General features: G+C 38.8%; 2 protein-coding genes and 1 long non-coding RNA gene across 19 annotated transcripts; 2 read left to right on the top strand and 1 right to left on the bottom strand.

Moving 5' to 3' along the window:
- The first annotated feature begins 16,057 nt into the window (after positions 1-16,057).
- Positions 16,058-105,608, top strand: KIF27 (kinesin family member 27). 12 transcript variants are annotated; one of them, XM_054501654.2, is made up of 19 exons: positions 16,058-16,234; positions 17,367-17,473; positions 22,715-23,099; positions 29,713-29,913; positions 34,272-35,230; positions 38,468-38,611; positions 46,717-46,923; positions 48,970-49,139; positions 49,634-49,737; positions 51,620-51,775; positions 54,762-54,967; positions 58,275-58,472; positions 68,112-68,225; positions 70,875-71,051; positions 79,098-79,313; positions 84,649-84,855; positions 88,190-88,388; positions 95,384-95,548; positions 100,323-102,819. In XM_054501654.2, exons 3-19 carry the CDS (start codon positions 22,802-22,804, stop codon positions 100,805-100,807), a joined length of 4,206 nt encoding a protein of 1,401 aa, XP_054357629.1. In that variant the 5' UTR covers positions 16,058-16,234; positions 17,367-17,473; positions 22,715-22,801; the 3' UTR covers positions 100,808-102,819. The 12 variants fall into 12 exon arrangements, with proteins under 12 accessions (XP_054357629.1, XP_054357628.1, XP_054357626.1 ...); XM_054501651.2 differs by lacking the exon at positions 17,367-17,473 and adding an exon at positions 45,155-45,244 and having other exon boundaries at positions 16,102-16,234; XM_054501652.2 differs by lacking the exon at positions 17,367-17,473 and adding an exon at positions 41,345-41,422 and having other exon boundaries at positions 16,120-16,234.
- Positions 100,227-119,930, bottom strand: LOC129044082 (uncharacterized). Its single transcript, XR_008504600.2, has 6 exons — positions 119,601-119,930; positions 118,049-119,519; positions 117,480-117,608; positions 106,251-106,287; positions 100,665-100,778; positions 100,227-100,400 (listed from the first exon to the last, which is right to left on the bottom strand). It is a non-coding gene; the product is annotated as an uncharacterized LOC129044082 (long non-coding RNA).
- A 39-nt stretch (positions 119,931-119,969) lies between these two features.
- On the top strand, positions 119,970-200,077 carry GKAP1 (G kinase anchoring protein 1). 6 transcript variants are annotated; one of them, XM_054501663.2, is made up of 13 exons: positions 119,970-120,221; positions 120,808-120,939; positions 131,237-131,495; positions 136,195-136,338; positions 146,826-146,903; positions 150,645-150,768; positions 155,056-155,078; positions 170,589-170,741; positions 186,181-186,282; positions 191,160-191,223; positions 196,931-197,001; positions 197,497-197,574; positions 199,754-200,077. In XM_054501663.2, the coding sequence occupies exons 3-13, from the start codon at positions 131,280-131,282 to the stop codon at positions 199,799-199,801; spliced, it is 1,101 nt and encodes a 366-aa protein (XP_054357638.1). In that variant the 5' UTR covers positions 119,970-120,221; positions 120,808-120,939; positions 131,237-131,279; the 3' UTR covers positions 199,802-200,077. The 6 variants fall into 6 exon arrangements, with proteins under 6 accessions (XP_054357638.1, XP_054357642.1, XP_054357637.1 ...); XM_054501662.2 differs by lacking the exon at positions 119,970-120,221 and adding an exon at positions 120,270-120,401; XM_054501664.2 differs by lacking the exon at positions 119,970-120,221 and adding an exon at positions 120,387-120,703.
- Positions 200,078-224,433: the final 24,356 nt, after the last annotated feature.

The raw sequence follows: 224,433 nt of genomic DNA, 5'->3' as shown, positions 1-224,433 counted from the left end.
AACCATAGTAGTGCTCCTGTGTCTATCCCTGTCCTGTGTGACTCAGGGGATGGTGATCCCATCCCCAGTTCTGGAGGTAGATCTTGTATGAATGGTTTACTATTCCTGGTCACTTTACTCTCCTTGCCTGTGATTGCTTTGATAATGGGTATATAATCCAGTTCTGGATAGTGACACTGGATGACAAGTCTGCTGGGAAGCTTCTAGAAAAGGATTCTTCACTTTTAAGAAAGAGATATAGGACAAAGATCCCTTTTCTTCCTCTCAGCAATGCTTTTAGCATGATACCTGCTATCATGCAGGTAGCCATTTTGTGGAGCTAGAGCCCAGCTATACTTTTCATGCCTGAGCCCATCCTATCCATGGACTTCATACTTGAGATAATAAACACATTACCTTATTATTTCCAGCATCTTGAATTAGTTTTCTGTAACTTGTACCAGAAAGCATCATAACAGTTTCCAGTGTAATCTCTGGGCCTCTTCTCCTGCCACCCTTCCAGCACTTCTCCCTGTCTTCCCTTCCCCCTTTCCCTCTTCTCCCCTTTGCTTCTCTGCCCTCCTCCTTCTTCTTCCCTTCTTTCCCCTCCCCCCTCTTTTTCCTCTCCTTCTCCACTCTCTTTATTTTTTATTTTTTTAGAGATGGTCTCACTGTCACCCAGGCTGGAGTACAGTCGTGAGATCATAGCTCACTGTAACCTTGAACTCCTGGGCTCAAGCAATCCTCCCAAAGTGCTGGGACCACAGGCGCATGCCACTATATTTGGCTAATTTAAATTTTTTGTAGAGATGGGGTCTCACTATGTTGCTCAGGTTGGTCTCAAACTCCTAGGCTCAAGCAATCCTCTTGCCAATGGCCTTCAAAGCACTGCGTTTAGAGCTGTGAGCCATGTTTTCCCAGACCCAGCTGCCTTTTCTCTTCTGCTACTGAGCATAACCTGGAATCAATCCTGGATGCCTGCATTCTAATCTAGGCAGCAGGATTGAAGAAGCAATAAAGAAGAGTAGAAAGAAAGGGTTGAAGCCAGGTGCAGTGGCTCGCTCCTACAGTCCCAGCCACTGGGTGGTGGGGAGGAACTGAGGTAGGAGGATCCCTTTAACCTAGGAGTTCATGTCCAGCCTGGGCAATGTAGCGAGATCCAGTCTCTAAAAATAATAATAAGGAAAAAACAACAAACAAAAAGGGTTGACAAGAAAGATTCTGTTAGCCACCACATTCCATTTTGGTTTCATCTTACTAGAATTTAGTCACGTGACCACAACTAACTGCCAAGAAGGCTAGGAAAGTGGCATGTATTATGGGCATTGGATACCAGCTAAACTATGTAGAGAGTATGGATGGGCCTGGGCACAATGGCTCATTCCTATAATCCCAGCAATTTGGGAAGCCAAAGGCGGGATGATCGCTTGAGCCCAGGAGGTCGAGGCTGCAGTGAGCAATGATCACCACTGCACTTCAACCTGGGCAACAGAGTGAGACTCCAGTCTCAAAAAAAAAAAAAAAAGTATGGGTGAATACTGGAAAACAGCAAGAAGTTTTTGCCACCCATTACATGGATTTTATAATTTTCTTACCTGATACAGACTAAGAGCATTAAAATAACATTTTGCCTAATGGCTTAAACAGCCATTGATGATCATTTTTCTGATCTATTATTTCATTAGGGATTGCAAAATGGTAGTGTTCTAGTTCTAACATTTTTGGTGTTTGGGGATTTGTGTGGAGATAACAACCCTCTTGGATTTCAGGGTAGTCTGGGGGAACATAATTAACATGGGGCTAGCTCCTGACGTTCCAGAAGAGAGTGGAATGTAGAATTAAGTTCTGAAAGTGTTTTCAGTTGTGTTGATTCATTCTGCACACCCTTTTAAAGGTAATGAAAATGTGCACAGCCTCCTGAAACTTCCTGGCACAGTCCTCCATTCAGAGAAGTCTTTTCTAATTCCTTGGTGACTCAGTTTCCTTTAGTAGCCTTTGATTTGCCATCAGTTATAAAATATTTTGTTTTGTATACAAATTTTAATCATGTTTCTTCAGAGGCCTCCTAATGATTTGCCTCACTCTACGAACTCAAGTTGTTTAGCCAAGGCACCTTGTCAATGCTTTCCAACCAAAGTAAACAGGTTAGATTTATTACTTGTAACATGGGGTGTCTCAGTAGGAGGATTATTTGGGGCAGGGTCTAAGGAAACTGTTCTGTTGAGATTGGATACTCTCAGAAAGCAGGATCAGTTATACTATTGGCTGCTCTACCACTGACTGCCTCAAATTTTTTCTACAGGGAGGGCAGACAAGAGCAAGGATAAAGCTGTCATTGGTAAAGAAGTCGGCAGTCACTCATTTTAGTGGAGATAGGATGTTTGGGTACTTTGTACAGCACGATGCCCTTGTATTTGTCTGTGGTTAGCAAAATTCTGAAGTGGCCTTATTTTGTCTTACTTTATTATGGTCTCTGAGTAACATTTCTGATCCAGTCTCTAAAAAAAAAAAAGAAAGAAAGAAAGAAAAAAACAAAAAACAAAACAAAGGGTTGACAAGAAAGGCTTTGGTAGCCACCACATTCCATTTTGGTTTCATCTTACTTGAATTTAGTCACGTGACCACAACTAACTACCAAGAAGGCTAGGAAAGTGATTATGTCCAACAGAAGACTAACATGGTATAGCTGTGGGTGCCAGGCCAGCTTTTTGTCAGGGGCTGCTTTTTTTCCTTTATCAACCTTAAACTTCTCCCTAATTAGCACCAAAGCAAATTAATAGATTTCGTTTCATTCAATTCAGAAATCATGTATTGAGCTTCCTCACAGTGTCCCCTCCCCTGAAGCTGAATGGATAACGGCTTAATTGGGTTGTCACCCCAGTCTGCCCCAGATGCAGATTTAATGACTGTATATGACTTAGGGGATCAGCTTTGAGGCAACTAGACCTTCCTTCTTTTCCTTGCAACTCTGTGACCCATCTTTCTCGAGGTGTGCTTCAACTCTTTTTTTTTTTTTTTTTTTTTGCTTTAGTTTAAAATTTCCAGCTTTTTGGTGGGTGCTATAGTCAAATACAAAACCTAAACAAGTAAGGGAATTTATCTATTCAGGCTATTACAATAGGAAAAGCACTCCACATCCAAAGATCAGAGACTCTTGGCAGGGTGGTTTTGCCTTAGACTTTTATAGGGAGGAGTATACAAGTTACAGGTGGAGGACTTACACATGGGATTGTTTTGCAATCAGAAGTCTCAGTCAGTTGTCAAACAGGAAATATTTATCTCTGTGTCATGCTGGTTTTAGGTGGACAAAGAGTTCTAATAGAGAGACAAAGAATGGGGAATTGGGCTGAGCATGGTGATGCACATCTGTAATCCCACCACTTTGAGAGGCCCACATGGGAGGATCACTTGAGCCCAGGAGTTCAAGACCAGCCTAGGCAACATAGCAAGACCCTGTCTCTATGAAAAAAAAAAAAAATTGTAAAAAAGAATGAGGAATTGAAGGGTCTGTGTCTGGTCTTGTACCACTGGGATGGGATAATCTCATGGGATACCATATACTATGGTGTATGCAGTTCATGGGTGACCAAATCATTGTTATGTGATGCATGCCTGTAATTTGTAAAATTCCTTGCAGGTATACAATTTATTGATTAAACAATTGGAAGTTTGGAGAAATATATTATTGTGCCATTCATCTAAATTTCTCTTTTTTCCATACACTGTATATCTTTTCCTTTCTTTTATCTCTTTGGGTTAAGAATATTTTAGTTTTAAATGGAATAAATCAAACTAAAACTAGCATAGTGAAAAAGCAATTGTAGTGATCAACAAAATAAGCCCAGGGATAGAGCTGGCTTTAGCCATGATCATGTAACTAGTTACAGTCTAGGGATTAAAATGCACAAAGACCATACCTCATATTTCTTTTCTTTTCTTTCTTTTTTTTTTTTTTTTTTTTGAGAGGGAATGTCACTCTTGTTGCCCAAGCTGGAGTGCAATGGTGCGATCTTGGCTGAGATCAGGAGAATCACTTGAACCTGGGAGACAGAGGCTGCAGCAAGCTGAGATCGCATCATTGCACTCCAGCACTCCAGCCTGCACAATAAAGCCAGACTCCGTCTCAAAAACGAAAACAAAAAAACAAAACAAAAGAAAAAGAAAGCACTAATCCAACTTCCTGTCTGGAGACAGGACAAACCTAGGAATTCTCTCCCTTTCTTCACCATTCCCATTTCGCCACTCTCAAGATAGACTAAGAGTCAGTTGATATAGAATACTAACCTGTATTTGGTTGCAGGAGTAGAATGCAATTATTAAGGCTCAACAGCTTTGTTCCTTTTTAAAAAAAGCATAAACATGTTGCTTTGGCCGGGCGTGGTGGCTCACGCCTGTAATCCCAGCACTTTGGGAGGCTGAGGCGGGTGGATCACGAGGTCAGGAGATCGAGACCATCCTGGCTAACACGGTGAAACCCTGTCTCTACTAAAAATACAAAAAATTAGTCGGGCGTGGTGGCGGGCGCCTGTAGTCCCAGCTACTTGGGAGGCTGAGACAGGAGAGTGGTGTGAACCTGGGAGGCAGAGCTCGCAGTGAGCCGAGATTGCGCCACTGCACTCCAGCCTGGCTGACAAAGCGAGACTCCATCTCAAAAAAAAAAAAAAAAAAAAAAGGTGTTGCTTTATTTTTTAGAGACAGAGTCTCACTCTGTCACCTAAGCTGGAGTGCAGTGGTGTGATCACTGCTCACTGCAGCCTCAACCTCCTGGGCTCAAGCAATTCCCCCACCTCAATCTCCCAAGTAGCTGGGATTACAGGCGTGCACCACCATGCCTGGCTAATTTTTATTTTTTGTAGAGATGGAGTCTCACTAGGGTTGCCCAGGCTGGTCTCAAACTCCTGACCTCAAGTAATCCTCCTGCCTCAGCCTCCCAAAGCCTGAGCCATTGTGCCCAGCCAAGGCTCAATAACTTTGACAAAGCCTGAGTCAAAGTGAGAAGAAACAAATAGATCACAGTGATATTTAGAGAGAAGCCTAGAAATACTTTGAGAACTGAAAATAGTATTTTGAAAGCAAGTAAAAAAACATAAAAAAACCTATGCGTTCATAGTCACCCTCCTTCTACCACACACGTGCTCCAAAAAAAGACACCGTATTGTTTGATTTTGAAGGTTGGTAGGGACCAATTTGTAATTCTGAAAATTCATAAATAAAAAGGAAAAAAGCATTTATTCTGTTATTCCTGTACTAACTGCATTTCAGGATAACCTGATAGAGGAAAAGCTCTTCTTTATAGAACAATACCAGCTAATGAATGCAAAAAGGAATATTAGAACATTACCATTATGCAATCGCTAACGAAATAATAGATATGGGAAATGATCCTCAATGGCTTCTAGGTGAAATGTTGATGAGGAACTTTTTTTTTTTTTTTTTTTTTTTTTTTCAGACAGTCTCCTTCTGTTGCCTAGGCTGGAAGTGCAGTGGTGCCATCTCGGCTCACTGCAACCTCCACCTCCCAGGTTTAAGCAATTCTCTTGTCTCAGTCTCCTGAGTAGCTGGGACTACAGACATGTGCCACCACACCTGGCTAATTTTTGTATTTTTAGTAGAGATGGGGTTTCACCATGTTGGCCAGGCTGGTTTCAAACTCCTGACCTCAAGTGATCCACCCACCTTGGCCTCCCAAGGTGCTGGGATTACAGGCATGAGCCACCATGCCCAGCCGATGAGGAACTTTTTAATGGATGGATTATACTGAAAAATATCTGTACTCATCTATAATCTTAACATCACCAAAAGCAGGATATGCAGACATTACATGCCTCCTGGTGTGTTGCAACAGGAAGTACATATGCCCATCTATGAATTATTCTTGCCAGAAGAATTGAACCTGAATCTAATCAAGAATCTAGATCTAACTTACTGGTTTACAGGAAATGTAGGAAACAGAGGAACAAGTTAAATGAAAATACAGTATGTGATCAGCCAATTCTAAAGTGTGAGAAATCCTATAGGACAAATAGCAGCTTCTTTCTTTCTTTCTCTTTCTTTCTTTTTCTTCTTTCCTTCTTTCTCTTCTTTCTTTCTTTCCTTCTCTCTCTCTCTGTCTGTCTCTTTCTTCTTTTAAGACTGGGTCTCGCTCTGTCACCTAGGCTGGAATACAGTGGCATGGTCACAGTTCACTGTGGCCTCAACCTTCTGGGCTCAATTGATCCTCTCACCCTCAGCCTCCCAAGTAGCTAGGACTACAGGCACATGCTACCACAACCAGCCAATTTGTAAATAGTTTGTAAAGATAGGGTCTCCCCTTGTTGCCCAGGCTTGTCTCAAACTCCTGGCCTCAAGCCATCTTCCCGCGTCAGCCTCCCAAAGTGCTGGGATTACAGGCAAGAGCCACCACACCCGGCCTCTTCCACTTCTTAAAAGGACACTAATTCCATCATGGGGTTCAACCCCATGACCTCATCTAAATCTAATTACCTCCTAAAGGCCCTACCTGTAAACACTATCACATTGGGATTTAGGGTTTCAACATATGAATTTTGGGGAACACAAGCATTCAATACATAGCAATACTCCCCAAAACTGAAAGGTTCTCAAAGAGATATTTATGCATACATGTTCACAGCAGCATAATTAACAATAGCCAAAAGGTGGAAGCAACCCAAGGGACCAACAGTGGATGAATGGATAAAAAATTTGTGATACATACATACAATGGAATATTAATTCAGCCTCAAAAAGGAAGGAAATTCTGATATATGTAAAAACATGGATGAAACTTAAGGACATCATACTATGTGAAATAGTCACAAAAGGACAAATACTCTATGATTCCACTTCTATAACCTAGAATAGTAAAATCTGTAGAGACAGAAAGTAGCATGGTGGCTGCTAGGGGTCAGGGAAAGAAGGAAGTAGTGAGTTATTGTATAACGGGTATAGAGTTTCAATTCTCCAAGATGAAATGAGTTCTGGATATTGGCTGTACAACAATGTGAAGGTACTTAACCATTGTATGTATGTATGTATGTATGTATGTATTTTTGAGATGGAGTCTTGCTCCGTCACCCAGGCCGGAGTGCGGTGGCATGATCTCGGCTTACTGCAACCTCCGTCTCCCGGGTTCAAGTGATTCTCCTGCCTCAGCCTCCTGAGTAGCTGGGATTACAGACATGTGCCACCATGTCCAGCTAATTTTGTATTTTTAGTAGAGATGGGGTTTCACCATTTTGGCCACGTAGTCTTGAACTCCTGACCTCAGGTGATCCACCCGCCTCAGCCTCCCAAAGTGCTGGGATTACAGTGTGAGCCACCGCACCCAGCCAGTACTTAACCATTTTAAAGTGTACAGCTCAGTAGTGTTAAGATTGTCAAATTTATGTTATGTATATTTTACCACAATTTTTTTAAAGGTGAGGGTAATTGTTATTATTAAAAGATAATTAAGGTACATATCAATCAAATGCCATGTATGGTCCATGTTTGGATCCTGATTGGAGCCAATCAGCTGTAACACAAACAACAAAATTTGAGATGCATTATATAGAATACTGCAGCTCTGCTCAGCTCAGCCACTGGGGAGGTGTGTTGACTTTGTCATCTGACAGATGGAAGCTTCAGTCTTTCCTTTGCCACTTAACCATGTAGGCTTGAGCAAGTTACTTGTTTTCTGTTTTTAAATTTTTTTATTTTCATAAACATTCATTGACTCTCTGGGATGTGCTTATTATCTATTATGTATTAGACATTGACTGTGCTCAACAATAGAGACATAAGGCCAGGAGCAGTGGCTCATGCCTGTAATACCAGCACTTTGGGAGGCCGAGGCCGGCAGATCACGAGGTCAGGAGATCGAGACCATCCTGGCTAACATGGTGAAGCCCCGTCTCTACTAAAAATACAAAAAATTAGCCGGGCATGGTGGCGGGTGCCTGTAGTCCCAGCTACTTGGGAGACTGAGGCAGGAGAATGGCGTGAACCCAGGAGGCAGAGCTTGCAGCGAGCTGAGATTGTGCCACTGCACTCCAGCCTGGGTGACACAGCAAGACTCCGCCTCAAAACAAACAAACAAACAAACAATAGAGATATAAAGATAAATAACAGGTTGAGCACAGTGAATCACACCTCTAATCCCAGCACTCTGGGAGGCCAAGGTGGGAAGGAAGGCTTGAGACCAGGAGTTCAATAGCAGCCCAGGCAACATAGAGTGACCCTATCTCTACAAAAAATTAAATTAGACCGGGCGCAGTGGCTCACACCTGTAATCCCAGAACTTTGGGAGGCCGAGGCAGGTGTACTCTGAGGTCAGGAGTTTGAGACCTGCCTGGCCAACATGCCAAAACCCCATCTCTACTAAAAATACTGGGCATGGTGGCGGGGGCCTATAACCCCAGCTACTCAGGAGGCTGAGGCAGGAGAATTGCTTGAACCCAGGAGGTGGAGGTTGCAGTGAGCTGAGATCATGCCATTGCATTCCAGCCTGGGTGACAAGAGTGAAACTCCGTCTCAAAAAAACAAAAACAAACAAACAAAAAACAAATACAAAAAAAATTAAAATATTAGCCAGGCATGGTGGTGTGCACCTGTATCCTAGCTACTCTGGAGGCTGAAGTGGGAGGACTATTTGAGTCCAGGAGTTCAAGGTTACAATGACCTGTGATCAAACCACTACACTCCAGCCTGGGCAACAGAGTAAGACCTTGTCTTTTAAAAAAGTCATAACGTTTAACTCCACCATCCAGAGATGATGGTGGTTATCATTTTAGTGAATTTTGTTGAACATTTTTACATCTTAGGATTTTTTATTTTAGTTTTAAAAATTATTTTACTTTACAGACAGGGTCTTGCTCTGTCACTCAGGCTGGAGTGCAGTGGCTCAATCATAGCTCACAGCAGCCTCCCACTCTTGGGCTCAAGCAATTCTTCTGCCTTAGCCTCCTAGGTAGCCAGCACTACAGGTGGAAGCCACTATGCCCAACTAATTTTTTTTTTCTTTTTTTTTTTTTAGAGAAGGGATTCTCACTGTGTTGCCCAGGCTGGTCTTGAACTCCTGTCCTCAACTGATCCTACTGCCTCAGCCTCCCAAAGTGCTGGGATTGCAGAAATGACCCACTACACCTTTGGCTTTCTTCTAATCTTCTGCCTTCTAGGTCCACATGGTCAAACTATGGTTTTGTCCAGCACCAGACTGGACAAATGTGTCAGTTAGCAATGCAGACATCATTGAAGATTTTGCAGGGGAGAGAGAGGAGGGGGTTTGAATTGCACACTTCACAGCAGGAACATAAAGGCCACCACTGGGTGGGCGTGGTGGCTCACGCCTGGAATCCCAACACTTTGGGAGGCCGAGGCAGGCAGATCACGAGGTCAGGAGTTCGAGACTAGCCTGACCAACATGGTGATACCCCGTCTCTACTAAAAATACAAAAATTAGCCAGGAGTGGAAGCGCATGCCTGTAATCCCAGCTACTCAGGAGGCTGAGGCGGGAGAATCGCTTGAACCTAGGAGGCGGAGGTTGCAGTGAGCCGAGATTGTGCCATTGCACTCCAGCCTGGGTGACAGAGCGAGACTCTGTCTCAGTCAATCAATCAATCAATAAATGCCTCCATTAGCCATTCCCAGTGTCCCTGGGATTCCCTTATCAGTTATCCTCTGCCTCCTTTCTGCTTCAGCTTCTCCCAACACCACCCCCTTCCCCCATCTTCCTCATTCCTTCTCAAGAGCAGTCAAATAATTCTTCCCCTTGTCTCATATGAGCAACACCACCCTTCTCTCTGAAGCTTGGGTACCAACCAAATCAGGCTTACGAGGCTTATCTTCCACCTAGGGGCAGGCTAGCAAAGCATCTTCTCAGCAAAACTTTGTCTGTCCACACATGGATTTCCCGTTCCAGCCGTTAAGGAATAGTATTCTCCATGCCATCACAGGAAGGCTTTAGGCAAAGGACAGACAGTGAGATTCATGTCCTAGATAGATCAGTGTAGAAGGTGTGGAGGGTGGATTTGTAAGTGCAAGACTAGAGACAGGGGGACTAGTTGGTAGGCTGTTGCAGTAGTCTAGGTGAGTGATTGTGAGATCTTGAACTAGAGTAGAAAGGATTTGAAATATTCAGATGTAAAACAAGCAGAATTTGGTGATTAGAATAGGGAATGGGGTGGAGGCGGGGAGGAAATAAAGGTAGCCTCCAATGAGTCCTGCCTCCTAGTATTCATACTTTCATGCAACCTGTCTCCTGAATGTGGGATAGACCCAGTGACTTGCTTCTAATGAACAGAATGTGGCAAAGGTGATGGGATATCCTGTGTACAATCAAGTTATAAGTGACTCTGACTTCTCTTTTGCTGGTTTTCTTTCCAGGGCTCATCTTATGTGCTCAATGTGATGCAGAGGGCCACCTGTTCAAGGAACTAAGGGGAAGGAACTGAGGGCAGCCTCTGGCTAATAGCCAGCAGGAATGTGTCCCTCAGTCCAACAACACTCAAGAACTACCACCAAACACTATAGAAGCTTGGAAACAGATTCTGCCCCAGTTGACCCTGAAATGTTCGTGGCCCTGACTGACACCTCGATTGCAACCTTGTGACAGCCCTGAAGCAGAGGATCTAGCTAACCCATGCTCAGATTTCTGACCTATAGAAGCTATGACAAAAGAAATTTTTTTTTTTTTTTGAGACGGAGTCCTGCTCTGTCGCCAGGCTGGAGTGCAGTGGTGCAGCCTTGGCTCACTGCAACCTCCGCCTCCGGGGTTCAAGCAATTCTCTGCCTCAGCCTCCCAAGTAGCTGGGATTACAGGCGTCTGCCACCATGCCCAGCTAATTTTTGTATGTGTAGTAGAGACGGGGTTTCACCACGTTGGCCAGGATGGTCTTGAACTCCTGACCTTATGATCCGCCCACCTTGGCCTCCCAAAGTGCTGAGATTACAGGTATGAGCCACCGAGCCCGGCCAAGAAATTTGTTTTAAGCTGCTAAGATTTGAGGAAATAGCTCAGCAATAGATAAATAAGATAATAGGTGTATAATAGTGTTTAGTAGATGAAAATGTCATTTTTCATCCATTGTCAGCCAGATTGTTACCTTAGACCAGAATATTTCAAATTGCAGGCCGCAATCCATTAGTAGGTCATGAAATCAATTTAAAGGGTTGTAATCAACATTAAGAAAAATTGGGCTGGGTATGGTTGTTCATGCCTGTAATCCCAGCATTTTGGGAGGCCAGGGCAGCAGGATCACTTGAGGCTAGGAGTTCAAGACCAGCCTGGGCAACACAGCAAGAATCCATCTCTACAAAAAAATAAAAAATTAGCTGAGCATGGTGGCCGGTGCCTGTATTCCCAGATACTTGGGAGGCTGAGGTGGGAGGATTGCTTGAGCCTGGAAGGTTGAGGCTGCAGTGAGTCATGTTTGCACCACTGTACTCAGCCTGGGTGACAGAGTGAGACCTTGTCTCAAAAAAAAAAAAAAAAATTGAAGTAGAATAGGGCCAGGCATGGTGGCTTACTCCTGTAATTCCAGCACTTTGGGAGGCTGAGATGGGAGGATCACTTGAGGCCAGGAGTTCGAGACCAGTCTGGTCAACATAGCAAGATCCTGTCTCTAAAAAAAAGAAAAGTAGAATAGAATAAAATAAAATACATAGAACATTGCACTTAGTAAAGGTAAGTATTGTTTCCCAAAACTTTTGTTTTCATTCATTTATTATTTATTTATTTATTTATTGAGATGGAGTTGCACTCTGTCGCCAGGCTGGAGTACAGTGGCACAATCTCGGCTCACTGCAACCTCCGCCTCCAGGATTCAAGTGATTCTCCTGCCTCAGCCTCCCGAGTAGCTGGGATTACAGGCTCGTGCCACCACACCCAGCTAATTTTTGTATTATTATTATTATTATTATTATTATTATTTTTGAGATGGACTATTGCTCTGTCGCCCAGGCTGGAGTACAGTGGCATGTTTTTGGCTCACTGCAACCTCTGCCTCCCGGTTTCAAGCAATTCTTCTGCCTCAGCCTCCCGAGTAGCTGGGACTACAGGCATGCACCCACCACACCCGGCTAATTTTTGTATTTTTAGTAAAGAGGGGTTTCACCATGTTGGCCAGGCTGGTCTCGAACTCCTGACCTCAAGTGATCCGCCCGCCTTGGCCTCCCAAAGTGCTGGGATTACAGGCATGAGCTACCGTGCCTGGCCTTGTTTTCATTTATACACATACCTGTGTATTGAGTCATGATGTCAAGTGAATTTCTGATAGTGGCTCAGTATCAATCAAATTCAAAAGCCACTGTCCTGGGCTTGCTTTTCAGGTTGGGGTGATAGATTATTTCCTAGTCTTCCAAGGTTCCCCTCATGATTGGTGGAGATTGTGGTTGCCCAATTTGACCATAGGACCAAGCAAATCCACCTGGCACCAGTTGACAGGACCCAAGCAGTATGTTTCCTTAGGAAAGCTAACATTCTCTACACTAAATTAAGGAGCCAAAGGCCAAATGATGGCACAGAAACCACCGCCCCCCCTACTTTTTGTTTTTTTTTCAGAGGAGTCTCACTCTGTCACCCAGGCTGGAGTGCAATGGCATGGTCTCTGGTCACTGCAATCTCCGCCTCCTGGGTTCAAGCAATTCTCCCACCTCAGCCTCCTGAGTAGCTGGAACTACAGGGGCACACCACCACACCCGGCTAATTTTTGTATTTTTAGTAGAGACGGGCTTTCACTATGTTGGCCAGGCTGGTCTCGAACTCCTGACCTCGTGATCCGCCTGCCTCAGCCTCCCAAAGTGCTGGGATTACAGGTGTGCACCACCGCCCCCACCAAAAACCCCATTTTTAAATTATAAAGCTTCTTTTCTCTCTGCCAGAGAAATTAAGGGAATTCATCAAACATTATAGCAACATTAAAAGAATTTAAAGTGGGAGAAGAGGTATGATCTGTGGTTTCCTTAATACTTCCTTTAATACTTCCTTTCTTTCCTGGATCCAGCTTCTCTCAAAATGTGGATGAGGGAAGATGATTTAGGCGAAAAGGGCACATATTTCTTTATTTAATTTGGTCTAGCTGTAATCTTCTGTTTATTACTGCTTTTCTGGTAAAGTGGACTGGGCATGGATGTTTTTCTCTGTAGGACAAGCATCCCAAAGCTGGTCTCCCATGGGACGTATGCAGAGTTCTTCAGTAGACCTGAAAGATACAGTTCCCTTAAGGAGAAGACATAGTTCCCTTAAGAAGATCCGCACTGGCTCAATTACTTCTGCTAATCCCAAGCCCAGCTCCTCCCTCTGCCTCTTACTGTTGGGGACTTATCTGCAGGAGACAGTCCTCAAGACAATCTTTATGGGGCTCAAGCTTGGGTACCCTCCAAAGGATCCCCTGGACCATGAGCAAATCACAGGTTCTCCCCCTGCTAAACTGTAGGAACACAGGCTGCTCTACTACAGCAACCTCTCAGTTGCTTCGCTCCATTCTTGAGAAGCAGATCAGCTTACTTCTTCCCCTAGTTGCTCCCACCAGAAGGCCAGGTTTCCTCTTCTAGCACATCACACAGGGTTTGCCCTCACTCTTAAAGCCTCCTTTGACTTAGGTGGGAGGCCTCTTACTCTCCAACCCGCAAGGCCCAAGACCCCTTGACTCCACTGCCGAGTCTTTCTTACAGAGACTTAAAAAAGAGATAGGATTGGAATTTGAATGGAATTAGCTTAGTCCTGCTATAAATCCTAGGGAGGAAGGGTTGGCAATGACTGGCATTCACTTTAGTGTGGGGAACTTAAGTAACTCCTTTTCTCTAACTCTGGACTCAAGACATCAATTTGGGGACAATGGAAAATGCCCCATTCTAATGCTGTTAGGCATTTGCTGACCTCCTCTCTGCAATTGTGTGGCCTCTTGAGAACTTCTGTTGAGACTTCTGGGTATTCCTAGACTTAAATTGTTATGTACTATTAATTATTGAAGCTTTGTCAGCAGACCAGTCTGACTTACCAATTCGCAGTCATGATGTGAGATTTTGTTTGTTTTCAAAGAGTTCTAAAAATGCAACATAATCAATTCAAATCTTAGAATTTAAAAAATTATGTATTATTTATTATTTTTTTGAGGTAGAGTCTCATTCTGTCACCCAGGCTGCAATGCCGTGGTGCAACAACAGCTCACTGCAGCCTTGACTTCCCAGGCTCAAACGATCCTCCCACCTCCACCTGCAGAGTAACTGGAACTGCAGGCATGCTCGGCCACATCTGGCTAAGTTTTGATTTTTTGAAGAGATGGGGGTCTCATTATGTTGCCCAGGCTGGTCTCGAACTCCTGGGCTCAAGTGATCCTCACAGTTCAGCCTCCCAAAGTGCTGAGATTACAGGTATGAGCCACTGTGCCAGGACTGAATTTTTAAAATTTTAAATAATTCAGTTAAAAGAAAAAAAATAAAAACTATAAATAAAATAGTCAGCTTTTTTTCCCCCACCTTCATTCTTATATTTCATGAGAGAAGGAAGGCTTTTTAAAGATGCTTAGATTGTGCCACTAAAAACAGGAGGCATTAAAGCATTTAAAACTAAGTTGGTAAAATTAAATATTACCATACGACCCAGCAATTCCACTCTTAGGTCCGTACCTAAAAGACCTGAAAACAGGCTCGGCGCGGTGGCTCACGCCTATAATCCCAGGACTTTGGGAGGCCAAGGTGGGCGGATCACCCAAGGTCGGGAGTTCGAGCCCAGCCTGACCAACATGGTGAAACCCCGTCTCTACTAAAAATACAGAAAACTTAGCCAGGCGTGGTGGTGGCGCATGCCTGTAATCTCAGCTACTCCAGAGGCTGGGGCAGAAGAATCGCTTGAACCCATGAGGTGGAGCTTGCAGTGAGTCGAGATAGCGCCACTGCACTCCAGCCTGGGCAACAGAGCGAGACTCCATCTCAAAAAAAAAAGGAACTGAAAACAGACATCCAAATATTGTATGTGAATGTCCATAGCAGCATGGAAACAGCCCAAATGTCCACCACCAGCTGATGAATGGATAAACAAAATGTGGTATGTCTATATCCATACAATGGAATATTTTTCAGCCCTAAAAAGTCCTGATAGGGCCGGGCATGGTGGCTCATGCCAGTAATCCCAGCTACTCTGGAGGCTGAGGCAGGAGAATCGCTTGAACCCATGAGGCGGAGGTTGCGTTGAGCCTAGATGGCGCCATTGCATTCCAGCCTGGGCAATAAGAGCGAAATTCCATCTAAAGGGCCGGGCGTGGTGGCTCACGCCTGTAATCCCAGCACTTTGGAAGGCCGAGGCGGGCAGATCACGAGGTCAGGAGATCAAGACCATCCTGGCTAACACAGTGAAACCCCGTCTCTACTAAAAATACAAAAAATTAGCCGGGCGTGGTGGCACGCGCCTGTAACCCCAGCTACTCGGGAGGCTGAGGCAGGAGAATCGCTTGAACCCAGGAGGTGGAGGTTGCAGAGAGCCGAGATCACGCCACTGCACTCCAGCTTGGGCGACGGAGCGCGACTCCGTCTCAAAAAAAAAAAAGAAAAGAAGTCCTGATAGATGTGTTACAACATGACCGCATCTTGAAAACATTAAGCAAAAGAAGCTAGACACAAAAGGTCATATACTGAATGATTCCATCAATAATGAAATGCCCAGAATAGGTAAAGCTATCATAGAGTCACAAAGTAGATTAGTGGCTGGCTGGGGCTGTGGGGAGACGGGAACCAGAAGGAATGACTGCTAACTGGTTTGGGGATTTTCTTTTGGGGTTATGAAAATGTTTCTGAACTATATACAGAGGTGATGGTTGCACAACACTGTGAATGCATTAAACGCCACTGAATTGTGAGTTTTAAGATGGTTTATGTTAGGCAAGTTTTACTTAATAAAAATAAAAATAAACTGAATTGGTAGCTAAGATATTGAAACACAGTGTGGAATCGTTCTCACTCATTTCACGAACCTGTGGAAAGATGCTTGCGCTCAGGCCTCACAGACCGGTCCCAGCGCGTTGGTGGGACACAACTCGGGTTTGCAGGCAAGCCCAGGGGCTGGCCCTTTGCGGACTTCCTGGGGACGCAGGACTCCTGCGCGGCGGGCTTGGGGGCGTGACCAGGATCGGGGGCGGGGCCAGGACGCGGCGGGAGGCGGGCTTCGCCGGTTGCCAGGAGAACACGCGACAACAAAAGACGCGGGCGGCGGCTGCGCGGTGTGGCAGAGCGAAGTTGAGGAGTCCAGCGCTCGCCGCCAGGGGCCTGGGGTGTCCCGAGCCGGTCAGTGCGCGGCGGGCCTGGCCGGGCGGTGCGGGGAAGTGGGGCGCCCTCCCTTCCGCGGTGCCCGCCCTCCAGCCTGCCGCGCCCGCGCCCCCAGCCCGCCGTTGGGACTAGTAGGCACCGGCTTGGGGTCGGGGCCTCCGCGGGGAGGGAGCGGAGGGTGGGCGGTTGGGGCGCCAGCGAGGCCTTTGGGGGCGTCCGAGGGGTCTGGGGTCGGGGTTGGGAGCCCGGCGAGCGACTAGATGCAGAGCGCCTCTTCCGGAGGAAGTTGGGTCAGCCCTGAGGAGCGGGTCCCGGAGAACACCGATCGACCGGAACGCGGGACCCGGCCCTTCGGAGCGCACTCTGTGTTCGTCTCGTGTCGCTGTACGGCGCGGGGTGCGACGCGAGGGCCACCACCACCGAGCGCTTTGTTTTGTCGCAGGCGTCTTTTTCCCACCGTAGAGATTGAAACTTGGGCGCATTTCCCACCATAGAGGTTGAAACTTGGGCGCGTTTCCCACCGTAGAGGTTGAAACTTGGGCGCATTCAAGCCCGAGAGCTCCCTCCCTCGGAAGCAGGTGACTGTAAAGAGCAAAGCGCCCAGATTCTTTCTTTGAAACACCTTTTAAGTAACACCTTTTAAGTCTCCAGTGTTGAAAATCCTTGTTGTTTGCCCTTCTGTTGTACTCTTTTGTCTTCTTTACGCATTTGGGGCCTTTTCTGAGCTCCGTATGCGATTTACTATCCATCTACTGGGAAGTTTTTTATGAAAATAATTAACAAACCACACATTTAAGACAACCACTGCTTTCTGGGAAATCAAGGGTACGGGATGGCAACGGTTTTTGGAGACACTCATTCCTGACCAGTGACATGACATGAGGGATTCAATATTTCTCTTGCCTTTGCTCAGATTTCAAAAACCCATTGAGTATACTTAAATACGACCAGCCAATCAGATTTCGCCTTTTTTTTTTATCATATATTGGCGACATAATACGTATGTTTCTGATGACTATAATTGATCAGAATCTGAAGTATAAGTGCTATGGATTGTGTAAAAACTTTATTTCTTGTATATTGATGTTTTACAAGCCCTATGTTTGTAGACCATTATTATTGTTTGTTTGTTTGTTTTGTTTTGAGACAGGGTCTCGCTCTGTTACTCAGGCTGGAGTGCAATGGCACCCTGCAGCCTCAACCTCCCGGGCTCAAGCGATCCTCCAACCTCAGCCTCCCAAGTAGCTGGGACTACAGGTGCGTCACCACAGCCTGGCTCATTCTTGTATTTTTAGTAGAGACAGGGTTTCACCATGTTGCCCAGGCTGGTCTGGAACTCGTGGGCTGAAGCTATCCACCTGCCTCGGCCTCCCATAGTGCTGGGATTACAGGCGTGAACCACCGTGCCCGGCTCCATTATTATTATTTTTTTAATGCTTAGAATAAGTTTCAGTTGCCTTTATAACCAAATTGTTTATAGATATTACCATTAAAAACCCCAAGAAATGAGGCTGGGCACGGTGGCTCACATCTGTAATCCCAGTACCTTGGGAGGCCGAGGCGGGCGGATCTCTTCAGCCCAGGAGGTCGAGACCAGCCTGGGCAACATGGTGAAACCCCGTTTCTACTAAAAATACAAGAATTAGCCGGGCGTAGTGCCTGTAATCCCAGCTGCTTTGGAGGCTGAGGCACGAGAATCGCTTGAACCAGGAGGCGGAGGCTGCAGTGAGCCGAGATGGTGCCGCTGCGCTCCAGCCTGGGTGACAGAGCCAGACCTTGTCTCAAAAACAAAACAAAAAAAACCCCAACAAATGAGAATATCCCAATTTGGCATTTTTTATTAGCAAATTCATTGGAAGCACTTAGGTTTGGCTTAACATAGTCCACGAGTTTTGCTTTAATTTGATGGCATACAAAGAAATAAACTAATCTGTATGGTAACTTCAAATGTTGGTCTTCAGAGACATTTGGAAGAATTAACTCAGCATTCCTGTGTTGGAAAAGTTTCCAGTACCAAATGATTGTAGAGTTCTTTAAGATCCAAGAAAGGATTTATCAAACACATGAGCATTTTTTTTTTTTTCCAGTGTAAAATTCATTAGAATGATTTAAAAACTGCTAAGGTTAGGTGTATCTCTTTGTTTTAGCCATTAAAGATAGTTTGTTGACTCTGTTTTGGGATTTTACAGCCCAAGGGACCTGATTTTTTTTATTCTCAGTGGGCTTTTAGAAGAGTGATGTAAATGTTTTTTGTTGTCATCCTCTTCATGCCATCTATTCACAGAATTACAAATGCAGAGTACCATTGCAGAGCTTTGTTTTATTTTGTTTTGTTTTTGACAGGGTCTCGACCCTTTCAGGATCAAGGGATCCTCTCGCTTCAGCCTCCTGAGTAGCTGGGACTACAGGCGCACGCCACCATGCCTGCCTAATTTTTTGATTTTTTGTAGAGACAGGGTTTCTCCATGTGGCCCAGGCTGGTCTCAAACTCCTGGGCTCAAGTGATCCACCCGCCCTGGCCTCCCAAAGTGCTGGGATTACAGATGTGAACTACCGTGCTGGGCCACGGTTTTTTTTTTTCAAGGGTAGTGAATATTATCAATTCACTGTTATTAGTGTTATTAATAAAATGTTATTTCAGTCTAGTTGTCTGTGTTACTTAATGGTAATCTTCAAGACTCAGCAGCTTCTCCAAAGAACCTAGCCTCACCTCAAACTCATTACTTTTCATCATCTGCACTTAAACATTGTCATAGATTACTTGTTAAATTTAGTATAAGCTTTGTCCTTCCCAAACTGAACATTTGTATATAAGTTTTTATGCAAACACAATGTTTTCATTTCTCTTGGGAGTGGAATTGCTGGATCAAGTGATGGAGTGGAATTGCTGGGTCAAGAGGTAACTGTATGTTTAACTTTTTGCAGAAATGTCAATCTGTTTTCCAAAGTGGCTGTACCATTTTACCTTCCCACCAATAATGTATGAGGGTTCTAATTTCTTTATACCCTGCCAACACTTATGATCTGTCTTTTTTATTATAGCAGTGCTAGTGGATGTGGATTGGTATCTCATTGTAGTTGTTGTTTGTTTGTTTGAGACAGTCTTGGTGTATCGCCCAGGCTGGAGTGCAGTGGTTCGATCTCAGCTCACTGCAACCTCTGATTCCTGGGTTCAAGCAATTCTCCTGCCTCAGCTTCCCTAGTAGCTGGGATTATAGGCGCCCACCACCATGCCCGTCTAATTTTTGTATTTTTAGTAGAGACGGGGTTTCACCATGTTGTCCAGGCTGGTCTCGAACTCTTGACCTCAAGTGATCCTCCCACCTCGGCCTCCCAAAATGGTGGGATTACAGGTTTGAGCCACTGCGCCTGGCTAACTTTTGTATTTTAGGTAGAGATGGGGTTACACCATGTTGTCCAGGCTGGTCTTGAACTCCTGACCTCAGGTCATCCTCCCACCTCAGTCTCCTAAAATTCTGGGATTACAGGCATGAGCCACTGCGCACTTGGCCTCTCATTGTGGTTTTGATTGCATTTTCCTGTTAGCTAATGATGGTGAGCATCTTTTCATGTGCTCATTATTCATTTGTATATCTTCTTTGAAGAACTGCCTTTTCAGATGCTTTGCCTATTTAAAATTTTTAAAGAACTTTTTGTTATAATATTTATATATTCTAGTTGCAAGTTCCTTGTTAGATATATGTCTTGCAAATATTTTCTCCCATTCAGTGAGTTGTCTTTTCACTTTCTTGGTAGTTTCCTTTGAGGCACAAAGTTTTTAATTTTGATGTCGTTTTTCCTTCCCTCCCTCCCTCCTCTCCCTCCCCGTCCCACCCTCCCCCAATTTCTCTCGTTCTCTCTTTCTCTCTCTCTTTGAGACAAGTTCTTGCTTTGCTGTCCACGTTATAGTGTTGTCCACGTTATAGTGCAGTGGTGCAGATACAGCTCACTGTAACCTCCGGCTGCTGGGTTCAAGCCAATCTCCCGCCTTAGCTTCCCGAGTAGCTGAGACCACAGGTGCATACTACCATGCTGAGCTGATTGAAAAAAAAAATTTCTTTGTAGACATGGCGTCTCACTATGTTGCCCAGGCTGGGTCTTACTTATTTTTTAATCTATACTTCATCTTTATTTTTTGCTTTTATTATTATTTTTGATTGACACAATCATTGTACATATTTATGGGGTACATTGTGGTTTTTCAGTACATGTATACAATGTGTAGTGTTCAAATTGGTATTTTTTATTTTATTGCTTTTGGTGTCATATCTGAGAAATGATTGCCAAATTCAGGGTCATAAAGAGTTACTCCTGTCTTTTAAGAGTTTTGTAGTTTTACTTCTTATGTTTAGGTCTATGATCCATTTTTGGTTAACTTTTCTATATGACATGAGGTAGGGAGTCCAACTTCATTATTTTATCCATTGTCCCAGTGCCATTTGTTGAAAAGACTATTCTTATACTTCAGTTGAATTGTCTTGGCACCTTTGTTGAAAATCAATTGTCCATAAATGTGAGGGTTTATTTCTGGATTCTCAATTCTATTCTGTTGATCTATATGTCTGTCCTTATGCCAGTACCACACTATCATGATTACTGTTGTTTGGTTTTGAAATTGGGAAAGTGTGAGTCCTCTTACTTTGTTCTTTTTCAATATTGTTTTGGTTATTCTGTGTCTCTTGAGTTTTTCTGTGATTTTAGGATCAGCTTGTCAATTTCTGCAACTAAGTCAGCTGAGATTTTGATAGGTATTGCATTGAGTCTGTAGATCAATTTGGGGAATATTGACATATTAATATATCTTTCAATTCATAAACATGAGATGTTTTTTCATTTATGTACATCTTGTGCTTTCTTCTAACAGTATTTTATAGTTTTCAGACTATATGTTTTACACATCTTTTGTTAAATTTATTTCTAAGTATTTTATTCTTTTTGATGCTATTGTAAATGGAATTGTTTTTTAAATTTATTTTTAAGAGTGTTCTGCCACAGGAAGGGGAACATCACACATCGGGGCCTGTTGTGGGGTGGGGGAAGGGGGGAGGAATAGCATTAGGAGATATACCTAATGTAAATGACAAGTTAATGGGTGCAGCACACCAACATGGCACATGTATACATATGTAACAAACCTGCACGTTGTGCACATGTACCCTAGAACTTAAAGTATAATAAAATATATATATATTTTTTAAAAAAAGAGTGTTCTGCCAGGCGCGGTGGCTCACGCCTGTAATCCCAGCCCTTTGGGAGGCCGAGACAGGCGCATCACAAGGTGAGGAGATCGAGACCGTTCTGGCTAACACGGTGAAACCCCATGTCTACTAAAAATAGAAAAAATTAGCCAGGCATAGTGGCGGGTGCCTGTAGTCCCAGCTACTCCGGAGGCTGAGGCAGGAGAATGGCGTGAACCCGGGAGGCGGAGCTTGCAGTGAGCCCAGATCGCGCCACTGCACTCCAGCCTGGGCGACAGAGCGAGACTCCGTCTCAAAAAAAAAAAAAAAAAAGTGTTCATTGTAAATGTAGTTACCAATTATTTATTTATATATATTTTTAGCCAGGAAACTACAGCCAACAATTTAATTTTTAATTTATTAATTCTAGCAGAGATCTTCAGAAATAAGTACAACATAATATTTAGAAGTAGAAAAAGCAGTTTTTCTGTTAGTTTTGATTATTTTTGAATAAAAATTTAGTTTTAAATTTATACTGACTTATTGAAATTCTTAAAACTATTTTCATGGATTTATTTCTAATAATTGTGGCAAAGAGGAGATGCTATTTTTCAATGCATAGCTATAAAATCTAGTACTAATGTTTGTTTTTAACACATGTACAGGCTGGGCGCGGTGGCTCACGCCTGTAATCCCGGCACTTGGGAGGCCGAGGCGGGCGGGTCACCTGAGGTTCGGAGTTTGAGACCAGCCTGGCGAATATGGCGAAACCCTGTCTCTACTAAAAATACAAAAATTAGCCGGGCGTGGTGGCGGGCGCCTGTAACCCCAGCTACTCGAGAAGCCTGAGGCAGGAGAATCACTTGAACCTGGTAGGCAGAGGTTGCAGAGAGCCGAGATCTCACCACTGTGTTCCAGCCTAGACTCCATCCCAAAAAACAAACAAAAAAATGTGTGTACAGTTCCTTACTTATCTCCTTGCCTTAATTTTCTAACTCCCTGGTTATTTAATATTTAGATTAATGAACTGGGAAACATTATAACTGTAGAAATAAAGGCACAATGGAATCCCATGTACTTACCACCTAGCTTCATCATTTATCAACTCATGGACCCCACACCTAGATTATTTTGAAGCAAACCCAAGACATACTATTTTGTCTACAAATTTACGATGTATTTTACAAGACAGGTTTACTCTTTGTAACTATGTTGTATTGGAACAAAACCTGTTCTAATTGACTTTGCTTTAGAAGGTCGTTAGTTTATTGGGATACAAGGAATCAGTAATTAAAATTTGCTTTTTATTTTTGATACACAGGAATCCAGATCTTACATAAGATGGAAGTCTCTCACACTAGATACTGAACATTAAATAGAAAATCTATTTAGTAAAATCTAAGTTGCCATGGAAGAAATACCAGTAAAAGTTGCTGTAAGAATTAGACCTCTGCTTTGCAAAGAAGTTCTTCATAATCATCAAGTTTGTGTGAGAGTTATTCCAAACAGCCAGCAAGTTATCATTGGGAGAGATAGAGTCTTCACTTTTGATTTTGTTTTTGGCAAAAATTCCACTCAAGATGAAGTTTATAATACATGTATAAAGCCCCTAGTGTTGTCACTCATTGAGGGCTATAATGCAACTGTTTTTGCCTATGGACAAACTGGATCTGGGAAGACATACACCATTGGAGGAGGCCATATTGGTAAGATTCTCATACTCTGACTTTTATTTGTGACGCTACAAAGAAGCTAAAATATGACCAATACCTGATACATGGTAGGTGTTTAGCATATTGATTGAATAGTGAAGGAATGAATAATGTAATCAAATGTGATAATAAGATCATCATCTTTGAAAGATTTGTTTTTAAATATTGAAGTTTCATTAAGCAATCTAACTTAGGATTATATTTGCTTGAGGAAAGAAGTTTAAAATAGTTTTCAGTGGTCAGCCCTTGTTATTTTGAACAGAATTTAAAATAGAGATAAATGAGTTAACATGATCAGATTTTGCATTCTTTAACAAGCCAGTTGTAAATATTAAGAGTCCCACAATCAGGACTTAGGGACCGTAGGAAAAATTTATTATGTAAAGTATCTTTTTTTTTCATATTCTAGCCAGATTTCTTTTTTAAATTCTGAATAGGACATAATTTCTCCTGCTTATAATTATAGTTTGGAAAAGATGGAATCATAGGATCTCATGTAGAGCTGAAGGGAACCTTGGAAATCATTTTAGTTAAGTGTCTGGTAATAGAGTAGGGGAATTGACAGCCAAGTCCTCTGTTAAGATTGTTTACTGTATTTATATTTTTCCACTAAAAGCAAACTTTTGAGTAGTGCACATATGCATCATTGTCTAAAGTTTTAGTTAGTATTCTCTGTATGAATAGTGGCTCTCAATATTTTTCTATTTTCATATTTCACAAATGTAAAATATATGGCTTTCAGAAACTTTTCTCTAGCTGTTCAGATATGAGCTGAAACAATAAAAAAAAAAAATTTAAAAAAGAAACTTCTCTCATTACATGGCATGGATGGGAGGTGGCTCAGAGGGTGGTTGTGTAGTTTCAGGAAATCTTTATTCCAAAGATTAAAATGGAGAAGCCTTAAGAGGCCAATACTCTCCAACTAAAAGAAAAAAATCTGTATATTCTGCAGGATTAGGAGATCACAGATACTAGATTGTTTCAGCGTCTTACAATAAAAAGAATTCAGTTTTTCTAGTGTAAATTGTGGCTTTTAGGATTGTAGGGTTTTTTTGTTTTTTGATTGGCAAATGTTTTATAATCCTAATGACCCATTATGTGCTTTATACCAATAGGAGTTATAAATGTTCAGATGCTGGTGACTTAATTATAGCTATACTTTTTTTTTATTATTAAGAGACCATGAGTACTATTTTAATTTTGTAAGGGAAAAAGTTATTGAAGTTATCTATTGCTCTAAAATTCCCTCTATCAGAAGAAATAGAGGACCATTAAGAACATTTTGGATGGTGTTTTCTTTCTACTTTTTTAAAATTAAAATTAATTTTTTAAAATTAAAGAAATATTTATTATAAGAAGGATTGCAAGGGATGCATAAGAAATTAAACAAGTGACAGCTCCTCTCACCCCAAAGAAATAAGTTTGATGCATATTACTCACTTGTGTAGTTTTTTGGGTTTTTGTTTGTTTAATAAGATATTATACCTGTGATTCTGTAACTTTCTTTTTGCATTTAACAATGTAAAATATCATTTCAGACCAGGCGCGGTGGCTCACGCCTGTAATCCCAGCACTTTGGGAGGCCGAGGCAGGCAGATCACTTGAGGCCAGGAGTTTGAGACCAGCCTGGTCAACATTGATGAAACCCTGTCTCTACTAAAAATACAGAAATTAGCTGGGCGTCATGGCACATGCCTCTAATCCCAGCTACTTGGGAGGCTGAGGCAGAGAATCGCTTGAACCTGGGAGGCAGAGGCTACAGTGAGCCAAGATCGTGCCACTGCACTCCAGCCTGGGCAACAGACCTAGACTCTGTCTCAAAAAGAAAAAAAAAAAAGTTGGATTTATTTTTTGGTGTTTTAGTGAGCATTTTCTGTTTCCCAGAATGTCTGTATAGGACACCAATTCTGGATCAGCTTTTTGATTATTGACCATGCAAATAATGTTTTCTTTTTCCCCCTCCAGTGAATATTTATTGAGCATCTGCAGTGTCTAGGTTACCGTGCTAGGCACTAGGGCAGAATGAAACTGTCTTATTTTAAAATGTATTTTACTTTATTTTAAAAATCTTTTTGTAGAGACAGTTTCACTTTGTTTTTTGTTTTTGATTTTGCTTTGAGATAGGGCCTTGCTCTGTCACCCTGGCTGGAGTGCAGTGGCACAGTCACAGCTCACTGCAGCCTCAACCTTCTGGGCTTAAGAGATTCTTCCACCTTGGCCTCCTAAGTATCTGGGACTACAGGGGCATATCACCACTCCCGACTAATTTTTTTTTTTTTAATTTTTTGCAGAGACAGGGTTTTGCCATGTTGTCTAGGCTGGTCTTGAACACCTGAGATCAAGTGATCCGCCCTGCCTCAGTCTCCCAAAGTGCTGGGATTACAGGCGTGAACCACCACGCCTGGCTTTATTTTTAAATATGATGCTTATTTAGCTAATATTCATTTTCCTGCTTTTCAGAACGTTGGAATTACCTTTACAAAGTTTCCAAAAACTTTTGTGTACTCTTTAAATACCATATAATAGCTAAATGAGAGTTGTTGAGGTATAAAACTTTGCAGGTTTTCTTTTGGAAATGGTTTATTTCAGGAATATAAGACTAACATTGCAAATTTTATATTTAAGTTATCAAAATACATATTGGAGCTTTATCATAAATATTTGAAATTAAGCTTTTTGATACGTCTTCTAAATTGTGCTTTGTTATCTATAGATGTGGGGAATAACTGAACTATTTCTGGTCAATTATTTATTCTGGATAATCAAGATTGCTTATCTATACTACAGGTTGAAAGGTTTAGATATTTCCTACAGGCTAGTTCCTATAAGCTCTTAAAAGGGAATCTTCCTTTGTACTGTTAGAAGAAAACCCGCAACTTACTTTACTTGCCACATGATGGCAGTCTTGCCTCTTAAATTAGCGGAAAGGCAGCTATCGAAGTTAATGGAAACTCAGATTTTCAGAATGATTGTTACCAAAAACCTAAACTTTGGTAATCTTCAACTTGGAAGCAAGTTGTTTTTAAGTTTCATTTGTAAGTCAACTCTTTGTTGCTTGGAATACATTTTCCATGGAACAATGCTAAAAATGATGGGCAGTTTTCTAAATTAGCCTACAGAAACTTTTAAAGTCTCAGTTTTTCCGTCCGCTTATTTTAAATTTTATCTCATACACTTTTTTTTTTACTATTTTTACAATTGTAATAAAGTACATATAAATATAAAGATCACCAAAGTTACCATTTTAACTACTTTCAAGTGTAGAGTTCTGCAGCATCAAATATACTAATTGTTAATGCAATAATAACCAGTATTTCCAAGTTTTCATCACCGAAACAGAAGCTATGTACCCATTAAGCAGTAGCTCTCCCCACATTCTCTGATAATCCCTGATTTACTTTCTGTCTCTTTTAGTTTGCCTATTCTAGATATTTCATATAAGTGGAGGCCGGGCGTGGTGGCTCACTTCTGTAATCCCAGTACTTTGGGAGGATCACCTGAGCTCAGGAGTTTGAGATCAGCCTGGGCAACATGGTGAAACCCCATCTCTAGTATAAATACAAAACAATCAGTCAGGCTTGGTGGTGCGCGCATGTAATCCCAGCTACTGAAGGCTGAGGCGGGAGAATCACTTAAACCTGGGAGGCAGAGGTTGCCGTGAGCTGAGATCGTGCCACTGCACTCCAGTGTGGGCAACAGAGCAAGACTCTGTCTCAGAGAACAAAACAAAACCAAACACATAAAAGTGGGCCGGGCGCGGTGGCTCACGCCTGTAAGCTCAGCACTTTGGGAGGTCGAGGTGGGTGGATCATGAGGTCAGAAAATCGAGATCATCCTAGCCAACATGGTGAAACCCCATCTCTACTAAAAATACAAAAATTAGCCGTGTGTGGTGGTGGGCGCCTGTAGTCCCAGCTACTCAGGAGACTGAGGCAGGAGAATCGCTTGAACCCAGGAGGTGAAGGTTGCAGTGAGCCAAGATCGCACCACTGCACTCCTGAGCAACATAGTGAGAGCTTGTCTCTACAAAAAACAACAGAAAAAGTAGCTTGATGTGGTGGCACATGCCTGTAGTCCCAGCTACTTCAGAGGCTGAGGTGGGAGGATCGCCTGAGCCCGGGAGGCTGCAGTGAGCCATGATTGTGCCACTGTACTCCAGCCTGGGTGACACAGTGAAACCCTGTCTCAAAAAAGAAAAAGAAAAGAAAAAAAGAAGTGGAATCATACAGTATTTTTCCTTCTGTGTCTAGCTTCTCTCTCTTAGCATGTTATGTCACCTATCAGAACTTCATTCCTTTTTCCAAGAACATTCCATTGTATGTATATACTGTGTTTTATTGATCCATTCTTCTTTTGATGGACATTTGGTTTGCTTCCCCCTTGTAGCTCCTGTAAATAATGTTGCTGTGAACACCGATGTAGAAGTGTATCTGTTTGAGTCCCTCCTACGCCTATTTGTAAAGCTGCTCTAACTCCTTTTTGAAACAAGTGGGAGCAGAAATAAGTGTTTACTCATGATATTATGGTACTGGTCTGTGTTCTGGTTTGTAGAAGCTGTGGGCTTAGATAGTGCTGGAGGAGAAGAGGTGTAGAGATGTTTCCTTCCTCATTCTTGAACTGAGGGTCTAGGCCTGGGCATAACTGGCCTTTCTGCACCTGTCTTCTGCAAACATTCTCTGTCGCCATCAACTCTGGCTTACGTCCCTGTCTTTTCTTATTATCCCTTTCTACTCTCAAGCTCCTTGCACCTTTTCACCCCATCCAGAAATCTCAGAACAGATACACTTGGTGACGTGAAGAAATATGATACAAGAATTTTTTTTAAAAAACATTCTTGCCAACATAAATGAATTGTGCTCCAGTGATTGGGATTCCACCCAGACCATAATAAATGATCTAAAGAGAAAGATATTTTAGTGCAAAGGACTGTGTGTGAAATAGATTGGTCTTACCTAGGGTCAGTTTCCTGCTTTTTACAGCTCTTTTCTGCTTTAGAAATTATATGTCATCTAAAAGCACCAACATTTTTATAACGTGGCTCCCACTAGTAGTAGTGAATATCCGAGAGGTGGAGTGGCTTTGGGCAGGGGAAGCCGTTTGTGTAGAATGAGGTTTTATGAGCCAAGGACCACCTCTCTGGATCTAGTATTTAATGAACAGTGAATTGGGAAAGATTATGTATGTATGTATGTATGTATGTATGTATTTAGAGAAAGGGTCTTGCTCTGTCACCTAGGCTCTGTCTCCTGGCTTACTGCAACCTCTGTCTCCCAGGCTCAAGTAATCCTCCCTTCTCAGCCTCCCAAGCAGCTGAGACCATAGGCATGCAACACGATGCCCAGCCAATTTTTTGTATTTTTTGTAGACAAGGGGTCTTGCCATGTTGCCCAGGCTTGTCTCAAACTTCTTAGCTCAAGCGATCCACCCACCTCGGCCTCCCCAAGTGCTGGGATTACAGGTGTGAGCCACCACAGTATGGCCTATTTATGGAATAAAATGCCACCCCGTATAGTTTTACCATTTATATTAAAATGTACATTTCTACCATATCTACCTGCTTTGAAATTCACCTGTGCCACTTAATGTCTGTTTCATTCCTGGGACTTTTCAAATATATTTTCTTATTAAATCTTTTTTTTTTTTTTTTTTTTTTTGAGACAGTTTCCCTCTGTCGCTTAGGCTGGAGTGCAGTGGCACTATCTCAGCTCACTGCAACTTCCACCTCCCAGCTTCAAGTGATTCTCGTGCCTTAGCCACCCAAATATTTGGGATTACAGGCATGAGCCGCCACACCTAGCTAGCTAATTTTTGTATTTTTAGTAGGGACAGGGTTTCACCATGTTTCCCAAGCTGGTCTTGAACTCCTGGGCTCAAGTGATCTGCCTGCCTCAGCCTCCCAAAGTCTGGGATTACAGGTGTGAGCCACTGTGCTCGGCCTCTTTCAAGTCTTTTCTCAGATGTCACCTTCTGAATCATGCCCACCATGACCTTCCTATTTAAAGCTACAAACATCTCTCAGCTGGTAGTTACACTTCTAGTCCCCTTACCGTGCCGTATTTTTTTTCCTCCAGGTACAATTAACACTTTTTAATATGCCATATAATTCACTTATCAGTTATTCTTTTTTGCTATTGTCTGTCTTTAGCAGAATCTCACCAGGGAAGGGATTTCTTTTCTCCTTGTTTTGTTTACTGGTGGATTGCAGAGTCCTAGAATAGTGCCTGGCACATAGTAGATACTAAATAGATATTTGTTCAATGAATGCATGAATGAATTCTTGGTAAGGGGATACATGTGAAAACTTTTACTTGTTAATTTTATAGTTGTGGTTTGAAAGAGTTATAATAGCCTGGTGGTGGGCATCTGTAATCCCAGCTACTCAGGAGGCTGAGGCAGGAGAATTGCTTGAATTTGATAGTCGGAAATTGCAGTGAGCTGAGATTGCACCACTGCACTCCAGCCTGGGCAACAGAGCAAGACTCCGTCCCCCCGCCAAAAAAAGTTATAATATATAGAAATGTAATAAAATAAATTAACTATAAATTTGAGGTTGTAGCTTTTCTTTTGTTTTAAGTTCCAGATGTGCTTTCTTTTTCTAAATTTTCAGCTTCAGTTGTGGAGGGCCAAAAGGGTATCATTCCTCGAGCTATTCAAGAAATATTTCAAAGCATCTCTGAACATCCTAGCATTGACTTTAATGTGAAAGTATCTTACATAGAAGTGTACAAGGAAGACCTAAGAGATCTTCTAGAATTGGAGACATCCATGAAGGATCTTCACATCCGAGAAGATGAAAAAGGAAACACAGGTAAAGTAGCCCGCTTAATCAGTTGCCTTCATTAGCAAACAGACATGCTTTAATGCTTTAATTAAGTTTCTGGATATATTCCAAGGAATCTTTAAAAACAGATGTAGAAGCAAAATGAATTTATTTTTACTTTTAAATTGAACAGCTTTATTATTAATCCCTCTCTCTTTTTTTTTTTTTTTTTTTTTTTGAGATGGAGTCTCTCTCCATCACCCAGGCTAGAGTGTAGTGGTACGATCTTGGCTCACTGCAACCTCTGCCTCCTGGGTTCAAGTGATTCTCCTGCCTTAGCCTCCCAAGTAGCTGGTATTACAGGTGTGTACCACCATGCCTGGCTAATTTTTGTATTTTTAGTAGAGACGGGATTTCACCATGTTGGTCAGGCTGGTCTCAAACTCCTGACCTCATGATCCGCCTGCCTCAGCCTCCCAAAGTGATGGGATTACAGGCATGAGCCACTGCTCCCAGCCTATTAATCTCTCTTAAATCACTCGATGAAAAAGTAGTTCAGACTGGTTGATAAGGTGAAGTTACTAATTTGTAATGCAAGATAGTGATTTCCTATCACTGTTCTCCTCTAGATTGACTTCAGGTGAGACTGTGATATAGGCTAAATTTGTTTTTGTATCTTTTTTCTTCTCAGCTCTACCATGAGATTGGAGGTGGCTTTTGCTTTAAGTGTTTATCAAAGTTGACCCAGAACTTGTCTTTCTTTTCTTTGATTTTTGTCCCAGTACACATACTTCTTCCTCTTTTTTTAAAGTTGAGAGTTTATATTTTTGTTTTTTGATATTGACATTTACCTGTTTTTTTTGTTGTGTTCCTCAAGGTCTGACTTTCTGCATTAGTAGCCTGCTAATTTCATTAACCAATACTCATTTGTTGGAAATGGGAGAAGGTTAGAATGGGAGGCTCAAACTGCAAATATTTTAAAGAATAACGATTTATGCTTTTCTAGTTTAAAAGCTAACATGTTCATCATAGAGTATTTTGAAAACAGGAAAGTGTAAGGAAGAAAGTTAAAAGATTATCTTTAATCCTAGAGCCTAGAAATACCAACTTCTCTTTTTGGTGGGTTCCCTTCCAGAATTATTTTTCTATGTACATATTATTTATTTATTTATTTATTTATTTATTTATTTGAGACGGAGTCTCACTCTGTCACCCAGGGTGGAGTGCAGTGGCACGATCTGGGCTCACTGCAAGCTCCACCTCCCAGGTTCACACCATTCTCCTGCCTCAGCCTCCCAAGTAGCTGGGACTACAGGCGCCCGCCCCCGTGCCCAGCTAATTTTTTGTATTTTTAGTAGAGACAGGGTTTCACCGTGTTAGCCAGGATGGTCTCGATCTCCTGACCTTGTGATCCTCCCACCTCGGCCTCCCAAAGTGCTGGGATTACAGGTGTGAGCCACCGTGCCTGGCCCATATAAATTTTTAAAAATACATACTTGCAACCCTACACACAGTTTTGCATTTTACATTTCACTTAGTATTTATATTTTGAATATTTTCACACATGATTAAATATTTTTCATACTTATGACTCTTCATGTTTATATGGTAATTTGTCTTATGAATGTATTTATAGTTATTTAATATTCCATTGTTGGACATTTAGGCTGTTTCTAGGTTTGAACTATTATTAATAATATTGCAGTGACTATTCTTTTTTTTTTTTTTTTTTGGAGACACGGTCTTAACCTCTGTCAGCCAGGCTGGAGTGCAGTGGCGTAATCACAACTCACTGCAGCCTCAACCTCATGGGCTCAAGTGATCCTCCTACCTCAGCCTCCTGAGTAGCTGGGACTAACAGGCGCCCGCCACCACGCCTGGCTAATTTTTGTATTTTTTTGTAGAGACGGGGTTTCACCATGTTGCCCAGGCTGGTCTTGAACTCTTGGGCTCAAGAGATCTGCCTGCTTTGGCCTCCCAAAGTGCTAGAATTACAGGGGTGAGCCACCATGCCTGGCCTATTCTTGGATGTCTTCTTCCCCTAAAAACCATGTTTAGTAGAACCTTCCTGGAGAACCTGCCAGAGGAGGGAATTTCCTAGCAGTTAGGAAAGTTAGGAAAGTAAGATGGCTTTAGTCATTCAAATAGCAGCCTACAGGAGGCAGCAAATCTTGCATCTTTATAGCCCTGTCCTGGCATTTCCTGCATGGTTGAAGAAATTGTTTTTGTTTTTGTTTTTTAAGAAGAAACTATATATGGTAGCTTATGGTCTTATTAGATAATTCAGTACAGTTTATCTCTTCTGGATAGAATTCAGACTGATGTTTTGAGCTCCTTTATCTTATGGAATACAATTATTGAATGTTTTCATCTTTTATCAAAGAATTACAAAAATAATACATGCTTCTTTGTAAAATATCAAGCAGGATAGAAGTATATACACTTCACTATCACTCTTGATAAACTTGATCAAAATACTTCATATCTGATATCAATGCTGAAAAAATTTTGGAAGGATGTTACAAATGATCTTAAATTACAGTATGTATTACTTAATGTCCCACTCACAAGTAAAGTGTATTTGTTTGACATATTTCTTTAGAATCTCTGTGTGAAGCAGTGATGTCCATGCTGGCTGCCACACAATTAGTACACGTGGGAAGCTTTTTAAAAATACTGATTTCTGGGTCCTACTTCACAGGGATTCTGATTTAATTGGTCTGAGATGGTACCTGGGCATTGGCACTTTCTTTTTATAAAGCTACCAGATGATTTGCATCTGGATTCGAGAACCATAGTGCTAACTTACAGCCTAACATTAGAAAAATTTAATGAAAGTTTTACTATGACTTACAGGACTTTAAATGAACTGGGTTGTTTAAAAAGTGTCATGATGGAAATAATGAAACTGAAATGATTATTTTTTAAAGAAATAGTGATGTGACAGTATCTGAGTAAAGAGGAATTATGGCAATATAATTTGAGCATGAAATCAGGAGCTTTCCTTCTCTGATTCAGTTCCTAAGTCCACCTACTTCTCTTTGAAATATTTTTGGATATAGGCCGGGTGCGGTGGCTCACGCCTGTAATCCCAGCACTTTGGGAGGCCGAGGCGGGTGGATCATGAGGTCAGGAGATCGAGACAATCCTAGCTAACACAGTGAAACCCTGTCTCTACTAAAAATACAAAAAATTAGCTGGGCGTGGTGGTGGGCGCCTGTAGTCCCAGCTACTCAGGAGGCTGAGGCAGGAGAATGGCATGAACCTAGGAGGCAGAGCTTGCAGTGAGCCGAGATCGCACCACTGCACTCCAGCCTGGGGACAGAGTGAGACTCCATCTCAAAAAAAAAAAAAGAGAAATATTTTTGGATATACACAAATAATGCAGGTAGTAAATGTAGGTTATTTTTAGTTCATTCTGCGATTGAAATAAAAACTTTTTTTCTTTTTTGAGTGTGGTACATTATGGTGTTCAAAGTGTTTTCTTTTAATTGCCATCTCATCTGTTTGCCTTGCACTCTGATGTTATGTAAACCATACCTGTTTTTAAAATGAATAACCAACTTTATTTGTATTGAATTTTTTACTCATCATTGATTATGACCTCACGATACCAAAAAATTTAAAAGCTAAGGATGGCTTGATTATTAACAAAACTGAAAAAAAAACGAATGCCTTTTAATTGATACTAATTAATTCTTCTAATCTACTGATTAACTCTTTTGAATTATATATTTGATTAATTTATAAGAGATTAATCTAAGCCAGGTGCAGTGGCTCACACCTGTTATCCCAGCACTTTGGGAGGCTGAGGCAGGTGGATCACCTGAGGTCAGGAGTTCAAGACCAGCCTGGCCAACATGGTGAAACCCCATCTCTACTAAAAATACAAAAAAATTAGCCAGGTGTGGTAGCGCATGCCTGTAATCCCAACTACTCAGGAGGTTAAGGCAGGAGAATCACTTGAACCCGAGGTGGAGGTTGCCGTGAGCCAAGATTGTGACACTGCACTCTAGCCTGGGTGACAGGCCGAGACTCCATCTCAAGAAAAAAAAAAAAGGATTAATCTATTAGGCTTTACAAATCAAAAGACTGGAATGAAGGGTTTTTCTTTTGTCAGTCATTTTAAGGAATTCAGTGTGACTCATGACTCAAGATAAACTAGATTGTTTTTTCAAAAAATTATAGCTTTTAGAATATGAACATCAAAATAAGTGCTGTCAAAATAGTTTCTTTGGGAGATTATCTAAAATTATTTGATGATGTTGCTGATGTTATTATCTAAAAGGCTGTTGACTTTTTAAAAAAGGGACTGTCTTGGCCAGGCTGTTTAGCAAATGGTAACTGTTAACTATACTAGGTTTTGATGAAAACTTGGCTTAAAAACATGTTATTACTATTTTAAGTGATTGTTGGGGCCAAGGAATGCCATGTGGAGAGTGCAGATGAAGTGATGAGTCTTTTGGAGATGGGGAATGCAGCCAGACATACAGGTACCACTCAAATGAATGAGCACTCCAGCAGATCACATGCAGTTTTTACAATCAGCATTTGTCAAGTTCATAAAAATATGGAGGCAGCTGAAGATGGATCATGGTATTCCCCTCGGCATATTGTCTCAAAGTTCCACTTTGTGGATTTGGCAGGATCAGAAAGAGTAACCAAAACGGGGAATACTGGTGAACGGTTCAAAGAATCCATTCAAATCAATAGTGGATTGCTGGCTTTAGGAAATGTAATAAGCGCTCTTGGGGACCCACGCAGGAAGAGTTCATATATTCCATATAGGGATGCTAAAATTACCCGGCTTCTGAAAGATTCTCTGGGAGGCAGTGCTAAGACTGTCATGATCACATGTGTCAGCCCCTCCTCCTCGAATTTTGATGAGTCCTTAAATTCTCTCAAATATGCCAACAGAGCACGGAACATTAGAAACAAACCCACTGTAAACTTCAGCCCCGAGTCAGACCGTATAGATGAAATGGAATTTGAGATTAAATTGCTTCGAGAAGCTTTGCAAAGCCAGCAGGCTGGTGTCAGCCAAACTACCCAGATCCATCGAGAAGGGAGTCCTGATACAAATAGGATTCATTCTCTTGAGGAGCAAGTAGCTCAGCTTCAAGGAGAATGTCTGGGTTACCAATGTTGTGTAGAAGAAGCCTTTACCTTCCTGGTTGACCTAAAAGATACTGTCAGACTAAACGAAAAGCAGCAACACAAACTGCAGGAGTGGTTTAACATGATCCAAGAAGTCAGGAAGGCTGTCCTCACCTCGTTTCGAGGAATCGGAGGCACTGCAAGTCTGGAAGAAGGACCACAGCATGTTACAGTTCTCCAGCTGAAGAGAGAGCTTAAGAAATGCCAGGTACTTAGACATCACTTATTTATTTATTTATTTATTTATTTTATTGATACATAATAGATGTACATATTTTGGGGGTACATGTGTTAACATATTTAGACATTGTTATGGATAACTCTTTTAAGGACTAAATTTGGGCAAGTAAATTCTAAGAGTCATTTTGGAATTTTAGGTTTTTTAAAAAATGATTTATATATAGAATCCCACTTGCCTCTCTTACTTTGTTCTTTCTACCCTCCCCTTTCCTATTGCTTCCTCCTCACAATTCATACCCTTCTTGGCTCCTCCTCCTTTCTCCTTTGGTTAAAGTGTATTTTAATTTGTTATATTTATTAAATAGAACTTTGTGGACCTGGTCGTCAATTTAGAGACTGAAAATAAACTTGTTTCAGAAATAAAACTAAGTTATCTTTTACTGAGTTTTTCTCCCTCTGTGGGTCAGTAGTTCTTGAAAGAAAAAAATACTTCATCTCTTGTGTTTGGAGTATAGGTTTTAAAAAAAACCAACAAATTAGCATATTTATTAATGTTTAAGGAATGTAGGTATGTACATGTATACATGTTATATGTACATGTATTGAGTTCAGATTTACATTTCCCCGCTTTTCATTCAGAAACTATTTATTGTGTAAAGATTTTATGTCGTGGGAATAGTGGAGGACAGGACACACCTACTTACTGCTTGCTTGGGTGGAGTTTGCAAGCTAGTGAGCAAATAAATGGTCCTTCACTTGTTCCTGAGATAACATGGTTCCCAGCTTCCATGGTTCTGTCCATTTTTCAAAATAGGAAAACTTAAAAAGATAGCTTTTTAGTTAAAAAGGAAATATAGTTTAAGTATATTTCCTTTTTTTAAGCTCTAAGCTTATTTCTCTATCTAGCTAGAAATATTTCCTCAAAGCCTTTTTACGTGTAATATTATAAAGAAGGCATTTGTATTATCCTCTGTTACAGCAGTGCTCAAGTTCTCAAACTTTTTGATCACAGGACAACTTCTTTACACTTTTAAAGTGAGATCCCTCAAAGAGCTTTTGTTTATGTGGGTTATATCTATTGATATTTACTGTGTTAGAATTAAAACTGAAAAAATTTAAGCTATTTTTTCATGCAAAACTAACAGTAACTCAATTACATGTTAATATAAAGGGCATTTTTAATGAAAAATATTTTCTAACAATTTTTTTTTTTTTTTGAGATGGAATCTTGCTTTCTCGCCAGGCTGGAGTGTGGTGGCATGATCTCGGCTCACTGCAACCTCTGCCTCTCAGGTTGAAGCAATTCTCCTGCCTCAGCCTCCCGAGTAGCTGGGACTATAGGCACATGCCACCATGCCCAGCTAATTTTTGTATTTTTAGTAGAGACGGGGTTTCACCGTGTTGGCCAGGATGGTCTCCATCTCTTGACCTCATGATCTGCCCGCCTCGGCCTCCCAAAGTGCTGGGATACAGGCATGAGCCACCGCACCCGGCCAACACACAAAAAAATTTTAGTAAGAGTAGAATTCCTTTACATTTTTGCAAATCTCTTTAACATCTGACCTAATAACAGACAGTTGGATTTTCATATCTGCTTCAGTATTCAGTTTGTTACAATATGTTTTGGTTGAAGTTTGTAAAGAAAATTCAGCCTCATAATTGTATAGTTTGAAGGGAGGAGTATTTCACTGATTTTTTCAGATGATTGTGGATGTTCTTCTTTCCTATTACACCAAACTCAACAAGCAGAAATTTCTAGTTACTTGAAATATGAGATTTGAAACTATATTGTTACATTAAGATCTATACATTAAAATGTACTAGTCTCAGCCAGCACGGTGGCTCATGCCTGTAATCATAGCACTTTGGGAGGCTGAGGCTGGAGGATCGTTTTGAGCCCAGGAGTTTGAGACCAGTCTGGGAAACAAAATGAGACCCTATTTCTACAAAAAATCAAAAAACTAGCCAGGCATGGTGGCATACGCCTGTGGTCCCACCTACTCGGGAGGCTTAGGTGGGAGGATTACTTGAGCCCAGGAGTTCAAGGCTGCAGTGAGCTATGATTGCACCACTGCACTCCAGCCTGGGTGGCAGAGTGAGACCCTGTCTCTAAAAATAAATGAATAAATAAATAATAGCATAAAAACAGGTAAGGTAATACTTTTTAAATCTTTTTTTTAGTTCTTTTTTTTTTTCTGAAAGGTAATAACTGTCTAGGTAGAGCAGGCCCTTCCTCATTAGTATAAGAAACTGGTGGAACAGGAAGTACTGGTAATTGGAAGCTTGAATGTTGGGACACATATAGGAGTTGGTTTATATAGGAGTTGTGATATATGTATATATATATATCACAGTTTCTTTATCCATTCATTGATTGGTGGGCATTTGGTTTGGTTCCACAATTTTGCAATTGCGAATTGTGCTGCTATAAACATGCGTGTGCAAGTATCTTTTTTGTATAATGACTTCTTTTCTTCTGGGTAGATACCCAGTAGTGGGATTGCTGAATCAAATGGTAGTTCTACTTTTAGTCCTTCAAGGAATCTCCACACTGTTTTTCATAGTGGCTGTACTAGTTTACATTCCCACCAGCAGTGTAGAAGTGTTCCCTGATCACCGCATCCACGCCAACATCTTATTTAGTGAGATTTTTAAAATGCCAAGCCAATATGCGGAATGAGGCTCTCGACAAATAATTTTCTGTTTATTTAATTTAAAAACTACTTTATTATTTATATATCCCAAATGTACTTAAAAATCGGCAAATTTACTAGAAACCAAAAAGTAAAACTGTTTAATCATTTTTAGACATCTTCAAAATATATCTCTTCATAATGAAAGTGTACAAAATCAGCAAATCTGCTTCATTCAAATGCCCTAATGTATTCTTATAACCCTATATGTCAGTTTGGAAAATGTGAGCCCTTTGAGTGATCCACATTAAAATCTCATAGCAGTTCTAGCAAACTGTTTTAAAATGTAAAAATCTTAGTGAAGGTACTCTAGAACCAAAACAACTAGTTTTTGTATACAGGAAGTAAAAATCAGGAAAATCTGTCTTCATGGTAATGAATTCCCGTGTTATAGCAATGGTAGGTTCTCTCAACTCTGCCTTTCTTAGAAAGAAATCAGAAAAAGTTGAAAATGAAAAAAAATTTATGAGACATCATCAAGCTCTAATCAAATCACCATTTTTGTGTTATCATATGCGGTTTCTTGATTATTTTCTGTGGTGAATGTCACTTGTGCCTTCTTTCCCCACTAGTGTGTGCTTGCTGCTGATGAAGTAGTATTTAATCAGAAGGAACTGGAGGTGAAGGAACTGAAGAATCAAGTGCAGATGATGGTACAGGAAAACAAAGGGCATGCTGTATCTTTGAAAGAAGCACAAAAAGTGAATAGACTGCAGGTAGAGTTTCTTAATGCATCTAGCTCTGTAGATTTTCTTGAAATAGTACCTAACTAAACACAGTAGCATTTTAAATGATAAATGGGAACTTAAAAAAGGATGTTCATTTGAAGAGTTCTGAACATAGGCACCTGAAAGAATTATTAGTTTTTCCTTTAAATCTGCTTAAATGGAAACATTTTTATTGTTAGCCTGACTTTGGTTTTAGAAATATAAAGATAATACCCAGGAAATTAATTTATAAATCATATCATGGTTATTTTTCCATACTTTTCCTTCCTGTTATTTGCCAAGGTATTAGGAAATGCAATATTGTTAGGAGTTGGATGGTAAATACATAATTTAAACTTTAAAATGTATTAAATTATCCTCTTACACCTCATGAGTGATTTGCTTTTTAACTTTGCTTACATCTTTCAAATTTTCTATCTTAGCTTTCCTATTATATTAACATGGATATGTCTACAGTATAACATAGTATGCCTCTACATATTATACTCCCTGGCTGTGGCTTCTCCCATCACCCCAAATAGTTAATATCATTTAAAGCCTTTAGCTTCCTATCAGGGAATAACTAATGCCCTGAGAAATAATCTGATCCAGCACACATCAGATTTTGATTTTCACACTGTTTGATTTTTGTTTTCTTTTTTAACCCTTCTCATTGTATTTTGTTGTTGTTTGTTGTCGTTGTTTTGTTTGTTTTGAGACAGGATCTCATTCTGTTGCTCAGGCTGGTGTGCACTGGCACAATCACAGCTCACTGCAGCCTCGACCTCCGAGGCTCAAGTGATCCTCCTGCCTCAGCCTCCTGAGTAGCTGTGGCCACAGGTGCATGCCACCATGCCCGGCTAATTTTCTGATTTTTTTGTGGAGACGGGGTCTCACTGTGTTGCTCAAGCTGGTCTCGAACTCCTGGGCTCAGTGATCCTACCACCTCAGCTTCCCAAAGTGCTGAGATTGATTACAGGTATGAGCCACCATGCCTGGCCCTAATTATATAATAATTTAAAAATATAAAACTAAAGTATATACAAAACAATACATATTAATCAGTGATTTATCACAAAGAGAACAGCTGGGTAACCACCACCAGGTCAAGAAATTGCTAACTGCCAGCGCCTCAAAATTTTTAGTGCCTCCTTACAATTATTATTCCTCCCTCTTCCTCAGAGAGCCACTCTCTTGACTTACATGGTAATCATTTCTTTGCTTTTCTTATGGTTTTACTATCTAAATATGTATCCTTCAACACTACAGTTTAGTTTTTGGAATTTTTATTAATTTATTCAGTATAGCTTATTCAGTATCTGGCTGCTTTTGTTGAATATTATGATTCATCCACTTTTTAATCGTAATATTTTTTCTGTAAATTCTAATATTTTATCTGTAATGTGTGACTGTGGTTTGTTTAGTTTTATAGCTACATAGGATTTTATTGTATGACTATACCACAATTTATTTTCTGTTCTACTATTTGATGGACATTTGTGGCTTTCTGTGAAATTTTCTTGTGAATTTTCAGTGTCTCTTGGTGCACATGCACATACATTTCTTTCAGATTTGTGCCTAGGAGTTGAATTGCTAGGCCATAGGGTAGGCATATCTTCAACTTTTGCAGGTGATACCAGATTGTTTTCCACTTTATACTCCCACCCAGCAATATATGAGCATTCTTACTGTTCCATATGCTTCTCAACATTAGTTATTAATTTTTAAATCTTAGCCAATCTGGTAGGCATGTAGTATCATTTTATTGTGGCTTTAGTTTGCATTTCCCTGATGACTAGTGAGGTTGAGCATTTTTTTCATATGTTTTTGGCTATTTGGATATCCTCCTTTGTGAAGTACTCATTCAAGTCTCTTGTTTGTTTTTCTATTGAGTTACCTGTCTTCTAGATTAATTTGTAGAAGTTTGTTGTATATTCTGGGTGTGAGCGCTTTGTCACTTACATGACTGCAAATAATTTTTCTGTGGCTTGCTTTTTACTCTCAGTGGTATCTTTCATGAAGAGTTCTTATTGTAATCAAATTCGTCAATCTTTTCCTTTATGGTTAATGGTATTTGTTCTCTATTTAATAAGTTTTTCCTTTCCCCAATTGTTTCCTCTGAGGATACTTTCTATATTATCTTCCAGAAGCTTTATTGTTTTGCCTTCCACATTTAGCTGTATAGTCCTCGAGGAATTGATTTCTGTGTATGGAGTAAAGTAAAGATCAAATTTTATTTTTTAAACATATAGATATTCATTGTTCTAGCATCATTTATTGGAAACCATCTTTTCACAACTGTTTTGAGTGCTATCTTTATCATAAATCAAGGTCCATTTGTGCATGAATCTCTTGTCTGTTTCTTGGCCTTCTATTCTGTTGGTTGATTTGTATCTCCTTGAGCCAAGATCACATTTCTTATTTATTGTAGGTTTATAATAAGTCTAGATATTTTGTAGAGCAAGGCCTTCTGCTGTTCTCCTTCCCCCGCCCACTCCCCAGATGTCTTGGTTGTTCCATATAAATTTTATTTTAATTTTTAAATTTTTAAAATAATTACTTTATTGAGATATAATTCACATACTATAGAATGCAGCCCTTCAAATATACAATTCAGTGATTTTTATGTATTTACAGAATTGTCTAACGATCACACCATCTAATTTTAGAATATTTTTATCACCCCAAAATGAAAATATTGTATCCACTAGCAGTCACTCCTCATTTTCGTCCTTTCCTCAGCCCCTGGCAAAAACCACTTTACTTTCTACTTCTATGGATTTGCCTATTCTAAACATTTCATACAACTGGAATCATACAGTAAGTGGCCTTTGTGTGTGACTTCTTTCACTTAGTATGCTATTTTCATTTATTTATTTTTCATGGTCAAATAATTTTGTATGTTTCTGGGATACAGTGTAATGTTTTGATGTATGTATACATTATAGAAAGATTCAGTCAAGTTGGTTAACATTAATTAACTAATTAACATTGAATTACATTTATATATCTGTTTAGAATTAATGAACATATTTTGATTGAGTCTCCTAATCCATAGGCATGGTATAGTTCTCTATTTACTTAGATTTCCTTTGTTTTTTCTCAGTAATGGCCTACATTTTTTTGTGCAGAAATATTGCAAATAATTTGTAGATTTCTTTTTAGGTACTTGATTTTTTTCTGTTATTATAAATGGAATCTTTAAAAAAATTTATTTTTCAAATTCCCTAATTGTTGGTATGTGGAACTGTACTAATTTTTAGATATTAATACATTATATATCCAGCAACCTGACTAAACTCAGTTTTTGATCAGGAGTGTCTACAGTTACCATCAGGTGGGGAGCCTTCAAAATTCCCGAGATAAATGGAAAAGATCCAAACTTTTTGGAAGTAATTTTTTTTGTTGTTGTTTTTGAGACGGAGTCTCACTGTGTCACCCAAGATAAGAGTGCAGTGGCACAATCTCTGCTCACTGCAACCTCTGCCTCCCGGGCTCAAGCGATTCTCCTGCCTCAGTCTCCTGCGTAGCTGGGTTTACAGGCACCCGCTGCCATGCCTGGCTATAAACTTGTTTTTTTTTTTTTTTTTTTGAGACAGAGTCTCACTCTGTCATCCAGGCTGGAGTGCAATGGCATGATCTCGGCTCACTGTAACCTCTGCCTCCTGGGTTCAAGCGTTTCTCCTGCCTCGGCCTCCCTAGCAGCTGGGACTACAGGCATGCACCACCATGCCTGGCTAATTTTTTTGTATTTTTAGTAGAAACAGGGTTTCAACATGTCAGTCAGTCACTCCTGACCTCAAATGATCTACCTGCCTTGGCCTCCCAAAGTACTGGGATTACAGGCGTTAGCCACCGTGCCCGGTCTATACTTGCTTTTTAATTCTAATATTTTATCTGTAAATTCTTTTGGATTTTCATTTATAATTATGTCATCTGCAAATAGTAACAGTTTCATTTCTTCCTTTATAATTCTTTCATCTTCTGTATCGTTTTCTTCTTCTATATCTTCTATATTGTATACTTTAAATAGTTGGATTCTATAGTATGTGAATTTTGTCTCAATAAAGTTATTATAAAAATACCTTCTTGTATTTGCTGGGATCTCTGATGCAGTGTTGAATACAAGTGGTGATAGAAAGCATCCTTGTCTTGTTTCCAATCATAGAGGAAAAGCTTTCAAAATTTCACTCTGAAGTATTATATTTTCTATAGGTATTTTTAATTTACCCTTTCCCAAACTAAGGAAATAACTGAGAATTTTTATTATGAATGGATATTGATTTTTATCAAATGATTTTTCTTTATCATATGATTTTTCTTCCTTATTCTGCTAATATGGTGAATTACACTGATTTACCTCATTTTTTTTTTTTTTTTTTTTGAGACAGAGTCTCACTCTGTCACCCAGGCTGGAGTGCAGTGGTGCGATCTCGGCTCACTGCAAGCTCTGCCTCCCGGGTTCATGCCATTCTCCTGCCTCAGCCTCCCAAGTAGCTGGGACTACAGGCGCCCGCCACCATGCCTGGCTAATTTTTTTTTTTTTGCATTTTTAGTGGAGACGGGGTTTCACCGTGTTAGCCAGGATGGTCTCGGTCTCGATGTCCTGACCTTATGATCTGCCCACCTCGGCCTCCCAAAGTGCTGGGATTACAGGCATGAGCCACAGCGCCCGGCTGATTGATCTGATTTTTAACCAATCTTTTATTCCTGGAATAAACCCTTCTTGTTGTTGATGTTGTGATATACTGTTGAATTGGGGGTTCCCCAAAACCACCCTCAGATTGGATGACGTACTAGCAGAACTCAATATATATTCATTCTCCTGGCTAGGATTTATTACAGTGAAAGGATGCAGAGCAAGATCATCAAAGGAAAAAGACACATGGAACAAAGTCTGGAGGAAACCAGGCACAAGCTTCCAAGACTTGTCTCTCAGCAGAGTCACAGAGGATGTGCTTAATCCCCCAGCAATGAGTTGTGACAACACCTATAAAATGTTATCTGGCAGGGAAACTAAGTAGACTCAGTGCCTATGGGTTATATTGAGGATGCGTGGGTCATGAAGGCACCCTTTGCCTAGCATGAACCAAAGTCCCAGACTACAAGGAAAGCAGGTGTACAGCATAAACCACATTGATTGTGCAAATAGTTGAGCACAGTGAGTCAGTATTATCAGAGTGTTTAAGAACACTCCCAAAATCCAAGTTCTCAGACATCTGACAACCTCATAGCAGGTCTTCTAAAAGATAGCAGTCAGGTCTGCTATGTTAACTCTTCTGCACAATTGACCTAGATTTGGTTTGCTAGTGTGATGTTTATATTTGTCAGTAAGCTTGTCCTATATTTTTCTTTCTCATAGTATTCTTGTCAGATATTGTAACAAGTTATGTTGGCCTCATAATATAGATTATTTAATTCCCCCTATACCTGGAAAGGTGTGTGAAAATTGGTATTATTTCTTTCTTAAATGTTTGGTTGAATTAGACTGTTAAGCATTTGGGACTGGAAATTTTCTTTGGGGGTATGTTTTATGAATTAAATCATATTAGTATTTTCTTTTCCTCCAGTTTTGATAAGGTTTATTTTTCTAGGAATTTGACCATTGTATATAATTTTCGAATGTATTGGCATAAGTTTATGATAGTCTTTTATTCATTAATATCTTTAGCTGTGTAGTCACATGTCCCCTTTTTCATTCCTGATTATTTGTGCCTTCTCTCATTTTTTTTTCTTGCAGTTTCACTAGCTGGTAAAATTACCAATTCATTAGTCTCTTCAAAGAGACAATTTTTGACTTTGTTAATCCTCACTAGTGTATGTTTGTTCATTATTTCATTAGTTTGTTCACTATTTCACTAATTTCTGCCCTTTATTATTTAATTCCTTCTACTTTTGGGGTAACCTCCTGCTATCTTTTTAACATCTTTAGATGAATAATATATTGATTTTTAGCTTCTCTTCTTTGGTATATACATTTAACCTTACATATTTCTAAGCTTATCTTGACTTGCACTCCACATTGAGCTCAAAATGTTTCCTAATTTTCATTGTGACTTTTTTTTTTTTGACTTGTGAATAACATAGTTATTTTATTTACAGGACATGGGGGATTTATTTTTGTTTTATCAATTTTTATTGCGTTGTGATCAGATAACATACTATCTCTGATTTCAGTCCTTTGAATGTATTGAAACTTGCTTTTTGGCTCAGAATAAGACAAATGTTTGTAAATGTTACAGAGGTAGTTGAGAAGAATATGCATTCTGCAATCACTGGGCACTGTTAATCCTATTATTCAAATCTACATTTTTTACTCACCTTTGAAGTCTTTTTGTTATATCAGTAATTTATAAAGTGATGTTAAAATCTCCCACTATGACAGATCTCCACTCTGTCACCCAGGCTGGGGCACAGTGGCACGATCATGAGTCCACTGCAGCCTGGACCTCCTGGGCTCAAGCAATCCTCCCACTTCAGCCTCCTGAGTAGCTGGGACCACAGGCGCACACCACAATGCCCTGCTAATTCTTGTGTTTTTTTGTAGAGAAGGGGTTCTTCACCATGTCGTCCAGGCTGCTCTCAAACTCTTGGGCTCAAGTGATCTGCTGGCCTTGGCCTCCCAGCGTGCTGGCATTACAGGTGTGAGCCACTGTGCCCAGTCCTACTATAATTTTGGATTTGTCTTATTTCTCCATGAAGTGCTGATAGTTTTTGCACTACAAATATTGAAGCTGTGTTATTAAGTGCATACAAATGTAGAATTGTTATACCATCCTGGTGAATTGCTCTTTTAATCATTTTTACCTCTTCTTATCTAATGAGTTTTGCCTTAAAGTCTACCTTGACATTACTATAGCTACACCTGCTTTCTTTTGATTAATATTTACATGGTATCTCTTTTTATATCTTATTTTCAATCTTTCTGTGTCTATTTTAGATATGTTTCTTGTAAGCAGCATATGGTTAGATAATTTTAAAATCCTTTCTGATAGTCTTTATCTCTTAATTTCATTATTCATTTTTTAATTTAACATAATTACTGTTTTGGTAAAAATCCACCATTGTGCCTTTTATTTATCCTTCTTCCTCTGTGTTCCTTTTTCCCTCTTTTGGATCGTTGGTTATGTTTTCTTTTTCTGTTGTTTTGACCACTAACTTAGAAGTTATAGTTTTACTCTTTTTTTAGTGGTTATCCTAGAGAGTATACCATGCACCCTAATATTAATTGGTACTTTTATCCTTTTCCCAGGCAATGTAAGAACTCCATTGAATCCTTTGATGTTGTATATTTTAATTATCTGAATACATGATTTTTAAGTAAGGTTGCATTTTTATTGCTCAGCATTTATAAAATGAAAATGTAAGGTTTTTTTTTCCTATTTCAACATTGTAGTACATGTGAAGTATTAAGATGAATGACTTTCTTATTTACATAAATTTGTGCTTGTAAAACAGAGACTGACATTAGAGCTTTCTAGATTTGATACACTTCAAAAATTTTCTTTAGAGGATACACAAAAAAAACTAAACCACATACACACAAACACATGCACACATTCCTGATACACAATTTGTTCTGCCTTTGATTTCCAAGTTCTCCTTCCTCTCAGGACTGTCAGTTGGCTATCTTCTATCTGTCTGCTTTTGGCTTCCTTTTTCACTAAGGCTTTCACTTCCCTGCGCTTGTTACCTCCTTCTGCCTCCTTTGCTGCAAACTCTGCTGCCTACAATTCTTTCTCCACTTTTTCAACTTTCTTGTTTCTTTTTACTTCTTGGATTTCACTCAGAAAGTCCATACTTTAATAAAGATAGCTAATCAAAGTGCTTCAGGTTGGCAAAGCAACCAGTCACAGTGGATGGCGTGTTATCTTTGAGTATTTGACTTTTGACTTTTTTGGCTGTGTTTGTTGCTCCTTACTATTAAAAAGGTTTTACCACTCAGAACAATGTTAGTTACTTGTGAACACCAGAAGGCTAGTCTCTGGATAAATGAGAATTGACTGTATTATTAAAGTAGTTATGATTTTGGTCAATGTAAAATTCATTTTTAATCATAATCTAAATGTACTGAAGTGCTCTATTTTAAAAATTTTCATCTTTCTTCTACAAAGAATGAAAAAATAATAGAACAACAACTTCTTGTGGATCAACTGAGTGAAGAACTAACAAAACTTAACCTGTCAGTGACTTCTTCAGCTAAAGAAAATTGTGGAGATGGGCCAGATGCCAGGATCCCTGAAAGGAGACCATATACTGTACCATTTGATACTCACTTGGGGCATTATATTTATATCCCATCAAGACAAGATTCCAGGAAGGTAAAGTCCAAACAATCTTTTCCTTATTTTGAGATTAAAAAAATTTTAGCCATGTGTAATATCATAGTGTATTTATACAGTCTCAGCAGATTTTTTTTGTTTGATTTTATGGAATTTTGTGTATACCTTTTCTTTTCTTTTAAGCATACTTCTTTCTAATAAAAAACTAACAAACAAGAGAATACACAGTTACCTTTGGAGGGAATAGTTGGATGGAGATAATGTCTATACTTCATCAGTGTGAAAAAGGTATCCTTTGCCATATTTTCAGACATGACCAAGTTTAATATCTACATGAATTTATTTCTTCCTTTAACCACACAAAGTTGAGATGTTAGAGGATATTTATTTCAACTTGTTTTGTCTGTCATTATTTTTGAAATAATATTTATATGCTATTCAGTCTTACCAAGTAGACATAATCAAGACAATATAAATATCAATATAAATTTTAGTTTGTGTGTGGTTGGTAAATATATACACACACAGTTTTAAGAATTATCAAAGAATCTCTATTATGGAAAAGACTTAATTAGCAGATTCATGAGTTTTGGTTTAGCAGGTTCATGAATTTTGGTTTCTGTTTCTTCATTTTATGAAGGGAAATGATTTGTTCACGTGAGATCCATCTGGTTGTTACAATCAGAGAGATAAGAAATGAAAGGCAAGTGATACATGAGCAGTGCCATGGACTGTGCATCAGGCAGCCTTGGGTGGTATGAATACTATAAGAGCTCTGGACATTTGGTTTTCTTTGTAAAAAGAAATTTTAAAGGGAAATTACAATCCCAGAGAATGAAGTTGGACTCTGAACAAAGGTTTTATTATTTGCTCCTTAAATAATTCCCAAACTCTCACAAGAGAAAACTAGATGCCTGCCAGTTATGGGATAAAATAGCCATGTCTAGTACGTTGTATTTGTTAGATCAGTACTTCTTGAGTTGGTTCTTCCTTAAAGAATTCCCCTCCCTCATACCCCATTGGGAGGCCACCTAAAAAACTTTACGCCCATCTATCATGATGCTGATGTGACAGATGATCTAGTTAGGTGACTGACAGCAGAAGCACAAAAATCAGATATAAGATGATTTTCAGAATCAGGTAGGATTTTTTAGGAGAGAATACATGACGGGGGCCTATTGTCAAGTGATTAAATCCTAAACACCGTGTGATACTCATATTCCACTATATGTTATAATTTTAACAGCTTATAATAATTTATATTGATAAATGGACTGTCTAAGATTTTATTGCCTTTTGTGAGAAGTCATCTTGAGGTTTGGTTACAGAGATGGTGCAAAGGAAATATTTTGTAATGGAAACCAGAACAAAGGTATAAAGGCAATTTCTAATTTATTGTTGTTGTTTTCCAAGGTCATTTTTTGTTTTGAGAATTTAAAGTACATTTCCAATAGAAGAACGTTGTACTATAGAAAATTCCCAGGCTAGCCATACAATTTTATTTGTCCTATGACATATATTAAATATTTTGCCTAGAGCCTTAATTCAGCTATACCTAACTACCATGTATAAAGAATAAGTATATACATTGTGGTATTCAAATTAGGAATATTGCCCTGGCAGAGGGAGTGGAGACGGCTCTGGGTTTCTTCCTGTGGTGGGATTTGGATTGGAGGGGATGCAGACCTTTGGCGGCAGCACCACAGTTCTCCAGGTGTTCTGAACTGGGAAGATGGGGAAGAGGGCACATTTGTTGGGGTGTGTCTGTGCTGTGTTTAAGAGCTAGGATGTTTTCCATGCGTTCTTTTGGTTTCATTTTTGAATACTGTTTTCCATAAGTGAAGATAGAAGAGTTGTCCAGAAGAGAAGGAGCTGTGTAGATTCTGAAAGAAGTATTTGTCTGTGAGGCACAACAGTATTGTTAAATTAATTTTGACCTTTGTTTGAGGGGAGCATTTTCCAGTGATTGGCTATTTTAAGAGTGCCAATCTAATAACCCCTTTAAAAGCACTTAGAGTAATAGGATAAAATTAGACTTTTAAAATATCACTTTTTTTGTTGTTGGGTGGGGGAATCACTTGCAAGGTCCACACAAGTCCGCCTATGTACTCTCTGGATCGAATATTTGCTGGATTTCGAACACGAAGTCAGATGCTGTTGGGTCACATAGAAGAACAAGATGAGGTCCTCCACTGCCAATTTTCTGATAACAGTGATGATGAAGAATCAGAAGGCCAAGAGAAATCTGGAATTAGGTATGTTAAATATACACTGATTTAATAAATATTTAGAATTATATGCTGCAATAAATATAGAAGTGTAGGTTTTTTCCATTAGAGTATATCTTTTATGTTTAATAGAAGAGTAGGTAACTTTTGCTAGATGTACTGTCATCTAATGTGTTATGAAAATAGTATTTGAACACAAGTCATCAGTCTTATAACTGAAAAATAATTTTGCTTTTAGAGCTTTTATAGTAATGAGATTCTAATTTTCAGAGGTTTTTTTTTTTTTTTTTTTTTTTTTTGATTTCCTTATTCTGTTGCCACGTTGGCAACAAACATGACTTTTCTACTGGATTCAACATGGGTGGGGGGGCATCCTTTTATTTTGAGCAATATTAGTAACATTCTGTTTTTATATGTAATTAATAATTTTTTTTAACATTACTGTCACTTTTTGGGGAAACTAATTTGAGGGCAGATTAGAAAACACTAACAAATAAGTTAACTTTCTGATTTTTTTTAAGATGTAGAAGTCGTTCATGGATTCAGAAGCCAGACTCTGTTTGTTCCCTTGTTGAATTGAGTGATATTCAGGATGAAACACAAAAGTCAGATTTGGAGAATGAAGGTACATAGATTTTCTTAAATAATGTAGACCTAATGGTTATAGGACACTTATCTTTTTCCTCCGTTGATACTTTAAGAAACATCCAGGAATTCTCAAAGACCAGAACTTGGTACAAATGCTTTCCTAGTTGGTAGAACTTCTTTTATGTTCTCTGTTTTACCTCTTTTACTCCTTAATAATAAAAAAAGATTTTCTATCAATTAATTATGGCTAGAGATATAGGCTAACTCCCTCAGAATAAGGATTTTTATATTCAGACCTGAATTGATATGCTTTGTATTCCTGATGATGTTAAAATACAGTATAAATAATTGTATTAGGTGTCTACTCCTTCACTGGGACTTGTGCCTAACGTCAATGATGTATTTGGCATTAGAGCCCAATTAGTGTACTGGGTGTTGGTAATGTTTTAGTACACAACTGCTAAGAATTTTTATGCATCAATAACAACATCAAAAACATTTATGAGCCATGCATAGTAGCTCATGCCTGTAATCCCAGTGCTTTGAGAGGCTGAAACGGGAGAATTGCTTGAGGCCAGGAGTTTGAGGCCAGCCTGAGCAACATAGTGAGATTGTCTCTCTACAGAAAATTAGCTGAGCGTGGTAGTGTGTACCTACTCAGGAGGAAGGCTGAGGTGGGAGAATCGCTTGAGCCCAGGAGTTCGAGGCTGTAGTGAGCCGAGATCACACCACTGCACTCTAGTCTAGGTGACACAGCAAGACCCTGCCTCAAAAAAAAAAAAAAAATCTCCTACTACCTATAGTTTTCACAACTTTTTTTTTTTTTTTTAGACGAAGTCTCTCTCTGTCACCCAGGCTGGAGTGCAATGGTGCAGTGTCGACTCACTGCAGCCTCTGCCTCCTGGGTTCAAGCAATTCTCCTGCCTCAGTCTCCCAAGCAGCTGGGACTACAGATGTGTGCCACCACACCCGGCTAATTTTTGTATTTTTAGTAGAGATGGGGGTCTCACTATGTTGGCCAGGCTGGTCTTGAACTTCTGACCTTACGATCTGCACACCTTAGCCTCCCGAAGTGCTGGGATTACAGGTGTGAGCCACTGTGCCCAGCCGGTAGTAGTAGATTTTGTTAACTCATCTCTCTTGGTCAATGCGTGGTTGACCCACAAAAAATAAGGGAATAGGGACTATAAATAATATAAGTGCTACACTTTGAAAATATAGAGCATCTCTTTAAGAACCTATACGTGGCTTTATGAGCCAAAAATTTAAGTGTAACTAAAATAAATTTCAAACTGTGGAAATAATAAAGGTAAATGCTACTAAGCAGCCATACTTGAGCTGTTTATTACTGCTCTGCAACCAGGAAAAAAAACTTATGTCAGAATGTAAATGAGCTTACACTAGTTCCTTCCTTGAGAAAGTCTGGCTATGAAAAAAATGTCACCTGAACTAAAGCAGTGTGCTTAGTGACATAGTTGATTTACATTCTGGTGCAGGACAGTAACAAACAGTGCTAGACCACACTCTGAGTAGCCTGGTATAGTCTGCATTCTCCAATTACAATAAAAGTAGAAGTTGATACGAAACAAATTCACCCCGCTATCCTTCTGGAAATTTTACACCTATCTCAAATAACTCATGTTAAAGGCAATGAAAAACGGTGTGTCTGAACCTATGGGATATTAAGAAAGTATATATACATATATGTATTAATTTGTAAGAAAATAAAAACTCTTACTGTAATCTGGAATGCTAGAGTCCCAATTGCTGTGTATTTTTCCCCCTTTTTCCTTCCTTTCCTTTTTGTCTCTTCCGCTGCCACCTCTAAATTGCTTTTGAGTCTGCTTTTCTTTTTTTAACTCTACTTCTGTTGAATATTTTACCAGCAGATAGTTTTATTTCTCCATTTTTTTTTAAAGATTTAAAGATTGATTGTCTCCAGGAGAGTCAGGAATTGAATTTGCAAAAATTAAAGAATTCAGAACGCATACTTACTGAAGCTAAACAAAAAATGAGAGAACTTACAATTAACATCAAGATGAAGGAAGATCTGATTAAAGAATTAATAAAAACAGGTAATAGTATCTTGTGAACCAGCTTATATGAGAAAGAAAACTTCTAAAATTGCTTCTGATGTGGTAGCAGTTACTTTAGTTTTTGAAGCTCAGGTCTATCCACTTAGCTTAGATTGGTGTAACAAGGTGAGTTTTTAGGCCAATATGTGGAGGTTAGTTATCAAAAGAATTTTGTTCTTTTGGGATTTCACCTCTGAATTGTTCTAACCGGTGTGAACTCTGCATTGTGCTAAAATTCTGTGGCACCTAATGTGCCAGTTACAACATGTTTATTTTATTTTTTTGAGACAGGGTCTCACTCTGTCACCTAGGCTGGAGTGCAGTGGTGCAGTCATGACTCACTGCAGCCTTGACCTCTGGGGCTCAACCAATCCTCCTACCTCAGCCTCCCAAGTAGCTGGGACTACAGGCGTGTGCCACCATGCCCAGTACGCATCAGTAGTTTTTATAATTTTTTTTTGCAGTGTATTAGAATTGATAAAATATAGTATAGATGTCCTGTTAGTTGGCAGAAGCAGCTGCTATTCAAGAGAAGTCTTCAGTGAGAGGGCATTGAAAAGTAAGCACTCACTGACACTTTTGATAGTCACCATCTCTGAGGATTTTTAGGAAAGCTCCAAATTGCCCTTGGTTCTAATGAGCAAGAAAAGGGTCTTCTCTGTATAAGCTCTGGTATCCTCTATTTTAAAACAACCACATTGCGTATACCAGGCTACAAACACATGCTTGTTTAATGAGATCCATAGTAAGATAACCTTTCTGAAAGAAAGTCATTGATTCTAGTGGGTAAATATCCTCAACTTCCACAGGCAGTACCCTGAAATCCTGGGAATGGAGAAACCATTCTAGATCAGCTCCTAGATACTCCTAAGAGGGATCAACTGGTGTTTGATCCTGCCTGTGGGGAAGCAGCATGGTCAAACTCATTTAAACATCTGGGTAACTGGAGCTAGGATGATGCATAGCACATATGTCACTAGGAATGAGAAAGGAAAAAGCTTTGGGAAAGTAGCTAAGCAGGGGATGCTTCTTAAAAAATGTCAAAAAAAAAAAAAACACAAAAAACTTAATGCCCTTAATGCTCTCTCACTGAAGACTTCTCTTGAATAGCAGCTACTTCTGCCAACTAATAATAACGGGACATCTATACTATATTTTATCAATTCTAATACACTGAAAAAAAATTTATAAAAACTACTGATGCGTACTGAGCATGGTGGCACATGCCTGTAGTCCCAGCTACTTGGAAGGCTGAAGTAGGAGGATTGGTTGAGCCCCAGAGGTCAAGGCTGCAGTGAGTCATGATTGCACCACTGCATTCCAGCCTAGGTGACAGAGCGAGACCGTCTCAAAAAAATAAAATAAACATGTTGTAATTGGCACTGTATATATTTTTAGTGGTTCATAAAATATTGGTGTGTTGAACAATTAATGAATAGTCCAAAATGATTTGTTAAAATATAGTAGTTGTATGTATTTTAAAGTTAGTCAAGTAATCATAAATTAGAGTCAGAGGACAGTTCACACTGCATTTAGTTAAATAACTTTTATGAAAAAATGATGAGTATTTTTGGATAGCAGTATAACCAGCTATATAAATAGTATAATAGGCTGGGTGTGGTGGCTCACGCCTGTAATCCCAGCACTTTGGGAGGTCGAGGTGGGTGGATCATTTGAGGTCAGGAGTTCGAGACCAGCCTGGCCAACATGGTGAAACCCTGTCTCTACTAAAAATACAAAAATTAGCTTGGCATGGGGGCGTGTGCCTGTAATCCGAGCTACTCAGGAGGCTGTGGCAGGAGAATTGCTGGAACCCAGGAGGCGGAGGTGGCAGTGAGCTGACATTGTACTACTGCACTCTAGCCCAGGTGACAGAGCAAGACTCTGTCTAAATAAATAAATAGTATAATAAACTGTCTCTGGTGAGTATTCATCCCCTGAGCTTTAGACTCCTGTTTTCTACTGCCACGAGTTTGCCAGTCTAGTTCAGGGACGGTTGCCTATTCAGAGCAAATCAAAACCAAGCTTTTAGGGTCACTAGCTGGACTTAGAATCAAAAGAGATATAGAAATATCTTTATTCTATTTTTTCTGTTCTATATATTAATAAGAAAAGAATTTAAAAGGAATTAATCTTGAATAAGTTCAGGTTAGTGAAAAAGGAGAGAGTTAGCTTTGGATGAAAAGATTCTTAAGAGACATAATAAATCAAATGCATTGTGGACCTTGTTTAGATCCTGATTTAAATAAACCAATTGTGAAACACATTTTGAGGCAATTGGGGAAGTCTGAATATGGACTGATTGGTGTTAATATTCTTAGTGTGATAGTGACTTTTTGGTTATGTCCATATTTTGTATGAATGCTGATTGCAGTATGTATAAGTAAAAAGAGGAATTTAACAAAATGAAGTATGTATAGGTGAGAAGAATGACATTCTGGGATTGCTTTATAATATTTAAGCAAAGTAAAACAAAAGGCATATTTGAAGCAGCTGTGACAAAATCTTGATAACTTTTAAATCTGGGTGATGGGGGTTCATTTTATTATTTCTTTTGTTATATTTAAAAATTTTCATAATAATTTAAAAAAGGAATTCAAGCAGACAGATTATTGGTAGCAGGAGGCTGGAGTATACTAAGCAAGAGGACAAACAGTCACTCCAAATATCCTTCTTAACTGAGTTTGATGCCAGCAAAGCTCACCTACAAATTCAGAGGCCCAGAAATGTCACTCTAAAACGCCAAAGATTGAACCAGTGAGACTGACTGGCAGCAGATGGGAACAGTCATTAAGAAACTAATCATTAAGAGGCCTGATGGCAAGCTGTGTTTGATGGGGGTGGGTGGGGACAACTGGGTTTTTAATGCTATGCCTTAAATAGTATCACTGCCTGGCTGGATTTTAGAGTAGAGTATTTTTATGTTTTTGACGTTTAACTTCTTTTTACATAATTTATACTAATAATAATTATTATTATGGTTAAGGTAACGATGCCAAATCTGTAAGCAAGCAGTATTCTTTGAAAGTAACAAAGCTAGAGCATGATGCAGAACAGGCAAAAGTCGAACTAACTGAAACACAAAAGCAGCTACAGGAGCTGGAAAACAAAGATCTTTCTGATGTTGCAATGAAGGTAAAATTACAGAAAGAGTTTCGTAGAAAGATGGATGCTGCAAAGCTGAGAGTTCAGGTAATTTAAAAAATGTAATTGAGAAACTTATTTAAGCTTTCTTGCTTCTGAGGATTCTTGTACTGAGTTAGGAAAGAAGTGGGATTCAGTTTATACCAGCAAGAGAAACTGGGTGTCAACTTTTCTTTTGTAGTGTGCTGGTCGATTTACATATTTTACAATCTGGGTAGTATATTTCTTAATTCAAGAAGTATCTTCTTTCAATCATCATATCAAAAAACCACATGGTAAGAAATAAACATAACCATGAAACTGTTTTTTTTCTGAAGGACAAAGGATTAAATAATGGTTAAATAATACAAATAAAACAGCTGGTACATATATGACACTTTGTAGACACTCAACAAATGGGAACTGTTTCGAGATATGGTTTTCCCAAACCATAACTGATTGGCTTAAGAAAGGTTAATAACTTTGTGTACTGCAACTCATCCTTAACTTTCTAATGCCTGGTTTTAGCTTTAACTTTAGAAATAGCTACAGTTAAAAATTCTATTCTATGAGAAATATTCCATCACATAGAGATTTTGTGTGATGAAGCCATTTCCGGGTGCTTTGGAGATAGTCACAGTGCTTTGTTAGTCTGATCATAATGAACTTTCTAGGATGTGTCCTCTATTTCTTTATCTCTCATGGTCTACTGCTTTCTTTCATGTTATAGAAACATTTTTATATTTTTCCATTATAGGTAGAGTTGTAATTAACCTATTCACAGCATTATTATTCTTATTGAACTATGCCACAGTTATTTGCTTTCAACAAAATAGATGTTTACAATATACCTCTGTTGTGCCCGGTATATTGTAATATACCAGTATATTCTGGTGTGACAGGCCAGAAAAGTCCCTCCTGGGGTTTCTAATGCCACCTCAAACATCTGGATATTTCCACTAAAAGTTGTTACCTAAATAGCTTCTCAAGTCAACATCAAGTTAAAATAATATGACTTGAATGTTTGAACTGCTTAAAGGAGGACATAGGGTGTCTATCTATGTCACACCTTCCATTTTCCTTCAGAATAGTTATTTCCACTTTGGAATTCACCTTTCCATGCTTTGTTTCTGCTGTATATCCTTTTCTGCTAAGAGTACTGATAAGGAAAGAAAATGAAAGGTATAGAACTTTACCTCAAAAGAAACATCTGATACAGCAGAGGACAGAAACAAGACATAGTTTTAGAAATTTTGTATCTTTGACATATCCATGCACTACTCATGGGGATAAGGATGATAAGGAGGATGAGGAGGACAGTAGTTACCATTCGTTGAGGGCCTATACATACCAAATGGTTTATATGCATTATTTAATCCTTTGAAGTGGGCATTTTTAGCCATTTTACAAATGTGGAAAGAAAGGTTTAGAAAGGTAAAATAACTCAGTCAGAGTCCCATAGTGGTGATGATAATACTGGTTTTCAGGTCTCTAACATATCATACTTTTTTTTTGAGATGGAGTCTTGCTCTGTTGCCCAGGCTGGAGTGCAGTGGCATGATCTCAGCCCACTGCAGTTGCCTCCTCCCAGGCTCAAATGATCCTCTTGCCTCAGGCTCTCAAATAGCTGGGATTACAGGTGCCTGCCACCATGCCCGCAAATTTTTGTATTTTTAGTAGAGATGCAGTTTCACCACATTGGTCAGGCTGGTCTCAAACTCCTGACCTCAAGTGATCCCCCTGTCTTGGCCTCAGAAAGTGCGGGATTACAGGTGTGAGTCACCGCACCCAGCCATATCATGCTGTTTTAAAATATTGAAATACTAGTATTTTTATTGGTATAAAACAGTTATTTCAATTTTTAAAACAAAACATTTTTAAATTAAAAACTTCTAAAACCTGTATTTTTAATGTCTTTAGGTATATGTAGAGCGTTACATGCTGCATTAATAGTTTAATGCTGACAGATGCACTTTTGAGCAACTATGAAATAAGTGCAAAAGACAATGGCAACAGTATCTCACTCTTAAGTAAGACTTTCAGGATGTACACTGATATTTTTAATATTATGTGAAAAAGACACTAAAGTACTGGTATTATAATTTTTGCTGCAGTATTGTAATTACTGTCAATTGTAAGTGGCAAAGCCAGTGTCCAAATTTAGGTACTGGAAACAGCAAAGGCCTGTGGCCTCCAAGCCAGTGGTACCCAAAGTAGTCCATCTGCAGATTGTTCCTCTTCTGTGATGAGATAAAGGTCAATCATTGCACAGCTTCCTTGATCGAAAAAGTCTCACATGAAAACATCAACCGAATCTAACAGTATGCTGAGGAGTGCAAATTGACAACAATGTCTGTGAACTAGCACTGGTCCACAGATCACATTTTGAGTAGCACTGCTCTAAGCAGCAGTGCCTCTTGGATACTTAGTTTAATTAAAACAAAACTTGCCTATGCTAACACTTTATTGCCAAAATAAAGGAAATAATTAATTGTGGTCTGCATAATTTATGAATGACATCCCTTTACCTTTTTTATGCCACCTAATTGGTAGTTAGTGCATTGCTAATCACATAATACAAGTTTAATATATGTTTGTTTGGTCAGGACTAAATTGTAACACAAGTATTTTATATTAGTGGTGTGAACACTTTGAAAGTCTAATGCTATCTATACGTAATTTTAGTTAGATGAGAAGTAATTTAAGATAAATGTTAAAATAGTAATTATAATGGTTGGTCACTCTCAGGGAAGATGTTATCAGCTCTGATCATCCTAACTCAGGGATTAACGATTTAGGCTATAGCTGTAGCTATAAGAACAAGAGCACAGTGGAATGCTGTGCAGCCACCCGGAACAAATCTATATGAAAAGACCTCTGAGATAAGTAAGAAAAAAAGGGAGACAGTAGTCTATATAGAATACATATGCAGCTATTTGCATGCATATGCATACATTTTTTTCTGGAAGAATATTTAAGAAATTGATCATTTTGTGTTGGGAAGCAGGACAGGTAGATTGGGGTGTATGATAAGAGTGACTCTTAAAATATAAATTCAGTTTTATACTGTTTTAACTATTTTTTAAATTAAAATACTTATTAATGAAAAGCAAATCACCTGTTTCATTTTGTTTGTTGTCCACATCAGGAAGTCTCATCATTCTTTATACTTTTACATATATGATGCAAATTATGATGGTTTCCCTAATTGCAAAAATGGAAATGTATGATAGTAAGCAATTGTTTGTGAACCTGTCAAAAATAAATGAAAATCTAGGGAAAATTTCTTCTTTTACCATCAAATGAAAAGATTAAGTTTAGTTGAGGATTGTGAGAGATTCAGTTTTTCATTTTGAAATATTCCGTATGATCTCAGGTCTTACAGAAGAAGCAACAAGATAGTAAGAAACTGGCATCACTGTCAATCCAAAATGAGAAACGTGCTAATGAACTAGAGCAGAGTGTAGATCACATGAAGTATCAAAAGATACAGCTACAAAGAAAACTACGAGAAGAAAATGAAAAAAGGAAGCAACTGGATGCAGTAATTAAGCGGGACCAGCAAAAAATCAAAGTAATATTGTCATACATTCCTGCTAAGTATAATATGAAATGTTAAATGGCTCAGAATCCATGGTCTTCATTCAGTTGGCTTGTGAAGTATCTATCCTTGACCTGCCCTTCACTGCTGTCCTTATTCACTTTAAAGCTTTGTTCATCTACATAGTAAAACCTATTTATTGAATTCTGAGTACTGTCTTGAAGGCTTTGACTTCACAAAAGAAGGTACAATGATAATTTCTCTTAGTAGGATCCTAACTTTAATTGAAGCTGTCAAAAACATACATTTATAAAGCCAACTTTCTAAATAATACCTATCATTTGAATAGGATTTTCTGTTTTCAAAGTGCTTTGACATGCATTGTCCATGTGGCTACACAGAAAAAGTACCAGGTAAAATGGTACCATTTCATTCACAGTGAGCAGAAAAATGATCAGACCTGTATGCACAGCAGTTCTAGAATAGATTGGGCTGGGGAAGAACTTAGGGGTGTCAGCCTAGGCTTTTTGACCAGGCTATCATAGGTTCAAATCCTAGCTCACTCAGTTGCTGGCTGAGAGATTTATTGAGAAAATAAATTTTCTCAAATTTCTCAAAAATTTTACCCTGTCTGAGTCTGTTTATTCTTATCTAAAATGGCCTTAATCCTACTTGTCCCACAGGGCTTTTTTGAAAAAGATGATGATGATCATAGTAACAGACACTTATCTAGTACTATGTGCAGGCTCTGTTCCGTTGAAATGTTAAGCTGAACCCAAGGCGTGGGACATAATTGGAGATTTCCTAGATATTTTAAAAATTAAGATTTTATTTTTTTAGAGCCATTTTAGGTTCACAGCAAAATTGAAAGGAAAGTACAGAGATACGCCATATACTCCCTGTCCCTGCACATGTTTAGCCTCTCCCGTTATCAGTATGCCCCAGATTTCCTAGATTTTCAACAATGGATATAACCTATTTTCCGACCTTAAAAAAAAAAAATCACAGAATTCAGCAATGGAAGGGAACTTAAAGAGCATTTAAACCAAGTTACTCATTATTTATTATTAATTTTTAAGTTGTGGTAAAATATATATAACATAAAATTTACCACTTTAACTTTTTTTCTTTTTTTCTTTTTTTTTTGAGATGGAGTTTCACTCTTGTTGTCCAGGCTGGAGTGCAATGGTGTGATCTCGGCTCAATGCAACCTCCGCCTCCTGGGTTCAAGTGATTCTCCTGCCTCAGCCTCCCGAGTAGCTGGGATTACAGGCGTGCACCACCACGCCCGGCTAATTTTGTATTTTTAGTAGAGACGGTGTTTCTCCATGTCGGTCAGGCTGGTCTTGAACTCCCAACCTCAGGTGATCTGCCTGCCTCAGCCTCCCAAAGTGCTGGGATTATAGGTGTGAGCTACCGTGCCCAACCCATTTTAACTGTTTTTTAAGTGTATAATTCAGTGGCATTAATTACATTCACAATCTTGTGCAACCATCACCACTATCTATTTCCAAAACATTTTCATCACTCCAGACAGACACTCTGTAATATTATGGAATAGCTCCTCATTTTCCCCTTCCTCCAGCTTTTGGTAATCTCTAATCTACTTTCTCTATGAATTTGCTTATTCTAGATACTTCATATAAGTAGAATTATATAATATTTTACCTTCTGTGTCAGCCTTATTTCATTTAGCATAATATTTTCAAGGTTTGTCTACATTGCAGCATGTACAAGAACTTCATTCCCTTTTATTGCCAAGTAATATTCCATTGTATGGATATGCCACAGTTTCTTTATCCATTCATCCATCAATGGACGCTTGAGTTGTTTCTACCATTTGGCTATTGTGAATAATGCTGGAGTGAACACTGGCATACAAATAAGTCTCTGTTTTCAATTCTTTTGGGTATGTACCTAGGAGTATGTACCTAGGAGTAGAATTTCTGGGTTATATGGTAAATCTGTGCTTAGCTTTTTGAGAAACCACTGTTCTCCATAGCAGCAGCATCATTTTACACTTCCACCAGCAATGTGTGAATGTTCTAATTTCTCCACACTTTTGTCAACACCTGTTTCTTTCCTTTTTTTTATTATAGTCATCCGAGTAGGTATGAAGTTGTATCTCTTTTTTTTTTTTGAGACAGAGTCTCTGTCTGTTGCCCAGGCTGGAGTGCAGTGGCGTGATCTTGGCTCACTGCAAGCTCTGCCTCCCGGGTTCACGCCATTCTCCTGCCTCAGCCTCCCGAGTAGCTGGGACTACAGGCACCCGCCACCACGCCCGGCTAATTTTTTGTATTTTTAGTAGAGATGGGTTTTCACCGTGTTAGCCAGGATGGATGAAGTTGTATCTCATTGTGGTTTTGGTTTCCATTTCCCTAATGACTAATGACGTTGAGCATCTTTTCATGTGCTTATTGGCTGTTCATAAATCTTCTTTGGAGAAATGTCTATTCAAGTTATTTGTCTACATTTTAATTTGGTTCTTTGTCTTTGTTGTTGAGTTGTATGAGTTCTTTATATATTCTGACATTAAATTCTATCAGATACATGATTTCCAAATATTTTTTCCTATTCTGTAGGTTTTCTTTATACTTTGATAATACCCTTGGATATGCAAAAATTTTTAGTTCTGTTGAAGTCCGATTTGTCTATTTTTTTCTTTTGTTGCTTGTGCTTTTTGGTGTCATGTCTAAGAATCCATTGCCTAAATCCAAGATCATGAAGATTTATGTTTTCTGCTAAGAGTTTTATGGTTTTTGCTTTTATATTTAGGTCATTAGTCCATTTGGGGTCAGTTTTTGTATATGGTGTGAAGTAGTGGTCCAGATTTATTCTTTTGCATGTGGAACTCCAGTTGTACCAGTACCATCTGTTGAAGAGACTGTTCTTTCCTCCATTGAATGGACTTGGCACCCTGATCAAAAATCATTTGGAGTGGGAAATAGGGAAATGCTGATAGGGGAAACGGGGAGATGTTGGTCAAATGGTACAAAGTTGCAGTTATGTAGAATAAATAAGTCTAGAGACTTAGTGTACAGCATGATGACTATTATATACTGGAAATTTGCTAAGAGAATGGATTTCAGGTACTCTTACCACAAAAAAAAAGCCAAAATGCTAACTATGTGAAGAGATAAATATGTTAGCTTGACTATAGTAATCATTTCACTATGTATATCAAAACATCATGTTGTATACCTTACATATGTACAATTTTGTTTTTTTGAGACAGGGTCTCACTCTGTCACCCAGGCTGAAGTGTGGTGGCATGATCATTAGCCCACTGCAGCCTCCAATTCCTGGGCTCAAGTGATCCCCCTGCCTTAGCCTTCTAAGCAGCTGGGACTACAGATGCACACCACCACACCTGGCTAATGTTTTTTTTCTACTTTTTATAGACAGTGTCTTGCTATATTTCCCAGGCTGGTCTTGAACTCCTGGCTTCAAGTGATCCTCTGGTCTTGGCCTCCCAAAGTATTGGGATTACAGGCCTGAGCCACTATGCTTGGCCCAAATTTTTATTTTTAAAAAATCAACTGGCCAAAGATATATGGTTACTAAAGTCTCAGTTCTATTCCATAGGTCTATATGTCTATCCTCATGCTAGTATCACACTATTTTGATTACTGTAGGTTTGTAGTAAGTCTTGAAATCGGGAAGTAAGTCCTCCCACCTTGCTCTTCTTTTTCAAGATGATTTTGGCTATTCAGGGCCCCTACAATTTTCCATGTGAATTTGAGGATGGGCTTTTCCATTTCTGCAAAAAAGGCCATTGGAATTTTAATAAGGATTGTTGAATCTCTAGATTGCTCTGAGTAGTATTCACATCTTGACAATATTAAATTTTCTTATCCACGAGCATGGGAAGTCTTTCCATTTGTTTAGGTCTTCATTAATTTCTTTCAGCAATGTCATAATTTTTAGTGTACCAGTAGTATTTTACCTCTTTACTTAAACTTGTTCCTAGATATTCTTTTAGATGCTATTATAAATGGAATTGCTTTTTAAATTTCCTTGACACTATAAGACAACCCAGTGAAGAGTATGAGTTTAATTGCAGCTATGGAAAAGTATTCTATACTCACCTAGGATGGAGTGTAGAAGTTAAGAGGGCAAAAATCAGAGCCATGAGGAACTCCCATATTTAAAAGAACTGGTAATAATAATAATGATATTCATAATAATGGTAATAATAATTATAGCAATAGTTAACATTTATTGAGATTTATATTCAAGCAATACTTTGCTAAGCATGTATGTGTCATCTTTTATCCTTTTTTCTTATTTTCAACTTTTTTTTTCTTCTGGATTTGTCTTTAAATATCTTAGTATTTTTCATCCTAAAATTATCTTCCTTCAACCTTTTTCCCGTCCCTTTCTTACCTCCCCTTTGTAACCAAACTTCTTGGAAAAGTTGACTGCATTTGTTTCTGTTACTTCTACTTTCATTCATTCTCTTATCCTCTCCAGCTGGCTTCTGGCTCTATCACCCACTTCACAGCTCTTGAGAAGTTCACTAGTGCTCTCTCTGTCACTAAAGTCCTTATCTTAATACTGTGCATCCAGCACAGGTCAGCACTCCCTCCGTCTTGAAGTATTTTCCCCTTGCCTTTGTGACATTATACTTTCCTTGTTTTTTCCTCTCTTCCTGATTGCTTGTTCTCTGTCTTGGTTAGCTCATCCTACTCCACCAGTCCTTTTAAATATGGGAGTTCCTCATGGCTCTGGTCTCTGCCCTCTTCTATACTCTATCCTAGGTAAGTATAGGATACTTTTCCATGGCTGCAATTAAACTGAAAATTTCCAAATTTAATGCTTAATCCCAAGTCTGTTCTTTGAGCTCCAACCTCTTCCCTAGGTTGTCTTATAGATGAATTAATGATCTTCCTTACTTACCTTTCCATGATTCCCCACTCCCTGCTCTCTTCATGGGGGAAAAATGTAGTTCTCCAATGTGCCTTACATGATATATCAGTTGGGTGTGCTAGAAATTTAGGCATCACCATTGGCTCTTGCCTCTTTCCTATGCATATCCAATGAACCACTAAAGCCTTCAGAGTATATCTTTAAAACACCATGAATCTGTCCAATTTTCATTTCTGCTGCCAACAACTTAGTCTGTTTTGTTTTAGCTCTTCTTCCAATGTGAAGATCAGGCCAGCCTGTTCAGTGTTGTGGTCTTTGGGTTTTAACTCCTCATCTCTCATAGGCCATGGCTTAAACCAGCAAGACGTAGTACTCTCTAAATCCATGCTTAGGGAAAAGAAGACACTGTCTTCTTTAAAGAGTAGAAGTCTGCTGAAATGCAACTCTGCTTGTAACTCAAACTTTTACCTTCTTATCTAGTGCACTTTTTTTTTTTGTTTTTTTGAGACAAGGTCTTGCTCTGTCATCCAGGCTTGAGTGCAGTGGTGTGATCGTGGCTCACTGCAGCCTTGGCCTCCTGGGCTCAAGCAATCCTCCCACCTCAGCCTCCCAAGTAGCTAGGACTGCAGGCACATGCCAGCGTACCTCACACATTTTTTAATTTTTTGTAGAGATAGGGTCTTACTATGTTGCCCAGGCTGATCTCAAACTCCTGGGCTCAAGTGATCCTCCTGCCTCAGCCTCCCAAAATGCTGGGATTACAGGCATAAGCCACCACACCTTGCCACCTAGGGCACTTTTATTCCATCTTGCCACATCTCTAATTCTAGTGAAATGACCCATTTATGGGGGATATCAGGTATTCCAGAAAAAGGAACAGACTTTCCCAAAGATATATTGATGTATCCTCTACTTAATGCAGAAACAGAAAACCTTCTTACAGTCCTAAAGGATATTTGCTGTCTGCTTGGAGCTAACTCTCTGAGACTCCTGTCTGTCTCTTTTCTACTTGACTAAACCATTTCCAAAGAATAGTACAACTTCTGCATAGGTTCTCTTCAAAGCAGCAGTTCTTAACTGAGGTCCATGGATAGGCTTTGAAGAAAAGATATGAGAACTCCTGAAATTGTGGGTGGTGGTGTGATCTTAAGCTTTTTAACCACCCATTTCCTCATCTATAAAATGGATTTTATAATAGTCCCTATATCATAGGATTGTTGTGAGGGCTAAATGGGATAATTAAATAGATATAAAAAGCCTAGCACAGTGCCTGGTACACAGTTATTTTAATATGTATAACAAAGATTACAATGTAAGAAAAAAGGCATTGTCTGGAGCAACATGTGGAAGAGGGAATTAGAAGTACTCCTGTATCCTTTTTTTTTTTGAGATGGAGTCTCTTTGTTGCCTAAGCTGGAGTGCAGTGGCATGATCTCGTCTCACTGCAAGCTCCGCCTCCCGGGTTCATGCCATTCTCCTGCCTCAGCCTCCCGAGTAGCTGGGACTACAGGCACTTGCCACCATGCCCAGCTAATTTTTTTGTCTTTTTATTAGAGACAGGGTTTCACGGTGTTAGCTAGGATGGTCTCGATCTCCTGACCTTGTGATCTACCCGCCTTGGCCTCCCAAAGTGCGGGGATTACAAGTGCGGTATACTTTTAAAGTGTATGTGGACAAACAGAAATAGTAGAGAGTCAACTCCAAGTATAAGGTCTCTTTATTTAAGGTAGCTTTATTTCATCATCCTGAAATGTCTAGGACTATCACAGGGGCTAAATTATAGCTATGAACTAGAACTAGGGAAGCATCAAGAACTATGGGTGGTAAACATAATAGGGTCCAAATTCACTCATAACTCAGATGGGTGTGACATTTTTCTTTATTTAGTCTATAGCACCTGTCTTCTTTGTGAGTGCACCTCTCTTCTATCCATGTCGTGATTATTGCTGGAAATATGGTGGAAACTAATCAAATGTTCTCTCTGTTCAAACCTTGTTCTAAAAATGTAAACACTTCCTTTAAATACTTCTCAGGTCTTTTGAATAAGAATGCTCAGTCTCTTAGCCTCCTCTTCCCTATGCTTCTCTCCCTAAGATGACAGCCAGTGTATGTTGTAGTTGGGTGTATAGCCTTCTTTTATCCTATGCCTTGGAGTTGAGGATTGTGACCAGCTGGAAATTGTTCTCCCTTGTCCACCTTACCCTGCCTAATCAGCTGGCCCCTGATGATGGAACCCCTGGCTGGTATAACTCACAGTTTCATCTTGCTTCTGATTTAGAGCATGGGGGTGCTTTCCCTTCATCTCATCTCCCACTAGCATTATAAGCCCCTACTGAGGCTACTAGGCATTCTGTCTAGCTTGCTAGCCCAGTGGCCTGTCCTTATACCTAGTTTGGGAGCCAGTTCCCCACAATGACTACCTGCATTAGCTCTCAACTCAGGATCCATGTCACTTGAGACCAAGGAGTCCAATTGGGGTCTCTTTCCTAATCGTACCTCTCTGCTCTTTCAGCAAGGCTGGGCAATTGTATATGGGTGTGGGGCTTCTGCACTGCAGTCTGCATTTTCTCTCCTGAATAGGTTAGGAGCCCGTCTCTCCCCATTGATACCTTTACTTATCATCCCCTTTCTGGACCAAAACTCAGACAGAGGACAATTGGGAAACAAGTCTTCCTTACTGTCTCTTTTCTCCTTTCTGCCATTCCCAGGGCTGGAGAGCACTAGGCTTTTCTTTTACTTCCTTTCTATCAGTGCTTCTGAAATTACTTGTGGAGAAGGTATAGTTTATATTTTGTTATGAATTTGTCACAGCCTAACACTTCTATAAAACATGAATTAGTAGAAAAGTGAAATTTAAAATATACAAATAAAAGTCCGTTTTAAAAATTGTTAGAGTCATCAGACATAAAATTATTCTGTCAAATTGCTATAAAAGTGTCTCAGCACTTTCAATTGCATACTTATCCATCATGGACCAGTAACAGAGAGTATGTGAACTGGCCAGTTTTGACTCATGGCCTCCTTCCTGACCTGCTAAGCTTTAGTGATGGACAACATCATTTCTAAACCCCTAGAAGGCACCGTGAACATTGCGCCTTTTGTTTCGTTTTGTTTTGTTTTGAGACGGCGTCTCACTCTGTCACCTAGGCTGGAGTGCAGTGGCACGATCTCAGCTCACCGTAATCTCTGCCTCTCAAGTTCAAGCGATTCTCGTGCCTCAGCCTCCTGAGTAGCTGGGGATATAGGCACACGCCTGGCTAATTTTTGTATTTTTAGTAGAGACAGGGTTTCCCCATGTTGGCCAGACTGGTCTTAAACTCCTGACCTCAGGTGATCAGCCTGCCTCGGCCTCCCAAAGTGCTGGATTACAGGCATGAGCCACCACTCCTGGCCAACACTGCACCTCTTGACTTGACCCTTAAGATGTGGATGGAGGCTGGGGATGGTGGCTCATGCTTGTAATTCCAGCACTTTGGGAGGCTGAGGCAGGTGGATCACCTGAGGTCAGGAGTTCGAGACCAGCCTGGCCAACATGGTAAAACCCTATCTCTCCTAAAAAATAAAAAAGAAAATACAAAAATTAGCCAGGTGTGGTGGCACACGCCTATAATACCAGCTACTCAGGAGGCTGAGGCATGAGAATTGCTTGAAACCCAGGAGGCGGAGGTTGCAGTGAGCCGAGATTATGCCATTGCATCCAGCCTGGGTGACACAGTGAGACTTTGTCTAGAAAAGAAAAAAAAAGATGTGGATGGAAACTAAAGAAATTTGGAAAATGCACTTCATAAGACCATGATCTGTCTTCCAAGTCTATTCTCTATTGCAAACTCCCATTTTTGAATACTAGAAATTGAACATTACTTTTCTTTTTGCATTTTGACTATAATAAATTTTAATATACTCACAGCAGATGGATGTCTTGGGTGGAGTAACTATGAAAGTAATAAGCTCAGAAAGGCAGAAGAGAATAACCTACTTATAAATTTCAGACTCTTATCCTTGTTACGCTAATGTGTAACACTCATGAAGAATGAAAAAAACGCTCAGTTTTGTTAGTAAATCCTAATTTTTGCAGTTGTATTTTATTGCCTCAGTAAGAGCTAACATTCCTTTCTTCGTAGATATGCTAATTACCCTGGTCTGATCACTATACATTATATGTATTGAAATAATCACTGTGTACCTCGCGAATATGTACAATTATTATTTGTCAATTAAAAATTAAGGCTGAGCATGGTGACTTATGCCTGTAATCCCAGAACTTCAGGAAGTTGAGGCTGGAGGATCACTGGAGGCCAGGAAGATCACTGGAGACTGGCCTGGGCAACATAGCAAGACCCCATCTCTACAAAAAATTTTTTAAAAAATGAGCTGGATGTGGTGGTACACACCTGTAGTCCTAGCTACTTGGGAGGCTGAGGTGAGAGGATTACTTGAGCCCAGGAGCTTGAGCTTACAGTGAGCTATGATCACGCCATTGCACTCTAGTCTAGGTTACAGAGTGAGACCCTATCTCTAAAAATTTTTTTTAAACAAAAAAATCCCCACATTATTTTCTTCTCAAATAGAGCCCCAACTGTCATCTACTCATTTTCTCTTCCTGTGACTAAGGAAGTAAATGTTAAGAAAATGTGGCTGGGTGGCTTGAGCCCAGGAGTTTGAGGCTGTGATTGTGCCACTGCACTCCAGCCTGGGTGACAGAGCGAGATCTTGTCTCCAAAAAAAAAAGAAAATAATTGTCATCAGCATACTTAATGGTCAGGTGTAAAAGCAATAAGGTGTTTTCAATTTCTTTTTCTATAGGAGCTACAATTAAAAACAGGACAGGAAGAAGGTCTAAAACCGAAAGCTGAGGACCTTGATGCATGTCACTTGAAAAGGAGAGAAGGTTCGTTTGGAAGTATAGACCATCTCCAGGTTTGTCAATTCTATTTAGTGTTTCCTGGTTTCTCTTCAATCTGATGGTTGTCTAAATAGAGGTAAACTCACACCTGTAATCCTAGCACTTTGGGACGCCGAGGTGGGTGGATCACCTGCAGTCAGGAGTTCGAGACCAGCCTGGTCAACATGGTAAAACCCCGTCTCTACTAAAAATATAAAAATTAGCCGGGCTTGGTGGCGGGTGCTTGTAATCCCAGCTACTTGGGAGGCTGAGGCAGGAGAATCGCTTGAACTCTGGAGGTGGAGGCTGCAGTGAGCTGAGACCATGCCACGGCACTCCAGCCTGGGCAACAAGAGCAAAACTCCCTCTCAATAAATAGATGGATAGATAGATAGATAGATAGATAGATAGACAGATAGATGTAAAAACTGGTGGACTCTGAATAAAACCTTCAAACACTAGATGCTGCCCAAATGCAAAATTTCTAGTATTTGTCTTGAAACTTTATTATTTTTCTTTTCTTAAATTTTAGATTCAGGGATACACATGCAGGTTTGTTACATGGGTATATTGTGTGATGCTAAGATTTGGGCTTCTAATAATCCTGTTGCCCAAGTAGTGAAACTTTTATTATTACAAAATGATTTTCTCATCCAGAAATGTGCTGTATTTTTTGTTTTTTCTTGCTCTCAGCAGAATCAATATATTCTTATTTCAGTAGAAATGAGTTGATTTGAATTGTTGTAGAATATAAACATGAAATCCATGTTCACTGGACTGTATTTATTCCCATCTCATGAAGACGAGTATATTTTATTTTTTTTGAGACGAAGTCTCGCTCTGTCACCCAGGCTGGAGTGCTGTGGCACGATCTCAGCTCACTGCAAGCTCCGCCTCCCGGGTTCACACCATTCTCTTGCCTCAGCCTCCCAAGTAGCTGGGACTACAGGTGCCTACCACCATGCCTGGCTAATTTTTTGTATTTTTAGTAGAGACGGGGTTTCACCATGTTAGCCAGGATGGTTTCGATTTCGTGATCTGCCCACCTCGGCCTCCCAAAGTGCTGGGATTACAGGTGTGAGCCACCGTGCCCAGCCGAAAACAAGTATATTTCTAAAAATCAGAACTCTACATTCAAAGAAAACCAAATTGTATATGTACTTTATATATTAAAAAGCCATCATTTTAGTGCCATCTTTAAAAAAGAAAGTCATAATCCACAAACTAATTTTGAAGTTCAAAGAAGTTGAAATTTTAAATTTTATGTAAGCAAAAAATACTGTATTTAAAATACCTAGAATGGAATTATCTCTACCTTACTTTAGAAAGATTTATTCTCTCTTCATAAATTTTACATTTTCTTAGTGACATTTAATAGTGACGTGGGTGCATTCCCACACACACCCATTCCACCCAGAAATGTTATCACCAGTTGTAATTTTTTAGGTTTTTTCCTTTTAAGTAGAGCTTAAAAAGAATCTCTTATTCATCTTTCAAACCCCACTCACAGTTTAAGAATGTTTGTAGAATATATTTAAGTTACTTGCTAGACTTCCTAGGATCTCCTACTGGAGTATTTAAGGATATGACAAAATTAACATTTTTATAGTTGCTCTTTCTCTTCCTAATAATTGTAGAGCTACTATAATATTTTAGGCTCCAGTGTTATCTGGACATGATAGTGCTTATAAGATTATACTATTAATATCTTGGTATTATTGGAAGACTGAATAGCTATGCATCTTCTTTGTCTTGGCCATTTTGCTCTCTTTTTCTCATATATATTCACTGTCTCATTGTATGATAGATTTCCAGAAACCCTTTCTATAAGGTTCATGAAGGACTAGGAAATAATACTATATGGATTTCTTTTCCTATTTATTTGTTGTTTTGGTGGCAGTGCTTCATTACCGTGTCCACTTGGTAGAGTTCCTTTTAAACAGTTATATTCCATCCATATTTATGTTTGTATTTGTTTCTGTGTATCCTTAATTCAAGAGAGTACTCAGATGTTTGTTTGGGAGATCTTTTCAGCAATTTTTTATTTTTGCTTTTTTCTTTTTTTTAAATAATTATTTGAGGTTGACAAGCTACAATGCAAATTGGCTTTCCTTCCATCCTCCATCATCTGTGTCTTCCACTGTGTGTATTCATTTATTCACTTCATTGACTGACTGAATCAGGCATTCATTCACTTATTCATTTAACATTTTATTGAACGCCTACTGTGGCCCAGGCAATATACCAGCCATGTGGACAGACGGGTAAAAACTACAGCCCCTGCAATCAATCAAGGAGCTCAAGCCGGGGAGATAGATAAGTAGGGCAGCCACCAGTGTAAGTGCTGTGATGGAACTGTGCACCACTACAACAGAGTAAAAGACTCCAGCATGTTCTTAATATAGGCATAGAAAATTATCAGCCCTTTCTTTGTCAGGCTAAAAAATCCTAGACTGTTTAACATATCTGGGGAGTAAATTTTAACTCTTTATAAAACAACATAACTACATCTTGACTAGAACCACTGATGTCTTTAGGATCTCAGACGGCTACCTGAGTTACTCTGAGTGATAGTTTTTAAATGTTCATTTAAGAGATTTCAGCCAATCTGAAATTCTATTATTACCATATAATTTTTATGGCAGAAGGAAAAACAAGTAACTTTTTTTTAAATTTTAATGTAGAAATTGGATGAGCAAAAGAAATGGTTAGATGAAGAAGTAGAGAAAGTTCTGAACCAACGCCAAGAATTAGAGGAGCTGGAAGAAGACTTAAAGAAACGGGAGGCCATAGTTTCTAAGAAGGAGGCTCTGTTACAGGAGAAGAGTCACCTGGAAAATAAGAAATTGAGATCTAGTCAGGTATTCTGTTCAATACACTACTTGATTCTGGTTGTAAACCACTCCACACTCCCCACTAGGATGGCTATAATCAGAAAAACATAATAAGAAAGGTGTGGGAGGAGGTGGAGAAATTGGGACCTTCATACACTGCTGGTGAAATTGGAAAATGGTGCAATTGCTTCGGATAACCATCTTGTAGTTCCTCAAAAGGCTAAACTTAGAGATACTATGTGACTCAGTAATCTCACTCCTAGGGATGGGTGGGAGGGTGGGTGGGTGGATTGATGGATGGATGGATGGATGGATGGGTAGATAGATAGATAGATAGATAGATAGATAAATAGATCTATCTCTGTATGTATTTCTCCATGAGAAATGAAAGCATGTATCCACACAAAAACTTGAACATGAACATTCATAGTAACATTATTCATAATAGCTAAAAACTGAAAACAACACAAATGTTCATTAAGTGATGAATGGATAAACTGTGATTATCCATACAATAGCGTATTATTTGACAATAGAAGGGAATGAAGTACTGATACATGCTACAACATGGATGAACCTTGAAAACCTATGTTAAGTGAAAGAAACCAGTCACAAAAAGACCACTTTGGTATAATACCATTTGTATCAAGTCTCCAGAATGGGCAATTCCATTTCTGTCCAGAGACGAAAACTAGAATAGTGGTTACCTAGGGTTGGTGGGGGATTGGGGGGGAAATAGAATGCCTCCTAATAGGTGTGGAGTTTCTTTTTTTGGGGGAGGGTGAAGAAAATGTAAAACTGATTGTGGTGATGGTTACATAACTGTGAATATATGAAAAACCATTTAATTGTATACTTTATTATTATTTTTTATTTTTTGAGACTGGAGTGCAGTGGCGCGATCTGTGCTCACTGCAACCTCTGCCTCCTGGGTTCAAGTGATTCTCCTGTCTCAGCCTCCCGAGTAGCTCGGATTACAGGTGCACACCACCACGCCCAGCTAATTTTTGTGTTTTTAGTAGAGATGGGGTTTCACCATATTGGTCAGACTGGTCTCGAACTTCTGACCTTGTGATCCGCCTGTCTTGGCCTCCCAAAGCGCTGGAATTACAGGCATGAGCCACCATGCTCGGCCTTGAGTTATATACTTTAAATTGGTGAACTGCATGGTATGTATATTTTATCTCATTAAAGCTATTATGTTTTTTGAAAAGCCATAAAAGGGAAAAGACAGTAGAGAAGATAACAGAGGACAAAAGATTACAAAAAAAGAAAAGATGGAAAGCAAATAGATGAGAGCTTATTAACTTAGCAGAAGAGAAGATGCTGCATTCCAAGTACCTAGAGAAACATAAATGAGAGCCAGGCCAAGATCCTACATATATGCTATCACCACACATCTTACCAGCTTTTTAATACCTGACTCTGAAATGTGATAGGCATTTTAGGAATGCTTTAGATGTTTTCCTTTTTTAAAAATAACAGTTTTAGAGAGATAAAATTCACATAGAACATCAAAAAGACTCAGAAATGAAGGGACCAAGATTTTCAGAAGGCAGGAGTAGCATAAAGATGAAAACAGGGCATAGTCATGAAACTATTTTTTCTCACTCTGGGACCGATTTATTTTCTGAAGATTGAACCAGGCACAGCAAAGGTTGTGATAAGTCAAAAAACTCCAAATAGGGAATGAATGCAAGTCTGCATATGAATTGTGAAACATCTATTTCCTAATCTCTACTTGGATCTAAGAATGCTGGCAGCCAGATTTATACTTCCTAGCCGGAGATTGGCATATTTTCTGAAACATCTAAAAAGATATGAAAACTCTTAAATTTGGAAGCCCCCACTTAAATAAGTGGCCCACATATATGCTATTACCACAAATCTTATCTGCTTTTCGATACCTGACTCTGAAATATGATGGACATTTCAGCAATGCCACTATTAAAGACAGAAAACAAAACAAAAGGAAAAAATACACTCAGAGACATTAGAGATAGAGCAAGAAGCTGAAAAAACTTCACAGAAATCTTAATATCCTCAATGTGGTAAAAGATGACTATCTATAAAGAACTACAAGTTATTAAAAACATGAAAGAACTCTTGGAAATTAAAAGGGTGGGAGGATAGGCAGGGCGCGGTGGCTCACACCTATAATCCCAGCACTTTGGGAGGCCAAGGCGGGCAGATCACTGGAGGTCAGGAGTTCGACACCAGCCTGACCAACATGGTGAAACCCCGTCTCTTCTAAAAATACAAAAATTAGCCAGGCGTGGTTGTGGGCACCTGTAATCCCAGGTGCTTGGGAGCTGAGGCAGGAGAATCACTTGAACCTGAGAGGCAGAGGTTGCAGTGAGCCGAGACCATGCCATTGCACTCCAGTCTGGGTGACAAGAGCAAAACTCCATCTCAAAAAAAAGGGTCAGAGGATAAAGTTGAGGAAATATTCCAAAAAGTAAGTAAAAATATAAGTTAATAGAAAGTAGGAGCAAAACATTTTTAACTGGCAGATAAATCCAGAAAGCCCAAGATCCAAGTAATGGGAATTCCAGAAAGATACAACAGAGAAAACAGAAAAGAGGAGATTATCAAAGACATCATATAAAAAATTTTCTCAACACCAGTAATGTGAGACTCTAGGCCTCTCACGTGCAGAGACACACATAGGCTCAAAATAAAGGGATGGAGGAAGATCTACCAAGCAAATGGAAAACAAAAAAAGGCAGGCGTTGCAATCCTAGTCTCTGATAAAACAGACTTTAAACTAACAAAGATCAAAAGAGATAAAGAAGGCCATTACATAATGGTAAAGGGATCAATTCAACAAGAAGAGCTAACTATCCTAAATATATATGCACCCAATACAGGGGCACCCAGATTCATAAAGCAAATCGTTAGAGACCTACAAAGAGACTTAGACTCCCACACAATAATAATGGGAGACTTTTAACACCCCACTGTCAACATTAGACAGATCCATGAGACAAAAAGTTAACAAGGATATCCAGGAATGGAACTCAGCTCTGCACCAAGCGGACCTAATAGACATCCACAGAACTTTCCACCCCAAATCAACACAATATACATTCTTCTCAGCACCACATCACACTTATTCCAAAATTGACCACACAGTTGGAAGTAAAGCACTCCTCAGCAAATGTAAAAGAACAGAAATTATAACAAACTGTCTCTCAGACCACAGTGAAATCAAACTAGAACTCAGGATTAAGAAACTCACTCAAAACCGCTCAACTACATGGAAACTGAACAACCTGCTCCTGAATGACTGCTGGGTACCTAATGAAATGAAGGCAGAAATAAAGATGTTCTTTGAAACCAATGAGAACAAAGACACAACATACCAGAATCTCTGGGACACATTTAAAGCAGTGTGTAGAGGGAAATTTATAGCACTAAATGCTCACAAGAGAAAGCAGGAAAGATCTAAAATTAACAGCGTAACATCACAATTGAAAGAACTAGAGAAGCAAGAGCAAACACATTCAAAAGCTAGCAGAAGGCAAGAAATAACTAAGATCAGAGCAGAACTGAAGGAGATAGAGACATAGAAAACCCTTCAAAAAATCAGTGAATCAAGGAGCTGGTTTTTTGAGATCAACAAAATTGATAGACTGCTAGCAAGACTAATAAAAAAGAAAAGAGAGAAGAATCAAATAGACGCAATAAAAAATGATAAAGGGGATATCACCACCGATCCCACAGAAATACACACTACCATCAGAGAATACTATAAACACCTCTACGCAAGTAAACTAGAAAATCTAGAAGAAATGGATCAATTCCTGGACACATACACCCACCCTCCCAAGACTAAACCAGGAGGAAGTTGAATCTCTGAATAGACCAATGACAGGCTCTGAAATTGAGGCAATAATTAATAGCTTACCAACTGAAAAAAGTCCAGGACCAGACAGATTCACAGCCGAATTCTACCAGAGGTACAAGGAGGAGCTAGTACCATTCCTTCTGAAACTATTCCAGTCAATAGAAAAAGAGGGAATCCTCCCTAACTCATTTTATGAGGCCAGGCGTTGAGGGGACATATCTCAAAATAATAAGAGCTATCTATGACAAACCCACAGCCAATATCGTACTGAATGGGCAAAAACTGGAAGCATTCCCTTTGAAAACTGGCATAAGACAGGGATGCCCTCTCTCACCACTCCTATTCAACATAGTGTTGGAAGTTCTGGCCAGGGCAGTCAGGCAGGAGAAATAAATAAAGGGTAGTCAGTTAGAAAAAGAGGAAGTCAAATTGTCCCTGTTTGCAGATGACATGATTGTATATCTAGAAAACCCCATCGTCTCAGCCCAAAATCTCCTTAAGCTAATAAGCAACTTCAGCAAAGTCTCAGGATACAAAATCAGTGTGCAAAAATCATAAGCATTCTTATACACCAATAACAGACAAACAGAGAGCCAAATCATGAGTGAACTCCCATTCACAATTGCTTCAAAGAGAATAAAAGACCTAGGAATCCAACTTACAAGGAATGTGAAGGACCTCTTCAAGGAGAACTACAAACCACTGCTCAATGAAATAAAAGAGGATACAAACAAATGGAAGAACATTCCATGCTCATGGGTAGGAAGAATCAATATCATGAAAATGGCCATACTGCCCAAGGTAATTTATAGATTCAATGCCATCCCCATCAAGCTACCAAGGACTTTCTTCACAGAATTGGAAAAAACTACTTTAAAGTTCATATGGAACCAAAAAAGAGCCCGCATCGCCAAGTCAATCCTAAGCCAAAAGAACAAAGCTGGAGGCATCACGCTACCTGACTTCAAACTATACTACAAGGCTACAGTAACCAAAACAGCATGGTACTGGTAGCAAAACAGAGATATAGACCAATGGAACAGAACAGAGCCCTCAGAAATAATACCACACATCTACAACTATCTGATCTTTGACAAACCTGACAAAAACAAGAAATGGGGAAAGGATTCCCTATTTAACAAATGGTGCTGGGAAAACTGGCTAGCCATATGTAGAAAGCTGAAACTGGATCCCTTCCTTATATCTTATACAAAAATTAATTCAAGATGGATTAAAGACTTAAATGTTAGACCTAAAACCATAAAAACCCTAGAAGAAAACCTAGGCAATACCACTCAGGACATAGGCATGGGCAAGGACTTCATGTCTAAAATACCAAAAGCAATGGCAACAAAAGCCAAAATTGACAAATGGGATCTAATTAAACTAAAGAGCTTCTGCACAGCAAAAGAAACTACCATCAGAGTGAACAGGCAACCTACAGAATGGGAGAAAATTTTTGCAATCTACCCATCTGACAAAGGGCTAATATCCAGAATCTACAATGAACTCAAACAAATTTACAAGAAAAAAACAACCCCATCAACAAGTGGGCGAAAGATATGAACAGATGCTTCTCAAAAGAAGACATTTATGCAGGCAACAGACACATGAAAAAATGCTCATCATCACTGGTCGTCCGAGAAATGCAAATCAAAACCACAATGAGATACCATCTCACACCAGTTAGAATGGCAATCATTAAAAAGTCAGGAAACAACAGGTGCTGGAGAGGATGTGGAGAAATAGGAACACTTTTACACTGTTGGTGGGACTGTAAACTAGTTCAACCATTGTGGAAGACAGTGTGGTGATTCCTCAAGGATCTAGAACTAGAAATACCATTTGACCCAGCCATCCCATTACGGGGTATATACCCAAAGGATTATAAGTCATGCTGCTATAAAGACACATGCACACATATGTTTATTGTGGCACTATTCACAATAGCAAAGACTTGGAACCAACCCAAATGTCCAACAATGATAGACTGGATTAAGAAAATGTGGCACATATATACCATGGAATACTATGCAGCCATAAAAAATGATGAGTTCATGTCCTTTGTAGGGACATGGATGAAGCTGGAAACCATCATTCTCAGCAAACTATTGCAAGGACAAAAATCCAAACACCGCATGTTCTCACTCATAGGTGGGAATTGAACAATGAGAACACTTGGACACAGGAAGGGGAACATCACACACCAGGGCCTGTTGTGGGGTGGGGAGAGGGGGGAGGGATAGCATTAGGAGATATACCTAATGTAAATGACGAGTTAATGGGTGCAGCACACCAACATGGCACATGTATACATATGTAACAAACCTGCACATTGTGCACATGTACCCTAGAACTTAAAGTTTTATATATATATATATATATATATATATATATATATATATATATATATATATATATAAAAAGAAATAGCCCATCAAGGGCCCAGCAAAATGAGTACCCAAAACATATCACTGTGAAGGTTTGGATATACTGACTGAGGAAAAAAGAAGGTCCTGAAAACGTCTAGACAAAAAAGACTCTACTTGTAAGTTACAAGAATCAGAATGGCATTGGACTTCTCAGCTTTCCTCATTAGAAGTTTAAGATCTGAGGAAAATTAAGTCTAATAAATAATTTTCTTCTTAGCCAAACTCTCAATCAAATGTGAAGCTAGAATAAGCATTTTCAGGTAAAAAAAAAAAAAAATCTCCCATCAAGCCTGTCCAGGGAAACTACTAGAGAATGTGCTCCACAAAAATAAGGGTACAAACTATGAAAAAGGAAGACTCAGCATTCTGAAAATGTGCTCCAACATGGAAATTCTCAGGAAATACCAAAGGGAAGACCCAGGACAACTAGGTCTAGTGTGGAGCAGGAGGATGGATGCTCCAGGCAAAATGTTTCCAGAAAAGAATAGGTTGAAAATATTTCCTGATAAATGTGATCAAATGAAAAACTGTTGAGGAATTTTATAGTTCTGTTGGAGAAGAATTAGCTATAAGGTGCAATAAAAAGTTGTATCAAAACAGAAGCATGATCATTTCACACTAGATAGTTCACCTATGAATAACAAAGTTATAATAATGAAAATGAATATTGATTTAACTAAAAACTGTAATGTAACTTATATTGGGAGAATGGAGGAGGATGGGAAGTAGAGTAGGTATAAGAGTGCTAAATCCTTATCTCCCATAATACACAGTCAGTAGACAATGTCTAAAATTGATAATGCCATTTAGAAACATGGACATAAATACCAGAAGAACCAACTGAAAAGGTTGAAGGTGGCCGTCTGGGAGTAGGATTCAGTTAAAAGCTTGGGGGAGGGGAATGCTTTTTTAAAATTATAAACCTTATGATAGTATGTGTCTATATAATAAACCTTATGGTAGTATATACAAATAATTACTGTGAAAGTATTTTACAAATTACCTGAAATCTGACCATAGTGAACATCTCCATAAATCCGGCCATATTTTCTGATCAGAATGAAATACGAGTAAAAACAAATTATATGTTTAAGCCAAACAATCATATGTTTAAACACACCACATCTCGACGCCTAGTAAATTGTAACATAATTCTACAATGTAGAATGTGAGCCAAGAAAGAAAAGTTCAATTTAGAAAATAAGAAAAAAGAAAAATACTGCCTCTGAAAATCTAGTCAAGGCAATCCTTGGTAGTAAACTCAGAGTTTAAATAGACTTTTTTTTTAAAAAAAGGCATTCAACTTAAGATTTTAGAAAATGAATACCCCAGTCGGGTGTGGTGTCTCACGTCTGTAATCTCAGAACTTTGGGGGGCTGAGGCGGGTGGATCACCTGAGGTCAGGAGTTCGAGACCAGCCTGGCCAACATGGTAAAACCCCGTCTCTACTAAAAATACAAAAAATTAGCTGCGCGTGGTGACGAGCGCCTGTAATCCCAGCAACCAGGGAGGCTGAAGCAGGAGAATCGCTTGAACCTGGGAAGCGGAGGTTGCAGTGAGCTGAGGTTGCACCATTGCACTCTAGCCTGGGGAACAAGAGCAAAACTACATGTCAAAAACAAAAAAAGAAAATGAATACCCCCTCCCTCAAAAAAATCCATGGGAGAAAACAATAATGTAAAAACTAAAAATATATTCATTTAGCAATTTTCTCTATGTTTTTCCTAATTTTTATGCAGTCTAGATTTCTAGTAACTGTTTTTGGGGTGTCTGGTGGGTTGTATCTTTTAGGCCTTAAACACAGATAGTTTGAAAATATCAACTCGCCTGAACTTATTGGAACAAGAGTTGTCTGAAAAGAATGTGCAGCTCCAGACCAGTACAGCTGAGGAGAAAACAAAGATTTCAGAACAAGTTGAAGTCCTCCAGAAAGAAAAGGATCAGCTCCAGAAACAAAAACACAGTGTGGATGAAAAACTTAAAAATGGTAGAGTGTTATCACCTGAAGTAAGTCAGTATTCTTTGGAACTGGAGGTGCTGTATGATGGATCACTAGAGTGATTTCCTCAGTCTTTTTCACATAATCATAAATATTATCTGGTAAACTTGGTTCCTTGAGATTTTGTCAGATGTAGTGAGTTCACCTGGCACTTATTTGGCACCATAAACCATGCTTGACTAGAGACTGAGATATCCTTACATAGTGGTCCACGGACATGGCCCCTTCCTGGCACTGCCAGGCATTTGGAAACTATTACTTTCCTTGAGTATATTTGCCTCCTCAGCTGGGGTTTCTCGTCTGAAATCACAGAACATAGAAAATGATTTGAGGGACTCTTCTGGAGGGCACCTGACTTTTCTCTATACCTATTTCTTGAACGATACTAGGTAATTTATTACATACAAGAGATGCCTAAGGAATTAGGGGTTAATTCTTTCCATGAAACCTTGGTTTAGAAGGCCCAATGTCCATACTATGTCCAGCCAAATAGATGCACAAAATTCCAATCCCAGTAAAAGACCTTTTAGTTATAGTTACAGTTTTTTTAAGACTATAGTTTTAGTTATAGTTTTTTAAAACTATGTAGAAGATGATTCATTTATGGGCTGTCAAATTGCCCCAGACTTTGTCTTTTTTCAAAATTTTCAGTCAGTTGGCAGTGGTACCTTTACCTTACTTCATCAGAGAAAGATGAATTTTTGAATCTGAACTTCCTCTGCAAATATTTATTGTTGGTGTCTCATCATTACCAAAGCAAGGGAAAATTGCTAAGAGAAGGTGAAGAGCTGAGAATCACACACATTGGTGAATCTTGTAGTGTTTTAGTTTGGAGCAAGTGACAGGAAGTTGTGGGGGCTAGTTAAGAAATAGGAGCAAGGATAACATCAGATTGTTGCTCATTGAGAATTGATGAAAGGATTGACTTACAAATCAATCCTTGATTGGGGGCTAAGTGGCAGTTGAAAGGAACATTATAGACCTCTGTTGCCCTGTTTTATAACTTAAACTGGGTAGCTGTGCAGAGGAACAGAGAGCCAGGCTGTCCTCCCAAGGTGTTAAATTGGAGCCCAAGGGTTATAGATTTGAAGACATGAGAGCCTAAGATACAGCAGAATTCAAATATTTAAGGAATTCTGCCTGCCTGTGACTATTACTAAGCTCTATAGAAGATAGAAGCAGCAAAAAAAAAAAAAAAAAAAAAAAACAAAACAAAAAAAAAAACACCCAGAGTATTATGTTTCCCTTGAGAAATTAATACTCTATTTGGGAAAACAGATAGAAATATAAGAAAACTCTAAACTCTGAAGGACATTGAAAATCAAGTTGTGGATAATGTATTACAGCTGTACCTCTTACATTATTTATTCAAAGCAATGAAGTGATCATTTGGGGAAAGATTCATCAAGGCAGCCTCAGTAGATCAGAATCTTGAGCTAGATTATGAGAAACATGATATGCACTGGCAGATACAAGAAAGAAGTCCGTTTTAGACAGAACATCTTTGAATAAGGCACAGAGATGAGAATTAACAAATTATGTTTGCAGTAGGGTAGAGTTCCATTAATATCAAGAAACATTTAGGTTTCTATTTCATGTGGGATCCTGTAACAAAAAACATTATTTACAGATTTGTGGTGAAAATATAGTACGGTACATGATACCTATTTTGCAGCTATTCTGGACTGGGGTTTGAGGGAATGATGAGCCTCCTACAACTGGTAGAGTTCTACTTAGTCACATGAGCTTCTATGCACCTTTCTTCCACATGGTTGGTTCTTAGTGTAGCTCTCAAGTGAGGCTCTGCTCTTATCACGATTTTAAAGCCAAGGTTAATATTCCAGATAGATCTGTCACTAGCAGATGATCGAGAACATGAGATTCTGATGTGACACAAGGTATCAATAAAATCTAGTTGGAATGGTTTGCTATCTTAATGTCTTTAAACTTGTTTAGGATAATTTTCTCTTTCCACAGTAAATTAAAATATTTTTCCTAATTTTATTACTTTATGGAAATGGATAGAAAGATTTTAGATCATTACACTAATAGAAGATTACCCAACAATTTACTACAGACAAGTCACACCGCTTTTTTTTTTTTTGGTAAAATCCAGAAACTAAAATTAAAGACTACCTGAACTTTAGATTTCTAATAATACAGAGTAGTTGCTTAATAAGTAGGGAGGAAAATATAAGAACTATTATGTTTATCTAATCTTTTAAACTTTTAATTTCTCATTTTATGATGAGAACATACTTTTTTTTTTTTTGAGATGGAGTCTCACTCTGTCACTCAGGCTGGAGTGCAGTGGTGCCATCTCGGCTCACTGCCTCCGTCTCCTGGGTTCAAGCAATTCTCCTGCCTCAGCCTCCCGAGTAGCTGGGATTACAGATGTGCGCTATCATGCCCAGCTAATTTTTTTTTTTTTTTTTTTTTGAGAGGGAGTCTTGGTCTGTCACCAGGCTGGAGTGCAGTGGCGCGATCTCGGCTCACTACAACCTCTGCCTGCCTGGTTCAAGCGATTCCCCTGCCTCAGCCACCCAAGTAGCTGGCACTGCAGGCACACACCATCATGCTTGGCTAGTTTTTTGTATTTTAGTAGAGATGGGGATTCACCATGTTGGCCAAGATGGTCTCGATCTCCTGACCTCGTGATCCACCCACCTCGGCCTCCCAAAGTGCTGGGATTACAGGCGTGAGCCACCGCGCCCGGCCTAATTTTTGTATTTTTAGTAGAGACAAGGTTTCGCCATGTTGGTCAGGCTGGTCTCGAACTCCTGACCTCAAGTGATCCACCCGCCTCAGCCTCCCAAAGTGCTGGGTTTACAGGCCTTGAGCCACCACACCCTGCCAAGAACATATAATTTATAAGGAAATCTCTGCAGTGCTTGCTCAAAAGTTATCGTTAGTTTTTTGTTTCATTTTACTTGGTCTCTGGACCAGCAGCAACAGCATCACTTGGAAGCTTGTTAGAAATGCAGATCCTCAGCCCCCAAGTGGACCTGCTGGATCAGAATCTGAATTCTAGTGAGCTCCTGGGTACACATTAAAGTTGAAAAGCAGTGCTCTATCATAAAGCAGAGTCAACTCTTGATAACCTGTGGTTTGTATTGTGGCAAATTTTTCATCCCAGGATAGTTACCCATTGCCATGTATCTTGTCAACCTACACCTATTGCTGAGTTAGAGAACTACAAACACTGATATGCTGCAGCCTCACTGGAGCGGGCTGTCCTTGGGTTTCTATATTCACACTACCTTATATTATCTCAGTACTTCCTTAACTTAGATCCAAAACCATAGAAACTGAATTTATACGAAATTGTCCTCAGCCACATATAAAGGCACTCTTCACATTTGTTTTTGATAAAATATAGTCACAGTATGAATTCAAAAGTCAAGTACAGTAAAGTCCTCACTGAACATTGTGGATAGGTTCTTGGAAATTGTGACTTTAAGAGACACCATGTACATCAGGTCCTCAAACTACATTGTTTTCCTTCAACATAGTTGCTTTTGTTACAAAGTTAATAAGAAAAAAAATTTGTTTCGTTATATATTGTTTCTCTTAAAATCACAGTTTCCAAGAACCTATTGATGATAAGGACTTACTCTATATTGGATAATTCACTTTTATTTGTGGCTCCTCTTATTCATTCACCTAAGTACATTTTAGTATTTAAGGGGTTTTTTTCTTGAAAAGGTGAATATTATTTTATTCCTTATGGAGCAATTATCAAACCATCAAATTCCATATGGTTAGTGATTGCACAGAGAAATAGAATGGCTGGTGAACAGTTTTCTTTAGGTAGATCAGAAATATTCACACTATTGGCCAGGCATGGTGGCTCACCCCTGTAATCCCATCACTTTGGGAGGCTGAGGCAGGCCGATCACCTGAAGTCAGGAGTTCCAAGACCAGCCTGGCCAATGTGGCAAAACCCCTTCTCAACTAAAAATACAAAAATTAGCTAGGCGTGGTGGCATGCACCTGTAATCCCAGTTACTTGGGAGGCTGAGGCAGGATAATTGCTTAAACCCAAGAGGTGGAGGTTGCAGTGAGCTGAGATCCCACCACTGCACTCCAGCCTGGATGACAAAGTGAGTGAGACCCTGTCAAAAAAAAAAAAAAAAAAAAGAAAAGAAATATTCACATTATTTTCCTTTGGGATGTTAGGGGGAGGAGTGGAGAGAAATAACATGGGTCCTGTAACCAAGGACACATAAAAATTTTTTTCTCTTCTTTCTTCATTAAGTCAACAGATATTGAGTTCAAACTATGTGATAGGTACTGTGCTAGGCAATAAGGGTGTGCAGATGGACAAGATAGTCTGCCACAGGAACTTATCGAGGTGGCCTCCACAATAGGTATAGGTATACGGAAACATATATCCAAATCTCACCAATCTGAAGTACTTCCTTACCATAGATTTGTATCACCAACATAACATGTATTTGGATAGTTCAAAGAACTGGAAGAGCTGGGCATGATGGCGTGTGCCTGTAGTCCCAGCTACTCAGGAGGGCAAGGTAGGAGGTTCGCTTGGGCCCAAGAGTTTGAGTTCAGCCTGGGCAACATAGCGAGACCCTGTGTCCAAAAAAAAAAAAAAAGAAAAAAAGAACTTGTAGGTTTTCCTACAGGGATTCATCGATCTTCTCTAGTATGTGAAAAAATACTACATTGCCCTGTTTTTAACACCTACATTTTCCTTCTAATAACATTTCATAGGAATCTTATGAAATATTTCAGATACTTAAATCCTCACTACTTTTTTATGCCATATTGTGCTTTTTTATTACTAGTTCTTAATAACTTATTCTAACATTTAGAATAAGTTAATCCTTCTAGGCAGTATATTGTTTTGATAGATCACTGAAGGGACAACAGTGAGTCTCTAGATCTCACTAGTGGAAATATTGACACATAATATGCACTTTAGGGGTTATGGAGGAGATATATGACAATACTGCTAATCCTGTGGGCTTAGGCTTTGTTCAAGTATATGCCTTGGATTAGATGATCAGCATTTGTTGTATAACCTTGGAACATTTCAGAACTCCCCTAAGCTTCTGTCTTTTCCATTTTATTCCATCAGGTTTATTGTGACGGCTTAATGATTACGTTAATATGTTTGTGTGTGTGTGTGTATGTGTGTGTATACACACATGTATACACACACTGCATTATGTGGCATAGCAAGCACTCAAAAAACATTTTCCTAAAATCTAGTACAAGAGTGGTAATGTCCATTAGACTCAAATAGTTTAGTAGGATCTGAGTATATGACAAAGTCAAAGTTATACTATTTCACTTAAAATGAGTGATTTCTGTTATATCTAGGAAGAACATGTTCTTTTCCAACTTGAAGAAGGGATTGAAGCTTTGGAAGCTGCAATTGAATACAAGAATGAAAGTATCCAGAATCGCCAGAAGTCACTTAGAGCATCATTCCATAACCTCTCTCATAGTGAAGCAAATGTCTTGGAAAAACTAGCTTGCCTGAGTCCTGTTGAGATTAGAGCTATTCTTTTCAGATATTTCAATAAGGTTTGTTTTTGAGGGTCAGAATATTTTTCTTATAAAGATGGGTCAAGATGCTTACATCCTATATTTATTTTGAATTTTTAAAGAAATTGAAAGGCTTAAAGATTTGATGGTGTAACTACAAATTTAAGCATGATTTCTCTTTATAGAACTAAATGTTGTCATCTGAAAGCTTTGTGATTATCCAAATATGTAGGCCTAACTTTGTGAGGTTCTTAAAGTTGGAGGGCCTTTCAAAAGAAGTCCTTTTTGAAAGTTTTTAAAACCAAAGAATTTAAGTTACATTCCTTGCTCATTATTTTTTGGATGTTTTCTAGATTTGGATGTTCTACCTGGCACTCATGAAAAATCAAGGGCCCTCCAAGTTTTGATTCCCTTTCCTTCATTGCTGTAGGGTAGGGGAATCTGTACTTTCTCATCATGTATGAGCTGAAATGAAGATGAAGTGGTGTATCAGTGGCAAAGATAATAGTAGATTTTATTAACCTGAATGTGCTTAAATCAATTAAAATGTTGTATTTTTTACAGATTAGACAATTTACTGATCCAGAGATGTTTCATAGCATTGAGAACTATATCCGTCTTTTCTCTAATGTCTTTTCCACTTAAGTTATATATTATGAAGTGTTAAACAATGAGATAACTCTTCTCTGAAAAGTACATTCAATTTATGGGAATATCAGACAATTAATGAAAAATAAAACACTGATATTTTAAAATAAAGTCCTAAGGCCAGGTGCAGTGGCTCATGCCTGTAATCCCAGCACTTTGGGAGGCTGAGTCAAGAGAATCACTTGAGCCCAGAATTTGAGATCCTGTCTCTACAAAAAATACCAGAATTAGCTGAGTGTGGTAGCATACACCTGTAGTCCCAGATGCTTGGGAGGCTGAGGCAGGAGGATCACATGAGCCCAGGAATTTGAGTTTGTAGTGAGTGTGATCACTACTGCACTTCAGTCTGGGGCAACAGAGCAACAGCCTGTCTCAAAAAAATTAAATAAAATTATAATTCTGTGAAATAAGATAAATGAAAATGTTATGCACAGCCTCCTCTTGGATAATCATCATCAGTAGTAAGCTGCTGTTATTGTTATTGATGAGAGTGCATCCTATTGCTGCGTGTTTGGAGGGTAGAAAGATGGTGGAGTGCTTTGACATAGATAACTTTTTTTTTTTTTTTTTTTGAGACAGAGTCTCGCTGTGTCGCCCAGGCTGGAGTGCAGTGGCATGATCTCGGCTCAGTGCAAGCTCTGCCTCCCAGGTTCACGCCATTCTCCTGCCTCAGCCTCCCGAGTAGCTGGGACTACAAGCACCCGCCACCATGCCTGGCTAATTTTTTTTGTATTTTTTTTTTTAGTAGAGATGGGGTTTCACCATGTTAGACAGGGATGGTCTCGATCTCCTGACCTCATGATCCACCCGCCTCGGCCTCCCAAAGTGCTGGGATTACAGGCGTGAGCCACCGCGCCCAGCCTGATATAGATAACTCTTTATGCTGCTCTTTTTTTTTTTTTTTCCTGAGATGGAGTCTCACTCTGTTGTACAGACTGGTGTGATCTTGGCTCACTGCAACCTCCGCCCCCCGGGTTCAAGCAATTCTCCAGCCTCAGCCTCCTGACTAGCTAGGATTACAGGCATGTGCTGCCATGACCGCCTAATTTTTGTATTTTTAGTAGAGATGGGGTTTCACCATGTTGGCCAGGCTGGTCTCGAACTCCTGACCTCGTGATCCTCCCGCCTTGGCCTCCCAAAGTGCTGGGATTACAGGTGTGAGCCACCATGCCTGGCCCTTGTGCTACTCTTAAAGCAAGGCAACCTGGCTAAGGTCAGTGGATTTTCTGATCCTGGGAACCCTTGTATTAATGATTATTTTTCTGGAGAGGTCATTAGATTATTAACAAGTTCTGTGATACAGACATTGTCTGAAGTATTTTTACTTCACATCAGCAGGGAAGAATCCAGTAGACAAAATGCATAACATGGCTGGGTGTGGTGGCTCATGCCTATAACCCCAGTGCTTTGGGACACCAAGGCAGGAGGATCACTTGAGGCCAGGAATTCAAGACCAGCTTGGGCAACATAGTGAGACCCTGTCTCTATGAAAAAATTTTTTAAAAAACTTAGCCAGGCATGATGGCATGTACCTGTGGTCCCAGCTATGTGGGAGGCTGAGGTGGGAGGATCACTTGATCTCAGGAGTTGGAAGCTGCAGTGAGCTATGATTATACCACTGCACTCCAACCTGAGGTGACAGAGTGAGACTCCATCTTAACAACAACAACAACAACAAAACACCCAAACTGTCACTTATTTATAACATCCATTCTGGAGTTAAAACTTGGAATTGTCTAGATGTTTCAAGAATCTTTACCCTCTGACTATCCACTTAGACTAGAGAAATAAAGTTACAGAATTATGAAATGTAAACTGCATAGATTACATTTAAGAAATTATGGAAGGGTGATTATTAGAGCAACAGTATATTAAAAATGAAAGTGTTGGCTGGGCACGGTGGCTCACGCCTGTAATCCCAGCACTTTGGGAGGCTGAGGCGGGCAGATCAAGAGGTCAGGAGATCGAGACCATCATAGCTAACACGGTGAAACCCCATCTCTACTAAAAATACAAAAAATTAGCTGGGCGTGGTGGCAGGCGCCTGTAGTCCCAGCTACTCGGGAGGCTGAGGCAGGAGAATTTCATGAACCCGGGAGGCAGAGCTTGCAGTGAGCCGAGATTGCGCCACTGCACTCCAGCTTGGGTGACAGAGTGAGATTCCTTCTCAAAAAAAAAAAAAAAAGAAGTGTCATCAATTCAGAATTCCAACAAATTCTTTTTTTTTTTTTTTTTTTTTTGAGACGGAGTTTTGCTCTTGCACCCAGGCTGGAGTACAATGTGGCGATCTTGGCTCCACTGCAGCCTCCGCCTCCCAGGTTCAAGCCATTCTCCTGCTTCAGCCTCCCAAGTAGCTGGGATTACAGGCGTGCACCACCACACCCAGCTAATTTTATATTTTTTTTAGTAGAGACGGGGTTTTACTATGTTGGTCAGGTTGGTCTGGAACTCCTCACCTCAAGTGATCCCCCCACCTCAGCCTCCCAAACTGCTGGGACTACAGGCATGAACCACCGTGCCCAGCCTGAATTCCAACAAATTCAAAAGGCTGTTAGGTTGTTTTGTGAATATGTTACAAAGCATTTGCCTAAGGACCCAATACCTGGCAGGAATCATTTACACTATGGAGATTAAGGAAGTTCATCTTGAGGTAGCCTAAGAAAAGTAGATTATTATATGAGCTTATCTAAGACACACTTAACAGGTCAAAATATGTATTTGTTAGGTGGTGAATTTGCGAGAAGCTGAACGGAAACAACAGTTATATAATGAAGAAATGAAAATGAAAGTTCTGGAACGGGATAATATGGTTCGTGAATTAGAATCTGCACTGGACCATCTAAAACTGCAGTGTGACCGGAGACTGACCCTCCAGCAAAAGGAACACGAACAAAAGATGCAGTTGCTGTTACACCATTTCAAAGGTAACTTCCCCTTTTGACAGTTATGTAAAGTTGATGTGTAGGTGTGGGTACTGAAGGAAGATAGGGCAGAATTTGATCACTTAAAAGCTCAACGTGTTTAAATAGTTGCTACTTAGACAAGTTTTTGGGCTTTACATGTTTTGGCTGCCGCATTTTGGGACAGTTGACTTTGTTGTAGGGCTATTCGTGCTTGGAATGCCATCCCTTCTGCCTGCCTCCAGTATGCACATAAGAACAGCTACAATCCTGTCAGCTTGTTGTTGATCTAGTTTTTATGTAGAAATGTGGGATTGATTCAGGCTTTTTGGTATACAGTTGAATTTTTTTTTATTTCCCAGGGATATAATACTATCATATTTAAGTTATTTTCCACTCACAAAATTAAAGTGATAGGTTCTGTCATATTCCTAGTTATATTTCTGGTTATAATTATCAGTTGATTATAAAATTTTATGCATTAAAGTAATATCTTGGGTCAAAATTATACTGCCATTGATGGGCACATACCATTATCAGTGAGCAGTAGTTCACCACCAACTCTGATAGAAAACTCTTAGAGTGATCTGGCCTCATTTTACCTAGGCATATGGCCAGTATACAAACAGCTACTATGGCAGCAAAATCACTGTTAGGTGATACTGTTACTCCTTCAATTCAGGCTGCTTAGTCTTGATTCTCAAGAATCCATAGCTGAAAATAGATCAAAAGGGATCTGGAAGAGGCAACCTGAGTAAGCAGAAAATTGGAAAAATCTGTGAATTTGAGTGTTGAGGCAATTTGCTTCTAAGTTAATTCTGTCACTGGTTAATTAGCAACCAGTTGCCTAATGACAATTTCCTTGCAAGATCTCACACATCATTACATTCAAACATGCTCTCCTTACCTTAGTTTAGTTCTGAAACTGATATTTTAATATTTTTTAAAGTGACTGAGATTATACCACAAAAGTTCATGCTATAGCCAAATAAGAATATATAAAAACTTGGCCAAACATGGTGGTCATCCCTGTAATCCCAGCACTTTGGGAGGCTGAGTCAAGAGGATTGCTTGAGCCCAGAAGTTCGAGACCAGCCTGGACAACATGGCGAAACCCCACCTCTACAAAAAATACAAAAAACTAGCCAAGCGTGGTGGCACGCGCCTGTAGTCCCAGCTACTTGGGAGGATGAGATGGGAGGATCACCTGAGTCCCAGAGGTCGAGCCTGCAGTGGCTGTGGTCACACCACTGCACTCCAGCCTGGGTGACAGAGTTAAGAACCTGTCTCAAAAAAAAAAAAAAAAGTAAAAAAGTCATTCATTTCTATAGCTGTACAAATTGTTCATAACAAAGTTGTGGCTGGGTGCAGTGGCTCATGCCTATAATCCCAGCATTTTGGAAGGTTGTGGTGGGAGGCTTACTTGAAAGCAGCCTGAGCAACATAGTGGGACCCCATCTGTATTAATCAAGGATCTCTAAAGGGACAGAATAGCATATATATATCATATGATATATGATATATAGGATATATAAAATATATAAGATTTATATTATTATATAATATAAATATAAAGGGGAGTTTATTAAGTATTGACTTACATGATCACAAGGTCCCACAATAGGCTGTCTGCAAGCTTGAGGAGCAAGGAAGCCAGTCCGAGTCTCAAAACTAAAGAACTTGGAGTCTGATGTTTGAGGACAGGAAGCATTCAGCATGGGAGAAAGATGTAGGCTGGGAGGCTAGGCCAGTCTCACCTTCTTATGTTTTTCTGCCTGCTTTATATTCATTGGCAGCTTATTATATGGCACACCAGATTGAGGTTGGATCTGCCTTACCCAGCCCACTGACTCAAATGTTCACCTCCTTTGGCAACACCCTCACAGACATACCCAGGATCAATACTTTGCATCCTTCAATCCAATCAAGTTGACACTCGGTATTTACCGTCACAAGTCCATCCCTTGTCAACTTGAACTCATACACATCTCCTGAGATCATACATAATCTTCAAATAAAGACAATAATAAGGTTATTATTACACCTAACATAATACAACTGTCCTTCGTACAACCGGAAATGCACCAATCCCCAACCCAAATGCTATTACATAAAGTTAACAGTACTTAAATGCTGATGTGAAGTCAATAAATCTTATGTCACATGATAAAGGAAAAAGGAAATAAAATGAAGATATTTTCTTAGTACAAGTGTATATGTGCACAAACATGTTTTTAACAAAATAAGGAGGAAATATGACAGTTACAGTCCTCGTTTCTGCGGCTGGTCACATGGTCGTAGCTGGTATTGATGACCACCTTCTTCTGCTACCCATTCTGTATTCCCTTTGCCTTTAGCAAGCACCTCAGCAGGTTGTGGGTTTTCTTCCTAGTGGAGTGACCCAACCCTTCATTCCTGAAGGCTCTGGACCATTTGTAGTCCTGACTGAATTGGGCTGTTGTAGTTTCCAATTGACCTTAATCACAGAGCATGGTAATACTAAGCAACGCCCTAGTGGATCTCCTGTATTTCTTGCATACTCTTCCTTACCTCTGTTATGGAGTAGTAGACTGATTTCATCTTGATAGTCCGGGTCAGTCACCCCAGCCAACACTGTAACTCCCTTCTTAGCCTGCTGACTTAACAGTAGGTGGAGCCCAAAGTGTCCAGGTGGCAATCTTAACTTTCAGTTTAATGCAATCATTGTTGTGTCTCCTGGTGGCCGTGTTCCTTCCTCTGAAACAAAGACCTCTAGGCCAGCAGAACGTAATGTTGCGGAAACAGGAAGCAAAAATGTTGCTAATGGATCACTAGGGGTGATGGTGGGTGGTGCCAAGGGGCCTTCTGGAGAACTTTGTCCCAGCCCTACAGAGTATTGTCATGTAATTGGCGTTGTAATTGTGACTTCAAAAGGCCATTCTCTAGCTGCTTCAGGATGATGGGGACCTTCATCCTGCGAATGACCAGTGAATCCCATGAGCATGAGCCCACTGCCACACTGCTTTAGCCATAAAGTGAGTAACTTGGTCAGAGGCAGTGCTGTGTGGAATACCATGACAGTGGATAAGGCATTCTGTGAGTCCATGGATGGTAATCTTGGCAGAAACATTGCGTGCAGGACAGGCAAACCCACATCCAGAGTAAGTGTCTATTCCAGTGAGGACAAACCTCTGCCCTTTCTGTGATGGAAGAGGTCCAATATAATCAACCTGCCACCAGGTAGCTCGCTGATCACCCTGAGGAATGGTGCCATATTGAGGGCTCAGTGTTGGTCTCTGCTGCTGGCAAATTGGGCACTCAGCAGTGGCCGTAGCCAGGTCAGCCTTGGTGAGTGGAAGTCCATGTTGCTGAGCCCACATCCCTGCCACCATGGCCACTTAGTTCATGGGCCCACTGGGCAATGACAGGGGTGGCTGGGGAAAGAGGCTGAGTGGTGTCCACAGAATGGGTTATCGTATCCACTTGATTATTAAAATCTTCCTCTGCTGAGGTCATCCGTTGGTGAGCACTCACTTGGGATACAGATATCTTCACAGTTTTTGACTACTCAGAGAGGTCCATCCACATACCTCTTCCCCAAAATTCTTTGTCACCAGTTTTCCAATCATGCTTCTTCCAAGTCCCTGACCATCCAGCCAAACCACTGGCTACAGCCCATGAATTGGTATATAACCGCATATCTGGCCATTTCTCCTTCCATGCAAAGTGCACAACCAGGTGCACTGTTCGAAGTTCTGCCCACTGGGAAGATTTCCCTTCACTGGTATCCTTCAGGGATGTCCTAGAAAGGGGCTGTAGTGCCGCAGCTGTCCACTTTCAGGTGGTGCCTGCATATCGTGCAGAACCATCTGTGAACCAGGCCCTAGTCTTCTCTTCCCCTGTCAACTGATCATAGGGAACTCCCCATGAGGCCATCGGTGCAGGCTGGAGGAGAGAAGGCAGGGTTGCGAGTGGAGACCATGGGCATTTGTGCCACTTCCTCATGTAACTTATGCCTTCAGGACCTGCTTGAGCCTGATCACATATATAGCATTTCCATTTGATGATGGAATGCTGCTGTGCACGACCCACTTTATAGCTAGATAGGTCAGAAAGCACCCAGTTGATGATAGGCAGTTCAGGTCGCATGGTGACTTGATGACCCATAGTCAAACGTTCAGTTTCCACCAAAGCCCCGTAACAGGCCAAGAGCTGTCTCTCAAAAGGAGAGTAGTTATCTGCAGAAGATGGCAGGGCCTTGCTCCAAAATCCTAGAGGCCTCCGCTGTGATCACCTATGGGGGCCTGCAAGAGGCTCCAAACAGCATCCCTATCTGCCACTGACACCTGAAGCACCATTGGATCTGCTGGGTCATATGGCCCAAGTGGCAGAGCAGCTTGCACAGCAGCCTGGACCTATTGCAGAGCCTTCTCCTGTTGTGGACCCCATTCAAAACTGGCAGCCTTTCAGGTTACTCAATAAATGGGCCAGAGTAACACACCCAAATGAGGAACGTGCTGCCTTAAAAATCCAAATAGGCCCACTAGGCATTGTGCCTCTTTCTTGGTTGTAGGAAGGGCCGAATGCAGCAACTTATCCTTCACCTTAGAAGGAATATCTTGACAGGCCCCACACCACTGGACCCCTAGAAATTTTACTGAGGCAGAAGAGTTCATCATTTTCTTTCATCACTTTGTCCACTGAACTTAGGAGCAACCAACCAGCTTCATTATGTTCCTTAGTTCTCCACATATGGTCAAATTTATTACATAGAGTCACTAAACTCCTTGCCTCTCACGAGCAGTGAATCATGAGTGTCAAATGCATTTATTTTGCATAATTCTGTAAACAGTTCATGTCAAGGACTATCAGTGTTCTCCATACTATTAGGAGTAGAGTCCTTAGCATTTTTGGGTCTAATCAGATTAAGCAGCCAACTCCAGAAACCCCAAAACCAACAAAAGAACTCCATCCTTAATATTCTGTTCCTTTAGAACCACTCCTAGTACCAAAACCTGTATTAGTCAGGGTTCTCTAGAGGGATAGAACTAATAGGAGATATATAGATATAGATATAGATATCTTTATAAATATAAATATATATAGCTATCTATATAAATATCTATATCTCTCTATATATATATAAAGGGGAGTTTATTATTAACTTACACAATCACAAGTTCCCACAGTAGGCTGTCTGCAAGCTTGAGGAGTAAGGAGAGCCAGTCTGAGTCTCGAAACTGAAGAGCTTGGAGTCTGATGTTCGAGGACAGGAAGCATCCAGCATGGGAGAAAGATGTAGGCTGGGACGCTAGGTCAGTCTCGCCTTTTTCTGCCTGCTTTATATTCGCTGGCAGCTGATTAGATGGTTCCCACCAGATTAAGGGTGGGTGTGCCTTCCCCAGCCCACTGACTCAAATGTTAACCTCCTTTGGCAACACTCTCACAGACACACTCAGTACTTGGCATCAATACTTGGCATCTTTCAGTCCAATCAAGTTGACACTCAGTAGTAACCATCACACCATCTCTACCAAAAATTTAAAAAATTAAGCCAGGCATGGTGGCATGTGCCTGTGGTCCCAGCTACCCCGGAGGCTGAGGTGGGAAGATTATTTGAACCCAGGAGGTTGAAGCTGTAGTGAGCCATGATTGCACCACTACACACTCTATCCTGGGCAACAGGGTGAGACGCTGTCTCAAAAGTAATAGTAATAGAAAATAGAATAAAAACAAAGTTATAACTGACAATGTTAACAATTCATGAATTTTCTAATTTCAACTGAATATCAGACATAAAATTAAGTTGATTTATATGACATACTTTATGGGGATTCTGATTTATGATCTCATTAATTTTAAGTATTTTTTAAAACAAGATGATGGACTAATTTAAAATATACAAATATACTTAAACAAAATTCTACAAAACAGCCAATTGTAACCAAAGAAAATCACAAACCAGTAGGATCATTTTATAAATATGCCAGTAGGGGAGAGTAGGTCTGAAATTATGTTTTTCCTGAAGGTTAGTAAACTGGATTTCACTGGTTCAAGAGCATAACCCAATGGATACAATGTTAGACATTCATAAATATTAATGAAAATATTAATAAAGTTTCTAAACTTTATTACCTGTGAACTTAAAGTTTAGAAACTTTAAGTTATATTGTGGCATAAACTAGAACTTTATGCTGGATTATATTCCCTCTTCTTTTTCTGTGGTGTTTTCCTTTGTGATTTAGTCTTTATGGCCTCTTTTAACAGGTTTTGGTTTTTGTGGGGATTTTGGCTATATATTTCTTGGGCCTATAAATCCTAGTCGTGTGACTTTTTATATAACCATAGTTCCTGATATAAATTTTACAGAAGATACTAAAGCAGCCAATGAACAGAGTTACAAACTTGAACTTTTTATAGAAAACACCTTACTTCTGGTGTTCTAAGGATAGGTCTAGTTGGTAGCTACTGCAAAAAAAATTCTTATGAAAGAGTGAGGGTTGGTAGGGGGTAGGATGGAGGTGACTAAGGGCTCAGTCCTACTTTGGGAAATTTTACAGGCAGAAAAATCCAAATTGTAGCTGAAAACAAACCCATTCAGGTAACAGATATGTGTAACATGCTTCTTATCCTTTAAATATAGTCAAGGGCCTATGTTAAAACATAATTTTGCAGCCGGGCATGGTGGCTCATGTCTGTAATCCCAGCACTTTGGGAGGCCGAGGCGGGCGGATCACGAGGTCAGGAGATCGAGACCATCCTGGCTAACATGATGAAACCCCGTCTCTACTAAAAATACAAAAAAGTTAGCCAGGTGTGGTGCCAGGCACCTGTAGTCCCAGCTACTTGGGAGGCGGAGGCAGGAGAATGGTGTGAACCCCGGAGGCGGAGCTTACAGTGAGCTGAGCATATCACACCACTGCACTCTAGCCTGGGCGACAGTGCGAGACTCCGTCTCAAAAAAACAAAGAAACAAACAAAAACATAATTTTGCATCATTTATTTAAAACTGATTTTAAATGCAAATTTTTGTTGTATAGAACAAGATGGAGAAGGCATTATGGAAACTTTCAAAACATATGAAGATAAAATCCAGCAGTTGGAAAAAGATCTTTATTTCTATAAGAAAACCAGCCGGGATCATAAGAAGAAACTTAAGGAACTGGTAGGGGAAGCAATTCGGCGGCAACTAGCACCATCAGAGTGTAAGACTTTTAGTGTTGTCACTCTTAACACTGTTTCTCTAGCATTTGGTGAAGTCATGCCAGCTTTATAGTATAGCCTTTACCAATTGATTGGGTTATTTAGGATTAGATACTTCTATTTGTCTCTGTAAACAAAAATCGTGTCTAAGGTAGAACCACATGAGAAGTGAATGAACAAATTTATAGATGCAAAGGAAATGATCAATTATTGATTGTCTGCCATGTGGCAGGGGCTTGTAGACCTTAACTCATTTAATCCCTAAATTAACTATATAATCTAACATAGCTGTTGTTTTCCTATTTTATAGTAAATTAAGCTTTCTGATTATCACAAAAAAAGATGGATGGTAGGTAAGAGTAAAAGTATGTATTTTTAAGATAAATCAGGTCTTTTTATATATCATGACGCCTGGACATTAAAAAATGTAATAGAACCTATTTTTGAGACAAAGATGTTTCCTTGTATAATTATATGTAGATATGTAGATTTAGTACATTCCTAAATGAAATAACATGACAAAATATACTTTGCAAAAGTAAAAAATACTATGAAGGTAATATATTGCTATGATTAAAATATACCCTCTTTAAGATAGCTGAATAGAGAGGAATCAATATTTCTAAAATAATAAAGTCTACATTTTATAAAATAATTAGCTAATAATTTCTAATAATTCTAATAACTTAATTCTAATAACTTTGATAATTTAATATGGTTTATGAAAAGTTGACTTTAAAATCTTTTAGACACACATGCATTTTTTACCTGGAAAGAAAACTACTTAAAGATGGGCACACAAGATGTAAGAAGACCAGTGAAAAATAATATGGAGGAGCAATGAAGTGATATATGCTGAATATGTAATAGAAGTAGAATTGGCTAGGTGCGGTGGCTCACGCCTGTAATCCCAGCACTTTGGGAGGCCAAGGCGGGTGGATCACCGGAGGTTAGGAGTTCGAGACCAACCTGAACAACATGGTGAAACCCCGTCTCTATTAAAAAATACAAAATTAGCCGGGTGTGGTGGTGCATGCCTGTAATCCCAGCTACTCAGGAGGCTGAGGCAGGAGAATCGCTTGAACCCGGGAGGCGGAGGTTGCAGTGAGCTGAGATCGCGACTTTGCACCCTGACCAGGGCAACAAGAGCAAAACTCTGTCTCAAAAAAAAAAAAATGCTAACTTATATTTGTGACATTTATCATGTATAGACATTTTCAAAAATAATTCCCTTTAGCCCTCAAATTCAGGATAGGCTGGGGTCTGCTAACTCCATTTTCAGATGAGGGAATTGACGCTTAGAGAAGGCAAGTGACTTATGGACAGAACAATAACTATAACATAGTCTAATGTCCCTCATCTTCTGACTGCTGGTTCAGTATTCCAAGATAAAAGCTATCTGAGGATAAAGATGTGATACAAACATACAAATCCTGCCAAAGAGATTACACTTTCTGATTCTCAGTATAGTAATACAGAGGTGTTTACTGATGTAACTCATTTACTTGAAATACTGCCTGCTATATATAGCTAAAACTTTAACTTGAAACATTACTTGCCAAAAATTAAAAAGTAAACAAGTATCAAGTAAGAAACAAAATAATCAACATAAGACCACTTTAGCTTTGAAAAAAAGTCTACTGTCAAATTTGAGGTATCTGATATTAGACATCTAGTTTGTAAATGGCCCATGTTTATGCCACCGAGTCTACTAGACATTTCTTTAAAATAATAATGTAGTATGGTGGTATACAGGTTTAAGAAATCTGGATCTTCATCCTGCTCTTTAACCAAACAAACACACAAATCTAAAACATAGTTAATCTTGGAGAGGTGTAAAATGAGAACAACACTGTTCTGACCAATTTACCCAAGGAGTCTAGTCTTGATAATAACGTTGGAGATACTATTTCAGCTAATTTGCTATTCTACCTAGAAACATTTAAAATACTTCTATTTTTGGCTATAAAAATAATGTATAGTCATTATAGAAAAATCTGAAAATGAAGAAAACAAATCAGTTATAATCCTACCCACATTTGAGCATAATTCTTTTCATATTTTCCCCATGCTTTAAAATATACAGTTGCAATTATATTGGGGATATAGTTTACACTATATCCTGTCTCATAATGCTACTCTGATATAATGACCTGAAACAAGGTTTGTTTGAATTATAAAATATAGCAATTTATATCAAACTCTGAGTTCCATAAAATGTTTTACATGCTTAATAATCAGTATCCTAGTTAATAACTATCTTGGTATTTGGTGCAGTGTTTTTTTTGTTTGTTTTTTGTTTTTGAATGGAGTTTCACTCTTGTTACCCAGGCTGGCGTGCAATGGTGCTATCTCAGCTCACTGTAGCCTCCAACTCCCAGGTTCAAACGATTCTCCTACCTCAGCCTCCTGAGTAGCTGGGATTACAGGCGCCGCCACCAGGCCCGGCTAATTTTTTGTATTTTTAGTAGAGACCATGTCGGCCAGGCTGGTCTCAAACGCCTGACCTCAGGTGATCCACCAGCCTTGGCCTCCCAAAGTGCTGGAATTACAGGCGTGAGCCACCGTGCCTGGCGGTTCAGTGGGTTTTGATAGAAGACTGCCTAAAAGACTTACATTTTCTTTGAATATTTTTGGCATTTTCAAACTGCAGAAAAATTCATCTTTTGACTAAAATATCTTGGTCACTTGATGGTCATCCCTCTGTTACAGTGTATATGTTTTCTAACATGAGGATAAAATCAGTTTTATATGAACCTACATTCTCTCTACTTGTATTTAAACCTATCCTTGTATCAATTTAAATCACTATAAAACTATATGTAAGGATAATAGAGTCAAAAGATCTGGGTTGGAATCCTTACTTCTTTCACTAGTTGTTTGACCTTGGGCAAATTAAGCTTTCCCTAGTCGGTTCCCTCAATTATAAAATTCTGGAAGAGGGAAACTTTCTTGTGAAAAATCCAAGTGGGCTTTGGAGTGAGCCTCAGCAATGAGCCTCTTTTCTTACGATCTTTTGAAAATAAGATGCCTTACTCCTTCCCCCAGATACTGTCACCTGGGGAGCAGGATCTTTTTTTAGAGTTGGGGTCTTGCTCTGTTGCCCAGGCTGGAGTGTAGTGATATATTCATGGCTCACTGCAGCCTCAAACTCCTGGGCTTGAGCAATCCTCCCACCTCAGCCTCTCAAGTAGCTGGGGCTACAGGCATAAACCACTGCACCCAGCTAGGAAACAGGATTTTTTAAAGCTTCCCAGCGACTCTGATGTACTGCAGAGTTTGGGAGCCACTGTCTGTCGTCAACTTAGTATGAGTTCCATGTACGAGGATCTAGATCATTTGCTAGTTCAGGTTATTTGATTTTGAGAGAATTTTAAAAACTAGAGAGTCAGTTATGTTTTAAGCCAGGGGTTACAAACTAGAATGCCTACCTGAACCAGAGTGAGCAGTGGGGACTGCAGCAGTCATCTAAATGGTCAGTGGCAACTGTGTTCCAGCTGCTGTTGCAATTCAGAAACTGTTAACTCTTATAGTTTTTCTAGAAAAGCTGTAAATCTATATTTTTATATGAAACTTTTCAATTTTTAAATCTTGGGTCAAGTATTACTAACATTATAGGCCAAGCAAAACATGTCTATGGGCCAGATTTGGCTTGAGAGCTGCCAATGTGCAACCTGTGTCTTAAAACTTTGTCTTGGCAGGACTGGGCCAGGTGTGGTGGCTCATGCCTGTAATCCCAGCACTTTGGGAGGCCAAGGCAGGCGGATCACCTGAGTTCAGGAGATCGAGACCATCCTGGCTAACACGGTGAAACCCCATCTCTACTAAAAATACAAAAAATTAGCCGGGTGTGGTGGTGGGCGCCTGTAGTCCCAGCTACTCGGGAGGCTGAGGCAGGAGAATGGCATGAACCCAGGAGGCGGAGCTTGCAGTGAGCCGAGATCACGCCACTGCACTCCAACCTGGGCGACAGAGCGAGACTCCGTCTCAAAAAAAAACAACAAAAAAAACAAAAAAAACACAAAACTTTGTCTTTGCAGGACTAAAAGTGTACTAAGCATGCATCAACATGTTGAAGTTAGCATTTTTCATCATAGTAGGTCTAGTACCTGTATGCATTTCCCTTAAGCAAGTTTTTGTCTTTGCTATTAGATATTCTTTGATTTAAGAACCTCTAGCTTTGATCTCTTCACTCTAATTCCAGTGGGGTGTCCCCATCGAGGCATATTCTCTCATCTCCATTTTGATGACAGAAATTGTGGCACACACCCCAGAGTACATTCAGACAGCAGAACCCCGCTATCATGCTGGGAGTGCCAACCAAGGCCAGATTTCCACACATATAATGCCAAGTCCCAGAGTTTTCCGGGGCAGAGATATGGGGCAGAGCCAATATTATCCAGTGCTGGCATCACTTGGCCATGATTTAGAATTCACTAGTAGCAAGAACAGCAGAGAAGGCAGGCATGGAAAGGCACCAGAGGCGCCCAAAGCACTCTTATGTTTCCAGGGAGTACCAAACCCCCAAAAAAGACTATTTCTCAATTTGTTCCATGAATTAAAGTTGTGAGTTATTCACATGCAAGATGCCTATAAGTGAAATAAAAATATCCATATTCACACATCTGTTCATCTAAAATAAGTCATTTAACAAAAAAGTTGAAAAACATTATGCATATTGGATGATAATAATGTATTTACGTTAAGATGTTTTGATTAAAATACCTAATTTTGAGGAAATAATATCTAATGTCTTGGTTTGGGCATTATTTTTAGATCATGAGGCTGGAGATGGAGTCCTGAAACCAGAAGAAGGAGGCATGCTTTCAGAAGAATTAAAATGGGCATCCAGACCTGAAAGTATGAAATTAAGTGGAAGAGAAAGAGAAATGGACAGTTCAGCAAGCAGCTTAAGAACAAAGCCAAATCCTCAAAAGCTCTGGGAAGATATCCCAGAATTACCTCCAATTCATAGTTCTTTAGCACCCCCCAGTGGGCATATGTTAGGTAATGAGAATAAAACAGAAATAGATGATAATCAGTTTACAAAATCTCACAGTCGACTGTCATCCCAAATTCAGGTTGTGGGAAATGTGGGACAACTTCATGGTGTTATACCTGTAAAACTGTGTCGAAAAGAATTACGTCAAATTTCCGCCTTGGAACTATCATTGCGACGTTCCAGTCTTGGAGCTGGCATTGGATCAATGGCTGCTGATTCCATTGAAGTATCTAGGAAACCAAGGGACTTAAAAACTTAGACATTTAATAATAGAACTTTTAGTAGATATGTAAAAAGATTCCTTTTTCTAACCTGTTAAAAACTAAAGCTCAAGTTCACTACCTCTTTCCTCAGAATAAAGGAAGAAGGGGAGGAAGGAATCCCTAATTCTTTTATATGCTATAGATGTGTACATCTTCTATATATATTTGGGGAGTTTTAGTTGATATTCCCATAGTAATCAAACATGTTTTCCAATACTTGATAACATTTAAATATTTACATTTATAAATATGCTTAAATGTTTTTCCAGGCATATTTGAAGAATAAAACTAGTAATAGACTAAAATATCTATCAAGTATGTATTATTATATAATATAAATGTACATTATAAAAGTATGTTACAATATAACTATATTATTGTTATTCTCAAATACAAGTATATTGTTATTTTTTAAAAGATCCAGCTAAATCTTGCTTTTGTCAGAGGGAGTCACCTGCTGCATATGTGGGCTAAGACAACCTCAGCTTTATGGATTGAGGCTCATTTACAGTCCTCAGAGCTCACAGAAATGGTCAGTCTTGACTTTTTAAACATGCTCACTGTTCTGTTTCTGGAATTTTTTTGGATTTTTAAAAATTTATAATGCTATCTTTTTTGTTTGCTAATATTATGCAATGTAAGTTTTCATGTCTTTCCTGCTCTATACACTCAATATATCTCTCATTATGTTACTAAAATTGGGAGAAATGAATGCTGTTCCATGGAACATGGAAATTATGGAATAAAACTAAAGCATTCTAACATTTCAAGAGAAAGAACACTGGTTATGACATCTCTGGTCACATGGAGTATGTCTGTAAAGCTTGAAGTCTTGCCAAAGCATCTTTAATGATTTGATGGGCTTAAGTCTGATATTTTTTTCTATAACCTCCTTAGTCAGGCTTTGCATACCGGCCAAACTACATTGGGGCTGTAAATATGTCAATGAAATTTTTACTAAAATCTCCAAGTTTTTCTGGTCAAAATTTTACTATATAATGTACAATTTAGTTTGGAATTAAGAACTAAACAGTTTGCACACCAAATGTAGTTTGTACTTTTTAACCATATTTTTCAGTTATAGGAAACATCCATTGTAATGACCTGAGGAATTATTTTGTTCCTTATGTTGTTCTTTGTTACTTTTCCAAAACACTTGTAAACCGAAGTTGAGTTTCTTAAACTAATTAATGTTTGGTTGGGGGCTGTAGCAAAACCATCCTGACATGGATGCTTACTCAGAGTCACCCACTTCCTTGCTGAATCCATTTTTTCTGATGTAGTGCTGCTACAGACCTTTTCCTTTTGTCCTTTCCTCTGTTGCTGTGGATTTGATCATCTCACATAGGACCCAAACTGTCACCCTGTGCTCAAAGACTTAAGGCTTCCTTTCTCTCATTGCTAGCCCCTAGGGAGTAGAGTTTCTTGGTCTCCTTGCTAAAAACCAGTTCCTTTAGGAAACAAACCAAAACAAAACAAACTTATAAAAAGGAAAATAGTTTATCTCTTAAGCATGGTACTAAAATTTATTTAAATTAAATAGATTTCTGTGGACTTACCTGGGAATGAAACAGTTTATAAATATTGGTCCAATGAGATACTATTTTCTAAATTTCAAAAAACTAATTTACAAACTAACTGGGAAATTTTATTTTTACCAGGGACTGTCTGAAGTCAGATTCTGGTTTCCAGCTAGTCTTCTATTTTTATAAATTTATGTATATTTATATATAAATATAAATCATACAAACCAAAGGTAAAACATACACATTATAAGTATGTATAAATGCACTGACCTTTTGCCATTATTATATATATTTCTCATATATATATATATATATATACATGTACATATACAAGTATATAAGGAAATGTGTTTGTATTTCCATAGGTAAAACAAGTATGTGTAAATTAATTATTTCTAATTAAGGCATAGCACATAATCTTACAAGGAACTTATAATTAGGACCTTTGTTAATAAATACATATTTATTTAAATATATTATTGCTGTGCTTTGTTGAAGGCACTGACCTTTTACCATTATAATATATACATTTGTATATAAACACTTGTATATATATAGTATTATATATATAGTTGTATATAGATATAGATATAGGGTATACATTATACATTATTTCACTTTATATTATTTCATATCATATTTTATATCATATTATATAGCTATAATGTATATATAGATACACTTGTATATATATATAGATATAGATATATATAATGGCCAAAGGTCAGTGCCTTTAAGCACAGCAATATTTTTAAATAAATATTTATTAATGAAGATCCTAATAATAAGTTCCTTATAAGATTAAGTAATGTGCTATGTGTTATTTAGGAAAAATTCATTTAAGAATGTATTCTGATACTGGAATCCTACTTGCTCAAGAAATTAACACATACTTGTTTTACCTGTGGAAATACACATTTCCTCAAAGCCAACTCACTAATAAAGCAAGAAAATTTATATCAAAACAACAATAATTAGGTTTGATTATGCAATTGTGAGTTGATTTCTAAATAACAAAGGTATGGTGTTTTTCTTCCTTTTGGTTAAACATATATCCTTTATATATATGACAGATTTCATGCCACATATGCTAACACACATATAAATAACGTCGTGAATAATATATTCTGGAAATGAACCTCTGGTCATTCTAGTTTAGTCGGTGTTCTCACAAAAGAAAGAAAAAAATTAGACACCTACCCAAGGCAAGTAAAATTATTTTTTTACATATACTAATAATGATTTTACTCTTTTTCACATGCTTTTTCTAAACATTTTGTCACTTTATTGCCTTTTTGCATGTATATAAAATGTTTGTGGTTTTCTTTTTTTTGTTCATTATGTTAGTTTTTCCTCTAACTGTAATAAAGCATTTGAAAGGAAAAATATTTGTAAAGTACTAGTTACTTTCCTAACTCTAGAGTGTTATAGCTAACAGAGATGGAAAATTCTTTACGTTGGGAACCACAGGTGGTGAGAACAATGATGAAGGTGCTTTTGTGCTTTAATGTTTGCTTTCTTTTTGTTAATGTATTTTTTTGTTGTTGCCTCAATTCTTCATATCTTCATGAACTCAGGGTCCAAGGAGTCAGCAAAAATATGATCTTCATTAACTGTGGACTAGATTGCTACTAGCCATTGCCTTGTTCAGTCTAGGCCAGTAAAGTGAGGAATGCTTATTTGAGACTAAATTCCTTATATAGAAAAAAATAAAAGTCTTATACTAAGTTTTGGAATGACTATCAGGGAGTGAAATCCTTGGTGGGAGTTCGGTTCTGTGGTCAAAACAAATTCTCATACATTAAATGCAAGTATGACATATTTTGATCTTTCACTTATTTCCTTAGGCACCTACTCGTGACTTTAAAACAGTGGGGTATCAGTATTTGAAAGTTCAGGTAGAAAGTTATTTATGTCCACAATTCCTCTCTCAACTTCATTGGACTTTAAAAAAAAATTCATTATGTATATTTTAAACATTTAAAGTTGTAACAGATTGTAGGCTGCCTTAATTAACACTGATAATATATTCTTCTACATTTATATTTTCAAAAATTGAAAATAAAGGCGAGAATGAGATCCATTTGCAATAAGCATCTCAAAAGCATTGGGCATGTAGTACTTTTGAGCTTATGTTGGCAGAAGTACACCAAGGGTAGGGTACTGGGGAGCCTCTGCCCAATGAGAAGTATTTTATCACTGTCATTGCTGCTGATAAAAGCAGGCTGACTTTTCATAGGTTTTGTTGTTTTTAAATTATCTGTAAACAATGCACCCCTTATTGCCTACACCAAGGTTGACTGCTGCGATTCCTTCCATTCCTTGGAATGTACTGCATACAAAGAGAAAGCATCAAACACTGAAATAGTGTTTGATTTTTATAATGGCTTTCATGTTGACCCTAACATGACTCCAACATGGAGGTAATTAGAACAAAGGAAATTATGAAAAGAAATCCCAGAAAAAGTTGATGTTATAATGATGGCTTTTGATATTTTGCATAGTTCTCATTTGTCTGTTTTTATATTTCCTTCTAGGAATTTCTGCAGTCAACAGAATTGGCACTATTTGAAATGCTAACAGTGTAATTTGAACCCAAATATATTGAATTAGATATTATGTTCTACTGGTTAATTATAACACACAGCTCTATTGAGTTATCTACAGTACTTTAAGAGAAAAATACAACAATCTCATAGTCTATTATAATGAGCAAGATCCCTATATGCCCAAGGAACAAAACCATTCACAACAGAAAAGAATAGAAAATTAAATATTTTTTTACCATTTGACCCAGCCATCCCATTACTGGGTATATACCCAAAGGACTATAAATCATGCTGCTATAAAGACACATGCACACGTATGTTTATTGCAGCACTATTCACAATAGCAAAGACTTGGAACCAACCCAAATGTCCAACAATGATAGACTGGATTAAGAAAATGTGGCACATATACACCATGGAATACTATGCAGCCATAAAAAATGATGAGTTCATGTCCTTTGTAGGGACATGGATGAAATTGGAAATCATCATTCTCAGTAAACTATCGCAAGAACAACAAACACCGCATATTCTCACTCATAGGTGAGAATTGAACAATGAGAACACATGGACACAGGAAGGGGAACATCACACTCTGGGGACTGTTGTGGGGTGGGGGGAGCGGGGAGAGATAGCATTAGGAGATATACCTAATGCTAGATGACGAGTTAGTGGGTGCAGCGCACCAGCATGGCACATGTATACATATGTAACTAACCTGCACATTGTGCACATGTACCCTAAAACTTACATAATAATAAAAATAATAAAAAAAATTTTTTTAAATGTATACTTAATGATTCTTGGAAATTTAAAACTATCTATTAATAATTATATAACTAAAGTAGAAAAGGAATTATTTTAAAACCTTATTTGTATACTGTATTATTGTGTTTTCAAGCTTACTACAGTACATATATAAAGCAAGGTATAATTTTTCAAGTCCAATGTGGTAAATATTGTTAGAAGTTATGTGATCGGCCAGGCACAGTGGCTCATGCCTGTAATCCCAGCACTTTGGGAGGCTGAGGCAGGTGGATCACGAGGTCAGGAGTTCAAGACCAGCCTGGCCATGATGAAACCCCATCTCTACTAAAAATACAAAATTAACCGAGTATGGTGGCACACACCTATAGCCCCAGCTGCTTGGGAGGCTGAGGCAGGAGAATTGCTTGTACTCGTGAGGCAGAGGTTGCAGTGAGCCAAGATCGCGCCATTGCACTCCAGCCTGGGCGACAGAGGGAGACTCCGTCTCAAAAAAAAAAAAAAGTTATGTGGTCTAAAGTGTCTTATTTTTAAACGAACCATTCCTTGGACCCACACCACACTTACCAACAACAAATCATAGGCATGTACTTACTTACCTTTCATTTCCCACAATGATCCAGGATTCCAATAGCTCTAAGACAGATGAGTGGAGCGGGAGGGAGACAGGGGAAAGAGGTTTATTTGAAAGCATTCCATAGACAAGCAAAGGATTTTCAAAAAATATTTTGAGAGAATATATTTCTCTGGCATAAGGACTGAAACTTAAATTCAACCTTTGGCTATCTCTAAACACTAAAGAATACTCTTGGTTAGTACTGACTTTGCCATTAAAAAATAACTTTTTTATACTGGTTTTTATTTTTTATACTGGTTTTTATTTTTCATACTGGTATATTTTTATACTGGTTCCTTTTCCTATGTTTACTATTCACTTAGGGTATTATGAAAAGAAGCCATCCTAGATTGAATTTGAATAGAAATTATGGAGCCATTCAATAGAGAATTACAAGAAATAGCAGTTTGTGGTAAATTCCAATGGCTTAACAACATACACTGAAGGAAAGCAGTTAGGACTTAAGTGATTTTACCTTTGAAGAACCATGAATGATATGCCAAAACAAACAAAAAAATTGCTGTAGGCAAAATGGGATTTTTGTAAAACAATGATATCTCAACTATTTTGCTTATTTTTTTCCCTCTGCTAAAATGTCCCTGAATTTGTCTACCGAAAAACCTGTGTATAAAAAAACTTTAATTCAAGATTACAAACCAGCAGCTACTCGCCTGCCTTGAGGGGCTGGATTAATGTTATTCATTTTCATCTGCGGGCTGTAGTTGCACTTCACTGTCTATCCTCTAGGAATGAAAAGGAGTGAGGAGTTATCTGAGTTCAACTAACTGATAATTTTCATAATTTATAACTATTAAAGTCAAAGTTTTGTTGTTACTTTCTAGCATGCTTTTTCTAGATGGGAATAATGGGAACAAGGCAAGGTATTTTAATACTGAGGAGTTAATCTCCTTTTGAAATTCCCATCACCTGGGAGGGTTGGACAGCATCTGAATTGTTCCATTCAAGGCCTGGGGCTAAGCCCATCTGTTTCACTAGACATTTTCCTGGCTCGCTCCAGGTGTCACCAGCTGTTAGACATGACTAGAATGACACAGGCTGTAATTTTATTAATAGAGTACATTAAATGATATTTTCTAAACCAAACAGCCTTTAAAAAACTATTTATGAATCACTACCCTGCATTTAATATCAAAATCACATTTTTCAAATGAAACACAAGGTAATTAGGAGGGAAATTACTATTTTTGTTACATAGTAAATATTTTTGTTACATAGTCTTGCTTTATCAAATGAAAGCACTTTGAAAATTGAAGCATCATATATGTTTAAGATTAAATTATAAGTAGGTTTTCCATACAGTTGGATGTCAAAATGGGATAACTGTTTGGCACACATGGTTGTTTATTTTATATATATGCAAATCATAAGACATCTTCTAAACAAATTCTCAGTTTTAGTTATATATATCTTCTAAACAAATTCCCAATTTTAGTTATGTATGTTTCAACAGTATAAATAAGAATATTCTCTGGGAAGATTAATGTGAATTCTAGCAAAAATATTTTAAAGACTTGCTGAATCTATTTTTATATGCATAGAAGTGCTTCATGACTATTTCTTTGATTTATGAGTGAAAGAGGATGTTTTTTACTGGATCTTTGGCCACCAGTTTTTGGCTATTTATTACTTATTTTTTTAGTAACAGTTACATTTGTGAGCTATTGAACTATGGCTGGAAAATAACTTTTCTTAAAACTGATAAGAATTTTAAACTATTTTTCCCCAAAGAAACTATAAAACAAGAAGTTAATTTTTTTGCACATGTATAGGTATATGATCAAATAAAAAGCAAATCAGTCCTCATTTAGCATCTGAGACTTTTAGCTCCTAAATACAACAAGTGTATTAAATTTAACATTACCACAGTGGCCTCTCCTTCATAAACATTCAGGGGGAAGCTCATTCCCCTTAGTTTGCAAGTATCTGCCAGTGTAAGGAATATTTTGTCTCTAGATCACAGCACCTATGACCTGAGCAGCCAAGGAAAGAGAAGGTCAAGACTTTAAGGGTAATGGAACCTACAATCGTAAGTATTCTAGTGGATTGTGAACAAATAAATCAGAAAAGAAGAATACTAACATAGTTTTCCTGAGTTACCTTAAGTGGTATGAGGTATTCTTAGTAAGGTTTATTACAAAATTCAGTATCTCCCATGAGAAAGGAAGCTAGGTTTAAGCATTTGATATGTGAGTTTAATTGGCCCTTCACCCTTCAAGACATGGGCCAGTACCGTGGGGTTTAGTTCTTATATGGGAAATAATCTGTACCTCTTCCAAAGGGTGGGCTGGTAGCTAAAGTTATTTATTTCCTGAAAATATAAAAAAATGGCATCTATATGTAAATGCTAAAATGTAAAGATGGAAATTTCTACAGGCTTTTAATTTATAGGCATTTTCCTGCTTTATATTTTCTATCAACCTTTATATTTTTGCTGATAGAGTTGAAAACTAAAAGCCCTGTCCCTCAAGGAACTTATAGTCCAGTGATATTACTTATGGAGAGAGTAAAGCAGGGTAAGGAAATAGAAAATTAGGGGTGCTTTTTCAGATGGAAATACGTTTCTGAGCTCACATATATAAAAAGCTGTAAGAACTACATGTAAACATACTGATCAAAAAAATGCTCTTCTAATGTATGCATGCTCAAAAGAAGCAAGTATCATAAATTGTATCTGAGCATGGAAATCACATCCAACCAGCTTTGATGGAAGGAGAAGAGCACTTTACAGTTTTAAGTCTTACATTGGGTCTTTGATCAATTTTGAATTAGTTTTTGTACATGGTATGAGTTAAGGGTCCAACTTCATTATTTTGCATGCAGATATCCAGTTGTGTCAATACAATTTGTTGAAAAAAACTATTCTTTCCTCATTAAATTGTCTTCATACATTTGTTGAAAACCAATTGACCACACAGGTTTATTTCTGGACTCAATTTTATTCCATTGGTCTATATGTCTGTCCTATGACAGACTGTACCACACTGTCTTGATTATGTAGTAAATTTTGAAGTCAAAGTGTGAATCCATGAACTTTGTTCTTCTTTTCCAACATTTGTTTGTTATTTGGGGTCCCTTAAGTTTCCATATGAATTTTAGGACCAGCTGTCCATTTCTACAAAGAGGGAGATGGAATTTTGATAGGAATTGCATTGAATCTGTAGATCAATTTGGGGAGTACTGCCATCTTAGCAATATTCAGTCTTCCAATCCATGAACATGGGCTGTCTTTCCATTCTTTTAACCATGTATTTTAGTTTTCAGTGTACATGTCTTACACTTCTTTGGTTAAATTTATTTCTATATATTTTATTCTTTTTGATGCTACTGTTAAGTGGAATTGTGTTCTTAATTTCATTTTCAGATGGCTCATTGCTAGTGTCAAGAAATACAACTGCTTTTTATATATTGATCACTATTTATTTTTAGTGGATAGTAAATTGGTTTAAGAACACATGCCATGAATCAAGAAACTTAGGTGGTGCTTACCCATACAAACTAATTTAATGAGAAGAAACCCCAACTACTTTTTTGTTGTTGTTGATAAAATTTTAGCTGGTTATTTTTAAGACTGTTTCTTTAGGAACTGTTTCTATTTTATTTCTAGGTTAAGGGTGGTATGAACACAGTAGGTCATTTGGCATTTGTAGTCTATAGTATGAGATCTTTCCTATAACTGAAACACAAAGGAATAATCCTGAGCAACCCATGTCTCTCTGTATCTTGAGAATACTTTCTATATATTCCTCAATGCTATATACTGTATTTTAAAGATTAATTATAATGCTGACAAATTTAATTTATTCAATAAACTTCTGTGTGCTAGGTCTTGATGCTGAGTGCTAAATGCTAAAAGAAACAAAGCTTAATAAACTACAGATCCATCCACCAAGGAACATACAGCATTGTTGAAGAAAGACAGACAAGTAAACAGGCAGTTACATTTGAGTTTGTTCATTCAACAACCATTTGAATGCGAACAATGAGCCTGGCACTGTAGTGACATACCAATGGGTAAAACAGACCCGGTCTCTGCTTTTAAGGGGCTCACAAAGTAAAGAGGAATATAATGACTCTGGTAAAAATATAGAGGGTACTGTGGGAGTATGGAGGAAGGGCATCTAACTTTTAGGGGTAAGGTAAGTGAGAACACATGGTATTTGGTATTCTGGTTCCTGCACTAATTCGTTTAGGATAATTGGCCTCCAGCTGCATCCCTGTTGCTGCAAAGGACATGATTTCATTGTTTTTTATGGCTGTGACTATTTTTCCTGGAGGTTTTTATTCCCTTTCTTCTTCTTAGTTTTTTGTTTTTTTTTTGTGACGGAGTCTGGTGTTTTTGATGAGGTTGAAGAATTGTTGAAGTTTAGTTACTATATGCAATGACCTTGGAACAATAAGAGATGGTTGGAGAGTGGAGGCTTGAATTAAATTAGAGGAGGAGCTGTAGTTATCGGTAATATTGGAGTGTAAGGAATGCATATGAGAATGGATAATTGAGATACCAGAGGGTACGAGATCCTTTGAAGGAAGGTCAAGGAATTGAGACACACACAGTAAGGATCTTGAAGTGAACATCCACATAGTTATATATATCTATTATACATACATACATACATACATACATACATACATACATATATACACATACCCCTCACAAAGAATTACCACAAGAGTGATTCCACAGTAGTGTTGTAGTAGTGAGTAGTTTTGGAGAGAGTGATAGTAGCCGTAGTACTGAAATCTTTAATCTATGAGTGAGGGGTTGAATTCTTCAAATTAGGCTGCACAGGGACATCAGTGGTTTAATATGTTAAACTCTTGCAAATATCACATTTCATTAAACAGATGCTTTTACGTTTTATGTTGCTAAAGTGAGATTTCTAATTGCTTCTCTCCGACCTCTCAAATTACGATGGTAACTGCCTTCTTTTACAGGAAATGCCCATCTGTCTGCATTATAAACCAGACACATGCCAGGTTTTCCAATTTAAATGACGGTGCTTTAAAACTTGTCATAGACTACTCTGTCCTACCTCCAACGTGTATTTCAAGTAGATACATCTACAGATGTTAGCTCTGCCACATCAAACAATGCACAGTGAATGTTCAAAATCTACATTAAAAACCTCGGTTATAAAGAGCTAGATACTCTGTTTTACATGATGTGATTATTACACATTGCATGCCTGTATCAGAACATCTCATATACCCCATAAATATATACATCTACTGTGTACGCACAAGAATTAAAATTATTATTATTTTTGAGATCGAGTCTTGCTTGGTCAACCAGGCCGGAGTGCAGTGGCACAATTTTGGCTCACTGCAACTTCTGCCTCCCTGGTTCAAGCAATTCTCCTGCCTCAGCCTCCCAAGTAGCTGGGACTACAGGTGCTCACCACTACGCCCGGCTAATTTTTTGTATTTTTAGTAGAGACAGGTTTCACCACGTTAGCCAGGATGGTCTCGATCTCCCGACCTCGTGATCCGCCCGCCTCGGCCTCCCAAAGTGCTGGGATTACAGGCATAAGCCACTGCGCCCAGCTCTTCCTTCTTTCTTAAGTGGCTTAGTTTTATCTCTCTCTCTTTTTTCTGAGACTGGATCTCATTCTTTCACTAAGGCTGGAGTGCAGTGACGCGATGATAGCCCACTGCAGCCTCAATCTCCCAGGCTCCTACCTCAGCCTCCTGAGTAGCTGGGACTACAGATGTGCACCAGTACTCCTGGCTAATTTTTTTTTTTCTTAAGGTAAAGACAAAGTCTCACAATGTTGCCTGGCCTGGTGTCAAAACTCCTGAGCTCAAGCCATCCTCCTGCCTCAGTTCCCAAAATGCTGGGATTATAGATGTGAGCCACCACACCTGGTGGTTGCTTAGTTTTCTCTATATCTATCACCATTACATCTCCGTATTTTCCACCAAAGTTGTGAAATTTTGTTCTAAAGGTTCAGACATATTAGGTAATCCATCATTTCCTTTTTCTTTTCTTGGAGACATCCCTTCTAGAGCCTTCCATCTTCTAGTGTGCTCTCCAGGCCTGCTACACAGCTGACTTCCTGGAACCTCCCTTCACCTTCATCTAGGGCAGGGGCGTCCAATCTTTTGGCTTTCCTGGGCCACAATGGGAGAAGAATTGTCTTGGGCCACACATAAAATACACTAACAATAGCTGATGAGCTAAAAAAAAAAAAAATCACAAAAAAGTATGTTTTAAGAAAGTTTACAAATTTGTGTTGGGCCACATTCAAAGTCATCCTGGGCCACACACCACAGGTTGGAAAAGCTTGATCTAGAGAATTCTCTTTGTTTTCTGCTTTGTTGGAGTGCTGGTTTACCAGATCCCATGTTTTTCTGTTTCTCTTTTTCTCTTTTTTGAGATGGACTCTCACTCTGTCACCCAGGCTGGAGTACAGAGGCATAATCTCAGCTCACTGCAGCCTTCACCTCTCAGGTTCAAGTGATTCTCCTGCCTCCGCCTCTCAAGTAGTTGGGATTTCAGGCACGTGCCACCACATCGGTTTTTTTTTTTTTTGTATTTTTGGTAGAGACGGGGTTTCACCATATTGGCCAGGCTGGTCTCAAACTTCTGGCCTAAAGTGATCCACCTGCCTCAGCCTCCCAAAGTTCTGAGATTACAGGTGTGAGCCACTGTGCCCAGCCACATGTTTTTCTGTTTCTTGATATACACCTTTACTTGGATGGAGTGCTCCTTCTAGCAGTTTCCTGAGTGAGAAGAGTATATGGAAGTTAAAATTTTTGAGAATTTCTTGATTTTGACATGTTTTCTGGCTTTCTACACTGCTTTTATTTCCTCCGAGTTCTTTTTTCTTTTTCTTTTTTGAGACGGAGTTTCACTCTTGTTTCCCAGGCTGGAGTGTAGTGGCGTGACCTCAGCTCACTGCAACCTCTGCCTCCTGGGTTCAAGCAATTCTCCGGCTTCAGCCTCCCAAGTAGCTGGGATTACAGGTGTGTGCCGCCACGCACAGCTACTTTTTTGTATTTTTAGTAGAGATGGGGTTCACCATGTTGGCTAGGCTGGTCTTGAACTCCTGACCTCTGGTGACCCACCCACCTTGGCCTCCCAAAGTGCAGGGATTACACCACACCTGGCCTCTAAAGCTCTTTTTTTTCTTTTCTTGTTTGTTCATTGTAGGTTCTGTCTTTCATGTAAGGAGGTTTCTTCAAATAAATGGAGATCATCAACTGTTCACCACATTTAAGAATGAGGTGATATCTGGGCATCGTGGTTCATGCCTGTAGTCCCAGCTACTTGGGAGGCTGAGGCAGGAGGATCTTTTTTATTATTATTATTATTATTATTATTATTATTATTATACTTTAAATTTAGGGTACATGTACACAATGTGCAGGTTTGATACACAGGTATACATGTGCCATGTTGGTTTGCTGCACCCATCAACTCGTCATTTACATTAGGTATACCTCCTAATGCTATCCCTCCCGACAGGCCCCGGTGTGTGATGTTCCCCGCCTTGTGTGCAAATGTTCTCATTGTTCAATTCCCATCTATGAGTCAGAACATGCGGTGTTTGGTTTTCTGTCCTTGTGATAGTTTGCTGAGAATGATGGTTTCCAGCTTCATTCATGTCCCTGCAAAGGACATGAACTCATCCTTTTTATGGCTGCATGGTATTCCATGGTGTATATGTGCCACATTTTCTTAATCCAGTCTATCACTGATAGACATTTGAGTTGGTTCTAAGTCTTTGCTATTGTGAATAGTGCTGCAATAAACATACATGTGTGTGTGTCTTTATAGTAGCATGATTTATAATCCTTTGGGTATATACCCAATAATGGGATTGCTGGGTCAAATGGTATTTCTAGTTCTAGATCTTTGAGGAATCGCCACATTGTCCTCCACAATGGTTGAACTAATTTACACAGGCAGGAGGATCATTTTAGGCCAGGAGTTTGAGGTCAGCCTGTGCAACACAGAGATACCCCATCTCTAAAAAACTTGTTAAATTTGTATTATTTTTAGAGAAGGCCTCACTCTGTTAACCAGACTGGATAGTGGTGCAATCACAGTTCACTGCAGCCTCAAACTCCTGGCTCAAATTATCCTCCAGCCTCAGCCTCCCAAGTAGCTAGGACTACAGGTGTGTACCACCAGGTCCAGCTAATTTTTTATTCTTTTTTGTAGAGATGGGATCTCACTATGTTGCCCAGGCTGGTCTTGAACTCCTGGGCTCAAGTGATCCTCTCACCTCAGCCTCCTAAAGTGTTGGGATTACAGGTGTTAGCCACTGTGCCCAGCCAAAATTTTTCAAATAAAAGAATGAGGCAATAAAATGTTGATGAGAGCCTCTGTAAGTACAATCAGGGATTGCTGACTATTTGGCTGACTGTAAAAGACAGTCAACAAGCCACACTCTTCACCATGGGATCCCCAAACCTCAAAATTTGGAGACCTCTTCTCTTGGAGCAGCTGGTTTTCCCCTAAGAGGAAGCTTCCAGTCTCTTGACAGGATCCCAGCATTCTAGGATCTGAATTTGTGAATGAAGCTGGGGGAAAGGGGTCTGCCTTATAATTTAATATGCACAACTTCACTTAATTCTACTTTTCTGTGTAGTGAGTCATCCCTGTCTTCAGCTCTGCCTGGTGCCTAGGAGAGCTCTGAGTCAACCTCTCCAGAAAGTAAACCATCTATCTTCTGGTGAATTTGGGCAGCATGGAATGGAGTAGGGAATATAGGGGAGGCAGGATCATTCTCTTTAGAAAAAATTCACAGTGAATTCTCCTTTTTAGCCTTGCTCTCCTTTTGCTTTCGGAGGGAAGGCAGCTCTAGTTTTAGAGCCTTTCCAGGGTGCTGTGACATGGATAGGCTACTTCTGGCTGGTTCTGCCTTCTCCCAAAAGCTGAAGTAGTCACTTTGGCGGCTTTGGTAAGTCAGTGATCACTCATCCATCTGCTTTCCACGTTTCTAAGTTTTGTTGGCATTTTATTCAGTTGGGATCTCTTTCCCTGTTTGCTTTTTCTTTATAGATTTATATCTTTTTTATTCCTTTACTGTCACTTTAATGAGGTCTCTGGAGTAAGTGGAGACAAACATGTGTTCAATGCACTATGCTTAACCAGAAGTCCCCTTGCCACTGGGTCTTAACATGTACAGAAGTAATAAACATTTTCTAAGTAGGAAAAGTCCATGTATAGTTAAAGCAATTCCATAATAATTAGAAATAAGTATGACAATAGAATAAGCATACCTAACTTAATGCTTATATGTACTTGCAGTCTTTAGAATGGTTGTGTGTGTGTGTGCGTGTGTGTGTAATGTGTCTTATCCTCACAATAACCTCATAATTCTACCCCTAGCAGTCTTAGCCCAAAGCCCCTATCTTATATAACACGGTACATCATTTCCCAAGCTACAGGTCATCTTATTTTCAATTTATCAGGTCTTTAGCCAGTCCCTACTTACTGTTAACTTAAGCTATAACAGAAGTTTTAATTTTTTAATTTTTAATTTTAATTTTTGGCCCGGGTACTATGGCTCATGCCTGTAATCCCAGCACTTTGGGAGGCTGAGGTGGGTGGATGACTTGAGGTCAGGAGTTCGTAACTAGCCTGGCCATCATGGTGAAATCCCGTCTCTACTAAAAATACAAAAAATAGTCAGGTGTGGTGGCATGCACCTGTAGTCCCAGCTACTTGGGAGGCTGAGGCAGGAGAATTGCTTGAACCAGGGAGGCAGAAGTTGCAGTGAGCCGAGACTGCACCACTGCACTCTGGCCTGGTAGACAGAGCAAGACTCCATCTCAAAAATAATAATAATTTTAATTTTTGTGCGTACACAGTAGATGTATATATTTATGGGGTATATGAGATGTTCTGATACAGGCATGCAATGTGTAATAATCACATCATGTAAAACAGGGTATCTAGCTCTTTATAACCGAGGTTTTTAATGTAGATTTTGAACATTCACTGTGCATTGTTTTGATGTGGCAGAGCTAACATCTGTAGATGTATCTACTTGAAATACACGTTGGAGGTAGGACAGAGTAGTCTATGACAAGTTTTAAAGCACCGTCATTTAAATTGGAAAACCTGGCATGTGTCTGGTTTATAATACAGACAGATGGGCATTTCCTGTAAAAGAAGGCAGTTACCATCGTAATTTGAGAGGTCGGAGAGAAGCAATTAGAAATCTCACTTTAGCAACATAAAACATAAAAGCATCATTTTAATGAAATGTGATATTTGCAAGAGTTTAACATATTAAACCACTGATGTCCCTACGCAGCCTAATTTGAAGAATTCAACCCCTCATTCATAGATTAAAGATTTTAGTACTAGGGCTACTATCACTCTCTCCAAAACTACTCACTACTACAACACTACTGTGGAATCACTCTTGCGGTAATTCTTTGTGAGGGGTATGTGTATATATGTACGTATGTATGTATGTACGTATGTATAATAGATATATGTAACTATGTGGATGTTCACTTCAAGATCCTTACTGTGTGTGTCTCAATTCCTTGACCTCCTTTCAAAGGATCTCATACCCTCTGGTACCTCAATTATCCATTCTCATATGCATTCCTTACACTCCAATATTACCGATAACTACAGCTCCTCCTCTAATTTAATTCAAGCCTCCACTCTCCAACCATCTCTTATCGTTCCAAGGTCGTTGCATATAGTAACTAAACTTCAACAATTCTTCAACCTCATCAAAAACACCAATTCAGTCACTCTACCATCTTTCCACGATTCTTCACTCCTCTCATAACTTTACTTCTTACCACTTCTGAAATTATAAGGCCTCCTTTGCCTCTACCACCACCAACTCTGCCCTTATCTTCCCCTTATACTTGCCTGGTCAAATCTCAGTCCTGGTTACTGCCAAAACTGCCTACTCAGTGCCTGCACATGAGCAACTGAATGTGGCTAGAGAAAATTGCATAACCAAGTGGCTAGCCTCACTATAAATTCATGACCACTTATTCAATGGGGCTCTTAGTAATGCATGGAAACTTTACCATGTTCTTCAGTCAGTTCACTCTCCCTCACTCATAAACTCTGATTTCACCTCCCTTCTCTCTTCTTTTCTCAATACTTTCCATTAAGGACTACATTACCTAGAGTAGGCTAAACTGCTATAACAAATAGACTGCAAAATGTTATGGCTCCAACTCAGTAGAAATATATCTTGCTCACATAATTCGGTATCCAGGTCAGTGGGTAGCTCTCCTTCATCCAGGCACCTTCTTTCTTGTGGCTCTGCCAACCCCAGAGGCTTGTGGTCATCTGCATAATTGAATCAGAGTCACCGTGTCCAGGGTCCAGCTGGCAGAAAGGAAAATGCATCAAAGAGGTACAAGTACTCTCAAAGTAAACGCCTTGGCCTGACAGTGGCAGACATAACATCTGCTCACATTCTATAACTTAATACTTGACCATATGCAACTGAAAGAGAGGCTGAGAAAAGCAGTCTGTGTTTTCAGGGAGAAGGGGAGACTAAATTGTGATGGACAATTAGCAGTCTGCCAAAATGATCTTGCTCCTCACTTTGCTGAGAAAATAGAAGCAACTGGAAGAGAACTACTTTCTCCCACTGTCAAATCTATCTACTTATCTCGATATGTCCCATATACGTGGGAAGTGGGGAAGATGGAATGGATTCCTAGACTAACCTTGACCAGAAAGGGGATCTTTCTTTCCAGGCTTTCAATGAGAACAATGTGGTCTTAAAGACCTTACTACCTAATCACAAAGTGCAAACATACCTTCTTTCCTTGTGCTTTTCAACCTCTGTGGTTTTGGATATTGTTGATCAACACTCCTTCCAGCTCTGTTTTTGTGAAACTCCAATTTACCTTGTCTTGATGATTCTGCATTACCCTATTCTCCTCCCATTTTCTGCTCCACCCCCTTTCTTTGCTGGCTTGGCTCACCTAGATCAGAGCTTCTCAAACTTTTTGATGTGACACAAATCTCTTCGGGTTCTTGTTAAGTTGAAGATGCTGGTTCAGCAGGTCTGGGGTGGAGCCTGAGATTCTGAGTTTCTAACTAACGTCCTCATGTCAGTGCTGCTGGGCCACTGACCACGTTTTGAGTAGCGAGACTCTAAAGAGGGTGTTTTCCAAGATTCTGACCTTTGTTTTCTTCTTTTATCTCACAGCAATATCACTCCTAGGCTGATTATTTATGAGTCTATTTTCTAGTTCAGTCATCTTTCCCATATTACAAAACCTTTATTTCTAACTTATTAGTGTCCATTCTCTCTGGCTGTCTTGACAACCCTTTGAATTCTTAAAATGTCCAAATCTAAACTGATCTTCTCTCAAGAAGTAGCTCCTTCTCCTTTCCTTTGTAATTGTCTCTTTTCTCCCTTGCAATTATCTACAAACTCAAAACCTCCACTTTCTTTGATTTCTCTCTTCCTACCCACAATTAATCAATCAGTTGCCAAATTCTATAGATTCTGCATGCACATCATCTCTCAACTATGCTCTTTTAAATCCCCCTGGCTGTCCCTTTAGGTCAGACTCATCATTACCTTTTACCTGGCCTACAGTAGATCTGTCAGTTTTTCCACCTCTAATTTCTGCTTCCCCTCACAAATAAATCAATAGCACAAAGAAAAAAAAACTTTCCTTTTCTTGTCCCAAACTTCTGAACTATAAAAACTCAAAATACTGAATTAAATATAAATTCATCCATTTGGTATCTTAGGCCCCATACCCCTTTGTCTTTTCTACCTCTCAACATACCCTGGAGTCTTTGGTCTTTCCCCAACACAACTTTCACTGATTCGCCTTCATATATATTCTCATGCTATCCCTTCTTGCTGTAAAACTCTCCCTCTCTCCTTCAAGGTCAATCCCAAATGCCTACTCCTTCATGCTGCCTTTCTTTCCTTATCCCCAAGACAGATATACACGGTTCTTTGATTCTCGGCAGTACTCTGCCACTTTTCACGTGGCACCTATCATGGTTTGTCTTTTACTGTCTGTTTTATCTTTGTTTTATTCCTTACTTCTTTGAAGGCAAAGGTATCTTCAACTCCCCTCTAACTCTGAAGCATCTTACCTGCGGGGCGTCTAATATTAGTTGAATCAGGGGGATTTATGGAGATAATGTGATGCGCTGGTAAGCTCACAGAATTGGAAAGCTGGGTGCCGGCTCTGCCGTTTATTAGCTGTGAGGTTTTGGGTAAGTCACTTAACTTCGCCTGTAAAATTAGTCCACTACGACCTGATGGAGAACCAAGGGAGATAACGTTAAAGCGCCCTGCAACTCTACAGGGAACTAAGCAATGTTAGTTATTTTCCTTACAGAGATCTGATGCACTCTTGCTACTGGAATCTTGACTTGCAGGACCACCCCTACTTCATTGCCTGGAGGTCGAACCCCAAGTTGCAGGGAACCCAAGCTACCAGGTCCCACTGCCCTTTTCCACTCCAGGGCCCTCTAACTGCTCTCCGCGACGCAGGTGATCCTGCCTTGCTGCGGGGGAGTGGCCTGGAGTCTCATTCCCTCGGGAGGCCTCCCTCCTTCCACCCGCTTGAGGAGAGCCCTTCTCTTCCCTGTGACCCCGAAGACCGTGGCGCCGCCGCCTACGTGAGGCGTTTGGACCCTGCACGGCCCCCGTAGCTCCCCTTCTCCAGCAGGTGGTTCTGGTCCTCTCCCCCAACTCGGGCGCTCACGTCACCGGCGAACCTCTAACCAGCGCCAGCGCCGCTACCAACAGCGAAAATAAACAAACCCCCGCGCTCGGCGGACGCGCCAGGCCCCGCCCCCGCCCCCGCCCCGAGGCTCTCACGCCGCCCCCTCCGCCCGGGCTTGCCTCCACCCTCCGCCCGCCCGCCCGCCTGCTCGAAGCCGCGCTCTCCCCGCCCCTCACCGCAGCCTGCAGCCGCGCTCACCGCCGCGGTCCGCTCCGGCGCCCCAGGACCCGTTAGTGCCCAGCCTGCGGGCCGACCGCGACCCCCGCCCGGCGCGAGCCTGCCCCCAGCCCTGCCGACACTTGACCCAGACCAGTCCCAACGCCCAGTGCGGCCGCCCGGGGAGCCGCGGGAGAGGCGGCGGCGGGGGGAGGAGGGAGAGGAGGGCCGAGCCGGCGGCCCGGGAGGCCCAGTGAGTACGCGGAGGCGGGCCCGCCTCGCGGGTGTCCGTTCCGGCACCCCGGAGGCGTAGGCAGCGGCTCGACAGCGCTCCCCTCGGCGCCCCGGCCTCGGGTGGCGGGGACTCGGCCTGAGGCGACGGGCCCCACTGGCCGGAGCCGCTGGGCAGAGGGCACGGGAGGGCCGCATCGCGGAAAGGGCCGCGGCCCGACGCTCGGCGCAAGGCTCGGGGCGGCGGAGAGGGACTTGCACCCGACTCCCAGGCCGGCGGCCGCTGAGCCTCCCGAGACCCCGTGGGGGCCGCTCGAGTGACAGGTGCCACCGTCCCCTCCCCGCCGCTGGCGCCCGCGCTCCCTCCCGGGGAGCCGGGCGCTCGGAAATTTCTGGAGCAACGACCTGACTCGTTTTCTCCCTTTCAGGTTTTGAAGCCGCTTCTCTGCCCGAGTTAGGTTTCGCCTAGCGCAATTTCTTTCTCTGTGTACTTTGCGAATAAGTTTCGGAGCATCGGTTAACAGCCTATGGGTGAAATTTGGCTTTCATTCATGAATGAGGTATAGTGAATTACTTTTTGAATATAGTGCTCCTCCTCCTCCCCCGCCAGCTATTGAAAAGTGATTTTTTTTTTCTGTTATTGTTTGGAACAGCCTTTCCGAATTTTTGTCAGATCCCGAGCATTAAGGTGCTTCATAAATATTGAACAGTAATGACAAAAATAGTTTATCAAATTGTCTCATTGCCTTTTCTCTTCCTCCTTTTCACTCTTTACCTTCGCCAGATTTTTCAGAGTAGATGCTAATGCTTTCATTAGAAGGACTAATGAAAGATCGTGTGTCTTATACTAAAAAGCCGGAGACACTTTTCTTCACCATTTAGCATTGTCTGTTGTGTAGTAAATGTGCTTGGGATTGTAACTGGAATCATTTAATAAATGTGACTTGTAGCTATAAAAATATTTGAGAAGCTTTTCGGCAAATTAAAATATTAAAAATCTTCATAGAAATCTAGATTTCTTTTCTCAACAGATTTATAACACTATAGTAGCTTCAATTCTGGAGTAAGAGCAAAACCCAGAAGTTGACCGAAAGAACATTGTGGCCAAATGAAAATAGATGTATTTTACTCGTGGGAGAATCCGTCAGGTCCTCACTCAGTACCTGCTTGTATTTTTTGTTTAATTTTCTTGGCCTACAGAAAGTGGGAGCTGCAGATTGGAGAGGAGTCTCAGTACTTAACTATGAGGAAAAAAATGGAGTTTGAGGCATACCCATTGGGTTTACATCACTTAGAGTAAGTGTGTTTGGAGCAGAGTTTTAGTATGCACTTCACACTTGCTGATTGTGAACCCTATTTTTTTTTTTTTCCCCTGAGGCGGAGTTTTGCTCTTGTTGCACAGGCTGGAGTGTAATGGCGCGATCTCGGCTCACAGCACGTTCTGCCTTCCAGGTTCAAGCAACTCTCCTGCCTCAGCCTCCTGAGTAGCTGGGATTACAGGCGTCTGGCTAATTTTTTTTTTTTTAGTACAGACGGTGTTTTGCCTTGTTGGCCAGGGTGGTCTGGAACTCCTGGCCTTGTGATCCGCCCGCCTCTGCCTCCCAAAGTGCTGGGATTACAAGTGTGAGCCACCACACCTGGCCTGTGAACCCTAATTTTTAAGAAGCCAAAGTGAAAGATACTGTTTGGTTATTTGAAGAACAGAACATGAAATAACACAATTTTTTATTTCACCAGGTGTTAAATCAGTGATACTTGGTGCCATTTCATATTATGCTCAGTTAATTTCGATCTAAGTTATATTTCAGTGAGGCCACACTAATTGGCATCTACATTAATATCTTTTTTTTGGTCAGGCTAATTGGTAGTGTTAATAGATGGCCATCATTCATCTCATAAAAAGTGATATATTTGGTTGTTCTTGACTTAAGGATTTTATATATATAATTGTGTGTGTGTGTGTTCTGAAGTTGCCTAATTGTGGTCTTCTGGACTGAGATATGGCTGCTGCTGTCTGTCTTGATTCTAGTGAGGTCATAGTGTAGAGGGATAAGGTCATAATGGCAGTGTGCCTCCAAACCTTGATAGAGGCCAAGACTACCAGCCACTTAGGAATTCTTCTGCTTGGGTCGGGCTTGGTGGTGCATGCCTGTAATCCCAGCATTTTGGGAGGCCGAGGCTGGAGGATTGCTTGAGCTCAGGAGTTTGAGATCAGCCTGGGCAACGTAGTGAGACCCCATGTATACAGAAAGAGAAAAAAAAAGAAATTCTCCTGCTTGTAGCTTAGGCTATTCATTTTTAGAAGCAGTTTACTTAAGCAACCAATGCATCCTAATTCTTTTAAATTAACACTTTTGTTTTTTGTTTTTTTGAGACAGTCTCTCGCTCTGTTGCCAGGCTGGAATGTGGTGGCGCAATCTTGGCTCACTACAACCTCTACCTCCCTGGTTCAAGCGATTCTCCTGCCTCAGCCTCCCAAGTAGCTGGGACTACAGGCGTGCGCCACCACGCCCAGCTAGTTTTTGTATTTTTAGTACAGATGGGGTTTCACTACGTTGGCCAGGATGGTCTCGATCTCTTGACCTTGTGATCCGCCCGCCTTGGCCTCCCAAAGTGCTGGGATTACAGGCGTGAGCCACCATGCCCGGCTGGCTTAAATCAACACTTTAAAACCAGATATGCTTCCTAGACAAAACTGGTTGTGGCGATTAGTTTGTTAGAATGGTACTTACCGTAATGAAACAACTTTGAACTGCTAATAATTGCTCATGCACATCTGCATTATGGGAATTGAGGATTGTCTATTGTGCACTTCACATTTTTCTTACTTATAGAGCACATCTTTCACTGCATAGATAGCTGTGTACTTGAAGAATGTAAACATGAAGAAAACACCAAGTTCAATAAATGTGTCTTCTATGTGCCAGGTCCTGTGGTATTTGTAAGGGATAGAAACTCTTGTCTTTCAGGATATTGAAATCAGGATCATAGGGGCTAGGCACAACAATAAAGAGAATTTTTTTGGAGTCCATTCAATAATAGTAAGTTTAAAGTATGGAAATATTACAGAGGAGGGAATGTTTGACTTCAGGAACAGGTCAGAGAACGCTTTGTAGATATGCTAGCACCTGAGCAGGATTTTGAGGAATAAATGGAAGTTTTCAGTGGAAGAGATAGATGGCATTGTAGACAAAAGAGAACAGCATAGTTAAAGATATGAACAAGTAAACTGTGTGTTCAAGAAATTTCAAGTTGTTTTTTCTTGGAGTACATGCAAAATCTGAAGAAAGAGGGTTGCTAGAGAAAGCCCTAACATATGCTATTACATTTAATAAGTCAAATAATTGGCTTTTTGGGTATGAAGTATATGTAAAATAGAGACTTTGTTATATTTTTGACATTGCTGCCATCTTTTTTTTTTCTTTTTCTTTTTTGACAAAGGGTCTCAGGCTGTCACCCAAGGTGTAGTGCAGTGGCACAATCACTGCTCACTACAGCCTCGACCCCCAGGCTCAGGTGATCCTCCCACCTTAGCCTCCCAAGTAGCTGGGACCACAGTCATGCACCGCTATGCCTGCTAACTGTTGTACATTTTGTAGAGAAGGGGTTTTGCCATGTTTCCCTGGCTGATCTTGAACTCCTGGGCTCAAGCAATCTGCCCACCTCAGCCCTTCCAAATTACCAGGATTACAGGTGTGAACCATCATGTCTGGCCTGCTGCCATCTTAAGTATAAATTAATAGTTTTTACTAGTGGTAGTCATTACATTATGGAAGATAGTAGAAGATATATTTATTTATGGTGAACTGCCTGCATATTGAGAATGTGTGTTTATTTCACATTTTGCCCTGAAACATTTCTGTTTTTAAAATTATCTTATGAATTTATTTTGTCTTCCTTCAACTATACATTATCCTTGAAATTAGTTTTATCATTTATTTTATGAGATAAGGTTTTGCTGTGTTGCCTGGGCTGGTCCCAAACTCCTGGACGTAAGTGATCTCCTGCTTCAATCTCCCAAGTTGCTGAAATTACAGGTGTGCACCACTGAGCCCAGATATCCTTGAAATTATTTGTAAAAGGAACTCAAAGGGAAGAGGGGAAAAATATAAATAAAATAATCATTAGATTTCTGCACCAAAAACCTGATTTGTATAGTATTTTAATAATATGTAAATGTTTAATATACAGTATTAGCCACCATATTCATAGACTAATGTATGTAACTTAATTGGCAGTCCATTGTATTTTCATTTGCATTGTATGCCTTTATTATATTACGTGTATATAAATGTCTGAGCATAGAGGCATCTAAATTTTAAAGACCAAGTGTATTTGAAAGAGAAAAAGTATAGAGAGGGAGGGAGAAGAGCTGTGTTTGAATCTATTTATCTTAACATCTCTTAGATGTGACTGTATGTGGAGATGCAGAAGTTTAGGACACAAGACTGAAGGAATACTAACACTGGCCATGACCTGAAATATAGTATCTTTTAAAAGCCTAATGTTTTCGTAGTCTTCCTATTTATTTCTTCCTATCAAGATTAAAAAAAAAAAGTTACAGAGGAATTCCTGGATTGCATAACATGACTATCTTTTTGAAAATTCTGAAAAATTAGTTAACGAGGGTAATGTTCTCTTAAAAGTATGCACATATGAGTCTTCGATAGTTGCTCTCTGTCATTTGACTTGTGCATCACTGATGTGAATGGCCAAAGGCGTCTCATTGTCAATTCTGACCTGTAGTTGCCCTTTCTAAATTTTGACACAGGGCAAAAAAATCAATATTGTATTGATTACATTATGCTTAACTTTTTCAACTTGAGTATAAATAACCATTTTTTCTTTTTGAGATTTTTTTTTTTTTTTTTTTTTTTTAGAACTAATATCATTGTAGAGCCGGGCATGGTGGCTCATTCCTGTAATCCCAGCACTTTGGGAGGCTGAGGTAGGAGGATTGCTTGAGCCTAGGGGTTCAAGACCAGCCTGGGCAACATGGCAAAACCCTATCTCTGCAAAAATTTAGCCAGGCATGGTGTCACGTGCCTGTAGTCCCAGCTACTCCAGAGGCCGAGGTGGGAGAATCACGTGAGACCAGGAAGTTGAGGCTGCAATGAGCCGTGATCACACCACTGCTCCAGCCTTGGTGGGAGTAAGACCCTGTCTCAAAAAAAAAAATATGTATATATATATGTGTGTGTGTGTATATGTATGTATGTGTGTGTATATATATGTATATAGTCACTGTAGAATATTTGGGGAAATAGTAAAAACTATAGAAAGGAAAATAAGCATAGTGAGTAATCCTATGCATTTCTTTCTTCATTTTGGTATGTGTATGAATAATGGACATATTTACAAATTGGGAATTATTTTCATGTTAAGTTTTATTCCCTTCTTTCATTTAAAATTACATTTCCTTCTCTTCTACTTCTGAAGTACTGGTCATTGTACCTTTTGACATAGTATGTAGATTTCTGTCAAGGCTGTTGAAGTAGATGATGTGTTGATATGTTGGCTATTTTTTTTTAAGTATAGCATAGCACAGATGATTGAACCCTTACAGTTGTTTCATCTCCTATCCTCTTAGCTGCAGATTAAGTAGTGCTATTTTTTGTCTTTAATATTTACTGTTACGTAAAGTATAATATAATGGGAAGTGGCTGCCACTGTCTTACTCTTTTTTTGCACTTTACCCTGATCAAACAAGGGATCATTAAAGGAGCATTTCCCGCTTTCCGTTTTACCCTTTCAGAAGTAACCTTCTGACAGAAGTACCCTTTCAGACATGTTAACACATAGGTTGCTGATGTGACATAGCATAGGTAGCTGCTTTACCAGAAAAATAATTTTGTCTTTTGAGTGTTTGTCATTGGTTCTTTTCTTGATTAACAGTATTTGTCATAATACTTTCTTTTTGCTTTGTGTTTCTGTTGTTACTTCTTTTCATTCATTCAGGAAACATTTAGTATCTATTGTATGCCCACTATTTAAGATATAGTCTCAACTGTGACTCTTGGGTTTCTGGTAGATAGGTATTTTCCTTCTGTAGTATGTTATGTGTAATCTTTAGGTCTTTGACTCTTTTCAGTGGCTGACCACTCACCTACTACTCAATGCCTAAAAACTTTTTTATTTCAAAGATTAAAGCCTTAGCTTGTATAGGGGCCAGATGTTGATTAAGTTTCAAAACACTTTGCAATGGAGTCAGGCATGCTTAGTCAAATTTTTAAATAGTTTGTACCAATTCTCCTATGCCTCATAGCGCCTCATGGCACATTTCAGTTTAATAATAATAGTAAGAACACCCATAAATGCTTATATAGTCATGTGCTGCATTAACTGTGTTTTGTTTTGGTCAATGATGGACATATATAAAGCAATATTTTTATTGTACCTTTTCTTTAGATATACAAATACTTACCATTGTGTTACAGTTGCCTCCAATACAGTCACATGCTATACAGATTTGTAGCCTAGAAGCAATAGGCCATACCATGTAGCCTAGGTGGATAGTAGGCTGTACCAGTTAGGCTTGTGTAAGTACACTGTGTGATACTCATACAATGATGAAATCACCTAATGATGCATTTCTCACAACGTATCCCCATCATTAAGTGATGCTTGAGTGTATTGAATGCTTCTGGCTACTGTTCTAAGTACTTTATATATATTAACTTATTCAGTCTTTACAACAACTCAAGAGAGATCAAGTAGGTTGCGCAAGTACTTACAGTAAGTAGCAAGTTGGGTGTGATGGGCATTCTGGCTCCAGGTCAGTGGTCTTGTGCTGGTGCTCCCTGCCATTTGCCTTTTGCATTACTGACATAAAGAACCAGAGGCATCTCATTCTCCCAAAACTGGAAAGAGATTTAAAGGTGTCTGTACTGAACTAGATGGAAAAAAATGTGAAAAACGTTTTTGTTATAGTATAGGATAAGTAAAACATAATATAAATTTATAGGAAAGATACTAAATGTTGAATTTCTATAAAACTTCAGACTCTTTTCAGGATTTCTAATGAGAGTTGTACTTGCTTCTGTGAACATTAACTTTTCATTTTAAAAGCAGCTTATCCATGAAATAAGAATTTTCAGTTCCTGATCTAGACTTTTAAATAATGATTTCTTAGAATTGAGTGCCCATTAAAATTTCATTTGTGTGAGTAGGTAATAAAAACAAACAATTTTTAACTAAGCATTCAGTAATTTACAACAGTTGGAATTATTTTTAAACTAACAGCTCTTTTCATCAAAAATGTAATAGAAAATTTCTTGTGATAAAAATGAAAGGATTTGGGGCAGTTGTGGTGGCTCATGCCTGTAATCCCAGCACTTTGGGAGGCTAAGGCGGTAGGATCACTTGAGCCCAGGAGTTCGAGACCAGCTTAGGCAACATAGGGAAATCCCCATCTCTATAAAAAAAATAGAAAAAATTAGCCAGGCATGGTGGCACACACCTTTAGTCCCAGCTACTCAGGAGGCTGATCTGGGAGAATCATTTTAGCCCAGGAAGTCGAGGCTGCAGTGAGCCATAATCATGTTACTGCACTCCAGCCTGGGCAACAGAGCGAGACCCTGTCTCAAAAATAAACAAATGAATAAATAAGTGAATGACAGGATTTCAAATTCAATTGACCTTTCTAATTTCAAGTGTTTAATGACAAAGCTCTAGGTGACAGAAAGCATATGCATTGTTTGAGCAGTCACCTTGCAGCTATATTTGATGCTGCTGAAAATGCATGTCCCTGGCAAATGGGTAAAAATATAATCAATATAGAGATTTAAGGCTGTTGCTTTAAGGAAACGTTGCTCACTAGATTTTGGGCTCCCTCATTCTTTACTTGCTGCTTATTCTACTGTGTGCCTTGCTGTTTAGGCACCTTGAACATAATCTTCCAACAGTTTCACAAGCCTGTCTATGATAATGGGTAGCAGTGCATTCTGCAGTTGTCTGATGAGGTAGATTACTAGGACTTGGAGCACTTCCCTTTTCATAGTTAACGTAACTCCAGAGCAGCATGTGCAGGAGCTACCAACTGAGGAGCACTGGATGAGGTGTCTTGTATCTGGAAGTGACTGGAACAGAGACTTTTACTTTTTCAGGGGTTTCCTGGCTGCCCCAAGGCCTAAGGGAAACTTTATCTAAGGATACCCTGGTAAGATAGCTCTGCCTTATGCTACAGAAAGAAAATTTCTATGAGCCTTGGAGAGATGTTTCAGAATAGACATTTATGAACATTTAACGCATGCAAATAATCCATATATGAAATTCACAGTTATAGAATGGAAAGAAATTTTTTTTGTGTAAGATGTAAGTCTTGATAAGGCTTCAGTAGCAATCTGAAAATCTCAGCAGCTGAAAGCAGCAAAGCTGCTTTCTTGCTCAAGCTACCATGTCCACCACAGGTTAGTAAGGGGGCTTTGTTCATTGTGGTTGCAGACTTTATTAGATCTGGCTGATAGAAATTCCATCTCAGTATATGCTTCTGCAATCACAGAAGCAGAGAAAAGAGAACATGTTGAACCACACACTGACTTGTAAAGCTTTTTAAGGTTTATATTTCACTGGCCAAAGTAAGATACCTGGTTATGCCTGCCTTCAACAGAGAAGTGATGTATAGTATAATTCCCCTTCAGGGAGGGACAGTGAATATTTGTGAACAGTAATACAGCTGCCACTTGCAATTAATAGTCCCAACATTTAAAATTGAATATAATGATAGTTGAATAGCTATGTAGGATAATTGTACCTTGAGTGCTCAAGAAAGTAAAATTTTATATAGGATTATTATTATTTTTTTGAGAGAGAGTCTGACTCTGTTGCCCAGGCTGGAGTCAGTGGTGCAACCTCGATTTGCTGCAACTTCTGCCTCCTGGGTTCAAGAGATTCTCATGCCTCAGCCTCTGGATAGCTGGGATTACAGGCACGCATCACTATGCCCGGCTAATTTTTTGTATTTTTAGTAGAGACAGGGTCTCACTATGTTGCCCAGGCTGGTTTCGAACTCCTGGCCTCCAGTGACCTGCCCACCTTGGCCTCCCAAAGTGCTGGGATTACAGGTGAGAGCCACTGCACCCGGCCTATAAGGTTATTTTAATAAGATAGGTTGAGGTTGAAGCAGAATTCATCTTTTCCATAATATTTCTGGAATTTCTTTTCCATTTTGAAACATTTTCTCCTTTGTAATAACTTATGAAGCTTTCATTCTCATGCTTGTAGAAAAGATTGGAGCCAAAAATCTGTCACAATTTATCAATGTGGTATCATCTCTGTACATTGTGATATTTTATCTTGATTTGCATATTTCTAGGCACAGGAACAATTTATCTTAACATGATATTGTAATAAAAATGCTATGATTTAATGATGGCTAGATGGCATCTTCAGATATCAGTTCTTACTGTGATTTTTCTTCATTGTATACCAAAAACTTGAAAGATTTCCAAATATTTTTCTGGTTACTTAAGGTAGAAGATTGAATACATGCTTCTCATTTTTCTTCCCTCCTGAAAACATACAAACGATAATGTGTGGTTAGCTTTCGGAATGGATCTTAATGATCCTTACTTGTTAGTATTCACGTTTATATAGCCCTTTCCCACAGTGAATAGGGTGGACCTGTGTGATAATGTGATATAGTAAGAAATATATACGTAACCAGTGGGATATTGTGGAAATGACAGCAGTTCATTCAGATATGATCACTGTGAATCAAGGCATAGAATAAAATTATAAAGAAAAGCAAAGGAGTAAGTTATATAAAAATCAGGATACTTGTTATCTCTGGCTGGTGCAGTGGGGGAATGCAATTGGAGAGAAGCATAGGAGTCAGTTAACGTTTTGTTAACCTTTGTGCTGGCTACTTGGAGTGTTCATCTTAATTTTTTCAAATTGAATACTTTATTCAGTTTTTACCTGAAACATTTCAAAACACAAATTTCTGAGTTGCCATTCTGTTAAGACAATCTGTCTTTTTTAATTAGAAGAGTACTTAGTCTTCTGGTTGTTACAGGGCTTCTTAATTTGGACTTTCAGAATAAGATTCAACAAATCTAGGTCCAGGTGGAGACTCAGCCGCTAACTTCCAGAAAGAACTAAAGGAAGTCACATAACCAACTTAAACTCCACTTACCTTAGCTGTATAACTAAAGGATTTGGATTAGGAACTACTAAGGGGCTTTTAAGATCCCTTTTAAGTCTAAACGGTTGTGGAAAAGCTGACAGCACACGGAATGAAGCTACACTGACCTATGCTTGCATGGAAACTAGTGAACTAAAACATAATGTGGAAGGCATTTTGAAAAGTTTCCTTTGGTTGAGAGAATTTAAGCTCTTTATTTTTGCTGTCAGTTCTAAATCACAGTTTCTAGAATCAAACCTACGGTAGTATTTTATATATGATAAGAATAGTATTCCATCTTTACTCCTTTTTTTCTTGTATTGGAAGTTGGGAGTTAACATGTAGTTGGACTAAAGGTCTTTTTTTTGTGTGTATAATGAAGAAATGATATTCTTTTCCACTGTAAACCATATTGATTTAGGATGTTCTCTATAAGTATGTATATATTACAGAATGATTGAGAGAGGAAGACCATGAATTTTTAAAGTATACATGGAAAAATGAGTACATTATATCTGTGAAATCTCATATCATTTTTCTATTGTAAAATGTTACATTGTTTACTTAAATATAAAAGTATGTTATTGCTAATAGTGCTGTGGGTATTAATCCAAATTTACTAAATCCAGTGTCAGAAGAAATTTATTTTATCTACATATGGTTGCTTTAGAATCTACAACAGATTTTACTCTGTGTTTGTTTACCCATCTGCCTACTCTTCTGCCTCCTCACAGAAATTATTCTTGACAGAAGTATTTTGAAAGAAAAATCTTTACGATGGCCTCAGCAGTACTTAGTTCTGTTCCCACCACCGCTTCTCGTTTTGCCCTGTTACAAGTGGATAGTGGCAGTGGCTCTGATTCTGAACCTGGAAAAGGTAAAGGTCGAAATACTGGAAAGTCTCAAACTTTAGGAAGCAAGTCAACTACAAATGGGAAAAAAAGAGAGAAAAGAAGAAAAAAGAAGGAACAGCAACAGAGTGAAGCAAATGAGGTAACACTTACAATTATTTGTGTTGTCTGCTTTCCCAGTAGATGGTAATCATCCTGAGAACAGATACTATCTTGTTCCCCTATGTATCCATAGTACCTGTTCCACAGGTACTCTGAAAATATTACTTCAATGAATGGATGTGAATTTGTGTATATTTAAAATCAAATGTAATGATCTTTTTTTTTTTTGAGACAGGTTCTCACTCCGTCACCTAGGCTGCAGTGCAGTGGGATGATCACAGTTCACTGTAGCCTCAACCTCCTAGGCTCAAGGTATCCTCACACCTTAGCCTCCCAAGTAGCTGGGACCACAGGCACACACTGCCATGCCTGGCTAATTTTTGCATTTTTTGTAGAGATGGAGTTTTGCCATGTTGCATAGGCTGGTCTTGAACTCCTGGGCTCAAGCAATCTGCTTGCCTCAGCCTCCCAAAGGGCTGGGATTACAGGCGTGAGCCACCACACCCTGCCTGAACATTTTTAAAGTACGTTTTTTCTGACTGTGGAAGTTTGTGTGTTCATTGCATAAAGTTTAAAATAGGAAAGTCTTAAAAGGAAACAAAGGTCATTTATAGATATAACCAGAGATATAACCAATTAATATTTTAGTATGTGTTTTCTGTACATATATATAAATTTATATGAATATATACATGTATGTATATATCCGTGTAATACTTAAATGAAAATGGGGTTATATAAGACTGTTTTGTAACTGACTTTTAAAAAAAATTAACTATGAGCGGTTTTCCATATTAGTAAATACAGATCTCTGTTATTTTAAATGAATCCACAGTTTACAATATTTAATTACATGGTTATTTCATACTTTATTTAATTGAACTCATGATAAGCATTTGGGTTGTTTCCTATTTTTTACTGTTATAGGCAAAAATCATACGACTAGTTTTTTTTGTTTTTTTGAGACGGGATCTCACTCTTATTACCCAGATTGGAATGCAGTGGTACGATCTCGGCTCACTACAACCTCTGCCTCCCAGGCTCAAGTGATCCTCCCACCTCAGCCTCCCAAGCAACTGGGACCACAGGCACACACCACTACGCCAGGCTAATTTTTTGTATTTTTGGTAGAGACAGGGTTTCATCATGTTGCTCAAGTGATCCACCCACCTTGGCTCCCAAAGTGCTGGGATTATAGGTGTGAGCCACCACGCTGGCCTCTTTTTTTTTTTTTTTTTTTTTTAAAGAGAAGACAGAATTTCTCTCTGTTGTCCAGGCTGGAGTTCAGTGGCATGATATAGCTCACTGTAGCCTCAAACTCCTGGGTTCAAGCAGTCCTCTTGCCTCAGCCTCCCAAGTAGCTAGGACTACAGGCAAGCACCACCACACCCAGCTAATTTTTTTTTTTTGTAGAGACAGGGTCACAGTACATTGCCCAGGCTGTTTTCAAACTCCTGGCCTCAAGCAATCCACCTGCCTCAGCTTCCCAAAGTGCTGAGATTACAGGTGTGCAACACTATTCCTGGCCCTCTGTAACTCGCATTGAATGTACATTTTTATGCATTCGATGGTCATTTTTTTTTTTTTTTCTGAGATGGAGTCTTGTTCTGTCACTCGAGCTGGATTGCAGTGCCGTGATCTCAGCTCACTGCAACCTCCGCTTCCCAGGTTCAGGCAGTTCTTCTGCCTCAGCCTCTCGAGTAGCTGGGACTACAGGCACGTGCCACCACGCCTGGCTAATTTTTATATTTTTAGTAGAGACGGGGTTTCACAATATTGGCCAGGCTGGTTTGGAACTCCTGACCTTGTGATCCACCTGCCTCGGCCTCCCAAAGTGCTGGGATTGCAGGTGTGAGCCACTGCGCCTGGCCCATTTCTTTTCTTTAGAGTAAAAACTGTATGGAAGCCCCTTTTTTCCTAGACATGCTTAGCTTTACTTATATGACCAACATTTAATATGCCCATTGTTTTTAAAAGAAATTCTGAACTACAACTCTAGTATGTGTTTTGTTTAATAGAAGGAGCAGTTGGGTATATAAGGACCTTTGTTTTTATTATTTAATGAAAGAATAGTGTTTTATTGTCATAGTAATGTCCCAAGACAGAAAAAAGCCTTTTCAGTTTATTTTTTTCTATTACATTTCCATCTCCATTGCTTTCTAAATATTCTTTAAAATGCTATCCACACAGTAACTTTAAAGGAAAGATGTTTTCCTCACTGGATCATAACCTTTCAGAAGTCAGATCTTTCAGAACTTTTGAGTGCCCACTATTTTCTTTTAGGAATTAAGATGATTTGGGGGAAACAGAAAATAAGGCAATAATGGAGTTTATATTAGAGAATAAGAAAATATAAAACAGAATGAGTGTGAAGGATCCACCCTTTCCACTTCAGCCATTTGCAGTTGTATAACCCTTTACTTTCTGTAAAGCAAACAGTAGCCGACCTACCAGTGCTTCATTTCCAGCAGCAGCTCCTTCTGAATGTCCTTTCCAAATCAGAAACCAGCTACTTACAGTGGTGTTTCTATCTTACTCCCTTTTGTAGAACAATGTATTTGGTAAAAACCGCAATTACTTTGCACCAACCTAATATTAACAGTTAAAATTGTTGATCCTCAGTTGAAATCCTCTTTATTAGTTTCTCAGGGCTGCCTTAAAAAAAAACCCACAAACTTGGTGGCTTAAAACAACGGAAATTTATTTTTTCACAGTTCTGGAGTCTAGTAGAGGTTCAAATCCACACATCAACAGGGCCATTCTCTCTCTGAGACTCTGAGTAGAATCTTTCCATGCCTCTTCTAGCTTCTGAGTGGCAGCTGTCAATCCATGGCATTCCTTTGGCTTGCTGTGTCCTCACCCCAATCTCTGCCTGTGGTGTTATGTGGCATTCTCTGTGTATCTGTGTCTTCACCTCTTTGTATAAGGATACCAGTCATATTGGATTAGGGCCCAACCTAATTCAGCATGACTTTATCTTAACTTGATTACATCTGTGAAGACCCAATTTCCAAATAAGGTCACATTCAGGGACACTTGGAGGTTAGGGCTTCAAGGTATCTTTAGGGAGGATACAATTTGTTAAAAACTTAAGACAAATTAAATTGAACACTTCAAATGTGCAAAGACTGATTCACAATTCAGCAGCCCCCAGAACCAGAATAGGTTCAGGGCTACTCCTGGGCTGTCAGATGGTCAGATAGTATTTGTGGACAGAAAACGGAAGTGAGGTACAGAAACAGCTGGACTGGTTACAGCTCTACCTTTGCCTTATTTGAACATGGTTTGACAGTTGACCACCTGTGATTGGCTAAAACTGGGTGATTGGTACAAAAGTAGGTTATAGTTTGTTTATACATTGTTAGGTTACAGTTCACTATGTATGGAGAAACTTTCAAGTTGAACTTAAAATATGTAAGGAGGCAGTGGGGGCCAGGCGCGGTGGGTCATGCCTGTAATCCCAACACTTTTGGGAGGCTGAGGTGGGTGGGATCACTTGAGGTCAGGAGTTCAAGACCAGCCTGGCCAACATGGTGAAACCCCATCTCTACTAAAAATAGAAAAAATATCTGGGTGTGGTGGCATGTGACTGTAATCCCAGCTATTTGGGAGGCTGAGGCAGGAGAACTGCTTGAACCTGGGAGGCGGAGGTTACAGTGAGCGAGATTGCGCCACTGCATTCCAGCCTGGTGACAGAGAGAGACTCTGCCAAAAAAAAAACAAAAAAACGTAAGGAGGCAGCTTTAGGCTAAACTTTTTTTTTTTTTTTTTTTTAACTGCTTCTTGCAGAACAGGGCTAGCTCATAGGCAGTATGCTCAGAGTCTGCTGGCTAAACTTAATTTAACAAATTCAGTTCATAACAGCCTCTCGGTACTTTTCTGTCTTGTTTCAACTACTTTGTCTCAGATTATTTTTATTGTTGGGAGTGGCTTGGCCCATACTGTTTTAGTTGATTATGTTACTTTGTGGACTAGGCCCTGTATTTTTCAGGACTAGCAAAGTAGTTGTCAGAGTTGCTTAGGTGATTTCTCACTATTTAAACTTTTAAATGTGTATGCTTTCTGAACTGTATTGTTTTGCATTTTATTTTATTTTTATTTTTGAGACAGGGTCTTACTCTGTCGCCCAGGCTGGAGTGCAGTGGCATGATCACTGCTCACGGCAGCCTCAATCCCCCGGGCTCAGGTGATCCTCCCACGTCAGCCTCCTGGGTAGCTGGGACCACAGGTGTGTGTCACCACACCCGGCTAGTTTTTTTGTTGTTGTTGTATTTTTTGTGAAGACTGGATTTTGCCACATTTCTGAGGCTGGTCTCAATCTCCTGGGCTCAAGCAGTCCACCTGCTTCAGCCTTCCAATGGGCTAAGATTAGAGGGGTGAGCCACTGAGCCTGGCTGTGTTTTGCATTTTAAAAGCACACTTGTTTTACTGTTTTCTACTTCTATAAACTTCTTTTTAGTAAGGAAGAATGATTAAAATGGTGGTATAATAGAGTATAATACATTTTTCACTTAATCATTTTATATATAGATCTACCAGCATTATCTGAAATGCTGGCAAAATTAAATTCTACAAAGATTATAGAAAACACAAATAATAACTTCAGTTGTGTGAGTTAGCAAAACGAGTGTTTGGAGTAGAACTATAAAAATATCACTGTTTTTTTTTTTAATTAAAAAAATCGTTAGTATCCCAGGATTGGTAAACTGAATTTAATATATTTTTTGTTTGTTTTATAGCTCAGGAATCTTGCTTTTAAGAAAATTCCCCAGAAATCCTCCCATGCTGTTTGTAATGCTCAACATGATCTTCCATTGTCAAACCCAGTACAGAAGGATTCACGAGAAGAAAATTGGCAAGAGTGGAGACAAAGAGATGAGCAGGTACAACTAAGTAAATAAAATTGCTTTGTTTTTCATTGAATTTATGGATTTTTGAGATGGCAGTGCCTCTGAATGCATGTCACCACTGTTCTGAGAAGCAATTTGTATTGGATTAATTCATATTTGCTGCTTTTAATAAGAGGTTCTGTTTTTGATCTACTCAAAAACAAAAGTGATACATTTGTTGTTTATGTTAGTTCTGGCAATACGAAGCAGTTATTTTGTGGTTTTAAAAATCATCTGCCTTTTACAAATCAGGGAGAGACAGGGAAGGTAGGGGAACAGTATTAAATTATTCCAAGTAAGAAAATCACCTTTGTAGGGCAGAAATCTCTTGTTAAAAATACACAGTAACTAGGCTGGGAGTGGTGGCTCACACCTGTAATCCCAGCAATTAGGGAGGCTGAGGCGGGTGGATGGCTTGAGCCTAGGAGTTTGAGACCACCCTGGGCCACAGAGCAAAACCCTTTGTGTACAAAAAATAGAAAAACTAGCCGGGCATGGAGGCGCACACTTGTGGTCCCAGCTACTCAGGTGGCTGAGGTGGGAAGATCACCAGAGCTCAGGAGGTCGAGGCTGCAGTGAGCCATGATTTTGTTACTGCACTCCAGCCTGGGCAGCAGCCCTGTCTCATAACAAAAAACAAATAATACCCAGTGACAGTTTTGCTTAAAAAAGAAATCTTTTGGGAAACTTTACCGTTGTTTGTTTCTTTAACCTGTTTACATGATATTTTGTTCTTCTATGTCTCTATTAAATGTCATTAACAACCAAATAAAATAGATAACTCATTAAGACCAATACATATCTTTTTTGTGTGTGGAGTCCAGGAAAATAACATACTAAGCCTGGAATGTACTCTAGGAGATGCTATATGTATAGTAAATGATGAGTTATTTATTTGCCTGTCAAACTATCATTTGATGCATTGAGAATGAGTATCATTGTAGCAGATGTTAGGTCTGGTAGAGTGGCTATTTCTATCATTCTTGGGTTACCAGTTTTAAAATAAATAGACTATACTGAGTTATTCTCTTAACATAAACTATGCTAATTATAACATTTTCTTTAGGATTTTGCAGTGCCTCAGGCTCATCATTATGAGCATCAATTATTACTGTAGAGCCATGCAGTAGTGCTGTTCAAATGGCAGTTCCACGTACTGGTATACTGGATAAATCATCTTGTACTGTTTCTAGGGGTTGGTTCTTTTTTTTTCTTATAAAATATTCATTATGACCGATTCTTGTTTACAAGTATAAATGTTTTGATGATCTACTTGTTTAGCCAGTAATAGAATTTACCAGTGTCTTCATTGGAGAGAATTTCTCCCAGTGGCCTAAAGTGCACTGGAAAACTAATGAAGGAAAACTACTCAAATTTGCACCAAAATAAATTCCATGCGACATGGGAACTTGATCACAGATATCTGATTGCCTTTTCTTCTGCTCCCACTGGTTGCTGCTGAAATGAGCAAGTAATGATGAAAAGGAAATAGTGTGACTTGGCCCTGATCCTATATAAGGATACTGTTGAAGGCCCAGGAACTTTGACGAATTTCTGCTGAGTATACTACTGATTGGTCACTTAGGAAGACCTGGAACCTTATGTGGGAGACTCACTTGGAAGAAAACAATGTGTGGAAGTAGAGTAGATCTTGGGATAATTACACTGAGAGGTGAGGAAGAGATAAGGGCAAGCCTTGCAACTGATGGATAATATACTGTCTGGAATCCATTTTATTATTATTAGTAGAGTAATAATAGATTTCAAAAGTAGCTACATTTACAGGGATCAGGCAATGACTATATACTAGGCAGAAAGCATACAATGTAGGAGGTGTTCTTCCTGACACAGTATAAGAAATTTCAGGGATGGAGGGCTGAGCCAGACAGAAAGCTGGACATGGAAAACTTAGCTGATATTTGGCTGCTTATGTCAAACACAAAAGAAAAATTATGCTAAGAACAAAGTTTCCTAGTCCTAAATCACCATATTGATAATGCAAATTTACATCAACTAAGCCTCAGCATACAATCTGAGAGCTAGAATTAAACACCTAACCAGATGGACAGTAGGAAAGCTCTCAGTTCGCCTATTTATGAGCAAACACTGGATCTCAGTTGATTTCCTATCAATGGAAGAAAAGTTTCTGCCACATGAAGGAAAAGAACATTGTACTTAGTGTCTGGAGTGAAACCACACCTTGAAAAAGATTTGCTGCAGGAAATAGAAGTTAATTTTAGATAGCACCTATGTTTTGCTTTAATAAAAAGAGGCTAGAACATTTTGTAAAAGTCAAGGGGATAGTAATGTTATATAACAAAGTAAGATAAAATAATGCACTAAAATGAAAAAGTGACTGAGAGAAATTAAAAGGGAGATCGGTGAATTAAAAGTGAGATGGGGCCGGGCGCGGTGGCTCACACCTGTAATCTCAGCACTTTGGGAGGCCTAGGTGGGCGGATCACCTGAGGTCGGGAGTTCGAGACCAGCCTGACCAACATGGAGAAGTCCCGTCTCTACTAAAAATACAACATTAGCCAGGCATGATGGTGCATGCCTGTAATCCCAGGTACTTGGGAGACTGAGGCAGGAGAATATCTTGAACCCGGGAGGCAGAGGTTGTGGTGAGCCAAGATCGTGCCATTGCACTCCAGCCTGGGCAACAAGAGTGAAACTCCATCTCAAAAAAACAAACAAACAAACAAAAAAGTGAGATGGGTGAATTTTAAAATTTAGGAAGTAAAATCATAGCAGATTAAAAACTTAATTAGAAGGACCAGAGTATCTACTAAAGAAAGCTGAGCCAGTTGTGTGAAGGAAAATTTGAGATAAGTTTTGCTGATAAAATTGACATGATTGGAACACTGAATTTAAATCCAACAGAAGCATAATTAATGTCCCTGAAACAAATAGAAGAGACGCAGGTATTAGAGATTATGTTGATAGGCCGAGTGCAGTGGCTCATGCCTGTAAATCCCAGCACTTTGGGAGGTTGAGGCAGGAATATTGCTTGAGGTCAGGAGTTTGAGACTGGCCTGGGCAACATAGTAAGACCCTAGCTCTACAAAAAAGAAAAAAGATTATTTTGATAAAATCTAAGCTTGGAAAGAACACCAAATTTAAGTCTTTTAAGAATTAGATTCTAATTTTAAGAATGAGGAATAAGGAAATAGTAGTATAAATATATACACAGGAGAAAACTGGTCGCCTACACAGGATGAAGAATCAGGCTGGCTACTTTAATCACCAGAACCAAAATGTTAGGACCAAGAATTCCACATCTAGCCTAGAAGTCATTTGTGTGAATGTGAAAGAAACACACTCAGGCCCAGTGCAGCAGGTCATTCCTGTAATCCCAGCACTTTAGGAGGCCAAGGTAGGCAGATCACTTGAGCCCAGGAGTTCGCGAGACCAGCCTAGGCAGTATGGCAAATCCCCATCTCTACAAAAAAATGCAAAAATTCACTAGATGTGGTAGCGCATGCCTGTAGTCCCAGCTACTCAGGCTGCAGTGAGCCATGATCATGCCAGTGCACTTCAGCCTGGGTGACAGAGCGAGACCCGATCTCAAAAAAAAAAAAAAAAAAAGACACTCTCAGACATAATAACTGAGAGAGTATACAACCATTATCTTTTCTGCAAATTTTTCTGAGATGTGCTCCTGCCAATTAAAAAGAAAATCTAAATAAAGAGCACAAACAATAAAAAAAACACTAGTGGTGAGTATTTAAGCTAGTTCAATAAAGAATTAACTCTAAGTAGTAGCTAACTTGTATCTATCCCAGCACACTTCATTGTGGAAAAGTGGTCTTATATTCCCTACTCATTTATTTGCTTAGATGTATATATCAAAAGATGTGTATGTTTCTTAATTGAAATGAGTGTCATATGATATATGATGTATAAAATGATATGTAACTTATATACCAGTAAAGGTGTTTTTAAAAAAACATGTAGGACATGGCTTTGACTTGGTTGTATGCATAATTTTCACTTTTTTTTTTTTTTTTGAGATGGAGTCTCGCTCTTGTCGCCCAGGCTGGAGTGCAGTGGCACAATCTCGGCTCACTGTGACCTCTGCCTCCCGGGTTCAAGCGATTCTCCTACCTCAGCCTCCTGAGTAGCTGGGATTACAGGCGTGTGCCACCACGCCCAGCTAATTTTTTGTATTTTTTTTTAGTAGAGGTGGGATTTTACAGGCCAGGCTGGTCTCGAACTCCTGACCTCACATGATCCTCCCCTCCCCACCTCCACCTCCCAAAGTGCTGGAATTACAGGCACGAGCCACCACGCCCAGCCACTGTTTTTTAAAACGATTAAATCAAGATCAAGAAACATATTGTTCACCAACAGCTGTTGCCTATGAATAAATCTCTGTGTAGATGTTTTTCAGGTATAATCTGCTTTATGCATGATGCACTGATATTATTGATTCCAGTGTACCTTTTTTTAAGTCATGACTCAAAAAATAAGTAGAAAAATCTCTTCTTAAGGGTTTCAGTGATTAACAGACCAAATTTTACTGTGTATTTCTTCTGTTACTGTATTGATTCAAACTCTACACGTCACTGGTATTTTTCTCACTCTGAAGTGAAATGTCTGTTAGTATGTGCACAATAGCAAGTTGTCTCTTACGTGACATCCTTCAGTTCATTTGATAAAGGTTTTTTTCCAATAGCTTGTTCTGGTTTTGTTTGTTTGTGAGTGTAATATTTATCATTAACTGTGTGGCTGGTATAATAAATCCCTTGGCAGTAGTTTGACTACCTGGTTTCCTTATAAGGAGTGTAAATTCAAATAAATCCATTGTATTTTTGGCTCTTTAGCAACAAAATTAATCACTTTTATGCTGGAAAGCATTACTTAGTAGTTGTTCTGGAAAGACTCCTACAGGTCCCTTGGCTTTGTTTGAAAGTGAAACAAAAACTGTGATATCTTCAGGCCACTAGTCTCACCAAGTTTCTTTCTCTTTTTTTTTTTTAAATTTTCATATATTTTTTGAGACGGGGTCTTACTCCCATCACCCAAGCTGGAATGCAGTGGTGTGATCATGGCTAACTGCAGCCTTGACTCCCGGGCTCAGATGATTCTCCCGCCTCAGCCTCCCAAGTAGCTGGGACTACAGGCACAGTCCACCATGGCTGGCTAATTTTTTGTATTTTTAGTAGAGATGGGGTTTTGCCATGTTGCCCAGGCTGGTCTTGAACTCCTGGTCTCAAGCAGTCCACCTACCTCAGCTTCCCAAAGTGCTGGGATTATAGGCGTGAGCCACCACACCCAGTCTTCTGACCAGATTTCATGACAGGCAGGTAGCTAGGAGCAAATAGATGGATGACTCAAATGAAAAATTGAAATATTCATTATCTTAATTTTCTGTCTATAACTTTCCTTTTCTGCTCCTTTTGTGACATCACTCTCATCCTAACACACACACGTTTATATTCTATATTCACTGTATTGGAGTCCTGTTAATTTCAAAATTTATTGTGTTTTTGTAAGTTGCATTATTTACGGTTCTATTTTCATTACTACTTTAATTCTTTCGTGACTTATGAACCATTTTTATTGCTTGGAGGTGTGATAAAGCATACAACAAAAATACAGACTTAGTAAATGCAAACAGCACTCAGAAGACATAAAAATACATTAGCTGAGATGAACTGAATGTGGTAATGAATGTGAATTATATATGTCATTTTTGTAGAACTCTGACAACCTTTAGAATAATTATGTTCAATAAGATACTGTAAGATTTCTGGGAAAATAATCTTGCCTTCCAAATTACTGAAAGATATGTAGTCTACACTTTGAAAATCTAATGGGTTAGAGGACCACTATGCACAACTGCTATTAAGTCCAATCAGTTGGCTGCAAGTGTTAGATGTCTTCAGAATGGTGATCTCTTTTGTTTTATAATAACTATATTTCTGTGTTGCCTATGAGAATTGAGGACTAACTCTTCATTTGGAATTTATTTTGTTTGGATTTAAATGGGTAAAATTGTAATGGTACTTAGACTTACAAATTAATTTTTAAAAAATGTTAGTACCAAAATATTTACTGTCCTTTAGGTTTTTCATTGGTTCTTCATACTCTTTAACTGATTGAGCTATAGGTTTGCTTAAATAGAAAAAAAAAATGTTTTACTACTAGATGGGGAGTAGGAGGCAATGAGGAAGTCAAGAGGAAGGGGATCTGAAGTACTCCATCTTGGACACATGTAAGTATCTTCTTGAATTCTGTAGGCATTTTAGTGCCTACTATTTCCTCTTTTTCTTCCTTTCCTCCTACTCCCATAAATAAAAAGAAAATAATGAGGAACTTACCATTCGCAAACTTAAACAAGGTACTTTTTTAAAAGTGTGCTTTTATTTGCATTTTATTGCCTGGAGCCTGTCTTACAGGCCCAGTCTCTGTCTCTGTCTCCCTCTCTCTTTTATCTATACATTACTGATTAAGTAGATTGTCAGCTATATTTATAGCAGTCTTTGACAGAGAATAAAGATATGTTTAGAGAATTTTGAATCATGTTTTCTTTCTCTTTTCTGATATGTGTTAGTCTTGTGCTACCATTCTCCCTATTATCTAAGGTCAAAAACCTTATCTTTGATTCTTTCACACTTCATATTGTCAGTGTTCCAAAACTTGATCAGTCTCTTCTTTATTTTCTGCACTGCTACATTTTGGTCCAGGTGCCCATATGCTGTCTGAGATTACAATGGCTTAGACAGACACATTGATTCTAGGTTCTTATTCTTCTAATATTCCAGTTTATGTCTTAAAAATTACTTTTATTTAATATTAGCATTCCTCTTTTATCTGCCCTATAGCCTTAAATTTTAGGAAGTATCTGGAACCTAATGCTGCCCTAACTAAGCAATCTTATTTTCTACTATTCTCCAACATGGGAGAGTAATTCTAATTCATTTGGTACTGCTCTTATGCCAGGAACTGTGCTAGGTACTTCATACATATTACAACTTTAAGTCCTTAAAACTACCTTGTACAGTTGATATTCCAATGTCCTTTTTAAATGTTCTGAGATTCACAGAAGTTAATATAACTTGTTCAAAGTCACAGCTAGCATGGGTGGAATAGGAATTTAAATTATCCATTTCTGTGATCTCCCAAAGCCTGTGTTTTTTCCACATCTTTCTCTTGTAATGTTTAAAATTCACTTTTTGTCAGAATGACTTTCCTTAGTATCCCATAGTATATCTATTCTTAATATTATAACATTAACATAATGTGGCTCTTCCTGCAGTTCTATTTCTGCCTATCCAAATTGTATCTGTATTTAAATACCAACTTAAAAGGATTTTTTTTCTGTATCCCTGAATTACATTTGTTGTTGATCTTCTTTTTTCTCAACTTTTCTAGCTCTTTTAATGTCTTATTCTATTTCCGGTAGTTCATACACGTTAATCTTACATCCTCAACTGGGTAGGAATTCTTCAAGGGCAAAAGCCAAATTTATGCTGCTGCTTTAAATTAAGCCCCATAGGCAGGGAGGGCACAGCCCCTAGAAGACTCTAAATGAATCCTTAGTGGCTGATTGATCATACAATGAAATTTTTGGAAGATTTGTTCTAGTTTTCAAAAATTTAAATTTAAATCATTTTTGTCTACCTGCATTTTCTTGTATACTAGTTTGTGTTAACAATTAAAAGGTAAATTTAAAGTCTGAGCTACAATTAGAATCAGTTGCTGGGAGGGCCATATTTTTTTACTTTAAAATTTCTATTTCTATTTTCCTTTTTTTTTTTTTGAGACTGAGTCTCGCTCTGTCACCCAGGCTAGAGTGCAGTGGCATGATGTCAGCTCACTGCAAGCTCCGCCTCACGGGTTCACACCATTCTCCTGCCTCAGCCTCCCGAGTAGCTGGGACTACAGGTGCCCGCCACCACGCCCAGCTAATTTTTTTGTATTTTTAGTAGAGACGGGGTTTCACCATGTTAGCCAGGATTGTCTCGATCTCCTGACCTTGTGATCTGCCTGTCTCGGCCTCCCAAAGTGCTGGGATTACAGGCATGAGCCACCGCGCCTGGCCTAAAATTTCTATTTCATTCAGTTTTTATCATGCGATTAGAATGAGCTGCCTTAACGTTTAAATTCTGTGAGTTAATATGAAAAATAAAAATGACATCTAACAAGACTTCCAACTTCCTAACCTGTTGTGCCCACTAACTTATTTCTGGAATATCGTCAGACTATGTGACATAATTAGAAATAATCTCAAATGCCCTTTCTATAATTAAATGTCATCAATAGGGATTAAAAATTTAGTGGCAAATTGAAAAGCTTTGTTCAGAATAAACAAGTAGTTTTGTTACTTTTTCTTTTTTTCAGACTGAGTCCCACTCTGTCATCCAGTCTGGAGTGCAGTGGTGCAATCTCAGCTCACTGCAACCTCCGCCTCTGGGTTCAAGCGATTCTCCTGCCTCAGCCTCCCGAGTAGCTGGAACTACAGGCATGCACCACCATGCCAGGCTGGGTTTTTTTTTGTTGTTTTTTTTTGTTTTTGTTTTTGTTTTTGTATTTTTAGTAGAGACGGGGTTTCACCATGTTGGCCAGGCTGGTCTCAAACTCCTGACCTCAGGTGATCTGCCCACCTCGTCCTCCTAAAGTGCTGGGATTATAGGCATGAGCCACTGTGCCGGCCTAGTTTTGTTAATTTTTCTGTTAGGATGATTACTGTCCTTTAAGTTTAGTGAAACATTTTATTATCAGTTTGCCATGAGGTTAGGTGGAGAAATTGATGTAAATTTTCTTTTACCTTATAACCGTTGAATACCCATGTACATAAGTGTATATAATAAGCCTAAAAGATTAATTTATTACTTTTTCTTGCTAATTACTAGTTTAGAGTAATTCTTCAATTCTTTTCAGTTATTCCATAAAGTATGTATAATTTACACTGGGCTTAATCTGATTTTCTAGTTCTATGTATCCTTACCATTTTAATTGTATTTTTCTGCGTTAGATTGTTTTTCTGTGTAAGCTTAATCTTTTTTTCCTCTCTTTTTATTGTATCAGCATAGGATTAGATGCTTTCAAAGGGATGACTTTGTTTAGAAATGTTTAGTTCATAGTGTCCAGTATTAAGATTTTTCTAGTTTTTAAGGTTTCTCTTTGAAACAGATACTTCTTTTTGGAGTTGGTTTCTATTTTAGTTTAGATTTTTAAAAATCATTTGGCAATAGAAACAATTATGATTAACTTAAAAAAACTTTTTTGAAGGATACTGAGTGATTCACAGATTTGAATTAAAAACTAAATAATTAGGTCTTGGCAAAGCTGGAAACCAAGGAATTGGGAGTGCTCAGAGGCATGAGCTAGTAGATGTCATTTTTCGAGGGTTATCATCAGATAATTAAACTCCACCTGCTTTTTCTTTGTTCTCAAAATTTAATTCCTGGGAGAAAAAAAAAGGAATTGGATCACTTGCCCCCACCTTTTGTCATTGGTGATGATAGCTTGGGTGTTTGTGTGGTATGGTAGTGCTTAGTGTACAGAATTATGCGACTAGCTGTCCTGCTGAAACCATGGGACTTTGGAATGAAGTGCACTTATTTAAAGGAATGGAGGAAGGGATTCTGGACAGATAAAAACAAGAGATGCCCACTAAATTTATGCTTTTGTTATCCTGTACACATAGACACATACATGTACACAAATCCAGGATGTTTACCCATGTCATGTTGCAGCTATCTTATATACAGCTGCAGACCCACTCACCTTATGCCCAGTAGTGGACAACTCAAAGTCACATCCAACTACTGCAACATTCTGTTTGGCAATTAGGAAAAGTAAGTCTTGTAGAGATTAATTGGACTGGAGGGTGGTGAAAACTGGATTTTAAAAAGTTAGGTGAGATTGATTAGTGAAAAAGAGGAACAAATATATATCACAAAGAATCATTATTAGACGACTTAAAGCAACCATATAGTTTATCATTTTGAGAGTAAAAAGATGCACTATGAACAATTATTCTGTAACACCTGGCATATGCCAGGACATTTGGCAAACTTATTTTGTACCTGTGGTTTTTTCTATATTCATGAAATGGTATATTGTGTTTAATAATGCTTATTGAGTTATTTTTTAGTATTCTTATATTTTTGAGTAATAATCACTCATAATTTTTAGTGTCCTAAACTGAATGTTGCCTTTGACATCTATTATAGTGCCAATTATTTGGTAAGATTTTTTTATTAAGGTAAAAAGTAAGATTATATCATGTACAATAGATAATTAACAATGAAGAGGAGAAATGGAAATCTCAAAATTGGAAGTTTGTATTTTGATGTCTTCTATAGAATATAGGCTCCCTAGTTTGGCATGGTTAGATAACTTTGGAGAATCCATATTGTTTTTTAACATATTTGCTTTCTTTTTCTCTGTATATAGTAATATGTATGGTTATTTTGCTCGTGTGATGTAATGATACTGTCTGTTTATTGTGAAACTTTTTTTTTTAGCTGACATCTGAAATGTTTGAAGCAGATCTTGAGAAGGCATTGTTACTAAGTAAACTAGAATATGAAGAACACAAAAAGGTATTTACATACTTACTGATTTAGATATTTTAGAAGTTTAAGTGGTGAGAGGTTAAAATCAACCTACTTGAATTTTACATAAAATTTTTCTATAAAGTTTGTCCAGAAATTCATTACCATAATAAAATATTACCAAGAAGTTAAGGATTCCTTCTCAAGTTTTGAGATAGAACAGAAACAGTTGGAATTAAGCTTTGTCCGGTGACTTGGAATGTTTAGTTAAGGAATTTCCCCACCCAAGATGAAGGGAAGAGAGAGAATAAAATTCACAACAGATGATTTTAATTTAATTTAATTTATTTTTATTATTATTTTTTCTTGGGACCGAGTCTCACTCTCTTGCCCAGGCTGGAGTGCAGTGGCATGATCTCAGCTCACTGCAACCTCCGCCTCCCAGGTTCAAGCAATTCTGACGCCTCAGCCTCCTGAGCAGCTGGGACTACAGGCGTGAGCCACCACACCCAGCTAAATTTTGTATTTTTAGTAGAGATGGGATTTCACCATGTTGGCCAGGCTGGTCTCGAACTCCTGAGCTCTGCTGATCCACCCGCCTTGGCCTCCCAAAGTGCTGGGATTACAGGTGTGAGCCACTGTGCCCTGCCGATTATTTTAATTTTAAATGAACATAGAAAATAAGTGGATTTAAAAATTTAATATGGGCTATTACAGTACAGGGGCATTTATTGAGAGACCCTCTGCCGGAGATGCACTACAAATCAAATAAAGTAGAAGGCCATTTCTGAAATGTTGGTCTTGAAAACTCAGCATTTGTCACTGAGCTTTGATATTAGGTTGTGTGTTGAAATGCATTCTACAGCTTGTTATTGAAGGAGGATTTAAGTAAAAAGAAGTGTTGGTTTCCAGTTTCTGTATTTAAATTGTGTGAATATTCATTATGTTAATATCATTTAACATTTTATTCCGTAACATTTATTGGGATTCTTTTTTGGTTTATAACATTTGTTCAAGCTGTGATTACTCAGTGATTGATCATAAATGGCCTCTGGTCATCCTTAAGACTTTTTGGCCATGTCCTTGTGCATTAGTGTCTTCATCCAAAATGAAAAGAAGTGAATAATTAAAATTCACAGCAGCTACTCAGGAGGCTGAGACAGGAGGATTGCTTGAGGCCAGGAGTTTGAGACTAGCTTGGGTTAACACAGCAAGACACTGTCTCTAAATATTTTTTTTTAATTAGCTGGGCATGGCGGTGTGAGCCTGTATTCCCAGCTACTTAGGAGGCTGAGGTGGGAGAATCCCTTGAACCCAGCAGTTAGAGGATGCAGTGAGCTATGATCATCCCACTGCACTCCTCCTGCCTGGGCAAGAAAGGGAGACCCCATCTTAACAAAAAAATTCACAGCATTGATTTTGCTAGTTATTTATAGTTCAAGGGAAAAGGAAAAAAGTTGCTAATAAAGTGGGCTGTATATATTATATGTGTTTCATTTCCATATCCCTTTCTGTTACCCCAAATAACGAAGAATGAACTATAACCATTATTGTTACATACCCATTTAGACACAAAGCACGAAAATTACAAAAATTGATACAGCTAGTTTTACTATGATTTAATCATTTAAATGGACTGTCAGGTTACACTGGAAAAGTAATCCTGTCTTGCTCAATTAGGAGATAAAATTTTTCAAATAGAATATTATACAAAGGTGACTTCTTGCTGTTAGATTTATGGATATATGTCTAGATTCTGAAGCTAGAAGGATTACCTGTATCCTTAGAGGAGAAATAGAGTAAATAGTGTTGATAAAATGTCGTACTCCCAGCCAGTGTTCTTTCACAGTCATAGGTGTAGTACTCAAAATCATTGATTTTAGCTGACAATAATGACTAAGAGAAGGGAGGAACTTCTTTTGTATGCAATGGGTAGTTTGATGTGATTACATTGATGGGTAGTCATTGAGATAAAAGTCAATATTCAATAAAACAACTTTTAATACAATTATTTTAGCCTAAGGATTTTTATAACAGATAACTAAAGTTTGGGATGGCATTTTCTTTTTCTTTTCTTTCTTTTTTTTTTTTTTTTGAGACAGAGTTTTGCTGTTGTTGCCCAGGCTATAGTGTAATGGCACAATCTCGGGTCACCACAACCCCCGCCTCCCGGGTTCAAGCAATTCTCCTGCCTCAGCCTCCCGAGTAGCTGGGATTACAGGCATGGGCCACCACCCCGGCTAATTTTGTACTTTTAGTAGAGACGGGGTTTCTCCACGTTGGTCTTGAACTCCCTACCTCAGGTGATCTGCCCGCCTCAGCCTCCCAAAGTGCTGGGATTACAGGCGTGAGCCACCGCGCCCGGCTGGGATAGCATTTTCTGTTCTGTTCTGTCAGTTATTCACCAAATAATTACTGAATAGCCAAAGTGTGCCCCTTGAGTGTAGTGGAGGGAGACATAGTGTATAGTATTGAGAGATGTATGTTCTCAGTGCAGTGGAAATTCAGAAAAATAGAAGGCTTTTCAGTGCCTTTGTTGGGGATGGGTTTTAGGAAAGGATTCTTTAAAGAGTCTTATTCCATGTGTTAGAAGTTCATGAGGTAGACAAGAGGAAAGTAGGCATTCTGAAGGAAGGAGTGGCAAGTATATAAGATGGGTACATGTGAAAGAATATAGCATATTTGAAAAACTGTCATTTAAGGACCTAGAACTTCTGGAGATACAGCCAGAAGGATAGGACATAAATTTCTTCATGTACTGGGCAAGGAGATTGGGTTTTATACATTCATTGGCAGAAAGCTGTTTAATCATTTTAACTTTTAGATTGATTTTGGGTTTTCGTTTTAGAAACTCATGTGTAGCAGTGTAGAAGATGGATTGAGGAGCTAAAATTGGAGACTGTTGCAGTAACCAAGCAAAAGGGAGATGGGGGAATGACAGAATGTACAAAGAACAGAGAATGAATTTAAGATATCTTCAGGAGATAAGTTAAACAAGACCTACTAGTTAATTGGCTGTAAGGTGTGTAGGAGAGTAGGCAAGGATACTCTGAGGTTTCCAACTTAGACAGATGTGCAGATGGTGGCGGCATAACAAGGTACTTCATAAAGGATCGAGTGGGGAAGGCAGGGTGGTGAGATGGAAAGATAGAATACATTTTGTGTGGAGATGCTTATTGAACATTCCAGTTCAGTTGTCTGTCTATACAGAAATAATTAGTTTATTGGTAGAACTTTAAACTTTGAGATTGAAGAGCAGTGGGTATAAAGCATTAAAAAAATAGGTTAAGAGTGGGATAATGTGAACAACCGCTACGCTTTTGAGAAGGTTGAGAAAAGAAGCCAGCAAAGGAAACTTAGCAGTAGTCAGAAATGTATTAAGAAAACCAAGAGATGCTTGAAAAAACTAATGTGTTTTGGATATGGCAATAAAGAGGAGGTTGACCTTAATTTTAGTGTCAGAGACCAGCAGAAGCCAGATTTCAGTGGGATGAGGCAGGAAATTGCTGATTATTGTCTTAAATTTGGTCTTGAAAGGTAGAAGGTAGCAATGAGGAGGGGGTTATAGGCCAAGGTATGACTTTTTTTTTTCATTTTAATGTTTAAGATGTAAGGGATTGAGTAAATGAATAAAGAGGTATCCCTTTATACAATTTGGCTGGCCTAAATTTTGGTTTTTTATTTGCGTTTTATCTTTAAAAAATAAACTTTAAGAAACATATTACCTATTGGTGAGTTTATTTTACACTTTGTAAACTGAACTTAATTGTTGTTGGTAATTCTTTTTAGGAGTATGAAAATGCTGAAAATACTTCAACTCAGTCCAAAGTTATGAATAAAAAAGATAAAAGAAAGAATCATCAGGGAAAAGACAAACCTCTCACGGTATCACTAAAAGATTTTCATTCGGAAGGTAATGTATATACAATGCTATTATGCTGAAAGAACTATTCTACATCTGTTTTATACTTCAGTTGTAAATATCTTTCTAATTTTTAAACAATAAGTAAAAGTTGTTCATGTATCATGTAGAATGTAAAAAATGTAAACCTGTGTGTTAGTTCATTTTGTACTGCTGTAACAGAGTACCTGAGAATGGGTCATGTATAATGAATGGAAGTTTGTTGGCTCACAGTTCTGGAAGCTGGGAAGTCCAATATCAAGATGCCAGCATCTGGTGAGGGCCTTCTTGATGAGTCATCACATGGCAAGAGTGAGAGCAAAAGGGGGCCAAATTTGCCCTTTTATACCAATTCCACCTGTGAGGGTGGAGCTCTGATGGCCTATTTACCTGTTGAAGATCCTACCTCTTAATATTGTTACAATGGCAATTAAATTTCTTCTTCTTTTTTTTTTTAGATGGAGTCTCACTCTGTAACCCAAGCTGGAGTGCAGTGGCGCAGTCGTGGCTCACTGTAACCTCCGCCTCCATGACTCAAGCAATTCTTATGCCTCAGTCTCCCAAGTAGCTGGGACTACAGGCCTGTGCCACCATGCCCAACTAGTCTTTTGTATTTTTTGGTAGAGACAGGGTTTCACCATCTTGCCCAGGGTGGTCTCAGACTCCTGAGCTCAGGAGATCTGCCCGCCTTGGCCTCCCAAACTGCTGGGATTACAGGCATGAGCCACCACACCTGGTGGCGATTAAATTTCAACATGAGTTTTGGAAGGGACAAAACTGTTTGGAAATAAACTAAAACCATTTGGGGTTTTAAAGTAATTTAAAATCAGTCATTAAAACCCCATAAAACTTTAGTAAGAATTTATCTTTTTGTATTTTTGAGTTTGTCTCTTTCCTAAAACTTCCTGAAAATAAATACTGACATTTGTAGTTTGAGTCATCTTGAAACATATTATTTTCCTTATACATAAACTGATTTGGCTTACAGTAGGCCAGGAATAGTATTTTCATATTTCAGCCATTATTGGTCAACCTCTTCAAGTTATCTGGAACTGCACCTTAGAAAATTAAAATACAAATTTTAGAATGAGACTTATTACCAGAAAAATGTTTATAGTATCATTTGTATTTTTTATCAGATGGAGAAGACAGAAGGAATTTTACTATCCACTAAACTTTTGAAGATAAACCACAAAGCACATTATATTTAATGTGGGAAATGTTAAAAATACTTAGCCTATGCTGTACGGTATGGTAGCTACTATTCGTGTGTGGCAACTTAAATAAAAATTAAAATGAAAATGTAGTTTCTTAATTGCATTAGCCATATTTCAAGTGCTGAGTCACATATGACTAGTGGCTTCTGTGTTAGTCCAGCTATAGAACATTACTATCATCACAGAAAATTTTATTGAACAGCGCTGTGTCTATACCCGTCAGAATAGTTGCTCACCATATGAATAGCTATTTGTTCATTGATAGCATTTTATTTGATTCATATGAATTCAGCCTTAGTACATTGGGCATTGTTCTGTGAGGATAAATATTACCATAGCAATAATTTCAAAAAGAAAAAAACCTAAATACTGCTTTCAGAAATAAGCCTTTCTTTGAAAATCAGAGAATATATTTAGAAGATTATATTGTTTTCCTTTGAGGATCAAGGAAGTTTTTCCCTGTAGGCTGCCAATGATTAAGTTGCTTTGCTTTGGGGTTAAAAGAACAAATACATATTAAAATTTCCAAGTTTTGGTCAGGCGTGGTGGCTCATGCCTGTAATCCTAGCACTTTCCGGGGACAAGGCAGGTGGATCCATTTCAGGTCAGGGGTTCGAGCCCAGCCTGGCCAACATGGTGAAACCGTGTCTCTACTAAAAATACAAAGAGTAGCCGGGTGTGGTGACGTGTGCCTGTAATCCCAGCTACTCCAGAGGCTGAGGCAGGAGAATCTATTGAACGAGGGAGGTGGAGGTTGTAGTGAGCTGAGGTTGTGCCATTGGACTCCAGCCTGGGACAACAGAGTGAGACTTCATATTTAAAAAAAAAAAAAAAAGGCTGGGCACAATGGCTCACGCCTGCAATTCTAGCACTTTGGGAGGCTGAGGCAGGTTGATCACCTGAGGTCAGGAGTTTGAGACCAGCCTGGCCAACATGGTGAAACCCCATCTCTACTAAATACAAAAAATTAGCCGGGCGTAGTAGTGCATGCCTGTAATCCCAGCTACTCAGGAGGCTGAGGCATGAGAATTGCTTGAACCCAAGAGGTGGAGGTTGCAGTGAGCCAAGATTGCGCCATTGCACTCCAGCCTGGGCAACAAGAGCGAAACTCCATCTATCTCAAAAAAAAAAAAAAAATCCAAGTTTAGTAAAAAAAAGATTTCACCTAAGAAATCTATTTTGGGCTAGATGCAGTGGACCATACCTTTAATCCCAGTGCTTTGGGAGGCCAAGGCAGGAGATTGCTTGAGGCTAGGAGCCAAAGGCTAGCTATAGTGAGCTATGATCATGCCAGTGCACTCCAGCCTGGGCAACAGAGTGAGATCTTGTCTCTTAAAAGGAAAGAAGTGGCTGGGCACGGTGGCTCACGCCTGTAATCCCAGCACTTTGGGAGGCTGAGGTGGGCAGATCATGAGGTTAGGAGATCAAGACCACCCTGGCTAACACAGTGAAACCCATCTTTACTAAAAATACAAAAAATTAGCTGGGTATGGTGGCACGCACCTGTAGTCCCAACTACTTGGGAGGCTGAGGCAGGAGAATCGCTTGAACCCGGGAGGCAGAGGTTGCAGTGAGCCGAGATCGTACCACTGTACTCCAGCCTGGGCGACAGGGTGAGACTCCATCTCAGAAAAAAAAAGAAGAAATACATTTTATTAAAAACTAGACAGAAACATGGAAAGAATGCTTTCTAAAACTCCTGTTTTCCACATTTGATTTCTTAAATAGTATGTAAATTTGAGGAAAACATCAGTATGTTATTAAAGAGAACCTACACAGCTTTTGCAAGTCATGATTAACACAGTTGAGGTTCTTCCTTAGGTTCTGGCATCACTGTATGCTAAATAGAACATGCTAGAAGAATGACTGTCTAATTTACCAAGATTTGGTAGTTTGATCTGAAGTTGGTGATTTTGGCATTTACTGTGTTTATGGACACTATTCTGATCAAGAAATTCTTTAGAGAACTGGACCAGCTTTTAGATTCTCAGTCACAAGAAAGTTATTTTTAGTCCTTGAGAATAGAAAATTTCTGCTGTACACAGAAGCATTGTTAAGTATTAGATATCCTGATCATCTCTACTTTAAATAAGAATACTTGCTCACTATTTGTACTTTATTTAGAGACAGAGTTTTGCTCTGTCGCCCAAGTTGGAGTGCAATAGCACGATCCTGGCTCTCTGCAGCTTCCGCCTTCTGGGTTCAAGCGATTCTCATGCCTCAGCCTCCCAAGTAATTGGGATTACAAGCGTGTACCACCATGCCTGGCTATTTTTTTTATTTTTAGTAGAGATAGGGTTTCACCATGTTGGCCAGCCTGGTCTCAAACTCCTGGCCTCAGGTGATCTGCCTGCCTGGGCCTCCCAAAGTGCTGGGATTACAGGTGTGAGCCATCGCCCCTGGCCTTATTTGTACTTTAAATTCCTTTATGCTTTCCTCATTCTGCTTTTGATAATTCCTTTCCAGAAATGCTGTGTTGTTTCTAGGCCAATAATTTGTTTCATCTAGATATATTTGTTATGGGTTATTTTTTGTATTAATTCTATAAATATATATCAATTTTTAGGATTTTTTTATAGTGATATTAAATCACCTTGATATATATTTTTAAAATAAAATAGCTAATAGTTTTAAAGGACGTAAATTACTATTCTACCTTTTCATTACACAAAAGCAGTAATCTGAACATTTTTTTGTAGTTATAGTAATCTGTGATTTGATTTTGGATGTATTTATGTCCCCTTGACTTGCTCCCCCCACCTCCCAAATTATGTGGAACCAAAAAACTAGATTAGTGGAACTCATATGCTTAAAATGCAATAATATCCCTTGATATGGGTGGGATTTACTAGGATAATAAGACGTTCCTTAAGCTGAGTAAATTAGTAATTATATACTGAGTTTTAACATCTTAAACCTAGAAAAGTAAATGAGATGAGAATCCTAGAAAACTCTTAAATGACTTCTATAACTCATAGGAGATAATTTTGAAATTCTTTCAGTTTGGTTTTTTTTTTTTTTACATTTTTGTATGTTAAATTCTTTCAATAAAGTTTCATCTTTGTTTTTTTTTCATTTACAGATCACATTAGTAAAAAGACTGAGGTAAGTCTTATTGTAGCCATCTTGTAGAAAACACTGATGATTTTAAGAATAATACTTAAATATTTAGCAGTAAGTCTTTTTTGAGACATAATCATTTAAAGGACAGCCCATAGGTTTGTCTTGAGTGAACCCAGTCATGTTTCTGCCATTATATAAGGATGTAAAATGCATTGTTGTAGAATAAAAATAAGATTATTTGCATGAAGCATAATATCATTTGGCTTTATCATCCTAATTTGTGTATATATGTGTATGAGCCAAAGGTTACTTTGTGTGTGCCAAGCTTAAAATCTCAGAGAAAAGTGGTGTAATCTCCCACTCTATATTTTAATATTTATTAAAAACTTATCCTGAGAAGATGTCTCATATTATTTTGGAATTACGGAAGTTTGAAATAAACTGTGATTCTTTAGATATACTCATGGGTAAAAGTAACCTGATTATATACTTCTCTTACCATTCACTGTTAGTGTAGCCTACACTTCCTGGTGTTGGGGATTTGGGGTTTTTTGTTTCTGTTATTTAAATACTATAGTACAGCCTCTCCATATCTTTTAGTTGGGAGATTGTGCTATTAAAAAAATCCTCTAACATTGAGGAAGATACTAATAAAATGTTAAAATTATTTTTATCTTTTAAGGTAATAATTTCAAAGTTTTATTCTTCTATTATATATGTGTTCTTATTAGTAATTCCATTGTTTAATTTTTTATGGTCAGATGGTCCTCGATTTCACTGTAGAATATATATATGTGTGTGTGTATATATATGTACATATGTGTGTATATATGTACATATGTGTGTATATATGTACATATGTGTATGTATGTACATATATGTGTATGTATGTACATATGTGTGTATATATGTACACATGTGTGTATATGTGTGTGTGTATATATATGTATATATATATATGGCTTCTGACCATTTTTTTGTTTGTTTCAAACATTTGCTTGACAGGCTAGGAAAACGAAATCTATCTCTTAAAAAAAATCACATCTAAATAATTTTGTGATTATATTAATAATTTAGTTCCTAACTACTATGCATGCAAACACAGAATTGATTTGTTGTTAAAACAGATGGTTAATTTTTTTTAAAGTTATTTGCAAACCATTGTCATCATTTTTTAGATTAAAATTTAAATGACTACATATATAGACTGAATATTAATTCCATGTTTGCATGTTTGAAAGTGGAAAACATACTTTTGAACTGATTCCAATTTATTTTTGTCCATTGATTTATTTAGGGGATAGTGTTATACAAATAACAAAGCGGATACACATGGTGTACCTGCTCCTAAGACAACTCTATAAACTGTTTGATGCTTGCGTTTTCTTCTTTCCTGATTTGAAAGAAGACAAAAAATGGAAGCTGACAAGATCCTACCTATTTAATATATTAAAGAGGAGTTGTATTTAAACAAGCTTCTGTATGTAGAATAATATATTTTGTCTTTCCTTATAATTTTAGAGCTGTGTTCTGTCTTGTTAAATAATCTGATATATAATAAAATTCATTTTGAAGATTTCTAATGATCAAGTTCCACATTTGTAAATACAGTTTAGTTATTATTTATTTCCCTTACAACTGTATTAAGAATTTGGTTATAAGAGTATGTAATTCACATTATCTTTATTTTTGTTTTTGTTTTTTAACTTTTAAAGGTCAGGGGTACATGTGTAGGTTTGTTATATAGGTAAATTTGGGTCACAGTGGTTTGTTATACAGATTATTTTGTCACCCAGGTATTAAGCCTAGTACCCATTAGTTATTTTTCTTGATCCTCTCCCTCCTCCCACCCTTCACCCTCTGGTAAGCCCCAGTGTGTCTTGTTCCACTCTATATGTCCATGTGTTCTCATTATTTAGCTCCCACTTAAAGTGAGAACATGCAGTATTTGGTTTTTGTTTCTGCATTAGTTTGTTGAGGATAATGGCATCCAGCTCTATCCATGTCCCTGCAGAGGACACAATCTCATTCTTTTTTATGGCTGCATAGTATTCCATGGTGCATATGTACCACGTTTTCTTTATCCAGTCTACCATTGATGGGCATTTAGGTTGATTCCATGTCTGCTATTGTGAACAGTGCTTCAGTGAACATATGCGTGCATGTGTCTTTATAATAGAACCATTTGTATTCCTCTGGGTATATACCCAGTAATGGGATTGCTGGATCAAATGGTATTTCTGTTTTTAGTTCTTTGAGGAATCGCCACACTGCTTTCCACAATGGTTGAACTAATTTACACTCCCACCAACAGTGGATAAGCATTTCTTTCTCTCTGTAACCCTGCCAGTATCTGTTATTTTTTGACTTTTTAGTAATAGCCATTCTGACTGGTGTACCTTTTGATACTTGTTAAAAGTATGCCAAAATTATGTTCCATTTCCATTAGAGGCATTACTTTCTGGGACTTAAATATTTAAATGTTACAACGGTTATACCATTGATCTAGAAATTTAGAAGATCTTTTTTTTCCACAGAGAATCCAAAAAAGCCTAAAGAAAATTCCAATTTGAACTCTCAAACAAAATGTTATTTGCTCCTACAAATGTACTAGTTTTGTTAACATCGTATGCTGAATGATTGACTTAATTCATTCCAGCTTTAATATATTACTTAGGCCAAGGGATTTTTTTTTCATGGCTACTCTAAAGTTCCTAACATCTGTGGCAAATAATATTCTTCTTAACCTACCTCCTCTTAAATCAGATATTTATTGGATAAAATTCAGGAGGGAAAATATTTTACTTTATTGATGGGTGATGAGGTGTACTTGAACTGCATATATATTCCTGGTGCTAGCTAAACTTGTTCTCAGGTTAATTTCATTATTTCTTTTTTGTTTTGTCTAAAGTAGGTGCTTGTACATACCTCTTTATAAAATCTCAACAAATCATGCCTTTTCAGGAGTTTTATTTGATTCTTAGTCTTTTTTTTTCTGTTGGACTGAAGTTGTTTTGTTTTTTAATATGTTGCTTTTTAAATGCTAGAACTGTTAGGAAGGGTATCTCATAGATACTCATTTTTCTCTAGTCCCAATTTTATCTGGCCTTCCAAACTCCAATCCTTCTAGTATGGTTTTAGTTTTAAAAATCTTAGTGATCATCATATGTCTTGAAGTCTAAACGATCAAGTCTTCAATATGCTTGAATGCACTGTCATTGGAAGAGTACCCAAGAAACTGTAACAATGGTTGTCAAAGGTGGAGGTGGGGGAGATACCGGACAGAGGGATAGGAGAAATAGCCTGCCTGCTTTTTACAGTATAAGCTTCTGAATTTTCTATCATGTCCGTGTACTACTTACGTAAAAATTATATTAAAAATAAAAAGGACTGTGTGAAGAAAGGAACCAGGGAACAAACCCAGTCCTATCTGTCTCTACAACCTACTTCCTTCTTATAGCACTGTGCTTTAGCACTATGCTCCACATGTCTACCTTTAGCTGATTATGTGCGTGGACAAATAATTTATTCACTTTAGGCCCTAGTTATATTATGAAAAGTAATGTTGGATCTGTTGATTTCTAAAATTATGATAAATGATCAGAGTGCAATTGAAATAAAGAATAAAGAAAAATACGCTAAAAAATGAACCCTATAGTTAATGCTACCAACACACAGGAGTGTAGCAGTAATAAAATTAGACTATTAATTTTATTTTTCTTTCTGAGATGGAGTTTCTCTCTCTTACCAAGCTGGAATGCAGTGGTGCAGCCTCGGCTCACTGCAACCTCCACCTCCCGGGTTCAAGCGATTCTCGTGCCTCAGTCTCCCGAGTAGCTGGGATCTACAGATGTGCACCACCATGCCCAGCTAATTTTTGTATTTTTAATAGAGGTGGGGTTTCACCATGTTGGTCAGGATGGTCTCTATCTCTTGACCTCATGATCCACCTGCCTCGGCCTCCCAAAGTGGGATTACAGGTGTGAGCCACTGTACCTGGCCTAAATTTTTTATTTTGTTTCTTTTTTCTTTTTAGGTTATTACATTTTAAAAGCAAATAAATTTAATCTAGCTTTAAATAAATCTCACCTAGAATCTGGTTTTACCTAAAGATTCAACCTATTTTCTATTCTTCTCAGTGTGTTGAGCTCATTCTTGTTACTAAGCCTTTCCTTGTTTGTATGTGTTACATTTGTTAGCTCTCTTTGGTTGTAAGCAACAGAAGCCCAACTCAATCCAGCATAAACAAAACAGAGACAGTTATTTGGTTCATGTAACCACATCATGGAAGAATAGGGGGAGAGTTGACCTCATAGTTGACTGGATCCAGGCATTTAGACAGCTTTAGGACTCTCCATTTCACTCCCTACTCTCAGCTGCTCTCTGTTCCTTCACTTCAGGCAAGATCACATGATTATTTGGGGATCTTGGGGTTATAGCTTTACAGAATTTCTTATAAACCGTTAATTAGCTTTTGAGGTTTGATAGATTCATTTCTTTTCTTTTCTTTTCTCTCTCTTCCTTTTTTTTTTTTTTTTTTGAGACAGAGTCTCTCTGTGTCCTCCTGGCTGGAGTGCAGTGGCGCGATCTTGGCTCACTGCAACCTCTGCCTCCTGGGTTCAAGTGATTCTTGTGCCTCAGCTTCCCGAGTAGCTGGGATTACAGGCGCCCACCACCACGCCCAGTTAATTTTTTATTTTTATTAGTGACGGGGTTTCACTGGGTTGCTCAGGCTGGTCTCAAACTCCTGGCCTCAAGTGATCTACCGGCCTTGGCCTCCCATAGTGTTGGGATTTCAGGAGTGAGCCACTGTGCCCGACTCAAGTTGTTTTCTTTCAAAAAAAACTTTTTTTTTCCTTTTTAACATCTGCCAAGGCTCTGTCATCCATCAAGTTGTTTTCTTGAGGAGTTGAGGGAGGCAAGAATATTTCCTAGATGGTGTGATATATTTTCTATCATATCACATCAGGGGTCATAGAATGTGAGGTTATTTTTATGATGTTAAATTGATTACTGGTTCTAAAACCATTCTCCAATAAAAGGAACCAGGACTCCTTGGAGAAATGGCTGTATCTAGGGCGATGACAGGGAATATACAAGATGAGCCCAGAGCCAGGCATGGTGGCTGGCGCCTGTAGTGCCAGCTACTCCAGAGGCTGAGGTGAGAGGAATGCTTGAGGCCAGGAGATCCAGACCAGCCTAGGCAACATAGTGTGATCCCATCTCTAAAAAGTTTCGTAAACAAAATTAGTCAGGCTCAGTGGTGCACACCTGTAGTCCCAGCTACTCTGGATGCTGAGGCAGGAAGATCATGTGAGCTCAGGAATTCCAGGATGAGCTATGATAGCACCACTGCACTCTAGCATGGGCGACAGAGTGAGACTCCATCTCTTAAAAAAAAAAAAAAAAAAAGAAGGGGCCGGGCGCGGTGGGTCACCCCTGTAATCCCAGCACTTTGGGAAGCTGAGGTGGGCGAATCACGAGGTCAAGAGATCGAGACCATCTTGGCCAACATGGTGAAATCCCGTCTCTACTAAAAATACAAAAATTATCTGGGTGTGGTGACATGCACCTGTAGTCCCAGCTACTCGGGAGTTGAGGCAGGAGAATCGCCTGAACCCAGGAGGTGGAGGTTGCAGTGAGTCGAGATCACACCGCTGCACTCCAGCCTGGCAACAGAGCCAGCCTCTGTCTCAAAAAAAAAAAAAAAAAAAAAAATGGTTTTCTGTTTACTCTGTTGATAGTTTCTTTTGCTGTGCCGAAGCTTTTTAGTTTAACTAGGTCCCATTTGTCAGTTTTTGTTTTTGCTACAATTGGCTTTTTCTTTTTTTTTGAGACAGGGTCTTGCTTTGTCACCTAGGCTGGAGTGCAATGGCATGGTCTCAGCTTACTGCAACCTCTGCCTCCCAGGCTCAAGCAATCCTCCCACCACAGCCTCCCACCACAGTAGCTGGGACTACAGGCACATGCCACCACTCCCAGCTAGTTTTTTGTATTTTTGGTAAAGACAGGGTTTCGCCATGTTGTCCAGGCTGGTCTTGAACTCCGGGGCTCAAGTGATCCACCTACCTTGACCTCCCAAAGTGCTGGGACTACAGGCTTGAGCCACCGTGCCCGACCTGCAGTTGCTTTTGAGGAGTTGGTCATAAACTCTTTCCCAAGGCCATTGGGATTTACCCCATTGGTATAAACTCTTTCCCAAGGCCATTGGGAAATACCCCATTGGTATTTCCTAGGTTTTATTCTGGGATTCTTGTAGTTTTAGGTCTTACATTTAAGTCTTAAATCCATCTTGAGTTAATTTTTGTATATGGGTGATAGGTAGGGGTCCAGTTTCAATCTTCTGCATTTGGTTAGCGAGCGATCCTTGCACATTTTATCGAATAGGGAGTCTTTTTCCTTATTGCCTATTTTTGTTAACTTTGTCCCCAGTAGTCCTCATTTCTGGCATATAGTAGGTAATGTAAATGAATTTTGTTGATGAATAAATGTTCTGCCTTCTCACCAAAATCTTCCATAGACTTTTTTGGTCTGCCTCCCCTGTACATTTTAATGATATTTATAACAGGCACATAGTAGGTTTTATTTTATCTGCCAGTTGAAGTATATCATTAGGGCTTTTATGGAGCTTTGCATTAAGAATTCTGAGACTGTCGTTGCTCAGCAAGAAAAAGTACAGTTATCAGTTAATTATATTGCAGTTTATAAAAGAGGTAGAAGTTGGTGCATACTTTACAGGTTCTTGCCATCCCTGATGTACAGAAGAGTGCTTAATTATTGTGTCTGTTACTATTTCATGTATTAGTTGTCTTTCTCAGTACATTGTGAATTCCGTGAGAGTAGCCCATGCAGAGCATAGTATTATTTGCATAGTAAGAGTTTAATAATGCTGAATTATTTCAAGTCAAGTTCAAGATTTGAGTCCATCAGGTTCATCTTAGGGGTGAGAAAAAGTAAACTTAATTTGTATATAATGTCATATTTAATGTAATAGCTCATTGAAGAACACCGTTTTCTTTTTTTTAATTTCCAACTTTTATTTTAAGTTCAGGGGTACATGTGCAAGATCTGCGGGTTTGTTACATAGGTAAACGTGTGCCATGGCAGTTTGCTGCACAGATCATCCCATCACCTAAGTATTAAGCCCAGCATCCATTAGCTGTGTTTCCTGATGCGCTCCCTTCCCCAACCCCCTGCCCTTCCACAGGCCTCAGTGTATGTTATTCCCCACCCTCCTGTGTCTATATGTTCTCATCATTCAGTTCCCACTTACAAGTGAGAACACATGGTATTTGGTTTTCTGTTCCTGCATTAGTTTCTGAGGATAATGGCTTCCAGCTCCATCCATGTACATGGCTGCACAGTAGTCCATGGCATATATGTACCAAATTTTCTTTATCCAGTCTATCGTTGATGGGCATTTGGTTGATTCCATGTCTTTGCTATTGTGAATAGTGCTGCAGTGAACATATGCATGCATGTATCTTTATAATAGAATGATTTATATTCCTTTGGGTATATACCCAGTAATGGGATTGCTGGGTTGAATCATATTTCTGCCTCTAGGTCTTTGAGGAATCACTACACTGTCTTCCACAATGGTTGAACTAATTTACACTCCCACCAAAAGTGTAAAAGCTTTTTCTCCACAACCTCATCAGCAACTATTATGTTTTGACTTTTAATAATAGCCATTCTGACTGGAAGAATACCATTTTCTTTTGAGACAGGGTCTTGCTCTGTTACTCAGGCTGGAGTGCAGCGGTGTGATCACAGCTCACTGCAGCCTCAGTCTCCTGAGCTCAAGTGATCCTTCTGCGTCATCCTCCTGAGCAGCTAGAACTACAGGTGCACACCACCATGCCCAGCTAATATTTTCTACTTTTTGTAGAGATGGGGTCTTGCTATGTTGCCCAGGCTGATCTTGAACTCCTAGACTTAAGCAGCTCTCCTGCTTTCCACAGTGTTGGGATTGTAGGTGTGAGTTATCACACCTGGCCAGAACATCATTATTTAGATTTCCTCTTGAAATAAGTTAAAAGCACACAAGAGTGGTGAAAGAGAAATAGCACATATAGATGAACCATTTTGAAGTTTCTGTGTTACTGTATATTAAGGTATCTTAAAACTGTAAAGCTGAGAGGCTAGTCCTTGAGGAGGTGACTTGGAGCCCTTGGAAATATGAAAGTATTATAATGAAAGTGACAGTTTTTCCCAAATTGATCTATAGAGTCTTTGCAGTTCCAGTGAAAATCCTGGAGTTTTAAGAACTCAAGTTGGCTGGGCACGGTGGCTCACGCCTGTAATCCCAGCACTTTGGGAGGCCGAGGTGGGCAGATCACAAGGTCAGGAGATCAAGACCATCCTGGCTAACACAGTGAAACCCCGTCTCTACTAGAAATGTAAAAAAAATTACCTGGGCGTGGTGGCAGGCGCCTGTAAGCCCAGCTACTTGGGAGGCTGAGGCAGGAGAATGGCGTGAACCCGGGAGGCGGAGCTTGCAGTGAGCTGAGATTGCGCCACTGCACTCCAGCCTGGGCAACAGAGCAAGACTCCATCTCAAAAAGAAAAAAAAAAGAACTCAACAAATTATTAATATGGAAAAGCAGTGGCCAAAAAGTAGCTAAGAACTGCTAAATAAGAACCATGTATAATGTCACTCTGTTGTTTATCAGTATTCCATATATGCATGTGTTTGTTTTTGAGCTATTTTGTTCCACTGGTCAGTTTATTCCTGTGCTGATACCACACTCTGTTAAATATTGTAACATCGTAATGTCTTATATATGGAAAAGCAAGGGACTCTTTTTTAGCCATATTAGAAAAAAAACCAGATTGGATCTCTGCCTTCTATCACACATTAAAATCCATTTTATATAAATTAAATGCATATATGAAAGGCAAATTTTACAACTTTTAGAACTATAAAATACAGTAAAATATATTTGTAGCATAGTGTTAGGGGAAAACTTAACAAAAGCACTAACCATAAAACAAAAGGTTGATAAAGTAGATGTCACTCAAAATGAATAACTTATTTTCCACAACATACCAGAATGGATATAAAAACACGAGGCACAAATGGGAAAAAGCTATTTCAAAACAGAACTGACAAAGCATTAGTATTCAGATAAAGAACTCCAATCAAATGGTTACTGTCTCATAAAAATATAAAAAATAGACAAGTGACATTATGCATTTCACAAAATAGGAAATATGAATAGCAAAAACATACAAAATATTCAATTTTGCTGCTAATCAGAGAAATACAGTTATGATCACACTGAGATACTGGTTTTTTTCCACCCACCAGGCAGGCAAAAATTACGAAGTTTGCAGATAACAAGATTCAGAGGTTATAGATCAATCGAGTTTTGGGTCAGTTTATATTGGTGGGAATGCAAATTAGTACAAATATTTTGCATGATTTTGGTGTTCATATAAAGTCAAATATTCATTATAACCCAGGAGTCAGCAATTTTTTTTCTGTAAAGGACCAGGTAGCAAATATTTTAGGCTTTGAGGTACATCCAGTCTCTGCCACAATTACTCAGTTCTGCCGCTATAGTATAAAAACAGCTGTAGTCAATACTTAAATTAATGAGCATGCATGGCTGTGTTCCAATAAAACTTCATTTGCGAAAAAGAGGCAGCATTTCGGGCCGTAGTTTGTTCACCTCTGATACAAATTATAACTTAGCAGTCCACTTGTAGGTACACATGCCTTAGAGAAGATTACATGTGTTTCCTAGGAGCCATGTAAAGAAATGTTTTATGTGTGCAGTGGCCCAGCATCATGACCTCCATACTACTCAGGAAACAAACTTGAAAAAATTCAAATGTTTATCTTCAGTAGAATGGATAAATTTTAGTATAATCACACAATGGATTATGTAGTAGTGAAAGCAAATGAATATTTAAGTCCAGTTAACAACATGGATGAATCCAAAAGAGAATGTTGAGTGAAGAACCAGTCTCAGAGGAATGCATCAGAGTGATAGCAATTTTATAAAACTTAAAATTCAGCAAAACTAAGTATTCCTGCTAAAAATGTTTAATCTATATGTAAATCAAGCCTTAAGATCTGACTTCTATTTTACAGGAGATGTAGGGGTTAGAAATGCAAGTTAAGTGATACCTAAAGGAAACAATCAGGCAAATCTAGAAGATAGATAACTTTGTAGGACAACTGACCTGGTCTCTTCAACAAGAAACTGTTATGGAGAAGAAAAGTTTGGTTGTGGATGGGGTTCTCCAGATTGAGGAAGATTTAAGAGATATCAGATGCTATTTGTGCAGGCTTTTATTAGATTAGCAATAAAAAACATTTTTATACAATTGAAATTTAAATGTAAAGTAGGTATAGACCAGGCACAGTGGCTCATGCCTGTAATCCCAGCACTTTGGGAGGCCAAGGCAGGTGGATCACTTGAGGCCAGGAGCTCGGAGACCAGCCTGGCCAATGTGGTGAAACCCCGTCTCTACTAAAAATAGAAAAATTAGCCAGGTGTGATGGCACGTGCCTAGAGCAAAACTGACTTCAAAATAATAATAATAATAATAATAATAATAAAGTAGGAATAAGGTGGTGTTAACAAATATGAGTTTTGTTAGGTATGATAATGATAATATGGTTAAATTGGACAATTTTTTATAACTGCATGTGAAAGAATTTCGAGATGAACTGTCATAATAACTGCACTTTATTATAAAATACCTAGGCCCAAAAAGGAGGGCTAAATATAGAAAATCCTTAAATCTAAATGTAGAGTATATGAGTGAAAATTTTCATAATAAAAAGTTAAGCCAAACAAAATGAAATTATATTATTTAGTGATGCATCTGTAAAACAGCAAAAACATGGAAATGATCAACACTAAGTTGAGGTAATGGTTACCTTGTTGAGGCACAAAGATGAGACTAAGGGAAGAGTATATAGATGGGCCATAAGGTCTGTAGGTAATATTCTAGTTTTTAAGTAGAATGGTATGGGATCAAGTGTGTTTTTTTTTTTTAAACAGCTGTATTGAGTTATAATTTAAATACTATAAAATTCACCCATTGCAAGTATATAATTCACTCATAGTTGTGCAGCTATAAACACAGTCTAGTTTTGGGACATTTCCATAATCTCAGAAAATTCCCTCATCGCCATTTGTAGTCAATCCCTACTCCCACCTTCAGCCCCTGGCAACCACTGATCTACTTTCTGTCTCTAGAGATTTGCAGTTTCTTGTAACCTATAACGGACTCATAGAATGTGTAGTCTTTGTGTTTGGCTTCTTTCACTTAGCATAATGTTTTTGAGGTATATCCATGTTGTAACATGTGGCAGTAGTTAATTCAGCTGTATCACTGAATAGTATTTTATTGTATAAACGTTGTTTATTCACCAGGTTATAGGCTTGCTGTGAACATTTGATGTATGTCTTTGTGTGGATATGTTTTAATTTCTCTTAGGTGGTTACTTAGGAGTGAAATTGCTGGGTTGTATGGTGAATTTGTGTCTAACTTTTAAAGAGTCTGTCAAATTGTTTTTCAAAATGACTACCATTTTTCACTCCCACCAGCAATATATGAGAGTTCTGGCTCCTATGCATCCTTGGCAACGCTTGATATTATCTCTTGTTTTGATTATAGCCATTCTAGTGGGTATGTAATGTATTTCATTGTAGTTTTAATTTGCATGTTCCTAATAACTGCTGATTTCAGACATCTTTTCATATGCTTATCAGCCATTCTTATATCTTCTGGAAATATCTATTCAAATTTTTTGCTCATTTTTGTGTGTTTTCTTATTGATTTGTATGATTTCTTTATATGTCTGGAAACAAGTCCTCTATCAGATACATGATTTGCAAATACTTTCTTCCAGGCTGTGCCTTGCCTTTTCTTTTTAATTTTTTATTGATACAAAATAGATGTACATATTTTGGGGATGTCTTTTTGGTTTTTTAATTGTGTCTTTTGAAGCACAAAAGTTTTAAATTGTTATCAAGTCTAGTTTGTGACTTTATGGATTGTACTTTTGGTGTTCATTAAATAAATCTTTGCCTAACACAAGTCATGATGATTTATTCTAGAGGCTTTATGGTTTTAGTTCTTCCTTTAAGAGTCTGTGATCCATATTTCGAGTTAATTTTTGTGAATTGTGGCATATGCATAGACACGTCTCCCAGCACAACACTCTTATATCCTTAATAAAATACCTTGACACCTTTTTAAAAAGTAAATTTGATCATAAATATGAAGGCTCATATCTAGATTCTCAGTTCTGTTCCATTGATCTGTATGTCTATACTTACATAAGCACCATACTGTCTTACTCATTGTATGCTTGGTACCAAATAGGTGTGCAGAATTTGAATTAAACTGAAATTGAATTGACTAGACTTATTATGTTAAATATTTTCTGTTCTTACATTTGCCATATTTTAATCTTTTTTTCTGGTGTGTGTGGGATGTAGTAGTTGATTTATTTTTGCTTTTCTCCCCCCTATAGTTTGTTATCAATATATCTTTTGAAAAAAATCCCATCTCTAGATCAAAAAGAAACTTTGTGCCTCACTCAAAAATACTTAAGGGACAGAATGCCCTTTGTGATAGGCATGATGTGTTGGTAATGGGAGCAACTATCAACAAACAGGGACAATGGCTAGAATTATAATTATAATCTCTAGTGATATGAAATCCAGAGGCTGATCAGTTGCTAGCAGTATGTTATTCCTTCCGCAGAAGCTCAGCAGTGTTTTTAGCATTTCTGTATTTATTGCTGTAAAATAAAATCTTACAAGAATATACTGGAACTATTTTATGAAGTAGTAATTTTAGAGTTATGCCTGTATCCCTTAGCAATCGCACATGCATTCTTAAGGCCATAATTACTTGGGGGGGAAATAATACTTGCTCTATCAACTTCTCATGATGTTTATGAAATTCAAATAAGGTAATGTTTGTTTAAGTGCTTTGCAAGATATAAAGTGTTGTACAATCATTTTTAAAGTCATTCATATAGTAAGCGCTGGCATACAAATACATTTTTTTCAAACACTTTACTTTCTAAGATAATGTGAAGTGAAAAGTATGAACAATTATTGAACCTTGGGGTTGTTTGCCCACAAATACAATTGTGAATAGCTGTAGTTCAAGAATGTGGGGACAGGCATGGTGGCTCACACCTGTAATCCTAGCACTTTGGGAGGCTGAGGCGGGTGGATCACCTGAGGTCAGGAGTTTGAGACCCGCTGGCCAACATGGTGAAACCCCATCTCTACTAAAAAAACACAACAACAACAACAACAAAATTAGCCAGGAGTGGTGGCATGTGCCTGTAATCCCAGCTACTTGGGAGGCTGAGGCACAAGCATCGCTTGAACCTAAGGGGTGAGGGTTGTAGTGAGCCGAGATCGGGCCACTGCACTCCAGCCTGGGTGAGAGTGAGACTGTCTCAAAAAAAAGAATGTGGGACATAGGTGAAACCAATGAGAGGAATATTTTCTTCAGTTTCTGTCTTCATAACAGGATGTTGAAGAGGAAATGCTCCTTTTCTTGGAGAATGTAAAATTTCTAATATATAATTGGATAGACAGTGATAAAAATCTTATCTTTTAAAAATCTTCTATTGGCATGGGGAATTTATATAAAAATTATTTAAAAATGCAGTGTAATGCCAGACACAGTGGCTCATGCCTGTAATCCTAGCACTTTGGGAGGCTGAGGCGGACAGATCACCTGAGGTCAGGACTTCGAGACGAGCCTGGCCAACATGGTGAAACCCCGTCTCTACTAAAAATACAAAATTACCCGGGCATGGTGGCACATGCCTTTAATCCCAGCTACTCAGGAGGCTGAGGTGGGAGAATTGCTTGAATCTGGCCTGGGAGGAAGAGGTTGCAGTGAGCCGAGATCGTGCCATTGCACTCCGCCTGGGCAACAAGAGTGAAACTCCGTCTCAAAAAAAAAAAAAGCAGTGTAAATGATTGAGCAACATAAAACTATAATAATCAAGACAATCTGGTACTGGCATAAGAACAGACATTTAAAGATTGATAGAATAGGATTAAGAGTTCAGAAACAAACTTGATTTTGGACAAGAGTCCCAACACAATTAAAAGGGCAAAAGAATAATCTTCTCAACACATGATGCTGGATATCGTCATGCAGAAGAGTGAATTTCGACCCTTTCTTCACACCGTGTACAAAAATTAACTCAAAATGGATCACAGAACTAAACACATGAGCTAAATCTGTAAAACTTTTAGAAGAAAATATAGGAGTAAATTTTTGAGTTAAGCAATGGTTTCTTGGATGAAATTGGACTTCATCAAATTTAAAAACTTCTGTGATACAAAGGATACCATCAAGAATATGCCAAGACAACCCACGAAATGGTAGTAAATGTTTGTAAATCAAATTCAATAAGATATAGACATTTAGAATATATAAAGAACTGTTACAACTCAAAAAAACAAGTAACCCAGTTAAAAAATGGGCAAAGGATCGAGAAGACATTTCTCCAAAAAGATATACAAATCTTCAATAAGCACACAAAAGGGATGTTCAGCACCATTCGCTGTCAGGGAAATGCAACTGAAAACCGCAATGAGATAGCACTTCACACCCGGTGGCTATCATGAAAAAGGCAGATAACAAGTGTCGATGAGAATGTGGAGAAATTGCAACCCACTTGACTGCTGATGGGATTGTAAAATGATGGGCTGCTTTGGAAAATTATTTAGCAATACCTCAAAAGTTTAAACATAGAGTCACCAGCAGTTCTACTCTTAGGTATATACCCAAGAGAATTGAAAATATGTCCACACAAAATCTTGTGCATGAATATTATAGCAGCACAATTCATAATAGCCAAAAAGTAGCAACAACCCAAATGTCTATCAACCAACAAATGGAGAAATAAAATGTAGAATGGGATATTTGGCAATAAAAAGGGATGAAGTGCTGATACAAGCCATATATGGATGAATCTTGAAAATATTTTGCTAAGTCAGAGAAGCCAGTCAAAAGTTCACATATTGGATTATTCCGTATATACAAAATGTCCATACTAGGCAAATCTATAGAGACAGTAAATAGATTAGTGTTGCCTGGGGCGGGTGGCAGGTATTAGGAGGAAATGGGGAGTGACGGCTAATGGGTACAGTTTCTTTTTGGGGTGATGGAATTGTTATATAGTTGATTGGGGTGATGGTTGTACAACTCTGTGAATATATTAAAAAACCAGTGTTTTGTACACATTAAATTGGAGAGTTGTTCAGTATATAAATAACAGAAATTTAAAAAGCAATATCTAAGTCCAAAAAATATGAAGTACGAAAGGAAGTTTCCAAATGTGTCTCTATTGTTTTATCTTCTGGAGATGGAGAAGGATCAAGTCGTTGATTGCCTCTTAGCTGTCATTTTTCTTTCTTTTTTTATCCTTGTAGTGGTTGACTAGGTGTACTAAATGCATATCCCTTCTTGTGGTTGACTAGGTGTATTAAATGCATATCAATGCATGTTGAATGATAGTAAATCGTAATTCATTTTTGACAGGAATTGAGTTCTTCTCAGACTTTATCACATGATGGAGGATTCTTCAATAGACTGGAAGATGATGTTCATAAAATTCTTATTAGAGAAAAACGAAGAGAACAGCTTACAGAATATAATGGAACAGATAATTGTACAGCTCATGAACACAACCAGGCATGTAAAGTAGAAAATTCTCTTAAAATCACAGTGAAATTGAAATGTAATTTTTATTTTTTAAACAAGTAAGCAGTAGAATCAAATTATGATTGTATAAAGTAGTAGTTTAGGATATGATCTTAGTAATTATCATGCAAAGATATTTATATTAAAAAGTATGAAGTATACTCATACTGTATGACTAGTTCATTCATTGATGACTATTTGCTGAGCATGTGCCATAAGTTATGTGCTGTTAGGCACTCGTGTGAGGGAGTGGAAACACGAAGATGGATAAGATCTTTCTTCCCTTAGACACTCAGAGTTGTGGGGATATGGAGAGGTAGACCTGTAAAAGGATCATCATTCAGCACAAATGAAGACTTTAAGGGAGATATGAACAATAAAAAAGAGGTTTTGAATAGCAAAGGTAATTGATCACTGTTTGGGTGAATTGTGATGGGTATATAAAAAGTGACATTTGGGATGGAGTATGAATAGTGAGAAACTGTATAAGCTGAGAAACAGAGAAAGACTTTGGGTCTAAGGGAACTGAAAGAACAGACGTCCTGAAATATAAAAGGCCCTAGACCAAATGTTTAGGAAACTGAAAAATTCTGCAACTAAGAAGTTTACAGTTAAGCAAGTGTGGGATGACATGACTGGAGAAATAGATTAGATTTATTTCATAAATGTCTTTTCTGTGAAACTAAGAAGTTAGAATTTTATCCAATACAACAGGGCAAGCTATAGCCTATGAATCAAATCTGGTCAGTGGTCTGTTATTATAAGGACTGTAAGCTAAGAATGGCATTCATATTTTCAAAATACTACTTAAAAAGAGAAAAGAGCCTGGCACGGTGGCTCACGTCTGTAATCCCAGGAACTTGGGAGGCCGAAGCGGGCAGATCACTTGAGGCCAGGAATTCAAGACCAACCTGGCCAACATGGCAAAACCTCACCTCTACTAAAAATACAAAAATTAACCAAGCGTGGTGGCACATGCCTATAATCTCAGCTGCTTGGTAGGCTGAGACACGAGAATTGCTTGAACCCAGGAGGTGGGGTTGCTGTGAGCCAAGATCATGCCACTGCACTCCAGTCTGGGTGACAGAGCAAGACTGTGTTTCAAAATTAAATAAATAATTTTAAAAATTAAAAAAGAAAAGAATACGGCTGGGTGCTGTGGCTCATGCCTGTAATCCCAGCACTTTTGGGAGACTGAGGCTGGCGAATCACTTGAGGTCAGGAGTTCGAGACCAGCCTGGCCAACATGGTGAAACCCTGTCTCCACTAAAAATAAAAACAAAAATAATTGAGCGTTGTGGAGGGCGCCTGTAGTCCCAGCTACTCGGAAGGCTGAGGAGGAGAATCATTTGAACCCGGGAGGCGGAGGTTGCAGTGAACCAAGATCACACCACTGCACTCTAGCCTGGATGACAGAGCAAGACTCTGTCTCAAAAAAAAAAGAATTTGTGACAGAGACTGTATAAAACCCATAAAGTCTAAGATGTTTGTTGTTGGGTCCTGTACAGAAAAAGTTTGCCAGCCTCTGCTACAAACCAGTGTTACCCAAAATATATTATCTGAGGGAGAAAAAGATGCTTTCTCTCCTCATACCCCAGTCCTGGATATATGGGACCAGGAAGAGGTGAGACCTACTCCAAGATCCTCACTGCCACATCTTAAATTCCATCATACAGAGAAAGTGTGTTACCTCTCAGACCTCTATGTCTGCATTTATTTTTATCACCAAAACCACTAGTCTCTTACTTCGTCTTAACTATGAACCTGTTCTTGACCCTATATTGACCTCCAATCCATCAATTCTCGTAGCTTGAAACTTGTGGTAATTTCACTAATGTCCCCATGAACACTTTACCCTTACTTCCTTAATTTTCTGTGATTCCTTTCTTGCCAGTATGTAGCATTGGCTCTCACAATATTGTCTACCTTGCCTGTTTTAATTCTCCAGCCACCAGGTATTTAGAAAGTATTTTTAAAAACACTGCTAATGTTCTCATCTGAAAATCAGTACTATGTAACTTTTGCCATAGTCTCATTTCTACTTAACAGTCCTTTGATTGATCTCTTTCTAAATTTGACAAATTCCTACAGTAGCCATTCCAAATTCAAAGAATCTGGTTCCCATCTGTTTCCATCTTTTTCTATCTTCAATGGATGTTATCGCTTTGTTTACTACAAAGACTGGTAAATTCAGTCTTACAGCAAATTAGCACCATCTATTAACATTTGTGTTATATGGTGTACAGGAGAAGCTTTAAGAACTTTTTACTCTAATGCAGCAATAAGATTTGTTTATAAATAACACTGTTTCTTATGGAAAATCTATTTTCGACTCAGTAGTGGGGAATCCTTGCCTACCCTGACGTACTCGTGAGGTTCTTTCTGGCATTGAATTAAATTTAATGTTTTCCTGTCTTTCCTCAACTTCCAAATTTTATGTACAATCCAAGCGTATTAGTCCATTCTCATGCTGCTATGAAGAAATACCCAAGACTGGGTAATTTATCAAGGAAAGAGGTTTAATTGACTCACAGTTCCACTTGGCTGAGGAGACCTCAGGAAACTTACAATCATGGTAGAAAGCACCTCTTTACAAGGTGGCAGGAGAGAGAATGAGTGCCGAGTGAAGGGGGAAGCCCCTTACAGACCATTAGATCTCATGAGTATTCACTCACTATCACAAGACCAGTGTGGGGGAAGCCACCCCTGTAATTCAATTATCTCCCACCTGGTCCCACCCTGGACTCATGGGAATTATTATAATTCAAGATGACATTCAGGTGGGGACACAGCCCAACCATATCATTCTGCCCCTGGCCCGTCCCAAGTCTCATGTCCTCACATTTCAAAACACAATCATGCCTTCTCAACAGTCTTCTGAAGTCTTAACTCATTCCGTGATTAGCCCAGAAGTCCAAGTCCAAAGTTTCATCTGAGATAAGGCAAGTCCCTTCTGCCTCTGAACCTATAAACTCAAAAGCAAGTTAGTTACTTCCTAGATACAATGGGAGTACAGGCATTGGGTAAATACGCCCATTCCAAATGGAAGAAATTGGCCAAAACAGAGGGGCTACAGGCCCCATGCAAGTCTGAAATCCAAAAGGGCAGTCATTAAACCTTAAAGTTCTGAAATGATCTCCTTTGACTCCACATCTCGCATCCAGGTCTTGCTGATGCAAGAGATGGGCTCCCACAGTGTTGAGCAGCTCTGCCCCTGTGGCTTTGCAGGGTACAGCCTCCACTTACTAGCTGCTTTCACGGCTGGCGTTGAGTGTCTGCAGCTTTTCTGGTGCAAACCGTGGGTGGATCTACCACTCTGGGGGCTGGAGGACAGTGGTCCCTTCTCATAGCTCTGCTAGGCAGTGCCCCAATAGGGACTCTGTGTGGGGGCTTGACCCCACATTTCCCTTCCACACTGCCCTAGCAGAGGTTCTCCATGAGGGCTCTGCCCCTGTAGCACACCTCTCTACCTGGACATCCAGGAGTTTCCATACGTCCTCTGAAATCTAGGCAGAGGTTCCCAAATCTCAGTCCTTCTCTTCTGTGCACCCACAGGACCAACATCATGTAGAAGCTGCCAAGGCTTGGGGCTTGCACCCTCTGAAGCAAAAGTCTGAGCTGTACCTTGGCCCCGTTTTTAGCCATGGCTGGAGCAGCTGGGGGACACAGGGCACCAAGTCCCTAGGCTGCACACAGCAGAGGGGCGCTGGAACCAGCCCAGAAAACCAATTTTCCCTCCTAGGCTTCCAGGCCTGTGATGGGAGGGGCTTCTGTGAAGGTCTCTGACATGCCTTGGAGACATTTTCCCCATTGTCTTGGTGATTAGCATTTGGCTGCTTCTCACTTGTGCAGTAGACTTGAATTTCTACCCAGAAAATGGGTTTTTCTTTTCTACTGCATTGTCAGGCTGCAAATTTCCTGAACTTTTATGCTCTGTCATCTCTTGAATGCTTTGCTGCTTAGAAATTTCTTTCACCAGATACCCTAAGTCACCTCTCTGAAGCTCAAAATTCCACAGATCTCTAGGGCAGGGGCAAAAAGCCACCAGTTTCTTTGCTAAAGCATAGCAAGAATGACCTTTACCAGTTCCCAACAAGTTCCTCATCTCCATCTGAGACCACCTCAGCCTGGACTTCATTGTCATTCAACAGGTCTCTAGGAAGTTCCAGATTTTCCCACATTTTCCTGTCTTCTGAACCCTCTAACGTGTTCCAGCCTCTGCCTGTTACCCAGTTCCAAAGTCATATACACATTTTCAGGTATCTTTATAGCAGCCCCTGACTCTCTGTGGTACCAATTTACTGTATTAGTCCGTTCACACACTGCTATGAAGAAATACCCGAGATTGGGTAATTTATAAAGAAAAGAGGTTTGACTCACAGTTTTACGTGGCTAGGGAGGCCTCAGGAGGCTTACAATCATGGTGGAAGGCACCTTTTCACAGAGCGGCAGAAGACAGAATGAGTGCTGAGCAAAGAGTGGAAGCCCCTTAGGAAACCATCAGATCTTGTGAGAACTCACTCACTAACCGGAGAGCAGTATAGGGGAAACTGCCCTCTCCACCTAGTTTCACCTTGACACTTGGGGATTATTACAATTCAAGATGAGATTTGGGTAGGGACAGAGCCAAACCGTATCACCAAGCAACCATGTTAATTAACATTTATGGTTAGCATATTCACTTCTTCCTTTTTCATTGATTATGATTTTCCTTTTTCATTACGATTTTCCCCTTTGTAGTATCTTCTTTTTTAAAGCCACCTGAGATCATTTTTGGATAGAAGGAATGATATTTGTGTATTTCAGCACATACTTAGGTTCCTCAAGGCCTTTATAGAACAAAGTTGGGTATATAACTTTACATTAACAAGTTTAAATAAGTAAGTAGCAGTATGATTTAAACCGAAGTGATAGTGTGACATAGTGGAAAGAGAACAAACTTTGAAATAAAACAGTTTTATCGATTATTACATTGGGATGAAATTACCTGCCTTTCTTACACTATTAGGAAAGTTATAGATTATGATTTAAAATGTTTAGCAGAACATGTTTTCCACAGTATGCACTTAATAATTATTTTTGTACAAGCAAAAAATGGTGAGCCCCAGAAAAGATACACTGTTAAAATGCTATAGTAATTCACAGGAAAGGTGATCAGAGATGGCTTTGTGAGGAGAAAATAGCATTTGAATTAGGAACTTAGAGTTGAATTTGGGTTTTCTTTGCTCTTTTTAAAAAAATTTTAATTTTTGTGGCTACATAGTAGGTATGTATATTTATGGGTTCCAAGAGATGTTTTGATACAGACATGCAATGCTTACATAATCACATCTTGTAAGCATTTATCCTTTGTGTTACAAACAATCCAATGATACTATTTTAGTTATTTTTAAATGTACAATTAAATTATTGACTAATAGTCACCCTGTTGTGCTATCAAATACTAGGTCTTATTCATTCTTTTAATTTTTTTGGTACCAATTAACTATCCTAACCACCTGCCCACTCCCTCACTGCCTTTCCCAGCCTCTAGTAACCATCCTTCTACTTTGTAACTCCATTAGTTCAGTTGTTTTGAATTTTAGATCTCACAAATAAGTGAGAACATGTGATGTTTGCGTTTCTGTGCCTGGCTTATTTCACTTAGCATATGACCTCCAGTTCCACCCATCTTGTTGCAAATAACAAGATCTTTTTTTGTGGATGAAGAGTACTCCATCATGTATAAATACCACATTTTCTTTATTAATTCATCTGTTGATGTACACTTAGGTTGCTTCCAAATCTTGGCTGTTATAAACAGTGCTGTGATAAACATGGGAGTGCAGATAGCTCTTCAGTATACCAATTTCCTTTCTTTTGGGTATATACCCAGCAGGATTGTTGGATCATGTGGTAGCTCGTTTTATTTGATTTTTGTATATGGCAAGAGATAGGTGTCTAGTTTCATTCTTCTGCATATGGATATCCAGTTTTCCCAGCGCCATTTATTGAAGAGACTGTCTTTTCCCCAGTGTATGTTCGTAACACCTTTGCCAAAGGTGAGTTCACTGTAGGTGTGTGGATTTGTTTCTGGGTTCTCTGTTCTGTTCCATTGGTCTATGTGTGTGTGTTTATGCCAATACCTTGTTATTTGGTTACTATAGCTCTGTAGTATAATTTGAAGTCAGGTAACATGATTCCTTCAGTTTTCTTCTTTTTGCTTAAGATGTCTTTGGCTAGTGTGTCTTTTGTGGTTTCATATATATTTTAGGATTCTTTTTTCTATTTCTGTGAAGAATGTCATTGGTATTTTGATAGGGATTGCATTGAATCTGTAGATTGCTTTGGGTGGTATCGACATTTTAACAATATTGATTCTTCTAACCCATGAACATGGAATATCTTTCCATTTTGTCATCTCTTCTTCAGTTTTGTTCATCAGTGTTTTATAGTTTTCATTATGGAGATATTGTTTGGTTAATTCCTAGGTATTTATTTTTATTTATGGCTATTGTAAATGGGAGTAAATGGGATTACTTTTGTTGATTTTTTTTTTTCAGGTTATTCTCTGTTGGCCTGTAGAAATGCTACTGATTTTTCAAGGTTGATTTTGTATCCTGCAACTTTACTGAATTTATCAGTTCCAATAGTTTTTTTGTGGAGCCTTTAGGTTTTTCCAAATATAAAGTGATACCATCTGCAGACAAGGATAGTTTGACTTCTTCCTTTCCAATTTAGATGCCCTTTATTTCTTTCTCTTGTCTGATTGCTCTAGCTAGGACTTCCAGTACTATGTTGAATAACGGGGTGAAAGTGGGCATCCTTGTCTTGTTCCAGATCTTAGAGGAAAGGCTTTCAGTTTTTCCCCATCCAATATATTACTTGCTGTGGGTTTATTATGTATGGCTTTTATTATGTTGAGGTATATTCCTTCTATACCCAGTTTTTTGAAGGTTTTTATCATGAAGGGATGTTGAATTTTATCAAATGCTTTTTCAGCATCAATTGAAATGATCATGTGGTTTTTGTCCTTCATTCTGTTGATGTATCACATTGATTGATTTGCGTATGTTGAACCAACCTTGCATTCCTGGGATAAATCCCACTTGGTCATAATGAATGATCTTTTTAATGTGTTGTTGAATTCAGTATTTTTTCAGGATTTTTTGCATCAATATTCATCAGAGATATTGGCCCCTAGTTTTGTTTTTTCGATATTTCTTTGTCTGGTTTTGGTATCAGGGTAATACTGGCCTCATAGAAGGAGTTTGGAAATATTCCCTCCTCCTCTTTTGTCAGAATAGTTTGAGTAGGATTGGTATTAATTCCTTAAGTGTTTGGTAGAATTTGGCAGTGAAGCCATTGGATCCTGGGCTTTTCTTTACTGGAAGACTTTTTATTATGGCTTCAATCTTATTATTGGTCTGTTCGATTTTGGATTTCTTCATGGTTCAATCTTGGTAGGTTGTATGTGTCTAGGAATTTGTCCATTTTCTCTAGATTTTCCAATTTATTGGCATATAGTTGCTCATAGTAGCCACTAATGATCCTTTGAATTTCAGTAGTATTAGTTGTAATGTCTCTTTTTTTATCTCAGTTTTATTTGGATCTTCTCTTTTTCTTGATGTGGTTAAAGGTTTGTCAATTTTAATTTTTCTTTTTTTTGATGTTTTTTGTTTTAATTTTTTAATTTTTTGTTTTTTTTTCAAGTTTAATTTTTCGAAAAAATCAACTTTTGGATTCTTCATTTCAATTTCATTTATTTCTTTTGTATTGCTTTCTTCATTTTAGTTTCATTTATTTCTGCTCTGATGTTTATTATTTCTTTTCTTCTAATTTTGTGTTTGGTTTACTCTTGCTTTTCTAGTTCTTTAACATTAATTGTTAGGTTGTTTATTTGAAGTTTTTCTTCTTTTTGGATGTAGGCACTTACAGCTATAAATTTCCCTCTTAGTCCTGCATTTATTGTATTCCATAGCTTTTGGTGTGTTATTTCCATTATCATTTGTTTCAAGAAATTTTTTAGTTTCCTTCTTAATTTCTTCATTGACCCACTGATCATTCAGGAGGATATTGTTTAATTTCCATGTATTTGTGTAGTTTCTAAAATTCCTTTTGTCCTTGATTTGTAGCTTTATTTCATTGTGGTCAGAAAAGATGCTTGATATTATTTCAATTTTGTTAATGTTTTAGGACTTGTTTTGTGACCTAACATAGGGTCTGTCCTTGAAAATGATCTGTGTACTGAAGAAAAGAATGTGTATTCTGCAGCTGTCAGATGAAAAGTTCTGTCAATATCTATTGGTCCATTTGGTTTATAGTGCAGATTAAGCCCAGTGTTTCTTTGTTGATTTTATTACTAGAAGATCTGTCCAATGCTGAAAGTGGAGTGTTGAAGTCACCAGCTGTTATTGTATTGGGGCCCATCTCTCTCTTTAGCTCTAATAATATTTGCTTTATATATCTGGGTGCTCCAGTGTTGGGTGCATATGTATTTAAACTTGTTATATCTTCTTGCTGAACTGACTCCTTTATCATTATATAGTGACCTTCTTTGTTTCTTATAGTTCTTGTCTTGAAATCTGTTTTGTCTGATATTAATATAGCTACTCCTGCTCTTTTTTGGTTTCCCTTGGCATGGAGTATCTCTTTTATGTCTTCATAGGTGAAATATGTTTCTTGTAGGCAACAGATCATTGAGTCTTATTTTTTAATCCATTCAGCCATTCTATAAAGACAATAGAATTTGAACATGCAGAGATGAAGAAGAAGAAACTGGGATGCCTTGAGTAAAAGTATGGAGGTAATGAAGTATAAACCAGTTTAATTAAAATAGAAGGTTTATAGAGGAATGTAATATAAATTTGGTAAGTTAAGTTGGAAAAGATTGTGGCAAATTTAAAGGCTGGTTTATAATTTAGTCAGCAGACATTAAAGAAATTTTGAAGGTTTTTGAGCAGAAAGCAAAGTTTATTACAGTAATATTAATTTCACTGCAGTGCCTAGGAAAAAGCGAAGGAAGGTAAAGACTACTAATTATTAGGAAGGATATAGAACAGCATTAACATACCACTAGTGGGAATGTAAATTGGTATAACCATTTTGGAAAACAATTTGGCATTCACTTTTAAAGTTGAAGGTAATGGGCATGACATTATGTTCTAGAAATTCTACCCCTAGATTAAACCCTGAAGACATGTCCAAAAAAATGTTCAAAACTCAGTTGTTTGTAATAGCAAAAGAATAAGAGAAGTGAATAAGTTGTAGTTATACATAGCAACATGGATGCATATCAAGAGCATAGCATTTAATGAAAAACACAAGTCACCAAATAATAATTTGATGACATTCATATAAATTTTTTTTAATAACCCTGTCTCTACAAAAAAAAAATTGTCCAGGTGTGTTGGCATGCATCTGTAGTCTCAGCTACTCAGAAGGCTGAGGTGGGAGGATTGATTGAACCTGAGAAGTCAAGGCTGCATAGAGCTGTGATCATGCCACTGCCTTCCAGCCTGGGCATTGAAGCAAGACCCTGTCTCAAAAAAATAAATAAAAATTAAAAATAGAAATTTAATACATTATTCACAGCTTCATATACATGTAGTAAAATACTTTAACAAAGGAAAAGAATGACAAACAAAATCTGTAATCATGGATATCCTCAGGAGAGGAGGGAAAAGGGGTATGATTGGGGAGAGGCATATGGAGGCTGCCAAGGTATTGGTAATGTTCAAATTCTTAATCTGCTTTTTCGTTTATTTTTCTTTTTACCTAATGTGTCATACATAAAATTCTTTTGCATATGTGAAGTTTTTCATAAATGAAAAAATTAGAAGTTTTTCATAGCTTTCATTAAGTGTAAAGGAGAGAAAAGAGGATTCATGCCATTTAAAGAATTCTCCACTTCTCTTTCTGTATATACTTCTTCCCTCTACCCAGTGTGCTCCTTTCTCAGAGAAAGAAAGCTCTTCTGCTTTCCAAGGTTAAAATCCTTTTTAACTGTGCATACATTAATATATTAGGCATTTTTAAAGGTGAAAAGTAAATCAACCCTAAGTCTGTCTGTCATTCAGTTTTTTTTTTTTTTTTGGAGATGGAGTCTCTGTCACCTGGCTGGAGTTCTGTAGCACTATCTTGGCTCACTACAACCTTCACCTCCTGGGTTCAAGCAATGCTCCTGCCTCAGCCTCCCAAGTAGCTGGGATTACTGGCATGCACCACCACGTCCAGCTAATTTATTACGTATTATTTATTTATTTATTTAGTAGAGACAGGATTTTGCCATGTTGGCCAGGCTGGTCTCGAACTCCTGACCTCAAGTGATCCGCCTGCCTCAGCCTCCCAAATTGCTGAGATCATAGGCATGAGCCACCATGTCCAGCCTAGTTTCATTTTTGAATAGTGTTTTTCTAGGAAAATGCCTAGATGTATAGGTATTTTAAAATAATTACAACAATAATGAATCTAGTTTTCTAACCCCTTTGTAAACCAGGTGTTATATCCTGCCAAATCAACATGCTGTAAGTTGCTTGGTATTTGCTCTGTTATTGAGCATTGTTTAGAATTGATGGCTTGATAGTCACTGATCATACATTTAATTTTTTGGTGAATCATTTCTTTGGAATAGATTTTTTAAGATAGTAATTGAATCAAAGGATATAAGCCTCTGTGTTGCTCTTGGTGCATTCAGCATATTGTCTTCTAGCAGCAGGATGTGAGATTACTAATTTCTCCACAACTGCACCAGTGCTAGGTAGATCAGTCATCCCTGAACCTGTCCCCTCTTGTGGTCCTCGGGGCCCTGTTTTATTAATTACCCTTGTGGCATATTCCATCCTGTTGTTTGATGGATACTTTAGTCTCACTGTGTTCAAACCCAGGCTCATCATCTTCCTCTCCATACCAAGCATTTGGCTTGACTTCTGTCATTTTCAGTTTTTGGTTTCCTCATTTTATCTAGATATCCAGATTCTACACTTTTTGTTTTTCACTTTTGTGTTTTTCAAGATTTTTAGAGTTTTAAATCTTTGAAATTTTTTCAGATCTATCTTTGTTTCCATTCTTACCAACATTTCTCTAATTTAGGCTCTCATTATCTCTTACTGGCATAATTTCGGTAATCTAACCAATCTTTCTGCTTCTTGCCTTTAATGCCATATAATGTGTTACACCCTGCTAACTAATGCCTTTTTATAAATCATTACTTCCATCATGCCATGCTGTGCCCTTAAACTTCAGTGTCTGTTGAATTAAGTACAGTGTCCTTGACCTGACACCTAAAGTCCTTAGGCTATGCTTTTCAAACTGAGTTTCCCAACCCATTCAGTAGGCCCTAAAATCAGTTTAGTAGATTGCTACCAAAAAAATGGGACAGGAGAAAATGTCAGAGTATGTGACACCTATTTATATTTTGTGAAATTTGTTTCTATGTGTGCATGTGTCTGTATAAAACATTCCTATCATACGTCACTGTCAAATAAGTTTGAAAACATTGTTATACAGGATAGCCTTAACTTAATTAACTTCAGCTGTTTGTACTCTTCCAATTTTTCTTCTAGCTGGAGCAGACCACTCCTGTCACAGAATGCTGGATGTGTCCCAGCTTTATTCAAGGTTCATTTCATTCATTTCACATGCCATTTCCTCCCAGAAGCTCTCTCTCACTGCCCCAGCCAAACCCCAAACCCGAGACACAGAAAACCTGGATATAATTTTCCTTTTTCTATACCCCATAGCATTTTGTTTTTCTTATGGCACATTTCACACTGCACATTTTCCCTGTCATTTTTAATAGATTACAGATCCCTTGTCAGCATAGACTTTATCTTGTACATCTTTTCATCCTCATTTTAGTATAATATTTTCTACTTAGAAGATGCTTTTTAAAAGGTATTTATTGAAATATAGGACTTCATTGAAAATGAGTATACATTGAAACAATATGACTTTGTTTTAAAAAGTAGTATCTCTTGTAGAAATTTTGGGAACTACTGATAAGTAAAATGAAGAAATTATAATGGCAAAAATAAGTATTTGAGAGTTTGCTATGTATATGCCAGGCACTGTGTTAAGTACTTAAAATGCATGATCTCATTTGATTATTAACAACTAACTGTGAAGTTGGTGGGTATCATTATCATCCCCAGTTTTCAGATGTAGTGGGAGAAAAATGACCCTAAACTCATTCACCTAGAGAAAACTACTACAGTACTGATAATTTGGTGTGGTCTTACTATGGATATATTCTTTTTCCCTCATTAATGTAGAAACTGTTAAATGGACCACTTTTTCAGTTAAATACAAATGGTGAGCATTCAGGACATTAATTCTTTTTTTTTTTTTTTTTTGAGATGGAGTCTCACTGTGTCACCCATGGTGGAGTGCAGTAGCGCAATCTGAGCTCACTGCAACCTTCGTCCTCCAGGTTCAAGCCATCCTTGTGCCTCAGCCTCTCCAGTATCTGGGATTACAGGCATGTGCCACCACACCCAGCTAATTTTTGTATTTTTAGTAGAGGATCACCATGTTGGCCAGGCTGGTCTCAAACTCCCGACCTCTGGTGATCTGCTCACGTCAGCCTCCCAAAGGGCTGAGATTACAGGCATGAGCCACTGTGCCTGGGACATTAATTCTTATACATGAAATAATTCAGTTTATAGGTAAATTGCCTCTAATTACACTAAGAAAAAAAAATTTTTTTAATGTACCAGTTTGGCTGGGTGTGGTGGGTCACGCCTGTAATCCCAGCACTTTGGGAGGCCGAGGCAGGTGGATCGCCTGAGATCTGGAGTTCAAGACCAGCCTGGCCAACATGGTGAAACCCTGTCTCTAGTAAAAATACAAAAATTAGCCAGGAGTGGTGGCAGGCGCCTGTAATCCCAGCTACTTGGGAGACTGAGGCAGGAGAATCGCTTGAACCTGGGAGACAGAGGTTGCAGTGAGCTGAGATCACACAACTGTACTCTAGCGTGGGAGATAAGATCGAGACTTCGTCTCAAAAAAAAAAAAAAAAAAAGTACCAGTTTGATAAAACCTGGATTTGCTTACTAGTGAGATTGTACTTTTTTTCATGTTTGTTGGTCATATGTCTGTCATATTGGTTGCAATTTATTTTGTTTTTCCTTTACCTTTTTATTTTGTTACAGTGTTTTTTTTTTTTTTTGAGATCTTTCATCAAATCAATCTTTTCCATTTTTCCTCTTTTTTTTGATGTCAATTTCAGAAGGGCTTCTTATTCAAAGATAATCATATTCATCAAGATTTCTAAAAATACTTATATGGTTTTATTTTTATTCAAAAGTAAAACTATTATTCCATGATTATTTACTCAGTATAAAATAATTTTGATAAAAGGAAATTTTAAACGATAAAGCAAAATCTTTGATAATCCCATGTTCACAATAAAGTTTTGGTGTATGTTCTTCCAGAATTTTTTCTTTGCACACATTACAACTTTGGAATCATGCAAATATTATTTTATAGCTCTATATCACCATTTTTAGTGACTTAGTTTTCAGTTTTTGAATTTACTATATATTTAACCTATATCCTATTGTTTGGCATTTAAATTGATGTCCAGTTTTTTGTTGTGATAAATCTACAATGAACACCTTTCATAGATACTTCCCTACCTCATTTATCTATTGGAGATAAATTCCTAGAAGTGAAATTCCGGAACTTAATAGTAGTATATTTCTAATTTTGACCTACTCACCTCATTGCTTAAACTAGAAACTTAGACTGTAGTGTTCATCTTCCTCACCTGCCACATTCTTTAAACCTTTCATCAAATGCTACCTCCAAATTATTTCTCAAATATACTTCTCTTTATTTATGCTGCTTTCACCCTAATCCAAAGCATAACCTTTTTTGACCTGGGGTTAGAGTAGTGATTAAAGGATCTTTCTACCTGTCTTACCTCACTCCATTTCATTTCCACACAGCATGAAAAGGAATCCTTTACAAACATAAGTCTCACACAGTCAAATCTAACCTAGCAGTCCTGTTCAAAATCCTTCACTGCTTTCGATTTTACTCAGAATAATGTGCAGACTGTTCTTATGGCTTACAAGGCCCTCCAGGATCAGTTCTCTACTGGCTTTTCCAAAGTCATCTTGTACCATCTTCCCCCTCACTATCTTACCATACTGGCTTATTTTTTTCTTCAAATTCTCCAGGCCCTTCCTTCCTGCAAGGCCTTTAAACATACTGTTCTTTCTACCTGGAAAGCTCTCACTTCCCCTTTTTACTTAACCAGCTCCTACCCATCACACAAGGTTCAATTTAAGTGTCACCACTTTAGAGAGCTTTACTAATCTAGAAAAGATACACAGAATCTTTTCAGTTCTGTTCACCGTGGTGTACCCAGCTCCTAGAAGTTAGATGCTCAGTGAGTATTTGTAGAGTACTACATTGATGTTGCCACATTACTCCTTAGATAAATAGAACCATTTATATTCTCATCAAAAGTATGACTTTGGGATGATTTTTTGTTTACACTGAATTTGTTTATTTTGGTATATGGTGCAAGATGGCAGGGATTTAACCTGATTTTTCCCAGTTAGCCATTTGTCCTATAACCTACCATTATTCTGTAATTCAGCATTTTCTCACTTTTTAAAAGTATCATCCTTACATTACAATAAATTCTTATATCTGAAGTCTCTTTCTGGATTTCTTTTCTGGTACATTGTTCTGTCAACCTAGGTTCCATGATTTTATTTATTTTGCCTTATATAATTGATAGACAAATCTTTCTTCATCAAATTAACTTTTTGTTTGCTTCCATCCTGAATTCTGCACATGAAGTCTTTACTATCTTTTTAAGTTCCAAAGAACAACATCCTATTGGGATTTCTATTGAGATGTTATTGAACTTACAAAGTAACCTGTAGCCTTCCTATTTACAAACCATACTTTGTTCTGTGTCATTTTCAAGATTTTATAAATTTCTTAGTGTTGGTCCTGATCACTTCTTAGTTTTATTGTTCTGGTTAGTTTTTCTTGCTGTTGTGAGGAAATTATTTTTCTAGTTATGTCTTCTACCTGTTAATTGCTAATATAGTGAAAAGCTGTTTATTTTAGTTTTTATATTTTTTATTAATTTTGTATTTTTAGTCATTTTTTGAATTTTTGAATTTTTAAGATAGACTAATAACAACAACTTGTCACAGAGCACTTTTAATATGTTTGTTCCAGGATAGAAATATCCTTTGAAAGCCCTGATATTGTCAGTATATTTGGGTTAATTATAAATACTTCCTTGCTTGCATTGTGTGTATTAGGATTATATAATTGAGTGAAAGTAGAAATGTAGTCAACAGCATAAGGTGGCCTCAGAAAATTAAGGTCAGAATTTTTCCTCTTAAACTTTTCACAAAGGAATATTATAAACCAGGATTAGCAGAATAATCAAAGCCCTAAAGTGTTGTTTCTCTCTTTTCAGGAAGTGGTTCTGAAAGATGGAAGAATTGAAAGATTAAAGTTAGAGCTTGAAAGGAAAGATGCTGAAATCCAGAAGCTGAAAAATGTAATCACTCAATGGGAGGTTTGTGTCCATTTACTGTTGTTGAAGAAAATAATTCTATAAATTTTCACGTTTTCTGTTTTTCTTATATGTAAATATGTTTAATGTGCAATTCATGGGAATAGTCACTCTATTTTTTATGTTCTTAAACTCTTTGATTAATGGTTTAAAGTCTGAATGATTATTTATTTATTTATTTATGTTGTTGTTGTTGTTTGAGATGGAGTCTCATTCTGTTGCCCAGGCTGGAGTGCAATGGCTTGATCTCAGCTCAGTGCAACCTCTGCCTGGGTTCAAGCGATTCTCCTGCCCTGTGTAGCTGGGATTACAAGCATGAGCCACCACGCCCGGCTAATTTTTGTATTTTTAGTAGAGACAGAGTTTCACCATGTTGGCCAGGCTGGTCACGAACTCCTGGCCTCAAGAGATCCGTCCACCCCAGCCTCCCAAAGTGCTGGGATTACAGGCATGAGCCACCATGCCTGGTTATATTTTGTTTTTTAAAAATCCACTTTATTGTGGTATAGTTTACACATAGTATAATTTATTTTTGTTGTGGTAAAATACATGTAACATAACCATTTAAAGTGTACAATTCAGTGGGGCATTAAGTACCTTTATACACAGTATTGTGTAACCATCACCACTGTCTATTTCCAGAACGTTTTCATCATCCCGGGCAGAAACTCTTAACCCACAAAGAACTCCCCATTCTCATTTTCCACACCCCAGTAACCTCTAATTTCTATGAATTTACCCATTCTAGGTACCTCATGTAAGTGGAATCATACAGTGTTTATCCTCTTATGTGTGGCATATTCACTTAGCATAATGTGGTTTTTTTGTTTGTTTGTTTTTGTGAGACAGAGTCGCTCTGCTGCCCAGGCTGGAGTGCAGTGGCACAGTCTTGGCTCACCACAACCTCCACCTCCCAGGCTCAAGCAATTCTTCTGCCTCAGCCTCCCAAGTAGCTGGGACTATAGGCACGTGCCACCATGCCCGCACCACCATGCGTGGCTAATTTTTGCATTTTTAGTAGAGACGGGGTTTCACTATGTTGACCAGGCTGGTCTCGAACTCCTGACCTTGTGATCTGCTCGCCTTGGCCTCTCAGGGTGTTGGGATTACAGGCGTGAGCCACTGTGCCTGGCCTAGCATAATGTTTTTAAGGTTCATCCACGTTGTAGCATGTGTCAGAATTTCATCGCATATTATAACTGAATAATTTTTCATTGTGTATATATATTTTGTTTACTGGTGCATAAGTATCTGAGTCCTTGCTTTCAGTTCTTTTGGGTATGTACATACCTAAGAGTGGAATTGCTGGATTATATAATTCCACGTTTAACTTTTCGAGGAACTGCCAAACTTCCGTGGCACCCGTGTCATTTTACATTCCCACCAGGAGTGAACAAAGGTTCCAGTTTCTCCACATCCTTTCCAGCACTTGTGATGTATACAATGTATTTTTAACTACAAATCTTACCTCTCCTCTTAGGTTTTTTTTTTAATCTATTTTTTAAATCTGTTATTCATATCATGTATCGTTCCTTTTTGACTAATATGAATTCACTCAACAATTATTTATTGAGTGCCTATAATGTGCCAGATACTTTTTGTGCCCTGTGTATGTGGTAGTGAAAAAAAATAAATCAAGTTCCAGCCCTGATGGTTCTTACATTTGCCTTCTTCTTCTACTCATGCCTTTAAGAATCATCCCTACTAAAACTTTTTTTGACCTCACCTACTCATTTACCTTAGCTTTTCATTTACATTTCCCTTCGCTTTTGTTGTACTAGACACAGAGAATACAAAGATGAGTTAGCAAGAAGCTTATAGATTAATGGGGAAGATAAACATGTAAATAGTTGCAGTACAGTGTAGGATATGACAGAATGCTCCAGAAGAACAGACAAAGGAATGAATGAGTTGCTGCTGTCAAAAATTGGTAAGGATCTCATAGAAAAGATGATTTTTCCAGGTAGAGAGAATTGTGTGTACAAAGGCATGGGAATATGATGGAAGGTACATTGTGGCTGACGTTCAGAGAAATGGGAAACAAGAAGTTGAGACCGCAGATATGAGTTGGGTTCAGAATTTGAAGGCATTTGGATTTTAGAGAGGTCTTTAGGCCAGGCACGGTGGCTCACACCTGTTAATTCCAGCACTTTGGGAGGCCGGGGCAGGCGGATCACGAGGTCAGGAGATCAAGACCATCCTGGCTAACATGGTGAAACCCTGTCTCTACTAAAAATATGAAAAATTAGCCGGGCTTGGTGGCATGCACCTGTAGTCCCAGCTACTTGGAATGCTGAGGCAGGAGAATCGCTTGAACCTGGAAGGCAGAGGTTGCAGTGAGCTAATATCGTGCCGTGCACTCCAGCCTGGGTGACAGAGCGAGACTCTGTCTCGAAAAAATAAATAAAATAAAATAGAGAGGGCATTAAAAATCTTTAGAGGGTAAGTGACGTGATAATTATTAAGTACCTGGCACGTTACAAGCATTGAATAAATAATTTTTACATGAATTAATATTAGTCAAAGAAGAATACTTGAGATGAATAATAGATTAAAAAATAGATTTTTAAAAAAGCCTAAGGGAGGAGGTAAGATTTGTGGTTTAAAATAAAATGTATACATAACAAGTGCTGGCAAGGATGTCGAGAAATTGGAACCTGTTCACCGCTGGTGGGAATGTAAAATGACGCAGCTGCTGTGGGATGATATTGAGAAGATATTTGCGATGGTGATGCATGTTGCTGAGGCTTGGAGTGAAGACAGTCTGCTAAAACAATGGATAAGTATAGAGTGTAAGAGGAAGAGCACGTCTTTAACTGTTTTGGGGAATGAGAACTAATAGATTTCATTTTGGATGTGTTGCATTTTAAATGGCTACTTTTTTAGACACAGTGCAGTAACAACACATGTGTATTTAATTTTATCAACTTTGTATGCTCTCTGTCATGAAATTAAATGTGCTAGCAAGAATGTTGTGTATTTCATATGTGCTCTTTATTATAAGCTAATATGTTACTGGTATTTTATACATTTATATTTTTATATATGCAGTTTTTAAGCAGTGCAAATAATTGTCACAGGTAATCATGCTCATTTGCAATTTTTGCTCTATGAGCTATTTTAGACCGTAAACCTTGAATAAGAGGTACCTCCATGAAGACTGATCTGGACCTTGAACAAAGGCTTGAGCCAGAGATAGAGTTTGGTGAAATACTAACATAGGTTGAAGCCCAGAGGGTGGGAATTTCATAGTGAGTGTAGTTTCATATTCACAAGGAATATTTCTATATTCATAGCGAATATAGTTGTAGTTGCGTGTGTGTGTTTTCCCCCATTATATTTTTATGTTTCCATTTGACTGGTCTCCCTTGTTCATTTCTGAGCTTTTCAGCAGTCTTCCTACGTTTATATTCAGTATGGTGCTTTACTTCAGTTTATTGTATTCACTGCAGTATTACTCAGTAAACATTATTTACTTATCAACAATTTAATGGACAGAGTACTACTTAGTAAAAGCCATCTTTATTGGACTTAAAACACATTTTAATTTGTTTTTAAAAAATTTGAATCTGGTAACTTCTATACATATCTATGTATATGTTGAGAGGAAAAAAATGATTTTTCTTATATTAATGTTTTCTTTAGGTTTTTGTTTTTCTATACTATGTTAAATGCTTTGTTTTCTTTAATGTATTAATGTATTAAATCTTTATAAATGATTCAGGCCTGGGCTCAGTGGCTCATGGCTGTAATCCCAGCACTTTGGGGAGGCCAAGGCGGGTGGATCACTTGAGGTCAGGAGTTCAAGACCAGCCTGGCCAACATGGTGAAACCCCATCTGTACTGAAAATACAAAAATTAGCCAGTCGTGGTGGCACACACCTGTAGTACCAGCTGCTAGGGAGGCTGAGGCAGGAAAATAGCTTGAACCCAGGAGGCGAAGGTTGCAGTGAGCCGAGATCATGCTACTGCACTCCAGCCTGGGTGACAGAGTGAGACTTCATCTCAAAAAAAAAAAAAAAAAAAGTAAATAAATAAGTGATATAGAGAGTGTTATAAGACATGTTTGATAAGGGTAGCATAGGGGTAAAATTGCCTAAAATATGGATGTTGATGTGAGAACACTCCTTTTTGTTCATAAATGTATACTTGTATCATTTATGTAATGTGACAAGAAGCTAAGCCATCTGGAAAAAGAAACTGAAAAAGAGTTGAAAGATATTTGGGTAAAGTACTAATTCATGCCAGCCAAAAATTATAATAGTGACTATTTAGTTAGTGAAATAACAAACAATTAGTGAATCTTCAATTGAGAAGGTATAGAACTGCCCTATAAAATTCAATATCCACTACAAGTCTATCACATTTTAAATTTAAAATTAAAGTTTAAAATTAAAAATTCATTTTTCTCAGTCACACTAGCCACATTGCTAGTGTTCTTTCAGTAGTCGCATATTGGACAGTGACAAATACAGAGCAGATGTAGAAAGTCCTAGTATATTGCCGGACAGTACTGCTTTAGAACTGTGGCTCATTTTTCTTTTGGTTTTCATTTAAATTATTTTGAATTGTATAAGGGTTTTATCTGAGGAAGAAAAGAAGATTATTTAGGAAAATTTGGTATTATCCTGAGTTTTCTCCATTTTTATCCCTCTCTTCTTTAATTTTCAATCGCGTATAATATTGATATGTATTATTGTGCCAGGGACTTAATTTAAGTTGTAGATAGTTCCGAATACATTTTCCTCCATCCTGTTTGTTTCAAAAGTAATTATATCTTTGACCAAGCCTAGAATTCAGAGCTCTGTAAGTTGACAGTAAATCATTCATTATATCACTTACTTTTAAAAAAAACTAAATCTTTTTTCTTTGACTATTAGGCAAAGTATAAGGAAGTAAAGGCAAGAAATGCACAATTATTGAAAATGCTTCAGGAAGGTGAAAGTAAGTGGATTTTATGTTTTTGTAATTAAAAGTTTATCTTAAATAATATCTGAAGGTACTTTTTCAAATGTGTGATTTACCAACTCAACAAAAGTGTTTGATAGCACAATAGGGTGACTATAGTTAACAATAATTTGTATATTTCAAAATACCTAGAAGAAAAGATTTGAAGTGCCCTCAACACAAAGAAATAATAAATGTTTGAGTTACTGGATATCTTAAATACCTATTTGATCAGTACACTTTGTATGCCTGTATTAAAATATCACATGCACCTCATAAATATATATGATTATTATGTGCCAATAAAAAAAATTGAAAAAAAGACTCAACAAAGTAGAAAGGTTTCCCAGAGTGATATAAGCTACATAGTTGGCCAAGCATGGTGGCTCACCTGTAATCCTAGCACTTTGGGAGGCCAAGGTGGGCAGATCACTTGAGGCCAGGAGTTTGATACCAGCCTGGCCAACATGGTGAAACCCCATCTCTACTAAAAATACAAAAAGTAGCCAGGCTTGGTGGTGCACACCTGTAATCCCAGCTGCTCGGGAAACTGAGGCACGAGAATTGTTTGAACCCGGGAGGCAGAGGTTGCAGTGAGCTGAGATTGCACCACTGTACTTGCAGCCTGGGAAACAGAGCAAGACTGTCTCAAAAAAAAAAAAAAAAAATGCTGGATAGTTGCTGATAAAGTTATTATTACAGGTCACTCTTACAGCACCTTAGTTTTATACCAGTTTATAAGTATTCAGGTAAAAGAAACTCTTAAAATTTCAGTTCTTATAACTTAATGAACTATATTTAGAGGGAAAACAAGCCTAACATTTGCTTAGGATTCTGCTTTTTCAGTTATTGAAGGAGGCAGCCTGTCATCACTTTAGGTTTTCCTTTTTGTTTCCTTCTTTCCTTCTCCCCTCCCCACTGCTCTTCATACTTTTGCTGCTACTCTGTAAACTTTTGACAAGAGGTTACCAGCAGGAAGCCAAGGAAATCAATAGAAAAAAGGATTGCAAATGATAGATTAGTAAAGCTGATACACAAAAGGCTGCCAAATCAGTTGCATTTCGCACTGTGTATATACCTAGTGACATTTATCTGGAAAGTTTTATGAAAATTTTCCATTCATAATAGAACAAGAAATATATGTTAATTTTTTAGTATGAGGCTTAGGCAAAGGAAATTATAAACCACAAAAGAAACACAGATCAAGACATAAAGGAGAAAATCTTTCTCTGAATAGACAAAATTAAATGTAATCAACAGTTTTCCTATTAATAAATGCTAATGAAACTCCAAAGATAGCTCCTGTGAATATTGTATAGCTCTTAAGAAATTGTGAAATTCACCTTGAAAAATGAAGAAACAAAATACCAAAAATGGTTTTCAGATGTGAAGGTATAGTCAGCCCTCCATATCCATGGGTTCCCCATCTGTGGATCAATTGTGGTTCACAAATACATTTGTTGAAATTGTACATGTGCAGACTTTTTTATTGTCATTACTCCGTAAACAATACAGTGTAACAGCTATTTACATAGCATTTATGCCATATTAGGTATTATAGGTAATCTAGAGATGATTTTTTTAAATTGTTGTTTATTTATTTATTTATTTATTTTTTGAGAAGGAGTCTTTCTCTGTCGCCCAGGCTGGAGTGCGGTGGCGCTCACTGCAAGCTCCGCCTCCCAGGTTCACACTGTTCTCCTGCCTCAGCCTCCCAAGTAGCTGGGACTACAGGCTTCTGCTACCGCGTCTGGCTAATTTTTTTGTATTTTTACTAGAGACGGGGTTTCACCAGGTTGGCCAGGATGGTCTTTATCTCCTGACCTCGTGATCCACCCGCCTTGGCCTCCCAAAGTGTTGGGATTACAGGCATGAGCCACCGCGCCCAGCCAGTAATCTAGGGATGATTTAAAGCATATAGAAGGATATGCATAGGTTTTATGCAAATATACACCATTTTATAGTAGGGACTTAAGCATCTTTAGATTTTGGTGTCCTTGGGACGTCCTGCAAGCAATTGTATACCAAGGGATGACTATACTTGGAATATAACTGTCCAAACAAAATTTAAACTACATTACAAAATAGTTGTCAAACAATGAGTAAAAATCAGAAATCATGTCCAGTTGAACAGAACATGAATACTCTTGAAGTAGGTTCAACCTTGTGTTTTGTATAACTTAACTATTACACAAATAGAAGTTAAAGAATTATGGCGGGGGGAGGCCAGGTGCAGTGGCTCATGCCTGTAATCCCAGCACTTTGGGAGGCCGAGGCAGGTGGATCACTTGAGGTTAGGAGTTCGAGACCACCCTGGACAACATGGTGAAACCCTATCTCTACTAAAAATACAAAAATTAGCCAGGTGTGGTGGTGCTTGCCTATAATCCCAGCTACTTGGGAGGCTGAAGTGCAAGAATCACTTGAACACAGGAGGCAGAGATTGCAATGAGCTAAGATCATGCCACTGCACTCCATCCTGGCTGATAGAGTGAGACTTTGTCTCAAAAAAAAAAAATTATGGGGAAAGACATTATTTGGACATTTGTATGTCTATATCCTGAGATTAATTTAGACCTGTGCATGTTATTGATCTCCATGTGGGTCTTTTAATGAACAAAATTATGAAAATAAAAAATTAAGTTATTTAGAAGATATATTTGTAAGTGCAGAAATGAAGAGTGTCATTGCGTATTGGATGTATAAATTCTAAATATGTAAAAATAAAATAATATTTCCTCCCCATAAAACACTGTGGAAATTGAGAAAGTTAACTGATAAAAGCTTGCTCTCAAAAATAGATTAAAAATCGCTATCAGTAACAACAGTGTCCATAGCATAAGTAATCCAAGTAGAATTTTATATAGGATCGTTTCATGAAAATACTTGTAACACTTACAATGTAAATGTAAATATGATCAGTTCTGTAATAATGCAGCATGTGTTCCTAAAAATCAGTAGTCTCTGCAAAATCACACAAGATGGCCAGGCACAGTGGCTCACACCTGTAATCCCAGCTTTGGGAGGTTGAGACAGGTGGATCACTTGAGCCCAGGAGTTCGAGACCAGCCTGGGCAACATGGCAAAACCTTATCTCAAAAATTATATGTACAAAAATTAGCCTGGCATGGTGGTGCACGCCTGTGGTCCCAGCTACTTAAAAGGCTAAGGTGGGAGGATTGCATGAGCCCAGGAGGCTGAGACTGCTGTAATCCTGCCACTGCACTCCAGCCTGGGCAACAGAGTGAGACCCTGTTGATATGGTTTGGCTCTGTGTCTCCACCCAAATCTCACCTTGAATTGTAATAATCCCCAAGTGTCAAGGGTGGGACCAGATGGAGATAATTGAATCATGGGGGTGCTTTCCCCCGTGCTATTCTCATGTTAGTGAGTTCTCACGAGATCTGATGGTGTTATAAGAGGCTTCCCCCTTTGCTCAGCACTTATTCTCTCTCCTGCCACCTTGTGAAGTGGTGCCTTCTACTATGATTGTAAGTTTCCTGAGGCCTCCCAGCCATGTGGAACTGTTAGTCAATTAAACCTCTTTTCTTTATAAATTACCCATTCTCAGGCAGTTCTTTATAGTAGTGTGAGAATGAACTAATACACCCGTCTCAAAGAAACAAAAAATCCCCACAATACTTATGAGAAAAAGGGAGGTTAGAAGCACAGCACTTAAAATCGTTGTCAGTGACACATGAAAAAAAGATGGGAAACTAATAAAAACAGTAACACAGTTTTACACATGTTAAAATGGTTAAATACAGAAATATTACATAAATGTAGCACTTTACCTTGAAAAAAACCTGAAGTTTGCTTGTGGGGGAAGTAGGTCTCAGAAGGGTTATAGCTTGTGTGTTACTGCTACATGGTGGAAGGATGGAAAGTTGTCAGACCAGATGGGTGTGGTTCCTAACACACAGTGAACCAAGGTAGCTGGTAGATATTCAAGGAGTACATGCGGGTGTGGTTTTCTCTGTTCATAAGATTGTACATAAGTGTATTGAAAATTTGTGTTATGTTCAAGTTGTTACCTAATACATCAACCTCATTGAAACAAATTTGTGTTTTCAAAACAAGCATTATAGGAGAACTGATTGTAATTGAAATATTACATAACTCTTTAAAATCACTAGTTTTCAGCAAGTGTTTATAATCCTGGGGATGGAGGAGTAGAAAGCATAATTTGTAAAAGTTCCCAGGTTGATTTTTGAGAGACTGAATTGCTTCTTGATAGGGTGTTTCATCTTATCATATTAAACTATGAAAATGAATTTGAACTACAATCTTACATTGGCAGAGCTGTGGTGATATCAGTACTCATTTTCCTCCTTTGCTAATTTTATTACAATTTTACCTCTCTAGTCTCTCCTAGTTTGTTTTCAAAGTGAGGAGTTAGTTTTTCATACATTAGCCATTACCATGAGTTAAGGAAGTTCTCAGCCATGTGAAAATTTCTGAAGCTTAGGAAACATAGGGCCAAAGTATAGATATCTTGCTTCCCCCAAGAGAGAGAAGCCTCTAGAAAAAATGAATAGTTCTAAGAGACCACACATGTCATATGATCATTTGTGATCATATGAGCTACATTTAGTTGACATTGCCTTATTGGTATGAAAATTTATTCAGAGAATCATAATTTTGTTGGCATTATAGTATGCTCACCACCCCAACAATTCAACAAAAAAGCACTCTACATTGTTTTTATTTATTTTGAGACGAGTCTCACTCTGTCACCCAGGCTGGAGTGCAGTGGCGTGATCTTGGCTTACTGCAGCCTCCGCCTCATGGGTTCAAGTGATTCTCCTGCCTCAGCCTCCCAAGTAGCTGGGATTACAAGAATGTGCCACCATGCCGGGCTAATTTTTGTATTTTTACTAGAGACAGGATTTTGCCATGTTAGCCAGGCTGATTTTGAACCCCTGACCTCAGGTGATCTGCCTGCCTCAGCCTCCCAAAGTGCTAGGATTACAGGTGTGAGCTACCATAATTGTTTTTAAAATCATGCCTTAAGATTAGTCAAGGTATTTATAAAGTTTTTTCCATATGTGAAATTTTGTTTTCTTGTATCCTTGTCCTATTTAGAGTAGATGTAAAAATTAATCTTGCACCATATTTGTGCAATTAAAAAATATGTATTTTTTTATTGACAGAGTCTCTCTCTGTCGCCCAGGCTAGAGTGCAGTGGCACCATCTTGGCTCACAGCAACCACCACCTCCCCAGTTCAAGGGATCCTTATCCCTCAGCCTCCCAAGTAGCTGGGATTACAGGCATGTGCCACCATACCTGGCTAATTTTTGTATAATATTTTTTACTAGAGACAGGGTTTTGCCATGTTGGCCAGGCTGGTCTCCAACTCCTGGCTTCAAGTGATCTGCCCACCTTGGCCTCCCAAAGTGGTGGGATTATAGGTGTGAGCCACCATGCCCAGCAATAAATATTTTAACACCACAGAAAATGTAAAATTTCTAAGAAAAAAATGCCATGGTGATGATGATCAGAATTTACTGGTGAAAATGTAAAACAAACAAAAAAGAATTTCCCAGTGAAAAGTAAGAGCTATGCAAGGTCAAGAAGTAGATTCTTTAAGTGTGACAAGAAATCATTGTTCTAATTGCACTGCTATGTCTTAGTTCCCTGAAGTATTGTTAAAGTATTTGGGTGACTGGAAAATCTATACTGCTGTTTTTCCTTTTTTGTCAGTGAAAGATAAGGCAGAAATACTTCTGCAAGTTGATGAATCGCAAAGTATCAAGAATGAGCTCACTATTCAGGTAAGGAACTGTGGAGCATACATGACTGGTTTTCTTAAGCTGTCTTTAGTCTTGAATTATTAAAACAAATACAGCTCATCAACACTGTAAGGAAGTAGTATAAATTATACTTTATTATTATGTAATAGCCCATGAATGAAGATTCTGTTTACAGCACTAAAGGAGGTAGGTATGTCCTTCACCCTGAAGAATGGGGGATGATAAGGCTGTATTTTAATGAACCATGAATTTAGAGACAGAAAGGGCAGATAGAACTTACCCTGTATCTGGGCTTGATTTTTCTCCCCTTCACATCCTTATTGTCTTCTTCTCTCAGGACAGTTTGCCCCATCTTTAATATAGAGCTGTGTACAATACCAAATGGAAATTATGGGGGGAGCTTCTCTGTTACTCATCCATTTAGTTGTCAAAAACCTATCATTGTGAATATGTTAAGAATTGAGTATTTGCCAAAAACTCCAAAAATTCTTTTTCTTATTGAATATTTGGTTATAGGTGACTTCACTTCATGCTGCATTAGAACAAGAAAGATCTAAAGTGAAAGTATTACAAGCAGAATTAGCCAAATACCAGGTATGCTTTTATAATTTATAAGTGTTTTTATCACAAATAATACATTTGGAGTAGATACTGTGTGAGAATAAATGCAGTATTTTATTCTTAGGCCAAAATTTATTCACTAAATATATTGATAATTTTATTATTGGTCATATAATTTACAATGTAGAAGATGTTATTCTAGACATTGGTATATACAGCAATAACTAGCATAATTCAGGAAGATTCTTGGTACTACATAGATGATACAGCATACATGCCATTGAATCATATTGGGGAAAGGCACAAAAGAACAATTGTCCTGTTTATAAGGTTGATCACTTGGATACAGTGATATCGCCTAGATATCTCCATTGTAAATATATATTTTCCCTTTTATAATTAATATGTGAGGTGATACTTTGAGATTGTATGAATACCCTTTTCATCTAGTGGCTTTAGCCTCCATTGATATCTGTGCCTTTTTTTGTGATTGCAAAACAGTGATTTTCTAACTCTGTCATTTCTTCTGCATTTACAAGCTAGCATTGGGCAGTTTGTTCCAGGATGAAGCAATTAAAAATACCAGTGCTTTTGTGTGTGTGTGTGTGTGAGATATATTTATGTGTGTGTGTATATATGTGTTTCTAAATCATAATATAAAATACATTAACTGGAATCATAGCCAAAAAATCTCAAAAGCCACTCATGGTGTGGAGAACATAGCAGTTGATTAGCCGTGGCTTTACAATTGAATCAGTCCCAGAAAGAGAATTCCCTTTACCTGGGAGACCTTGAAAAGGATTCTTGTGTGTTTGTTGTTTTGGATTTTTAAGAAATCTCATTGAGAAGCATGGTAGGAGTTTTATGTATAGTGGGTGGGTATCTATTTCAAAAAATATTTTTGCTAAGTTTATTTTTATTTTTCTGCTAACTGGAAATAAATCTTGTTTTTAATCCGTGTCATTACACATCTCCTGTTCCAAAAAACCTATTCATACTGTTTTTCTCTGAATAAATCTTTGCAAAATTTTTATATGGTTAGGAGTGAATGACAGCATTCTTATGCTCGAGTATTGTTTCATTTTGTTTTATAATGTTGATGTTGAAATGGTTATAGTCAGAAAAAGAATGAAAGAAACGAAGAGAAACTGCCATCATTATCAAATGAGTCTGGGCTCCATATGCCCCTGATACAACCACCTCTCTTTAAGAGATGCACTTCCACAGAAAAAGTAGTTCCCAAACTTGGCTGATCATTGGAATCACTTAGAAACTTTGAATTAAAGATTGTTAGCCAATTAAATAGGTGTGGGACAAAGCCTAGATGTCAGAATTCTAAAAATATTACTGCTTAGGTAATTCTGATGATCAACTAAGTTTGGACATCATTGCCATAGTTGATAAAAATGGGAAAAACTATACATACAACTATTATAAAGTAAACACATTAAACCATTATTTATGGTTAAATTGAAGGGGGTAGAGTAGCTATTGATGATTTTAATTTTATTCTTTGCATGTTTGTACTTTCCATATTTCTATAATGAGTATTTGTTTTTTAAATCAGAATGAAACAGAAAACGTTATGTTATGTTAAAATATTTATGTAAAACCCTTCTTGTCCTTTATGCTGCCTTTCCTTTTCCTTGGCTCAAGTCAAATACCACAAATGATGTTTCATATGGAGCAAATTAAATACAAATTTATATATGCAACTGAGCAATATGAAAAGCAACCTAGTTTTCAATCCACTAATGAACAAAATCAAATTTCTAATGCTGATGTGAGCAAAACTCGACAGAACTTGAATTATAAATTGAATTACCCAAAAGGTGATGAACTGAATTACTAAATTTGCTGATCATGTGGAACAAATTAAGTGTACTGTTTATTTTAGTATTGATCAAAAACTTTATTTTTAATTCTGGAACAGTCAAAATGAGTTCTAAAATAAATAAGATATCGGTGAGCTTACTAAGGCAAGACTCTTATTCAAATAGAAGTAACTTTTCTAAAACCAACCTTAATCATTTATAAAAAATAACCATATTAAAATAATGTAGCAATATGTAGACTCAAATTTACAACAAAATCAAAAAAGAAATTGCTTCCTTCTCATACCGCAAGATGCCTTTGGTCTGTATTTTTTAAATGAAGTGGTCCCAAAATGTTATGTCGTAAATAATTTTCCCTATTTTTTTTTTTTTTACAGGGTGGCAGAAAAGGGAAAAGAAACTCTGAATCCGACCAGTGTAGGTGATTACATTAGCCTTTGAAGTCAACACAAAGTTTAAAACTTTCAGGATTTTGCAAAGTTGTGTATATTTAATGCTGTGCAACTGCTAAACTATGCAGTTTTCGTTGAAGGAACTAAAAGCAACTAGCTCCCTAATGGTCTATAATTTTATTTCTTTTGGCTTAAAGTGAAAAAGAAGAAATAGAGAATTCCAGCAGAATTCAGTGGTTGTCTCCTATCGATACTTCTTATCACTTTAGTTTTTCATCAGTCAATAAAATTAATTTACTCTTCCACTAATACGTTTGATTTGTTAAGTTTCAGAAACGTGAAAGTATTTTTGCTTACAGCACAGCCAATCAGTTGGGTCCTTTCAGTTTAGTGAAAATTTTCTCAGCACTTTCTGCACACTAAACCCTGCAGGACATGCAAGATGAAATATTGCTGATACCCTCAAATAGCTTATGCTTGGGGGGAAATAGAAGGTGGGAGTGGTTAGGCCGGGTGTGGTGGCTAACACCTGTAACCCCAGCACTTTGGGAGGCCAAGGTGGGCAGATCACTTGAGGCCAGGAGTTTGAGACCAGCCTGGCCAGGAGTTTGAGACCAGCCTGGCCAACATGGTGAAACCCCGTCTCTACTAAAAATATAAAAATTAGCGAGGCATGGTGGTGTGCGCCTGTAATCCCAGCTACTTGGGAGGCTGAGGCAGGAGAATCGCTTGAACCTGGGAGGCGGAGGTTGTAGTGAGCTGGGCGACACAGACAGACTCTGTCTTAAAAAAAAAAAAAAAAAAAGAAAGTGGGGGTGGGCAAAACAAGAGCAAAAAATAATTACCATAGATAGTAGAGTGTGAAATCACATTGTTTGGAGATCGAGAAAACTTGCATGAAATAGCTTTTAGAGGGTAGATACTTTTTCTGTAAATTTATTGACAGGCGGTCCAGGCAGGCAGAATGAAAAACAGTCTGTAGGCTGGGAATGGTGGCTCATGCCTGTAATCCCAGCACTTTAGGAGGCAGCGGTAGGAGGATTGCTTGAGCCCAGCAGTTCAAGACCATCCTGGGCAACATGGTGAGACCCTGTCTCTTAAAAAAAAAATCAGCCAGGCGTGGTGGCATATGCCTGTAGCCCCAGCTACGCAGGAGGCTGAGGTGAGAGGATCACTTGAGTCTGGGAGGTCAAGGATGCAGTAAGCTGTGATGTTAACCCTGAACGGATGACAAAGAAAGAAAAGAATTAGGGCCGGGTGCAGTGACTCACACCTGTAATCCCAGCACTTTGGGAGGCTGAGGCGGATGGATTGTTTGAGCCCAGGAGTTCGTAACCAGCCTGGGCAGCATGGCGAAATCCTGTCTCTATAAAACTAATAATAATAATGTCTGTGAATGCTTTCACCATAAGATAAGGGCTAAGCCAAGGTTGTCTAATCTCCACACTTCCCCCATGTCAATACTGTATAGGTGATCCTACCTCATTCAGTAAAACAAGAAAAAAAAAGTGTACAGATTGCAAACAAACAAAAACAATTTGGCTTGAGAATAACAACATGACTCACTGGGAATAGAAAGAGTATTGGTAGCTGGGTTTGGTGGCTCGTGCCTGTAATCCCGACACTTTAGGAAGCTGAGGTGGAAGGATCACTTGAGCCCAGAAGTTCAAGACCAGTCTGGGCAACATAGTGAGAACCCATTCCTACGAGGAATTTTTAAATAATCAGCCAGTTGTGGTGGCATGTGCCTATGGTCCTAGCTACTTTGGAGGCTGAGGTGGGAGGATTGCTTCAGCCTGGAAGGTTGAGGCTGCAGTGAGCCATGATTGCAACACTGCACTTTAGCCTGGACAACAGAGTAAGACACTGTCTCAAAAAAAAAAAAAAAAAAAAAAAAAGTCAGCGGGGGCTTTGGTGTGTAGGAGGAATAAGTGAGAGATTTTTCACTAGTCTAATCAATTGCTATAATAATTAGTAGTTTATGGGATTCAACTGTTTTTAGTAGAGGCAGTAAAATACAATTATGATTCATTAAAATACAGGATTTTAGGCCAGGCACAGTGGCTCATACCTGTAATCCCAGCACTTTGGGAGGCTGAGGCAAGTGGATCACTTGAGGCCAGGAGTTCCAGACCAACCTGGGCAACATGGTGAAATCCTGTCTCTCCTAAAAATACAAAAATTAGCCAGTTGTGGTGGTGTATGCCAATAGTCCCAGCTACTGGGGAGGCTGAGGCACAAGAATTGGTTGAACCCCGGAGGTGGAGGTTGCAGTGAGCTGAGATCACACTGCTGCATGCCAGCCTGGGCAGCAGAGCAAGACACTGTCTCAAAAAAATAAAAATAAAATACAATTTTGTGTGTGTGATAACAAAGATGAACACATAAATGCTGGTCTTCAACTGAACAGAATAGGTAACCCAGAAATAAGACTGCACACCTCCAACTATCTGATATTTAACAAACCTGACAAAAATAAGCAATGGGGGAAGGATTCCCTATTTAATAAATAGTGCTGGGATAACTGGCTAACCATATGCAGAAAACAGAAACTGGACCCCTTCCTTACACCATATGCAAAAATTAAGATGGATTAAAGACTTAAATGTAAAACTCCAAACTGTAAAGACTCTGGAAGACAACCTAAGCAATACTATTCTGTACATAGAAACAGGCAGAGATTTCATGATAAAGACACCAAGAGCAATTACAACAAAAGCAAAATTTAACAAACAGGATCTAATTAAAGAGTTTCTGCACAGCAAAGGAAACTATCAACAGAGTGAACAGACAGCCTACAGAACAGGAGAAAATTTTTGCAAACTATGCATCTGACAAAGGTCTAATATCCAGCATCTATAAGGAACTTAAATTTACAAGAAAAAAAAACCATTAAAAAGTGGGCAAAAGACATGAACAGACGCTTTTCAAAAGAAGACATGCAGCCAACAATCATGAAAAAAAAAGCTCAACATCACTGATCATTAGAGAGAGGCAGATCAAAATCATAGTGAGACACCACATCACACCAGTAAGAACGGCTGCTGTTAGTCAAAAAATAACAGATGCTGGCGAAGTTGTGGAGAAAAAGGAATGCTTATACACTCTTGGTGGGAGTGTGAAATAGTTCAATCATTGAGGATGATAGTGTGGCGATTTCTCAAATAACTAAAAACAGAAATACAATTTGACCCAGCAGCTCCATTACTGGGTATATATCCAGAGGAATATAGATGGTTCTGTCATAAAGACACATGCACACATGTGTTCATTGCAGCACTGTTCACAATAGCAAAGATGTGGAATCAACCTAAATGGCCATCAATGGCAGACTGGATAAAGAAAATGTGGCGCAAATACACGATAAATACTATGCAGCCATTAAAAACAAAAACAAACAAAAAAAAACAGCAAAATTGTGTCTTTTGCGGGAACATGGATGGAGCCGGAGGCCAGTATCCTTAGCTAACGCAGGGACAGGAAACCAAATACCTCATGATCTCACTTAACAAGTGAGGGCTAAATGAAAACACATGAATGCATAGGGGGAACGACATACACTGGGGCCTACCAGAGGGTGGAGAGTGGAAGGAATGAGGGGATCAGGAAAAATAACCAGTGGGTACTAGGCTTAGTAACTGGGTGATTTAATAATTTGTACAACCCCTGTGACACAAGCTTACCTATGTAACAAACCTGCAATGTACCCCTGAACTTAAAATTTTTTAAAATGCTGGCCTTGGCCTCCAAAACCAGCCTTATATGAAAAATTCCACTTCGTGACAGTCTTTGAAGAAAAAAACACAAAGGTAATGAAATTGTCATCATTGCTTATATATGTCTGGCCTCTCCCATGAGGTTATATGAACATTGCAAAGGAATATAGTTATAAGGCATATAGAAAACAGCAAAATGACAGAAGTCTTCTCAGTAATTACTTTAAATGTAATGGACTACATAATCCAATCAAAAGACAGAGACTGGCAAGGTGGATGTAGATAAAAACCATGATCCAACTAAATGCTCTCCACAAGACACTTGCTTTAGATCCAAAGACACCTCCAACTAAATGCTCTCCACAAGACACTTGCTTTAGATCCAAAGACACCTCCAACTAAATGCTCTCCACAAGACACTTGATTTAGATCCAAAGACGCAAATAGGTTGAAAGTAAAAGGATAGAAATGGATATTCCACACAAATAGTAACCTAAAGAGAATAGAAGTGGCTACATAATATCAGACAAAATAGACTTTAAGTCTAAAAAGGTTGCAAGAGACAAGACATTATGTATTAAAATGTTCAATACAGCAAGTAGATATAATAAACATTTATGCATCTAATAAACTATCAAAATATGTGAAGCAAAAACTAATAGAATCGGAGAAATAGCTCTACAATGATGGTTGGAGATTTCAATATCTCACTCTCAATAATAAATAGAACAACCACACCGAAGATAAGGAAAATAGAGGACTTGAACCACAGAATGAACCAATTGAATCAAACAGACATATACAGAACACTCTACCCAACAACAGAATACCTATTTTTTCTCCAGTGTATATGGAACATTTTCCAGGACAGACCATATATTAGGCCGCAAGCTAAGTCTCAAAAGACTTTCCTTTTTTTTGTTTTGTCTCATCTGACTCATCTTCCATCAATAGACTTTAAAAGATAGATGTCAAAGTATCTTCTCCAGCCACAAAGACAAGAAGTTAGATATCAGTAACAAAAGAAAAATGGAAAAATTTACAAACTTGTGGAAATCAACACACTCTTAACCAATGGAACAAAGATGAAATTACAAAAGAAGTTGCAAAATACTTAGAGACAAATGAAAACAAAAACACAAAATACCAAAACCTATGGGACACAGTGAAAGCAGTGCTAAGGGAGAAATTACTATAAGTGTTTACATTAAAAAATAAGAAATCTCAAATCAACAACCTAACTTTGCAAAGTAAGGAATTAGAAAAAGAAGAACAAACTAAACCTAAAGCTAGTAGAATGAAGGAAATAATAAAGACTAAAGCAGAGATAAATTAAATAAAAAAAGAGAAAAAGAGAAGATTAACAAAACCAAAAGTTGGTTTTTCAACAAGATTAACAAAATCGAGTTCAGCTAGATTAAGATAAAAAGGAAGAAGACTCAAATTACTAAAATGAGAAATCAAAGTGGGAACATTACTACAAATTCTACAGAAATAAAAAAGGATAAGAGAGTACCATGAGCAACTGTACACCAACAAATTCGATAACCTACATGAAATGGAAAAATTACTAGAAACAGAAAATTCACCAAGATTAAACCACAAATAAATAGAAATTTTTAGTAGACCTATACCTAGTAAGAAGATTGAATCAATAATCAAACTTTTGTTTTAAGAAAGAAAAGCCCTGGACCTGATGGGAGACGGATGGTGGTGATAATTGTACAATATGAATATACTTTATGTCACTAAACTGTACACCTAAAAATGATGAAGATTTTAAATTTTATGCTATGTGTATTTATATGTATTCCCTACCATAAAAAAGTAGAGAAAAAAGAATATTAGGCTCTTCACATAAAGAAAAACCTAAATGGTCTGTAATCCTAGCTACTTGAGAGGCTAAGGAACAATCACTTGAACCCAGGGGGTGGAGGTTGCAGTGAGCTGAGATTGTGCCATTGCACTCCAGCCAGGGCAACAAGAGCCAAATTGCACCTCAAAAAAAAAAAAAAAAAAAAAACAGAATATACACAGAAAGAATTTAAATGACAGTAATGCAGGAAATGAGAAATCAAAATGCTATAAGGCATATAGAAAATAAACAGCAAAATGACAGCAGTCTTTTCTTATTAGTAATTACTTTAAATGTAAATGGACTAAATAATCCAATCAAAAGAGACTGACAAAATGGATGTAGAGAAAAAACCATGATCCAACTAAATGCTCTCCACAAGACACTTGCTTTAGACCCAAAGACACAAATAGGTTGAAAGCGAAAGGATAGAAATGGATATTCCATGCAAATAGTAACCTAAAGAGAATAGAAATGGCTACATAATATCAGACAAAATAGACTTTAAGTCAAAAAAGTTTGCAAGACAAAGAAGATTTTATATATTAATAAAATGTTCAATACAGCAAGTAGATATAATAAACATTTATGCATCTAGTAAATTATCAAAATTTATGAAGCAAAAACTAATAGAATTGAATGGAGAAATTGTTCTACAATGATAGTTGGAGACTTCAATATCCCACTCTCAACATTAAATAGAACAACCACACAGAAGATAAGGAAAATAGAACCACAGAATAAACCAATTGGATCAAACAGACATATACAGAATACTCTACCCAACAAAGAATACCTCTACCAACACAGCAAAAATTTAAAAGTCTGATAATACCCAGGGTTGGTGAAATTTGGGACCAACCAAAATTCTCTTACAGAACTGGCGGTAGTGTAAACTGTTTACAACCATTTTGGAACATATTTTGGCATTACCTTGCAAAGCTGAAGATTCATGGATCCCATAACCCAGCAATTCCACCCTTAAGTATATATACCCTGAAGAATCTTATGTACATATTCATAGAAGCATCATTTGTTATGGTAAAAAACTGGGGAAAAGAAATCCATCTGAAATAGATTAACAAGCCTCCCCTATATAGTAACAATATGGATGGATCTCAAACAATACTATGTGAAAGAAGAAAGAAAGAATACAAATAGTATGATTTTAGACATATGAAATTTGAAAATAGGCAAAATTAATTATTGATATTTTACAGATGATAACATACAAAATCAAATACACGATTATCATGAAGTCATTTTAGTTTATCTCTAGGGGCTGGGAGAGGATTATGATAGGAAGAGACACACCAGGGTAATCTTGTGGGCTGCTGGTTCTATTCCTTGACCTTGGATACAATTATATATTTATGCATATCTTAATATATATCTAAATTATATATATGATGTGCTTTATGTACCACATAATATATATCACAAAATTAATTAATAAAAGGGGGACTGTTTGCAGGCATCTCTTATTTTAAATACTCTCCATAAGGCAGTTCCATGTTATGTTAGAAAACTAAAATAATCCTAGACCCTAGACCCTTAAATAAAATAAACTATTTAAATATTTCTAGGAAGAAACAATTAGGCTTTTTCCTCCCTCTTAAAAACGTATGGATGTGTCTGGGGCCCTGGAAGACTCTAAATGTTCATTTTGCCTTTTTTGTGATTTTAAAAATATTCTCAATTTTGCCCTTTTGATAAATAATGAGCAAAGGGGAATTTTTGAACACCATGTAAATTTTAAAAGTGTACTTTAAAAAATATACATGACTACAAATGGGAATACTATATGCTGAGTAGTAATCTGTGATTTAAGATCACAGTAATGCATTGGCCATAGCTCTTACTTGCTTTAAAGTGTTGATTGTGTGCATCTTTTCCCAGGTTCATACTGAATAATGTCATATCATATTGATATCTTGAAATTGAATATGGTGGAATATTTACAGCATGGAAATTGGCAAATGATACAAACTACAAATGCACCCCCTTCCCCACCCCAGCTATTTGTTAAACATTTATCAGCCCACCACTGCTTAAGGACTAAGAGTTCTGAATATAAGTTTAAACTTTTTTTTCATTCGTTTTCATATTTTTGGAGAAGCTTAATCTGCTTGACAAACAACTCTGTCAAGGCAGTCAAGTATTTCTTAGGACTAAAATATGCATCTCTAACAAGATAACTTAATTGGTGTAAAACTCAGAAAAGAATAAATTGAAATGTAGAAAAAAATGGAAGAATAAACACAATTTGGCCTGCCCTAGACCATGCCCCTCCCATTTTGTTGCTAATATGAAAAAGAAAAATTACTGAAATAGTCTCCTTTTTAGGCAGTTTGCTCAGCATTTGAGTTCTACTTCCAACTGCTCCATTTAGGAGAAAATAAAACTGTCCTCTGTTCTTTGGAGGTGAAAACATGGAAGCAGTTTCCCTATTTGGAATATCATGAAATTTGGGGTGAATGTGTTTAGTATTTGATGTAAAGTTTTTTTCTCTTTGTCCCAGCTCCCTGAAGCTATTTAATAAAGGCCTTTACATGGGCGTGGTGGCTCACGCCTGTAATCCCAGCACTTTGGGAGGCAGAGGCGGGCGGATCATGAGGTCAGGAGATCGAGACCATCCTGGCTAACACAATGAAACCCCGTCTCTACTAAAAATACAAAAAATTAGCTGGGCGTGGTGGTGGGCACCTGTAGTCCCAGCTACTCAGGAGGCTGAGGCAGGAGAATGGCGTGAACCCGGGAGTCAGAGCTTGCAGTGAGCCGAGATTGCACCACTGCACTCCAGCCTGGGCGACAGAGTGAGACTCCGTCTCTAAATAAATAAATAAATAAATAAATAAATAAAGACCTTTACAGTTTTATTGCTATTGTATTAATCAGGGATACAGAAGTATTATTTATCCAGCTTTTCCATCAAATGGAAAACTTTATAATAGCCCTTCTAAAGTGAGATGTAGATACTACATACTTGAGATGCAGTGGCCTTTAGTGAGTTAATGTCTATTAAGAAGGAAAATGGGATGGAAATCCAGAAAACCCAGACTATGTTTTGGCTGTGTTGACCATTTACCTGATGATAGCCATTTAGTTGTCCTTTGCCTCAGTCTCTTCATTCTAAGACTTAGACTTACAATACTGGTCATATAATTCATAAAGATTTGCACTTATCTTTTGGAGCATGTTGGGATAGAGGCAGTGTTGAAGCATGAAGTGGTAAAATAGATTTAATGGTCCAACACCAAACAAGACAAAAATAACTTCTGCATTTCAATAAAGGCTATGTTTTCTTCCTCCCCTTCCTTTTTCTTCCCCTTCTCTTTCTCCTTTTTCTCCTCCTTATTTCTTCTTCTTTTTTAGAGGTGGCGGTCTTGTTTTGTTGATGAGGCTGGTCTCAAACTCCTGGGCTGAAGTAATCCCGCCTTGGCCTCCTGAAGTACTGGGATTACAGGTGTAAGCCACTTCACCCAGCCTCACCCACTTTTACTTTTGTGCCTTGTGATCTATTTCTTTTATTCTTTTTTTTTAACTTTTATTTTAGGGTCAGGGGTACATGTACAGGTTTGTTATATATGTAAATTGCATATCATGGGGGTTTAGTGTACAGATTATTTCTCCACCCAGGTAATAAGCATAGTACCTGATAGGTAGTTGTTTGATCTTCACCCTTCTCCCTCCCTCCACCTTCAAGTAGGCATTGGTGTCTGTTATTCCATTCTTTGTGTCCATATGTACTCAAAAGTTTAGCTCTCACTTGTAAGTGAGAACATGTGGTATTTGCTTTTCTGTTCCCGTGTTAGTTCACTAGGATACTGGCCTCTGGCTCCATCTATGTAGCTATAAAGGATGTGATCTTGTTCTTTTTTATGGCTGCACAGTATTCCATGGTGTTTGTGTACAACATTTTCTTTATCCAGTCTACCGTTGATGGGCATTTCGGTTGATTCCATGTCTTTGTTGTTGTGAATAGTGCTGTGATGCTGTGATGAACATACACATGCATGTGTCTTTATGGTAGAATGATTTATTTTCCTTTGGGTATATGCCCAATAATGGAATTGCTGGGTTAAGAGGTAATTCTGCTTTGAGTTCCTTGAGAAATCGCCAAATTGCTTTTCACAATGGCTGAACTTGTGTGTTTAGTACACTGAACCTAAGAGATTTGGCTTCTGCTTTGCAGAAAAGCTACTCCTTTTGAAAGCATACTCTCCCTCCTGCTCCTCCTCCTCTTTCTCTTTCTCTTCCTTTTTCCTCTTCTTTCCTCTCTCCCTTCCTCCCTTGCATTGTACTGGCTTGCTTAGCAGTGAATTTTAAGATACAGCCTTCTAAAAAAAAATGGCTAGCTGTTGTGTAAGATATTTTACAGAGTCTAAACTCCTATAAAAATAGGTCTAATCCCAGTCTAGCCTGCCTGTAAAGTTTTCATTTAATTATCAAATTCAGCCTATATTTAGAATAACATTCTAATTACACTGTTCACTTAGATGTATTTTTTGTACTGATTTTTTTTTAAATTCACAGTTTCATAGGGGAAACAGCCTCTTTTGAGGTTGAAAAAACAATATTTGTGCTGAAAAATTTTAGTTGCTTTTTTCTCCACCAGATTTTAAAGTGAGAACTATATTGGAGGTTGCCAGGCCCTGCTAGGCTCAGTCAATACAAGAATCCTTCTGTAGCATCATGTAATATACCCATGTAACAAACCTGCACATGTACCCCTGAATCTAAAATAAAAGTTGAAATTATTTTAAGAAAAAGAATACATACACTCATAGATACATTTCCATCTATAGTTATATCTATACTGAAAACCATGAGTTCAACTGATTCTAATCCAGTATTGTAAATTTCATTCTAGTTTTCTCCCTTACCATATTTGTAATTCCCTTCTCAGACAGTAAGAGACCTGGCTCCCATTATCCTTAATATCCTTACAATTCAGTCTTATTACTCACAGTAGTTACACTCTATAAAGTCCTCGGGAACACCGAATTACTCAATACTGAACAACTGGTCAGAGAAGAGGCACAGGGTTTGGTTCCTGCAAGTCTCTGGTCACAACATTTCTATCCACTGATCAATACGTAACCTTCTTTTACGTGTGTTTCTATTTAAGGACCCTTATTTAATATATATTGTTCATTCATTAAAATTAAACTCATGGCCACAGCACTATAACTCATTCCTAAGCAAAGCTTATCTACATATGTATTTTCTCCATAAGGCACATCACAGCCTTCTTGTGCTTAAGAACACTAGTCTGCACTTCAGCCCTATGCTTGGGGCCATTTTAAACAGTGAAATCACCACAAAAAGCAAAAAATGCCTTTTAAAAAAATTTGGCACTAAATAAACTGTGGAAAAGATACTTGTTTACAGTATGAGAGCTGAAAAGAAACAAGAAGGCCTCAGCTGGGAATGTGTATATCCAGCAACTTAATTTTTTTGTTGCTATGCGCATGTCCGTGAATGGTCATGAAAGCATCACAAGTATTGATTTTGAGGTTACAAATACATTTTACCAAGTAGGCAGATTCTCAAATATGGAATCCACAAGCAATGAGGATCAATTGTATTTATTTCATGAATGTCCTCATTTGTAACCCATCTCCTATCGGTGCTGCCTCCCCGCTCCACTGTGGGAATGCCCTTCTCACCCTGCTCAGTCTCTTGACACTCAGCTCTGGCTATAGTGCCTGCCACCATGCCCCGCTACCTTCTTCTCGTCCACTCTTGAACCCACCTGTTGACTTTAGGACTGAATTAGGAAGAGAAAGGAGAAGGATACTACTTCACTTTGAAAGTTTAAAAAGAATCTGTCTACATCAATGAGGCATTTCAGAGGTAGGGAAGAAATAAAACATTTATGTATGTCTCACTGAGCTTAAGGAATAAAGTAATACGGATACAATTGAGGCACATCTTTCCATGTATTCTTCCCCAATTCCATTCCCTTTCTCTCAAAGGTGGTTACTATCTTCATTTATTTGTTGTTATTCCTATGCATGTTTTTATACCATAATATATTGTTTTGCATATTTTAAAACTTGATGTAAATGATATACTATATGTAGTGATATACGACTTGCATTTGTTTCTGCTGAATGTTTTTTAGGTTTTGCTAAATCGATACCTATATCTCTGGTTTGCTGATTTTGCTTGCTGTATCATATTCTGCTATATGAATATGATACATAAATATGTTATTTCCCACTTTAATTATTACAAACAGTGTTGCAATAAATATTCTTGTACATGTCTCTTGTGATACTATAAGGGGGTTTTCTAAGGCCTGTACTTAGAAGTAGAATTGCTGGATTGTTGGATGTGAGTATCATCAACTTTACTGAATACTGTCAGTATTATTTTCCGAAGTGGCTATACCAATTTACACTCCCCATAGCAGTATGTGTAACCTCCCTTTTCTTTACATCCTTAAGAACACTTACTATTGTCAGATTTGTTTTTGCCTATAAGTATAATGGGTGTGAAATAATACCTTGTTTAAATTTGTATTTTTCCATATAAACTAATGAGATTGAGCATTTCTTAGGCGTTTACATTTGAGTGAAATGCCCATTTTTCTTATTTATATGCAGGTATTCTTGATATATTCTGGATACTAATTGTTGTTTATGTGTTTCCCACATACACTTTGCAGCATATGGCTTGTCTTTTCATTTTGTTTATAAAGTTTTTGATGTACAGAAGTTTTTTATTTTTTATTTTATTTATTTATTTATTTTGAGACAAGGTCTCACTCTGTCGCCCAGGCTGGAGTGCAGTGGTGTGATCATGGCTCCCTGCAGCCTTGAAGACCTCTTGGGCTCAAGTGATCCTCCTGCCTTAGCCTCCTGAGTAGCTGGGACTACAAGGCATGCACCACCACACCTGGCTAATGTTTTTTTTTTTTTCTTTTTGTAGAGATTAAGTCTCACTATGTTGCCCAGGCTGGTCTCAAACTCCTGAGCTCAAGTGATCCTCTTGCCTCAGTCTCCCTGAGTGTCGGGATTATAGCTGTGAGCCATTGCACCCAGCCAGAAGGTGGTTTTTTTTTTTTTTTTTTTTTTTTTGAGATGGACTCTTGGTCTGTGGCCCAGGCTGGAGTGCAGTGGCGCAGTCTGGGCACATTGCAACTGCCTCCCGGGTTCAAGCAATTCTCCTGCCTCAGCCTCCCGAGTAGCTGGGATTACAGGTGCGGGTCACTGCGCTTGGCTAATTTTTGTATTTTTAGTAGAGACAGGTTTTTTTTTAATTTTAAAGTAGTTATGTAAGTGTTTTTGTTATGATTTGTGCTTTTTGCATCTTTTTAAAGAAATCCTTTGCTAGCTTCCAAAAGTTACTAAGTTTTGCTTTCCACATTTAGGTTACCAATCCCATACATAAACTTCTTGCTTACCCCACTCAAGCTATGATACCATCTTCCAATGATGGTTTGGATGTGGTTTGTCCCCACCAAAAGTCATGTTGAAATTTGATTCCCCATGTGGCAGTGTTGGGAGGTGGGGGTCTAGTGAGAGGTGTCTGGGTTATGGGTGGCAGATTTCTCATGAATAGATTAATGCCAAGTGAGTTCTTACTGTTAAGGAGTGGATTAGTTCTCTCAAAAATGGGTTGTTACAAGGTGAGGTTCCTCCTGTTTGGCCCCCCTTTGTACATGTCCACTGCCCGCTGTGACCTTCTGCCATGTTATGACATAACCGGAAAACCCTCACCAGAAGCCAGCGCCATTCCCTTGAACTTCCCAGACTGCAGAACTATGAGTGAAATACACCTCTATTCTTTAAACATGACCCAGACCTAGCTATTCTGTTATAGCAACACAAAACAGACTAAGATAGTCAATATGTATATCAATACAGTCATACTCTTCAGGGATTGCACCTTGATTATACACAATTGAAACAGAGTGCTTAATCTTTCATGAAACTTCAGAGTTTGTCTTATAAACAGTTGAGCATTTCACCCTAAACTTAATTGAAGACTATTAGGAGGCCAGGCGCAGTGGCTCATGCCTGTAAACTCAGCACTTTGGGAAGCCAAGGCAGGTGGATCACCTGAGGTCAGGAGTTTGAGACCAGCTTGGCCAACATGGTGAAACCCCATCTCTACAAAAAATATAAAAATTAGCTGGGCATGGTGGTGCTTGCCTGAGTCCCAGCTACTCAGGAGGCTAAGGTAGGAGAATTGCTTGAACCCAGGAGGCAGAGGTGGTTGCAGTGAGCCAAGATCACACCACTGCACTCCAGCCTGGGTAACAGACCGAGACTCCATCTCAAAAAAAAAAAAAGAAAAGAAAAGAAAAGACTATTAGGGAGTTCTTACAATTAGCATTTTTGTAAACCTTAGTAATTAAGTGATTTTTCTTTTTTCTGTAACTCTAAATTCTCCCAATGTGGGGAATGTACTTATAAATAATAAATTAATTAAAGTGTTGCCATTTCTTAACTGGAATCATGCTAGTTTGAGGATCTTATTCTATAGAGTAGCATGGACCAAATCAGATCTGCTGCCTGTTTTCCTACAGCCTGTGAGTAATAATGGTTTTTACATTTTTTTAATGGTTGAAAAAAAAGAAAAATATTTCATAACATATGAAAAGCAGATGAAATCCCAATTTCAGTATCCACAAGTGAAGTTTTATTGTAACATTGATTGCTACACTGATTCATTTACATATTGTCTATAGCTGCTTTAGTGCTTACAACAGCTGAGTAATTGCAACAGAGACTGTATAGTATGCAAAGCTCAAAATACTTACAGTCTCACAAGATAGTGTTCCCTGTGAGAGCAAAGGGCAGGAAGGTTTACTGCCTATTATAAAAGATTTGGGTTCCCTAAGCTCAGAGTTCCTCTCTTGTAATGCAGTCTACTACATGTACTGATGACATTTGGCCCTCTTTGAGTTGCCACAACTCTGGCAACTAGGCCTTGGGGAACTGGCACACTAAAATACTGATATTTTGCTTACTGTATTGCTGTCAGTAATAAAGTCCTTTGTTTCTGGAGTCTTGTGTCCTCTATCCACATCCATAAAATTGTGGCAGACTAACTTGTTTTTTGTTTTTGTGTTTTTTTGAGATAGAGTCTCACTCTGTCACCCAGGCTGGAGTGCAATGGCGTGACCTGGGCTCACTGCAAACTCTGCCTCCCAGGTTTAAGTGATTTTCCTGCCTCAGCCTCCCCAGTAGCTGGGATTACAGGCATGTGCCACCACACCCAGCTAAGTTTTGTATTTTTAGCAGAAACGGGGTTTCACCATGTCGGCCAGGCTGGTTTTGAACTCCTGACCTCAGGTGATCTACCTGCCTTAGCCCCCCCAAAGTGCTGGAATTACAGGCATGAGCCACCATGCCTGACCTCAGATTAACTTGTTAGTTGGCATGTAGAGTAAAACCTCAGATGCTTCACAGTTCTTGAAAGTTTTGATACCCAGGATGGGATGCTGTCAGAGACATGGCTTTTTGGAAGAGGAAAGATAGGGGTCTTGTGGCCTGGTTAATGGGATTTTAGGGAATCATCAGGAAGTCCAAAGGAACTTATTGATTAAATTGTATTCTCAATCAGGCTACACATCGTTCTCCATTTTACTGCCTGTTAATGAGGAAGAATTGGAAAGGTGGTCGCAGGCCAACTACTGGGAAATAGGTTTAATGACAGCTACCCAAATGGTGGCCTGGTTGTTGCTGACTCTCCTCTGGGTGAGAGAACTTCTTTGTCAATCTGCAAGTTACTCCATTGTAACTACAGCTAAATTTTGCCTTCTTTCAAACAATGAAGAGTATGCACCTACATTGAACATAAAAGGGAAATATGCAACTGTTATGGGCAGAAACCAAGTAAATTTTTAGAACTTTGACTGGTTTACTTGGGAGATGAGGGCGTAGGTGTGTAATGCTTGATAAGAAAGGCAACAGCTAGGCTGTCTTACAGCTCAGGTCTTCCTTTAGTCTATCATGCTAATCTTAGATCCATCTGGAGATGACAGTAAAAAGTCTTGGAATTTTTTGCAGTGCACATGGACTGCTACAAAAAGCTTTGGCCCTCTGAGAGAGATTTTCCTGAGACAGATAACTCCTGTGGGAAATGATAAATGAGGCATTCAGATTACTATTAAGGCTCTAACAAACTGCCTCAGACTGAGATTACAATGTTGATGAGGTAACCAACTGAAGAATGAGAAACCCAAAGAAATCTAGATAACTTCTTGTAATCAGCCCTGCCATCATGGAAAACTCCACCTATCACTTATGTTGAATTTAAGAGACATTATTTTGATAATGGGGCAGCAGATATCCCAGATTAAGGTGGACTCCTCAAAAAGGTCACGTTTTGTGAGCCAAGCCCTAAGGGCACAAACCCCAGACATACTTGGAAAATGTGGTTCTGGCTGCCACAGTTCCCAAGGCTGAAATACTATGAGCAAATTAAGACTTTGCAACCTTATATATGGCTTTCAGTGGATGGAAAACATTGGAAGTTTGGTTAAGCTGTGGTCAGCCACTGCATAGCTTAAAATGCACCTTGCTTACTGTGCATAGTCACTCTCTCCTGTGCCTCTCAATCCCTCCCTCCCCCACTACCCCAACCTGCTTTAAGGAATAGATGATTAGGAGTTTCCTGGTCACCAAGGGGGACCGAAGATCTATGCATCTGTCAAGTGTGCTGGGGAACTTTGGGGAGGGGAGGAACTCCAATTCTTATGGTTTTGCTGGATATAGGCATCCGAGTCACTATTCTACCCGTTTCCATGGGAGGCGCTAGCATGTGGGTTCAGCTAATGGAATCTGGGCAGAGTTCACCTGGTGAAGGAGAGCTAATAGGCAGGTGGACCCATGGTTCAATCAGTGTATTGTGTATTGCTTTTACATATGAATGTATAATAGGAATTGATGTGTTATGTACTTGTGGTCCCTCATCCTTTAAGTGCCATAGGAGAGTCTCCTGATTGGGAAAAGCTGCAGGTAGAAAAGTGCTAGTGCCTGAGGCACCATAGTCCTAATGACCCCTCTAAGTTATAAGTTTACGTGACTGATGATTTTGCTGATTGAAGCCTCTGACAAAGGGGGGAAGCTTCCATCTGGAGGTGCCCTTGGGGTTTGGGACTCATAGCCTCCCTGACATGGCAACCATATATATCCATTTTGAAAAGCACCTGGTAGTTTGCTACTGGGCTCTTGTTGAAACGCAACACCTGACTGATAAAGGCCTTTTGACTTCTAGCCTGATATTCCCATTTTGGGGAGCATCAACTTGAACAGAATGACTAACAAGGTGGGAAAGGCTCAACAAGCCTTGTTTGTCAAATGGAAACAATATATTCAAGAGTGCCACTGTTCTGGCCCTAAAAGCATCTTGGCTTTATAGGAGAAAGTGGCACCTATCTCTCTGGGAGAAACCTTATCTTTCCCCTTTCCTCCTGACTTTTCTGTCTGAACAAAACCCACCAGCTCAGTGATGCCTTCAATTCACAATTCATCATCCTAATTGCCTGTGCCTAATTCACTCATGGTTTGGCCAAACTGAAACCTGATGGGAGTTCTCTGAGCTGTTGTAGCTGTTCAACCCCAGTGTTGACTATGTAGAACCAAAAATGGATGTGGTTACTGTACTAGTAGGCAGAATTCAAGGCCAGTCTCTTATCTGTGACCATAGTCCTCTTGATGAACCTTGTTATATTAATACTAACTCTTGGGCTGTTGCACTGGCCTGGCTCTTTGGTCTGCACTTGGAAACTACAAACTAGCAGACTGAAAACTCTCCTCTTTGGGGCCATGAACTGTGGAAACAAATCACAGCTGCTGACAACTATGTGGGTCCCTCAAGTAGATGTCCATGGTAAAAGCCCAATCTCTGATGAGGCTGATTGGAGTCAAGCACTGATCAAGCTTGGACTGCCCTGACACCATTGTTGCCTCTGTGCATCATTGTACTAGACATGGTACGCACTCATCGTCATAGACAGGGCAGAGTAATCTATATACCTGATGCAAAGGCTACCATTGCATGCCAAACCTGTGACTCCTGACAAAAGTTGACACATTCGTCTTACAGTGAATGAGACCATGCTCCTGACATATTAATTTCACTGGACTTTTGACCGCCTCTCATGGATATTGATGGTGCCTAACTGCTGTTGACAGTTTTCACGTTATTGTGTAACTGGTCCAGTCCAATCAGCTGACTTTAGCCACACTGTTGTGGTCCTTGAAACTAATTTGCATCATGCCTTTGAGTTTCTGGACCATTTGCAATCTAGTGCTGCTGTGCCTTTTATGGCAAAAGCCACTCAGTGGGCTAACAATCAAGATACTTAATGGACCTTCCATGCTCCCACTATCCACAGACATTTGGTATTGGTGAGCATTGGAACAATTACCTCAAAAATTAACTCAAAAAGATCTCACTCTATCTCTCACATTTCTTCCTGGTCCACACATTTTGGTACTAGGTATTTTGGTCACCGAATGGGGCTGTCCCCATAAAGTGGTCATCTTTTCTTGGCCACTTCCTAGATAATGATCAGGACGAAAGGGATGGGATTGGGTGGGGCATGTGTTGCTTATAAATCTGCCTTGCTGGGCGCGGTGGCTCACGCCTGTAATCCCAGCACTTTGGGAGGCAGAGGCGGGCGGATCACGAGGTCAAGAGATCGAGACCATCCTGGCTAACACGGTGAAACCCCGTCTTTACTAAAAATACAAAAAATTAGCCGGGCGTAGCGGCGGGTGCCTGTAGTCCCAGCTACTCGGGAGGCTGAGGCAGGAGAATGGCGTGAACCCCGGGAGGCGGAGCTTGCAGTGAGCCGAGATCGCGCCACTGCACTCCAGCCTGGGCGACAGAGCGAGACTCCATCTCAAAAAATAAATAAATAAATAAAAAATAAATAAATCTGCCTTGAAAATTCAGAATTCCACCCTGGGAATTCCTGGGCATGAAGCTTCTCTCTTTACCCTAATGGCAATCACAGGCTGACCCAGTTGGTACATCCTCTGGGTGGCGGCCAGCCAAAAGGGGGCCTAAGGGATTTAATTCTGGTTCAGCTACTTAGCTCTCGTTTAACAAGGTCCCAGGTCATAAGGATAATGACCACGTGGTTGGGAACATTGCTCCCTATAGTAGCCCATATGGACCAAAATGGGGGACACAATGGGTCTCTATATGTTTTAGAAAAATATCCTTTTGTTGTTGTTGTTACACCTTACCTTTCTGGATACAAGGTCTGGGTGTGAGAAGGAAATTATTTGACAAAAAGGTGAAGTTACAGTTACTGGATTGAGACACATTGATTTTTTTTTTTTGAGACGGTGTCTTGCTCTGTCACCCAGGCTGGAGTGCAGTGGTGCAATCTTGGCTTACTGCAAGCTCCACCTCCCAGATTCAAGCGATTCTTCTGCCTCAGCCTCCTGAGTAGCTGGAATTACAGGCATGTGCCACCATACCCGGCTAATGTGTGTGTGTGTGTGTGTGTGTGTTTTAATAGAGACGGAGTTTCACCATGTTGGTCAGGCTGGTTTCAAACTTCTGACCTCAAATGATCCGCCTGCCTCGGCCTCCCGAAGTGTTGGGATTACAGGCGTGAGCCACCGCACCCAGCGTGGTGGTGGTGGAGGTAGATTAAACAACCCCAGCACTAGGAGAAGGAACATCTTAGAGCTTGGGAGGCATAGGAAAGGTAGAAATATCAATGATCTTCTATCTTTCAGAGCCATCACTGGATCTTTACTCATGAAGGAAAATAATCTGGTGAGGCTCTCCTGAACTAGCAAACACTTCGAATATAACTGACTACCGCGTCTGCCACATCCTGCCAGACAGCTCTGACTGCAGTTGATTGCCATACTCCCTCACCTTAATAATAAAACTACTGAAAAGAGCAGAAAATGGCCCAGCTCCTGCATCTCTCATGCAAAACATCTGTGAACACCTCTGGATATCTTTCCCACTCCTGCTCCTGTAAATTTTGCTAGTCATTCTATAGAGTAGATGAATACCACCTGGCTGGTGGCAAGGACAAATAGAATGGTATGGACTGAAGGCCCTCAGGCAGTCCCTCCGTAAATAAAAACTAGGCTCAGTTATTCAAACTGTGCTGGGAATCCTAAGGCCTACCAACCATCTGGGAGGCCCTAATGCGAATCATATGTTGGGGGCTCCAATAATTATAAACAATGTTTTCTTTCCAGGTGCACCACATATACTCCCAGGATTTATTTATTTACTTAATTAATTTTTGGAGGCAGTTTCACTTTGTCGCCCAGGCTGGAGTGCAGTGGTGCTATCTTGGCTCACTGCAACCTCTGCCTCCTGGGTTCAAGTGATTCTCCTGCCTCAGCCTCCAGAGTAGCTGGGACTACAGGCACACACCACCACACCCAGCTAATTTTTTTATTTTTAATAGAGACAAGGTTTCACTATGTTGGCCAGGCTGGTCTTGAACTCCCGACCTCAAGTGATCCGTCTGCCTCATGAATTTCTTATGTAGAAGTCAGCCAGTAACTTGCCTTATCTTAAAAACACCTTACAGGCTGGGTGCGGTGGCTCACGCCTGTCATCCCAGCATTTTGGGAGGCTGAGGCAGACGGATCACTTAAGGTCGGGAGTTCCAGACCAGCCTGGCCAACATGGTGAAACCCCATCTCTACTAAAAATGCAAAAATTCACAGGGCGTGATGGCATGCACCTGTAGCACTAGCTACTCAGGAGGCTGAGGCAGGAGAATCACTTGAACCTAAGAGGTGGAGGTTGCAGTGAGCCGAGATTGCACCACTGCACCCCAGCCTGGGTGACAGATTAAGATTCCGTCTCAAAACCAAACCAAACCCCAAAACACCTTACAGTGACTTACACTGTAGGGGTGGTCATAAGAAAGCTTCAAGTGTCTAAGGAAACACCATCAGTAGATAACTGGGAGAACTATACAAATGAGGCTACTCTAGATTACTCAGAGAATTTTCTCAGAGGGTAGCTGACTTGCTATGTATATATGCACCTGTGCCAGTTATTCCTACAAGGTGAGCCTGCCAATTAAAAGAATGAAACAAAATTTTTCCTAACTTTAGCTGAAATGATCAGTGATATCATATTGGCTCTGGAAGGGATTCAAATCCACCTCACTTCACTGCTTAGGGTTGTTGATTGATATAACTGCCCTAGATTTCCTTCTTGCAGGCCATGATAAAATATGTGCTAATGCTAATACATCTTGCTGTACTTGGATATATTCCTTGGGCCAAGTGGAAAAAATCAATACATAAACAATGCCAAGGAGGCAGCTGAAGTAGACCCTAAAGCTTTATAAGATTTGTTCAGACGATTGTGCCTGGAACCCTGGAAAACATGGTTATTAATATTGCAGGTTGGCCTTATCTTGCTACCAGTAGTCTTGTTGACAATAGCCTTATTAATGCTGTATGAAACAAATTGAATAGATTTGGTCTCAGCCTCTGGTGAAGATTCATCAGAGTGACTTAACAGTGTGGCATACTCATGGGAAAGTTTGCCAGAAGTCAAGAAAGTACAGAAACAAGGGGTGGATGTTGAAAGACAATTCTTTATAGGTCTTCCATGATTCTGCACATCTGATGAATAGAGGCACTGCCTGGCTATAGTGGATAGAACAATGGCTGCCCCAATATGTCCACATTTTAATCTGCAGAATCTTTGAGACTGGGCACAGTGGTACAGGCCTATTATCCTAGCACTTTAGGAGGCTGAGGTGGGAGAATCACTTGAGCCCAGGATTTTGAGACCATCTTGTGAAACACAAGGAGAACGCATCTCTACAAAAAAAAAAAAAAAAAAATTAGCTAGGCATGGTGGTGTGTACCTGTAATCCCAGCTACTGGGGAGGCTGAGGTGGGAGGACTGCTTGAGCCCAGGACGTTAGGCTGCAGTGAGCTGTGATCGTGCCATTGCACTCCAGCCTGGGTGACTGAGTGAGATCCTATCTCTTAAAAAAAAAAAAAAGAAAAGAAAAAGAACAAAATAACCTGGCTGGGCGCGGTGGCTCACGCCTGTAATCCTAGCACTTTGGGAGGCCAAGGCAGGCACATCACGAGGTCAGGAGATCGAGACCATCCTGGCTAATACGGTGAAACCCCGTCTCTACTAAAAATACAAAAATTAGCCAGGCGTGGTGGCGGGCGCCTATACTCCAGCTACTCGGGAGGCTGAGGCAGGAGAATGGCATGAACCTGGGAGGCAGAGCTTGCCGTGAGCTGAGATCGCGCCACTGCACTCCAGCCTGGGTGACAGAGCGAGACTCCATCTCAAAAAAAAAAAAAGAAAAAAAGAACCTTTGAAAATATGTTACCTTACATGCAAAAGTGACTCTGCAGGATGCAATTAAGAATATTAAGATGGGGAGAGAATCTTGGATTATCTGAGTGGGTCCAACATCATCACAAAGATCCTTATGAAGGAAAGAGGGAGGCAGAGTCAGAGGAGATATGACAATGAAAGTAGAGGTTGGAGTGATGTGGCCACAAGTCAAGGAATGTGGGCAGCCTCTAGAAACTGGAAAAGGCAATCGATTCTCCCTTACAGCTTCCAGAAGAAACACAGACTTTGATTTTAGCCTTTTCAGATCAATTTTGGACTCCTGATCCCCAGAACTGTAAGTTAATAAATCTCTGTTGTTTTAAGCCGCTAAGTTCATGGTAATTTGTTACAACAGCAATAGCAAACTAATATATTGTGTTTCTTCTGGACAATTTTTTTTTTTTTTGAGATAGGGTCTTGTCTGTGGCCCAGGCTGGAGTGCAGTGGCACAATCACAGCTCACTGCAGCCTCAACCTCTGGGTGCAAACAATCCTCCCATCTCAGCCTCCTGAGTAGCTGGGACAACAGGTGGGTGCCACCACACCTGGCTAACTTTTGCATTTTATGTGGAGATGGGGTTTCACCACATTGCCCAGGCTGGTCTTGGTCTCCTGAGCTCAAGCAGTCTGCCCGCTTCCGCCTCCCAAAGTGCTGGGATTATAGGTGTGAGCCACCAAACCTGGCCTGGACTATTTTTCCAAGGGTATTTCTATAGTGAACAGTCTTAGAAGATAAAGTATCTTCCTACAAAGCAAAGGGAAGTCATGCTTACTGCCCATTATAAAAGATTTGGGTTCCCCATGTTTGGATTTCCTCTCCTATCATGCAAACCACTATGTGTACAGATGTCACCTAGCTCTCTTTGTATCACCTTGTGGAAATTAGGGCTTGGGTAACTGGTGCAAGAAAATGCTGACACGGCAGCCACTGATACTGCTGTGAGTAACAAAGACCTTTGTTTCTCATGTAGGAGTCTTGTGTTTACAGTTTGAAACTGATAGCTTGTAAGTGGGGACTCAGATCCTTCACAGTTATTTGACATATTATAGCACTTGGATAAGCCACAGGTTCTGCCTTGACCTTTCAACTCATTGACCATTCTCAAATGGGAAAAAAGGCTGTAAGAATTATTCAAGTGCAGTGAATGATGGGAAGACAATACTTTCTTCTTTAAACACCTCTGAGCTTCCAGAAGCATTATATTTTTTTCCCCCAGAAGCATTAGTATCCTCTGGAATTCTTGGATGATTGGCATCATACTACAGATTTTGAAAACTTCTAACCTTCTTTTCTGTGTCCTCAGTAATCACCTAAAATTTCCCCATGGCTCATTTGCTTAGTTTATACATGACGGCAGACTCTTCACATAAGCTAACCTCCTAAGGTCAAGAAACATTCCAAGTATGTTTGTTTTGAATACATTTGTCCACTGAAATCACCAGGCTTAGAGTTGTACACAAAATAAGACCAAACCTCAGTCTACTTATCAAAATATATATATCCTTCTATTCATATGTTTCCAGGAGAACCAGTCTTAACACTTCTGCAAGATATTCAATGCTTGCCTTAGGGACTGTGTCTTAGGTTATCAGCAGTAACCTGTTTGTAAGAGCGGTCAAAGGAGAATAGTCTTCAAATATTTTCAGGCATTTTCATAAGACCTGAGTAAATTCCAGACTCTTGATAAGGGATGAGTAGGTGAGATGCAGTAACTGAGATTAAGTTTATAATGGAATCCTGGCAAGACTTACCATCTACTGGGAAAAATTCGCAGTGAAGTGTGAGTATTCTAATAGACTCAGAATTAAAAAGACTTTGAAGTGAAATATCATTCTTTGATACTTGATAACATTTGCTACTCCACTTTGTAAGAGGGGAAATAAGAGGAAAGATGCAGATGGTAAGGATGATTCCACCAGCTCTCTGTACAGCAGTGGTTCTCAACCAGGAGCAGTTTTGCCTCCTATGTGACATCTGGCGCAGTCTAGAGACATTTTCTATTGTCATGACAGGGGTAGGGTGGGACTGCTACTGACATCTAGTGAGTAGGGATTCTGCTAAACATCCTACAATGCATAGAAAAGCCCCCCACAACATAAAATGATCTGACCCCAAATGTCAACAGTATCAAGGTTGAAAAACCCTATAATACAGGAAGGATTAAAAATAGACTGGTGATAGAATAATTCTGTATCTTGACTGCAGTGATGGTAACATAAATTTATGTATGGAATTTTGCATACAGCTACATGCATACACACATACACACATGCAAATGAATGCAGGTTAAAAATATGATACAACCAGTAAGGTCTGTAGTCTAGTTAACATGTCAATTTCCTAATTTTGATATTATGCAACAATATCAAATGCCACCACTGGGGAAAGCAAGGGTACACAGGACTCTCTGTTCTGTTTTTGCAACTTCCTATAATTACTTCAAAATAAAAAGCAAAAAACCGAATAAAGCCCCAGCCATGTTCTTCAAAGAGGCTGCTATGTCTCCTTACCTTGTGCCGCTGCCAGCCCCCTTTGCTTCTGTGTTATGCAGTGCTTGGTACAGCACCAAGAAAACTATGGGATCCTACTTAGCAACTTTTATCCAAAGTTTGTAGTGGCTGTACATGTATTAGATTGGTGCAAAAACTGCAGTTACTTTTCCACCAACCTAATATTTGCTCCTTCTACCCAGTGTCTAAAGATTTAGTTGGCAAATTAATAAGCACCCATCTTTACCGCCACCTCTTCTCCAGCC

This window comes from Pongo pygmaeus, chromosome 13 (assembly GCF_028885625.2).
Source record: "Pongo pygmaeus isolate AG05252 chromosome 13, NHGRI_mPonPyg2-v2.0_pri, whole genome shotgun sequence".
Taxonomy (NCBI): domain Eukaryota; kingdom Metazoa; phylum Chordata; class Mammalia; order Primates; family Hominidae; genus Pongo; species Pongo pygmaeus.
The sequence above is the reverse complement of the archived record's forward strand: the minus strand, read 5'-3'. Positions and strand labels throughout refer to the sequence as shown.

Bases quoted from the DNA above. Each gene is read 5' to 3' on its own strand.
- KIF27 (XM_054501651.2), top strand. From the start codon at position 22,802: ATGGAAGAAATACCAGTAAAAGTTGCTGTAAGAATTAGACCTCTGCTT. The intron at 58,473-68,111 runs GTAATATTGTCA...CTTTTTCTATAG, and splicing joins GGGACCAGCAAAAAATCAAA to GAGCTACAATTAAAAACAGG. The intron at 88,389-95,383 runs GTAACTTCCCCT...TTTGTTGTATAG, and splicing joins GCTGTTACACCATTTCAAAG to AACAAGATGGAGAAGGCATT.
- GKAP1 (XM_054501663.2), top strand. From the start codon at position 131,280: ATGGCCTCAGCAGTACTTAGTTCTGTTCCCACCACCGCTTCTCGTTTT. The intron at 136,339-146,825 runs GTACAACTAAGT...TTTTTTTTTTAG, and splicing joins GGAGACAAAGAGATGAGCAG to CTGACATCTGAAATGTTTGA. The intron at 191,224-196,930 runs GTAAGTGGATTT...CTTTTTTGTCAG, and splicing joins AATGCTTCAGGAAGGTGAAA to TGAAAGATAAGGCAGAAATA.